At 41.3% G+C, this 253170-nt stretch overlaps 3 protein-coding genes across 9 annotated transcripts; 2 read left to right on the top strand and 1 right to left on the bottom strand.

Annotated features, from left to right (window-relative positions):
- Window positions 1-11782: 11782 nt before the first annotated feature.
- On the top strand, window positions 11783-179429 carry casz1 (castor zinc finger 1). Of its 6 annotated transcripts, XM_070967988.1 has the most exons (22): window positions 11783-11892; window positions 13539-13595; window positions 44047-44130; window positions 86155-86202; window positions 145466-146017; window positions 151716-152616; window positions 154426-154491; window positions 157140-157236; window positions 159693-159857; window positions 161491-161663; window positions 162318-163186; window positions 166737-166869; window positions 167288-167351; window positions 168412-168575; window positions 168910-169032; window positions 169139-169459; window positions 169568-169766; window positions 170556-170727; window positions 172299-172447; window positions 173426-173657; window positions 174653-175003; window positions 175780-179429. In XM_070967988.1, exons 5-22 carry the CDS (start codon window positions 145510-145512, stop codon window positions 177060-177062), a joined length of 5970 nt encoding a protein of 1989 aa, XP_070824089.1. In that variant the 5' UTR covers window positions 11783-11892; window positions 13539-13595; window positions 44047-44130; window positions 86155-86202; window positions 145466-145509; the 3' UTR covers window positions 177063-179429. The 6 variants fall into 6 exon arrangements, with proteins under 6 accessions (XP_070824089.1, XP_070824088.1, XP_070824087.1 ...); XM_070967987.1 differs by lacking the exons at window positions 11783-11892; window positions 13539-13595; window positions 44047-44130; window positions 86155-86202 and adding an exon at window positions 102259-102695 and having other exon boundaries at window positions 157140-157230; XM_070967986.1 differs by lacking the exons at window positions 11783-11892; window positions 13539-13595; window positions 44047-44130; window positions 86155-86202 and adding an exon at window positions 102259-102695.
- A 14369-nt stretch (window positions 179430-193798) lies between these two features.
- Window positions 193799-241887, bottom strand: pex14 (peroxisomal biogenesis factor 14). 2 transcript variants are annotated; one of them, XM_070969190.1, is made up of 10 exons: window positions 241816-241887; window positions 240236-240286; window positions 221457-221541; window positions 213780-213905; window positions 210958-211043; window positions 208780-208882; window positions 204764-204861; window positions 198999-199090; window positions 195983-196445; window positions 193799-194643 (listed from the first exon to the last, which is right to left on the bottom strand). In XM_070969190.1, the coding sequence occupies exons 1-10, from the start codon at window positions 241849-241851 to the stop codon at window positions 194620-194622; spliced, it is 1164 nt and encodes a 387-aa protein (XP_070825291.1). In that variant the 5' UTR covers window positions 241852-241887; the 3' UTR covers window positions 193799-194619. The 2 variants fall into 2 exon arrangements, with proteins under 2 accessions (XP_070825291.1, XP_070825292.1); XM_070969191.1 differs by lacking the exon at window positions 193799-194643 and having other exon boundaries at window positions 195842-196445; window positions 241816-241885.
- A 3333-nt stretch (window positions 241888-245220) lies between these two features.
- Window positions 245221-251561, top strand: dffa (DNA fragmentation factor, alpha polypeptide). The gene is made up of 6 exons (XM_070967545.1): window positions 245221-245470; window positions 246507-246665; window positions 246765-246919; window positions 247192-247396; window positions 248342-248469; window positions 249168-251561. Exons 1-6 carry the CDS (start codon window positions 245377-245379, stop codon window positions 249390-249392), a joined length of 966 nt encoding a protein of 321 aa, XP_070823646.1. The 5' UTR covers window positions 245221-245376; the 3' UTR covers window positions 249393-251561.
- The last annotated feature ends 1609 nt before the right edge of the window (window positions 251562-253170 follow it).

Genomic DNA, 253170 nt, shown 5'->3' with positions numbered 1-253170 from the left:
TAGAGGAGTTTACATGACACAGGCCATGTGAAGAGTGGATCCGGTCCTATCCTTGAGCAGTGTGATTTTCAGTCAGATAGCCAGACTGTGGCAGAGCATCACCACTCTGCCTCCGAGCTCAGAGCAGAATGAGCCAGGTGTTGTGGTAACAGACTTCCCCTGTGGCCCACTGATGAAGAACATCTGGAGTGCTTCTGTTCCGCCACTTCTTTCCTGTCCCCAATATGACCAGGCGATGTAGCTAACAGTGCGATGCATGTCGACACATGGCTCCAAGGTCCCCAGATAGGGTGTGAGATGCTCCAATATTCATACCTGACAGAGCTGCCCCATTGACACGCCGTGCACTTTTTCCATATGCGTGTCTGGTGTTGGGTGCAAGGGTGCTGAGCCCAGTCAGAGAGTTTATAACTTTACAGGAAGGTGCTAGTGTAACTCTTTGAGGCATGAAGGCAGAGATACAGCAATGCTCTGAGAAGTCAGACGAGGTAAACTGTGACATTTTGTCACTGAACTTCAAAGTCAATGAAATTACAGAGCATAAGTCTGTGAGACTTACATGAACTAACCTCAAATATGTAAAAATGTGGCCTATTTTTTGTTTTAAACACACCTTAACATACATGTACGTACAGTGTGTCATGTCGCATTCTTTAAATAAGCTACAGATGATTTTGTCCAATTCTGCCCTTTTTCCCGCCGGTTTGACTGAAAACACTCCTGAGAGGTTGTCTACCATCGCCACATATTTCAGCTGTAATTAAATGGCAACAAACTGTGTGGTATCTTCACCTGCTGTACTTTTAAGAGATTGTAACTATATCCATTTTGACAGGCTACATTTACAACATGATTAATAGCTGGGAATAAAAGTCTAAAGCAAACAAAGTAATGCAGTAATCCAACTTTTCTTTTACAGTGCTGCAGTCCAGCCTGGGTACACGGATCTTAAATCATCAGGAGTGTTCACCGGACCTCACTGCAGGTGAGTTTGTGCATTTAAAATGCAGATCCAGACTCGATTAGAATTGTATCACTTTTAAATGACTATTAGGAAATCTGTGGCTCAAGAGAAATTATTATTTTATAATACAGATAAAAAGCTTATTTAATCCAGGAAAAGGTCATTATTTTCACAAACATGGCGTTAAGTGGTGACACCTATTAGTCCCTGACTTTTATGCAAATGTGAAAGTCCTATTCTTTATTTATGTGAACAATGCAGCTTGTTTTTGTCCTCCTCTCTTGACAGCTGTAGCTATAAAAGAGTTAAATCTGCTGGAACCTTGCCCTGCTGGCCAATTGAATGGCAAGCACAGTGATCCAAAACACCCTCTGCAGAAATAAAACAATATATAGAAATGTGCAATACAGGGATTTAATTTTCCCACCACCATCCATTTATATAATACATGAAATGAACCTCAAATTAATTTGCACCGAGGCTCTAAAGTAACAATGTAATCTCAGTGTTATAGCACAGTTGCAAATGGATTTCTGTCTCTTGTAATTTTATAAGAAGCACTCTAGGGGTCACCTTAAAAGATGTCGCTATTTTTTAAAAGCCAAAACTATCCCGTGGCCTGTCAGCAAAGGGAATCTTTGCAATGCAATCTGTTTTGTGCCATCGATTTGTCTGGTATGCGCCTTGTCACATGGTTTGCCTGTTACGTTTGCTGGTATTGGCAGAGATGACTAATATTATACCCAGATGTCTATAATAAAGTGTGGAGTATCTGCTTACTTGTGCGCAATCTGGTCCTTACAACTTCCTGACCAGTGCAGAATGACTTGAACCCTGCTAAATGTTAAAGGAACAACATTACATTACATGGCACAGCAAGAGTGACGGAGAGAGGGGCTCAGCAGAACATGATGATCCTTCTATTAGTGCCCTGTTGCTTAAGAACCTCAAACAGATTTCTGCACATTATGCTGGATTGTAACGCTCTGATACTGCGCTCACTTTACATTTATCTGTTTGGTCGGATGTAAACATTTTTCTAAAGGCATAAGGGAAAATGTCCTTTCTATGACTTTAAAGTTAAGGTCAAATGTCTGGTCAGAAATAATTATTTACACCCATCCATTCATTGCTAATAAAACACAGAAATGGTTTCTGCTTTCACATTTTCAAAAGGGCACGTCTGACACTAGCCGAACAGCACCTGTCATGCAATCAGTCGCTTCAGACCTCTCCCCTACAGCCATAATGTATTCCCTGTTATACTTCAAATCCACTCAGTGTTCCCAGATCTTTTCATACGTCACATGAGCCCACCCAGATATCTCCTCGGCCATAACTCAGTACCTAAATTTAGGCAATATATTAAGACGCTCCCCTCTGCACCCGATGGTGACTTTTGCCTTTTTTTGGGAGCAAAGCATAGCGTTTAACAGAGGCTGCCCTTGTGCAGTGTTTAGTTTTCAAATGACCACGAAGACTCGGTGAAGGTCGCTCAGAATACACAATGTGACGTGATTTAAAGAGTGTTTTCACGACGGTAGCAGAGAGCACGGCGCTGCCAGAAAACAAAGATGACCCACGAGGTGTTCAAAAAGACTAAATGCAGAGCTTTTACATAATATCATGTAAGTTGATTGATAAAAGTTTGCATTGTAGAGCTCAAAAATGCCATGACAATGTCACTTTCAATGACACACGTAGATTTGCGTCTGTATGGAGATGACTTTGTTTTCTGGTCCTTTTGACCTAAATGCCCTTAAGCCCCCCCCGATCAGATGGCCTGTTAATTTCCTCATTTCAGAGTTATATGGATTTTCCAGTTGCTGCTGTGTTCATAAACAAGCATTTCAGCTGACCCCCCTCACTCTTTGTGTGTCAGCGTTTTCTCTGAAGGAGGAATTTAGAGCTCAGAAAGTTTATAAATAAGCCTTCTATCAAGTTCCACAACAGGTGTGACCCCTGTGTCCTAAAACTGAACACTTTCAGTGGGCGCTGTTTGCTAAGTGACGAGTGGAGGGCAGACTGCTTTAGCTGCCTTGTCACATAGAAACCTTGCGTCTGTGTGTGATAAGTTACTATCAAAAATATGTGTTTTCCCTTTTTTTTACACCCTTTCTAAATTGTGACAAAGTGTTAGACGAGACCAGTTTAACAATAGGCCCAGCAGCTGTAGTGAGGACAGACATGTCAAGTTCTGTCCCTGCCAGGGGAGTTTGCGGTATTCAATGAAGCTTTCAAGGATAAACGCCATATCAGGTGATATAGTGTGTACCCAGCAGCACTCAGCATGACACACTGAAAAGAACGCGGCTCGTCCCGATGGTGTTTCAACAAAATGCAGTAGGAGGGGGATTGCTGAGCTTGCCAGGGAAGTTGTGATGGACCAACTTCTTTTCAACACATCACCTCAGAGTTAAGCAAGCACCTATTTACTGTTGCAACAGATCCCTCCATTGCTCAAGGTGTAAACAGGCAAGGAAAAAACAAAATGAGAGTTTAAGAACATGAATAGTCATTTTACAAAATGCTAAAACAATTAACTGTAGTTGAGCAATGTGTAACCTACAGTAGATCTGAAGTGTAAGTGGAGTGCAGGTGTGCCTGTACGCGTCTGCTAATGACACCTGGAGTAACAGGAGAGCGCCTCCCGTTTGCTCTCTGAGATGAAATGTAGAAGAAATTCTAATAGATAAAATACACCACCACACTGTAAAGACTTACATTTCTTACTCTGATTTGAAAATAAGCAGGAAGGCTGAAAAGTTGAATTTGTAAGGAGTCTTCAGATCCCATGGGAATAATTATGGTCAATCATAAAACTTCATCGCAGTTTGACACAAAGAGAGTGGCAGAGTGGAAGCTGATTGCTCCAACACAGTCTCAACAAAGGCGCTCTGTCCTTCGCGTGACTGATGTGCTTTGCTCTTCAAACCTCTAAAGGTGATCAGTTATACACTTTCCAATCAAGAGTTTGCATTGTCATGTAGTCTTCATTTATATATGTAGTTTGCCATACCATTTACCTTCAAGCTTGGTGTGCTCTAAGGATACGTAGGAATTTCTGCAAGTATAGCACAGAAGTTGTGGAGAAACCCACTTATATCCAGTTAAGCAACATTTTTACCACTGAAACACTTCACATACTTTAACAGGTGCACATACTCGAAATATTTTGACGTGACTTAATTGTACACCTCAAATATGATGTTATATAAATAACTTGGTTTTTGCTCATGATGGTTGCAGACAGGGGGCTTAACACACCATTTTATTTACCACAACATCGCCGGTAAGAACAGTCGAGAAATAAGAGACGCTGGGTAATGATGGGTAAAATGTTCTCCTCCATGTCACTCCCATGTCCTTAGATGTCCCTCCCCTTCACCTGTCAGCTGAGAGCAGTCTTAGAATTAGGAGCAGGTGAGCCAAGAATGAAAGCTGGCTGGATTACTTTACATTATTTCAATCAATTATTCAAATGTCCCCATTGCCTTCATGATGGCTTGACGAGGCATGCCAAATAATGATCCCTCCCCGCACGCACACGCATGCTCACCTAAACACTCACGCTCACCTACAAATACTCAGCTGAGCATGAAAAATTCACATGCACAAGCTCACAACAAAAACAAAACTTTAATTTCAATCCTGTTGATTGGGCCCAACTGTGGGAAGATGTCTTTGTCAGGTCGACCTGTGTGAGGTCAACACCAGTGCGTATTGGAGCTAGTTGCATTTAATGTCTCTGTCACCGTTGCCACAGATAAGCAGCTGAAGGAGCACAGCGAGGAGGGGAGAGGAATAAGTATAGCCAAACAAGTGCAAGAGGAACAGGGTACCCTTTGTCCCAGACTGTGACTTTAAAGAGTGTCAAAAGCTAATAAATATTTTAGAATTAGGTGTGTGTCAGGGGCAGAGCCGCTCTATCAGGCGTCTGCTCTGTTTACTCTCCCAGGGAAACAGGTGCAGACACATGAAGGAGAATTTCATTTCAAAAATAGCATTTAGCATTTTACTCCTCCTGGAGGCCTTCTCTGAGAGAAATTCTCATGTAATCATACACCACGGTTACTGAAAACTTCTGAAGTTGATCCACTGAGACATATGGTGTCTTAGGGAGGGGAGGAGCCGCAGGGGCTTGAGGGACGCAAATAGGATTTAAATGTTTGGTTTGTGATTATTTGCAAAGGGCAAATTTCGCTAACAACTACATGAAATGACTTGTTTTGCTGTTTCATAATCCAGGTCTTGAAAGTAATAGTTTACTGTGAAAACAATACACGCTGTCTTATAATATAAAAAAAATGTCCATTACATTTGAAAGCATAATAGATTAGGATAAAGCATCGGCCGTACAAATACTGAGAATTAGTGTGCAAAAAAAGAAAAAGTATACATTGGAGCACATGTCAGAAAGTCCTTTATCCAGAATATTAAATTACAGTATTGTAACATCTTCAACATTTTCCTGAAGTGGCTTTGTGGAGAAAGAGCCTGTTTATTTTCATCATTAGAGGAGTGTGCTGTCTCCTGAACATCCAGGTCGAGCTCACACTCCCTCTGAGCCTTTGCATCTTATTTTTGAGTTTCTCCGTTCGCGTCATCAAATGCTGCCTGCAACATAATGAGAGATGTGGCAATTAATTTTCTTTTAATCAAGGTCGAAATGAAGTAAATTGGTGCAGCTTGGCGAGCCCTCATTTTCTATTTTTGCAGTGATGCAAAACAAATACGATAAAATTATGGCCCTCCTCACCTTCTGTAATTAGAAAGCATGAATGATCAGAGGGAGATGATATGTACTATACAGTGCCTCCGACTATGCCTCTCCCCCCAGAGATCAGATTTCAGCTCTTTTGAAACAGATGACCATGTTTTCCTCCCCTTGCCTCCCTTATTTGTCTGTTCTTTTTTCCCTCTGCTGGAGTTACAGACAGTAGGAGCAGCTCAACATGACATTGACTGCAATGTTGTTCTGTGCTTCTCAAATCTTATTAAAGACCACAGCTGTGAAAGACCTTGCTGACTCTACACATTTCTATTAACTACGTTGTTTCAGTATCCCTCCAAGCTGATTAGGAATTTATTAAAATTAGATTTTACCTGGGCATCTTTTCATCACCATATGGTGCGGTGACCATTTTGTTTTGAGTTCAGACAGAGCTTCTCTGATGATTTCTTCTCAAGCAACAGCTCTTTCTTTTTATCATTTCACGCTGAACTTTGAGCACAGAACTACATTTCAAATGGCTGTTGAGGATTAAAAAAGCTCTTACCTCAGAATACATAGTTTGCCTTGATAAAAGTTAAGATTGGTGTGACACTGCAGTTTTCATGAAGGACCCACATCTTAATTTCCTGTTGGGAGTGATTGAGGAAGTAGCCACCTGCAGAACCTCTTATTGTCTGCAGCCTAAACATGTAAATTACTCAGATAAAACATATTGCCCTGTGATGAAGAGACAAACAACCAGGTTCAAAGAGACTTTAAACAACATTTATATGTGTGTTTAATTTGCTAAAAGATTAAAAAAAGGAGAGAATATCTCCTTAATTGACTGGTGTGTTTTTTGGGGTCATAAGAAATTCAAGTTTGACAGAAAGAGTAGTTCACTGGCCAAGGCATTTCAGCTCTTGCCCTCTGCTGCTCATGTGTTGCATACATCTGTCACACCAAATGTGTCTCTGCGCGGCCTCAAACACTAGGTGTACACAGTGTTGAAATGCTCTGGAAAAATATATACAAAGGCTTGATCGAGCATTAGCTCTAAGTCAGCACAGTGAGGTGGGTATGGCGACAGCTGTCCAATCTTCCCCTCGCCCCCTCCTCCCTCACCAGCCACCATCACTTTTCAAAAATGCTCCCTGTTTACCATACATAGGCAGCTGCCACCACCGTTAACTTCCATAAGACAGCCACCTGCTAAAGGACATTTGTACATGTCTTTATTTAATTAAGGTGAATGCCAGTTCATCGGCCCCCTCATGCAACGTGACTGAAAATACGTCGACCTTGATAAGACTCCTGCCAACGGACTGTCGTGAGGCTTGTGCAGGGCATGGGTCTTCTTCATTGATCCAAATGTCACTTTTGCCACAAAAATGGTGCACGTTCACACCTCATATGGTGTTTATTTGATCAAATGCTTTCTAACTATTTTATGGCACAGCACATTTAAATGTAAAGAAAGAAAGTCTACATTCTTAAAGCTGTTCCATTAAAACATTACAACATGTCTGACCCATGAACTGTGTTCATGCCGCCGAGCAGAATACACTGTGACATACTTTTGTTGTGAAACCTGAGCTTGTTTTAATGAACATAAAACGGGTATTTTGGTCAGCTGAGCCCCTGCGTGCAGTTCTGCAGTTTTGGCAGACACTGATGACAAGCACAGACAGCTCTCTTTCGTCTTTTTCTGTTGATATTTGTTATATAATTCAGTCTTGAAGAGTCGTATTGGATAATTTTACTTCAAACTTATAATCAGTAGCTGCTACTACAGCAAAATCTTTGCAAAAATGCTAATGTAGAACAGGTGACGAGGAGAACATGATGCGAAATGCTATCACATGGGAGTGTTTCAGTGAGAGCAGCGGCAATGGCAGTTCATTTTGGACTGCTAAAAATGCTCTACTTGCACTAATTTATTTTATTTGAGTGTGTCGGTGTATTTTCACAGCACACCTGGGCAACTCTGAAGGCACACCAGTTGAATGTGACAGCACTGGATTTTCAGTAAGGCTTTTAAAAGACCAGTCTGACATGTTGGAAAAATGTCTAATGCAAAATCAGGTGACAAGTTTGCTATCAGTTTCATCTCAGTGTGGTCAGCACTCATATAAGTCAAGTCAGGACAGCTGCAGGGCGTAACGGCTACCCCAGCCAAAAAAATATTCCTTCTAAAAACTCCAAAACTATATGTTGAATCTGTTTTTCAAAAGTGTTGGCATAGAACATTGAGACATTATGTCTTTAGCTGCAGTCTTTAGCCGCAGTTGCGTGTTGGAGCTATTTCTTGACCAGCAGCTGCTGGAAGTTATGACTGCACACTGTATCCCAAAAATCCTGTCCTCATCGTGGGTCATAGTCTTGACTGTAGTCATGACTAGCTTGCATGGTAACAGGACAAATCATACAAATAATTTTGATGGAATTTGACTCCTACTCTCCAACTTCCAGTCTGACAGAAACTGATATTGACCGTGTAATATGACAGCGGCCCACCCAAAAAAATACACATAAATATACGTATTTCCCAAAAAGGAATGTACCTTTAAGCAACTGTGCTAATTGATAGTATCATTTGTAGCTCTCCAAAAAGTGTCTTATGTTTTATCAACAATATTTCTATTATACCCTTTTCATATAAATATACCTCATGCTATATAAACGTCTGCATAAATCTGACTTTATCAGTCAATCAAAGCTATGTATTAGCTTTGATTCTCCCAGGATGAAATGTAACCTTTAGTTTAAGCAAACTGTATGTCTTTTCTAACCTTGGACTGCCAGGTGATTAGCTTTTAATGTTTTATAATTAGTAGTATCAATGGCAAAGGAGTCAGCAGGGCAGAGGTGGGGGGGGAGTACGCCCTTGAGAGCAGGCCTTATGAATCAACGGCTGGCGATAAATGGACTGGATCATTACTGAATCAAGTGATCTGCAGAATAATCTATTGATTTTTTGGTCTTTCTTACTTCTTTATTATTCTGTATCACAGTATTGCAACATCAGGAGGAACCCACTGATGGATGGGATGCTTGGACCTCTGCAGTGACCGTGGGGGGTTTGCTTAAGAATGTAGTATATATTACACATTCCAGGGTAGTGGGCATAACATATAAATATATACAATGACATGTAGATTTATGCTCCATAAGGTGTGCGTTTTTAACTTACCACTGACATTCTCAACTATAAACATAGCATTAATGTTTTTGAGTGAGTCATCATGTTGATGTTTTAAGTCGTAGAAGAATTTGTGGAAGGCATTAGGTGCATGGCCTCATCAGCACTGGATATGTACACTATATAATAACAAACAGCCACAAATAATGAGATATGGGTCTGAACTGTGAACAAGCTCTACAATATTTATGAAACAGATTTTTTTTAGGTGAATTTATTCAAATCTAATTGTGGCAAGTGTTGAAGGCTACAGAAGAAAGTCTAAATACCACCGAAAACCTTTAATTAGGTAATGTTCTCGTGCAAAAGTATGCAGCCTAACCTTGAATCTCTGTGAATTGGCCAATTTTTGATGCACAAAAGTTTAAATGGGATGAGTTTCTGTCATGAGGATGAGATTATGATGTGATTCAAATTTGACAAATCAATTAACAGATATTCTAAATGTATTAGAGGTATGCCAAGCATTAGGTCACAATCCTTGAATTCTAAACCACGCAAGGAAGAGATTAAAGCACTATCTACCTTGTTAGTTGACTTTGCTATCGATCCTCTCGATTCTTTATTATGTACAACAGGACACATCACAAAACTGCTAATTGGCAATAATCTGTTTGTCAATAGTTCAGAAGACTGCAGAATTTAGATAAGGAAAGTTCAAGTTTAAAATACATTATCACAGCCCCACTATTCCTATGGGCTTTGCTCCTGGGATACCTTCAAGGAGTCTCATGCTCAGAATATTTTACAGTAAATTATTGATGTATGGTGGGTGGAAGGAAAGGTGAGGGAGAAGGAAAACAAAGACAGGAGGTGACATAGTGTTCTGCCAATAGGAAGGTAAACTTTAAATGGACTGTGAAAAACACTGCAAATAGTAACTGATAAATTGTGAAACTTGAACCACACACGTATAGAAGTGATGCCTTGTGAAATAGAGGACAGCATGTTTCATATTTGAATTTGGAGCATGAAAATAATGCATAAATATCAATTATGCTACCAAAATAATAAATCTCTAACTTCAATGTTGCACCAATTAATATTTTTATATTAACAATGGATCACATGACTACAGTATGTGTGTACTGTAAAAATGTGTTACTTGTAGTAAAGAACCCACAGAGAATTGTGTTGTTCAATGCAGCTCACATGAGTTTGGCCCCCTTTAGTCATTGTTTTGGAACCATGGCCCTCAGCCTCACTGTATTGACTCAGTCTGACTGCGCTAATTACAGTAACCCCAATGGCAGCTGCAGCAAGCAACTGTTTTCAGCTAAAAAGCTCCCATAGACCTACAATATACTACTTACCCAGCACCAAGGGCCAGAAGAGGATATATTTCCTTCAGGTGTTGGTGGAGACCAAAACAGAACTAAAAGGAGAGATATAACTTTAACCCCATGCAACCCCAATGCAGTTGGTATTATTACACCATTTTGTAGGTAGGTTCATATGATTATTTCTGCTTTTTGAGGTATGTTTAATATATAAGTATCATGTATTGCAGCCCCAGCTTTCTGTGAACAGACTACTGCCTGTAGCTGCTATCAAACAGTTTGCCTTTTACCAAAATAACACACTTATGAGATACATTCATATATCAAAAATCTATGAAGTAACTCCTTGGTAGGTTAAATAGCTACTACTTTTCTTAATACCACTGAAAACCATGAAGGTTTTTTTTTTCAGTATTTATTTTGTATTGTTATTTACTTAATTTCAATTTGAAATGTATTTATTTTGGTTTGACATACGGATAAGCAATAGCCCATGCCACTATATGAGTTGTGCAATTTCTTAAGTAGGTCTATGCTATGCAGCCTATATATTTTGTTATCAGAGAATAAAAACCAAGCCAAGCACTTTGTAGTTCTGTGTATTCTGTGTAGCCCACCAGTAGACTAACTCACCTGGTCATCTCACCAAGTGCTTCTTTGTTCTAAACAGCTGAAACATGTTTTTATGTGTATTTTCTCAGCTAAATCTGAAAATGCATCTACTATTGTAATTCTGCTGGCTAGTAAAATTTGAGCAAATGGTCAAGTGGTCCAGCTTATTACAGCGGGACATGATGATGATGATAATAATGTTGTTAGACAAACAAACAAACAAACAAACAAACAAACAAACAAATAGTCGCTTTGGGGGGCGGGGCTTCGCTCGTGGGCACCCGTTACCTGTGATGTACAATGGACAGGTAGCAGCGCAATGATGAGGGGACCAGAAGGGGAAGTCAAACATTTAGCAGGCCAAAGATATAGTTTTCTTTTTCTTGAGTTTGACAAACACAAGCAGAGGAAACCGTCGGTAAACAATGGACTTAAGTTACAAACAGCAGTTGGTCAGAAAGGTGAGTCAGTTTCGACGTGCTAGCTAACAGCTAACGTTTAGGCTAAGTGCCGATGCTTGCTAACACGTTAGCTAACTTTGTAGGTGAAGGCATCACTGAGTCTGTTTGTTTGCCCTATATAGTGGCCAAAAGCAGTTCATAATACAGCTATATCATTTTTTACCAGTAGACAAGTGTGTATACTTATTAGCATCATAATGCTTGAGCAAACGGACAATATTTGGGTGTTTAAATTAATTTAATGCTATTCAGGTATACTCGTAGCTATATCACTTGAGCAAGTGATTAAGTTAAAAATCTTACATTTTTAATTTAAAACACCTAGATTACCGTGTCTGAAATATAAGATAGTTAAAGAACGAAGTGATTTGTAAGCTGTCAGCTGAGAGGAAGACCACCACCAAACTCCAGTCCAGGTTTTCGAAGCAACACCTGCTAACCGAGAAATTCAATTAAGGACTCCTCTTCCCACTTGGAGCCGGTCTCCAGGGCAGATCTTCCGGGCGACTCGCCCTGTAAGAAATTAGAAAATGCTACAATAAAACATGAAAAACTGAAAAAAATGTGGCAACTTTAATAATGAAAGCTCTCACGCTATCCACCGTAAACACACACGTCCCTTCACGTGGAAGTGACCGAAAGACAGCGAAGTACCACAGGTAAGAGTTTTCCTTTTCCTCTCAACTACTGTACACGCTCGTTTCATTTCCAAACATCTCTACAGAAAGCGGCACCAAAGTGTTCGTCGCTGCAGCAGTGACACCGAAAACGAGCATTATTAAACAGCTCCAAACATTTCAGGAATGACACCAAAGGAGAGAGACTTGATGTGAGGACTTGTCCGTAAACACGGTGTGACTCCCGGTGTCGATGCAGCGGCAGCAGCAGCGCCGACAGCAGCAGGTCTGGAGCGACTCACACAGTCTGTTCGTGTACCTTTGTAAAATGCCGACGAGAGGACCAGCCTTTCCAAAACTTTGATAATTCATGTAACGCTCAAATTCAATTCCGTCAAAGACCGGGTGAAAACCCACAGGCGACCAAACGCCAGTCCCGCTGCAAAGTTGAGTCAGATAGGTGCAACTTCTCCCCTCAGTTCGTACTTTTTCTTAGTCAAAGCGAGCTCAAATACTCCTATTCCCTAAATACAGATCTTAGAAGCGACACCGTGAAAACAGGAATGATATGAGGTATTTTATTATTCAATCAGCAGCTCAAACCTACAGTACATGTTATTACTGTCCGCTGACGCTTCTCCAAAACTGCAAAAACGACACAAATGAGCGACTTTTTGGGTGCGCTGAAAGTCCTGGTTTTTGTCTAGAAAAACTTACTGAAACTCCTTTGGTTGTCTCTAAACAGGTAGTAGCCTCCATACAGTATCATTTACCGTAAATAGAGGAACTACTATAAATGCAGTCAGACCTCAAATGCGGAAGTTCTGCTGTTGAAGATTGTTTGTAAATGACATTTATTTCTTTATCTTGCATGTGAAGGTCAATTTGGGGCTCTGGTGTCAGATTGTCGCCAAAATTGTAACATGCTAAATGCATGACTTCATCAAAATCTCTTTACCAGTTGATATTATTCTAAGTTTTGATAGGCTGCTCCATAGAAATACTGTAAATAAATGGCATCATAAATATCACGTCATTGTTAAACCTGAGCATTTACCCAAAATGTTGTGTCATGGATTGGCAGGTTATACACCTCTCTGACACCTCTCTCACACGCACGCACGCACGCACGCACACACACACACACACACACACACACACACACACACACACACACACACACACACGCATGCACAAACTGTATTTGCTATGGTAAATCTGATTTTCCTGCAGTTCCTGCTCTCAGTGGCTGTGAGGCAGGTTTTCTGACTTCCACCTACTGTAGAACAAACAATCTGTGTAAAAACACTGTTTGTATTCTGTGTGTTTGGTTAGTTGTGATGTCTACAAAACACCACTATGATGTGAGATTTAATTTAACATGCTTTTGTAAAGGGTCACTGTTCCTTCTCATGTGCGTTTATAAATGTCTGTGCTTTGTGCTTGCCACTGTGTTTGTTGTTATTCTCAGGGATGAGGATGAGGACAGGAATAGATCGCTGGCACTTTAAACCCGGAGTTCTCATATTCTCGCCGGATCTTTCTCCTTTGCTAATTATTGTGTTGTTTTCAGAGCAAATATGTCATATCCATGGCGACCAGGCAGGTTTATTGTCTCTCCCGTGCAATAGCTCACAAAAGTAATTAATTATCCTTTTTTTCTCTCTCTCCTGTCTTTGGTTAAACAGATCATTCATGGAAAGCCATCTTCCATATTAAAAATGCCACTGCTAGTACAACAGAAGGTAAACATGAAAGTTTTTTTTTTTTTTTTCAATTTTACAGTTTTGATGTCCCTTTTTGTGCTTTGATATGGTGCCTTTGGTGTCATACAAATCAGTTGTAGATTAAATAATTTTATAATGTAAATAGATGCATTATGCACACAGTGTGTGCTTTTGGGGTATTTTCCATAATACCCTCATAATGCAGCAGCTGTGCAGCCTAACTGTTGCAGATGTATTCATGCATGCAAAACAAGCACACACTTGACACTTAAACAGGCGAGCCTAAAAACACATGTTTAGACATGAAATCAGGTTCCATTTTGTGTGATTTGAATAGCAAGTGTTAGCCAGCCTAAAGGTAAATTTACTTTTGGGGCTTCTCTTATTTTATAAGGTCACCAAAAATAATAACCAGCAGCAGGTGACACTACAGGTTACAATAGTTCATTCAGTGCATTGCAGGAGTATTTTACATGCACTTTTATACAGTCAGTCCAAAGAGAGGTGTAAAGTGACTAGTTGATGCGATTTCCAGTTCTTCATCCTGTGTGCTCCCTGAGCGTATCTCGAGAACGTAACAGCGTGTACCTACGTCTGGAGGTCCATCTCTAGCAGGACACCAGCCAGCCTTCACTGTCAGACTGGTGGTACAGGGTCTCATCTCTCTTCGGCATTGATGAGACTCTGCAATATTCATCTGTCAAACATATTGCCCTTTTTCCTCGACTTCTCTTTCGCTCGCTCCTTCCTTCTTTCATAGTATTTTACCGTCACTTTAGATGAAAGTAGAGCTGGATAAGTCGCCTGAGCTGAGAAAGCACAGATGCTAATTGTCCAATTTTGATTGCGATTTGGTTTGTGTGTTTTGTTCAGCGTCTATGGACGTGGTCCTCTAGGCCTTTTGATTGTGTCTTTCTCTCTCTCCACAACGGCCCTGCAGCCTATAGTGCTGTGCTCCTGGTTCACTCTACTAGTTGAGAATCTCATTGGTTAATCAGTGTGCGATGCCTCCAACATTCTTATTTCCTGCAGCCCTATCAGTCAGTGAAATGCCTCATGTCTCATAAGTACCCATCTGCATCTGTCAAGGGGTGTGTAGAATTAAGTCCATGTATATTCCTTTTCTGTTTGACCTTGGCTGTGGACTGCAGGTCTTTGATGTCAAATAAGTGTCAGTAATCCCAGGCGGCATTTGACAGGCTTCAGGAGCGATTACTTTTGTTTCCCAGTACATAAGCTTTATCAATTGCCCTCAGTGTAATGATTTTGTATACAAATTCATACTACCACAACCATAGTGTTTTGCCTTGTAAAAATATACTGCCTTCCACACGCACTGTTATACCAGCACAAATAGCACACATGTTTTTTTAATCATCATTATTGTTTTTATTTTAGTGCTAAGGAAATGTCCTTTTTGCATGCTTGATCAGCCAGTAGAGAAATCCAATATAATGGAGGTTCAAGGTGAATTGCATCCCGTGCATTTCCCCCCTTCCACTGAAGGAATATTCCAGAGCAAAATAAACAAATCACACAGACAACAGTAATATAGGGTTGATTTTGAAGGCATGAAATAAGTATCGATTAAATCCTGCAGTTCATAGATGAAAATGGCCTTTTTGGTAATTTGTCCTGGGTCCTTTCAATACGATGGAGAAAGAGCGTGAGAGAGGCATGGACTGAGGGAGAGAGAGAGGCTACAGACAAGGTGGGGAGGAAGAATAGAGAGAGGAATAAGACAAGTGAACAGCAAGAAAGACAGAAGAGCATTTACAGAGTTGAGAAAGGGACATGCTGCCCCTCTCCGAGCTCATTATCATTCTTAATAAGTCTTAAGGAAAGAAGGAGCATTGAGTGTAAATGCACGGTAATCCTTACACTGGCCAAGGTTAGTAGGGACGTCAGCACATGTGCACCGTTCCCAGCTGGCCACTTTGGGACAGGGAGGCGACCAGAGGAGCACAGTTAAGGATAGATGTTCAAGGAGAAAGTGAGGACGTTTAGACACTGTGTAAAGGTTAGGCCCTTTCTTCCAGCCTGTGGCTTTTCAGTGCCTGCACCACCTGGCATTTTGTGAGTAAACACTTCTGCATCAGACTAAAAACAGTCGTATTTGGCCATAAGACCTGGTGTAGGCCATGATAATTTAGAGGAAGAACTAAGAATAGACAGGTGAGGAGCACAAGGCTTGATTAAAAATCTAAGTAGGACAGTTTTAACTTTGGCACCATTCATCACAAGGGATTCAGTCTGGTACTCAAAGTAACTGTTGGCTGCAGAGCATGCCTAATTCACTGTTCTTTGGGTGTGGTCCAAAAACAAGCATTAAGATGAATTGGATGAACTGGTGACCAATTAACTCATTTGACAAATTGCCAGCCACTTGTACTGGTTGATCAACCATGTTGCTTTAATGGAAATCCAATGCAGTATGTATTTATATACTGTGCTAAGCTTAGAGTCCAATGTTGTGTCACTCGATGTATTCTACAGTGTTAGTGATATTGAAGCATTCCTGTTCATGAATCAAATCAGATGTGAGACATATCTGGCACATTAATCATAGACCACAGTGAACTCATAGCAGCAGCTGATTTTTATACTTTCAGTTATTAGTGGAGTATTTTTTGCAGTTACATTTTTTGTCAGTCTTTAGGCTTTGTTTTAAAATGTACACACAACAAGCCCCTATGATATTTGAGTGTAGAATGACAATTACAATTTGTCATTTGGCAGCTTTTATCCAAAACGACGTACATATGAGATTTTTCATTCATCACAAGCAAGGTTCCAGACGGGAGAGAACAACAAAAGTAGAACTGTATAAATGTCTGCTGAATGATACACGTGTATCTCATAGTAAGCCTCTCTGTTGGATGTGTAATTCACTGTAGAGACAGATTTTTGTATTTTTCTTAAATATAGCATACTAGAAAAAACATTTTATTCCCTAAGCACAGTTAACTCCTCAATATAACTTGTAGTAGTAGTAGTAGTAGTAGTAGTAGTAGTGATAGCGATTAGGGATGGGAATCTTTAGGAATCTCATGGTTTAATTGAAATTCCAAATCTTGGTGTTACAATTTGATTCAGAATCAATTCCTGATTTCAATATTGGCAGTGTGTGTAGATGATGGTATCTGGCAATGCAAATTAAGTTATTAAATCCAAACTAGGCCCAAACACTTGACATCTTTGAATAACTGCCAGATAACTCTACTGTGCGTGTACTGTATGTTGTCAGGGTGCATCTGCATTTTTCTTTGTGTCACCATAACATTAACAAAAAATCAATTTTTGGAATTGCGAATCAATTCAAAATTGTAGAAGATAATAATTGTTATTCTTAGAAGAAACGCCCCCCCACCCCCCTGTGGTGTATCACAGAGTTTCCTAATGAAAAAGTGCCACAGGTTACCTGGCCGTAATGGCAGCTATATAGACACTAGTTGAGCCAGATTCACAGTTGAGAGTTTATGAGAGAGATGGTGTCACGTGATAAAATATGTTTTTTTCAGAAGACTTCTGCTTAATCAAAACAACATAACACTTTGGGAGGAGCCTGAATGTGTGCTGTTTGTTGCAGTAAAAACTGTCACAATGTAATATCACTCACTGTAGCACACTGCACAGTGTACAGGCTATTCATATCATCGGTCCAAAGTAGTCTTTAGAGGGGTGACAAATTATCACTCAAATATTTTCACACTCTGGAAGAGTTGTCATTGACATGTTACGGGAAAATCTTTATTTTCTCGCAGATGTTGTGGTGTAGGTGTAGTTTTTAAATTTCAGGGTCCACCAACCACATTGACCATTGGAAGAACATTTGTTTCCTGGCCTTGTCTACAGCTTTATACTGCCAATGCATTTGAATCTTGATGATGTGGATCCTCTTGGGAATATGTTTGCTTAATTGTCCAAGAAGGGGACAACGGTCAAATAAGCAAATGAAATTGGAGCTGATGGTGTAGGGTGGGGGTGCCCTTTTGTCTTGCTCAGTGTAATGCCATCTCTGTGCCTTTCTGTCATGTAAGGATGATTTACCCAGAGACAGATGTTCTCAGACCTTTGCTCATGAACCTGCACTATTTTGTTCTATTTTTTGCCCTTTTAAAGGTTAAAGAGTGAAAGGCTTTCCCTGCAACATGTCAGCCTCTTTTGATTGCTGTAGTGTCAGTTGCTCTGTTATGTTGTGTGTTGAGTTTAGAGGTTGCACTGGACTTAACTGAGACCGGGCTGAAACATTACCGTGTTACTCAGGGAAGATGCTTTTAGGAACATCTCTTCTTCACCATTCTCCTCACTGCATTTTGGTTGAGGCTTGGTTGGCAACCTGCTCCATTACTGGCCCCCCCTCCCCACCAACCCTCCAACCCCCACCAGGGAGCCTTGGGAGGCAGAGAGCCATCACCATGGTGATCTGAACACAGATCCCCCGCACACCGGTCCATTGTGACTGGCGTGCGTTGAGGTGAGAGGGAACAAAATGTCACAGCAACAGGTTTTTTTGTGTTTGCCACAATTCTCGGTGGGATTGTGCTCAGATCCATGCGCTCAGTTACACTGGAGGGACTGCTGTAGAGACTGCGCGAGTTAGGGAAACAAGTTGATTTGAGAAAAGAGTGACATGTAAATACTAATAAGTCAGTGCTTTTGTTTTCCTTTTTTTTTCTGTGGTGGTGTTTAGCATGAGGACAAAAATACAAAAGCCAGGAGGGAGTGTCATTTTTAATATCTTATTAAAAGTGTTTACAAATTCTCCATAAAGGCGTAGCCCATAGTTAAACACAACCAGCAGGGTTTTTAGTAATTTATTATCTTTTTACACTTTCGTGGTTTGAATCACGCATTATTAATTCAATCTGAATTAAATGAATTGTATTGCGATACCGATACAGTCCAAATGGAAAGGCTTTTTCTAATAATAAGGTAGTTTAATTTGGTGGAAACTGTAGCCATTTTGGAAGTATTTTGATGATTTAGAAACATTAAAATGAGAATCTGTATGTAAAAAAATTCACAAAATTATGCAATCTAACTACATAATATTCAATAATATAACTTGAGAGAACATCGTTTTCCCGTGTGATTTGTGGTCGTAATGCTGGTGGCAGATAATATTGGTCACTAGAAGGCCCTGTAGGCATAAGGTCTAACTTGCTCCATGCCTCACCGTGCTTCTGCCTTAGTGGCTCGTGATTAGCTTATGGTAATGCCCTTCAAGCTCTCGGTTTATACTGACCCTTGACCTGTCTTGGTCCAGGCAACATGCTAATGGCTATAGGCCTTGGAGAGTGAATCAGGCTTATAGATAATGTGGCATTGAAGAGGTGGACCAGATTTTGCCCTCAACCTGAAGAAGATGTGGGCTGTGTCCTATGACAGGTCCGTGGTTGCCCTCAGTCCCGGAGGTTGGGAGGGAGGGTCAGCCTGTGCCAGAGGGCACAAGGGCTTCAGACACACAACCCTAACGTCTGGCACAATGTCTGGGCCTCCCGCCCTTTGCTCCAAATAGAATACCAACCCATAGCTCCTTACGATATTATCATAAGTATTAAAGTCATTGTTTTGTCTTATCTCAGTGTTTCTATACATACATTCTAAACATGCATTTTTGGGGGGTTTGGAGTCAGTTATGGGGTGTGTATACTAAATGCATATGCATCAACTCCCTCAATAACCTGTTTTAATATGCAAGAGCCAGCAGTCTCATTAATATTTGTTGATATGTAGCTATAGCAGTCAGGTCTTTTTGTGCCAAGTCTGAAAGAGTCTGCCATCTCTGTTCCCTGAGCAGATGCAAAGGTGCAGGTCCTGAGAGATCCTTTTATGTTTGGAGACCTCTCCTTGCTCCTTTGACTGCGACCTCAACCACAACACAGCTCTGTCTCAATCAGCTCTCTGCTGTAATCCCACTTCAGAATTCCTCTTGGCTAAGAGAGTAAATAAATTTTTCAGCGTTTATTAGAATACAGCTTGCCAGAAGGGACTCCTCTCTCGTCTCCTATAGCTGCTCCAGTAATTAGCAAATTGATTAGGAGAACTTCAACACACCTCCTTGGCTCTTATCTCCCCATTCTAGGACAATATTGCTGTGCCATGGGACAGCGTAAATATTTTAAGGGAAACCCTCAGTGAATCTCATTAAATGGCTATGGGGCAGAGCAGCTGTCTCCTGCTGAAGGTCCCAGCCAATTTTCTAAACTATGATTAAAGAAAAGTTTTGGATTATTTAAACATGCCAGGTCCTGTGGGTTTTTTTTCAGTGCCACTGAAGACCTCTGTGATTCCCCCACCCCTCTGTGCCAGCACTGCTCCTCTCCCTTTGGATCTATTAGTTTGAAATCATTTGGGTGATGACTCTTTGAAAGTGGTGGTCATTCTGGGATGCCGTGTTCAAAATGCAACAAAGACCTCTCTTTTATGCACAAATGCTAATTAAAATTTTTACCCCCCATCCCCAAGCTGCAGAGGGAAAGACTTGGTAGCAATTTGGCAGATAATCAAATTGCATTTTAAATGGAGCCGTTTAAAGATGACTGGGGTCTGCTCACAGGAAGACACTCTGGCACAAATTAAGCTCAAATAAGCTGCTATGTGCGGAGAGGAACAATACAACAAAATTCACATCACAATAGGAAGCTGCATTTATGTAAATGGTAACTTCATTGTTTGATTTATGTTTTTTTTAATTAGTTAAAAGGAACGCAGGTACACAGTCAGACTTGTTTTCTTCAGATGCATGCATGCAGGAATTTTGTTTTTCTTTTAATTATAATTTCCCTCTTGGTAAGCGGCATTTTTTTTCATAATGTGTCCTTACAATTTGACCAATTGAGGCAAAATGCTAATAAGACATGATTTGTTAACAGTTGTGGTACCTTGGAAACATTTTGTTCTTAATTTTAGATTTTCAGCCTGACAGAAATGGCAAACTGGGTGGAAAATGTTGTCAACAGCTATGTTTGTCTACAAAAATCTGCGCTTAGAAGCTGTCCCCCCACATTTGGTATACATCATTAAGTTCTTCGTGGCCCATCAAATTGTCTATTCACACAGCATTCCAGTACATATTAGTGACATCTCGTTAGCAGAAAACAGAAAACTGACAGAAAAAATTTGGGAAACAGGCCTGAATTGTTTATCTCTCAGAATAAGTAGAAAGTGTGATTCTCATGAAATGATAGAATTGGATCATGAACATGCAGGTCCCAAAGGCCCTTTTATCCTCTGTCTTTGTGTCTCTGAAACTGAACACACCAAATGATGTGTTTAGTTTTCAGCACCATTCTTATGCAGGCCACATTTCCTGTAAAGTTTTAACATTCATCACAAGACCAATACAGCCATCAGAACTGCTTCATATCCATAAAACCCTATTATGGACAGCACAACAAGTGATGCTTGACTTGTAAGTTTAAAGGGTTCTTAATTGGCTGTGATTTGCTGGCTGTACAGCAGTGACTGTGGAAGTGGCGTAATGATCCTCCTTGGAAGATACATTACTTTTCTGGCACCTTAACGCACCTTAATGCTGCATGTATCTGTCCTCTGTTTAAATGTTGCCTTCATCTCAGCATCATAACAGACTGAAATAACAATGCTTTTGACCTGCACACTGCAGCTTGAACATCAGTAGATGTAATGTTAACCTCCTTCACCTTCTCTACAGATATCCACATCCAGAGAAAGTCCCTTGAGATCTTTTACAGTGATCCCCTGAGGCAGTCCCTGTTTTCACTTCAGATTTTTGTTTGAAAGCAATTGAATACGTTTAGAGGACTATAAAGCGCCAAAGCAGCTCTGCCTTCCATTATTTGATGCTAGTCACTGAAGCATTTGATAAAACAGAAGAAAAAAGATAATTTCAGATTTTTCTGTTAGACATTGTGGGACATGTTTCACAATAACCAAAGGAGTGCATTCATGAAACCACATTTTACATTCTGATTTTGTGAGATTACCCTTGGAGTTTGACCATGCTTTTGTTAATGATGGAACATAATCACGAATTCCTTCAAACTGCCTTTTCACTGTCCAGTGGTTTCAATCATGAAATTGTGCATTTCCAAAAGTCCATATGGTATTCTCCAAATCAGTATTTTAATAAACATGCATGTCATGTCATTTTTTAATCATAAGCACAAAATAGATTTTTTTTTTCTGCTAAAACAGAAAGGAGACGGCATCCTAAGTAGAGCCACAAAATCCCTGTCTTATGATGTTGAATGACAAATATTGTTGCAAAGATAATGACACAAGAGGGATTTGATTGATCAAGTGGGTGACTGATCATAAAACTGCAGTCAATATTTGGCTGGAGCTTTATTTCCCCTCTGCACAACAGTGTGCCAAGATGTCTGAGATGTATGGCTAGACACATGGCAATGCAAAACACATATTTACACTTCAGTCTATCCTGAGCATGATGATGCTGCCTCTGTTGTCATACAGGAAATAATATCCTGTGACGCTAAAATGAACAGTCTTAGAGTATTTATTCAGTTGGAGCAAAGGGTATTGGTTAAAGCTGACCAATTTTAGAGTAGTTGGGATGAAAATCTCCTTCTAATTACTGTACTGTGTGGATCCTTTGGTCCCAGTCCCTCTGCTGCAAATGATGGTATTAAAAAGTCTTTTATTTATAGAAATAAAATTTTAGCTTCAGAGACAATAGGCTAGTTCTGTTTTACGGTACAGCAGACTTTATCTTTTTAATAAAAATTCCTGACTTGGTGAAAGTTTAATTAATAAGGGACTTAAAGCTAGGGGAATGAGCAAGGGAGTTGGGTCTTTAAGGGGGTACTTATTTTTCCATCTGGGCTATCCTCCAAAAAAACTGTCAATTAGTGTGTTAAGCTGAAGAGACAAAAAACGTCATTAGTTCTTGCAAAAAGAATAATGGGTTTTAAAGGTTTTGCTTTCGAGGCAGGCCAAAAGCACAGGAGTGAGTCTTATGTATTTTCATTTATTTCCTGCAATTATCAAAGTTTGAGGGAAGGCTTTATTGTTCTAAGGTGCATGATTCAGGGAGCAGACACAGTGGGTTGTTTTTCTAAGTAACTGTGTGCCTTAATTGTCTGAGATAAGACAAATAAAATTAGTTGTATTTGGTGGAGTGAATCATACTATGTAGAATATTATTTTTCAATTTTCCTAGTTTCTTTGTTTGGAAGCAATGAAGTTGTTGTTGATGGTGTTGACTATGCTTTTGGACCATGATTAGAAGTGTATTATAAATCATTGTGTATGTTTTGTCAGTGTATACTGGCTTTCCTTATGCAGTAGTGTCCTTATCTCGTGGCATGACTGTACGTGGCTTCCTTCCCTCAAGTGTTATGTTTGAAAAATAAATTAACAGTTAAGGCTACAGAAAACTCTGTTAGAAAAATCTGGAGCACAGAGAGATTGAATTTGGAGATAAAGTCAACATTGGAGACGTCATCCGAGCTGCCAGAAGAATATCACAAGAACTTCTGCCGTTAGAGGGCAAATAGTGCCCCTGATCAGACTCTCATGTCTGTGAAATGTGGAGCAGTCAATCACCTCGATGATCCTTTCCGAGCACAGAGAGAGTTTAGAGCTGTTTAATGACGTGCAGATAGAAAAAAGAATTTGTAAAAGCACATTATATCTATATCTAAATTTGTGAATTGGTTTAGTGGTCTTGCCATCAGTTTGTAGAGATGTCTTAAAGCAACTGTTGAGTGCTTTCCTATGGTGTCTTTACTTTTGATTTGTCATCTTTATTCCTCATAGTTGTAGTAATGGTATCACCATAGTGGAGGATTTAGTACGGGATACAAGTCTGGTTGGCATTTTTTAAAGCTGAGCAGCAGAATTTTTAATTAATAAATTACGATTTGGCATTGATGGCACATGTTAACTTTACTGAGAAACAAGAAAGCCGCAAACATTTTACTGTTTAAGTGGGAGCTTTGATTCGACATTAATGTCAACCAGCTTCTTGACGTTGCTTAATTTGTTCATCTCCTTCCCTCTGGCTTAAACACACAGCCAGTTATGCCATTCATTGGATTGTGTTGAATTGATTTGCTGCATGTAAAAGCTGCTTCCTTTTGTCACGTGTATTCATGCTCTGTCAGCATTCAGCACAAGTTAACCAAGTTGGGTTGAATGTCATGATGCTGTGCTGCTGTATTTTACCCTCCAGGTTGTGTTTTTGCATTTTTCACTGATCTGGAAGAGAAATGTTTTGATTTTTACATATTTTTCATATATATATATATATATATATATATATATATATATATTTACATATATTTTTTGTCATGTTTTCTGTACAAATTGATTATTAGTACAAAGTCCAAAGATTATTCTAGATCAACTTTCAAATGAAGTGGGAACATTTTATTCATACCAAGTTATCGTTTTGGAGATAAGTTCTAATTCATCTCAGCAGTATTGCTCTTTCAAATAAAACTTGTCCAAGGCAAGTATCATCAGTGTGTTAGACCGATGTGTTTCACCTTGAAAATACTTAGCAAATGCGATAAGGTAACCTGTAAATGAGCAGGGTCCTTTTTGTAATGAACTTCCTACCTTGTAGATGGCCATGTGAATGTTTTTTTATGCGGGCAGAGAGTGTGACAGTGGTGCTTAGATGAGGCTTACATAACTGGTCATAGTGCAAGAGGTTTCAGGCGTGGAGCCCAAAATATGTCATTGACTTGTGTCACACACAACAGGAGATGGCTTTTGCATCACAGTGTGAGTGCTAGTAAATGATTGGTTACAGGAGATCCTCCAATAAATTAATTGTTTCCACTTCATGGTTAAGTATGTGCTACTCTTCCAAATCGAGTGCTGGTACTTGGTTATTACACTTTAATAGCTCGCTTGCCAAACTAACGATATATTACTCCATGTGCTGGCTCAGATCAGAGAAGATGAATTGGCTATTAATTAGAGTTGCACTGAGAGGGCACAGGGGAGAGACTACTCATAGCCTTGCAATCAGTGTCAACGGGGGCCCTTTTCTGACGAGGACAGCCAGGGCAGACCCAGGTCACTGAGTCCTACCATGAAAACTATTGAATTTGGTGGACGAAGCAGCATCAAACATGGCCACCATCTTGTTGAGTCAAACAAAGGACAAGAGAGTTTAATGTCACACAGCTGCAGTTTGATCTGATGATTTTAGTTGGGAGTGCGGACAGAGTGGCAGAGATGCGTGGGAGGTTGTTTGGCTCCATGAGGTTCCTTAACAAAAGCCTCACGTCCGAAGGACTTTGAATTAGAAAGTTATGGAGGAAATATTTGACGGGCAGAGATGATTTGTGGGGAATATTATTGTTTGGCTCACTTTTCTTGTGCAGCCTCTGAATTAGCCCTTTTATCACAATTAATTAAGCTTGCCTATAGGAGATGTTCCATCTTGAGCTCATCCACACAGGATAAATAAGTCAAAGCAGCAGGATATATGTCCTTTTATTGGCTGACTTGATCTCGGAAGCATCTGTAGTGGGGGGAAGCTGTCTCTGTGGTGCGACTTTGTGGAAGAGTCTTTGCCATCACTCACTTTGAATGCTCCTTTTATGACTCGTTTTGTTAAAAACCTCTTTTTTTAATGCAAGGTATCAGGAGTTATAGCCTGTCTATGCAAATTAGGAAATTTTGACAGTTTGTTATTCATGTCATCGCCTTTTTAAACACTTAAAGGCAATAAATTTCACCATGACAGCCTGCTCCGAAATTGCCACTAAATATTATTAAATATTTTAACAAGTTCCTTGTAAATATGCCTTAAATGTTTGAACGATGGGCCGGAAGAAAAATGGCTTTGCATCAACTTATTAGAGGCTATAAAAGTGGCAGTGATTTATCAGGGATGTGGAGCAACTCAGGCCATCTTTTTTTTGTTTTGCTTATTCTGTTAACTTGCTTTGTCCTGATGTGCACATTAAAGAGAGAAGCATCATGTTAAAAGCCTGCAGTTTCACAAGTCGTGAAAATGTTAGCAGCAGATATTGTTGTACCTGTGGTCCTTGAAAGGCAGAGCGATATATGGCAACAGCACTTAAAAGTTTTAAAGCTTCTCATACCTATTTATAGTTCTACATTTCGTGATATCACTGGCCGTAACGCAGCATATTTGTCAAGGAAGTTTTGCATGTTAAATTTCAAATCTCTTTAATTACAAAGTCAAGCTACAAAGAGAAGCTGAACTGTCTAAAAATAGTTTGAGATGTGACACAGTCTTGTGGTTTGTGGTGCACCTTTCCATTGGTTAGGACTGGGAATTTAGCATCAGATCAGGGTCATTTGGAGTAGCATGACTGTGCTCCAGAGGATTTATGTTTTACACTGGCGATACGCAAATTCCTTCATCAGCCACATTCCAGCTTTTAAATTCAGAAGTCAACTTTTTTCCCTGACCAGCCTATCATTTTGTGACTTAAAGTGGTTTCTTAATTTATTGCACTTCAATTACGATTAAGTTCAACTTCATATACCTTATTAACTAAGAGCGGAAATGATGTCGGCCAGCACCCTCAAAGAGAGGAAAAAGAGAGAACATAAAATCACGACTGGGCGCAAAATTACAAGACACAAAGACATTGAATGAAAACACTGTCGTACTGAAAAATGCTGACTGTGCAGTTACCTCAGTGGTTTTATTATAGTAGTCTCATAGTCATGGAGACGAAAGAGCTATCATATTGTAAAAGATATGCCTTGTGCATATCTTTTACAATATGCATCTGCTCTAGTAATGCTCTCAATGTGGGGGCTGTTTGTTCATTATTTGCTTTACTTTGTCACTCATTTACGTTATTCACACATTCTCTGCAGACTTGTCTGGCACCTGTTACCTTACATGTGTTAGAAGCTGCTGCTTGTCCTCAGTGTGCCAGTGATGCACAGCGAGCACAAGGACAGAAAACTCTGCACAACTGTGCCTTGTCACCAATCGAAGGATTTGTTTGTGTGTAAGGGTTTATTTTTCAACGTGCAAAACTGTTACTTACTTAATATTTCTTTACATGCTTTATTTATACTGCAGCATTGTAGTTATGGAATCTGATGAACAGAAGAGATCACCCTAGAGGTAATAAGCCATCCTTCTGGCTTTCTACACATCCTGATCTTTAAGTGGTTTTAATTGTTTGATGCTCATTATTGTATTCTGTCTTGCCGCCTTTGTTTCGTAATGCTCCTTTTTACATATTTGGGTATAAAGAAGGCAATCGTGGTTCATGTAATCCACAAACCCCTCATGGTTTTGGTTAGAGGCCACTACAGTATTCTACAACTCTCAGAGCTGTCTGTGCACATCACTCTAACTGGTTAGTGTGACGTGATGGCTGCCATGTCAGCAACATGGCACATCTCTGTTCTCTCTCTCTGGAGCCCTCTGTGAGTTTTCCCTGGGGTTGGCAGAATACAAGTGCCTGACCAGAACAGAGTCTGTGTCTGACTGGCTATAACCTTGCCACCAGCTTGTATATGTGTGTGTGTGTGTGTGTGTGTGTGTGTGTGTGTGTGTGTGTGTGTGTGTGTGTGTGTGTGTGTGTGTGTGTGTGTGTGTGTGTGTGTGTGTGTGTGTGTGTGTGTGTGTGTGTGTGTGTGTGTGTGTGTTTGTTTGTTTTCCAACTCTAAAGACTTGAACAATGATGACTCAAGCCACGTTGAGTACACCTCAGGGAAAATACAGTGGAAATAAAAATAACAAGTGGATTTTTGACTGCAGTCAGATGTGAGAGGAGGCACGCTGGCACTGGGCTAAAAGCCTGAGTAGATTCTGCCCCCCCAGTTCATTAGATTAGGCTGTCTTGTGTTCAGGAAGTGCTGAAAGGCACTGCAGATTGTATCTGCACGAAATCCTGTCCTTACGTCCAGAGACAGTTGCCAGTCCCAGTCTTTGAAATTCCAAAGTAGTTCTCAATCCAGTTAAGGCCCAATATTGCGGTTGTTTCTTTGTGGCCCTCCTGCTGAGGGTTCTTATTAGAAGGGTTAAGTATGAGGACGCCTGTGTTGGTATTTCTGCGGCTGCTCATCTGCGCACCGCACATGAATTTCTCTAAATTATTTATTTTCCTGACACCACCATATGGTGCTGTAACTTGTTTGTCTTGGAGCATACTGGAGAAATGCAAGACCTAGACTGGATTACTTCTTGTGTGTATACATGGGAGGCCCTCATCAAACAATGCCTGTTTTTTGTTATTTCTTTTGCTGGGTGGGCTCTGTTGATGCAATGCTATGCAACCCTCTACAAGAGTTCTCATCTACTTCAGAGCAAAGAGATAATAAACATAATTGGGCCAAAATGTGGAGATGTTTCACAGCGATGCTTAGAGACAGCTGCCATTGGTCTGCAGTTGATGGGGCAACTGAAGAAGAAGCTTGAAGGGCCGTAGAAAAATGGGGTCCTGATCTTCTTTGAAATGCCACAATTAATTGCTATGCGTTGTCCCCAATGCATGGATGATTAAATGTGCTCCTAAACTGCCCTGATTTGTGGGGGCACCTTGCCGATTTTATTTGCCACTGTTAACATTTTCATTCCTGCATTATGCATGGTGCTGTGGGGCAAGGAAGTGCTGCAAACAAATGGCCTGAGGGATCGGCGTAAACACAGCGTGCCATAAGGGGGAGAAGACTAACAGTTCAGCACCGCCTCCCTCAGCCAGTCTTCACTGACAAACTAGACAGCCCCTCTGCAGCTCAGCTGTAGCTTAACAGAGCAGTACAGTGTGGTTATTACTGTCAGTTACCTCAGGTATTAAAAATGTTACATTAGTAGATATACGTATATGGTGAATGTAAGGACGGGCTTGGGGTTTGATAAAATTGTATATGCTCATCCGTATCTTTAGTAATCAACAATGAGTGCACGTCTGAGAGAATATTTCTATCTAACTAATTGAGTATGATTGCTCCTTTTTCAGCACGTGTAGGCCGAGGTCACTTTCACTAGTTAAATCTGACAGCCAAAGCAATGTGTGCTGGTTCCTTTGTGTTAAGGGATTTTAATTCCTCATTGCAATAATCAGTGACTGATGGAAGCCCTAGTGTTTTATGAAGGCATGCCAAATGACATGTGCTCCCTTTTGAACATGAAACACTCAGAGTAGAAATATGAATTTTCACATTAGAGGCATGCTAACTCTCTGATTAGGATTTACTTGATCTGGGATCTTGGCTGTTAGAAATGCAACGCTGCACACATGGCCTGCCCGCGTTGTCAGCTGTCACGGCATTGGCCCAGAGCCTTACACTTGGCAGGTCTCCACCCTCTCACCTCCGGCTGACAATGCAAATACAGGCAAACGATGGGTAGTCACTGGACAGCTCTGTATATGCTCATACAACTCCATATGGATAAGAAAACTTGAGTCTTGTCTACGTTTCTTCCTTTTCAAAATAGTAGTTTGCTGTTCGGCAGTGGAATCAGTTCTCCATTTTTTAGTCATAAACTAGTCCACACTCTCGATTTCCTGCTAGTATGTAGGCTTTTCTTAACCTAGTCCCTTGCCACCATAACGCTCTGTGTGGCATTAACAGTAACTAATGTACTGTTCAATGGAACGAGGGCAGATATTGTTTTTTATGGCCTGACCTTTGAGGCATTATTATTTTTTTGATGAATAACTGTTTACTCTGAATGTGTGCATTAAACAAGTTTCCTTAAGGTTTGCAGTCATTGCCCCTGACACAAATGGCAAAAAAAAAAAAAAAAAAATCATCGTGTTCACTGCCAAGTGCGCTGTGATATGCAAAGTCTGTTTTAGTGGACTGCAGAGTTGTGTTAAATAGATGGCAACCAGTTCATTAGGATGCCTTTCAGAGCATGAAAAATGACCTTTTCTCTTGTAATTGTAGTCTGAGTTCATAGATAGTTGACTGGAAGCAGAGCATACTGTACATTGACAAGGATCACTGGAAACAATTAGCATTGCATCTCCCCAGTCAGTCAGCAAGCAGCTCTCAGTTACCAGTTTTTTCACTCATTCTTGCTTAAATGCCAGTGTGATTTGATTACATGTGACAGTTAAGTTAGAAAAAATAAAAATACATTATTCAGTGTATCAAGTACATTACACTTCATGTGATACTTTTGGTCATTGAATGTTTAACAAAGGGTAAACAGTCCAAAGTGTAAAAAAGTGATGAAGTATCCTCAAACAGTATAACCCTTGATACTGTGCACTCTTGTTCATTCATGGAGGATGCACTGCATGTACAGTATTTTTAGCAAATTGGAAATCTATGTAGATGAAGATTTATGGTCAGTTGTACAGTGTTCGAACTTGAAAATGTATTTTCAGTCCCAAAAATAATTAAACAGATTATAGATTATACGGTGGGAGCCAGCACCTAAAGTAGCTAGTTGGTATAGCACTAAATGTCAGATAACTGTAAATATGTAAAGAAAACATGTACATATACATATGTAACACACACTCACACACATACATATTTTTGATTATGATCAGCTGAAGGGGAAAGTATTTTGTGGATGTTCTTAAAATCAGTCCTCCAATTATAATATAACATACTGTACATACCTGTAATTTTGGAATTAAATTCTATATGTCTGTATATCTATATGATGTATTGGCAGAGAGTAATTTCTGGATCTTCGTGCTATTGGGAATACATATGTATTGCAGTAATATTATTTTTGTAATCGTCAGTTTAATCATGAATGATTGTACTTCTATGCATCGTAGTTAAAATGTTTAGATTTGTTGTTAGTTTTGGGGTTCATTTACTCCATTATATATTTACAACTGGAAAATAATTCCTGAGACTTCTAATGCACTTGGTTACGGTTATCATTGCATTGAAAGAGATACAATGTTTAATGTATACATGTATGTCTTTTCAACAGACTCCTCTGAATCCTCCTCTGACATTAATATGAACCTAGAGTCTCAGGGGAGTACAGTATATTTATGACACTTGTGGAAACCATCAAAAATGTGTTAGTCAATATTTATGCACATCTTTAGTTTGGCAATGTAGTGTATGTTACCATATTCAGCTGAGGTTATAGCTGGGATAAGACATTGAGATATGTAGGAGTTTTGAATCACTTTTCTTCTTTTGAATCTTCATCGCTGTCATCATCAGAAATTTCCCTCCTACTCTGTGGTGTTTTGATAAGGCAAATGTGGTTGAAGAGAGCAAATATTTAAGGTATCTGCAAATGTGATGCACATCTGTCAAACAGCCCAAGGGTGAAAACCAGCACATAACAAGGCAACAAATGCTGATCCGGGACTTCTCTGCGGCAAAATAAAATATGGCTCAAGTTTTCATTAAGGTGCTATTGATTAGCTTTTCCTGGCAATGAATTATGGACAACATTAAATAAAAGGGAAAATATTTTTATGACTTTGCTTAGGCCATGCCAGATTCCCCCTTTGCCGCTTGTATGCTCGCCCTGACAGGCATTTTGTTTTCTCTCGAATTCTTGAGGCTTTTGTGAGACCTAGACTAAGTATAAAAAAAGTTTTTTCACTTTGATTATCTTTCCCATTTTAGATATGTGTCAAATGATGACAAATGCAGACTGAAGAGAGGGTTTAAAAAATTTCTAGAATTGAATTAGTTAAAATGTTAAAGGCCCAGTGCGTGAGATTTAGGGGGATCCATTGGCAGAAATATGTTTTCATTGGTGTATAATCACCTGGAAATAAGAGTCGTTGTGTTTTCGTAACTTCAGATTGAGTCTTTTTATCTATAGAAGGAGTGTGTTCTCTTCCACAGTCTGCCATGTTGCACTGCCATGTTTCTACTGAAGCCCAGAATGGACAAACCAAACGCTGGCTCTATTCACATTTTCATGGGCCACTGTAGAGGAGGGTGAGGCAAAGAGTGTTCAATTGGTTACAGCTTCACCACTCGATGCCACTAAGTCGTACTCACTGAACCTTTAAACTGTTGAAGGAATAATTGAGATTTTCAGACACTCCCCATGTAATGACAGTGACAGTTTTAAAATGTCAAAATGTCCACAGAAACTTCGCAAACAAATCTTGCAGCATAATCAATTTACTGCCCTCCTTTTGTATTCTCAGTATATTGTAAACACATGTTTCGCGGTAATTATGTGGTTATTTGTTCTCTGAGGGCCCAAACTTCTGCCTGTACCTGGAGAATTCTAGTGTCAGTTCTGATGAAGCCGCTTGGAGGTGTGAAGAAACACCTACAAAATCAAAGACAGAACTTCTATTTAACTATTTAACTTTGATTTCGTGGTTTTTGACTGAGAGTCTTTGTAGTCCTTTACGACACATTTGTTCTGCTGTTACCTTTGTCTTCATCTTACTATGCACCTTTATAAATGTTGCCACACCTCCATTGAGGGCTGCTGCCTCTTACAATTGCGCAAGCATTCCTCAACTTTTTTTATTCTCTTAAGTCAACCAGTGCTGAGACCACTGCCCCTGGTGGCCAGGAAGAATGAAATAAAATATGTTTTACATTCATATTTTAACGTTATACTTGCCGTGTCCCTCCCTTACATGTTACTGTTAAGGGAATCGAGGGGTAAAAACAAGAACAAGAAACTGATTTTCATTCTCTCTCTGCCATGCACACCCACATAGGAACAGCACTATTCATAATGTACTGTCTGTTGTAGTTGAATACTTTTATTAGAATAATTAGATCTCTCCACAGTAAACAACAGTTCAACCTGTCTGTCCTGTTCTGAGTTCTTGAACACATTTTGTCTTCCTGTATATAAATTGTCTTAACTAGGACAAGTTCCAGGGCCAGTTTCATCAACTTGAACAAACTTTTCCTTTGTCTTGTCTTATCATGAGTTGTGACTTAGCAAAATCTCCACCTCAACCAACCACAACAGTAGTTCTGCTTTCTCATTGATGCATGAGTAATAATAATCTAATGATTTAATGTATAATAGTATAACAGTTGGGGGTAATTTTTTTACTTTGAATACTTGAAGTACATTTTCCTGATTATACTTAATAAAGCTATACTTAAGTAACATTTTCAGTGCAGGACTTTTACCTGTAATAGTATTTTAATAGTACTTTAACTTATGTAAAGGATCTGATCTGAGTAAATGCTTAATAATTATGAATTAATATAGTTGCTATTTTTTTTAACAAGTTAGGTTAGCACACCCACAGCCTAACTCCCGCCTCTCCCTATCCTGTGTATGGGATGTAGTCCTAGTCTAGCAGGTTTGTTGTGGGAAGTGAGCCTCTCCTTGGGTGCGTAACGTGCTTTGATAAGCACAATAGTTACAGAAAGAGTATGTATTATGTTCACTGTCACAGAAGAGAAAAAAAAAGTCCCTGTTCATACAGTGTTAGTACAGTATCCTCCTGAACTCTTCACAGCACAGTTGTATGAAATGCTACTTACCATGGATAAATGTTACCAGCGGAAACACTGAAACTTGATAGCCGTAGCAATGGTGAACAGCGTGGGTCCGTCAAAGAGTTATGATAGTGATGGTCATACGTTGCATGCTGCCAAGAGTGTGCAGAGACGATGCAAGACAAAGCCTGGTCAGTCAACAAGTGATGAGAGATTAAAGTGAAGTAGACCTATTTCAGTAACCCGCCAATGGCAGCTGATCTCATTTATTTTATTCACCACTGTAGATTCAGGTCAGTGGTTGGTGTAAATTTTGCACCCTGAACACATTGAAAGCATAGCATTGCGTTCTTTTTGTGAAGTGCTGAAACTAGTTCCTTAGAAGGAATGGCTGAGTAACATGTGGTAGGTGTGAACTGAGTACATTTTTTTAAGACTGTGCACTGATATACTTTCTACATATACTGATGTACTTTTGTATTATATACAAAGTATTTCTTTTTCACTGATCATAGCCAGTAAATATGTTATTATCTATTTCATTTCTAATGGTGAGACAATGAAGAAATTCCAGTTTGCCAGTTTGTTACTGATAAAGCTTTTAAGGTGGTAACATGTAAAGCGAGCAATGGAACCTAACCCATCTGCTGAACAAGATCCCCTCATAGTGAAACATTTCAGGTATGAAATTGGCCAAATGAATTTAAATAGACTGTTAGCACCATTGGTACAAAATATCATTGGTAGGTTTAATTACAAAAATGTACACGAAAAGATGAGATAGATAGATAACATATTGGTCTAACCACTCTGTACCCAACTGTATTTAAGACAGCTGAAGCCTAGTCCTCAGCCACAGAGAGCACATTTTTCATGATTAAACATTACTGCCTGGCACAGCGGTGGAGGAAGAACGCACTGATTTGAATGATATGTTTTTACGCTGGCGGCTTTTTTTTTTATTGTTTTAAGTAATTTACTAGGTAAAAGGCTCTGAAATCTGACTTTGTTAATTTATTAAGTTGCCACATAATTGCAATCAAGAAATGACAAGTCTGGTATAAAGCTGCAGTGCATAGTTAATAGAAAATGTTTCAGATGTGACAGTGCTTTATAAAAGAACGCCATGACTGCTAGCTGCTCTTCAGTGTTCAGACTGCAGACACTTAGTGCACCAGGTGTTTTGCCCAAGATTTTTCCACAAGACAAATGGAAAAGTGCCATATCCTTTAAACATCCCATTAATATGTCTTATAAGACGCTCCACAACTGAACACCAAAAGCTCAATTTTATTACAGTTTCTTGTCTTTGTCAAGCATAGCTTCCAGTTTACGTTTTCAGGTAATTATAGCGCTGTGCACACTAGAGTGGCACAAATTAGCACTTTGAGGGAAGAATCAGTTGGCTGGATGCCCATCATTGCCTGTATGGCCTGGACATGATAAACACATGAGCACAGATGCCTGTTAAAGTGTGTGTCACCATTTTAATGGAGGATGTGTCTTGGCTCTGCTTGACTTTGATTCAAGACTGAATCAAAAACTTTATGGTCTTTTAGCACTGCTACAGGACAGTTCTTCCTGAAAAGCAGGGCACGTCTGTACAGTACCAATATCTCCTCTAATGTTGTGATTTCATGACAGGTGAAGCATGAAGGGTTATTCAGGGTTGATACAAAGTGTGCAAAGTTTGGAAAATGCAGGTCTGTTTTCAAGCTTCGGAACATGTTTGAATTCAAATTTAATTACATTAAACAACATTAAACAATCACAATTCGCAATTGCGTTCATAGTAACAATGTAGATGTAATGATTAAGGCTTTGAGAGTCTGAAAATTTTTGGTTCAGGTATTTGAAAGTGCTTGAATTTTTAAAAAGCTGTATGAATGTTGTTATTTGTAAAAACAGGCCTTTGTAGAGGCAAATGCAAGGTCTTTGCAAACACTTTGGGCAAAGTGTCTTTTCAAGTTGAGTACCTGTTTTTTATGGCTGAAAACAAAAACAAAACTTTACACTAAATGATAAATTGAGAAGTTGTCTCATGAAAGAAAGAGTCAGGGTTTGGACCCTGCTGTGCATGTGCTTGATGTGCAAGGAGTCATGTGAAGGTTTGATGTGGTCTGAAGAGTTTCTCTCTCACAGACACCATGAAAGAGAACTTATAGCTGCACTGAATGCTCTGACAGCTGAAGCTTATGGTAGGGACTGTAGGATAGAGCGCAGTGATTCTTCCTTATTACATGTGGAATTTCCTCCCAGCTGATTGAAGTATCAGCATATTGCTGCCATATTCCTTTCCACAAGAGCCCAGAGTTTTAATAATTTGCAGAATGAAGGGAGCAGATGAGAGGTTATCAGAGTCACGTAATCTCTGAAGCACTGTCTGTCATTCGGTAACTTTTTCAGTAACTTTTTGAACAAGAAAAGACAGTTTATAGTTTTCACCAAAAAGCAGTGTGGAAAGCTGACTACTGAAGCCGTAGTAGCCCGCTGGTATTAGAGATGTACCAATTAACCTTTTTTTCAGTGCCAATCCAATTCTGATATCTGAATTTGGATATCTGCCTATCCTGATACTGATGCTGATTCTGTTGTGGTTGTTGGTATTATGTGTAAGGTTACTTGAGGTTGTAGTAAACCCCACAGCACCACAAAAAAATATGCAAAAATGCATTAAATTAAATGCTATGTATTCCAAAGTTATTTGAACTGTACATTAAGTAGACTTCAGGTACAAACGGATATAGGAGGGCAAATTTCTATCTATCAAATCAGGTGCACAGCAATGCATTAAGTACTAGTTCGGAGATTTATAAACAAGCAGGAATTGATGGCTCCTTCTTAGGTTTTCAAAGTGATATATAGTATTTGACATAAGTAAATATCTACACTATCAACAAATCCTTCAAACAAGTTAACTGTAGATAGTTCTGGAATCTAGACTGGTGACATCTGTCTGATGTCTGATAAGTGAATTATGTCAGTATTGGGACCCGATACCGAGATTGCTTTGAGTTGGCCGCAACTCTATTTGGTATTACATCTGCATTGTTTACCTGGCCTGTGTGTACTGTGTGTATATAGTAATCAATATGTGCCAAGAAATACTATATGTACAATGTTTACAGTATGATCATGTGGAGGAAAAATAACAATAAGTAATCTCATGTCATTTAGCTGTTCTATGCAAAGTTAATGTAATCCTCTAATGTTTAGTGTAACACATCAATCATGCAAAAATCTATTGTTGCATTAGCCTTGAAAGAACAATAATAATAAAAATGCTATAATGGTTTTAGCTTCCTTTCCATAAATCATACTTGGAGGCTGTGGAGGGGGGCATCTTTGCCACTTCAGCTCATCCGAGCAGCTGAAGGGATGCTGAATACTGATATGATATTGAACAATAACCAGAGCCGCAGTTGGTCACTTTCAGCCTGAAGTGGTTTGAAATACTGCGTGACACAATCAGTCGCTGCTTCGAACAGAAGTTGACCCAACACCTTCTATGATGACATAAAGCAGTTTTCTGTTCGATAGCCACTCAACAAGGCACTGTAAATCAGCAGTAAATGCATAAAAACAGAGCATGGTGGAAGATTTACTGTAACAATGCAAATCCTTTTAAACAAATATTAAAAAAATCAGCCAGAATGTCATTTAACGGGTCATGTTCAGTTGAATTTTGAGCTGGGCTGAGGTAGCCGACAGGCTGTCAGAATTTACATCAGTATTAACATTTGATTAATAACACAGCTCACCCTCTCAAGATGGGCTATATTCTTAGTGTATGCGTATGTCTGTGATGTATGAACACAATTCAAATAGAATCAACAAATGCTTGGAGCACAATGTTCTATCCAGTGGTTAAACAGCACATTAGGATTAGGATACATATATGAATGTAAAAGTACAACAGTTAAGCTAATCTCCTGCTCAATAATGTATCATTATACAAACAGACATGTAGCCAAACACATATGTATAGCGAGAATTGCTTTCAGATTTGATAAGTGGAAATCCATTTCTACCATGTGGTTTCAACCTGGGACCTTTATAAGTGCTTGTCAGAGTAGTGCTCAGAGTATTGCCTGAAGAGGCTTTTCGATTTCACAGAGAATACACTCTTCCCAGGAAGTGGGTGGAGAAGATAATTCTCCAAAAGAGGAAGAAGAAAAAAACACAGAGAATTAATAAACCTTTTTAGTCGGCATAATCATTCATTTTGAACTTAAACTGAGCGGAGCAACAAAACAAATCATTTTTGGGGAAAGAATACATGTATTTTAATGCCCTCAAGCAAAACTAATTAAAGACGACACCTCATTTACATAAATAAGCATTATAATTTGCATGCATGCACAAGGGAATAGAGTCAGAAAAGAAAGCAATGTTTTGCAGTCTGCTAATTTCATTTTATTCAGGATTTAAGCTTAATAGAGATTCATTTTGGAGGGGAAAGGAAAATAATCAAAGGGGAAATTTGAACTATCTCCAAAGATGCAGCAGCCCTCAATTGAAAGGGCTCTTTCCGAGTCACCAGATGACTCCTAATCTGGAGTGGCACTTCCTGGCGCTGCTCCAACACCAACTCCTTGAAAGGTAAAAAAAATTTTAGAGCCCAATTTATTAGTATGCAGTTCTGGCATCGGGTAGAGAATTAATGGCGGTGACTGATAATGACTGTAATCGTGGCACAAATGGGGTGTTGAAATAGCAAACAACGGGCACAAGGCATGTAATGGGGATTTTATTAATTACCCGAGGTCTCTAGCATGAGCAGTCTCCAGGATTTACTGTGGCCATGCCAGCCGGTCGAGGAGGGGTCGGCCAGTCTAATCTGACAATGAAAGGGTCATGACAGAGACTGCAGTGTGGGCAAAAGAGAGCAACGTGACATGCTACTACACTTGCTTTGAAACTAATTTATAATATTGTCAGAGTTACTACTATTGAGACGATGAGAGGGTTGTATTCATTTCAGTTCTTTGTCAGGGTTTGGATCCTGTCGAACATCAGAATCCTTGAAGACAGTAGTTTTCAGTGAATGGCAACAAAGAAGTGGACTATAGCAAAAAGAGGCAAATGTTCTCATTAAGCAAGTGTTTTGTCACATTAGAATAATGGTCAAAGACCAGAAACTATTCGGACAAATTGCCCTCTTTCTTCACAGTATTTTCATGAAGTTACATGGTAAAGGCATTCACCTACAATGAACTAAGCTCCCTCTATCTCTTTGTTGGCTATTAGAAAAAGAAATCAACATATGGTAGCACTGTCAGGTAGGATAGCCCATTCACACATCAACTCATCAACAAGAGAGGATTGATTAAAAGTCCTTTTTATTACTCACTGCATCCTTAATGGACGCTAGACTTTCAAAATGGAAGAAACAATTAGAGTTTTACTGCTTTGTGGGCACTACTGATTTATATAAATCACTGCACGGGTGTAAATTTTCCAATAAAAGACTGAACCACTCCTAGCATACATAATCAACATGTCCCCACTTGGTACTCACTCTAGACTCGCACAATCTCTTTAGATCGGTAGGACTCAAAAGTCACACCAACTCAAGCACACCCAATCTGTTGATAGGGTGAAATTTCTAAACTGTTTCTATAGGCTTTATCACTATTAATCATACCAGTGTTTTTTGCCAAACAGACAAACAAGGCAAACACACATGGCTATGACTACTTATATTTCAGTGCTGTTTGAAGGTGAAATTGGATTGTTCATTTCGAGCAGTATGAACCCTGGAGAGACTTCTCATGAGTCTGGTTTGTTCAGACATGTGAGAACACTGTCGTTACATTTGGATATGAAGCTATTGAGATCTATTTGAGAAGGATGTCATCTGGAGTCATTGTGATGGCAAATGGAATGACTGCTATCACATGATTTTGATGATAAGGATTTTTATTAAGGCAAACAGCCAAATCTGATCCTGGTAAAGTGAATGTAGTTGTCCCGGCTGATGCAGTCACTGCGATACCCGCAACTGAAACATGGAACAGGTGGAGCCATGCTGTGCAAGGCACAATATAAAAATGACACTCCCTGTTATATAGTCAACAACGCAAGTTTAAAACAGCATTTTAAAATTGGCTGGGTAAGCAGATACAATTAAAGTGATACTCCACCCAGCATCTATCTTTGGAGTATCAAATAACCACCCTCTGTCAGCTTGAAAGGTTGCTGTTAAAATGTTTGAAGTTTTTATCCTCACTGAGAAAGCGCTGGTGGTCAGCTTGTGTTCATATCAGTTTCAATAGATTCTCATGGGGAAAAGAAGAAAAAAAGGTATGAAAACATCTTTAAAACTGAATGTCAGGGTGACTATATGGCAGTCTTTGAATCAGAAAAATTGTAGGCTGCATAGCCAGAGTGTTTTTCTTTTTTTTAACCTTAATAACATGTCGGTATTGAAATCCATTGTAATCCACATGGATTCAGGCTTTCCTTCTTCACAAATAAGTTTTGTAACCTATGTGAAAAGTGCTGTGTCCTAATATCCTAATACTACTCATTTAGATACTAAACATAAAAACAGATGCTGCAAAAAAAATTATGAAATTGGCGTATGAGAAATAGTGTCTTTCTCATAAATATTTTTATGCTGACAGTATACTTTAGCAGCACTGAAATGCATTGTGGTGGGTGAGAGATTGCAACTGCTCTTCAATCAGCTACATATTAAAGAGAAGCTCAACCGATTTTACCAGTCTGTTACTGCCACATACTACTGCATATGTGAAAGAAAGTCTCGCAAAAACTTTTTAGAGCTTCAGACAGAGCTGTGCAAAATAGGATAAGCTGCTGTTAAAATTCGAAAACAGTGGCGTGAGAAGCCAAAAATCAACAGGCAGCACCACAGTCTGCCCACTGAGATTCAAACAAACTAACATGTAGATCTAACCAAGTAACAATTTGTCCTGATTTGTACTAAATGCCCTGAGAGTATAGAGAGAAAAGGCTTGCCTGGATTCTTCTTCTCCTCTGTCATCTCACACAGACGGGCACACACACACACACACACACACACACACACACACACACACACACACACACACACACCCTGAAACTAGGCAGCTGGATTTTATTTCAGAGAGTAAAACCAACAGTGGTTGGAGGACTTTGAAATCATTGATAAAAACATGAATGAGATTTGGAGTGATTACGTGAGAAGCGTGGCATAGGCACAGGATGTTTCTATGTCCACAATGTAATAACCCTGAAAACTCATGCTATATTCCATTTAGATCAAGTGATCTTGAAAGACACATACACACATACATACACACAGAACATTAATATTAATGTAATTCTTAATACTAACAATACAACATCACTATTTGGTGAGTAAAACCTATTTTTCTGTCAGCAACAGACTCAGAAAAAAAAAATCCTACATAAAAAATAAGGCGGGCCAGCTGCACATTGCATTTTTATAGTGTAATGACGAACTTGGATGCCTTTTTGTTCAAGTCACATTGCGTGACAAAGGTGTGTATATTGTACAGTATATTTATCTCATACTCATGCCCAAAGGCAACTGTCGGTAACATAACCTCAGAAAATCTCACCATTCAGGTTCAGATTTTCTCTTTTTGTCATGCACTCGTTTACGGTGTGAGCGGTCTTGTATTGTTCTCAAAACCTGAGGTTTGTTCATTTGTTTCTTCTGTACATTCAAACTCAGTTTTCATCAATTACTTTTCACCCTACCCTGACTGTCGAGGCTGTGTATCAAAGGCAAACACTTCCCTCCTCCTCCTCCCTTTAAGCTTATAACGTTTGATTTGCAACAATTAATGATAGAAAACTTTCAGCACTTAGTAAATGCTTTGCGTTAAAGCAAAGGTTTCTTCACATGGGTGCAACATTCACAGGCACTGAATAGTTAACACATTTCAGCTCCTGTGATTGCTGTTTTATCACCAAAATCAAAATATGCAGTTTTCAGAACCTTCCCTCATTCACATGTTCTGACAAGGCTTTCACAAGTGCTTGGCTCTAAATTGTGTTTATAGTATTACTGCGTACTTTAGTGTACCTTAAAACATTGTTTTTTACATTGTGGAAAAATTTCTCATTGTAAAAACAACAGTTTAATTTACAGGGAAATATAAAACACTTCACTTTGCTGATTTGCAAACAAAAAAGTGTTGTTTTTTTTTTATGTTTCCTTCCACTTTACTTACTTTTACTGTTTGTAAGTGTTAATGGTGTGTACAAATTTAATTTCAGTAAGATGTCTGTTTACGTTTAGAGCTGAATTAGATTCTTTATGGAATATTTCCATAGTGTTTGGATGTCATGTTTGCACTGTAGCATTGCCTACTCATTTGTGCTTTCCTGTCCCAGAAAGAATCATCACAGTAATGGAAAATACCAGTTTGAGGCAAATACCAGAAAGTACATACCCCATTTACTTGTGAAATACCCATCTTCCTGAAGCTTTTGTTTTTTACCTCAAGTGCCTTTTCCATGGGTGTGTACATTTTTTCAACCTGTGAAGTCATGTGTAAAAAATGTATTGAAAAACAGTCATGCCATAACGTATCAAAACCTGTTTTTGTGTAATGATCTAGACATTTTTAAAAAATATCAGCCCAATCTTAAAACACGCATTGAACGTTTCTCTCTCGTTTGTTTTTTCTGCTCCTCTTCTTGTCCTCTGTCTGAGTTGAGAGGGAGAGACTTTGAAACTAAAGTTGGCAGCATTCCTTGGCACTGACACACACACACAGAAGTATCACCTTATTGCTCACTTTTTGAACACATGAAAAACACAAAGAGCTGAACCAGATGTTCAGGTTCTGATCTGAGAACAGATTGCGTGTAAAGCAAGAAAAGTCAAACTATCCAATTTATTGCTTGAATAAATGTCAACATCTTTTTTGTTCAAATAAATGTTTTTTTTTGTGTTTTTTTGTTTTTGCTGCCGTGTTTCTGCACTGTACAGTCAAACACTGGATATTGAATGTTGACTATCTTTAAGTTGAGAGTGGGTGGAGGCTTTGTGGCTATCAGTAATCACAGTAACCACCCAACTCTTCTGTTTATTACAGATTTCCAAACTTTGTTGTGCCTTCTGGTAACATAAAATCCCCCCTCCTAGCAGAGATTCTTTTCCTGCAATTATCTTCCCAACAATGTTTATACAGAAAAAACAATGTAAAAAGCTTGTTTAAGAACACACAGAATTAGTATTGTGTTTTTATGAATCAGCAATAGGCCAGAAAACAACTGTGTCCCAAATATTAATGGAACTGACTGTGAACAAGTTCCATGATAGTGGGGAGTAGCAGTCCCGTGCTGAGGAGGAGATCCCTCTGTGTTCCAGAGGTGTCTCAGACAGGCGTGTTGCCTCACCTGGTCCTGTGTTTACCTCAGATGGTAGGATTAGGAAGCAGCCATGTGGAAGATATGATTCTAATCCATCGTGCATTTACTTGGCACTCAGGCACGGTCCTCTGCAACACTTCCGCTCGCCTAAAGGTAGAGCAACGCCCTTAAGGGATAGCAAAATATCATCAGCACTTTGAGACTCAGAGTGTCACACAGCAATATTTTGACAGCCATGCGGGGTGCAGTTTCCCTTGTGGGCGAGGGTGCAGGTGGGCTGGTTGAGGATCAGTGAGAAAGAGTGTTTATAGTCTTTCTCTAGCAGTTATCAATCAGATGCACAGGATAGATCAGTACATCATATATTGTCCAAAGCAGGAAACAACTGCAGATTTGTGGCCGGCCTCTGCCAAACATACTCTCATACTGCTTTTTCCATTTTGCAACTTATTAAATATTTAACTCTTTTCTAACCTGTACTAGCACACCAGCTTGCTCTCAATCCCCAATATGTTGTAAAAAATCCCTGCCTTTCCAATGAAAAGCTCATCAGTTCATATTTTTGTTAGCTGGAACGTGTTGCCCTTTCAATTGAATGAGACCCATAACTTGGCTTGTTTCAATTTCTACTACTTGCAGGCACATAATTTTGGAGGGTTGGTGCGCCCCACCACTTTGTGAAGTGGAATAAATTAAGCTTCCACATTTCCAGTTTTTCTCTGCCTGACAGTATCTCTGTCTCTTTGATCTTAGTTCTGTTAGTGAAGTGTCAAATAAACATGATATTTTTGTTGAAAAGGTAATACAAAAAAACTTTCTAATAAAGCAGTGAAGTGTTTCATACAGTTGCTCGTTTGTGAAAAATTAATTTTCATTAATTATAAACTACCAAGCACTGAATAATAAAGGCAGTATGTAGCAAGCCCAACTACTACCCCGTAACTTTGTTTGATAACAGATTAAGTTTCACACAGGGCAAGAGCCATGATCAAATCCATAGATAATTGTGCACATAATTGACATTATCATTATTCTTCCACAATTTAGGAGACTGTGCTACCGTCAGAGTTTACAGGAACTCGTGTATTTTTGGTCAGAGGACTGGCCCTTGATGTCGTATCCACATCACCACCTCTATCACAAACGAAAGAAAGCAAAACTCTTATTTATCCAATGTGCTGATAATTAAGCTGTTCTCATTAGTGACATAATTGGAAATGTAATTAGCAATAGTAATAGTGCATTTAATACCTTTTCTCTTTAGTTATCAGGCTCATTCAGACTGGTAATTAGCAGTCATAAGAATTTCATACTTTTGTCCTAATTTATTTTGGTCACCAATTATTTCTTTTGTATTTTACATCAATAAATCATTACCACATTCATTTATGTTTCACAGTAAACATACAAACACTGTGCTTGTCTACTTTTAGAGTTGAAAAACTACTACTAAAAACACCAAAGCACTGTCTGCATTGTTTCAGCTTGTCTTTAAGTTCATCAACAGGAACAGTTGAATTTATGGGAGATGTCCATTAGCTGGACCTTCATAGAACAAACCTCTCTTCTTCTTGTGCTCCCTCAGTCACACCTGGCTGAAAAACGGTGTCAGGATTCTCGGTGCTCCCCAGTCAGACTTTAACCTTTTTGCATCAATCTGTTTGCACCCAAGAGGTTGCTTTTAAACAGAGAAAAATTGTCCTCACAAGATCAAGTGCTTTAAATCTCTCATTTCAAAGAAGCTGCATGTGATGGCAAACAGCTGTTTTATGTTTATCTACAGAAATCAGATGGCAGTAGAGTGAGCATCGGCCAGAGGCGATAACTCCAGCAGACTGAGCTTCAGCACAGGTTGTTCAACAAGAAGGTGAGCCTTAAACTTATAATCCTGTCTCTTTGCACATGGTATACCAATATTAAAATAAAGTTTGTACTCAATAGCTAAGGGAAGTGATGGGTAAATATAAATATATATATTTTAAGTATAAATTGGGGCTGGATTGTTTCGCCATCAGTGAGAGATCTAAACTAAATGATTTGTAATTCAGTTATATGAAAAAGCTTTTCATATCGTTGTCATTAATTTTCGCTTTCCTTCAGTGGAAACAAATTATTGGATCATTGACTTTGCTCTCACAAAACATAAAATGCGGCTTGTAATGTGCCGTATTTGTGTCTCTGCTCCATGTTGAAGTTACACCTCTGTTTCGAGGAACAACTTAATTGTCTCAAACATGCACACAAGCAGCATGCACGAGTCATGATACCCCAAGGCCTAGATTAATTAAGCTATGAAAACCCACGAGCAGAGAGCATTCGACAGGTGCCTGTTTGCCTTGGTATGGGACTTGTTTTTGGCAGTGGTGCAGTGGCTCATTATAAATCTATAATTAAGTTACAGTTTTATTTGCTTTTTTAACATACTGTCATAGGGGATTAACGTGGCTTAAACTCTGATTCTTTTAAGTGCACTCTTGGCTATATTACTGTTGTATCCTGTCTTCTTCCCCAGGAATTATACTTTGACAAATATGTGAATAAGAGCCTGAGTGATACCGTGTGTCTTTCTCTGGCTGTTATCCTGTGCCTCCTACAGGTGTTCTTGTTTTCAACTTGATGTTGAGGCACATCTTGTAATTCTTAAAATCTCTTGATTTGCTGTTAATCCAAAACAAGCTGATTTGCAATCCCCCCCCACACACACACCCTCTGTATCTCAGCACAAAAACAAACATCGCGCCCTCCTGCTGGCTGAAGGGATGGTCCTCAGAACCCCTACAGTTCAGCTCATCCCGTGTTGGGGAGTGTTGGCAGCGCTAAGTGAATGCAATGAAGCGGCTCTCTCAGGGCAACGTCTGTTATTTTGAGTCACCTGCCAGCAGAGAGGGAGGGTGAGATGCGCAGCAGGGGCCTGAAGGAGAGATGAGCAGGGCTGTGGGAGAGAATCCCCCTGCTTGCAGGGTGGTCAGACTGAATGAGAGTCACCACCACGGTGGAAATGTTTGCCAAGAGCTTGCTCAAGCTAACAATGTGGCCTGTGGAGGGGCAGACTGGGAAGGAAATTGAGGTTAACAACATTGTTACATATTAAACAGGGCTCATCTGTGCGCATAGTATGTGAAATCCTTGAGGCAAGCATGTTATTTTCCAGTAAAATTGGTAAAAATTGTATTAAATCAACAAATTTGTGGTCCATCCTGCATAGGCCCTTTTGAGGAAACAGTAAAGACAATGATCAGTTTTTATTTTTGAAAATGTATTTGAGTCTACTACAATTATACAGCAACTATTACAACTAATTACTTTTAATTAATTAGAATAAAAGAATAAACTGCATTTCTTAAAACTCACTAAATTTCAGAGTAGATCCAAACAAATGCTCATATTTCAAGTGCTGTTACTGCTGAGTGGACACTGTAAAGGTTTTTACTAAAACAAACAAACATTGTAAACATTGTCCAAAAGCTCTGTTCAAGTGAAGTGACTCGTCAGCATATGTGAATGAGTGTCTTCACAGGTGCCAACTACTGCTCTTTACAGCACAGGTCTTAGGACTGTTTTCCACAGCCCAAGCCTTACTCGTGAATCTCACTGCTTTCTCTTACTCTTTCCCCCACTGTGCTTTGCCCAGGGGAGAGACGCCTTCTACGTGTTGTAATAAGGGTAGCTGATATAATGAAGGTCATTGTAATCAGAGCTAATGTGCCAAGGAGTCAAGACACTGTAGCTTTATTTGCCAGCAAGGCCCGGCATTTGGTACCCATGGGGATCAGGATGATAGTGTTATCTTTGCTAACCTGACTCTAATACAGGCCTTGCTCTGCTGTTTGTGTCAGTGTCGAAGCTGAACTTTTCCCAGTGATCCTTTCCATGTGTGGATAGGCATGGATTGGGCTGCACTCCGCTCCATCCTGGTTAAATCCCATCCCAAGGTGTTTGGCTTCTCTCTGTTCACATAGTGTATTTAAAGAGCCTCGCTCCTTCTCTTTGACTGTCTGACTTGGAAAACAGACTGGACTCACATGGGCTGCATTTGAATGTACTTGACATAGAAACATTACATTGGTGTCTGCTGAGGACTGGCTCATAAGAGATGACCTCTAAATCTAATCCTGTCCCTCAGGATATGCAAATGTCCTCCACTCAAATTTGATTTGTTTTTGTCAGTTCAGGACACAGCAGTTTGTTTACAACTGTTACCCAACACGCTCTAAAAATCGAATGGTGCACATACGTATGTGGCTCTGCTAGATAAGATGTTTTACAGCCTTGCTCACCAGACTGTTTTGATTTTAGCTAATCATTCTATGAGGTAAGATGCAACAAGGGTTAGCTATCAAACTCAAACAGATCTGATGAGATTATGTAGCTAGAGCAGTGAATGCTTTACGGTAATTACTGCAGCTAGTGATTGTTGAAGTTTTTTTGTAAAATTGGTTGATTGAATAATTGAACATGAGAGGATATGAACAGGGGATTATTGTCAAAACGTGAACTGTCAGCTCTCTCTGTCATTGTTTTTCATCCATGAGGATTTTACATCATAGGTCTGATGGCTCATATGTGACTGTATATCAAGTCCATAAAAAGAGAAACATAACCATTTCTAGTGGGGATCCTGGGGAGAAGTTGAAGGCTGCTTATCGTTTCTCTTATTTTTTTGCTAACTTTTTTAACGCGCTGCTTTCTGTAAGGAACATCAAAGGCCTTTTTTCCTATTCATCCGAGCCACCTCCAGTAAAAAAAGACTGCTTGTATCTAACCCTGTGCAAGTCCCTTGGTCCTATCATTCAAACTTCCAAGCCTCTCTTTGTGGCTTCCTAGAGGACCACGGTGAAATGATCTCTTTTGTTTCGCATCATTAGTTCCATCTGTTGTGCGAGCAAGCCTGTCTGTTCCGGAGCATGGCAACGTGATGGTCGCCAGGGGCGATTGGAGACGCTACCGTCCCGGTGGCTTGTGGCTCGACCTCCGCCACCACCATTGCCTCGTCCGTGATCCCCATGACACTCTCACAGTCGCTTGACTGTTTTTACTTATTTATTCATACATCTGGGGAAAATAGAGACACACATGTGCTTCATATGCATGATATACAGTTAATTTAGTTACTTCTTGAAGGAAGGAATTTAGGCCTGTGATGTTATTTTTAAACTTGTACAGCATCACTGATACTAATGAAGAGCAGTTTATGTTTACAAATGTGTGATAGTGAAACAGTCTAGACTTTGTAAACCATTTTTGCTCTCTCTGAAGTGATTGTATGCAATTAGATAAAAATCAGCATGCTCAGATTCACATTCACATTGTATGTCCACTGTGTCAAAAACAAGCTTTAATAGGTCAGATTTGTTTGCTTATTTTCTTGCAGCCGGGAGTAAATGATGCACCAAACAGATGTAGCATTTTCTCTCAACAAGGATATATTTTATTCATGATTTACATGAATGATAAAGTCTTAGCGCTGATGGGCATACACAATTTTACATCTGTCTTCCTCAGAATAATTAATCGCATACCAGAACACTTGGGACTCAGTGGTGAATTTTTTCTCTCACTTTACTTGATCTAATTACTTCTTTTAAGAGCAAAGCATTCTCTACAGAAGACTGGGATAATAAACATAGCAGCTAAGGAAATATCTGCTAAGAAAAATCAAGGACAGATACCCAGAAATCTTGTTCCTGTCAAGACCTCTTTTTTTAGCCCTATCACAGGGAAAGCACGCAATCCCCACCATACCTAAGACAGGGAAATATGGCCTTACGTTCTAATTAGAATCCGTAATTCCCAAATGAATATTTCCATAATGTCTCCCCAGTGAATTGCTCTGGCCTTATCACCATAGTGTGAATGTACAGCACAAGGGCATCTGTGTGCATGTCAATGCGGAGATCACCAGATCATTTTCATTGAAGACTGAGCCATCAAAGGTCATAGCCATCCAAATGACCTAACCTTGCAATGTAACACCTGGGTGTAAAAGTGGACTCATCCTATCTACTGGGATGGGTGTAATGTACCTCTAATGTATAAAGTGCGGAAATAAAATAAGAGTTATAGGTTGGTGGAGGAGGTTCGGTGTGGGCTAGAGAATACTGTAACTCTATAGGATGAAATAGCTGTGTTGGTATCACCCGAGGTGACAGGCTATTGCCAAAGTGCTGTATTTGTTGGAACCATTATGAAATAAAGTCTGTGAAAAAGGCCAATATTCAGTTTGAATTGATTCCTGGAAAACTCCAGAAGTGAATATGCTTTCATTTTGATAGTATTACTATGGACAAAATGTGTTGTGTCAGTTTCACCTCGCCATTACTTTGCTCCATTAAGGCAAAACCGACTGATTTTATTTTTGCCCAGTCTATTTTCTGTGATAAAATGAAAATCAGAGAGCTTTATTAAGTCTGAGTGACACCTAAAGCTGAGAGCCAACAGGAAAATAAGTCATGTGGGATCTAGTTTCAGTTCATTTTTGCTCAATTCCCATCTCCTGATCAAATACTGCACTTTCCAGTAGGGGCCTAATGGGAGTGTCAAGTTCACAAAGGCCCTCTCTCTTCCTCTGAGTCCATTACCTGATAACAGCGCTGGTTTTGCCACTTATTTGCACAGTGCAGTTAAACTATACTTGTGCTGTGCACATTTGTAGGAGGCTGTAATCGAAGCTATATTGAGGCCATTTTATTAATTTCTACAAATCTTCCCTGCGTATGTGTCCAAGTTGCTGTGGGCACTAACCCATCTCATTTTCTTTCCTGTGCTCTGACTATGTGAACTGTTCTTTTTAGGGAAGCTTTTGAATGCTGCTCCTCTTTAAGCCAAACAAACATGACCACTGATGTCTTGGGTTCAGGGCCTTTCAAACAACCTTTCAATAAAACAAGCTCAGCTGTGAGACATACAGGATCTCTCATGCTGGGCAGCCCCGCTGAAAATACCCTCCCTCCTGTTTCAAAGCCATCAGCTTTTGGTTCCCCCAGGAGAGCCAGCATTATCCTGCAGGGTTTATTTAAACTTGTTGGGAAGGTCTTGCCTTTTTTTCATACAGTAGGTTATGTGACATTTAGGAGAAATTCACCACATATGAAACAGATTTTATTTGGCTTATCAATCCGAAAGACCATAGGTGCCAATTTCCTGTGGCAGGGATGCGGTGGCAGGTTTTTGATATGGCCCACGTGGTGCTGGGTGGACCACACCTGCAGCTCATCTGCCCGTGGCATAAGCATGGGATGATGGATGCTGAGATGCCTGGGAGGCCTGCTGTGTTTGCCAGACTTTTAGCACTTTGCGCCTGACAGTAACCTGAAAGGTGAGAGGAAGAGCAAGAGGAGGAAGGAAGGAGAAAGACATGAGGAGAGATGAGGAAGGCATCATTTACAGCTTCATACTGAGGTCCCTGACTTGTTTTTATTGACCTTTTCTCTTTTCTTTCCCTTATCTATCTACAGTATAAGATATGCCACTTAAATAAATGTCATTTGACAATCTCTGGTTTCAGTGTCACACATTGACATGTGGTATTTTGATGGAATTCAGTCCTTCCTGCGGATAATGTAATATTGCATCACCTCACTGTATATAGAGCTACGTTTGACTGAAAATAGGCACTTGCTGTCATATCCTTTTTTTAAATCACTCCTCCTTAACTGCCTCTTAAATTGTCCGACTGGTCAGTCTCAGTATGTTACTTTTTTGTACCATCTTGGGAGGACAACTATGCTTTGGCTAAGACATTATTGGACCATTAAACTGCTGCCCCTCCCACTCTCAAGCACTTTCAGTTCTGTATAAATGCATCGAAATTACTTCCAGAGGGGTGGTGGTGCAAAAAGACCACTGGAAAGGCTACTTATTCTCTTAATGATGTCTTGTCCTTTTAAAAGTCATCATCTTCATTCACAAATGGATGAGTACGGCAGAGGAGCACCCCAGGGACTGAGGTCATCCCAACCTTCTTGTACCAGCACAGGAAGTTACTTTCTATGAAATGAGGCAGGACAGTTCGTATTAAAAGTTGAGTTTGTTGACGGGGTGGGGGGTGTGTACTGCCAGATACCACATAGTAATTATTGTGGGGTTGGAGTAGTTGACAGGTATTTGTGATTAGTTTGCTGCCCACTAATAGCTGTGGCAGAAGAAACACCGTAAACATAATATTTGTGTTTTTGAGTAAGTGCGTTAATATGCCAAAGCTGAATCCTTAACTGACAGAAGCCAGAGATCTTCTTTATGAATGGCTATTTGATTTGTTTTCATATATTAAAACTTGGCACTGTTAGCTTCATCAACTTGTTATAAATACAGTGTCTCCGAATTTAAGCATGCATTGTGAAAGAAGTTAGAAAGAAATTTTTCTCATGGGAGTGTACAAAAAGATAATCCATCCATTGGCAAGCTGGGTCATTAAACTATCAACACCCATCTATTATGGTTTGTGTCATGGTCACATGAATGAATTGTTGCAGAACTGAGATTTTGGACAAATTGTGGAATTTATTAGTTGGGAGGGAGAGAATCACTCAGTAGTGAAAAAGCCCATTGGAAGCACAAAAACCCGAGTACATTCTTGTGTAATTTTAAATGAGAATACTTTATTTTCTATATTTTTTTCTTTAAGCTAACAAAGTTTGTTTTTGCTGCTGCTCTCTCTCTCGCTCCTCTTGTGATTTGGTGAATTAGGAGTTTATTTCAATCAAACCAGAGTTGGTGATGATTGTTGGAATGGTGTGAGGATGAACCAAAGCGGTTTTGGTGAGCTTTGGTTTGTGTCTGTCGTGTTTGAATGAAGTGTGTTTTACAATGATAAAATGACTTTTACTGTAAATGGAGTCCGGTGGCTTTGGCAAGAGTGAAATAGTGGCTGTTTCTGGTTAAACAGAAAGGATCTTAAAAAAAGAAAGGTCTATCCGTCGGGATCCTGTCAGTCACTAACAACAATCTGATCCTGTCTGTGACAAAAACAAGCACTTTTAGTGGATGCACATTGACAGTGTGCAAATGCTGTTTTGCAGCTGCCAACTGCAGCACTTTCGCTCAATACTGAACCACTTTCAAAAATAGTTTTCTCCATTATTTTCTTGGACACAAAAACATGGGAAAATAGAGTCCATAATCAGATAATATTTAACTGGAATTCCTTTTGTTGGTCTGGGCCACTAAAATCTTCAACATTTTTAAGCACTTGTAGATCCAACCGTCACTAAAGGTACGCCATGCAAAAGAGCCAATAAAATCAAATGTCAGCTTGACAATTAAGGTGTACTGATTGATTCATGGCCTCAGTATATGCATTGGTTGCAACATGCAAGAAAACATTCCACCTTAAAAACTGCTGGTAGCTGCCGGTAGCCTTTGAGTTGCACTGTGAAGTTTTTTTCCTTCTCCAGTTTATAGCTAATGTTGACTAGTAAAGATAAAAAAGCAGCAGAGAAATGTTAGAAAACCAGCCTGTTGAACTTAGCCAGCTTGTGCTGCATCCACAATGCCTGCAGTAAATGGAAGCTTGTTAGCTACTAAAATAAAAGGTCAACATTTAAAAGTATCTCAATTATGTCTTTTTTTTTTTTTTTTTACATTTGTGTCTTACATTTTGTCATGCAAAGTTTAATTTACAACATTTAGCTCGCAACATGGTTTTTTTTTTGGAAGAGGGAGTCACATTATACTGTTTTGAGTTCTCTGTAACATAAGAAAAAATGTAACATTAAAAAAACATAAGGGGATTTCCAGGACTCTTACAGGTTAACTTAATATGCTTGAAAGGATCATGTGAGTTTTGGAAGTTTTGGCACTGTATACCACTGTATACATATAATAAATAATTTTTTCCCCCCAATCCCAGCACCTTTGGGCTGCCTACATGCAGGCATCACACGGGTGAGGTGTAGTCAGCGATATACATGACATGCGTCTCTAAGGACCCTCTGATTTGTATAATATCCTTCAGACAAGGTCATAGCAGTGCCAACGTCTTTGAAGACAGAGGAAAGAGAACATGTTCCCCCTTCATTGTGCCTGTGGAATAGAACAAACGTGAGATCACAGTGTCGAGGGGCTTCCACTCTTCAGAGTTGATATGAATCAGACATGAAACGATTTAGATAAAGTGATAGTTATCTTGATTCTCGGCGCCGTCCGTTGAATAGACAGAGTAACGCCTAGGGAAGCTGAATAGCTGTGTTTTAGTGTGAAATCCTGGGGAAACGTATCCATCTGGTGTATGAATAATTTAGATGGCTCAAGTTGGTTCCTGTTGCTGTTGTGTTTGCGCTCAGCTTTCTCTCTCAGCTCAGTACCCCCACCCCCACCCCCCCTTGACATCACTCCTGAGGCTTGTTTGTGATGCTTAAAGGGAAGTTGGGCCACATGAGGAATTGTGGGGAGGAGAAACTCACTTTCCCTCTCTGCTATGCGTTCTGTCTCCCTTCTTCTGTGTTTCCTAGACATACACAACCTTCAGATAAACAGTTAAACACCCGCACATACTCCTTCATACACACACACACACACACACACACACACACACACACACACACACACACACACACACACACACACACACACACACACACACAGGCAGACACTGTATATGTGAAGAAACTGTAGATGTGCTCTGTCCTAAACATACAGTACACCTTGCAAACCTTTGAAGTTTGAAAGGCTTGGATTTCAATAATTAACCTTTGATCATTAGTGTGCACTGAGCATTGTGTTAATAAGTCTGGGTGTGACCGATAATAGATTTTTACGTCGCACTTATAAATGCATTATGCAGCACTTGGTGACAGTTCTTCTCATATCAGTGTGGGGAGTTTAAAATGGATTCAAAGTGCTGAATTGCCTAACTGCCCCCACCCATCAAACACACATACTGACACATATACACACATGTACAATAGTGCCACTTATACCAAATTTAGAGCTCACTGTTCCAGTTGCACATATACACACACACAGCTATATATCAAATGTGCACTCGTGACTGCAGCAAAACACATGTTCTGACCAAAGCAGAGGTGTTTGCGGACACGTAACACAAAACATGTAAATCCACTAAGATGCCAGGCCAGCTATACTTGCCCTGCATTGATTAATTTATTGTAAAAATGCAAACATGCTCGGGTTGAGTTGTGTCCTCTGGTGTAATCCAGTCCCTGTCTTTAAAGGAACCAGTCAGGATGGGGGAGTGGGGAGGTGGCATTGAGGAATAGGAGGAGGGAAAGATGGAGAGAGAGAGAAAGAGAGAGGGAGGGAGGAGGAGGGGGATGTGACAGGCCCTTGGAATCTCAACCTCTCTCTCCTGGCGCCCGCACTAATCAACCCCTGTAATTTATGCAGAAAATATGATTTATATTTAATTTCACTACACTTGCATTGTTAATTTGAGATGTAATTAACGCGTCGCCACGGCAACTAATTTCTCAATGCCGTAAATTATCACCGCCTTTTCATCAAAATTCAGTTACTTTGGCTCCTGTGTGCAGTGTTGTGATGCAATTAGGTTACCAGGGCAACCCCAAAGTGTTAATTTTCTTTTGTTATATTGCAGTGAGGCAGAAGTTTTTATACCACAAGTCATATTCACTTTTTGGTGAACAAAGAACTTTAATTTTTTTTTCTTTCTTTCTTAAAAACAAATGGGGACATGGGTGTTAAGCGGTGCCTGCAGAACATGCTGCTCATGAACGCGAGTATACGATGCTGCATGCTGCTTGTGGTGCTGCCGTGTGCTGATTGATTGCTGAGAATCCTCTGCTATTGCAAGTAGAGGTGTTTCAATGTTGTCCTTTGGGAAAGGGCATATTTGTCAAAGGGAATCTATATAAATGAGAAATGTGTGCATTGTTGGAATTTAAGAGAGCTTGGTCTTACTCCTTCCCACAGCCCCCCTTTCCTCTCTCTCATACATGCAAACATACTCATTCACACACACACACACACACACACACACACACACACACACACACACACACACACACACACACACACACACACACCATGGCACATTTTCAGTACTTGCACTCCTTTTATTCCCCCAACAGTGACTGTGAAATGACTCAATATTTTAATCAACTGTATCTAATTTGCACTCTAGCAGAAGATAGGGCCACATGTGTGCTGTTGTTGCCCTGGCTGGCACTGAGTATGCCCACCGGACGCCTCTGAGCCGCCCTGGATTGCCACGCTTGCCGGTCTCTGTGGCCCACTCGGCGCGTCCGTCTCCAATCCATCCCTCCTTAGCTAGTCTTCAGTGGAAATATCAGGTCATTGGCTGCTAAGCTCTGGTTAACTGCAAAGGTAATTAAATTTGTAAGCAGGCTTTTTGAATCTTTTTAGCCTCATCGGTAATACCGGCAGGGATTATGGCGTTTTTGAACACAGCTCTATTTTGACGCCCTGGCAGAGAGGGGCCAAGTCCCAGTGACCAGACAGGGTTCACAACAGCCAAAGCACCAAGTGTGACTGACAGATCCAGAGCCATGATGTCTTCTTTACTGTTATTGCAAAGAGCAGCCCTTGCAGCCAGATGTACAGTACACCTCTACATTAACGTGTGTGTGTTTGTGTGCCTGTAATTGTTTTTTCTAAAAAAGTGCAAACAAGTTTATTTATAAACCCTCAGAATCAGTGGCCTAACATGTAGTAAATTCACTCATTGTCATCGTGTCTTTTTGATTTTCAGTGGTGCTACCATGGCACAGATTTGCCCCATTTGTAGTACAGAAGAGAGGGAGGCTACTGCAAGGTGGGGGATTTCTTTTTCATATCACGATATTATCCCCACTGACTTTAAACAACAGTTTGATGTTATTTGCAAAGACAGCATAATATAAGTGGATTGAGCGTGTGCTCTCTGTAGAGGGGGACCATGGGGAGAGCCTCAGTGGAGGCACTCTTTAAAAAGCCTGTTTCTCACTATGTAAAAATGTATTTCATTTAAAAAAAACATCTTTCTGCTATCATTTTGCTTGTTTTCCAGCATTATCTAGTAAATGCAAAGATGGTGATATTGGTCCCTGTGTAGATTACATGGCAGCTATTTGATTTTAACTGCAGCCTCCAGTGCTTTGATCCCTCCCTGTCTGATCTTTTAACTATAGATTAACTCCACATCAGTGTTTCAAACAAGCTTGCACTTGCCTTTTTCATTACACCGATGGTACACACCAGGTATTGTGTAGAAACTCCCAAAATGTATAATGTATTTCATCATCTTCAAAACAGTAAGGTGCAACATGTTCTGAATTGTGTCAAGACTGCCTTGTGGATAAGTACTGTATAATTTAACATAAAGTTGTTAAGTAACAAAGCCATTTGTCCACTGATGTCAGACTTTGTCTAAATATCAGAAGTCACTGAACTGCGGCTGAACTGCCTCACTAAAAGCAGTGTAATAGGACATCTAACCTGTCTGGTATGTCTGGCAAGTCGTGCTTGATTAGAACAACATAGTCAAAATATTCTTGCTATTGTCCTGGTGGATGCAAAATACCAGTGTGAAGAAAGGTCATCAAGGAAGTTTTTATGTAACTTGCTCTGTAAAAATACTAAGTTGATTAGACTTGTTTATTTATTCAGGTCCAAAAGAGTGTTTGCTTTTGTCGCATTTATTCCCATTTTGCCAGCACAAGGGGCCCTGGAAGACGAGTTACCAAGGAACACAAAATTTTAATTAGTGTATTTTAATCATTCAGGCTTTTCAAGCTAATCCACAGACTCCTGAGAATTCCCAAGATGCAGCTCTGTGCTGCTTTACCATTTATTGTTGAGTCTATTATAATTACTGTTAGCAGGTGGGGGCAGGGAGACGTTTATTATGTTTTTCCATCTTTATTATAATTACTAGAAAAAATGAAAGGATGCTGTTTCATTAAGTTTAGAGATGATGCCATTTTCCCCCTGTTTTTCCCCTCAATCTCCTTCCTGCCTTTGTTCCATAATGCTATTGTACTGGCTTTCATTCCAAGGCTTTCATACATTGCACAGCTTTATGAGAAAAAAAACAACAAAAAGAAACAGATCTCTTATTAAGAACAGAAGGGGTTGAAAGATGGTCTTAAAGAACTTAATTTCTGAGAGAGTTTTCTTTTCTTTTTTTTTCTCAAATCCAAGTTGTGCTCTGAGAGTGAAGTTGACGCATCCTCTGAAACACAAATGTTTAATAGAGTTGGACTGGGATCAGAACAGAAATGCAAAAAGTAGAATACGTCTGCCTCTCTTTCACACTCGTCAGTAATGACAGATAAGAGGACTGCAGTAAATCTTTAAGCCCCATGCTTTTGGTGCTCTGCAGGGATTTTAGCATCTTCCAGAAATATTTTATGTCTGTCTGTTTGTTTAAATACTATTTTGCCACTCCCTCTTCCTCTTGAATCCCAAATGTGTGGTTCTTGTGTATCTAAAACAATCAGGCTGCTGAAGGTTTGAACCAAATAAACGGGTGTTTTCTCTGTTGGATTTCTTTTTGTATCCTTAGTTGTGATACTTCTCAGAAGTTACAGTATATGGACAACCAACTTTTAGCACGGTAGTCTCGCTTTTTAGAAGAAGAGAGGCTGCATTTCAAAATGAATGTCTTTGTGTAAGAGAGAAAAAGATGCCAGCACTTTCTCTGGATCACATATGGGTTGACTAGTTGATCCGAGCTTGTAGTATGGTTATGTTGGAGTCAACTACAGTGCATAAAACTTAGTGCTTGCCATCATTTCAATGTCTGTCAAGGGCACCATTTTGGCAATGGATCTCATCAATTTTCCTAAGTGAGCAGATCTGAAGCTGTCACTTGGCTGGAAAGCAATATGCTAACGAACTTTATTTAGAATGATGTCATTAGTCTTCCAGTTCTGTGAATGGATGTTGTGCTGTTAGCGTTCATAAACACCTGATGGCCAAAAGAAAATTTGCATTCTGCAGTTGATAGGCACAACCACACGACGATCACTTAAAACATGTCTTTGGAAAGGCAAAGTTAAAAAATTGTTTCAGTTTTGTATTTATTAACCAGCAGCAGTGATGTGTTGTTGTCACAGGAGCTAAAATGGTCAAGTCATGACAAGAGAGGCTTTTACTCTGAAGAGGCAAACAGACAGATTCATCCTTGAGATAAACGCCAGAATTTACTTTGTAAAGGACTGGGGGACTGTGCTTGCATGTGCAGTGTTATATTTTATGGTTCAGAGGCTGTATTTAATCTGATGGTTTAAAGACAAGGATTCACACCTGTTGCACCTGCTTCAGAGGAACAAAATAAGGTTTTTTGTTGACTTCTCAACGTTTCATGAGATAATGAGATAGGCCAAAGAGTTCATGTTTTTCTGGGAAATGGGCACACACATGCTGTAGGTACTGCATGTCCCTTTACTACTAACTGCTACATTCATCATAAAATCCCTTTTTTCCTTTAAGCATTTTCCTTTCATTTTGGTTAAAGTCAGAAAAAAGTTTCAAACTGCCCATTGACACACAGAGCAACATTCCTTCTGTGCTGTTGTCAGCAACAAGATGCAACAAAAATAGTCCAGCGAAACTTGTTTGCAGCATTCAGTTGGCATTGATAGGAGATTAGTGCACAGATACTGAGCCTGATGCTTTTCGAGCAGCGGATGTTTTTATTGTGTAGGCAAGTAGTGTGTCCACTAGTGGCTAGCCACTAGCCAGTTATACATTTAAGGTGCTAGCTGACAGGGAGTCACTAGCCAGAAAGTAGCAGTCTGCCTCAGCTTGAGTCTCTGCCTGGGAACCATGGACATCCCCTTGACTCATCACACGCATCGTGTAAAGTTGTCTGAAATGTGGTTCTGATCTGTAGTGATGCTCCAACGTGACGAGAAGACATGTCTGGCCAAGAAACTTGTCTGAGCCAAAAATCTTCAGTAGTTTGTCTTGAACCCTGGCAAGCATAGTGGGTGAATATAGACCTGCGAACCTTTAACTAATATGTTTTAAAGAAAAGTGTCCCTTTTGAGTAGATTTACGTTTAGGCTTATTGTCAGTGAAAGGTGCCCAAAGCTGTTGCCAAGCAAATCTGTTTTCACCTCTGCTCATGAGTTTTCATACTGCAGTTGGAAGTTTTGACCTTTGCTCCTCTTGAATCTGCCTCTTTAACTTGAAACTGCCTTCTCTTGATCCATTTCTGAAATTCTTTAAGCTTCAATGTGTATTTAGCACCACATCAGTGCTCTATTCTGGGATGTTTTTGAGGGCAGAAAGGAGCGGAGAGTAAGTGGTCATCTCAAGTGGATATTTTCATGTTTTCATGAAAAATTCCACATCTTCTCATGAGGTGGCTTTCAGAAAAAGAGGAATATATTTCAGGACAGGTCCTAGGAAAAAATAATTAATAGACCTTTGAAGTGTGAAAGGCCATCCTTATGCAATTATAGAGTCTTTGTGAAGTGTCAGGATTTTGGAATTATAAAATCACTCTGGATTGGCAGCAGTAATTATGGTGGGTGAAAGAGACATTCTCTCATACCTTTGCTGATACAGCCAACATGCAGCCATCAGCTGTCCAGTCTTTCCACTCCGTTTAAAGATTTCCTTGTTTGATATGCTGCCGTTTCACTCAGTGCTTGTATTTTTAAATACGATAACAACAAAATATGGAGTGTGATGAAGCATAATAAAGACATACTGAGCTTCTCGTTATGTAATGGAAAACAGCTTCTGTCACAGGTGTGCTCATACCATAGCTGTCACACCTTGTTCATGGTATTTGACATGATCCAGTGTTTTTTTTCTCTCCCTGTTCTGTATGTGTCTGTTATATTTATTTATCTTTGTAAATTCATGACTTTTTATTTTGTTGTGAAAGTTAAACCGAGACATCTTTTGTTTGACCTACTTGCTCTATTGACTAACCTATTAGTCACTGATACAAAAACTCAGGCTGCACAATTAATGCTAGTACAAATGCCGTTTTGAATCATAGCTCTACGTAATCGCATTCCTGCTTTGTTTACACATTAGCAATGCAATCTGTACCAAGCACTCTTAAAACACTTTGAGATTTTACTTCTCAAAGTCTGGATGCAATACTACTGCATATGAAAGAAATGTTGTACAAACCATGTTTTGGATCCAAAGGGAGCTGCACATAATGAGATAAATTGCCTCAAGTGATGTCACATGAGTCAGCATGGCTGAAGACGACAAGTTTGAAAAAGAAAAAATAATAGGAGGGTGTGGAAAAAGTGTTAAAAAAGAATAATGGTGGTGAAAAGTTTTGTCCAAAAGACAAAAACATTGTACTAGCACCAAAAAAAAAAAAAAAAAAAAAAAGTATTCAAAAGAGTCAAAAGCTCACAATTTGCAAACATTGTTTAGCCAAACTGCAAGACAGCACCACAAATATATAAAACCACCTGGAACATTGTCACAAAATATGGTATTAAGAAGTTTTTAAAGCCACAAAAATATGTTGTCAATGACCTCAACGACGTGTTGGTTATACACTCCTCAGTCTGTGTATGTGTGTGGGTGGTGTGTGTGTGTCAGCATGGAGGTCAATGTCGCAAGTGTTGGTTATATCTGGGCATGCCGATGTGAAACAGTAGCAGGGCACACTGTATGGGAAATACTGATGTTTCAGACAGATTGCAAAGGAGCCTCAGTCCAAGTCATAAACAGCAGCCTAGCATGCACCTAACACCTGAGCAGCTAACTTACTAACTGATGTATTTTGTCATGTACTTGGTTACATACAAGTGCCGCGTTTATTCGTCCTTGACATTGCTATCAAAATGAATTTGATTTGATACGACATCAAAATGAAAGTTGATGTGTTACCATACCATCAGTGCTAGACCAGGTACTTTCTGCAAAGCTGCATTCTTAATCATTCAACCTGTGTTTTTCATCAGATAATGAAGAGATAAAATCTAATGTCAAATAACTTTGACTAAAATGACACAAAATGAAAGCGTTTGCCTAGATGAGAGTGAATGAGTGAACGTTTGTGACTAAAATGACTACAACTAGGTTAAAATAGTTGGAGTTTTCTTGACAAAGATAAGACTGAAATGCCCAGACTTCTGATAAAGCTTGCAGACGATCGCCATTATGTCTGAAATGGCCTTAACTGTATCAGAAGTCCCAATGAAGTTTCACAGTTCTTATCCAGGTTCAAAAACACATTACCAAGTACAAACATCACAGCAGAGAATAAATGTTGGTACAGTAACAGGACAGTCTTTATTGGACCTCTCAGTAGCATGGCCTTGATAAGCTTCGCGGAATAATAATGAGTACATCTGTTCTTTACACACAGAATGCCAGGTGATGTTTAGGTTTTGTATAATAGTAGGGCAAGTGTTTCCATTAGCATCCACGATGGGTCTCCTGGGGTTATTGAGGACAGAAAATCTGTATACTGGTTCTGCCTTTCACCCCCCGTTTTTTTTTAATCCACTTGATGTCTGTTTCACCGTGATGCAACACAGAGGCTCTTTTCCAGTCTGATCCGAAGGTCCGTGTGTTTAGATTGAGTGAGGCAGGCTATCCAGGCCAGATAAAAGTGGCATTAAACCATCAGACTTCTCCCCTCACACAGCACCCACGTCCACATCGTACAAATTACTGCTCAATTTGGCTGCAATCATGCTCTTAACATGGAGCTGGTTTGGAGAGGAGCTTTTCTAATTATGGGCAATCTGTAAAAGATTGTTGTTATGATTACGGCACAGACATATGCCCTAGTGCAGAGTACATACAAACTAGACACCAGCACGCTGAAAGCCCAAAAGATCCTGGTTACTGGCTTACCTATGAAAGTTTGTAGGAAATATCATGATATATGTATATATGTGTATATGGTGTTTCACAACTCTTCTGAAATAATATTTAAAGAAAATGTCATGTAAAAAAGCAAATAACTGTCAGAAACTGTTAACTAAAACAGTTATTTGTAGGATTGGAGCTTCTCAACATATACCCTACAAAAAGACACAGTATGATGCTTCATTGGGAGTTGCAGTTTTCTTTCCTCCCAGCAATCATATCAAGAACAGCATAGAGACAAGATCAAAAAATCCTAATTCTAATTACAAAAGTACACAGGGTACAACAAGGGCATCCAGTCTGATAGTGATAATTAGAGACATAACGGGCAAATAAGAAGTATGGCAGAGTGAGTGACTCACTTTGTCCCCCCATGGCTTTTCTATGAACGAGTGTATGCTTCATTGATGTATTCTGGGTATTCTGTTGTTACGTTAGCTTCCAGTGTCCCTGATCAAGAGAGGTTGAGAGAGCCACCACTACTTCTTTCCAAAAAGACTTTGGCTCCATCTCGCCTTATAAAAACTCCTCATCCACCCAAACCGCCACACGTGCCCTTTTCCTGTCTCTGTTTATTACACAGCCATGATCCTCTTAAGAAGGCTTCCTCTCCAGTGGAATACCATATGTTTCTAGTTAAGCCCAATTTCTTTTTCTCATCATTCAAGACATGCATTTGCCAAGCCAAAAGCATTGAGAAAGCCCCGCTTCTGCCATTCTTTTTACGCCCCCCCCCATTCGACATGTCTCAGAATATTTCAAATCGCTGAGGTTTTAAATTAATTTACAGCCACAACAAAAGAGCTCAGCATTTTAATAGCATTGTAAGTAATTTTAAGTTAATTCAGTAACCTTTGAAATAGAGTTCAGGCAGCCACTAAATTGTGGTTGCTGTTGACGAACACAGAGGTCATACAGAGGATTCCCGCTTATTCATCAAAGGATTAGTGGGATATCGTTTTGGAATTGCTATTTTTTATCCAGTGGCACTCAAAATGTGTCACTGATACACGGTGGAGAACTTAAAAACAATTACCAGTTTGGTTTAGATTATTTTAATAGCTTCGACTTTTTTTCCACATTGAGTCATAACGTTTCTGAGCAGCGACTGTTGTGTTCAGAATCAAGCAAAAATCTTTTTAAATCATGCCAGGTTACTTTATAGAAGCTTTCAGATGTACATTATGCAGGTAATTCCACTGCACGGTAGGAGTTGTAAATTGAATTGTGAGTCAACCGCAGCAGCTACACAAAAATATTACAGAAATCCTCCAACATGTGATGTATTATTTAGTTTCTATAGGGACAACGGATACACTGTTGAACATTTTAAACAGCAATGCAGCTTGTCATTAGTAGCTGAAAACCATCTGTGTTATTCAAACTATCCTTTTTAACTCCCACAACGCAAGCCAGTTCATTTCCTACATGGTATTTTTTCATCCTTTTTCACCCATTACTGCTTCACAACCAACAACATAATGTATTCAACAATATGAGAGTATGGCTGTGGTGTCACCTCCTTTTTAGTGTGAATTTTCCCCCCACATTAAATGTAAGCTGTTATAGGGCCCAAAGGAGCTCAGTAGTCTATTTTCCAATGATGTTGTCAGCCATGTGGCTTACACCCCTGAGAGGTGAAGGTAATCAGCCTTTTCATCTCCAGAGGAGGAGCAATGTCGAGGTCCTGGCTGACTCCATATTTTCCTCAGCCGTCCTCGCAGTGTCTGAGCAAAGCTTCACTCTTTTGGCACTCAATCTTTTTTACTTATATGGACCATCTCTCTAATCGTGCTGTAGTGCATCAAGATGTTTTTCATGATTTCCCTGTAAATGCTTTTTGAAATAAGTGTGTGCTAAGACTCTTACCACAGAGAGCATATGGAAGAGAAATGTTGGACTGATCTTTAGTTTTTCAAAGATTAATGACTCAACTGCTGCCGAATAAAAAAGCCTGAAGATGGATCTTTGAAGTTTGTCACTTTATAAATGTGTTGTTGTCTTTTTTGGATTATGAGCTTTCAGTTCCATTACGTCCTGGTGTCTCTGTTAAACAGATCAGTGGTAAAATCCACGTAGAAAAACATCAACATCCATTGCCCTGCTCAATTTCAGATGTACTAAACTATAGACGAATGGAAGCTTGACTTTTTATTGTGAACGCTGTGCATGTATGTACGAATGTGTTTGTGTTCTGTTGATGTGAATAAACAGGAATCAGCATGTCTACATAAGATCAAAACGCAGTTTTAAGAAAAGGATCAAAACCCTAAATTCACTCATCAAAGAACAAATTTCTTCGAAGGCTTTGAAATCACTTTTCTTCTCAGAGCACATCCACGTTTGCATTTCTTTTGTGTAGGTGTTGAAACAATTGCTCTCTTCTGTGCACCTCCCTAAAATAGCAGACGTACAGGGCTTGTAAGAAAATTAGTCAATTTAATTTCCTTGAGTAATGAAAATGTCATGCACCATTTAATAAAACTGTAAGAAAAAAGTCTGTGTTTCACTCGTTGGGAGATAGCTAGGCCCCCGTGGATTTGAAAGTTTGACAGTTGCCCCTTTTGATGTTTTCTCTGAGTTTTGTTTCTTTTTTTCTTGATGTGATTTCAAATTAATCTCAACAGCTTGGATGTAAATATGAAAATGAGACTTGTTTGGTCTCCCCCTGACAACCCAGAGCACTGCTGGCTGAGGTAACTGATATCTCTTCCCCCTTTAAACTGCAAATTATTTTACGTTTATGAGTTTGTCTCATCTTCAAGGTCAAAAATGTAATTTTTGCTCTTTCAAAGGGTTATAACCTTAAAAGAGAACCTCCATCCTTGCTGATTAATGAGAGACTCCAGCATTTGATGTTTCAACGGTGACATTTTAAACTTTAAATATTTTATATGCATACCTATGAAAAAAATGAAGATATGCATTCATGTGGAATAAACGGTATTGCAGAGAAGAAAGGCTGGGCTGGGTATCATTTTAATAGAACAGTTAGAGTGCAATGGTTTTTCTTGGTGATTTTTATTTGAGGTTTTTATGTGTGCGCAAGCTGATTTAAAGGCACACTAAATCATTGGGGATGGGGAGTAGTGGATTATGCATTTAATCAAGGAATAGGCCTTGGGAGAGTGGCTGGCCGAGTCACCAGGGCATCAATGAGGGGTTGGCTCTAACATGGGGCCTATCCTCTTTGTTCCTTGCCATAATGGGCCATTTTCACATCATTTGTACGGAAAAAATGATTGAGCATGTGCTTCTGTAGCAGCTGCGTTCCCACTGATTACTGGAATTCTGCTACTACTGTATGTGTTTAACATAGAATACCTCTGTCATTAGGTAGCCGTCTTTAAAGTCAGTTGATCATGATCGGCATGAGCAGGATCTCATCTTAAGCACATCTTTAAGCAAAACACGCTGTTTTTGATGTGTGCAGATCCATTGCGGGCAGCCTTTTGCTTTGATAAAAGTGTGTATTCACAGTGACGTGGATCACTTACTTATGGAAGAGATGGCAGACATGCATGCAGTTCTTTTTGTACTGCATTGGGTGTCTGCAGACGTGGACATGTTCAGACGATGCGTGCAGTCGCTGCTTATACTCTGTGCAGCCATAAATTTTGGGCTGGATGCGGATAGTCTGTGTTGACCTTTGTGTACACGTGCAGATGATAAAATATACGTCATGCGACCTCTGACTTCTTTGTAGATGGAAAAAGTATCATTTCAGCTTTATTGTCAGTTTGATCTTTGGTAGCGCAAAGTGATCTGAAGAAAGAAGTACAGTATAAACTAGGTTGTTGTTATAAATAAGTTAGTGCTAGAATTTTCAATATCTGTGGAAGATGTGGTTGAATAATCGATTAGTTGATGGACAGAAAATATACCAGTTTTAACGATTGATTATTCTTAGTCACACATCATCATCGTAGTAGAAGCAACAAGATGTGCTTCATTTTCTCTGTTTCATATCACCATAAATGTTAACATGTATTTTATTTTCGGCGTTGTTGGCTGTTGCATGTAAGCTGTTGAGGATGTTAGCTGTTGGTCAGACTATGCAAACACTTTCAAGATGGGCTTTGTCATGGGTGTTTGTCAGGGTTTATTATTTGCATTGAGTAAATCATTGGCTTAATTGAATTATTTACAGAAATTAATAGATTTTGTTTTATAATTGGCACTCATAGCTTAGTTTAAGCATTATAACCCTCATTTATGTATTCTGGCTCTCAGGTCCTCTGACAGAACTCTGTTGTTTGTTAAGGTAAGTGTGATTATGATAAAATGCACTTTGGCTTTCCTAAAGATACTCTTTTTAATTGCTGAAATGCAATTATGAAACTGGAAACAATCCAAATAGCATCAAATAGTTTAGTATCAAAAGGGCAAATTTTTGGTGTGTAATTCTGATTTTCTGAGTTGAAATTTTCTTTTTGTACTTTTCTCTTGTCAAACTGACTGTGTAAACTGGAAGCTTTGTGAAGCGCACCGTAGAGTTTCCACAAATCTGTAGCGTTTGTCTTGGTTGTGTCATCAGCCTTATCACAGCTGCCACACTGTTCCCCATGAAATTGAAGTACTCTGTCAGTGGTTTTGTCTTTAGACATGGACTGGTGCGTGACGTCATGTTGAGTGTTTTCATTCAGCAATACTGGACATTTTGTATTGAGGATGTGTGCGTGTTTGAAGTTTTTCTAGAAAGCAGGATTTTTGGCTGACCGCAGTTGTGTTGTATTAAATATGGATGTCCTGTCAGTTTCAGGTAAATTAGTGTCACTGTCTGCAAGACGTTCCCATAACCGCCAGTTCTTGGAAAATTAATATGTGTGCTTAATTCTTGATGACTTGCTTTCCTACTGGCCAGAAAAGCTTAATGTTTAATTTAAAAGTCACAGTGTGCTTTGTATGTCAGAGCTGTGCAACTGTCTCAGGTCTTAATCAGGATGGCAGCACACAAATCAAGGATGAATTTAGAAAGCAAATGGAAAGTAATGGCATCACTGGCAATTACCGTGCCAGTCTTTATCTTTATATGAGGTAAAATCTACATGTATGCATAGATATCCTTCTCATTATCAGTTGTTTACAGTTTGTCTGTGACAGCTCCGCATTGGATTGCATGTATATAATGTAAAAGAAGTCATCTTGTTCTCGTAGAGCATGGTGTCCTAGATTGGGTTGTCATTTATGCCAAGACTGCGAATGTGTGTGTTTCTTTAAACATTAATTTGGTCAATTATGCAGCCTTTGTTCTTAATAACCTCCACTCTTCTTGGCTGTGCAGTTTGATGGGTGAAATATTTACCCAAAGTAGGATTTAAACAGGGACATGTTTTCTATAAGGGCATGGTTTGTTTTCTCCTCCTATTTGCTCCTGTGGGGGATTAATGCTGTCAATCATGTTGACTGGCACCTCTCAAATCACACCCTTGCAGCAAAGTGGCTGATTTTGTCAGGGAGAGAATGGCGTTATCGGTAGAACCTTGTTTGGAGACTCACAAAACCGCTAAACCCGCAATTCATGGGAGATCTGTTTACAATCTGCACCGGCCATTGACTGCTAAACAGCCCGCGCAGATCCATCCTGGGCCACTCCGAGGAGGAGAGGAGCAGAGCAATTACATCCTCAAACAGCAATCTGAAGCTAGGTCGGCATGCAAACAGACATCAAGTACACACACAAACACTGACAGATTCAGACACAAGCAATACGTTTGCTCAAGACTTTGCGGAGTCTTGTTAAGCTTTGGTTATGAATATTTTGGCCTGTCTAGTGTTGCACATATCCCGTGCAGTAGTCATTTTGGTGACATGTAGATCTTAGTATCTAATTTTACTTCCCCTGATTCAGAAGCAGGCTAAGAAACCCGAACCCCGACTGAGACACACATGCTTAGATGTTTTGGATCATTGTGGATTATAAAACAAAAAGCATTTTGATTGAAAAGCAGACTCCATAAAATGAGCTTTGTGATGTGATACTTAAACACTGCAACTTGACCGGATGTGAGTCAGACTTTGAATGCTGTATCGTACCAAAACCTGCTCAGGATCAGGAAAAGGTGGTCAACCTGATTGAGCTAATTGCACTAGTTGTCAATATTGTAAATCCCAAAAATACACAAAATTGCATCTTTAAAATGATCACGTACTGACCTTACATTCATTTTCTTTGTGGATGAATAGGATCCTTTTCAAACTATAGCTGGTTTTCAAAGTGAAAGCAAAATATGTCTTCTACAGGGCACTTGTAATGATACGCTCACTAAAAAAGTGAGATAGCTCTTTATTAGTTTTGTCCGATGTGTTTAACAGCATTTTATTACATTCTTATTGAAACTGATCTGATCTGTGTACTAAAACAAAACTTTTGAATTGAATTTTGCTTCAGAATTTCCCCTGGAGCTCGAGATACATCAAACATCACAGATGACAACGTGAATACTCTGCAAATGTTCTCAAGACGTTGTTTAAATTACTATTGTGAGCCGTCGCAGCAAAAACACCAATTACCAACCCGGCTGCTTGTTTTATGATTTTGAGCAAGAAGGGAGACTTAAGCATGCCTTTCCACCGAGCCAGAGTTTTTCTAAAGAACTTCAGTCAATTCACAGAAAAACTAAATTTGCTTTTGCATTTGCTTCCTAAAACTGGCATTGATAATATATCATGTAACAGTTTTACAGTTACACTTTATAGTATCAGAACCATGACACATTCACATCCATGCTGAAACAACATCTCAGATACTTCCAAATCCAGATCCAAATGCTGTTCTTTGAACTAACATGGAGCCAAACAGGGAGATTTGTCTGCCTTACAAAGCAAGGTTAAAAGCTATAAAGATATCACAAGAAGATTAAAAGCATTAGAGACGATGTCAGTGGATCATTTTATTTTGCCCACTCTACTGCTAGTCAGCATCTTTTGTTTTGGTTGTTGTTAAAGGACATATGGCCTTTTAATCCAAAGAGGCTGATTGTTGTTTTTACAGCTCCGGAAGTGTTTCTCGATTGGGGTGCACTAAATCATCGCTCCACTCAATGCTATATAAAACGGTTAAAGGTTGTCCAGTGGGGAACATGGAGTACATACACTATGCTTTTCCTGCGCAGACAAAAGAAGCTACTCACATCTGACATTGTACTGCTGACTACTCTGTTTGTGGAAGGTTAAATACAAACCTGCCTTAGATATAGAAGTATAGCCCTGAATTCAGTCTATTTTGAGGACCATATTTTCTGGTCCTTTACATTATGAGGTTCTGGATCAGCGATCACTCTTTTTAAATCCTGCCCAAGACGAAGAAGTCAGTTTAATGTGTTGTGTAGTGTGTTGAAGCAGTATGTCACAATAGGTGTCAGTCAAACTTTACGGCACTGGAAATGTAAGCCCTATTCTGTATAGTGTCTTGGGCATTAAAGCTTGAGGATGATGCAAACAGCTAAGTATATTGCTTCATCCATTAAAGGATTTTAATAGTAGAGTTACATTATTGATTTTATTTTACTGTGATAAATACATCACCGATTGAAGGTTTTTCACGTCAAAGATGAATTGCATTAGTCTCGATGAGTTGAAACAGAGATGAGAAGCATGAAAGCCATAAAATCTGTATGTGACACTTAATGTGGGCATTACAACTGTGCCAGTAGAGCCTTTTCAACAGTATTGTTTTAAAGGGTGGTAATGGATAATCAGAAGGAGGACCTATATGTAACGGGAGTCTTAACACATTTTAATATGTTATCAATGTGGAATGCATTTATCCACCTTTTTAGACAAACTGTAGTAGTACTGACGTTGTTGTGCCAAAACAAGACATGATGCACTGTAAACAAAAAAAATAAATATATGTGCGGGTGAGATTTTTTATCTGAATTTTGGTATTTAGAAGATTCAGAGTGAATGATGATATGTGACAATCAGTCACAGCAATTAGTGTTACTGTTAAGAAGCCTTTTTGTTTTCTCTCACCCATACAGAATGTCACAAATAAATCCTCACTTTCATTTGCATATTAATTGGATCTGAGACGTCAAGCATCTTTCATTAAGCAAAATGATCTGCATATTTGGAGACATAAAATAGTTTATTTCAATGTGGGAAAAGAAGTCATTGAAAATTGACCGCGTATGGGATGTAAACTTTGGCTGATCCATTAACCCTTTACCCCCTGGCAGCAGATTGAACACAAAGCAACAACAGGCTGATTAACAATGAGATGATGTTTGTCAGACACAGACAATGCTCAGTCAGATGCAGAAAATAAAGCAGCAGTGAGATCAAATGCTTATTATAAGGTTATTATTTGTTTTTTATGCGCGGTGTTTGTGACACTGTGACACTTTCAAAGTCAGTGAAATTGAAATTTCCTTGAGATATGTAAAAACAGTAGATTGCAGTGTTGCTGTCTGGCATTATCTAACCGTATCAAGCTTTATTTGTGGAAAGCAGTAGAATAGACAGCATGTGCATGCAGAAACCTGGAAATTGTGTGAATGTTCCACACGTTGTATATATCACTCATCAGCTGTTTCACAAAGTAAAAACAAAATGCCCCATTTCAAGCTTGGAAATTCTGTTATTGCATAAATTATACTTGTATTTGAATCAGCAGTTTTGTTTATCTTCTTTTCGGATTAGGCCCTGAGGGAACCCAACCCCTGATTACCGAAATCCCTTGTGTCATCTGCAGTTGTCTTTCAAAGTTATTCTCAATAGCTCAAACTCTGCTCTGCTAATTACTGCAACAACCAACTTCCCTTGAAAGCGTCATTTGAACATAATGTCCTATTGTCTTAAGATTGTGTACTTCCAGTGATAAAATTCTTTTTCTCTTAGTGCGCTCTGTTCTTCAAAAGTAAATAAAATCCCAGGACAATAAGAAATGCCAAACATAGTGGACAAGGGGGGGAAAGATGTTGTTTGTCTGAAATCTTTGTGTGTCAGACACAACCATTCTTTGTTTGCTGCGTCTGTTGGCCATTCTAAAGGGAGAAGTGACATTGGTTGGTTCGATACGATTAAGGCTCACAGGCTGGTTAATGGAAAGGCTGTGTATCGCGGGGTCTACATAGTTAGGGGCTAGACTTGTGAATAATTTGATTAGGTTGCAGGGGAATATATCTGGAGGATTATGTAAATGGCGGTGCCCCCATGCAGAATTCTTTTGAACTCTTCAGAACTCACATCTGCCGGGGTCGACAGCTAGACAGGACGGCTGCCTTCTTGTAGCCTGATTCCTCTGTGTTGGAGGAAGGTGTTTAAAGGTCATTTCCAGTACAAACAGACTTGTCCTGAAAGACCTCTCTATTCTAAAGAACTTCAATTTATTTTTTGTTGATGCCCATGCAATTATCATTTTCTTTGAGTCAACAATAGCTGAGCTTAGGACAATTATTGTTGTATACTAATTAGCCAGACTGTGCGTGTGTGTCACCAGTAACCTCTTGCAAGCACTGTGTATGTACACACTGGAATAGCTTTGACCTGTTTACAGTATATTTAAGGTTATATCTGCCTCTCCCTCTGTGCTGTCTGATTATGAGATTTTTCCCCCAAGCCTTATTTGGTGTATTTCTGGGTGGGGATATGTTTGTGTTGAGCACTATGGCAACCAAAGTCAAGGTGACCAAGAGCATGTTGCACACATTAGATTACCAGAATAGAGGCAGGAGACAATGCAGTCAGCACAAAATACCATTTATCTGCAGCCTGATTGTAGGGATTTCAGACACCATCCCTGGGCTGGCTGTGGATTTATTGTCTCGGTGAGTCTGACCACTGCGCTCTTAGCTGTACCAAAGCAGAGGGACCACTGCTTGTGGAGTGGCTTCTGTGTATACTGTGTGCCGGGTCACAAACACTTTAACTAAGTGAACTAGTTGATATTTTATCATTATGTGGACTGCAGTTGTTATGTTGAGGCAAGCTGTTTTAAATGGAAGAGAAAGGTTTCTTTTTCTCGTTTTAAACCATATAAGTAGCATTTGACAAGCCTTCCTCCAGAACATGTTATCCTTATTTGTTTTGTTGAAAGACCGATGCAGCGTAACAATGTTATCACCTCAGTTGTAACATAATTCATATCTTACTTGAAAGGTTTAAGTTCCACGAACAGTAACTCCATTACACTGTGTTGGGGGTGTTCCGAGCTTATTTGATCAATCTCCAAAAAAGCTAAAATGCTGTAATATTAGCAGCTGGTTGCAAATCTGGTAGGCTCATAGCAACACATGTTAAGTAACTCTGGCAACTTATGCTCGCTCGTGCATTGTGGCTGCAATTGTATGTTCGGGCCTTCGGAGATGAAGTGTTTGGGACTGCTCTGCAGAAACTGAGGCAGTGGTGCCAACACAGTAAAAACTTAATCACTTTGGCAGGCCGTGCAGTTGTGGGATTCAGTCTCACTCAACAAAACATGAAAAGAAAACAAGCAGATTTTTACAGTGCTTAACCTCTTGGTTTATTGAAACGTCCTTCCACATGTGAACCCCCATACTGTGATGAATATGTGAAACATGGGGAATGTCTGACTTGGTTCTTATGTGTCCGCTCAGTCCATTTCCTCTCTCAGAAAAGCTCAAGTCCTGAAATATTGACTGAAAATAGGCTTGACAAAACTTCCCACTTCCCCTCTTTGAAAATGCCTTTTTTTTTTAATTCCCAGGAATGTATGCAGGGCAGTAAGCGGTTGCTTCACCAACAGGAAGGATGATACAAGGACATACTGTAATTATGTTCAAAGATACAGATTCAGCCCAGTTTTTACTTGTAAAACTTGAGCAATCAGTTTTGGAATCTAAAAGAATCCTCTTTTGTGGTTGTCATGTGCTATTGAAAGAGTCTGCTTTGCCCCGGCTTGTGACCACTTGTTGAAGGGGTTGGGAGTGATTTAGGGAGGGCAGCTGGATAACAGAGATTTTATTTATCTATTCTGAGAGCCCTTTATTTTTGCAAGCAGTTCTCAGCTTGCAGTTGCTGCTTTCATGACTTTGTGGCAGATTTTATGAATTGTGTGAAATGGGTATGACTAAAGGAAGGAGAACAGCTGAGAGGGTGAAAAAAAAAGTGAAGATATGAAACTTGCCGGAGATGTTAACCAGAGGGCAATCTGGATCTCTGGTAGTGCTGCGAAAGTGCTAAATGCTGATTTCCTTTGGCTCTGTTAGAAGAGAAAGCAAGGAGAGCAAAACATTTTGTAAAGGTCAGAGACTGGCACGTGGGAAATGTAGAAATGTTTTCTAACTTCTTGCAGGTTCAATTCAACACATTTTAAAAGTGAAATATTTTAATAAATTGGACGTCGATCACTTTTCAGAGTTAATGGCATTAGAGCCACACATGTAGCAACTTTTTCTAACACTCCTTGGTTATTCAACAGTGTTTCTCGCGGTTTTGTGAAACCTGTCAAGGCATCTGAATATGTGATTGTTCTGTGCCACTACGTGTGTGAGGGTAGATATGAAGGCATTATTACCCAGGAGAGGTCAGGGGTCAAGCATTAAGCAAACTGCCTGCTTGGATCCCTGCATCAGAGATTTCACACTGTTGGCCCGGGAAATACTCCTGTGTCTTGTCTAAATAATGAAGGAGTCCTTAAGCGTACAAATGTGAAAACTGATAAATAAACACAGGAGACTGAGATGAAGAGAGGTATCACTGCAAGGAGCCCACAGAGCCAAAGTGAAGATTTTTCTTCTTAATTATATATCAACAGAGTGGTGTTTACGGGGCCTTGCTCAGGAACAGGAATACCCTGTTGGTCTCACGCTGTCACCTTTAGTCTCATTTTCTTAGTTTCATAACAATGTTGTTTGACCTTCTACATAGGAACAGTTTGTTTTAACCTCATTCCTCTAAAAATGCAGGAAAACAATGGAACACGCTGGAGTAGGAAGTCACATCTCACCATATCAAAAACAGATTAGAAACTGAAGAAAAGGCCAAAACACATGAATGCATGAAAACAAAAGCAGTGGCAATGAAAACATCAAAACAGCCAAGATTTTTTCCCAGTGTGTGTTTGACAGAAGTGGCTTAAGTCCTGGTTCTGCTTCTTGTGCTAATGTTCTTATACATGTGTGCTAATAAAGGTTGGAACATTTTTGAATTTTTATTAAATATGTCTTGCACAGTGTGCATTATGATATGTACTACACCTCATACAGTCACGTTATTAGTAGTAGTAGTCATAGTAGTAGCAGTAGTGGTTGTAGTGGTAGTAGTTATATTGTTGGTCGCATTAGTAATAGTGGTAGTATTTCACAGTCCTTAGGCTCTGCCTTTTATCAGATCAAATTGCCTTCTCTGAAAGTTCCTGGCTTTCCTCCTGTTAGAATCTCTGAAGAGGGACAAAGTTGGAGTGAGCATTATCACACAAACTCAAAATAACCCCAGAATTCAGACAGTACCTTATTAGGTCATGAATTCACAATGGGAAGGAAGTGAACAAAAAATTTATTGACAGGACAGTGTTCCTTTGAGTCCAGGCACAGGACAGCGTAACCTAAGATAGAGATGCTGACTGTGGGCTTTGTTTTGAGAGCAATTAAAAAAAAGTTTTACGCACTTCAGGCTGGATTTAGTTGTATTAGTTTAGGTAAAATTATGTGTGACTTATAATGTACTTGGCACACACATCGCATCATCACAGACATCTTATGTCATTGCCTCAGGCTTATTGAAGCACATCACCTGTCTGAGTAATTGAATAACTTCCCACGTAATTGGTAGTGAAGCACAGTATTAAGGTTTTTCCTCCATAAGTCTCTTATATGAGGATATTATGGTTTGAAATTGCTCTCTATCCATATGATAGATAGCTGCAGAACTGTTATTACGGAAAAGTTTTTGTTGAAAACAAAGCAAATTAGTTCAGCAAGTTACCTATGTTTAAATTGTAAATGAAAACCACACAAACTGTCTATTTATAGATCCACCTCTGGCTGTCTGTTCCACAACATGCCTCACTAGTGTTTTGTTCTATTTTTGACCTGATTATGTCCTTGAAAAGGACAAGAAAACTGACAGACTGTGGGTGGGTGCGTGTGTGTGTGTGTGGCATTCGGATAGGATAGGGTGGGGTGTATGGCGTCACAAGTGCTCCAGTTTAGGAAAAGTGACACTTTGCCTTGAAAGACTCTCCGGGCCAGTTAGATAAGGAATTTAGTGGCTTTATCACAAATGCCACTATTTAATTTAAAAGGGTGAGGCACTTAGGATCTGGCACCAGTCTTTCAGTCTAGTGATAAATTTGCAAGAAAGTGGAAAAGATTGGAGCCTGAGAGCAGATTAGCAGGATACAAATATAGAAGTGACATTATAGTGGGTCAGGTGCTCCTCTGAGCAAGTGGCTGGTTCCTGATAGGCTTGAGAATGGGGCCAGACTGCAGGCTGTGGGGCCGGGTTTCTGGACACTCAGCGAAAGGCTGACAGTAGTAGTAAGAGAGGGTTTATCTCTTTTTAAAGAAACCCCTTAAAGCTCCTTCATGTAGAACATTTTGAATACTTTGGTATCACAAAGTCAATCTCAAATTAGCTTTGATAGCATTGTGTCAAAAAAATTAGGTTACTGCATTGTAAATTTGTTAATTCTTTGTTTTGCTTTCTGTGTCATTATTCTATTTGTTCCTGGGTACGAGCTGGCAGCAGTGTGTCGGAGCCCCGGCCAAAACAGAAAGGGGACTCACACTGAATTGCTTTATTGTTTGTACATAAACAAGCATACAGACAACACAAATGCTGTGGCTGACATTACCGCGGTCATGGAAAAACCAGGATAATCACATTACTTAGTAAATTACTCTGGGCTACAACTAATAAAAACAACTGCTTTTCAGAAAATTATGAGATTTACCAGTTATAATTTCTCATTGGCCAATATGTTTGCAAATTGCTTGTTTTAACTGACCCTCAGTGCAAAGGCTTAACACATTCAGTTTATTGTCACATATGGCAAAAGCTTCAAATTCTGAACTTTTGAGAATCTGTAACCAGTGAATGTGTAGTACAACATAACATAAATAAACATTTTTTTTTTCAGCTGTAAGATGCATTGTCAGAAACATGTGAGACAACTGGCTTTTCAGTTTCTATATTGCCCAGACTTAATAAATTTCACATTTTTACTGCAAGACAACTGCTAGGCTAGCTCAGCGAAGGGCTAACTAACACACTCGAACATATTAATAAGCCACCACAATCTACGAACAGACCAAATGAGAGACTAGAATTAGACTAGATGTCCTCATCTGTGCAGGCCAACCAACCAGCAGGGGTCGCCCGGTCAGTGACAAGGACTTGATCCCCAGCAGGCCTCCCACTCAAAAACACAGCCTGTTGTGTCTGGGTTTCTGCATTTGTGAAGAGGTGCTTCTATAATTCTGTGCTGCTTGGGGCCTACTTCTGTCCATCTTGTCTCCAACACCTAAACAGTAGTGCAGGCGTGTCAAACCTATTCTACAAAAGGCCGTGTGGCTACAGGTTTTTCCTCCAACCAATCAAGAAAACGCAGTCTGACCAATCAGCTGTCTGAAGACTGAGATCCATCCATCCATCCATCCATCCATTTTCTATACCGCCTGTCCCTTTCTGGGTTGCAGGGGGGCTGGAGCCTATCCCAGCTGTCAACTGGCGAGAGGCGGGGTACACCCTGGACCAGTCGCCAGTTGATCGCAGGGCAACACACAAGACAAATAACCATTTACACTCAAACTCACACCTAGGGGCAATTTTTTTTAGAGTCACCAATTAACCTAATGAGCATGTTTTTGGTCTGTGGGAGGAAGCCTGAGTACCCGGAGAGAACCCACACATGCACGGGAAGAACATGCAAACTTCACACAGAAAGGTCCCACCTGGGGATCGAACCAGTGACCTTCTTGCTGTGAGGCATGCGCACTACCTGCTGCAACACCGTGCCATCCAAGACTGAGATCACCTTCAGCCACTTGGCCCTTTGTGGAATAGGTTTGACATAGTGCAGTAGTGTGTTGGACATCTCAACCAGGGTGTGATTCAGGCTAAAGCACACTAATATAATGCTAAATATATGTATATATATATATATATATATATATATATATATATATATATATATATATATATATATATATATATATATATATATATATATATATATATATATATATGGGGAAGCAGGTGAAATCCTGGACATTTTTTAACCCTGCGAAAGAAACACACATTGTCTTTTCTCGTGGAGCTTTGCATTATAAACTTTAATTACGTCCATGAGCTGCCTGCGTTTATATGCTCATACCCTGTTTTTGACATAAAGCAGCAAGTTCACACCTGTTCTTAGAGGCCTGTTAAAAAGTACTCTGTGAAACAGTGGAAAATGAAGTGGGTGAGGAAAACTGAGAGAAAGTACATTCATCATGAAACTTGGTTACAGTTTTAGTTGATGTACTCTATCTAATAATATCAGTGATAAATGGGTTTTTCCTCTAAGCACACAACAACGCAAGTTTCCCCATTTTTCTTGTCTTTTCTCTCATTTTCTATCAGAAAGCCAAAATGCATGAATTTCTATCCTTGTACTCTTTCGATCCTGCAACATTTCTGTTTTGTTTCTGAACCTTCCTTTTTGCCATTTGCCCTCCTCCGCTCCTCTCTTCCTCTCCCCCTTCCTTTCTTTGCAACAGTTGGTGTGTGTTCGTCTTGGCAGCGCTCCATGGTCTGTTTGATGTGGTTTCCAGAAGTCCTGAACTGCAGTCCCTGGCCACTCTTTCTGTCATCGGTAGACCTGCTGTCTCTTTAGCCTCCATTGACTCCTTTTAACCTCCTCCTACCTTCCTCACATTGAAGCAGCTGCTTTTCCTTCCCGCTGCACATTTCTGCATGGAAATGATCTGATTCCCATTATTTGGTAGTAAACTGGATTTTGCTGTGGGCTGAATACACAAACATACTCTTGCAGATACAGTTTGCTTTATAGTGGAGCACACACTACGTTGACAAACGTCTTCCAGGCTCTGTTCCAGGCACTGAAGAAAAATTAAAGAAGGCTCCTTTTTCCCAGTTGTAAATATAAATTAGGGAGGCCTAAATTTATTATTTTTTTAAGTCATGAGCCACCCAAGACTTGTGCATTTTCCATCCCAATAACATGTAAAACTCGATCAGAATTAATCAGCCCTGTTGAACCCATTTCTACCAGCGACCTCTACACACTGTAATTTGAGTGATAGAAGAAAGCAGGGGGAGGTAGCCAGCAAGATAGTAGCTTCAGAGAGGACCTCGTAGAGGACAGTCAGTGACCCTATATGGGCGCCTTTCCTGCATATACCAGCACGTTTAAAGGGAAACTGATAGGCAGGTGAAATATCTGCCACTTACAGAAAAGAGGCAGGGACTAGGGAGGGCAGACAGGACAGAATGGATATGGATTGGGTCACAAGGCTGACGAGGCCTTCCTAAGGAAATGAATATTCCTTGCAAAGTACACTTGGTGACACTTAGGTCTAAGGACAAAACACAAGAGCACAGGAAATCCATTGCTCACTTTTATTTGCCATACAAAAGTCACTGGATCCTAGTTGTTTTTTTTTAACATCACATAATACCCAACTGTATAAGGCTTTTTATGGTGACGTTACTACAAAATGTGCTTTGGTGTTCTCACACAATTTCTTGTATGAACATTTGTATTACCAAATAACGAATGTAGAAAAATCATCTAATCTTCAGTGTAGGTTTGAAACGGAAAAGTTAATAATCAATGAACTTTTTTTGTGCTCTGAAGTGTGCCTGTATCCACTTTCACCTCACCAGCGGACATGCGTATTATCATCTGGTGGACTTCCACTTTGTATCAGATGAAGGCGATGCGGTGGAGGCTGAGCTAAACATGCCCAGGGGGCTGGAGTGAAACCAGTGTCTCATTTTCAGGGGCAAACAAACACATACAGGGAGCAGACATGGCTGTCACATCTCCCTTAGCTCCCCTGTCACCCCTGAGGGCAGTGGAAAGGGGCAACCTCTGCGGTGTGGTCATGCCACGGAAATCTACATGTGCTCATGCAGGGACAGAACTACAAGACCAGACACACACATTTACAGTACACAGACACAAAAGCAGAAGCATATGCTGCCTCTGTCGTGGCTGCTGCGCAAACTTCATCAAATACAGCAAAAAGACTGTGTTGTTAAACCTTAACATCCCTCCTGAGATCGAGATTTGACCTTCCAAGCTGAAAAGCAGCATATTTAGTGCACAAACCCGGCTCCGTCTTTAACTTTCCCAGATTGATCAGTGATTGTGCTGGCGCCGAGCAGCTGTATAGCTTTACATCAGCGAGGAGGAGGTTTAGCGGTTTTCAATAGTATTTCAGGATATCCTTGCTGCTGCTGCTGCAGTTTTTGGCAGACTAACAGCTGCCACCAGCATTAGTGTACGAGCAGACACTTCTTAATGTTCCCCAGCCCTGGCCTCATGTGTCACATGGACTCCATCCAGCCTAACCCACTTGCCATCCGCATTGGCTGGATTGGTTGAAAGCAGTGTGAGACCAGCAATTTACAGTATGACGGAGACGGTTCTTTCATTTTGGTTTAAGGTTAGTAACAATAATGTGACCAGTTCTGACATTTTAGTGGCCTGTGTTTGCCCACAGAAGGCAAACAGAGTAGAGACACCTTTCTAATTATATGTGATTTATTATCACAGATAAAAAGTGATTTATCGCGTTTTTTTTTTTTAACACTCCTTGGACCAAGGGAAATTAGTTACATGGCCCTGTTGCTTATAATTTGACAACACTGCCTTGAATTCACTGAGATGTAAAATTAATTCTTGCAGTTGTTTTCAATGGGACTTTCATGTTTGCCTTGCTCACTGTTAAAATCTGAGAAAAATACAAATGATTGGGCTTGGCTCAGTAACTTCATTGTGCGGGGAAAAGAAAGCCAAACTGGATGGGGTTCAGTGGTTTTAGGCCTTTTGAGGGTTTGTGTGTCAGGATTTATGTATTTAATTACACACTCATTCTACTAATGTAAGTGGAGAAAAAAAGGAAAACGGATAAAAAGCCCCATCAAGCCTATAAGCTTGTAGTTTCCCTCTTACTGAAAGTTGGCCACCGCTGCTGTTTAGCTCCTCTTGAACTGGGCTAATACTTGTCTATTCCGATTAGGATTAGTATGTGTAGCATGGGCTCAGGGACCCAGGACTCGTAATCTAATAAATCAAGATAAAAAACTCTGAGATTGGTTTACAGAGGGCCCGGATTTTCTATTGGCCATCTCAGAGAAACAGGGATTAACACAGCATTTGGCGCTGTTGCCGCACACCCCCAGTTCTGAGCATAGAGGCTGAGGTGGTGAGGGAGGGAGTGAGGACGACTTAGAGGGAGGGAGTGGAGGAGAAGGGCTGGCTAGGGCTTTATATCGCCTAACAGACAGCAAGTTAAACTCACAGTGACAAGGTCAGGTTAGTCCTTGTACAAAAGGCTTTGTTCCATAGGCAGATTAAAGGTCTCTTTGACAGTTTTTACACTTTTGGATCATGTTGAACATGGTAGGAGTTAATCCTGTCTGTGAGGGGAGGAAGGCTGTTGCCACACAAATGAGAGATAGGTGCAGAGAATGGTGAGCATGTAAAAAGAGAAAGTTCAGTAAAAAGAGTTGCAGGCAAAAATAACTCAACAAATTTCACCTAATTGACAGCGATTTCTTTCTTTCTTCCTCTATTTGTGTTATAGCCAAACTTGTTGGTGACTCTGTTTTTTCGCTTTCATCATGTTTTCCTTGCTCCACTGATAAATTAGGGGAAAGAAGGCACCGGCACATGTCACATCACATTGTTTTAAGAGTTTCTCGCAAAATGCAACGGGTGCTAGTGAGTGTTAACGGGGGTGGATGAGCTTCAGACATCGCAGCTGAAAAAAAATCAGCTGTGAAATATGTTAATTGTTTGTCCTCTGCTATATCTGGCCTGTATTTAAAAAACAGCCACTATTGTCTCCCTCGGCCAGATACACATGATTACACCACTCTGTAATGTGAAGACAGTCTCACTGACTTGCAGTTTAGGATGCATTTTCCCACGCACAATCTCCAAATCAAACATGAAACTGATCATTTAAGGACACTTGGCATGAGTTTGCGCAGTGTCTGTTTTCACTGATAATGAAGCAGCTCTGAGCTGTTTGCTGAGATGGTATGGTGATGGTGCGAGTGTTGGTTTTCTGGTCTTATCCATGTTCACATTTCATGTGAGAAACACTCGTGAGGGGCTCCATTATCATGAAAGAGAGACTATGACAATATAAAACAAACAGAAATCTTTGGTTCTACCTAAATCTAAATGTGTGATTCAGATAGGTATGAGCATGATATAGTTGTTACACTTTTGGTGTCCTTCTTCGCATTTAAAGAGAGTTTATGTTGTTTACAAGCGTTGTGTGTGCTGTCCATGTCAGTAATTCTAAAAATATACTGCTAGGATTATCATGTGGAGGTACATTAAGTCACCTTCAAGCACACTCAATGAAACATGTTAGGAATTATGATGTCTAAAGTCTTATTTTTATACAACTGTTGTTATATTTAGTTCCGCAAATTAGGTGTTAATAATAAATGTTCAGTGTCTGTGGTCATGCAGACACAAGGCAGCGTACACAGTTACAGGATAGGGCAGAGCCTTTGTTCTCTTGTCTGATAAAACATCCAGATTCGACTCAGATTTGAAAAACTGTATATTGCTGGCAGTTATCTATCTGGTAGGGCTCCTTTTCTGCTAAGCGTTTTTCTGAGAAACAAGACTAAAATATCCCAACCTGAAATTTGAGCTCTTTCTATTTTCTCTCTGATGCTGTGGTTTCACATGAAGTTTTACATATCAAAAGTGGAATGTTCTTTCATCTGCTTGCTTGTCTTGTTAAGCAGTATCAAACACAGGAAATTCTTTCTACATTCACTTATAAAGGTTGGAAAATCCTAGCAACATATCCCAGCTTGTGCAAAAGAGGTCTTTTCTTTCTTTCTCAGGGAAGTGTTAGCAATATCACTTGGCAATTAGCAAGGAAACGAGAGAGAAATGGAGAAGCCAATTACTTCTGCGAGTTAGCTAAAGGCCATTTTAAACTGTGTGCCCATGACATAATAATGTTTATGGTAAATATTATAGTTGGAGACAGTGAGTGCATGGCGTGAGAGGCAAGAAAAAAAAGGCATCAATCTCAGATCGAGAATAATTTATTAAGATCTGAGATGCGGCAATTACGTGGAAAGGACCAAAAAGAAAAAAAAAAAAGAAGAAGCCAACTCTCCAGGAACCGCATACATGATTGCAATCTTGATTAAATCCCCCTGGATCTAATGAGTTGATTTTCTGCTGTTAATATTGCATTGGCTGATGATGGATTCGTTAAGATAATGGAACGAAGCTAAAATATAAATGACTCCCTGTCAAGGAGCAGATTTTCGTCATTTTCCGTCTGACACCTCCGCCGTGGGGATTTGGTGAGGCCTTTTTGTGTTTAGAACCATCAGGATCTGGAATACTAATTGCTCATGTGTGGACGCTTCTAATGCCTCTCCTCCTCTCTTCACCCCCCACCCCTCCCTGCCGTCTTGGTAAATATGTCCTCCACATCTCTACGCAGAAACAAAGAGACAGGAGCAGCTTTCTCACTTCAATGGTGGTGGAACTATCTGGTTTTTGTACTACAATAAAACACTGCACGACAGAGCAACAATTTTGACACAACAGAACAATTTAATTTTTATCCTGTTTGACACCCACAGTTCAACTATCAAATCACAGGAAGAGACAAGATATTTAAGCCACTGTATATGACACAAAAAATGCCAACAGAAAGAAAACATGTAAGCAATAGGCCTCTCATATCGACCTGTGCTTTTGAGATAAATTAATAATGTGGTCTCCCTTTGTTGCTGTGCAGAGCAGCTGAGCCAGTCTCTCTCTGTTTTAAATGGTCTGTCACTTAGGTCAACTGGAGGAGTAAAATGTCTGATGCAAAGAATATTGATCCCATATCACACATGAACCACAATGCTACATGTATAATATTTCTCAAGTGTGGCAGGAACATAATGCAAAAAGCATTTGCAATAATCCGGAGGTACACTACAGTGTGAATATGCTGAGATAATGTGCTGCCACTCGAATCGGCTGACCAGCGTGTCGTTAATCACAATAGAAGTATATTTAAGTTCACGCAATATTTAATGATTTCTGAAATATCCAGAGACACACTGGAGAAGTTTCCTGTTGTCTGATGACGAAGTTTTACATTGATGATATGTCTTTATATGAAAACTGCAGAAAATCACACACTTTGTGTAAATGGACACAATTATAGTATGTGTAGTTTGATGTGACCTACAGTATTTTCTAAATCATAAATGGTCTTCTGTCATTATCGTAATCACCATTGTTGTCATGTTTCACGCTTGCCCTGATCCTTCCTTTGTGGCGATTATGATATTGTTTCTTTTTCTGTGCGTTATTGCCGCAGAAACCGTCTGATTGGGCCATCCCCGAGGGCCCTTTTCTTCTGTGTGTCACTTTTTGTGTCCTTTAACATGGTTTTACTAAAAAGTCTTTTTTAATCAATCAAGAAGCAGCCAGAAAATAGGCTTTGTCATGGCTTGGCCTGGGGTCGTGTGATGCCTGCTCTGCCCGGTGACAGGTCTTCAAAAGGGATAAAAAGGAATATTTTGGGGGGAAAACGGGGGTTTCCATGGCACTGGCACTTGTTGCACATGGATCACCATTCTTTGGTTCTGCATGAGATTGAGGTTTCAAAGGGCTGGACAACAAAAATTAGGCGAGGAGGGGACAGCGGGACTGTGGAGGTAGCTGCCCTCAAGCCCCCGGCTCTGTCCTCTCCTAGGGGAAAGGAAGAATGGGAGCCAGAAGTGACAGCATAAAAAGGGGCCTACTAGGTGCTGTCAAATATGCATGAGTAAATGGTAAGTTTCTCACTCTGCAGTGTGTTCAGAAAGTCAGACCGAAACACAGACTAGAAGACTCAAAGTACAGACCTATTCAGTGAGAAGTGTATTCTTGTTGCGGCTTCCACTTCATGTAATTAGAGGTTGTTTCATGTAGAATGAGGTCACGTAAACTTGTAAGTTTCTGAGTTTATGTGTGGGAAATGAAACCAGGAAACTTAGACAATAGATTGGCAGTCATTACGGCAAAGAGGGTTATTATTTTAAACTGTTCTGTTCAGCTGAGTGCCTGTTTGTGTGTTCCTGTTATTTGAATTTGTAATAATTGAGACACTACGGTGTGATGTCTCAGCTTAGCTTGTTTACTAACTTTAAATGTAAAAGAACTTTACTGTATGCCGGCCTGGTTTGCATGTTTATTACATTAAAACATGCATGCATGCATGCATGCAATATATTTCACACCTGAATGGCTTTGAGCTATTTTCACCTCTGTGAAAATGTTGTTCATAGTGATTACGTTTGTGCTGCACCTTGAATTCCTCTAACAGTTACGCATTCTTCTGTCTTTGGGAAACGGCATGGTGAGGTCAAGGTTTTTGCGTGTCAGGAGTCCTTTAAGCAATTTGCAATAATTTCCATAGCATCATCACTGCCACCTTCAATAACAAACAAGGTGACACACATGTGTTGCTCTTTACACTCACGCAATCAGAGTCGAACGTGTTTCAGTGTTGGAGGGCTTTAACCCTCTTCACACTTATAAGAGGTCAAAAGCTCCAGAAGCACATGTAGCTGCAGGTACTGATTTGAGAATTTAAGCATAAGAAAAGCGTTGCATATCCCTGTCATGTTATAATGACAGCTGGTAATGTCAAAATTTCAAAATACAGGGATGGATGTGGCTGCATGTCATTATAACTTCTGTGTATGTATGCATTTATTTATTTATCTAGTTCTTTCAGGTTCTCAGCAATGTGCTGGCAGCCTGTTTAAAAGGTTAAGGCAGTCGGGATATGTTCCTTGATGGGATTTTATCATGCTAGGCATGCTCTGTTTCCTGATGAATATATTAAAATTATTACTGTGCAAACAGAGTTTCTAATTACTGACCTGCTTGCCATTGTACTGTGCGTTCTGTATGCCCCCCCTCTTCTCCATGCCTTGTTTATTTATCTGCACCAGTGAATACAGAATAGTCTATGCAATGTCATTTCCATCCACATGAAAATGATTTTGAAAATGCCAATCTTGCCTATTATACAGTGTAATTACTTGTCTGCTTTTTGATTTTATCATATCCTCAGCCAGTGGGAAGATACTTGGAGAGGCTAAACATCTTAGCGGAGCTTGTCAGCTGATGATTTGCTGTGGAAAAAAAATTCCCCAGTTTGCAAACCAAAGTGCTATCTGCCACATGTACAAAGTCAATGATTGTAGTTTATTGAGGGTTTTACCTGCTGTGTGCAGGGCTTCTCTTCAGATTCAGGCATTGTGTCAAGTGAAAGTATACGCTGTCATGCCATACCTGGGTATGGAAGGGAGGGGTTACTCAGACAGCAATGAAGTTTTTGGGGACAATTAATTATAAGCCTCCACACAGAAGACTTGGCATCAGCTCTCGAATCTTTGAGAGTCTCATGGAATATGTTTTTCAGATACATGCTGAACAAAAAGATTGCGAAGAAGGTATGTAAAATATGGGCGCAGGGAACCACCTTAATGCATTCCTACGTTAAGAACATTTTAGCAGTTACCTTTGTTTTCACTCAGCAGGTTTTTCAACTTGCGAGGCCAAAAACATTATTTTCGAGTTCATTTTGATCACCACTGCTACACCTCTGACATGTCATGCAACTATTCCTTTTGAATAGGTGCGTATATGTGTGCGTGCGCTGTGATAAAAGTGTCACTGGTTTTACTGGAGCATCTGCACTACATCATGGAAAAGGGCAACCCTGTTGTTTACTTGTCTGCCTGCAATGTTGCACAGGGGGTTGATCAGGGGAGTTGATAGGAGCTGCAATTTAAAAAGAGGACACTGCAGCTCTGAACAAAAACAATTAAAGGAAAATGAAAGACGGCCCCCAAGGGTTAAAAATAGAAAATTATCAACATGCATGCTGGAATCCACTACACCCCACCCCCCACACCACCTCCCACACCAGCCCCCCCCCCACCTCCCTCAAACTTACTGGGCCTGCATTGTTATGTATGATCAGATCTGCCAGTTCTTCCTCTAAGCTCCTTGTCACATTTTGACTTAATGAAGTGCAACTTAGAAGGGAATTGGGTTCATCATGCTAGTCGCACGATGCTCCCTTGTTGTAGCAAACAGGAGTGGCATGGGACCGAAGCGCTACAGCGCGAGTCGTTATCATTCCGGTCAGTCTGTTTAACACAAAATTAAACAAAGAACTAATTAGTGCCTCATGAATTAATAACTGCACTGTTGCCGAGAAGAAGTTAGGTTGCTGAGGGGAGATATAAAATAAGTAGGAAGATCAGGTTAGAATTATTATTACTTTTTCGGGGATGCACGGGCTCTCAAGGTTAGGAAACTTTTGAGAGGATTTAAGAGTGACTCAACTGGTTCTGCCAAAGTCAGTTTCTGTCCTGAAGTACAGTAACTCTGTGTCTGGGTTAATGGATGTCATATAAGACACTGCGCTTTTCTGCATATAAAAGAACGACATATAGTTGTCATCATCAGCTTTATATTTTAACCATGTATATGATTCTAGCACAGTATGAGTCAGGAACCAGCCCTGATGTTGGCCCTGCAGTTCTGTGCTTTATCTAAGCATAATTCAGAAACATTTTCATCCTTGTCTTGGAATTCTTTCCACTGAGATTTCATGGGAAAATGTGTTGTTTTGTGCCTTTTGATGTTCCTACTTCCACCTAAATCTGATTTAGGCTTCCTGACATGAGGCCGGGATATCTATGCACTTATATACTGTTTCATCAAAAGGACAGGAGTGAACAAAAGCACACATTTTCCTTTTGGATCATCTGGAAGCTTGTTACATTATGTCAGCCAGTGTAGGTGAGATGAGTTGGGTAAATGGCAGGATTTCTCGACAGCACGAGTGTGCATTCATATACATCGGAATAATAAGTGTCTTGGTTTTTAATGTTTCTCCTTTGCTCTCCTCCTCAGATGAAGTGAGCCCCTGCATGGAGTGACTCCCCAGGAAGAGAAAACGAGGTAGGACAAATCCCCAACATGACTGATTACTGTCCCCACCATCTCCCCTGTTCATATCTACAACAATATCAGGCATCTTCATTAATCCCCATGGATCAATGTGTCTGGGGGTTGTAAAAATTGACAAATGACTTATTAGAATCCCACCGTTTTATTTTCCAACTGATTAACTCACAGCAATGTCGTACACTATACAGGCACACTGATGTATCTGTTTTCCAAAGAGGGCTCTCTCTCTCTCTCTCTCTCTCTCTCTCTCTCTCTCTCTCTCTCTCTCTCTCTCTCTATGAGGGATCTATACAGTATAAAATGCACCCCTAACACTTTGTACAGTATTAGAAACCCTGCCAGGCTGCAACAACTCAAAACTTTTATATATATGAAATGTCATTTTATTAGTTTCCAGACATCAACAGTTGTTGAGCAGTGACTTAGCTGAGTACTTAAAATACAGAACAACCCAAATGGTGTGCTAGAATTTGGAATCGTATGAGCTTTTCACTGGCAATAATAAATAAATGTATTTTAGCACCATAGTTTCTCATAAATGTACCAGCATGTATGTCATATTCTGTTATCTGTATCTGTTACGCTGTTCTGTTAATTATAATTTGATATTCTTTTATGCCTGCTTTATGTCTAGATCTTGTTATAGCAACATCCCACATTGTCATCTTGACAGAATAATATAATTTTTCCACTATATGGCATTTATTACTGTAACAGACATTAGACACAGACATCTAAGTACGGATGACATCCACCAAATTAACAAGAATATAAAACCTTTTGTTGCTGATAAAAAATCTGCCTCTGTACAATTTGACTCTCGAGAGGACACTAATGACTTGTGACTTGAAGAAACTGGGTTGCTTTTTTTTCTCTCTCCCTGAGATGAAACCTTCTGTGCTAATGATGTTAGCTGGTATGAGCACAATGCTGATGTGGTAGTCTGTCATGAGGATGCATACAACAGCCCTTGCCCCTGGCCTCCTAGTCAAGAGGGATCTAAACATTCAGAAGTGACACCGTGGGCTGTCTCATGTCAAACCAGAGACCCTTACTATCACTGGGGGGTGGCATGGCCGTGAATTGAGGCAGAGGGCTACACCACACTCCTTTGTTTCTGGTGGTGTCACTCACACACCAGAGAGAGGACACACTCCTTGCATCAATCAGAGCCCCTGATACATGCCCAGTGTACCCTCCCTGCAACATGATGATGACACTACCCACAGATTTCCACACAGATACAATAACTAACGGCAGCTGCACATGCGATTCTGTGCAGCAACACCCCCCCCCCCACACCGCACCCCAAAAGTTCTTTTCACAGCAGGATGCATGGATTGATGCTAACACAAAAACAGGTTGCTTTGGAAGTCCCATGAAGCGAAGTTAAGTACGAGTCAACTGTAGTGAAGACTACACAGAATAACCTAGGTTTCTCCATCTCTAACCATATAACAACATCATAACCGAGTACAGTTAGTGTAATTGGCTTTTGATATATGTTAATGCACCTAATCATAAAGGCCAACTGGCTGGTATGCTACCCCCCCTCTCCTTTTGGCTCCCACAGACTTAGGTTAGACAACACTCCCAGAGCAGAGTCCCTCTCTTCGACAGTGGGAAGAAAATTAAACTGCCAAATTTGTTTTCATTGGTTCCAGGGACAATCTCGGGGGGCTTCAAGGCTTTTAATTGAGCTCACTGAGTAGAAATTTGTAGGGCTGCCTACCAACAACAATGGTGTCTCCCTTTTACTTCTCTATGGTCTCAGTGAAAGTTAAGTGGTGCTTTGCTAAAAATTAGTGTATAATATGTGTTTAGTAGTTTTGCTCTGTTAAGGTTCTGTGTCTAGTTCTTCAAGGAATTCCAGGAAATTGGTTTGGAAAATGATTTATAATTGAAATTCAGACCCACTTAGTTTCGGGACTTGCTGGCTTTTCAGGGTTTGGGTGTAGGAGGGCAATGATTCTCTAATAAACAGGAGTTCATTCAGTCATGGATTAAGGTAAATAAAGCCCACAGTTTGCCGTAGGAGAGGTAATCTGTCTTGCTGAAAAAAAAGAGGAGCAACTCATGAAACTCAATTTAGTATTATTGTGTCATTCAGTATAGTATAATAACAAAAATGCGTAGCCACCTTCTCATTTTCCACACTTTTCTTTCTCCTTCACTTTTTGTCCTTTAAATTTTTCCTGTGTGTCAAAACAAGCAAAGGCTACATGGAAACGGCAGCCCTGTGTAAATATTTATGATGTAACATCTCCATGTGAATAGACTTTCCTCCCAATCCATCCATCATTACGGGCATATCGTGAAAGCCCACCTCCCGATGGTGGCTCAGGGCCTTAGGAAGCTCAGACAGGAGCGGCGTGTCCCCCTCTCATTCAAAGTATTTGTTTTTCTTTTGACTGGGGGCAGCCCAGCTGTGAGGGCATTTCATGTGTCAGCCCCTCCGTTTTCATTCAGGGCTGACTTCAAAGCCCATTTTGGTCCATTGTTTCTGTGACGTGGCTGCTGGACCCAAAAATGCCCAAACAGAAAAATGTGATGTAGGTCAAATTACAGCAGTTGTGCCCCTGAAAAAAGTGGAATTCTTATGGTCAAAACATAAAGCCCTGGTTACCGCCTAACCCTGGCTTTTGTGCCTGCTGTCCTCATACCTCTTTATTTGTTCATAGTAGAGCTGAATGGAAGTTTGTAAATGTAGAATGAAAAGGCTGTAGTTCAGAATACTTGGCAGAAAATCAATGTTTTAAGTCCAGTCCTTTCTTTGTTTCTTTTCTCTAGTTTTTAACACTCCACTCAGGAACAATGTGTCAAATAGCGTACTTGCTGATGATGTGTTTGAAATGACATTGCATAAAGCTTTTTCTATTTCTACCTCTATATTAGTTTGGAGACTGCACTGAGGTTGTGCATTTTGAGGTTATTTGCTCCTACAAGTTTGAATGAGACTTAAGAACAGATGCAGAGTATCTGTTAGGGCATGTGCATGCACAGTTCTTTGACTTGTGTAATGGTTTGAAATGTGAAACTTGTCTTCGTTTGGTACAAACAAAGTGGAGGACCTGCTGTATTTTTTCAAGCTCAACAGTCTTTAAGAATGTGAAGGTAGTAGATTTATGAGGTTGTGTGTGTTTGCAGAAGTAGGTAAGTCTACTGCCTTACCTAAGTGGATTACAAGGTTTTAGGCTTTTCTCCTTGCACAACTTATCGGCAGAAAATAGGCGTTGCAGACGTTAGCGAAATATTGCCACCCAGACTCTCATAACATTATCATTAGCCACGGAGGATTGCTGAAATGTGATTAATACATCACCATTTTGACAGACTGAGCCTGAAAAGGTAATATGGATTATTACAATGGTTGTAGAGCTCAATACCGCCATCCAAGTTTATCCATTTATCTGCAATGATGAGACTCCTTTGTGTTGTATAGCATTGTAACATCTATCTAAATAACAAAAGATATCGCTCCCATACACAATTGTCGTGCTGTTAATATTCAGCCCATGCAACAATGCACATGGGAATGGAGTGCTGAGACAAAACTTGTCTCGGAACGGAGGAAAAGTCCATAGAACATTATGTGAATTATGAATCGATGTTCAAGCCTCTAGTACTGGGCACTTTTTCCTTGGCTGAGGTATCTGATTACCTTCAAACAAAAATATTGCTCCTGTATTGTTCAATTACAACTGGTTGAGTGCTGAATGATGCAATTCACTATCTAAGAGCTATTTTTTCTTTCTTTGTGTGTACACTTTGTGTGTGTTTCATTTGGCTGGCCTTGGACGATACACGCTGAATAAATGCCATTTTTCTGTCGTTTCAAGTGCCTCTTTTCTCTCTGTGGATCCATTCAAGCTTTCAATACCTTTTCTCCCCCTCTCTTCTCCTGTCTCTTTTTTCCACGAGCAGGAGGGTTTTACTTTACTCCTTTGTCATCCTAATTGATTGCATTAACCTTTTGAGTATTGAATTTCCTGTGCATCACGCCGAGCACAATGTGGAATATTATCATAATCCTTCCAAGTAATGGACACAGGGCAATCAACAATGCTTTAGGAAAAGTACATCTTTGAAAGATGGAGCATCGTATTATTTTCAGTCCAAAGACCTGGATAGGGTAGGACTGTTGAGCTTTAAGAAACTTTGTCAATAACTCAAGTGTGCTTTTTAATCTGTTAAAGAAGTCAGGAGAGATGCTTTTAATGTGTTGTGAAACAATATTAAAATTTCTCATCTAGATGAAAATGACTGACCTCGAAAAGTCTGTTAAACAAGCACATACTGTACATGACCAGTCTTATATGTGTTTTTCATATTTTGATGCGAAAAATGTTTCATGATAGTGGACCAGTTATGAGCACAAGTATATTGACCAGCCCATATTGTTGGAGACAATTGTAATATTTCTGCCTTTTTTTTTTTCTTTTTTTTTTAACATATTATTCTAATCTTTCGAAGAACCCGAGCTTCACTTAATTACATAATTACTTTAAATTCTTTAAACAGTTCCATTTATTTCTCATGGCCTTGCAGTTTTAAAACATTATAACAATTTATTCTGAAGTAACATAAAGTCCCTGCTACAAATTGCATCACAATATTTCATAAAAGTTGCACAATTCAAAAGTGCATAATGTATAAAACGTCCAAAATCTTGTTGCTACTGATAAATATATAATAATGGATAGCAGCTTGTTATTTACACTCTTTGGTCAAATGGTAGTATTCTTTGTCACAAAGTTATCCAGCATGCACAATGACCAGACTTGTTGTTGCAGCGCTGGTGTGTTGGAGCTATACAAAGAACTCCTGATTGTGACTAACACCCTCTGTGGAGGAACCAGAAGTGGAAGTCTTGGGACAAGCCTCAGATTCCAGAGGAGCATTGCAGATTCCTGGTCATGGAAAAGCAGACCAGTTCTTGTCTACCAAGCCACATGTGTTTCATGAACTTGGGGGCTTATGAATGTTCATGCCATGCCATCTAGCCATCCAACAACCAAAGTAAGATCTGTAAGATCTTTGCTGGATGTCTGAGAGAGTATTAGGAGCTTTTGGAAGATAAGTTAAATTATGACTCTACTGCATTGTTCTTACCACATGACTGGGATGGATTATCCCACCTTTTATGTCCGCTATATGCTCTTTTGAGCTAGCAGTAAATCTCTTTGCTGTTTCACCCAACAGCAAAGAGCTTTACTGGGTGAATGCAATGCAAATGAGGGTTCATGTTGTCCCTTTAAGATCCCAAGTGCCTCAACCAACCCACTGCAAGTCATTAGTATAGTAACAATCACGTCATACCTCACCAGTCTTTCTCCAATGAACACTGACATTTGCCAGCACCACTGCCACCAAGTTTCTATTTACAAAGTAATAAGCTCTTCAAATACTTTGCTATTCCAAAAAATGGGAGAAGCTAGTTTAGTATGTTAGCATGCTTACTTTTCCTAATTAGCATTAAACACAAAGTACAGCTGAGGCTGATAGGAATGTTAATAGTTTTGCAGATATTTGGTCATAAACCAAAGCATTGGACAAATAAAAATTTTGACCCGATGATGATGTCGGATTAAAGATCGGGCGTCACTGAAATTATTCCGATTCATCCTGAGGGGGGCAAAAATGCGTGAACCAATTTAATGGCAAACCATCAAATAGTTGTTGAGATATTTCTTTCAAAACCACAAGTCACCTTCATGGTCACGCTAAAGGAAAAGTCAGAGGATTCATCCTCTGGGAACCATGAATGTCTTTGCAGAATCTTGTGCCGATCCATCCTGAAGATGTTGAGATATTTCCCTGGATAAGAGACAAGTTTCACCTGATGGTGATGCCAGATTTAGTAAAGTGACCAACAAACTAGCCATTGGTATTTTTACCTGGAGATAGTTTTAAGTTGAGGGGTCATCGTAGACAGGCTTTAGAGGCAAGGTAAGCCCTTGATTTACCATCGCATGTTCTTAAATCTCTTTACCTGCTTTACAGTCGCCTGTTTTGGTGTGGGCACAAGTGTAAGTTGATTTTCCCTGTTCTCTTAAGAGTCTTTGCCTGAGAATTATTTAGCACGAGTCCATTCACTTTGGTTCGTTATCGTCTGTCTGCCCAGAATGATATGAATAGAGATTTGGACAGGGACAGTGAAACAAGCATTACTAGTCTATTATTTTATATCACTGCATTCTGCTACATCAATACTATTAGGGCCTCAAGCTTAAAACCTACAGTCCAAGGATAACAGTAGAATAATAGCCCGTTAACAAGGAGGAGGTAGCCTGTTGGCCTATTGAATTTAATCTGTTGCTGTAGCTATTTTATTTAAACGTGATGGTAAAGGCATAAAAAGTAGTTTATGTTGCAAGACCAATGTAGCACCCATAACTGTCTTATAAAGGCTTAATGTCAAGAAGCTTTAGGGGTAGTGTCAGTAGAATAACACTGATCAGCCTTGAGCTTGGGAATTAGAGACTGCAAATCTTTGAGCATAACGTGACAACTTGGAGGGATACATGTGGGCTGTAACTTTAGCTGAACAATTTGTTGATTTTTTTTTCGCATTGTTTATTATTTTAGTGTTACCTTTATATATTTATCATACCATATCAAAAAAGGCCACTACACATGATATGATGTCATGGACCAAAATGTAGTATGATGGGAATAATCTGCTATTAGAGACCAACATAAATAAAGTTGCATGCTAGTTTTCTTATCCCTAATTTATTTTCAACGGAATGAGCCCCATACAGGATGTATGTGTCTGCTATAAACCACCAATTTGCGGTATTAGTGACTTCTACAGACTGTCATGTGTTTCCCTGTAAACATTAGCGTCAGTGCATTAAAGTAATTGATTGCTGAAAAACAGACAAAAACTGTTAGCGTGTTTCCCTGGAAACAGCAAGTATTAACCTGGGTTGTGTTGATGAATTGAGGCAAAACACCCTGTAATTCATATCAACTCTATTATATTTTTCAGCTCAAAGAGGAAAAATCAATTGAAACAAGCTCTTACGCATGGATAGATGCTAGGTTTGATCAATACTATTTTCACAGGGATAGTGCCTTTGAGTTTGATTGAGGCCAGGTTAAACAAAGCTAGCCAGTGCTGCTCAGGACTAATAGAAAAATGTAGATATTGAGAGGGGGCACAGTCACCATTTGGGTACATCTTTTAGCACATTCACCTGAGTTTTATTGATCAGAACCAAATCATGTGATTGAGTGAGGCTGTGGGTCAAAATATAGGTCAAGGTCAGTCAACAGCACAAAGCCTAATCCTGTCCATCTTTTGTATTCCATCAAGCATCACTGGTATTCCACTGGGAAGCTGTGCCCTCAGAATATGGAAACTAAGGGCTCTTAGTTCAATTATACAAGCCCATTGAGCTTCAGAATATTGACATATCTCAGTACTCTGAAAATGTCATGGATAATGATCAACCAGCTCACCAGAAAATGTTTTCATAGAAACCAAGATCTGGAGGCTAGATATGGACTGCACTGAATTTGTGGACTTATGCTATGAGGTCAGGATTTACCTGTAAAACTACCTGTAAATTAGGAGGTTACATAACAGACCTAGTTATGTTCATTGATCACTATTTATAAGACCTCCAATATCAGTTCACCGGTTACACAGAGCTGTCTGATTATTATCGTACAAGGGGAACGTTGTGTATATTCCGAGTATCAAGAGTTTTCAGACTCAAAAACATGTCTGATTGTAAAACAGCTTCAAGCTGCTTAACTGCCCCAGGAGGAAAATTTTGCACACTGGAAGAATTTAACAGTTGGACGTACAGCTGCTTTACCATGTTGTCACACATGGTGTTAGCTGCGTAGTTGGAGGATCCGCAAAGCAAGTAGTCATAGATACTGCACGATTATAGACACGTAGATATATCTTATTCAGGGCCTTTGGTGCAGAGAGCATCAGCCTAGTTTTTCTGAGGTTGCATTTGCTTAACTGACGCTTTGACATCCCGTATCTTGACCTTAGCTGACCAATATGACATTAAAAGTTAAAAGAAAACAAAACAATATACTCTGGCAATAATTCCCAGATGTTGCAGTCCAAGTAGAGTCAGACTGACATACCTTAACTTTGCTCAGTCACAGAAACTTCACATTGAACCATAAGTGAGCATTGTGGACCCAACACTCTTTTTGATAGCCGTGTGTGTCTTTATGTCTGAATTCTCAGTCTTGCACAGCAACAGATACAGACAGAATCTTAATTGATCTAATCTGGTTACTGCTTGCTATTTTCAACAGTTCCATTAGAAAACTCCCATCCTCCCCCACTCTGTCTCTCTCCCTTCACCTCCCACACTTTCTACCCCCCATCTGCCCTGACCTACATGGTAGTCACATGGCCCCGGCTCCCTGGCTTGGCATTTTATGGAAAATCTGCAGGAGATAAAGCCACAGGGTTTAAAGTGTTATCCCTGCCTGTCCTTTGAGAAGGGCTAAACACTGAATGAGGTGTTATTGCATCAATGCTGTTGGACACACACAGGCAGCAAAGAGGATATCTTCCTCCCTCCTTCCCTCTCTCTGTCTCTCTCCCTCTCCCTCCTCAGTTTGATTGGATTTAGTAGAGTGTCACCACTGTGACTTTGGGGGATTTCTCTTTCCCTGTCACTGTCTTATGCATGCTTGCTTGGGTTATTTACTTAACTTGTCCAGAAAATGGACTGTGATCTGCAGCTTACCGCCAAAGCTAGGGAGAGACAAGTGCCTCATGCTGGTTAAGATATGCCAGACAGGCACCTAGACGCTTGCTTGCTGCTCTGGCTTGCTTACTCCCTTGCTGGTGCTGAGGGCTTAGTTTTGCACTGTGACCGAGTCCCCTTCACACTGTTGTCTGCCTGTAAATTTTCTGCTGCCCTTGCTATTCAGCCAATTACAGCAAAAGAGCTTTAGCGTTTTTTTTTTCCCCCCCTTCTCTTCCTCACAGTGTATATTTATATATTTATTTTACAAGCGAATGACAAGCATTGTTGAAGGTTAAAAAAAAATGCTGAATTTCATAGTGCATATATTTTTATATTTCTACAGCAGGACTAATCAATAGAAGTCAGCTCTGTCTTGTGCAGAACAAATACACATGCTGCGGACTGGTATGGCTTCCTCGCCTGTTGCGTTTCAGAGTCTTTCTTACCACTAGGACCACTTAAATGTAGTAAAGGAGACACTGCAGTTTGATAAAATTTCCACTATTAATTGTAATGCAGTAGTCTTTAATAGAGAACAATTAATTTGGACGTGTGAGTGATTTTTGAATCTTCTGTTTTTATATTACAAAATTCTGCAAATATATGTCATTCTGGTTTTATGTTTTCTTAGGTTGTAGTAGTCCCATGTGATGGACTCTATAGAAATTACAGAAACGACCATTTTTGGTAACATTAAAGTGACTACATGGGATATTGTGAGATTGTAAGTGAAAGCAAATAAGTTCAGTTTATCTGGAGTATGCAGGTCTTATGATTTGTCCCTCTGCACCTATTCTAGGTTTTATGCTGTCAGCGTCTTCCCTGTCCTCTTGACATTAATCTGCTCTGTCCCATACTGTCAACCTTAGTAGCTATATATTCAATAATTGGTTTAGAAGTACAAACCCTTAAGCCCATCTACACAATAATACAGTCTACTGGGTTTCGACGCATATGCCACATGTTCCTCTCTCATGTGTTCTGAGTTGTTTAGTCTTTCTGAAGCTAGGATGTGATACTAAATATATTTGACCTAATGTCTGTGAAAGGCCACACACTGACTATCAATACAATGTCAAATGTAATGCAGAGCTACAAAGCAGTTTAGGAATGCATCCAAAGTACTCTGCCATGTTGCATTCTGGTGCTAAAATGACCAGCGAAACTATCGTCCCAAAATACTGGATAAGATAAAGCAGTCAGGCCAGCTTTGCATCGCTGTGGCAGTTGGTTGTAGTCATAGTATAGCTGTACTTGAGAGGGTGAAGTGCAGGCTTACAACAGTCCCACTGCAACCAAAAAAAGAACATCACATAGGTTTTATTGTTCTGTCTCTCATAAAAACAAAACCAGAAGTTACACAAGTGATAATTGTGCATAAAAGAAGTGACACCACAAAATGCAGTGTTCCAAAACAAGAGAGCAGAAGAATAAAGGGCTCTTTCCACCAGTGTAAAATCAGCCACGCCTAGCAGTGGGAACGGAAAGCAAAACTGCTTAATGTGACAAAATAAAGACAGAAACACTCCAAGGGAAAGTTAGAATTAGGATCCTGAAAGATTTATGCCTCCATTTTATTTATAATTTGTTTTCTTTTCCTTATTGGAATTGAGTTGCAACTGAATATTTGATGAACACAGCCTAGAAGTAAGGATGTTATGTCAGGAGGAAACAAAAAGTAAAGAGAAACAACCAAGAAATGTATTTTGCAAAGTTTGCGCTTTGGAATAAACTAATACGCCTCTGCTTTCACAAGTCACTTGTTAATTGAATGTGGAGAGGAGTTCGCTATCTGCAGGTTGTGTTGAGCCCTAACGAGGCTAGCTGCGCCTTTCCGTATGCACTGCGCTGAGTGCTGGGTACTCTCCGTGCACAGAACACCATCTGCATTTTGCTGTTAACGCGCCTTCACATCCAAGGGAGGATTAGGAGAAAATCCCCTGGTTTTTTTCAACCAGTTGACAAATATCAGATTTGTCTCTAAAAAATTAGCTCCATCTATATCTCCCACCATATGACACACAAAAAAGATTATCTTTAATACCCAGCCAGCTTGGGTGTGGAAAAAGCAGATTAAAGTTTCAGTTTGGTCATATTTACCCAGCCACTTCAAGTACGAGACTGCCTGCATTACACAGTAGACAGACCTCTTCACAAAGATTCCTCCCCCAACATGTACACCCACTCCCACCCCCAAGCCTTTACCTTCCAGAAACAAGATGTCTGCCTTGAAACAATTAGACATCATACTTAAATAATTCATCATTTCCCAGTCAGTCTTTCTCTTCTACGTGTCCTTTAAACAGACAGAGTGAGCTGCCAAAGGGGCTAAAGTGAAAAACAGCAGCAGGTGCCTTTTCAGATGGAGCTTTGTAGTCTGCAGAGGGTGCTGAGCTGTTATTTTATTGGCCCACTAGTGAGGAGCAGGGGGTGGCTGGGAAATGGACCTGGTGGCTGACCTGAGACCCCAGAGCTGTCCTATTAGCAGTGTGCCTTCCACTAGATGTTACTAGAAATAGTAACTCTCTTGGATGAATCAGAGCCAGCAAACAATAACACAGTCTTCACCCATGTCACCTGTGAAGTTAAATAAGCCAAAAACATTGCTTGAATACCCATTTGAGAGTGTAAGAACCTTACTTGCCAAAAATAAACCCCTTTGACCCTGGAGGAGGTCATTTGTCTGCAGTGCCAGATTGTAAGGCCGGACATGCATGATTATAACCCATCAGCATTCATCAGAGGGATTTAAACATATGAGTAAGATGCTCCTTAAGCCTCTGCTAAGTCAGTATGTTCTTCCTGACCATTTCATTATCAAATGCATAATCGTCATCTGCCGAGGACAGAACTGAAGGCCTAAGGCCCTACCTGTTGTCCTGGATGTTGACTTCCTTGCTTCCGCTCAAGACCACTGCCCCACCCAGAGGTTGCTTTATGAACACAGGAGCCCCATAAATGAAATTAAGGTGTCAATTAGTCAATTACAGCATAATAACTCTGAGGGCAGACATTTAGAGACAGAGAGAACCTCAGCTAAGTTCATTTCCTCCGGCCCAGGAGCCTAGCGCTTGGCACACGTCACTCCCCACCCAGACTCGCTGAATAAAGGCCCCAGTGCTCTCCCTAATGTTATTTTCCCCTGGATATCTTTTTTGATCAACAATTTCCTTTCATGGGTTTGTTTTTCAGAAGCAGGGTATGCGCTTTTTCTCTCCCCAGTTTGGCTAGGGAGAATTTTATAATTTAGTAATTAAAATCTTTGTTAGGCTTTAGAAATTGCAGCTAATTGAATTTAATGGGAAGATGAATTTCAATTTTATTTGATTAGCAGGACCCCTGGCATAGGTATTTATGGAAAAAACTCTACAAAAATATGCTGTGTGGGCTAAGATGGCATAATAGAATTACAGATAATCGGATTTCACTGTCATGAATTTCACTCTAATTTCACTCTAATTTTCCATTAGATAGCTGGTTTACAAATATTTGCTCATCTGCGATGGGAAAGGCTATCTGTCTAAAATGATTACGGAGCAAGCCTTCAGAAATATGTCCCTTTTTTCCCCTCCCTTTTAAAAACCAGATTGCGAGGGATCAAAATTAGGAAGATTGCATTATGGATGTCTGCATCCGGGAGAGCAATGGGGGAGATATGATGATTACGGCCGGGGGATGAAAGCAGTGTCAAGAAAAATGTATGACTCAAAAACATAGGCCTATTCTATCTACAAAATCTCTGCTCTCAGCACACTGCCGCCAAGCAACATGATATATCATAATTCATGTAATATCGTAAACAGTGCACAAATAAAGGAAAGACATTGCAGCATGTGGACGTACAAATATAGCTCATATACCTCATACAAACTATATGTTCATTTCTTCCGAGTGTGTACCTGTAATGAGATTTTTCCTTAATTTTCACAGTTTGTGTATATAGCTGTATATGCAGCCATGCAGCAATTATGAAAATCAAATGAGATTCTGAGGAATCATTGTCAAGAGTAATGCAAATGATGATCATCAAGAAGTGGTGTATAGCCATCATCATTGTTCTGGCTGCGTTTGTGTGTAAGTTTAATATTCAGCACCTTCTCTGCTTAAAAATAAATATATAATGCAATATAAACAGACGTGAGAGGGAATAATATCTCACATCACAGACAACCTCGAATAACACTGGGGTGAACTCTTGTTGAATCCCGCTTTAAAAGCTCCTGCTTCAGAATTAAGCTTTTACACATTCAATTTCCTGCCAATTTGACAACAACATGACAGTGAATATCAAGAATAAACTTGATCCACTGCCTGCTGAAAAACACAAACTATTTTAATTTGTTGTGTTAGATGCAGTCGAAGTGCCTCATGCCTCTCCTCCAGTGTAACCCCCCACCTGTACACTCCACCAGTTCGGACAGACCTCCGCCCCACGCCAACTTGCACCCACTCCTTTGCCGCTCATTCGCTCACTCACTCACTCTTTGCCCCGAACTGCCAGAGACAGCAAGAAGGGTTCAAAAACACAATCTGACTCTCGGCAAAGGTCAGATTTCTCACTCGGCATGTCTCTGGGCTTTGGGCACAAAAGCCACTGAATTCACATCTATCAACTGGGCCCTAGCTTTTGTCCTGGGGAATGGAGGACTCGGAGAGGGCCCTTCACCAGACCAGCCCCTCCTGGAGTGCACTGTCAGGGGCAGCCAAACGTCTGGCCCGGCGGCCCTTTGACTGATGTACCCCTGCCATGTCACATGCACGGCAGCGTGCACACACACACTCACACGCATACACACTCCACCTTGCCCTCAACATTCTCCCGCATGCACCATACAATACCCTCAGACCACATCAAACGAAAAGCCCCACAGCTCCTTTTGAAAAGTAATGGTTTCGCCCCCAAAGATGGCAGCTCGAAGGCCAGAGGGCTGTAATGCATGGACGACAAACCCTCCCTCCTGTGGACATGAATAGAATTCACCCTGCAAACTAAAACGTCCCCAATATCAAGTTTGGAGTTACTGTAGAAGTTTTTGTTTTCCTTTTTTATTGATACAACCCCGATTCCACAAAAGTTGGAACGCTGTGTGAAACAGAATGCAGTCATTTGCAAACAAACTGTGTTTATGGACGAGAGTTCTAAAGTGTTCCTGAGTCCATGTCGTAATCTCCTTTATACAATCATGTGTTCACAAAGTGGTGAACCTCTCTCCATCCTCGCTTGTGACTCACTGAGCCTTTCCAGGATGCCCTTTTCATTCCCAATCATGATACGATCACCTGTTACCAATGAACCTGTTTACCTGTGGAATGTTCCAAACAGGTGTTTTGGAGCATTCCACATCTTTCCCAGTCTTTAGCTGCTCCTGTCCCAACATGTTTGAAAAATGTTGCTGCCAGCAAATTCAGAATAAACATATATTTACAAAAGTCAATGAAGTTGATGAGGTTAAACATTAAATATATTGTCTGTGAGGTGTTTTCAGTTGAGTATGTCACAAGGATCAGCAAATAATCACATTCTGTTTAATTTATGCTTTATACAGCGTCCAAACTTCTTTGCAACCGTGGTTGTATGCTGTACCTATGTAAGGCAACACATTACAGTGTTACAGCTAGATAGATGATTTCAGGTGTTATTTTCAACCATAATCATTTAAAGCTGCCAGAAATGTCCATTTCAGTTCAGTTTCAGAGCACCTGCACAGTCTCTTATCACAGTGTGGTTGATATTGTGCTGCACACAAGAGCTCACCACTTGTTGAAGCAGAAGTAATCTGAGTACATTTTAGTCACCATTATGTTTTTGCTCTATTGACATTATTTCTTGCTTTTTGTAGGATATTTCATTGAATAACAGAGATTTGTAAACATGTTACTGCTGTGGTCAGGGTGAATTTCGCCCAAAGTTTGTTCAGTAATGATCCATATGGGCGTCAGACCTGAGCAAGTCTCACTAATCCACCCAACAAAATATGTTTGTTTGTATAGTATGTGACTGATGAAGAACAGGGCTGATATTTGACAAAAGATTTTATCCATCACCTTTGGAACAGTAAAAAAGTCAGGTTGCAACATCGGGTCATGTAAGGATTCTTTATCATGGCTAACAAAAACTGAAGTAGTATTTACAGAACAATGTTAGATCAAAGGTGGAACCTTTTGATAGAAACTCTTTTAAGGACATTTTCCTTCATGTTGCCTCGGAAGGAGGAACAAAGGGTTTTTTTCCTGTTATTAACAGAGATGAGTCATCATAATTTCAAAATCAACCAAAACCTGTTTTATGTACATACTTTGAACTTTGCTGACAGCACTCAGGAACTGAAGCCAGGACTATGTGTTCTTGCATTATGGTTCACAGCCATAAAGTGGTTCGTTTCCTCTTTTCTATAACCAGTAAAGGTTAGTTATACACCACCTTTATTCAGAATAAGACTGCTGTGGAAAACAGTGGCCTTTCAGATTTGAAACTTTTCGTCATTTTGTGTCACTTTGTAAATTCTTGACGCAGAGCCATGTTTACAGTATATGGGCATTATGTACAAATGGTCCAGAGGCACTTTGCATGCCAGTGCGGAAGAAACTGCCAGGCAAATAAGGGGTTCATCTTATAAAGTATTCATTGTCACCTGGTAACGGCTGTCGTTTATCATTTCACCTGAAATTACAATGAAAACTGATAGCTTATCACAGGGAGGGAAGGAGAAAGAGTGTGCTCAGAGGGAAAGAAGCAAAGACAGTGTACGACACGGCACTGAAATAGAGAGGATCTGTGTTTTGTGAGAGGAGTGAAGGAGTTATTTGCTTCAGGCTAAAATGTTGGATTAATATTTTTTTGTCAAAGATCATAAAAATCATAAAAACTGCTGATGCTTCATGCAATAGACACACAGTAAGAGGACAGGCATGTTTATCTAATGCAGTTTGAAATGTACTTGATGCGGCTGTGTCCCTTTAATGTGGGACATTGAATGATGATTTAATACTCAGGGGTCTGTTTTTTTAGACTATCTTTTCATTAACTGCAGTTGTACTTTATGCAGAGCAAAAGTATTGGTGTTTAAAAAGAGGCTTTTACAGGTAGTCACATTGTATAATATAATTTAATAAACTTGTAATCTCTTCACTTTAAAAATCCTTTTTTTTTAAAGTGTTGTGCTCCCCTCATTTGAATAGAGGCAGTGGAGGCTCCACCCCAAGAGAGTTGAAAGGCTAGAAGACCACAAAGATGGAAAAGGCCAGCCCACTGAGGGAGGGAGAAAAAAACTGCTCCGGTTCCTCTGCCATAATTTCCTATCAGCCTATTCAGACAACATCACCAACAGCTTGGTCTGTGCGTGTGTGTGTGTGTATGGGGGCAAAGCAGAGAGTGAGAGAGAGGCAGCGCACGAGAGGCAGAGAGAGAGAGCGACACAGTGAGCGGCAGAGAGAGAGAGAGCAGAGAAGGGGGAGGCTCCATATTCTTTCACCTACCCCCCGTCAAACCACAGGAAGGAGGGGCCAGACCCTCAGCTGCCAATCAAATCCGCTCGTGGCAGCCGGCATTATCTCAGCAACAAACTATTGACAGATTACATGTCAAGGAGTTTAGTGCATGATTGAAGGAAGCCTTTTTTTTAATCTAGTTACTTTTCGGCTCTCTTTCCCCCTCCACCAACCAACATTCGAATGACTTTCTAACAGAGTTGAGTAATATTATGAAAGTTACATGTCTGAGAGGATTTAACTTCGACTTCCCTGAATATGGTGAGTACTCTTCTTCTTTTCTCTCTCTGCCTGATATGTTTTATTAGCTGACAGTTAAAGGTGTGCCTTTATCTCTGACTAAATATACTGAAGGGGGAAGTTGTTCATGATTAAACTATGTGCCAGCGCGTACGTATACCCAAGTGTTGCGACACCCTTATTTATAGCTCTTTGACAGTGCCCAAAGGTGACTGCAATATCAAATGTGATTGCCCATTTCTCCAGCTCGCGACTCATGACGCTCTGCTACATGCAGCACACATGTGAAGAAAGTTCACAAAGCCAGTTTCATTTTCTCTTGGCAGAGTGTATTTCTCTTGTAGGACATGAGACCAGCACAACTCCCTGTCAGGCTTCTTTTTTTTTTTTTTTCTCATCTTCATCCGTGTTTTCCTGCTTGTTTAGTTCTTTCATTTAATTACATGTTTTTGAATAAGCCAACATTTGGCCCTGTAGAAATACAGGTACTGGTTTTACCCACAGAGGCACTGGCAATGCCATTAGGGTGCATTGAATGGCCTAAGGGTTTGTTGCCAAGGGGACAAAGCAAACAAACTGTTGTGTTGCTTATGTTGTCACACATGTAAAAGGAGCAGGAGTAGTACTAACACCTTCACAGGTACTTCTAATTGTGTATGTTCAGTTCATTGGTGTATGCCACATTAAAATCTAAACATTTTGATAAATCAAATACAATGCATGTTACACCAAATTCTAGCCCAAAACAATATTTATTTAAAGTATTAAATAAGATTGTTCTCACTGATTAGCAATTTTGTGCAAATGCACCTGTGGGGCAGATTATTTAAAATTGTATCAGACCTGTAACTGTCAGGTTAACAGCAGTCATTCAGTGTGTACTTTTGGGAGGGTAAACTTGTCCTGTTGTAACTGGATTACACCTTATACTTAAGAGCCTCACTCTCCTCGCCACTTTACTTCAACGAGGGGTTTTGTGTGTGTTTTAAAATAGGACCTGTTTCACGTTCAGATCTCGTTCTCTCTGTCTTGCGTGTACTGTATGTAGGTGTGTGTTCTCTGTTTGCATACACTGAGTGGTGTCTTTATATATATGTGTGTGTGTGTGTGTGTGTGTGTGTGTGTGTGTGAGAGTGTGTGTGTGTGTATTAGTAGTCCCTTTGTATTTCATTATTTGCACCATACATAAATATTACCACTCACTAACTAAACTCTAACTTTTCGGAGACTTTGAGAAATCTTATCTGCCCTATTTTTGAAATGCTTTATTTTAAACTCGTACAGCACATAAATATTTATCGAAGGCTGTGGGGATATTTTGGAGTAGGCTGTTACTTTTTAAATGGCATCAAAGTGGTTTGAATTACGGAAAGGATGCTCAGAAAAATATGTATATACAGAATTATTCTTTGTTTTTGCCTTTTTATATTTTTAGGGAAAAAAAATCTGCAATTCAGGCTTCATTCAAGCAGGTTTTGCTCCAGGCTGTTGTTTTTAAATGTCTTTCGTTGCCATTTATCTTCTCTTTCAGTTCGTCTTTCTGTCCTTTCAACAATTCTGTGTCTCTTCCTGCTGTCTCAGCTTGCCGTTCAGCACATTTGAAACTATCTAGGCTTTTGTGCTCTTTAACTTGTGCATGGCAGCATTACTGAGAAATAAAAGACGATCTAGAGATGATGATTCTTATTAAATAAAACTCTGACAGACTGTACAGTAGACCACTGTGACCACAGGGTTTCAGACATACATGAGGGCTCGGTTATTATGTCTGGTTATTTAAGGTGTCCTGTATTATAGTTTAAAATAACAACAAACAAGGACAACTGTTATTGTGACACACCCTAATTTCAAACTTTTCGTCAGCTCGGAAAATGTTTTTCTACCCTCATATGAGTCATAATGTTGATTGCCTTCTCCCTCACTGAGTTGTCTCATTAACCCTTTGTGGCCCTCTCCATCTTTTACGGCCCTCCACAAAACCAGGACGAAATGAGGGAGAAAAACAAGCCCAGTTCTGGAGGCCCTCAATAACCTTTTATCACAATTTAGCAATAACCTGAATCAATTTGATGTCTTAAGCAATAAAATATGCTGTTGCACTCCTATTTCTGCTGCTCCTTGGATGACAGTAAATTTACATTTTTTAATTAAACTAGCCGGAATTTTTATTAGGGGGCTGGGCTATGCTAATGGGAATGTTGTGTACAGCAGATTAACAGAGTTTTGAAATAAATTTAACAGGGAGACATTTGGAGGAAAAAAAATGCGAGTCATTGTCTTTAACCTCTTTCATGCCGATTTCTCCTGGGGGATCCTTGTATTCTAAGGAGCCCTGTCAGGGAAGAGTGCTTCTCAGCAACGAGGTGATTAGTATCGCCTTGTCAACCGAGGAAAAACACTCGCATTCTCAGCTTTTATTTTTTAAATACTGTTTTCAAATGACACCAAAATATAGGATTTTTGTTATCTCTTAGACATGCAGTGGAATATACTGACTCAATTCACATCACTCTCTTTGGGTCAGAGTAAATTGAGTGTGAAGAGAAAAATGTTTTATCTTCTTATATTTTGTTTTTTGAAAAATGTCAAAAGTAGAGAATTTTTTTGCGACTATATTTTAAATAGTAGCTCACCAATTGATTCTTTATTTTTAATACTCTTGTCTAAATTAATTCCCTTCCTATCTTTAAATTTAGTTTTCTGATTTTAGACCTACATTGGATAAGAACTGTTAAATAAGTGTCAAGTACAGTAGTTAATGGCAGCGTATATGTTTGTGTAGTTTTATGGTCCGCTCTCAGTATTTGATTGATGTTACGCGAGGCTGTGTGTTATGCCTGGTTTTAGCAGAGTGGCAGTGAGAGAGATGGGGGAACATAGACAGCAGACAAGGGGAGGGAGGTCTGCGCGCGTGTGCGTGCGCGTGTGTGTGAGTGTGTGTTTGTGTGTGCATGTATGTGTTGGGGGTGGGGGGAGGGGGGTAGACAGAAAGAGAGGGACAGCTGAGTCCTGATTGAGCATGTGCCCAGTCATCAGACACACGCCACCCAACGCCATAATTACCTTAACCCCCGTCTTTTAATATCCAAATCACACCAACTGGCCTTTTTTTTTTTTTTTTTAACCAGTAGAAAGAGGAAACATTAGAGATCAAACGATCAAATAAACTCCAGATGCACGTGGGCTGCCATGCATCTTGCCGCAGTAGCCAAAGTGTTCAGGGCTACTTGATATGGGCCAGGAGCAAGGCAAGTGGCATCACCACCCCCTTTCTTCAGTCCTGTGCACTCATGCAGTGGCCAGCACCTAATTAAAACCTCAAAGCTCCCCGTCACCAATCTGGAGTAATGGCCTAATTAATACTCGGTGAAGAAATATTCCAGAATGATAAACAGGTTGCACCTTGGGTCTTCATTGCCTTTATTATCTAAAATATAACAGGCGAAGTTTTTATTATCATAGATAATGCATGTTTGTTAAACTGCACTGCTTAAAAATAAGGGAAATGGAAATGGTGAAATATCCTTTTTAATTATACAATCTCAAAAAGGATTATGATAATGAATTATAAATTATATCATTAATTAGAAAAAAAACTTTTATCATGTGTTATTTTCTGGGAAAAAAAAAAAATGTCTGTAACTCATTTGTCTCAGCGCAACCAGCCGAAAAGAAATCCTGCTTTTAATCTCACCGCTGAATATGCCGTGTCATGTATTCCTGTGTGCAGAGTCAAGAAGAGAAGCTTCTGGTAACTTTTTTTTTGTCGCCGACTCCATTTCCTAATCTTACATACGAAATTATAATTTCATGCAAAGTAAGGGAGAAGAATAATCTCTAGTCGTTGATATGCTATATAAGAGGAGAAAAGGGGAAAATGAAGAGGTAATTAGCAGAGTGGAAGACTTTGGCGCGTTTGTCTGAAAGCATGGTCTCCACTGGCCATGAATGAATTTGCATGCTTCGCTTATCGAAGCACACTTATTAGTCCAGCTGAAAGAGAGATTAAGCCGGCACAAAATGTGGTGACTAATCCTTTTAAATGTGGCAGGGGGTCTTTAAGGTGTGAACCAGTCCGTACGTAGGTTAGTGAGTATGGAATGTGACAGACCACAACTTTCATATAACTGTGTGTGTTTAGGAAAAGGAAGCAGCAGATGCAGGGTTAACTGTTAATGACAAAGACAGTGATCGACACCGGTAATAAATTGATAGTATATCTCCTGACCCTCTTATCTCTGGAACAAATAGAGCAGGTGGGGTCAGGCTGGGTTGATACAATGACGGAAACACTGTGTGGCCCAACATCAGTTGCTTTGCCTTGTTTTTTATTAATCAATAGTTGTTGATGAGTTTAGTTCATCGTACATGTAAGGTAAAAATGTAAAAGATGAAAGGAGTAGGTGTTGACACAGCTGTCCTCTCACTTAGCGTTGAGTGTTGATGAGCACATCTATAAGTTTCAGTTCTCTGTCACTTTTTCTTTGACAGTAATTCAGTGCCTGCTGTACTGACACTGGCTTTATTTTTCATAGGAGGAAAGAAAAAAAATCGACACGAACAAACATGGAACCTCTGTTTTTTCTGTCACCTTCACTGTGAGCGAGAAAATGTTTGCTCGGCCGACTTACAGAGCCAATACCCCTGTCTTCGTCCGTAATTGACTGCAAACAGGAACGTAGTGACGTTTAAACACTGCCCTCCTCTCTCTTCTGTGTCACACACACATCTTCCACACAGTCCCCAGCCCGGCACCCCTCGACTTCAGGTCCCCCTTCTGCCGTGTGTTTTTTCATGTGACATTCTATTCACTTGGGTCAGTAGCAGGCAGCAGCAGCAATAATTACTGTCTGTACATGATAAATCTGAAGCCCAGCTGTTCATTTCTGTCACTGCCAACAGAGACAGAATGAGAGGGAGAAAGATAGAGGCAAGAGGGGGAGAGAGGGGAAGAGCCCAGGAGTTTGCAGTTTGCCGGATTTCTTTCTTTCTTTCTTTTTTTTTTTTTACTTGGTAACTTGATAGGATTACATGGTTCCCGAGCCCACACCTGTTAAGAGGCTGTTAGCAGAACAGTTGGCAGTCCCATAGCCACAGCTTAGCCTTTTTCTTCCCTCGCTGCTGTCCATTCTGTATCCCCCTTTTGGGGATTTCACCCCGCATGTATGACAGGAGTTTATTTTCCGCCCCAGTCAGGGGTGAGGAGGGGAGAGCGCTCCTCGTGCTCCTTGTGAGCGGTGTGCATTTGATGTTATAGTGTGTATCCTACGCTTCTGTGTGTGCGTGCGTGTGAGGACGGGTCGGCTGACATCTCTTTTTCCCTCCCTCTCCTGAGAGACATTGTCTGCCATCAGTTGTGCTTCCCTCTCCGACCTCAGTCACACCGGAGCCACCCCCGGAACAACGTATATACAAATAACACGACAGCAAACAAAGAAAGAATTCTATTTCGTTTGTTTTTCACAAGGGTGGGGGACAGGTGTTGGCAGAGTCATAAAATACCCAAATACAGGTTAAACCAGACGATTTAAATGATTAAGGGTTAGGTTGAGAACATTTGTGCATATATTTAGGAGTGCCAAAGCCCTGCTGTCAATTAGAAATACTTTTGGAAGGAGTGGAGAAATGAGTAATGCATAAAATTTGTTGCCTGTTTTCTCATGTTCGGCTATTATTAAAGTGGAAAACAGCCCTGAATGTTTTCTGAACACAGGGATACATCGCGTAGAGGACAGTCTGAGGGGCAATCGGTGGCGGTCGTCAGACTTCAAAAATCGCATAACAGTCGGTTGTTTTGTGGCTTGGTGCAACGTGTCTCACTGCCTTATTTGGCATTCAGCAGCAACCCAGCTCTTTGGCTTCTCACTTTCTATGGGCCCTCAGCACCTGTTCCCCCTATTGTGCTGGAATTTTCTATATTTGGCAAGAAGTTGGACCCTCTCAATTGGTGTGTAGGTCAATGTTTCTAATAGTTTGAGAGACAAACTCTATATGCTCCAACACTATTTTTCTTCTTTTCTTTTTTTCGTCTGCTGCTGCGCAGTTGTTCAAAAGACAATATTAGAAAACATGATTCAACTTGGGAGGACTACGAAACATTTCTCACCAGGGCACCTAAATGTCGTGTTGTCCCTTGCATGTTATTGACACGTTGCATTGCCAGGAGTGCAGATTGTCTTCCTTCTGAAGTACAAGAGGAATAAAAAAAGAGCAAAGTTAATAGATATCTCAGGCTAACTTTTAATTGTTCTGATATGTAATCGCTGAATGACAATAAAAAAGGAGCAGGGCCACTTTAAAAGCTTTATCTCTCCTGCTCTGTGCCCAAAGTGTCATGTCCATAACAGCACCACCTGATCTACAGAGTAAAATAACCGCTAAGGCTTATTGTTTGGACAATATTGGAGCCCCCCACCCCCCCACCCCCACACACACACACCCCTCCCCCTGCTCCCCCCGCTGCTTCTCTCCCCTCTCCCTTGATTCATTTCACCCACTGTCCTCGGCTGCTGGAAAATGGCGTTAATTTTTTTATTACCTGTTTGACTCTCCAGCCTTATTACTGTAGCCCCTTAATGTTCTCTGTAACCGTGGAAACCAGATGAATAAATGTCCGCCAAAGAAAATGAGATGATTAAACAGGTCACCCTTGCAAAACAAATTCGCTTGGTCGAGCGCAATTTGTGTACCAAGCGGCTGTCTTAACAGTTTGCTAACAAGGGGATTGTTTGCCAGACTAACTGACAGAGAAGGGAGGGGGAAATGAAGATATCTGGGGAAAAGGATATGATTGAAGAGATAATATTTTAGATCACTCTGCTATTTGTCTCATCTCTTTATTCTTCCTGATAATGTGGTGGCTGTGGAAGATTTGAAGTACTACCTTTTCTTATTTTGTGTTCCTTAAATAATGAGACAGATACTTCAGAAATGGTCTTTCCCAGTCTTCGGCACATTCAAGCCACATTTGCAAGTAACATTCAAGTTTAAAGCAGCCATCCATATTATTGTCATAGGCATTTGGTCTGTGATCATCAGCAAGTGCAGGAGCAAATAGAATTTCCCTCATTTATGTGGCAACCAATCATTACTGCTAATTGTCCTTGAGGCCATCTGTATAGGATGGCTTGTCCTCTATTGGTGTTGGAACACCACTGGTCATGGATTTACTATTCCAATAATGATACTTAACTCCTCCAACCTCCACAGTCAGCGCAACGCAGTTCATATTCACAACTGCAGTAATAAATATAAGGAGGTTTTTTTTTTTTTCTTTTCTCAAATTAAACAGTAGCCTGAACGGCATCCTGGTTTCACAAGTGTCACCAAGTTTCTTTCCCATGATGCCCCCGCCCTTCCCTTCCTTGTCCAAGTGTAATGTTCTCATATGACTTGTTTTAAGCAAAGCTCTCTGACAACCATATGAAATGTCTGGTGTTTTCATCTGAGAAAATAAGAGACTAGGTTGGGCAGATTTAGCCATGTAACGATAGGGCAAACATGCAGACTTGGTTGGAATCAGGCCTGTGTTGCCATTCTGACCACAAATCATAAATGTCGGGGACACGGCGGTGGTGTTGTTTATGGAAGGATGCCACGCTGCGCCACTCAAGGGTGTTGCCTGTTTGCATTGATGCACCACCACCACTTACCGCCTCTTGCTTTAAAACAACTTCCGCATCCCACTCAGCCCAGCCATTTTGTCCCGTTACCAAAGCAGATCCCAAATGTTCACCACAGCTTTAGCCTCAACTTTAAAAGAAGGGGGGCTGTAGCTCAAAGCAGGGCTTGGCTTCTTTAAGTCATTTGTGGGACAGAAGATGGCGAGCACAGTTTTTCCACTGGTAGAGGGGGTATTTCATCCCAATACAGGGACACTGCAGCTCAAAACTGAAAAGCACTTATGCATTATTGATGTTTTAATTTGTGCAAATGCCCACGTCTTTGTTAAGTGATTATAGCGCTAGGGAGATAACAGGGGAGGTACTTCTCTATGAAACAAGAGCTCGCTTGCTGGCCGCACTGGGAAGCCATTGGACTAAATCTAACAAGTCCACGCTTCTACTCAGCTCTGTGCGGGGGGGTTGGGTGGGGGGGGAGTCAAGAGAGTTGACTCAAAAATATCAACGTGTCTAAGATAAGGAAAAATTCAGCCGTTGATCTTTTGTCCTTATTTCAACTACACCTCCCGTTTATGATGTTGGGTTTATAGGTCTTTTACATCCCTTATCAAAAATTATTTGATGTAAATACAATAGAACTGACCTGAAAAGCCCTATGTGTAAATACTCCGCGTGGCACACTAGAAACTGACCTTGGGAGAAGAATGCAAAGTTATAATGCTTGCAAAACAAGCCAATAAAATAATACCCCGTTGAAAGGAGGGAGTTTGGGTAAATATAAAAGAGAAGAGAAGAGAAGCAGTTTTCTTTCCTTGCAATGATTAACTCAGAACAAAGGTTATCAAGGATGACATTTTTTTAAACTCTGTAATTTATGTAATTGCCCGCTACAGCTACCCTGCCAGATAAATAATGACGGTAGGAAAGGTTGAAACCTTCCCCTCGAAAACAAACAAGCGTGTATGTGCAGACTATGAGCTGAGCTAAAAAGATTTTGTTCCATATCCCAGTTGATCCAATCTCCCACTACATCTCAGATCATTGCCACCAGTGCGTAGAAACCTGTGTTTCCTCTATTGTGCCGATCGCTGTGCTGTGATGGTTGTCCAAACTCGGCCTCAGCCCCGCGCTCCCACACCTGCAGCTGTTCACACAACCTGCCTACCTCCAGCACCTAATGCATGTATAGCCTGTAAATTATGCTGTATTCATTTAGCTCAGGCTGCATTAATATGGACTCGATCAGTGTCAGCCCATGAGATAAGTGTCTTAGTTTTGGCTTTGGTTTAGGTATTAGTCATTCTCTTTTGTTCATTGGCTTTATTCTTGCTTAATTCTTTGGGAAAATCTGCTCGAGTATGGAACCAGGCTTTGCCTTCTGCTTTGAGGTCCCTGGTGGAGGTAAAACACGAGAGCATGCGTGTGCACATATGCACAGACATGCCTGCATATGCACACACGCACACACATGCGCACACTCACACATGCACACACGCACACACACACACACAGTAGGGTCTCAGGCTTCCCCAAGCATTTACTGCTTTATTAAGCTGTCTCATGAACCCACTAGCAGAACATGAGAATACAGGAAAAAAAGAAAAGCCCATATTACTTAGATGATTTGATGTCATTTGTGGACTACAAAACGCAAGGCTTTATTGTGTGCGTAGGGAGAAAGAGCGAGAGCAGGGGAAAAAAAGAAGTTGGCTTAGAAATTCAGAATTTCAATTAGCGTACGTAATCTGAACCTGCCGGCTTTGATAGAGGCTTTTTTTTTTTTTTTTTACTAAGAATACAGCAGCACTTGTAAAACATTAATTAAGCAGACTTGTTTTTTTTAAAGGATGGAGTAAAGTGTGCTTTATGCAGCCCTTTTCACTGAACAAAAGGCAGTTACCTCACATAGAGGACCGCTTCACCCAAACCATTTGGAAAAAAGGGCCATTTAAATTGGAGAAAAACACAAAAGACAAAAAAGACAAGCCATTGAGAGCAATGTTCTAAAGGAGATGATATCATATGAGAGCACAGCCTTTTGCTGAAGAATAGAAATGTATCCCTGCCTCAGTGAAACCTAAGCTTGGCGCAGGAAAACGAGCCCCTATTTTAATGACTTTCTACCTGACAGATGACTTTAGACCGCCTTTTGGATCACATTGCTCTGACTTTGTCTCTTACATCATCAAACCATTGATTATTAATAGTTGGTATGAATTGTTAATTGATGGGTAGTATGAGTTATGATAGTAGTATCCTGAGTGTAAAAAGATGAGCATTTGGTCTCTCTCATAAAACTAAAAGGTCTTGAAAGAGTGTCAAACTTGTGTGCTTTTTTTAGATTGTGGTGATCGTCTGTGGCATGTGTTTGTGCGGCATGAGGATCTGAACCCTCTTGAAATTTCTACTCTTTTCTGGTTTACATGCCTACAACATACTGGAAGTTGAAATACATGCTCTAAGCGACACTGGTTAGTATTAAAGGGGTTACAGTTCATTCACATGCTTTTGTTTTTTTATTTTCCATGAGTGCCTCAAGATAAAAAACAATGCTATTGCTAATAGAACATTTACCAAGTTCAGAAGCAGATAATGGCTAAGAGATATATATAAAAAAGCATTTTAATGGTATTTTTTTCACCTATTGTAAGACATGAAAGCTTTCATGGTTTCCACTTCGTGGATTAGAAAAAAAGCAAAAGGGAAGTCCCTGTCTCTCATTTGCACATGGTGTTGTATATGCATTTTCCACACACTATTGTAAGTCCTGTTGCAGTGGGTGATGAGTACACATACAGATGATACATTAAAATTGCCATAACTCGCACACCCAGCAAAGCTAAAAATCAATTGGAATGGATAGTTAAGCTGGCCCCTAAAAATCAATGAGCAATTCATGTCCTTGATCACAGAGTGTCATTCCTCTCAATGTTAGAGGCTGATGAGGGCTGAACATACACACATATACTCACATTCAGTGTGAATGTACAGGAAACTCACAGACACATTCACTGTGCTGATACAGAGTACATTAAATATACAGGACAGGGAAACATATTAAATACACTTAGATTTTAAGTAACTTCTGTAAATATATTCATTATACCTCAATGTTGTCCATTTTACGGCATCTTTTAGTTTTTAAAGCTGAATGAATATGCATAAGGTTTTGATGAAAATATGTTGAGGCAGTGTTGAATGAGGTTGGGGTGTTTTATCAGGGCCAGCTGGTGAACACAACATTGTAGTTAATCTATCAAAAATAGCAGGGAGTCACATTTCAAAGCTCGTGTTGTTGTTTTTAAACCGTGCAAAATGTTGCAATCCAACGACATTGTACACCAAGCCTGGAAAATAGAGATGACCTTATAGCCATTACATGGTGGGGGCACAGACATAGTCGAATACGCCCACACGCATGCACACCCACAGTGGGCTTTCATGTAGGAAGAGGAGAAAGGCGATAAGGTTAGCCAGATGAAGAGGATGAAAATTCTGCGTTTCAAAATAGCAATTTTGCCCTTATTAATGCCATTAGTGTAACAGTCATAATGGATCAAATCAGCGGATGACCGAAGCAACTCCTCTGTCTCTGCGCTATGACGGGATCATGTCGGGAACAATTTGGGCATTTTGTGTTGATGAGTGAAGTTTCGAGTGCTGTAGTATCCTGCAAACTGCCCCTAAATTATGCCCATAGTCCCTTTCTTTATCTATTAGCTCTTTACTTCTTTCTCCATTTCTCTCTTCTTCTCCCCTCTGCTTTTTCTGCACATTTTATAAGCCATTTCTAATACCTTTGAACATTCATTTGCCATTGCCTCCCTTCATTTTGGCCAGCTATCAGTAGAAGTGACCCTTTCATCAGGAACCACTGTATTTTTAACCCAGATTTAGATAATGGCACTGTGACAGTCATTTTTGCTCCTGGGCTATTCGCTGCTCTGAGGCCGTCCATGTCACTCACACTTTGTATCCCCTCGTTACCAATTATAGCCACACTGACCAGTTCAGACTAATGCTACAACAGAAATTATGTCCATGCAACACCATATCCTCTACTTCAAATCTTAATTTCTGTTCTCTGAACCTTTTTCACAAACTGTGTTCTCCTTATTTGTCCATAGACTCTGTGGTATATTAGTTATGAGTTAGCAGTTGCTTGGCCTTAACAGGTGGTCATCTTTTACGGTCTGTTACTCTGGTAACATTTGAAAGGGTCATTCAGTCCACTAGCTAAATACCTCAGATTTGGGGAGAGGAGAGGGCCTTCTAAACAGTTGTCGCCTGTCAGGAGGAGCAGAGAGTCAAAAGGACCGGTTGAACACTTGCTCGTCCCCTCGTCGAGGTGAGAATTTTCCGGCAGCTGTCACTCGGCCTCTTTACCTCGTGTGTTTTTGGAGGACCGTTTTTTTTTCCCCCCTCATTTCCAATAAAGAAGAAATGAATATTTGTGGCAACTGGAAGGGGAGGGCAAACTCCAGTGCTGTGCCCTGTCACTCACAATCTCGCCCGTGTGTGTCCTCCTCTAGAAGGGTTACATGTCTCATCAGCCGCCAATCATGAGACGCACGTGAGACGAGCCTAACGGCAGCGTCTTCTTTCTTGTTATTTGGCTGCTTAAAAGGCTGCGGTGGTTCTAATGTTTGGCGTCACAAAACTCTCTTCGTTTGGCCATGTACAGTAGCTAAAAGATGTGTTTCATTTGCCTCTGTTCTGCCTCTCCTCCACTGCACTACCCTTCTCTCTCCCATTCCCTCTTCCGTTCCCTGTCTCCCTCACTCCCCCTTTCCCCCCCTCAATCCATCTGCATCATGTCGATCTGTCAGACTGCCAGTGTCTGTTCCAATTAGATTCCACTTAATACACGTAACCTCGATTAACACGCAATCAAGCCCAGATAAATCACGTCCTTTAAGTCCCCCCCTCTGCCTCTCCTGTGTTGCTTTGCATCACTCAGTTTTTCCCAACAAGCTTTCTTCACCACAGTCGTTGGTCACAATGTATAAAATCACATGCTGACTGCACGAGGAGGTAAACTTAGAAAAATGTCCTCAGTGGTGACATTTTGCCGCGGAGACAGGTGCTTTTCACCTCTAACCAAATGCTCTGTCTTAGTGTTCGTCTCACTTCTGTTTCCAGTAATGTGAAGTTCCTCTTGTGTTTCCAGCAGACTCTTGTTGGTGCCCTTCTCACCCCTGAAGATGAAGGTGTCTTAATTACATCTTTGGTTAAAAAGCTACAAAAGACACCCTGGGCTTTCTCTACATTGCGGGAGGCTGTGTAGTCTATTGTCTCTGTGACCTTTTTAGCTAGCGGACAATTGGTTTGACTAGATTACAAATTAAGACACAGCACCAGGCACTTAGAAAGCAAGTCTGTTAGGGAGCAGTTCTATTACTACCAGCCTGTGAAAGCCACTGGGCCATACATTTTAACCGTCACATAAATGGCCACAAAGTCAGGCATCACAAGCATATTGTTCCCTATCTATAAAATATAAAGTTAGATTTGCTTTAATGATATCTGCATTGCCATAGTGCCTCTTTGCCAGTGGCACAAAGGGAAAAACACACAAAGCTACTACAGAGCTTAGGATTCAGGGTTGATTATAATTCTTTTAACAAAGTTAATAATTTACACTGTTTATGCTAATAGGAGAAAAAAGGACTGTTGAATTACCAAACAGTGAAAACCACTAAAAATACAAACCAAATGAAAACAACCTGGGGCACTGAAAAAGCACACACAGCACTCTTGGGGTCTTCTTTTATTAATCGCAGCTAAAAGTGCTAACATTGACATGTTGAACAGATTAGCCTCTTTAATAACAGGGCGGGTCAACATGGCTACCGCTGCTGATCCACGAGGATATCCTGTCGGGAGGCGGATAGCCTGTGTGTTTCATATCCTGACCCCTGCCTCTATGGGGCTAGCCCCTGCACTAAAGATACACTGGATCTGGCTTGTACATTCACTAGATGAGAAATATAGCACTCCTTTCCTTCTCTCACTCATTGTACGTTTGCTTTTCATTTTAACCTTTTTCTCACACTTAGAAAGATCTGGCAGTTGCATGATGTTGTGTCTGACTGCATGGTTACTGATTTTGTAGCCTTGCTGTGTTCAAAAGTGGAAGCTGTGGCAGTTAGAGATCTGGCTTTGTTTCACACAGCGACAGCTTGTGTCATACACGTTCAGGCTGCCGCTGTACAGCATTAATGGTTTTAAATATCTCAATGCTAGTTGGAGCTGACAAGCCCTGCCGGTGCGCAGTGTGTAAATAGGGCTTGGATTTAAAATAAATTAAGCTATGAGAAAGGCTCACGTTGATCCATTTCTTATCTCCTTTGCTGCCTTGTCAGGCCTGAGCCCTTTCAAATTGTGTGGACAAGTCAAGGGACAAGCAGTGCTCATTCACAGTTTCTAGAATAACTGTTATTAATGCTTACTAATGAAGAATGTATATATACAGCTACAGTAGACACAATACTTTTTCCAACTTCCTTGAAACTGTTGATCTCTGCAAAACCAATTAAAAAGTTGTTCGTGTTTTATTTAATTAGTATTGGGTGCAAACGAAATGAGTATTGAATAGACACCCGATAGCCCTCTGCCCAGTCTTTTTCCATTTATAAAACTGTCCACAGCCACAACAATGTAGCACTGTCTCTTTAAAAGGGGTGACAGTTTTGACTATAAGTTGAGCAAATTTTTTTTTTTCTCTTTCCCAGAGAAAAAAAATGGGAATAACGCTGATGAGTTTTAACAGCTTCAGCCAGGCGATGGGCAAATATAATAAGTGTTTTCGTAGACGTCACCAACGATTATCTCATCTGGGCATTTTGGGTGAATGTAGTGGATTTAGAGGCTCGTCTCCCATTGTGCTGACATCACCCTTTAACAAACCAAATTAAATCATGGCTAAAATCATTTGAAACTCTCCCAGAGTCTGTCTCAAATGGCTCAACAAAGAAAGTCTGGAAAAAATTTAAAGGGAACACTGTGTGCGTTTGTATGTTTGTGTATGTGTGGACTTGAGTGTGTTTAGTCGTGGGGGATGGGAGGGGGTGTACTGTGGAAATGGGGCCAAATTAACCCTCACACTGAATAATGAGATAAGAAAAGTCAGTATTTAGCAGATTCTTCAGAGAATTTAAAGAACAGCATTTTTACACAATGCTGTGTGCTCACGGCTGTTTTTATTAAAAATATTTAATCACTTAGAATTAAGTTTTTATTTTCTTGTATTTAATTTTTCTGTGATTTGTAATTGTTGTTGAACTTCTGGAAAAATCTTACTGGCCTCAGCATGGAAAGTTCTGTGTAAGGAAAATCTTAGAAGGCATATAAAACACAACCTAAGTCAGTCTTGATATAGCTGTGCTTTTATAGCTTGAAAGTCAGATTAAAGGGCAGGAGTGTCCAGTTTCCACACCCAGGCAATGCTGCATGGAAAATGTGTTTTGACACTGATACCACTATGACATACTACAGACAAGTAAAGACAAAATGACACCTGTATATTTTCTAAACACATTTTAGTGATGTGCCTTCATAGCGATTGACATGCATGCCAGCCTCTTAATCAAGTAGAATGTCCTCTTAAAGGTGTTCTTTTGAAAGACAGGAAATGGAGAAAAATGATATTTATTATATGAGATCACATTGCGACTTATTAAAACTTTGCAAAAAGAAGTTACAAAGTTGCAATAAATATGCACTTGTGTTTTATTTATTTATTTATTTATTTATTTATGATTTATCCAATAGTAGCATTTGCTTGTGTTGCACGTTAGCCATAAGATAAGGTCTGCTCAAGGCTGGAACACACAGGGATTCATCAGCTGTCCCATCTCACCACTCACGTGCTGTAGTTGGCCACCCATGACCTTGTGAAATGAACAAAGGAGTAGGAGAGAGCGAGAAAGTGAGTGAGAGGAGTCAGTGAAGGAGTGGTGGCAAAGTGTGGAGGTACACGGCAGTGGAGGGTGGGTGGGGGGAGTGGGGGTTGCTTCTAAAGGCCTCAACTCAGCCAACGTGGCCTGATGTGACAGGATTAGCTAAGCCCCGGTGAGCATGGCTGGTACTGTGAGCCTGTGTGTGTGTGTGTGTGTGTGTGTGTGTGTGTGTGTGTGTGTGTGTGTGTGTGTGTGTGTGTGTGTGTGTGTGTGTGTGTGTGTGTGTGTGTGTGTGTGTGTGTGTGCGACAGGCAGGCGGTGTGCACAGCAGACTGGGAACCCAGAACTGCTGCTCGCCACCAGCCGAGCCAAGACAAGACAGGGGAGATCAACAGTGTGTCAGCCCATCGCTGCCGTCAAGCCTTAGCCCTCATCACCCTCCCCTTGGACCAATGGGAGAGAGCCAGACCATAGAGGATGCAGCCAAGGGAGTGAAGATACAGTGAGGGGAGACACAGTGGGGGACAAGTGGGCGGGCAGCTGGGGCTAAAGTGAACGTGAGTTGGAAAATGATCCTATTAAATTGAATTAAAGAGGCAGTCTTCATTTACCCCAAGAATGATGGATTTGGATAATTAACAGTGTTAATGGGGACTGGTTAAAGAGGGCAAGGGAAACCGGTGATTGCAGACGCAGAGTAAAGGGGCCAGGTCACACCTGCATTGTATTCAGCCTGGCAACTCAAAAGGGATGCCCCCGCTTCCTTGCACCAACCCATGGGCACTTGTTGGGGATTATTTTATAAGTGTGTCCAGACTGTGGCACAACGTTCATAAATACAAACCCTCCTTACTGTACCTCTTTCCTTTCAGAGGTCTTCTTTTTTTCCCCCACACCTTTATAAAAGGCCCTCACCTGTAAGATGATCTGAACACAGCAGATCAAAGGCTGTTGTGTTGTGTGGTTTTGCGCTGGGCCTGATGAGTAGCTTGCACGCGAATAAAGAAAAGCAATGGGAGGGTGTCACTGGTGAGCATGTCGGGTTAGTGTCAATATATTTTGTGGTAGTGTACTGCAGCAGTGAGTGCATTATACCAGTTTAATGCCCTCGTCGTGGGACCCAATTATGGCACTAGTAGTGTGTGTGAAGTGTGGGTGTGCACGTACATGCAGTGTCGTGCTTGTGTGCCTGGGTTTTCACTTTGGTCAGTGCACAAACCCTATCTGCATGTCCTTAATTCTTGATGATGTGTAGGCCTTAGGCAGTGTGTGTGATGGAGAGGATGTCTGTGTGCCAAGTTGAAGTGATCAGGCGGCAGGGCATGGGCCCTCACCCCTCTGAGAAATCCCATTGCTTTGCTCACAGCAGCCGACCGGCGGTGGTGCGTCGCTAGTTTCCACAGTCTAGTGACACCCTGCCACAAAGGAGGCAGATTTATGTATGTGGCACCGGGTAGTCTGCACCTTGTCTATTGCGTTGGAAATAATAGCTAATCCGGAGGAAAAACTAGTTAGCTTCATTTACATGATCTTGGCCAACGCCTACTAATTCTGTTTATCCCTTATATGCAGAGTATATTATGTGCTGCATTGTTTAAGGTCGAGCCATTTTCCTTTGACTCAGAGTTGTGGATGCATTCAATTTCAACAGTTGTAGGTCCACACTCAACTCTCCATTACCCTGGATGATGTGCACCACAGCTTACCTGAACCCTGATTAGGGAGAGAATGTCTTAAGTAAAGGGATCAAATAATTTTATGCTACTTTTCTCCTTTCAAAAAAATTAACACCACAGTCGCATGCTTGTGTGTAAGCGAGAGAGTGATAGAGTGTGTGAAAAAAAACAATCTCATCAAGCAGGAGGCCGTTTGCTTAGCAAGAGCTGACAGTCTTTGTGTATGTAAATGAAGAATTTAGACTAATGGAGTTGAACCATTTCTAATTTTGTGATGGCAAGAGGATTTTGATTGAAAGTAATTAAGCAAGCTAGCTGTAAAATTAATTAAAGCAAAAGGAGGGGGGGACTTTTATTGGATTGGATAGCGATATAGCTGCTGTCAGGCAGGGGGACAAATGGGGGTGACCTGGATTCTCTGCCCTCCCTCCTCCCACTCGGGACTTTTATGTCACTTTAATCTCCTTAGAGCGGCTGGTGTGCATTTGTTCGAAATAATCAAGGAAATATGGTCAGAAATTGTCAGCTTTCAGATCTAATTTACCTGACAGCCTCGCAAGTGTGTGTGTGCACGCGCAAGCATGCATGTGACAGTGGCAGGTCCTTTTTTTCTTTGCCCTCTCCTCAGCTTTGTGGAAAATGCTTTTGACAGTCTTGAAGCATCTTGGTTGTCGCAGGGCGGGGGAGATGAGGAACTTGGGTGGCTTTAAGATGGACATTTCAATGAGGCGTGTTTGGCCCGGCTTAGCACCTCTGACACTGTTGTGTGTGTGTGTGCACACACACCAACATGTTTAATTGCCTCTGTAACATATTCAGACTCCGTTTGGCTACTGTACCAACACTTCAGCCTCTCTTGTCTGCAGGTAGCCTAAACGAGCAGAAGCAGATTACAGCCATGACAAAGCCTGTTACAGCTACTTAACCGCTGACGAATAAGAATGGCCAATCCTGCGCAAACAGAAATGGAACTTATTGTCCTTTTTAGTCTAGAAAGATGATAACATCTAAGTCATAGTAAAAGTCAATGCTGATGTCAGAATATTTTTCCTTTGGTATTTCAACTGTTCAGATTTAGTTTAGAATTGAAAGGCTATGTACTTGTTAAAAATATCAACCACCTGTGCAATTTGTGCTAAGCTAATAACCAGTCATAAAATAGCCCTGCTAATGTCCTGCGACATCTATATGGCTTTGAGCTGTATGGGGTCCATATTAAAGATCCACAGGGTTTCCTGCGATTCCACAGTGGGTGAGATGCCACTTCCTCTTAAAGCCTCCATCGCTTGCTGGCGTATGTGACATAGGGTCTCAGTGTGGCCCTCAGGACCCCCTGAAGAGACAGTTAATTAAGGCCTGGGCCCAGACAACGCTGCTGGGACTCTCACCCTCCACACCATCGTCTGCCCCTGCTGCTACCATTCCCCTCCTCAACTCTGCAGCCGCCGGGGCCTGTGGGAAAGCAGAGCACGGGGGCTGTGCCACCACCAGGGCCCCTAACGGGATTAGGAGTCCTCTGAAAATAGGACCTCAGCTCCAAAAGCCTCTCACCCACCTTCATCTGCCCAAAGGATCCCCCTCAATTCACCCCCAACCCTATCCCCTCTTACCCCCCCTCCATAAGATGGCTCCACCCAAGCTCCGTTTTATCAATTAATGTAATAAAAGGTGGAACAAAGAGCTTTCTTTCCCCCACTCTGTAATTAGAGGGGGAGATCTCCTGAGGACTCGCATTCCTTGGGCCCGAAAAACATGATTCTCACTCCCCCTTCTGCTCTGCCGTCACCACTCAAGCGGAACATGGCTCCTCGATGTATAAGGGTGATAATGTAAATGTTGCAAAGTCTCCTAGGCAAACCCGGGAACCTATTTTGCAGTAGCTTTATCTAAGTGTGAACAAATGAATGTAACGTTTGGAAGAGTGATACATTATTAACTCTAATTGATTCCTTTATAACACTATACATTCACTGTCACCTTCGTTTTGGCTCGCACGAGTACGTGCGCTCTGAATCACTCTTGTCGCTGTCCCTATTCTAACACGTTACGTGTCACCACACACTGTTAACAAATGTGATAAAACCACCTGAATCGAGAATATCAGGTATGGTGTCTGTCTATGTGTGTTTTTGTCTGTTAAGGTGCGATACAGTAGACTTTTCTGCCTGTGTGCACGCGTGTGTTATACTCTTTCCCTCTCTCTCTCGTGCCTAACTGTGTCTACATGGGTGTGAAAGTAAAAGAGAGACAGAGCACCCGCTTTCACAGCCACTGGAGCTTTCGATAGGAATTAGTTTTACAACATATGCAAATGTCCCCCCTTGAAAAAAAGGGGGTCTTTAAGTGACAGGTTGATATGTGATTAAACGACAATTAGAGTGCTGAAAATAAGTGTCGGCAGTAGGTCAAGCACTGGGCGGCTCAGCTAAAAGGTAGCAGAGTATCGACGAGAAAACATTCCCAGGCGGAGGCCAGGAACAGGACCCAAAACAAATTAGAGAGGTGAAGGGGGAACAAGGTTGGCTCTGTGTTCCAATAAACCCACAACAGAGAGAAGTTCTGTGTTTTGCCTGGCTGACAAAAGACACACTTTTTGTGATCAGAGTAGGATGTTTTAGTAAAGCAGTGTTGAACATAAATACGATCGGTGGATCCTAACTTTGGCACAGATCGTGTGAACTTAGTGTCTTAGCATACTTATCACTGTCACGCTCATGCTTGACTGGTGTACTCAACCTTTAAGGGACTCTCCCATCTGATGGTGATGCCCTGCTTGACATGATTTTAACCTTTAGTGCCCCCAGCCCAGATTAAAACCAGTTGTCTGCCGTAGCGTATGCCACACCCCTCTCCTCTGCTGCCCTTTAAGTTAAAAGTACAGAGACATGAGGGGTTCTGTGTCTTGCTCCCTCGCTGTCTGTCTCAAACAAACACATACACCCTGACAAAAACACACACTCACACACACACTCACACAGCCATAGAGGCAGAGACATAAAAGGGCTCACGCTCATTCTGGCAACAGATGGCCCTGTCCCTATAATCCCCTTTGATGCTGTGGTGGGCAGTGGCTCCTGAACATCTCTGAAGCCAAAGCCCCAACAAAACTTGAGCTACTTTTCCTTTAACTGACCCCAATTGCCAAGGAGCTGTCAGCTGTCAGACCTGGTTAAGAGCGTCTTTACTGGGGGAGACTGAAGGGCACAGGTTTCTCTCTCTCTCTCTCTCTCTCTCTCTCTCTCTCTCTCTCTCTCTCTCTCTCTCTCTCATCTTTCAGCTTCCTGTTTGTTTTCTGTCACAGACTGTTCATTCCACCTCCACGGCAAGCAGGTTGACCGTGGTACTCTGACTCGTAGTATAGATAGCACTTATTTCTCCCCTGTTCCCTCCTTCGTGAGCTCTAATATTGGAGCCACAGATGGCAGGAGGTGGGCTAAGAGGCTTAGATTTCATTGAACAGCTCACCTTAATTATTGTCAATTGTAAGAAAAGAGGATCTTTTCACTGCTTGTGTAACCTGCAGCCTACATACAAAACTGAATCAAAAGCATTGCACATCACTTATTTTCTCGAGACAGAACTCTTTTTGGACTGATTTTAATGTATTTTTCATTCATGGGCATGTATCTAAGTGGATGCTTCAGTTTAGAGAGCTGGCCAGTGGATGCTGATGAAATACATCCGTTATCTCTAAAGAAAGTGTTTCAGTCTGTGATAAGATAAAACCCCATGATAGCAATGAGCTCACTAATGGAGTTTTTAAAGAATTTAACAAGTACCCTTAACCCTTTTTCTTTGACAACATCAGTAAAAAGTGACTGTAGTTTAATTCTTAACACTCATAGCTGAAATTTTGCACATTTTTAATGTTATCTTTTATTCTTATAGTCTCCGATTGAAGCACAGTTATGTTAAACACCCCTTGTTAAATTGAGGATCAGTCACCCAAATATTTGAGTGAACTGGCACTACGAAGCAGTTTGCTTCTTAATAAATTTGCACTGTAAATAGAATCAAATGTGAACTTGTGTCTTAACCTTTGTCTTAAATAATTTCCTTCTCTTAATGTAGCGAGCTCCGTTCTCAGGCCTGTAATTGGAGGACAACATTTAAGTGTCTCCTCGGGTGCAGAGGCGACTGATTGCGGCAGTCTCTTCTTTTTCATTTGGAAAGCACCACTTTCTAACACAAATGGGAAAACACAAATTAGTACTCGCTGGCTGTGAGATTTCAGAGAAATCTTCTGTACTGTTCGATTATGTATTATCATTCGAGAGCTTTGGGGGATAATCATCTCTGAGATTTGCTCACGTTTCTATCAGGTCTGCTGAGATGCATGTACGTAGCTAATGGGATTGGGCTTTTTTTCTATCCCTCTCCTGTGGCGTTATGGAGCTGGCAGCTGAACTTGAACGGATGCGCATGGTGCTGAGTCGTGCACAGGACTATTTCAAGACTGAAATGCGATTGTTTTAATACTTTAATCCACCTGTCCTTGGCATTCAGGATGTTGCAGAAGTCGCCTAATTATTTCAGTGCCCTCTATCCTTCCTGGTTGACACACAGCAGAGACAGGAGCACCCTTCTGTTGATAAATAAGTCCATCCTTAAGGAATATATTTCTGCAAAAATGTGGTCATTTACCTCAGGATAAACAAAACATCAATAAAGTAACACAAACCCAAAAACATGCAACTTCTGAATCTTACTTTAAAAATGTATAGCCTAATTGAGATTTTAAAAATGCATGTATGCAAAGAGGATCTGAAATACCTCGAATCACTTTAAAGAGTGAGCCATTAAACAACCAGAATTCTCTGAATTGTCCCAGGTTCCAACCGCGATAGTATGCAAACACAAATATTTTCTTTTAATTAAAAAGGCCTCATCTCGCTGTATCCTCCCCCAAGCCTGCTGCCAGCTCTCAACGACCCCCCAACGCACACACACACACACACACACACACACACACACACACACACACACACACACACACACACTCTTGTGATGCTATATTCAAATCCAGTTGTACTCATAGTCACATACATACAGCCAAATTTGAGAGAAGTGATTATTTTAATTGTGTCCTGGGCCATGGATTCCTCTTGACTAGCTGCTAATCTGTCAGAGCCTGGTTGTCAATTGAGTACCAGGGACACCAGCAGTGACGGCTGCCCAGTTCACTGATAGCCCCCTGAGGGACAGTTAACCCTCAAACACCCCCACCTCCAAAAAAAAAAAAAAAAAAAGAAAAAGAAAAAACGTCCCCTCTTCCACCCTTCCCCCAGACTGATCCAGCCTACCAGAACCTGTGGTGGTGCTAAAAGGAGGGGGGTTAAGGACTGGTGGTCTATGTGTGTGTATGCTGGTTTGGGACAGTGTTGGTGTGTATTTGTGTATATACGTGTGGTTTGGTGTGGGGGTGGTGGCTTGATAGTAATGCATGTTGATGGTTTCAGAGATACTTCATTTCAGAAACAGGGGCCTCATTAACCGTAGTCTTCATCAGGCCAGCGAGCAGCGGGCACATTAGGGGTCCACAGGAAGTTAGAGTACAGCAGGAGAGTGCATTAGGGAGGCCTGGGGAGACACACTCCCTCAGTTCCACTTCCACCTCCAGCGCTTTTCTATATCTTAATGTACCTTTCAGAGGAATTCGGATAGAGGTCAATAATTATGCTCTTTAAATTATTCAGTCGAGGTCCTCTGTAATTGTGCTTTTTAGAGCTCGGACATTGACAGCATGGTTTACTGCACCACGTTTGGGGCTCGGCCTGACCGGATGAATCAGTACGGAGTAAGAGAAAGAGTGTGTGAGTGTGTTTCACTGCTCTCATTGCCGACTCATAGCTCATGTAGGGTTTCTTCATTTCTGACATTTCAATGCACATCAACACCAAATGAAGAAAATAGCTCCTTTGCTGAGCAGATTTGTCAGCACATCAAGTTTGGAAGTCTTCTAAACAGACGTCAGGACTGAGTTGCCTGTGCTGGGCAGGCTGGTGTCAGAGACCGAGCGGACTACCAGCCACTGTGTGGGAATGTTTAGTTTGGGACACAACCGTGTTATTTTTGTTACATCGAGGAGAGGAAAGCACAAACTGCAAGGGTAGCAGAAAAAATCACCAAACTTTCTCTACAAAGCCAGCCCCTGCAACGTTTGACTGCACATGATAACATCGTCCGTCCACACAACAAGTCCTCTTTCAGCCACAGATTATTAACACATCGCTGAAAGCGGCAGAGAGCACTTCTCTGTTGTCACAGGGTCTAATATTTATATTTATCTAGTTGGGAGAGGCATTGACAAACATGTCACACACCTGCAGTTTTATAGTACGTGCTACTGCAGTTTGGTGTCAAAGAAAGAGCCTGTACAGTAGAGTTTTGTTGGCGCGAGAGGAAGACTGTAATTACTGTCTGACGATTCATCTAGTCACTGCATAAAATAGTGTTTATCCAGTCGCCCGTGTTTCTGTCGTGGCTGAGGGAGGGGAGGGTCATGTTTTGCACAACTGAGACAGCTAGGGCAATCAGGAGAAGAATCGTGACTCCAAAACATTCAGCCTTTCTTTCTTTTCTCTCTTCCTCTCTTTGTCTCCCTCTTTCTCCCGCTCTCTCTCTCTTTCGGTTTGAGGACTGGTGCCTTAGAAAATGAGATCTCACTTTCTCCCCCCTCTGACACACCCACACACAAATAAACATAAAAAGCTAATTTGTTAGCGCTCTCATTTCAGAGGCCTGAGCAGGAGAATATTGTTGGGGGGAAAAGTAATGCTTTGTCAAATGTTGACATGTGTTGCAAACATGGGGCCTTCAGCAGCAGCAACAGCAGCAGCGTTTTGTCGAGCGGCTCAGGCACATTGTCGGCACATGAAGAGAGGATGCTTTGAAACAAGATTAGCCTCCAAATGGCCCTGCCTGCCCTCCCCCCTCCATCCATACCCCTGTGCATAATGTGCATGCGTGTGTGCGTCTGCACTAAGATGCTAAATGATCAGATCCACTGAAATATTCGTGGGCCTGTTTTCTCACAGAATGAGTCCGGGTGTCATGTGATGTATGTCCCTGTGCAGCTGAAGGTGTGTGTGTGTGTGTGTGTGTGTGTGTGTGTGTGTGTGTGTGTGTGTGTGTGTGTGTGTGTGTGTGTGTGTGTGTGTGTGTGTGTGTGTGTGTGTGTGTGTGTGTGTGTGTGTGTGTGTACGTGTGTACACTTTGTCCTCCTGCAAGGCCCCATTGTCTGGCACATGGTTTGGCTTGGTTTTGTGGGCCAGAAAGCACACATCCCTGTCACTGAGGCTACCTCCCCTTGGCTTTGGGTCAGGGTGACACTGGGAAGGGGGAGAAAAAAAAATCCATCACCCGCACACCCTGCCCCCACAAAAATGAATCAAAATTGGAAAACAACATGCAAGGTCCGCCTAATACAGGAACACTTGCAATATGCTGATGTTTTCTTTTGCACACTGTGTTTGCTAAATTGCCTTTGACTGCGTGCATCAGTAATGAAACTTTATGTCCTTGTGGAGAGGGCAGCAAGTCCGTTCTAGTTAGGACCGGGACGATCTCTCCTGTCTGGCTTTTGTAAGACTTTTTTTTCCCTAATACATCCTTATGAATAAATGAAGTCCATGAAGTCATTTTTTCCATATTTGTGTAAATTGCTTTAAAAGCATTTTATCATGTCATAAAAATGCGCAATTGATCTGCTGGGCTTAGCCCATTGGACAGCTGTGTGTTTTGTTAATGGCCACTTTGCTCCAAGCAGCTTATTAAAAAATTTATATATAAATGCTAAAATTGCATAAATTATTTAGATACAGTAAGCATTTTTTTTGTTTTGGTCAGGCAGGGAGGGGCTGTTATCAGTATGGAAATTTACCATAGTATATTATCTGCTGAAATATAGTAATATATCTGCCCAGACACATATGTGTCCTCCTCACTACACCCCCACACATGCAGAGGCGCAGGAAAAAAAAAGTATATATTTTTTGATGACTTCGTTTCAGCAACCACGGAATGTCACCCATATCCTGGTTGATTGTACTTTCGAGTTTTATGATGTTTTTCCATTGATTTGTTTCCCCGGCGCAGCTGCCGACCTCTATTGAGGGACGAACGTAATCAGCGCTGACGCAAATTAGATGGTTATTCGTTTCGAAAATTGACAGAAAAACAATAAAAAAGATGAAATGCTCCCAAATCAATAGATATAATGAAATTCAAATAATCCGAGAGATGAGGTCTCCATGGCAACTGATAATGTGGAAAAGAAAACAATTTAATAAAGGACAGACACGCTTTGAAAACAGATTGGGGAGGGGGGTGGCTGTAAAGCGGGGAGAGGAGAGGAAAGCAGAGCAGAGGAGAGAGGAGGTGGGGAGATGGAGGGATAGCGGGAAGGGAGGTGGAGGGGTGTTTGTGGCTGTAGTGGTTGCTCTATAGCTTGTTTCCCCCGGCGTGTGAAGGATCTGTGTCTGTCCCAAGGACACCGGAATAATTAGAAAAGCTTTCAGGCCAGAAAGTGCAGATTCAGGTTTTAATACACAAAATTATTTCAGGGGCAGTGAATCGGAAAACCATTTGTTGGTGACCTTCCTGAGAGGCCTCCCCCTCCCCGGTACAGGGCAAGATGGAGGCTATGTGGCAGCACTGCCTGAGTTATGGCATATTTGTGTTTTTATAGAGGCAGGGGGAATGGAGTTGGGGAAGTTGAGAGGGGGATGTGGGGGTAAATGTGTGTGTATGGTTGTGTTTCAGTCTGTGTGTGCGTGAGTCCGTGAGATTGTCGGTGGCGGGGGGGGGGGGGGGGTGTCTTAGTGAGACCTTCATGTTGTGTGTGTGTGTGTGTGTGTGTGTGTGTGTGTGTGTGTGTGTGTGTGTGTGTGTGTTGAGGGGGGATCTGGCAGGAGTTTGGGCAGAGGGAGGGAGAGCATCGACAAGAAGGGAGAAAGTGCAGCGAGAGAAAGGGGGAAGTTGCAGATCCGGCTGTATTTACAGATCAGTTGTCAAAAGGAGCCATTTAAGGGGAATGCGCCCGTTCCTGCACTGTGACAGGCGAGGTGCCTGTTTAAAAAGCAAAAGACAACTATGAACCTGAGAGGGAGACAGTCAAACACAGGCTTTTTCTGTTGAAGACAGACAGAGCAGGGGGTGGCGAGGGAAGCGAGTGGGTGTTAAGTGACTTCATTTGTAGTCTATTTAAGGTATGTTTTACTTGTCCTTGTGCTGCTCCTCCAACATCTAATACAGGGGCTGCGTTCTAGTTAGCACAGCAAGGGAATAGTGATTGAGTGCATCGTTCTTATTTCCTGTAAATACAAATGACTTTCCGTCATCTGTCTAAAAACCTGTATTTGATTTCAGTTTTGTTGTCAAGGGAGATTTGCTACTGATGCAAACAGTGATAAGAGTCAAAACCAAAAGCACAGCTCTGTTGCCCTCATTAGCTTATCATGACTTTTAGTATGTACACTTTCTGGTGGCTTTATTCAACATCCGTGTCCTGTTCTTTGAAGATCCTATTTTCTTTATTACTCTTTGTCAACGTTTTGCAGGCTGGCTGGTTGGTTGGGCGTTGGAGCCTTCTCTGTCAAGTAGTGACTACGATTTTTGTGTCATTATAAGGCTTTGTTTAACTCAAATAAAGGTGATCCACCCTTTGTTCAAATGATACCAACAGCAGGTCCGGGATATCACGTCTTGAGTGTAGATACCCTTATCCTGTTCCAGGTGGCAATAAATGGAAAAACAAGTCCTTGCACAAAGCTTGACCTGATAATTATTGTTCTGATATTTTAATAGCATAGGATCCTGATCAGGATCACAGCTTTCCTGCAATATAAAACATCATAAAAGTTGGGCAATATTTGATAAAAATGTGGGATCAAGTTCCACATAGTGTTAATCTTAGACCTTTCTCTTTCCTAGAATTAGTTTGTTGCTTCATACACAATTAAGGTGTACAAACTTCACACTTTTCTTTCTCCTTTAAAACAGTGCTTTCAGTCCAATTGTAACATTTTCCACCTTTAATTCAGTTGTTAACATGTTGCACACCGACGATAATTGCAGGCTTATTGAGACTCTGATAGTTAGATCTTCCTTTTCTTTTACTCAGGGGAATCTGCTCTTATCAAAGGCAAACAGAGATCTGACATTCTTCAGCAGGGACAGCTATGATTCTCCAGTACTGTTATTGCAATGTGAAAAGTGCCCCACAAGTAGGAGAGAAACTAGAACTAGACTAGAATTCCCCACTGTACACTAGCTAAGAGCCTTCAAATCTAACATGCCAGTGTCAATGAAAACTGTTTGTTTTTTTTTAAATGAAACGGATAGAACAGACCTGAAATACGAGAGCCGGTAGTCATCCGCTGTGTGTTTGTGTATGGAAGCGTTTGTGTGTGTGTGCACATGCACACTGACACACACACACACATAGGGCACGAAGCACATGTTATCACCGTCACCAGCAGCAGTAGCAAACAGCGGCAGTTGTTCAGTGTGCATGTGTGTCTGTGTGGTGTGTGAGTGAAAGTGTGTGCTTGTGCATGCCCAAAATCTTTCTCTCACTCTCTCTCTGGCTGCTGGCTCTGAGGGACCCTCTGTAAGTCAATCTGTGTGCTCATATACCTGTGTGTGCGTGTGTGCATGTGCGTGTGAACCACCACTGTACTACACTTCAGGGGCCAGGAGCCAGGACCGACCCTAGCCGAACAGGGCTGGAAAGGGCTGAGGGCCAGCTCCCTGTGCACACCACCCACTTCACACCTGTCTCTCTCACACACACATATACACACACGCAGCTCATACAGCCGTGCTGCTCGGCACAGGGCTCTCATTGTAGCAGTGACAGGAGGGCGCCCGTTAAGTGGCTCTCTCTTCCTGGGGCCCGTGTGTGTATGTTTGTGTGCGAGTGTGTGTTTGTGTGTCTGTGTGTGTATGTCCCCATGTGGCTGTGGGGTGGAGAAGGGCGATGAAGGACCCCTACTGGTAAAGTGGGTAAACTCGCACAGCCTCGACATCTGTGCTCAGAGAAGGAAGGAGGGGGGAGAGGGAGTGGAGAGAGGGGGAGGGTAAGGAGGGAGGAGAGATAGACAGTGAGAGAGGAGGACAGAGTGGGAAAGAGGAAAGGAGTGAGAAGGAGAGAGGGAGGGAGAGTTAGAGAGAGAGAGAGCAGAGCCTTGGCATAGAGCAGTTGAGGAGAAAATGCCTTGCTTTGTGGAGAGAATTCTTCCAGGGCAGGAGGGAGAGGTGAGACAGAGCGCAGAGGGCGGTCTGCTGCCAGGTAAGACTCACACACACCTTCCTCTCGCCCTCTCTCTCTCTGTCTCTTCCTCCTTCTCTCTCTCTCTCTCTCTCTCTCTCTCTCTCACCCTCCTTGTCCCTCCCACCTTACACACACACACACTCACACACACACAGAAGTTGAGTGCTACCTCGAGGTGAACGGGTCTGCTACTAGTTGCAGTTGGCATGAGTCAGGCACGCATGTGTAGTAATGTGGTGGGTGGTGTCAAAGTGTGTGTGTGTGTGTGTGTGTGTGTGTGTGTGTGTGTGTGTGTGTGTGTGTGTGTGTGTGTGTGTGTGAGAGAGAGAGAGAGAGACAGAGAGAGAGAGAGTGTGTGCATGTGAGAGTGAGGAAACAGAGCAGGTGTAATATTTGCTTTCTAGAAAAAAAAATTGTAGTTTTTAATTACAGATGCATATTTGTACTTATAGTGCACTGGATGTCAGTGGTGTGTTTAATTAGTTTTAATGGTGTGCTGCTTCCTCAAAAGTTCTGTTGTTGACTTTTTGTGTTTTGCTTTATAGCACTCCTCAGTTCCACTTAGATATTTTGCAGTTATGTTTATGACATTTAGTGATGGTACATTTATTGGAATACTGCACTGTAAAATTTTGAGGTACTTTTACTTTACATTTTATACCACTTTATACTTAAACTCCACTACATTTCAGAGTAATGAGGCAATGAGGGAAATATTGTAGTTTTTACTCCAGTGACTTAACAGATAAATACTTTTCAAAGGAAACACAAGATCATCTTATAAAATATGACACACAGTTTCAGGTGAAACTACCCAGCAGTATATAAAGTAGTTATAAAAGAGCTTCACCCCGACCAGCTACAACACTGAAATGTTGCTTGCGTATAAATCAGGAATAATAATCCAGTAATAATATAACACTCTGTTATGAGTACTATGACTTTTGATACTTTTTCTTATAATACTTCTGTATGTTTAAAGTATATATATATTTATTTTTTACTTTTACTTGTAGTTGAGTATTTTTAAATTGTGTATTGCTACTTCTGTCTCAGGGATCTAAATACTTTATCCAACCACTAATTACACATTACTTAACTTCATAGTAAATACTTTAATTTATCATGAAGCCATTTCAGGCTGTTAAAGTGATCACGGGCTACACGAGTAGACTTTATTTGACTTTAAAGGGAAAGAAAATATGATGTATATAACACCAGTCCGCAGGCTCAAAATAGGAATTATTAAAAAGCACCTTAAATCCCTCTGTTCTAATGTAAAGCACAGATGTTTTCAGATGCGACATGAGGTAATCTGCGGTGCTGGTTGAGATTGATTTGGCTGTTAAGATACAGATGTTGTGATGGAGAGGTTTGTCATCGCAGGGATTTTCCACTCTGCTGATGTAAACAGTGTCTGTTGAACAAAGGCTAAAGAGTCCTTTTCTTCTGCGTGGAGACACGGTTCTGAGAGGAATAATCCTCCTCGTGTACAATTAGATTTTCTCCTTTCGGTTAAATAAATACTGTGTCTGTGAACATAAACACAGATTTACATGCGGCCCTGTGGGTGTCAGTCTCTCAAACAGCCCACAGCTACAGCCTGGGCCTGATATTTCTTGTCAAAGCGCACAGGAAAAAAAAGAAAAAGGAAAAGAAAGATGAGGCAGAAGTTGGCCGGCTCTAACTTCACGCTTGCTGTTTATTTGTTTTTATAACAAATGGAAGCAGCTTCCTGAGTGAAAGGTGAAGTCAGAATTGAATTTGGCTTGCGTTACCGTGGCGATCTGGCAACTGCTCCCGTGTCCCATAGGACTGCTCTGGTTGCTGTGTGCCGGGCGCGTGTGTTTGTTATTTAACTGGTGTGTGTCTACACTAGTGCTCTACGTGCATTGTGTGTCTGTGTGTGCGTGTGTGTCTGTGTGTGTGTGTCTGTGTGTGTGTGTGTGTGTGTGTGTGTGTGTGTGTGTGTGTGTGTGTGTGTGTGTGTGTGTGTGTGTGTGTGAGTAGTGGGTGGTGGTAGCAGCATTCACGAGAGAGACATTTTACTAAGCAGACATTTCCCCCTCTGTTTTCACTCTGACCTGGTAGGAGATTGATGACTGAATTGTGGAGTACATGTTAACAGTAACTGGTGATTTATGAAGATACTTAGGGTAAGTGAGGCCGCACAGGCTGGAAGGGAAGAAAAAGATATAGCCTTTTAAGTTAATGCAAAAATATAGCCTTTTTAAGTAATAATTGTTATTACCACTGCAGGGTTTGGAGAGCGCTCTGAGTTAGAGTTGGAGTTGAGGTGCGGTGTGAAGATTTTCCTTTTCTGTTGGCCATGTGCCCTCCTTTGTTTCTCACTTGTTTCTTCACTTCATTAAACACTGCGTTTCATAGTGTTTCATAAGGAAAAATTCATTTAAAGGAAATGCATATGATTTAGATGATGGATGTATTGATATTTTGATTCGCTTAGATTCAAGTATTTGAATTGAAAAAAGTGACTTTTTCCTGGGTAAACCACAGTGGAAAACTTCTCTTGGATGAACCCTTGCACTGCAACAAGTGCACTGTGTGTTTTGGCAGCCCCCCTTAGCCAAAGATCCCTCAGAAAATCCGCATGCAATTTTAGAAGAATCAGATTCTTTCCCTTTCCTTGGCTCATGAACTCCCTTGATATTATGCACATGGAGAATCCTCCTCTCTATTCAAATATGAGATTCAATCCACTTGGAGGTGATCTATAGCATTTTTAAGGAATAAAGCAATTTTGGGGAATACGGAATAGTGCTTCCCCTGGAAGAGGGATGGCTTTCATTTTTTTTCAAGGCACCTCTTAGACTGAGTGAAATGTTTCCCCTGTTCGCTCAGGGACGACTTTATTTCTTACCAGGGATTTAACACTCACTCAGTCCCCTCATAAATACAGCGTCCCTCAGCCCTTCGCTAGCCATAACTCATGCACTAACTCTCTAGCTAACTAAACTCATATAGCAGAGCCAACACTTGTTTGTCTTTTACCCCGGCCTTTCTCTCCCACTCTTCCTCTCTGTCTCTTTTCCTCCTCTCACCTGATTTATACATGACAGAATCTTCTCTGACTACCATCTCACCAGGCTCCTGCACTGATCTCCTTGGCCCACTCGTGGAGTGGGTTTTAGAAGAAATGTGCATTTGAATATGAGCCAGCCTAATCTCCTTGAGGCTATTTAGAGTGAGCCTAATGCTCCAAGAATGAGCGAGAACAACACCGGAGAAAATGCGGACATCCCTCTCGGCATGTCACAACAGAGCTCAGGTCTCCAAAGAACGAGGCAAGTCTTTGATTTGCTGATGAAAATCTCTCTCTCAGGCAAATGACATAAAATTCCTGCTTTCAACACACCTGTTGAAGCCTTCAGACTCCTTAGAATAGTCTTTGCGTGTGGTTTGTTTTTGTCTTTCTGCCTTTATGGCACCTACCTGTGGAATTTTTACTTTTTAGCGTGTTACTCCAGTAGTACAGATAATACCAGATGCAGCAGCTAATAAACTTTAAAGCCATTTCACTTTGAGCAGATGAAAGTGCTCAGGTGGGATATTACAGTATGGTGGAAGCCTTTACTGATCTGGTGCCGATTGGCATTTTGGGAGGAGACAGTCTTTCTGGCATGGTTCCCGTATTGGTTGTTAACAGCCTGCTGGTACCTTCTGTTCTCTCAACTCCTCAAGCATCTGAAGACCCTCTGAAGTCAAAATCGCCCATTTTGATGTCTCATGGCAGCACCCGGCGTTTTGTTGTATTTGCGTCTGAAAACACAGGCCCTGCTCGGAGGAATTACCCTCAGCACTCGTGGGTGTCAGATGTGGGAGGAGGGTATCGTTCCTCTCCCCCCCCATCTCCCTGCTCTCCTTGCTGTCCTTCCTTTCTTTTTGATCTCACCATCAAATCTTCCCCTGTTTTTATGAGTGACGTTTACCCGAGAGCGGCTTGGGAAATGGCCGGCTGAAGAAGACGTTTGAGAAAATGCGCCTGAGCAAGCTATCACCTTTGATAAAGCCATAGTTCCAGTGGGAGAAGGAGAAGAAAGCCAAAGACTGAGAGCATTGTTGGTAATGAAAAATGCCATGCAAGAGGAAGCATCTCTCTGATCCCAGCCTGTGAAACCAACAATGTATAGTACAACAGATACTGCAGTGGTGCATCAAGCATTTCTCTGTTGTACCACAATGGGTATTTGACTCAGTGGACTGATCTGAATCTGGGGTACCACACTGTGCCTTTATTGTACATCAGCTGGGCACCAAATAATCTCATAATACAGCACTCACACACACACTGTGAGTCGCACTGGTGCTGCCATCAACATTGGCATACCTTCATCTGTGTCACAAGTTGGCAAAAGGCTGGCAAAGCACTTGAAACTGCACTGCAAAAGGAGAAAAAAATAAGGGGGAAGTGGAAGGTAGTTGGAGGCGCAGAGAGCAAGAAATCTTAGCTTTAGTAATTACTACCTCCATAGAGAAGCAGTGGAGAGGACAGTGAGGCAAGCAAGCGCACGAAGGAGGCCCCGTGTGCAGATAATGAAGGGGTATCATTGTAGCTCTGACAGCGTTAATCTTAGAGTGCTTCACAATGTGTGTGTGAGTGTGTGTGGGTGTGTGTGTCTCTATCTGGTTGTGTGTATTCACTGTGCAGGGTATGTATATACTGCCGGGGTGTACGAGGGTTGTGGTACAGTGCCACTGACTCTCGCTCTTCCAGTGGGACCATCCGGCCCACCTGACAGCACAGTTTTTCCAAACATGTTGACAGTTGCCGCCTCTTGAAGACGATCCTGAAACTCCACAGCCTCTCGCTAATCCTCACAGAAGCACCGGCATCACCTATCAGCACCCGAACTTGTCGTCTTGCTTCAGAAGAGGGAGGAAGAAAAGAGGAAAGCGGAAAAAGGGGAAGAGCAGTCCAACTTCCTTTGTGCCCGGCTTTTTCCTTTCTTTTTTCCTCTTCTCATTTGAAGTTGTGAGACACTCATTTAAGCCTCATTGCACACCAACACTCAACACACGAGAAAGTGTTATGAATATGTATCAACACAGCATATGGCAGCAGTAGCGCGGGGACTAGGTGTGTCCAGAAGGGTAGAGTGCTGCCGATGCATTATTCTCCATTCAAATTACCACAGTAAGAATGCAGCAGGGAGCTGAGAGGTGTTCATCACCTCTTTAGACGGGGCAAGAGAAGAACCTGGATCATGCAAAACAGCAGGAACGGAAGAGCTGTGATGAGCACAGTAGTGGGCCAGCTGAGTTTCCTTGATTTGGTAGATTTTTTCGGCAGGTTCAAACCCAGCACTCGCTGACACGAGCGTGATTAAAAGTGATATTTCTGACACATTAGGATGCGCACGGGAAGTAACCTCCTCTAAAGCGTTCATTATTAGATGCATGACAGACCTGAATATTTATAAAATAGGTTTTAATAATTAATAGCAGCAATCTGCTCCCGTAATTCATCAGATTTGCACTTCAACAGAGTATCCGTTTTCACTTTAAAATAATAATAAGAGGAATATTAATGTTGGAGAAATGTAAAACGGGCAGCTGGATACAGCACAAATTGGCAAGCACTCCATGTTCACTTGTGAGGCTTTCCTTTAACCTGTCACTTTTCAAATAAAATTACATTTTAAGCAGCCAGCACTGCACCATTTGAAAACCCTCCGTTGTTTGTGCTTGACAATTTAGTGAGTGGCTTCTCACAAATGTGGCAAGTCATGAAGATAAAGATGCAGGAAACAAAGTGGGTTTGGTGTAGAATGCAAAAGTAGTTGCTGTGGTTTCATCAAAAGCAAATTTATTTGTTTGAGTCAACTAGAAGCACTTCCTTTTGTATACTGAGACCCAAAATAGACAGCATTCTTTTTTCCTGTAATGCAGCTTTGCTTGTTTCATCGTTTCACAGTCATTTTTCTTTCTTTTTTTTTTCCTCCCTCATTGTGCGTGTTGTTTTATCACACCTTCAAATTCAGTCACGGCACATTCCTTCCTCTACTGAACTCCCAGAAACAAGAATGTTCCTGTTTTAGGTGAAAATTGCCACGTTTAGTTCCGCCCCCACTTCACATTGAACTTTTTGGTAAAGCACACTGTTTTAGTGCTGTCATTGACACCGTCGTGTTTATCCTCCCAGTGGATCTGCTTCTCCTGAGTGTGTAGAAATGCCAGTGTACGTCTTTGACAGTGTGCGTCTCAGAGCAAATGATGTGACCTACAGCCACGAGACAGAGAGGAGCAGAAAGAGAGCACAGAGCACAATGCCCTGCTCTCTACAAGGCTGCAAGCAGGCATGCAACACACAACACACACACTTAATATTGGTTACAGCCACTTAACATATGTGTTTACAGTATATTGTGCATCCACACAAGGACACACACACACACACACACTTTAAAATATCATATATCATTTCATTTCAACAGTATTGTCACTGTCATCCTGCTTATCAGAAAAGTAAAACTAAAGTTCTGGCAGCGCAGTCACAGCCACAGGGTCTAAAAAATGCAAATCCCAGGAGCAGGAAGACAGATTCTCATCACTTCCTCTCTTAGCCCTACAAAGAGATGTGTTTTGATCAAAATTTAATAGTGCTTCATAAGAAGAAAACACTGAACGTTGAAAGTGTCATAAAAACTAAGCATTTGAAAAAGCCTCCAGTTTTAAGCGAGCCGTGGGCCATTTTTGGACAGGTGGAGAACCTGCCCAGGATGACATTTTAACGGGCACCTGTGATTCATTCTACTGCTTATAAAGTCCAAAAGAGGAAAAGTCTGTCATGCAGAGCAAATTTTTTAATGGGAGCCAGGGATCGATGTTGTCAGCGCAGGCATCCTGTCTGGAAATACATGCTTTTGTAAATGTCACCTCCTTCTTTCTTTTCAAGGAGAGAGAAAGGAGAAAAAGAGCAAAGGGAGGAGAAGGAGGAGGTGGGAGGGGAAAGGAGGTCAGCGAGAGCTGATGCAAACATTCCAAACCAGGCTGAATTTAGGGAAATTGCTTGAAAAACATTGAGTCGCACTCTCATTCACAGGGCCCCCGTATCTGAAAAACAAATTTGAAACGTAACCTTGGAAATCAATTAAGAAGTCCCCAGGAGCTTGAGAAAAAAGAAGGGAAAGGCCCAACCTCCTTTTTCCTTTTCCCCCCTCCCTGCATGTCTTTTCCTCTCCTCCACTTAACAGGGACTTGGATCTGCCCATCAGAACACTACCTTGTGTGAGGAGGCTTTGTCAGCGGGGGCTTTATTTAATTTTTTTTTTAACGGCAGAGTGCCTTATATGCTGTCAAAATGTCTTAAGAGTCTTATTAAAGAAATGCCACAGCTCATTTCCTTGTAATGCAATTCATATGCTGGTGAAAGGGGGCATGTCTAAAGATCTAAACAGCTTTGCTTTTTAGGCTTCACATTAGGGGTTATCTGTGAGGGCTTGTCATTGATTGACATTATCTGGCCTGACAGGGCCTCATATCAAGGTTAACCTCATGGACAAAAGTGCCACCCGCACGGACACACAAACACACTCTCTCACCCACACTAACAGTCAAATAAGGCACGCTCTCTTCAACTTCCTGTTGAGAGGGGTGCTACGCATGTGTGTCGGCTTCGTCTGTGTGTGTAAGCCAGGTGGAGATTTCCAGACTTAATTGATAACTAATGGAGCAGCGTGTGCTGAGTTTACCCTGGAGGATTGACACAGTGTGTTTTTGTGTGGGTGCTCGTGTCCTGTGCAGAGATAGAAGGGCTGGGTGATGGTGAGAGGATGGGGATGACTTACGCACCAGCGTAGCTCCAGATTCTGGTAAATTAAATATGGCCCAAAAGAAAATTACATGGAGTGATAAACACCAGTCTGGCTGCCTCTGACCTCTTAGGCGAGCAGGCCACTTACTTAGAAGAAAGTGTGTAACTGACACACACATTCTGCATGAGCACAATACTCACACTCACACACATCTCCCCGTCTCCCTCCCAACAAGCCACAAAGGCGAGGAGAGATCCCCGTGACCAAAATACAACTGAAGCAGTTAATCTGTACAGATATTAGCTCAAGGGCCCTTGAGAGGTGCACCGCTGAGCCCCTTCTCCACTGTACTACCCACACTGCCTTGCTGCTGCGCCAAGCGCAGCAACCATGAGGGAGGGACACGGGGTCGTCTGCTCATTTACCATGGCGGTTGGCTTATCAAATTGCACTCCTCGTGTCTTGAAACAGAACATGGGAGCTGAGCTTCAAAACAAAGCTACGGGAATAAATTCTCCTTCTTTCAGTCTATGGAAGCATGGGACTGTATGCGATTGTGTAAACTTTTTGCTTTCCAGAACACAAACACTTGCAAATTAAGATGTCATCTGGTGCCAGCTGTGAGTCCAGATTTGATGTACATTTTTAACAAGTTCCCCACGTGTCCCATGAATTACCCTAAGCAGCAAACTCAATAAAAGTTGGCTGTTTTGGTACGTAGCTGTCAGAATGGTTCTTGTCACTCATGTCAGATTGTTTTTTTTTCTCCCTAAGACCATTTTAGGCTGCTTGTCCTCTGTTCTGGAAAACACAATAATTACCCTGTTTGTGATGAAGCTGGAGGGCGTGTTTGTCCTTAGATTTCAACTTTCCTGCCTGATTGCCCTGAAGTTCAACGTCTTTCCTCTTCCGTCTGCACTTGAAATATACATTGTTTTCCTCAGCCATTGTTCTGTGTAGTCAGTGAGGCCATTTGTGATGCCTTTTGTCCTGCAGCGTCTTCTTTGTGTTTTGCGGTGGTGTGACGGGAGCGTGGCACTTGGCTGAGGGCTTGTGTTTGATAACAGCCCGTGGACTGAGCTGCAGTGTAATAGTCCAAACGGGTCCTTCAAGGTCAGCACCCCCAGAAAGACAGCACACAGTGTGCAAGGTCACATTCTAGACTAAAAGCAATAAGTGCTTTATTGATAGAGAAAAAAACAACAAGCAGGCAGATGTGCAACCAACTGATTAATAATAAAATACATTTGTGAGAGAGAGGGACAGGGGGGAGGGAAGGGGGCAGGGAGACGAAGACAGCCACCTTCTGACTTTATGTCCGTATGTGTGTGTGTGTGCTGTATGTGCGTGCTTGCATGCCTGCATGTACAGCGTGTTTCACAGCAACACATTGATCCTGTAGTGGAACCTAAAAAAATCTATCAGAAATCCAGTGGTTAAAAAAAGAACAAAATGTGACAGATTGGTGATGGTCTCTCTCCTCTCGCTGCCTGAATCATTTCCTGTCATTACTAGAGTTTGTGTGATTTGTACAGTGTGAAAGTACAGTGGAAAAGAAGATCACAAACAACTCACTTCTCCTCTTTTAACAGTAATCTAGGCATCATATATATCTCATCAGTATCATGTTTTATGACAGAGACAACAGTCACCTCAGGTTCCTTTTTTCCACGCAGTCACTTTATGAACAAAGCGCCTTTTGTACTGCACCTACTGTGCTATTATCTTTTTATGAAAATAAGCAGAGGGTATTGAACTGTCGTCATCTTTTATGTGCCTTTATCATTCTTTCTTGCATGCTCTCTCTATCTCTTGTTCTCTCTCTTCCCCAACCTGGTAAACCTGCCAAGTGAGTAGAGCTCCAAAGTGGATCAGTTAGTGGCAGATTTAGATTTTAGGTGGGGAACACTGAGTCCCAGTCCCAGCCAAACCTGTTTCTTCTAAAAGACTCTGAGGGACAGGAGGGCTGGGAGATTTCCATATGCTCTGCTACCCCCTTCCCCTCAGTGATCACCTACAATAGTCTCCCTCCACCCTTCTTGCTCCGTGGAAGTGTATACCCGCCTTTACAGCCTGCTTTCTAAATCCCTTCTCTACATAAACTTCTCCTCAGATGTACCCACCCCTAAACCCCCATCTATCAACTAGTTGGCAGTGGCATTGTTTTTAATCATCAGAACCTCAAAATTATTATTATCGCTTCTGATGCGGCAATTAAAACTTCAGGTCAGAGGCACAACGAGCGGTGATCAGCAGCCGAGCTGAGAAGTTTTAATTAGACGATCAGAACCATTAATGCACAAAAAAAAGGTGTGCGCTGGGAAATTAACGGGAACGTCTTAATCAGGGTTAGCGACTCCGAAGAGGAGTCAAGTGAACAGAGAGCAAAAAACAAATCATTTCCGCACCACTGGGACAAAACTCAATTAAATATGCATGCGGAAAAATGGAAATTTCTCAGCATCGGCTGCACCGACTGTTGGAAAACTGTGGCAAAATCTCACGGTGGGGTCGGCGACCTGCTTATTGTTATTCTTGTGTAATAAAAATGAGAGAGGGGCCAGATGCTGGGGTCTGGGTGTCGTGGCGAAGTTGTCCATCAGTGGCTTTCCGCTTGACTTCCTTACGGCTGCCGCAGCCTCTCTACCATGCAGGGGGAGAGAGAGAAGAGGAAAACATTCTCTTCCTGCAAGCCGTAAATTTACAAAAATAAAAACATGGTAATTTTCAAGTGTCTGTATGTTTGCCTGTGTGGCTCAGTGATTTCCCTGAAACGCACATGCACACAGCCTCTCGCACGTACATCTCCCTTGAGTGCCAGAGACACAAAAGGTTCACTGAGCTACACAGAGGGAGCTGCAGCCTTGTCGATTAATGTGCCAAAGGTTCATAAAGTTATAACCGGGCTTTTTTAAAGAGCTACTGCAACTCTCGGTTGCATATTGTAAAATAATCCAGAGCTAAGCAGACATCTCCCAGACCCTGTTTGTATTAATTAACTCCTGATATTGCAGGGGGTTTGTCCCTGTGTCAGTCATGTTGGAACTCAGCAGGAATCTACAACAAGCCCTGTACCTGTGTTTGATTAGGTGAAGACATAAGCTTCAGTTTAAACAGGTAATATCTACCGCTCTTATATACAGACCCTCCTGTGTGCTCGCTCCATTCAAACTGACAACACTGCAGGGAGTCTGTGTGTTTATGGGGCAGCACTGCGCTTTGAATGAACAATAAAGCCAAGTTATTCAGTTTTCTGTATGTTGTATATGTGGCTTTACATCTTCCATAAGATGATTACACAAGCGTTCTGGACATAAGCTGCCTCGTCTTGTATGTCAGAAAGAGCTAAAGCCGTGACCCTGCCACTCACAACCATTGTTAACTCCCACATCTTTTACCCGTAGCTGCCTTGATTGCAGTCTGTGCACGTTCACACAAATAATGCACTTCCAACAGCGTTATTAGGATTTGAAACACCACTTGATTGGGCATGATATCATTCTGGCACACAAACAGAGACTCTGCATCAAAAACCAACAAGACCTGTGGGGCTCAGAGCTGTGGAAGAGTAAGTTTGTCAGTGCGGAGGGCTAGACTTGAACACAGGCTGTGTCATCCAGCGCTGAGAAGAAACAGGACCCAAAAGAACTTTGATGCACTTATTTTTGACTGAGGATGAAAAAGAGCCTGACCTCTTCCAAATGTATTCAAAATAGTTTCTTGACTTTTTCCTCAGGTTTTGGCCTTATACAGACAGTATATGGCGCTCCTTTGTGGCCCTGCACTGTTTCCAGTAAAAATAGTGTCACAGTTAACATAAGCAGTTGGAAAAATTAGTTTCAGCTGTTGTGTTCAAATTCAGACCTGTCTATTTTTTCCAACTCCCAGTGCTTACTGAGGTGTCTCCTCCTTGACAATTAGCACACCAGGCTAAAACAGACTGTAAATAATGTCCAATGCATGTGTCAGTGTTGTTTTTCTTTCTGATATTCATTAATAAGGCAGAATGCTTACTGGACTCTCAGGGAGGTGGGGGAGTCAGTCCCAGAGGGAAAAGTTGTTCTTTCATGTAGGTCCCCACAGATTTTATCTCATTGTACGCTATCATGCACACAAACGACTTGAGGTAAACAGCTTAGTGTTACCATAGCAATCCCTATTGTAAGCAATGGCAAAAAGCTGCTGTGGACAGAAACCCTCAGCATAAATAATAGTTTAGACAGTTTCCATAAACCATCAAACCATAGCATATTCCTCCTCATGGGAAGCTCACAATATTAAATTTGTTTGTCTGCATGCCCTACCTTTAAAAGGAAAACACTGAATATGTGCTTAAGATGTCTGATAATTCAGTTAGCGGCCTGTTTAGATACTCAGCCAGTAGCACTTGGTCCTCTACTCACACTCCTTATTGTTAACAGAAAATCATACATAAATACTCACTAATGGAAAGAAACAACTGTGTAGGGGTCATTTCCTACAAGGAGCTTGAGATTGCAATGCAAAGGAAATCGGTAGTTAAAGCATGAAATACTGAACGTAGTAAACAGAGAAAATGACCTCCACTGCAACACCCAAATGACCTCAATCTTCCTTTGTTGAGTATTTCTGAAAAAAAAAAAAAAACTTGAAAATTTATGTCTTCCACTTCCTAATAGTTTTTCCAGCTGATTCCTTTTTTTTTTTTTTTTTTTTTCAAAATTGCTGTCGTCTAAAAGGTGACCCTTTCACCCCCGCCTGCAATTGTCTAACACTAAATTGTACAGTAATGTGCCACTGATATACGGCCCACTCAGAACTACATAATTCCTGAAGTCATTGTTTCAGAGAGGAAGCCTGCAATGTAAATACAGTAACTGGGAAAGCATGTGTGGGGAGCGCGGGGTGCATTGTCTGGCGACGGGGTGATCTGTAAACTCCTTCAAATTGTATATCCTCTAATGATTCCACAGCTTTGCAAAAGAAAATGAAAACAGGATTTTATGTTGCACCGATGTGATTTACATAATGCTGGCAATGGCTCACACATGATTGTGCTTGGCTTTATGGCTGAGGGAAAATGAAGAGGCTCGCACTCATTGTTATAGAGAGTGAATTGAGTCTTTAAGATAGAACTTTGTTACCTCTGATATCACATATTTTTGTCTGCTGAAATGGTGTGTCGGTAGCTCAGTGAAGTGTATTATCTTAACCACAGTGTGCCTGAGTTAAGCTTCAATACAGTGTCACACAAGAAGAAATATCTCTGCTGTGGTCATGCTGTTTAACTGTTTTCACAGAGCCTTAACTGACACAGCTTTACATACTACCGAATAAAAAAAAACTGAGTGCAAGTTAACTTCCTTGTCTGATCCCTGGTGATTTTACTGCTTTTTTAATATCATAAATACTGTGTTACTCACAGTCACCTCCTCCTTGCTTTTTAAAAGTTATTTACAACTGGATAAAGATCTGGCCTTGATTTTGAGTCTGGAAAGTGCTGTTGGAAGGTGAACTTTGGTGGCTCTGGAAATAAAGTGAAAGGTACTAGTGTGCATTTTCTGCCCTAAAAAGGCAGCTCTGGATATGGAATGCCACAGGCAGCTGTTCCTGCCTCATCAGAGGACATGTTATAAAGATAGCCCCACTTGGGTTGAAATAATGCCACCCATTCCTGCCCCAAAGCACACTCTATCACACTCTATTGTTCAGAGAGGCCGCACCGGGGAAAAAAATGTTGAGACTGTACAGTATGTCTTGGTAAACAAAGATATGTAAAAGACGGCAACTTCAACATTTTCTGTTTGACGTATGCATGTTACTGTCATGGCTGGATCCATAACAAAAGCCAGCAGTGGGTAGAAAGAGCTTATAAACATGGCTTACTATTTTCCCTTTAATAAAGTGAAACCAGCAGCCTCTACAGAAACAATTATTGAGTCTAATCCCGCTGAATAGCCAACATGAGAACAGGGCTCCAAAAAGCCCAAAAGTGCTCAGCGCATTCACTCCACATACTGACAGCTTTAATGCTGTGCAGCCCCCTTCTCAGTGGCAGGACCACAGCCTCTTGAGGTGAGAGTGAAGATAACATTTCACAGTGTGTCTATGGCGCTGTCATGTGAAGGATTATGTAGCCGTGTATTTGCTGCTTGTAGTACCGTAGGAGGTCTGATGCCTATCTGCCAGTGATTTTCAGCCGTCTGTGTTTTTTTCACTCTTTTTCCACCACTGTGTTAAACTCTGCGCTGACCGAAGAGGTGTGACTTACAAAGATATGTACAGTATCTCTGTGTGTCCTTCCAGTCTTGTGCTGTTATTGTTAAGTGCTTTTGGATGTTATTAATAGCAGTAGTCACTGTTGTTCTATGTTGTTTTTCCATTGTGATATTTCAAATCTCTACAAGTTACTGACTTGTAAAAGCTGGTTCAAACTTCGCTTCTGGTTCCACTGAAAGCATGCTTTGCCCTCATTTTTATATTTCTTAAACTGTAACACAGATAAGTGTGATACTGAACAACTTTAACTTATCTTGAATCTTTTTTGTTCTTGTTTCCATCAGCTGAAAGGAGTTTATGCACTGAAACGACCTCAGGAAAATCCAAGATGGCCGCCAAAAGGAAAGGTGGCCTAAAACTCAATGCTATCTGTGCCAAGCTGAGCCGCCAGGTGGTGTTCGACAACAACTCCCAGAATGCAGAGGGAGACCAGAGTGTAGCAGACAATAGTGAGCGTGGCAGTTCCCACTACGATGACAATGAGACCAACTTCCCAGAGAGCCTGAGCCTAAATCAGAGCCTAGAGGAGGACCAGAAGAGACGCGAGGCCATCGAGAGGTGGGTCAACGGTGAGTATGGCGATGAGCCGCCGGCTCCTGAGGATGAAAAGGAGCATGAACTCAAAGTCAGCACTGACGAAGATGGCCCTCCTGAGGGCGTGTACATGGTGCAGCCCAAAGGCTGCAGCGATGATGAAGAGGAGGCCGAGCCCGTGGCGGGGTCTCAGGATGGCAGTTTCCATGACAACAAAGAAACAGAAGACAAGCCTTCTAAAGATGACACCTTCATGCCAACAAGCGAGGCCCAGAGTCACCAACCACCTTTCTCCTCTCCAGGTACATTTTGACTCTCTGCCCCCCCAACCCCCCACCCCTATTCTCTGATTCACACTTCACCCTTTCTATACATCTTAAAGCAACACTAACTTCTCCAACTCTATAGTATTACAGGACACATAGGGCCTGCATAGAGGGTGGATGACATTGCCACATCCACATAAGCTTAAGTGTGCCCATTATTGGAAAGAGATACTCTAGAGTTACATTATGAATAGCCAGTGACATTATTACCCTAAAGACAGATTCATCTGGCATGCCAGGGGGGAAAACAGGAACTTGTCAGTGTGTGGTTAACTGTACGAAGAAATTCATAAATGGAGTAGGCTTATAACGTAAGGCCGTTTGTGCACTCTCCCAGCAGCTGTGGGCCAAGAGCGCATGGCAGGACCAGGCTAAGCTTCATATTACACCCAGGATTAAATATTGAGTCTTTGATTTTCCCTAAGCTCACTAAACTTAGCCACTGCTTCAAGCTCCTCTATTACATGGAGTTGAAGTCTGCCGTGGAGGAGTTTGTTTTTTGTTTTTTTGCCCCTCCACAGTTGTCAAATCCAAGAGATCAAATGTCAGATAAAGTCAGAAATAGGGAAGTTATATTGCAACGCCATATCACACTTAAGTATGTTATTATCTTCGCACAAACAACAGTGGCACCATGTATTTATTGTTAGCAGACATGAACATATTTTAATATATTCCTTGATACTATGTGCTCTTGTAAATGACTCATAATAACCTGTGTTTAATTGTGACATGATGTTCCCTTGCTATAATTTGCTGATTATCAAATAGATAAAGGTGGCAGAGACTTCCAACAGTCAGTCTGAAGTAGCAATAGTATGTGTTAACAGCACAAACAATCTTTTAAGAAAGTACCTTTTACAGTTATATGCTTTGTGACCCTTGGAACTAGATGCTTATGCACTATAGGAGAGATCCGGCCTTTGTATGGCACAAGTTAAAATACAGAGCCGGTGAAAAGAAAAAAAAAGCAACATAGCTCGCTTATATGAATAGATAAAGCCCTTTTCACAGACACCCAGAGGAAAAAAAAAGAGCAATTTGGAGGCGAGACCGGTTGTTGCGGTACGAAAACAAGTTTTGTTTTGTGCGCGCTTGCCTCAGTTTAACAGTTTTTTGGTCTTTCATCTAGGTTTAGGTATCTACCTCAGAGTCATGTACACAAGCTCTTTTTGTCTTCTTTTTTTTGTTCTCACTAAGTGCACAGCAGTAACTCTGGCCACATACAGAATTGGGGGCAGGGGCTTCTCAGAAAATGAAGCCGGTTTCATTTCAGAGGCAAATGAAAAAGGCTTTGTGGTTTTAATTAGTCATTTTGTGTTTATTTCATGGCCGTAAAAAATCCTGTCTGTAAATATGTATTACTGTTGTGCAGCAGGCCTACACCTTTCCCTCCACTGGTTCCCTTACTACTTTACATCTCACAACAAAGCCAGAGTGTTTGAAGACTGCGGGGAGAGCATACTGCATCAGTTGCAAATCTTGTCTTTAGAGTGTTTTTTTTTTTTTTCAGAGTTGCTCTTTGTTGATTGTAACTAGGGCATCTATATTGCCATGTTTCTGCTCAGCTCACAATTAAAACATTTTTTTCTCCTCTCTCTCTCGCCGCTGTCTTTCAAAGGCTGATGCGGAGTGCACGTAATTATGCATATAAACATAGTGGCTTAATTATCTCTCACAACATCAGTGACAATGTAATTAACAAACATTGCAAGATCAATGAGAGAAACTGCGACCTTCAAAACATTTAACTCCTCACATTGAGGCATCGTGCGGATTTCCTATCAGTGCAAAACCCCAGAATACTTTTCCTAGATAATTTAGATGTCGCATTAGAGCCCTCATAAGCCAGTCAATGGAAAAACCAATGAATAGAAACTATGAAAGCAATGACAGAGATGCTCATAGCGATGGATCAAACAGGCTTGACCATGACTTCCATTTGCAATTCTGGGTTCACTGTAAAAGGTTATTGTTCATTTCAAGCTGTTTCAAAGCCCTCTCTATTTACTGCCTGTTAATTAACTAACCAAACAGCGAGGAAGTTTGAAGCTCTGTACACTTTTGTGAGTGTCAAATTAGTCCAAACAAATGCACATAATGTCATTTATTCAAAGCAACTCTTTATTAGGATACCACTGTCCATTTAAACAAAACACACTTAAACTAATTCACTAACATGAACACAAATTGCTTTTTAAAACTCTGTTTAAATGATTGTACATTATAAAAGAATCCCACTATTCAAAACTTTCTACAACTGAACTCCTCTGAAAACACTGCATGCTTTTAAAACAGTTACCTTGTGCATGCGTGGTTCAAAAGTGACATCCTTTACAGGGTAATCAAACTCTAGATTAGTCCATATATAGCCACTAGCATGCACTTTTATCATCAGCGACACCTCTGCCTCTCAGTCCTGTGAGAGGAGAAGCTATGCCACACTGATGGCCATGTTTGGTCAACCAAAAGGAGATATAATGCCCATCTGTTATCATATCTGAGAGGGAAAATGTGGTCTAATTGCCTCAAATGTAGACAAGGCAGGTCCGTGTCGTGTGTTGGATTTTGCTCGCCTATGTGTCAAGATTAGGAGCCACTTCTTTGTAGATTTTAAAGTGACACCAGAGAGAGTGCAGAGGGAAATGTCAGATGCATCAGCAAACACATGAGAAAACGATGAGATTAAATGAAAAAGAGAGGTTTATTTATTTATGTTTGGTGGGGGTGGGAAGTAGCGTTAGTGGTGAGGCCAGTCTCACTTTAACCCATACACTCTTACATAGTTTCTCACTTGGTGTCACATGGCATCATTAAGAGGCAGCCAGATTGAGTAGGAAACTCATTTACAGGGTGTTTTAGAAAGGTTATCTCCTGTCAGTCCCAGTCATAATCCTTTCAAGTCCAATCATTTGCCTTTCATTGATAGCTTGTCACATGGCTCCGCTGATGAAAAAAGAGACTTGAAAAAGGTGATGATAATACCCTCAGCAAATAGAATATGAAAAAAGGCATGCCAGTGCTCCCATGACAGAAACCACTAGTCCCTCTGCTATAATTAGCAATTGACCCGAGTGACCCACAAAAAATAAAGATGTTTTCTCCAGTTTGAGAGCTACTGCAAAAAAAACAGTCAGTCATGAAATTATTCACAGCTAATAGTTTTTTGGATTTTTTTTAATTCTAAAAATTTTAGATATTCTTATCCAATGATGTTTATTCTACCTCACTCTTTTTAAATATCATTCCTCGCTCAGTAAAGCGTAGTTCCATTTTCTGACTCTGTGGGTGGGTCTGCCCTAACTTTAGAGCTATATGATATACTGCGACCTGAAATACTCTCATAAATACGGTAGCAGTAAAATCCAGCCAACTACTAAGGTTATCAACACCTTAATCAAGTGAGAAGCATGTTCAGCCAAATTACATTTTAAATTGACATGTTCAGATTCCTTTCTAACCATCTTGTGTGCCATATTATCTGTTGAACATCTAAAGGAAAAACAAAACCACAAGTATAGAATTAGGTCAGATGCACTGTACACAGCACTAGTTAGGTCTGTATGTACAGTATCTCACTCTGTGGTTTCAGTACATGTGAAAATGTGCTAGATCTGATCCAATGGTCTGTGGCAAACATGCAGGTATTTCCTCTCAAATACCTGATCAATTTCTCTTCAATTTTTCATGCCCTTTCGATCCACCAGATACTCTTTCATACTGATCCACTGCGCAGGAGCAACCCCAACACGGTGAATGGAAATTTAGGGATTATTTTACATGCTGGGTACGAGATGTGAAAAGCAGGGCACAGCGACTGATTTAGCAATAACTGAGAAATCTGAGACAAGAGCAGAAATATTTGTGTATTAATTACCCGGGTGGTAGGTGGTATTACCTCTCGCCAGCCCATCTGTGCTCTGGTGGTCAGAAAAGCAATAAAACAAATTTTCAAAAAAGGTTTTGGACCCTGGTCCTGTCACTGTGCCAAGGAAGAGTTTAGAGGGCCAAGCTTTTACATGACCCAGGTGAAATTTTCATCTGCTGCATTACGAGCATGGCTGTGCTGGTGTTCTGCCTAACATGCAAACTGAGACAACAGGAGATTTTTGGAATCGAATTCAATCAGCAAACACAACTATCAAGGAAAATTTGCCTCACGAGTCCTCCCTCTCTATTTTTTTATTGTGTGTCTCTCTCACACACCGTTTCTCTGTACCTTTTCCTCTCTGTCCACAGTCTTCTTCATTATGCAGAACTTTGTCCCTCCACTGCTTTCAGGCCAAATCATTTTTCCCTTTTCCCCACTCTCTGACCCCTTGCACTAACCTGGATGAAAGTTAATGGGCCAGAATTAATCTCCACATAATGCAATTAAACTATACATTGGCTATATTTCGCCCATGTCCTTGGAGAAGTTGTCCAATTTAATGGACTCTTAAAATGAAAGTGATGTTTCAGTTCACAAATGTGTAAAAAGAGGAAAGGAGGAAAGGATTCGTTCTTTTCACTCTTGAAGGTGACACAATAATCATCTTATTTTCAGATACCTAACACAAAGATTCATTGAGGATTTTATGAATTGCATTTAGCATGCCATAATTTCTTGGCAGGTAGTCGTCATAATTCTGTAATTTCCAGATCATTCAGCAACATGTCATGTGAAAATGTGCAGGGAAAAGCACCGATAGTGTCACTCATTTCCAAGAAGCTATGCAAACAATTTTTTTCTTAAGCTTCACGTACATATTTTTGTCTAACCTAGGTCTACTAAGATTTCATGTTTTTACATGTAAAATATTTATTTACTCCAAAGTTATTCTCTAATTAATTTACAATAAGAGAAGTACTGTTGTTATCATAGCATGACATAAAGAGCAGAGAATCAGAAAGGGTTTGTTTGTTCGGTGTGTCCTGTGCTACAGTCACCCGCAAATTCTGCAGGACTGACTTAGAGTGCAACCAAAACAGGAAGAGCATTGCTTCAGACTGCTTATTTGTAGACACATGAATACTGTACACAGACATGTACAGATGTTGCTGTAGCTTGCAGTGCACAGTCACCTTTCCTGTTGTTACATTTACTAAAGTTCTGAAATAACAAGGATAACAGCACCACATCAATATAAACATTTATGGCTCAAAAAAATAGATACAACATGTAACTGATGTAGTTTAGCTGTCTTCCATTATCACAACCTGTTTGCCTAAAATGTTGAGACATTGTTTGTGCTGGCAAAATCTATTCTTCGCCTGTAACACAAAACTGCTTCGCCAGATTACGCCATTTGTAGATGTAGGTGATGCCAAACAAATGAATAAATTGTCAAATATAGTCTGTATTATGTACTTTAGCTACAAAGCATTGGGACAGTGTAACATTTGTCAACCGAGCATCAGTCAGTGTGAAGCAAGAGAGAACTATTTGGTGGATTGACTGAGTGATATGAATTTGACCACTGATTAACTTGTTTTGATTTTGAGTTTTGATATGTATACGTTGTTTTAGCCAGTAAAAACTTAATCGCAGAAACACGGGAAAGCATCAGTGAGGGACTCTAAAGGTTACTAAACTCAACTTAACAGGTACCAGCTTTCAAAGGAAACATCTGAAAGCAGTTATATAAGATTTAAACATCTCACAAACAAGCTCACGTTCTTTTTCTTTGTGCAGGAGAAGCATCTGCCCTGCGAGACTATGCAGCCAACACCATGAATGAATTTTTGGGAATGTTTGGTTATGATGACCAGCAGGTAAGGGATGAGCTGACCAAGAAGATCAGCTTTGAGAAGCTCAAAGCCGCTACCTCAGACCCCTCATCCCTCAGCAGTGAGGAGGCTTCACGGCGTGCCCGCTTCTCCAAGTACGAAGAGTACATTCGCAAGCTAAAAGCCGGCGAGACCTTACCTTGGCCCATGCATGCTTCCCCACCCAAACCAGACGACCTCAACTCAAAACTGGCCCAAGACAAGAGCACTACTATGCTCCAGACCTCCGGATGCCTCCCAGGGGCCGAGGCACAGATCTACCCCTCCAGCCTGGACCACAAAGCACCAGGAGGACCTCAGCTGGGCATTTCTCAGCCACCAAATCCCTCTCACATCCAGAACATGGCATCCCGAGCCTCCAAGTATGACTTCTTTATTCAGAAGCTGAAGATGGGTGAAAGTCTACAGCAGCAGAACGGTAATGCTTACAAGCGACCTTCCAAGTACGACTTGGAGAATGTCAAGTTTCTGCACCTCTTCAAGCCTGGTGAAGGCAACCCTGACATGGGTGGTGCCATTGCCTTTAAGACTGGCAAAGTAGGCCGCCCTTCGAAGTATGACATCAGAACAATTCAGAAGCTAATGCCAGGAAATCCCGAGGCCTCACTGATGCCCAATGTCCTCGCTACAGCACCAGGAAACCCAGGAGCTCCTGGTGTCCCTACTGTAGGTGCAGCTGGGGCCAGCATCGCCCCAGGGCTCACAATGGACCAGACGGGCCACATAAGCTTCAACACCTCTGACTACTTAAAGTCAAGCTTTTCCAAGACTGACTCCATCACCACAGGCACTGTGTCCTCCGTTAAGTAAGTCTTCTTAAAGATCATGATATGAAACTAGGAAGCACTCAGAGAGCACAGACCTCTGCCAAGTTTTTCATCCGTATCAAATAGAGAGTAAATCTTGTGTTTTGTACAGTAAAGAATTGTGCTAACTTATAAACAAGTCACTTAATATATCATGTGGCTGGAGGTGTGGGGGACTACATGATCTGCAGAAAATTCAAAATGGTGAAGCTGCAAATGGACGTGGCCTATAAGAATATATCTATGTTTGATCAGGACCAGGGAAGCGATGACAGCATGCATCCCATTGCTTCTCATCCTATCTCATATTGATAACTGAGATTTGTGCTTACTGACAAAAAATATTATGTAAGACACTGAATTAGTTATTTGCACCTAAATAATGCATGCTCGACGTAACATTACTTGACGTTAAAATTCCACTGTAAAGTTTACCAGTGGACTGAAAATACTCCAAGTTCCAGTGGAACACCTTGGAGCGAATGTGAAGCTCACATACACTTAACTGCTACTGTGAGTCAGTTAGCCTAACGCAAAGGTAATTGCTACCTCCACAGCAGCCAACAGGAATGTGGTGTGAAATAGCGCATAGCGCCCAATAGATCCACGGCATGATGAGTTGCGAAGGCACATGAAGTGTTTACTCGCTGTAGCACTCCATGGAGACTGATTTAGCACAGTCATCGCAAAGTGACTGACTTTTTTCGTTTGGCTAGGGTGTAACAACTCTCCCTTTAATTACTTTGGAGCCGTGACTAACCTCCCGGCGAGTCACAGGGGCCGACTCTACACTGCCTGACGAGTGCACTTTAAAGGAAGCAAACGAGGGGTTTGGGGAGCTAGCCTACAGTCTTGTGCACTACCAGTAGGAAACAGCTCCCAGAGTCTGTTTGATTGGTTTTGACCTTGTCTCTAGTTAGTCAAGACCTATCAAAGACACTGTTCGAGAGCCCTCAGGCACCTCTCCCTCAGGCTTTGGCCTTTGTCAGGTTGGGGGCTCAGTGAGGCTGCAAGCTTGGCTAACTGACCCAGTCTGGTGCGTGTATACAGGGAGGAGAGGGGGTGCTAGCGAGAAAGTCTGGCAGTGCATCCTCCCCTCTGGGCCAGATTAACCTCAGGTCATCCCCCGTGTGGAGCTGCTCACATGGAGCTAAATGCCATGTCTGAAAGGGAGCAAGCAGAACCAGGACTGTATTATGTCATTCTACAGGCAGTACTGCTACCTGCTTCATGTAGGGACTCACATCACAGGTGACAAAAAGCACACAGCCTTCCTCAGCACGCCTCTGTAGTGTGATAAAATCCTCTTGATTTCCTGTTTTGAACTGAAACTAATTGAGTTGAAACTAGCACTAAGTCGATTAGCTTGATCCATATGCATTTGAAGCTGCAGTGTTGTCTCACATCTTTGTTTGAGTCCAGACTGATTGGAGACAACTTGACATCAGTATTAGAGCCAAGGCCCTTTGAGATTATCAGAAAAGACCTTTTCAGAGCTTTTCTTCTACATCCCCATTATCCAGTTTTGCATATGAGCACTCACCAAAATACCCCCATAAAAGATTAATGTCTCTTTGCTCCTGCATTTTGCCTTTCATTGGTTGGGAGACCATGCATCAAAGTGTGCGCCTTCCATCCCTGATTCATACGGCACATGAAAACGCTGTTATGCCACAAGAAAATGTATATTGATAGTCCAAAGTTTGGGAGCGGCTTGTAAGTAAATATTGTGTCAGTTTGTTTTTATTAACAACAGGCAGGGCAACCTCACCATTAATCCTGTCTCTTTTGTGTTTGCTGTTGCATTAGGAATGGCCTGCCACCAGATAAACCTGCCAGCGATGACATCAACCTCTACCAGAAATATATTGCCAGGTATGCAAATCCCTCAATGTGCTACACCAATGAAAAAATACACCCAAAACAGAAATGAACCCTTTTTTATCTTCTGCTGGTGTGTTTTATTCAGTGATGTAACTGCACCGTAGACTGGTATGAGAACGTTCTGTGTGCAGTAAATTGATTAAGAAAAGACTGCAATTTATGTGCTGAGGAGAAGTAGAAGGATGAGGAGTAATGAAAGGGAAATGGTTTGATGGTAGCTTACTGTAACTGCTTGAATAAATACTCATGGTGTGCATAACACTTAAACATTGAGGAGAACATAATTTTGTGCAACTCTGTACTATCGGCTGTTAACTGACACAGAGAGGATATGAGCTTAGGCCAGGTTCTTCTTGAGCTGTGCTGTTTACTGTTGAACACACAAGGAAGCGACTGATCTAAAAAGTCAGTGATTCACACCAACAAAGACAAAAACATCAGGGGAGGGGAGGTATCTTGCGTTTCAGTGGACACAGAACAATGTCCCCCATTCTGGATTCATTTTGAGCCGACACTAGAAAGGTGATTATCACTTGTTTGTTTATTCCATTTAAAAAGAGAGAAAAACAGCATTTGAAAAGCCAAAGTGGCTTTGGCGTTAATGATTACTTCTCCAAGCCATAACATGAAGGGCACAAATCAAAGCCTTGGCACTGACAGACACACACATACACACGCGTCCTCTTCTGCACACACATACACACACACTCACACAAAACCCCTTCCTTGGACTGATTACATTTTGCAAGAAGATTTAATTAAGGAATTTTTAATGAGGCTTCTGCTGGCACTGCCAAGAACTGTTTTGATATTTGCGCTGCATAATGCATAAAATTTGTCTAAACATCTCGGCAGTTGATGCACGGGGAGGCTGCAGATAAGCTTAGATACAGTTTCAATTTCCGTGTTGGGGTAGGGAAAAAAAGAGAAAGGATAGAAGAGGAGGGAGGAAAAAAATGGAAAAGGAGGGCTCATAAAAAGGGCATGTAGCACCGAGAGGGGAGGTAGAAGTGGGGGAGGGTCCTCTTTGGAGCTGGGGCTAATGAGTGCACACTAATACTAAAAACCAGCTTTCTAAACGTGTTCGTCCTCAATCCCTGTGAAAACAGAAAAAAGTTCTTCATCTCCTCACCACCCCATAGTTTGTTGTTTGAAAGAGCTTCCTTCATGCTGTTTAGTTGCAGTTTTCTCCCTTTAAATGTTTTCATGCACCCACTATTGCCTCGGCACTTTGATCTGTGTATCTCTATTGTAACTGGAGATGCACTGCAATCTCTGTATCGTGGCGATATTAATATTTAATCTGCTGCTGAATAGCAGCGGCCCATTAGGCCCCCTGACGCGGCAAGTGGGAATTGTCCAGAGGCAAAGTGATACAGCTGGGCAATGAGCAGAGGGGTGGGCCATAGTCTCAGGGGGATGGGGGGGCTTTGTGCGTTCATAAGTGTAAATGTGTGTGTGTGTATGTATGTATGTGAAAGACGAGTATGGAACACACTAATGCTTGGGACATATGTTGGCTTTATTGTGTGCACACATAGTTCGGCTTCTGGTTTTGTCTCTAAAAGGGCCATCAAACCTTCCCAAAGCCCCCTCTACCCCCATCACCATTTTCCAGACACACACACGCAAACACACAAACTCACACAGCCAACTTAAAAAGAGTAGTGGATATGCCGTTCAATTAGCTTAATGAACTCAGCAAAGTGATCTGTAAATGCAGCTCTGGGATAATCCTAACAAGGAAAAAACCGAAAGAGAGATGGAAAAAATATTACTTAGCCCCCTTTTCCCCCTCTCCTCTGCACTAGCAGATGGAGCTCTTGGCAGCAGCAGTGCAAATGTTTATTTGTGTGTTTTCACTGGTAATTGGAGGATTTTAACAGTCATCATCGTCAGGCTTATAATCACCACCGTAAAAGTGGCTGTACTGTAGCAAGCAGCAGCCTTTTTTTAACTAGCACCAGAGTAACATCTGTTTTTTGGACTCCAGATGAGAGATTGAAAGGGTTTGGGGTGAAAAGAAGACAGAGCAGTGCTTACATCTCAGGATACCTGACCCTTTTTCTCACAGAGTAAAACTGTGGTTGACCTGAAAGAACTGTGCATTGATTTGACAAGGGTGTTCACAGCGTTGAGGAATAAAGTAGTCATGGGGTTCCCGATCCTTGAGTGGGTGTGTGTATGCGTGTCGGCGGAAAGGGTTTCAGTGTAATAAGTGTCTCTTACGGCTGCTTTGGAAATAAATGGAGCTAATTTGGCTGAAATTGGTGTGACAGACGGGTAAATTGTTGCAGCAGTGTGGAAAGCAGAAGTCAGTTTGAAGGTATGGGCTGTGTTACTTTGAAGGTGAGACGAACATAATGCCTTTGAAAACTCCTTCACCTGTTTTATTTTGTCCTGTTGCTGGGATTTCAAATATTTTCTGCCCTAATCATTCTTGAATTGCTGTTGATTATTTTTGAATCATGCCAACATCTTTCCGAGCTGCTTTATCATTCGACTTTTTCATCCCTGTGACTGTTCTGTGTGCGATAAGCACTGATATGTTCCCACTCTTGATGCCGTTTTAATTCACTGCTCTGTGTGACTGTTAAAATGTGTAGCTGTTGAAATGTGTCATGCAACTTGGTTTTCAGGTTCTCTGGAAGTCAACACTGTGGACATGTGCACTGTGCATACCAGTACAGAGAGCATTACCACTGCATGGACCCTGAGTGTAACTACCAGGTGAGCGTGAGTACTTTATCACTTTTTGAGCATTATCCAAATACACATATATATTTGATATTTACTCCTGTATGCTGCAAACTTTGGTTAGATTAGGTGACTTAAAGCTAAGCATTTTTTTCGTGAGGACAGGGCAAAGGGGACTTGGTGATCCTTGGATCGCCAAACAGTATAATGCGTCATCTCTTAGCGGTCACACCCAGCCAAAGTCTACTTTGATGAAAAATTGGTTGGCCCTTGGTTTGCTCAACAGGCTTTTGCTGTGTACATCCGTTCAGTTTGCAGGCATCTTTCCAGGCACAGTCGGTCTCTGACAGTTGGCCTTTTATCACAAGGGTTAATTGTAAATATGCTTGAAATATGGCTCCTTTTTTGTAATCTATGTGTTCTTTTTTCTAAAGACATCTGCCACTGACTGGGGGCCTGCCTTTAATCCCCTTTCATGTTATTAGTCTTGTCCTGGTCCCAGGAGTTGTCATGTATGGCGCAGGAAAGAGAAAAAACACAGAGCAGATCATAATACAAGGCCTTTTGTTTGCTGTAGCATATGGCCTGAGAGAGTTAGACAAACACAGGAAGATTTGTCAGAGATGTCAAAAATCCATGCGCAGCTAGAGCTGTGTGTGTTTTCCTTCCTTTCCTAACAATTTTCTGAATTAAGCCATCTTCAGCTGTAATCTCCTTTGTCTGCTCCTGATCAAGAGAGATTACTGCTCGATAAATATTGTTTATGTGGTGAAAAGCATTACAGATCCAAGCTTTCATTTTCTGCATGAATCCCACTTCATAGTCTGATGGGACACATTCTTGGAGGAATACAAAGGAAAATCATCTCATGTCATTATTTAGAGTGTTAGTTCAGGTTATCATGGCAATTTCCACGGTCAGGTCCACATTTCTCTGCTGCTTTTGCGTTGCATGGAAACACAGATATGCTTTGGAAGCCAGCTCTCGGGGATGTCAATACCCTGAAAAAAACAAGCAGGCAATGATGAGCAGCCCCTTTCGAAGCGATAACTCATGAAATGTTACATGACACACTCTCCTGGAATATTATCCCACTGCCAGGCTCCGGGCGATTGGCTGAGTCTTAACATTCTCCTTTCATGGGCTTGCACATGAGGGAGAGTGTGCATCTTGCCACACTAGTGGGAATCCTAAAATAAATGTAGCAAGTGGCTCCCAACCTTCATCACCACTCAACTGAAAATGAGATCTTTTTCCCAGTCAGCTCTCTCCATGGCCTATTTTGGATGGCTTGATGGATCGAATGTACCGTGACCGCAGTTCAACTTATCTTCCGGTCATCATTAACCATTAGGTAACAGAAAGCCCAAAGCCCAGAAATAAGCTCTTTTTTTCAGGAAAATAATTTAAAATGTGATGAATCCAAAGCATTCATCAGTCAGATTAAAAATCCTAATGAAGTGTTTGCTCCTACAGGAGTCAAACATCTCAGAAATATGCAGTGGGAAACAGGCCAAGAGCAAGGGAATGAACAGCTGTGTGAGATCTTAGCTTTTTACTTGTGCGTGAGTGGAACACATGACACAAAGCAATTACCCTACTTTGTACAGCAATTAGTTGCTTTTTAGAATAGTTCTTTCTGATGTTTTTCCCTCAACTGGAGATATATATGGATTGAAGACAGAACTGTCTCATTGATTCGAGCTTCTCCTGTTTCAGTTTCTGTAACATCAGCTTAAGCCCAATTACAGCAGATTTGGTTGCTGCAGGTCTCTGTGGAGTGACTTTTCTGTCTTCCCATACTGATTCCTGAGTGTAGGAGGGATTTTATTTATTTATTTATTTTGTAATTTCAGAAGGCGGGTCTCTTTGCATATTTGCTCATCATTACAGACGAAGCCTTCACTAAAAGCGAGTGTTAATGCTTTAATTAAAAATGGAATCATATCTCAGCGAATTGAAAGGGAAAATGTTTTTTGGTTGGCTTGCTTGTTTGTTTGTTTCTTTTGTCTTCTGTTTTCCCCTGTGCACGTCTGAGAAACCATCTGCATGGAACATAATTTTTCCAGAGCTAGAAACATCAGAACTGTGATCTTGCATGTCAATTGATTCATCTTAATTAAAAAAATACATTTTGATGGAAGGGAAAACATAATGCAGAGACAGTGGGTGTATGGGGAACATACTTCATGTTCCATGTGGAAGCTTCTGCTGTGCTCAGAAAGTCCCAGAGCCCTCGGTGCTGCATTCGGATAGGACACAACTTTGAGATATGGAAAGTAAATCAATAACCACAGAAGCCGTCGTCTTTAAAGGCATCCTGGCCCTCTCCATTGCAGTGTGAACAGCCCTCCCCAACTGCCAATTGGCTCCTGCAGGTTGCAGCTGCTGCTTCCACAGAGATAAAGTGACTTGTTGCTGATTCTGTGACTGGTTTAAATAAACACCAACCTGTTGCCGTACACCCCCCCCCTTTTTTTTTTTTTTTTTTGCAGAGGTTTACCAGTAAGCAGGATGTAATCAGGCACTACAACATGCACAAGAAGAGGGACAACTCCCTGCAGCATGGCTTCATGCGCTTCAGCCCCCTGGATGACTGCAGTGTCTACTACCATGGCTGCCACCTCAATGGAAAAAGCACCCATTACCACTGCATGCAGGTACACTCCACAGAACCACACCTCCACCTACACACATACCCACAATAAACCCAGAAACATGTAAAGTACACGTGTGCACACAAAGGAAGTAAAATATCTGCAAATATAACCACACATTTAAGCATTACACACAGTACAAATAACCCACAACTCACTTATTCTGATAAGAAATAGGGAAATATAATGTTGGAGATAAATGCAGAATTCGTCATTCAGTTTACAGTCCAAAGCCACACAAGTGTAGTTGTCAGTAAACCAGATCAAAGTCCCTTAAAGTTCCCTTAAGAGCCTTTTTGCAGCAATGACATGTTTTCAGGTCAGTTTATAACAGCGTAGTTCAGGTGAAAAAGGAGTTGCAGAGCATTGTGATGTAGATGATGGCTGGATCTGGGACACCAGGCCCCTCAGAAGACGTACACAATGTCAGCATGTTTGAGAGTTACACAATTTGCCTACGTCAGTGACCTGGAGTTAGAGTTCCACTCTTTTTTCATTTATACCAAAATGTCTTTTAAGAGCAGTTTGATGAAACGTGTCCTAAAGTAAATAAGAGAAAATCAAAAAAGGGGTGAATACACGTGAGGCTGCCTTTGCTTTCCCCACCTCCTCGCTCTCTCACTCCTTAATTGGCATGGATAAAATTCAGTTAGGTGTTTATATAAACTACACATTTTTCATCTTTTAGTACCAAGCAGCCAGTTGAAGATTATTCCCCCTTCTGGATTTGTTTAATTTTTTTTACATCTGCTTATTTTCAATGTGTCATTGTGCCGAGAGCTTTCATGCCGGCAGGGCAGCAGCACAGCAGAGGATGGCTTGAGATATATTCTTTTTTAAACCCCTCTAACGGCGTAATTGTTATTAGGACATTTCAGCCCTTGTTTTAACAGTCCCTGAGAACCTGCAGATGTTGGCATCGGCTCCCTTGATTTAGGGGGAAAAAAAACAGAGTGGCATTTTTTTCATTGTTTGACTCAATATGGAGAAGTTGCCCGGTTTGTACCGGTGAAAAGTGCCAGGGATGATATACAATTGCTGCTTTTAATTCAAACATTACCTGTTTTTTCCCCCTCTGTTGGCTCTGAGGACTCCTGAGTACCATAACATTTTAAACTTAAGACCAAGACAGTCATCTTTCTCCCGTCTGCTTTCCTCTGCCCCCTCCACCTTTGAAATTTGTACTCAGAGTTACAGTAAGTTTGTGGTGACGGCATCGTTACCCTTCAAATATGAATTTCATTTTCTAAAAGGCAGCTTTGCCAGGAAGGTACTGTAGTTTCAGCTGCCTGCTGTGACCACTGCGTCTTTCAGTCACTTTTTTTCTTTTTCCAATTGTCACTGACAAGATTGTTTCCAATTCACAGGTTTCACTTGAAACCTGGTGCACAATACCACAAATTAAATTGTGAACGTGTGAAAGCAACCTTCTTCCACCCATTTCTAGGCCACCAGCATTGTCTTTAACCACACTGAGCCTCTGTCTGTATAGCTTGTATAGTATATCACATCTCTTTAAAGCCTTCCATTTTAGAAGTTGGCTTTTTTCAAACCATTCTTGCAAAGTGAAACTTCCTCGTTTGCTGTGGGCTCAGATTTTGTTTTTCGATTGCTATGCTTTGTCTCCGCTTTGCAGGTGGGCTGCAGCAAGGTGTACACCAGCACCTCAGATGTCATGACCCATGAAAACTTCCATAAAAAGAATGCCCAGCTGATCAATGATGGCTTCCAGAGATTTCGTGCCACTGAGGACTGTGGCACAGTTGGGTGTCAATTCTACGGGCAGAAGACTACACACTTCCACTGCAGGTAAATAGGCCTGATGGGAAATGGGATTTTTTGTTTATTGAAAAATTCTACTTTAAGCATGCTGCTTAAAAAAACACTTTATTCATACAATTTCTATATTTTCATTTTCATATTTTCAACATCAACAACAAGTGAAAAGTAATGGCTTTCCTGTGTCGTGGCCTGCACCATTAGTACTTTTGACATCAGTGTCAAAAGAGTCACAGTTAGATGGAAAAATGACTAAAACTATATATATATATATATATATATATATATATATATATATATATATATATATATATATATGAAAATAGTAGACAATTAAAAGAAACACCTGTATTGAAATGCATAAAATTTCATTAGTTTGCATCAGGCTCTTATTTTGAAGAGCATTCACCACAGCTGTTATCAATGGATACAGAGATACAGAATCACATGGTTGATTCAAACTGCCTCCCTGGATTGTATCCCTCTGGCAAAGGTTGCAGGTGGCAACGTGTCAATGAGCTGCTGCTGTGTTACTGAACAGCCTCAGTTATCATTCCTCCATTGTGAAGTATTTGAATCATGCGGACCCTCTCCATGGCATCCATCGGCACAGAGGTACTGAGATGGCTTTGTAACAGAGCATCATAGCCAATCATTTCCCTTTATTGTCCATTCTTTTTTCAGGCGCCCAGGCTGCACATTCACCTTCAAGAACAAGTGTGACATTGAGAAGCACAAGAGCTACCACATCAAGGATGATGCCTATGCCAAAGATGGCTTCAAGAAGTTCTATAAGTATGAGGAGTGCAAGTACGAGGGCTGTGTGTACAGCAAAGCCACCAACCACTTCCATTGCATCCGCTCAGGCTGCGGCTTCACCTTTACCTCCACCAGCCAGATGACCTCCCACAAGCGCAAACACGAGCGCCGGCACATCCGCTCCTCCGGTGTCATGGGCCTCTCTTCCGCATTCCTGGCGCCGAAGGATGAGCCAGAGGAATCGAGCAACGATGACCTGATGGACTTCTCGGCCATCAGCAGCAAGAACTCCAGCCTGAGTGCCTCGCCTACGACCCAGCAGTCCACCACTGTACCACACCTGTTGGCCACACCCACCACCGCTGTCTCCTCCTCCTCAACAGTGGGCCACACCCTCAAACCTGCACCCTCGCTGTCCAGTGCGGGCCAGCGTATGCCCAGCCTGCTCTCCCAGGCCCTGCCCAGCAACATGCCGGTGGCCCTTGCTCTTTCCAACAGCGCTCTGGCCGGCTCCAACCCATTCTTCCCCCTCATGCCCAGGCTGCCTCTCCAACCACCTCCGCCAGCCGCTAGCCTGATATCAGCCGTATCTTCTGGGGCCCACTCCATGCCCACCGACTCACTGACCCAAGGTTGCTCCACAGCTGGAGCAGACGGAGCCATGGCGTCCACCCCAACCTCCTTTGCCACTTCCTCCATCATGGAGAAGATCTCAGCAAGCAAAGGTCTGATATCACCCATGATGGCCAGACTGGCAGCTGCTGCCCTGAAGCCCTCCAACAACCCTGACATAGGTCAGTCACTTCACATGTAGCCATCATTGTACATCATTGGTGTTGAGACATGCATAATGGAAAACAATGGGTCAAAAAAATTTGAATCATCAAATATTTTTCTAGGTAAACATATCAGTTACTCAACTGTGGATTTTTCTGCTTTGTTTGATATTATTCTAAATTTAATATCTTTGTGTTTTGTAATGGTGTTCAGACAACAAGAGCAATTTGAAGACAACTATTAATTGAGTAAAAATAATGGACAGATTAATTTATCACACAGCCTTATTAATAATTCCTCTCCTTTATTAATGTTGAACCAGTTTAACAAACTTCAAAATTCTACGCACATTAATAAATTGATAGTCAACTGTAAAGGTTAGCTTTGCTTGTTTCTCTGTTTAGACACAAAAGAATTAGAATATATGACAAACAATGGCCTTTTGAACTATGCCAAAGTCCAAAGAGAACAGACTGCTTGTAAACTAAAAGCCACATCCTTTTTTTCTGTGTGGACTCCACTACAGCCAGAGAAGAGAAAGTGCACTCAGAGGTCATTTCTATCACTATCCCACGGTGGAGAGAAAGGCAGAAAAACTGCTGCTTTCAGGCTTAAAGGGACATACCGGAGGCATGGTCCTCTGCTCTGGGCTTGTTATTGTGTTGATCGTTTGTTAGATACCCACAATCCATTTGGAGATAAATGCGCTGACAGGGGAGAGTAGAGCCTGTAAAAGTCTCTTATGATGTTCAGAGTGGGGGCTCCTGGGGGTTGTGTCGAACATGTTTCCTCATCATTGGTCTCTTATCTGTGTCTGCGCCCGTTCCAAGCAAATGGAGGTGGAATGAAATTAAGTTCTGAAATTGCGAGAACAAAAAAATGTTGTTGTTTTTTTTTTTTCCTTTTTCCGTATCCTCTATGCAAACTGATAAAAAAACAGAAATCACTCAGGCAGAAATGACTCAATGCACCAGAGCTGAGAAAGAGGCTTTTTTTCTCTGATACAAGAACTCCGACACACTTGCATGCATCAGCAAAGACACACTTTTTGAATTTCTAGAAACCTTCTCTTCTCACAAAAACATGTCAATATCTATTTAGCATAAACACAATTCCCATAAATTTTGGAGGTAATTGCCTTGTCTATGTTTATCATATTGCTCTAAACAAAGCTTCTGAAAATGAAAATTAAGTTAAAGCATTAAAATTGTAATGCCGTGCAGAGCACAGTCATGCATTCAGTAGCAGTGGGGCCTCCTGTTCTGAGCCTGAGCAGGTGGGGTGCGGATTGTAAATGGGGCTGCGAGGGGGAGCATCTCCGGATGTTGGGACTGGGAAGGATTACAATTCCTGGTGGTGTTCCTGGAGCAGGACAGGCCCTGTGAGAGAGCTGGGGCAGCTGCTCCGGGGAGCAGAGCTGAGCCCAGGCTGTCAGGCTGAGCTCCACCTCTGGGCTTCCAGCAGGTAGTCTGAACAGTGGGAAGGCCCCCGCTGAGGGTGGAGCCTCCACAGATGGTGCCTTCACCACCCCTCTCGTTGTCTCACTGAGAGACTGCATCTCAGATCTCTCTGCTGGATAACAAAGCTGGTTTAAAATAAGCTCCTCTATCTCAATCACACACTTTATCATAAAAGCTGTGCACACACAGGATGGAGGGGGTAGCTGCAGTTTTGTTTCTCATATTTGCTTCATAAAATGTGTGAACAGGACATTTGGGGCTAAAATGAGGAGGAAGTGGTTTGTGCTTCTCTGTCAAAAAGGTGTGAGAAAAGTCACAGCGTTCGTGGCTATTTTTCACAGTGTTTATTTTTTCAGGGGGTTGTGAAACTTCACCTCTGTTCTGGTATTGTGCATTTTTCCTGTTTCTGCTTTCAGTATTCTCTCTGTATTTTTTTTTCTTATTAATGTTCTGCTCTAATTTACCCCTAAGTGTTTTTCCCTGAGATTCAAGCATCTGAAGGGTTTACTAATTAGACACACAGTACAAATGATCTCTCACAAGCTCTGTATCTTATCCAGAGTAATTACATGGTGATACATTATTCCTGGATAATTTCCAGAAAGAAGCTGCTTTGAGTCAAACTCATTTGTTCTCCTTCTTTGGGAAGTAGATAGAAAAAAATAACTTCATGATGTGCAGCAGAATAAGAGAATTATGCTTTATAATCCACCTTAAACAGTCAATTTGTCCTCTGATATAGTGAAGGAATGCTTTAATCTGCCTGATGATTGTATGTAGATCATATAGTGAGTGGCTGCTCTTGATATAATGTGCTCTCATTTGGTCTGAGTGTTGATTTAATTGTCAATGACAAGGCAGGATCTGTCTGGCTAGTTAATTTTGGGTGTACTCTTATCCAGCTGGGGGGAGGGGAGGTGTGCTGGACGGAGACTTGGTTAGCATTCAGTGACCTCAAACCAGACGCAAAATTGTTTGACTGCTGTTTTCCTTTAGCCCCACCCTGACCCCACCTCCAGCCCCTCCAACCTCAGCCATTGTCAAACTGAACTGACACTGACACTTCCCCATATCCATCTAGCTTTCAGCTGACAAGGCCCAAGACTGGCTTTTCCACTCCTATTCTGCCTGATATGTCTCTGGGTCATCTTCTAGCAGGGGGGAAACTCTGGTTGGTTTCCCCCTTACGTAGGCTGGTCTTGTTTTCTCCCCAGCAAGAAAAAGGAGAGGAGCCTCACTAGGCTGAGGGCCAAGGGCACACACTTGGTTGCCCATGACCTTGCCTGTCATTATCCCTCAGCACCAGCTCCAATTCCTAAACAACAGATTCCTCACCAAACCAATGATGGCCGCTGGTACCCTCCAGTCTCACAGTGTCTGACAGGCCATACCAGGGTTACCCCTCCCACTCACATTTTCTTTTAAAAATAAAACACCACTTATTGTCAACCAAAAGCCCCGCTTTCTCTGTGTAGCCTCAGGACAAATTAATATTTCAATCCCTTGGGGGTGGGGGGTGGGGCAGAATTCACCTTCCTGTCAGCATTTTTACCCCACGTCATCCTGTGGTCTTTATTTATTTCATTTCAGCACTCCTGTCCTCGCTCACAGCATCCACTGAATACCTATTTGGAGGAGAATGTGATTGAGAGGTCACGCTATTTGAACCAATCTGATTGGCTGTCAGCTCCAATCTGACCGACATAGCACCCCTGTTCCTTGTGGGTACGCTCAGTGGCATTGGCTGCCGTCCGTTGTCAGGCCAACGAGGAGCCTGGGAAGGTGGGAAGGGAGGGGGTGGCCAATCTGAGACTGCCACTTTCCCTCAGCATTAGCATCTCACTTAATGACCAGTTAAGAGGCAGCCTGGCAAATGAGTTGTGACAAGTGCTGCAGAAAAAGGAGTCTTTTTCCCTCATATCTCCCGCCTCTCAATCACCATTTAAAAGGCTTGACGGCCTGACATAATTTCGCAATAATTATCACTCGGAGTATTCTTTTCGGGCCAGGACAGAAGTCAGATTGGATCTCATCATGGGGTAATAATGCTGACCAACAATAACTTTGTTGTCTCTTTTCTCCTCTGCGTCTCTGGCCTGATCCTCAGGGAACGGACAGTCGCCTTCAGCCAGCCAGTTCAATCTGGTTCAAGTGAAGCAGGAGCCAGTGGACGCCAACTCTGGGGCCTCCCAAGACTCCACACAGGAGCACAGCCTGGACCTGAGCAAAAAAGACCACAGGTACACAGCAGCAGTGTACGCAGAGGGTTGCTCTGTGGAAAATGTTGATTGTTGTTGTAAATTCATCTAATATATTCAGAAGTAAACCAACAAGGAAATAAGGTTTCTCTGATTGATAGATGATTCCTACGTTCTTGGCAGCCTGGCTTCTATTCACAATTATTTATCAAAAATATCAAATTGATATACTTGTGCATACAATTAGAAAATGCACAACATATTTCTCAGGTTTTGTGAGAGAAGGATGTTTATATAAACCTTCAACTCCAATTTTCCCTCCAACTCACAGTAGATCTTATTTCTTAAGAAGACAGCATTTTTCTTCTTCATTATGCGGGCACACCTTGTGTGATAAATAGTAATATTTACTGTTCTCATGCAAATCTTGACTAAACATTGTTCATTTTCCTTGTTCCAGTAATGAATCAAATGGACACCCTGTACCAGGGAATACATCTCTTTTATCCTCGCTTATGAATAAGGTAAGATCCATCCATCAAACGCCTTTCATCCAAAGACAAATTAGCGGGACACGGAGGGGCCTGTTTGTTTTTTAATGTTTCAGCGCTAATAAGATGAGTTTGTATCATTTAAATTTTCCAGCCATTTTTCATACAGTGTAATTTTCACTGCACCTCTCACAAATTAATATAATGAAGCAGTAGCTGGGTGTCGTGCCAGATATATAGAGATGTTTGTTTTTTGATGAGCTGTTTTGAACTCACCGTCCATTTTTTCTCCTCCTTTATACTTTTTCTTCCCCCGCCTCGCTCAACATTTATTTATAGAGTTTGTAAATTATTTGATTAAAAAGTCAGAGGAGGAAAAAAAACAGGAAGGCACTGCCCTCATTTTTTACCACGCTAAATGTTAGCGTATGGAAATTTAAATGTGTGGGTTTTTTTGTGAAGATTGAAATGGACATTGTCTTAATCATACATCTTATTTGATTGGTACAAATGTTTTGGGTGGTTTCCATCACATTGATGGTGTAATGACAGATCAGACTCTATTTTTTTCTACCCTCACCAACTCATCAAAACGTCGTCCCTCCCCCCACACGCTTCCCCTCCACACAGGGACGCACGTGTCTTCTTTTTTAACCTCTCCCCGGGAGAGCTTAACTTCAGAGCTGCTCTCCTCAAAGCAGTCATTAAACCCAGACAGTGGAGGAGCTTGAAGACCTGTTGTCCAACAGCTCCTCATGTCATGTCAGCTTTTCGGGGTTTGATTCAAGCCACCACATCACATAAAAGGGTTAACAGTTTCTCCCAGAGGACGCTTGGCAAACGCGCTTGGCCTGCACTCAAGCAAAAGCCTGGATGTTTGTAAATCTGGCTGTGCTTTTTTGCCTCGCCAAAACATTTGTGTGTGTGTGTGTGTGTGTGTGTGTGTGTGTGTGTGTGTGTGTGTGTGTGTGTGTGTGTGTGTGTGTGTGTGTGTGTGTTAACTCTCAGAGTCTCACTAACATATGCAGGTGCCCAGCTTACGTATGCTCTGCTAACCAAGCAGCTGGTTGTTTATGTGCTGTGTGTTTTGTAGATGTCACAGGTGAACCCTGGCCTGTTCAACACCATGAACCTGAAGACGGAGCTGGAGGCCGGCCAGAGCAGCAACGCCTCGGAGGCAGCACAGTATCTGAACAGAGTGTTGAAGAGGCCCGTGTCAGACAAACACACTGAGATCTGGAGGACGTACCTCCGCAGGTATAAAGCATGCAGGAGGTGCAGAGAGTCACTGTAGTTAGATTCACTTAGTTAGACTTGACTCATTAATTTTGATAGTGAGAAAACAGTCAGAGTGTTTAAAAGTACTGTTCACACAGTAAAACGCCCTTTTCTGTTAATACTATTCCTCACATACTTGTATTACTGGAAATCCCCCGACACATAAAGAAGCCAGTCTCGCAGGAATTTTTAATGACTTACAGTATGACAGACCTATAACACTTACTGTAAAATGAGCTGTTGAACCAGTTGTCTTCTGAGCGCTTGTTCGTTGAGAAACCGTAAATTCACTGTCTTCATTATCTGTCTTAAGGTTTGACATAGATGACTTCTGTGAGGCTCAGTGTGACTTCCTTCAGAAAGTGCACTTTCACTGCCTGGTGGAGGACTGTGGGGCACTCTTCAGCACTGTGGATGGGGCCATAAAACATGCTAAGTGAGTGTCACTCTGGTTCATAATCAGAAAATATATCCTTTCTGCATTTTCACTTTTGGCTTTATTGATCAACATAAAAATGAGCTTCCATCTTGTTGTTTTTCAGCTTCCACCTCCGAGCCACCTTGAAAGTGAAGTCGGAACCTCAGTTCGGTGAGGGCAAGGACTCTGGTGAGGGAGCCCCTCTGCAGCCTGCTGCTCCCGTCTCTATGGCCAACAATCCCTCCATGGATGTGGCCCACCTCACTTCCTCTGGTGGCTACAGCTCCCCTCCTCCCTCCCTGCTGGCCTGGAAGCAGCTGACTGGCAGCATCCCTCAGATGTCGGCCTCGATGCCCAACCTGCCGGCCAACTCCCCTCTGGCCACCACCTCTCTGGAGAATGCTAAGCCACAAGTGAAACCTGGTTTCTTGCAGTTCCAGGAAAAGTAGGAGGAACATTTATTTGTGTCTTATTACATCATGTTACAGTGTGTTTGTTTTCCTCTTTGGGCCAAGTGTTGATTAAACCGTGTTTTCCATTTTTATTCATCCAGTGATCCTTGTCTGGCCACTGACTGTAAGTACTCGAACAAGTTCCACTTCCACTGCTTGTTTGGGAACTGCAAGTATGTGTGCAAGACGTCTGGCAAGGCCGAGTCCCACTGTTTGGACCACATCAACCCCAGCAACAACCTGGTCAACATCCGTGACCAGTTTTCCTACTACTCTCTCCAGTGTCTCTGTCCCAACCAGGTGAGTGTGTGGCTTGATAACTCAGCCAGGAGCTGAATCACCTTCTGTCATCGCCCGGAGTTTTCTAAGCATGAAGTATGCTATCTATTAGACCAGTGTTTGAGGTTATTTGACTCAAGGCTTTCACAACCGCTGCTCCCCGTCTTCCATCTCTGCTGGAAAAGACAGTCGACTCACCCCAGTAATGCCTGTTTATATGTCAATGATGTCATTTTGACTGCTGCATTCTCCTCTCAGAAAAGGCCAATTTAGCTGATATTACCCAATAAATCATTGTCACTTGCACAGTAAACAAGGCTGTCTGGAATAGGGCAAAAATCAGGGGAATGCTTCGCAAATGAAACCTAAATGGCAGCCCCTGCCTGCTCTCATGAGCCTGTATTTGGAAAACCGTTTAAATGAATTCATTAATGTGTCGAAAATCACCCCTCTCACAAAAAGCCCCCTCCTCCTCCCTCCCCTCCCCTCCCCTCCCCTCCCCTCCTCCCCTTAGTCTCCATCTCCTGAACTGAGCAGATCTTATTTAGCCCAGTCCTGTGGGATCTGAGCCTCACAAACAGATGGTGGTGTACAAACATGTTAGAGAGGAGGGGTGTTTGGGGGAAGCCTGGCAAAAAAAGTCATCACACTTAGAAATGACCAGAAAGTGAAGGACTGTGAGAAGTTGATTATGTTTTTAGAGAAACTGTGTGTAGCGTTCTCTTTAACTTTGCGCACAAAGAAACATCAAATAATGGCTTTCAAACATTCACCGCATTTGACTCATGAAATGATGTGCCTCTTCTGCAGCACTGCGAGTTCAGAATGAGGGGCCACTATCACTGTCTACGGCCCGGCTGCTTCTTTGTCACTAACATCACCACCAAGCTGCCGTGGCACGTCAAGAAGCATGAGAAGGCAGAGCGCCGTGCCGCCAATGGCTTCAAATATTTCACCAAGAGGGAGGAGTGTGGAAGGCTGGGTAAGAAGAATGTCTTCTGATCCTGTATACGTTTTTACCTTTCTGTCTTTGCCTCTACATCACAAGCCCTCCGTGTCTAAACGCCCCACCTTTTGATAATATTTTACCAGGGGAGGTGTGTGGATTAAAGGTATTAAATTGAGAAAGATGTAGATTGATTTTCAGTGGATGTTGCAAGAGGATATTCTCTGTGTTTACAAAGGGAGAGAGACCAGTGTTGGCAAACACAGTGTCGTGCTATGTGAGTTGTTTAAGAGGCATGAAACAAGTCTGCCTCATAGGTTTTGTTGCCGTGTTTTGCATATTCACAATGGCACCTCAAGTCCCAAAGGTAGTCTTGCCTGTACTATATGAGCAATAACGTCAAAGGGGGCAATCACATCCAGGTTGTTTTCTTCTTCCTTTTGCCCCTGTCAGAAATGAGCAATTAGGTTTGTGTTTGTTAATTATCCGGCTTGTCTGGTTTAGCCTGTTTGTGTTCTGAAGCTGCGCCTCACAGCCACCGCTGCCATCACACACAAATGAATTAAAAGTGATCTGTTTTTTTCAGGCGGTTACACAAGCTTTTCAGAATGCACAGACAAAAGCAAACAAAAACAGGCCCTAAACAGCTGTTTTTTGTCCTCAGCCTGATCTGCCAACTGTATTGTTTGGGCTGGGGGAAAAAAACAGAAAGGATTACCATCGGTCGCACTCCAGTCATAAAGAATTGATGGGTTGCCAGTATCCATGGCAGCAACATTAAACTGAACACCGCTGATGATGTTACCTGGTTTCTGTCTCACAAAAGGCCCTCCATGTCACGGGGGTTACTGTTATTTGCTCAACTTTGCGTGTTTAAAACACTGTGTGTGCAAAAGCTATTTGATGACACAGACGTGTTGTGCTCTTAAACTGGGTGCCATGGTTACTGACATGCTAGCACCTGCCCAGCATGTTAGTCTTTCAATTATTTCTGCCTGCTTTTATATAATGGTATTTGATTAACAGACACAAAACGGAACATTCATTTAATTTGAAATCATAAAGCAATTAGAGGCAGACCGGTTAAAACACCAGAAAAGAACAGAAGAGTGCGAAGCAGACAGCAGTACAGTGGAGAACAAAAGGAAAAATGACAATAGAGATACTTTGAAAAATGAATTTAATATGGTAATAATTGTATATTTACTTTGGTTTGCAGGGGTGTGTGCGTTATTGGCCCACAGAAAATGAGAATTTATTTATGTAAATTCTTAATTGAATAAAGCATGTCAGTGTAATAAAAGAGCTCCACAGGTTTAGTGCACAGAAGCCTTGACTTGCTCAGTGTGACACTGGAGTGATCTAATATTCCTCCTACATGTACACTCTGAAACACTTTGAAACCCGATCCCTCTTTTGTCAGAGCTATATCATGAAATTAAAAAAACCTAAAAATATTTCACTTTGTGTTTGATCTAATCACAACACCGTCTCACTGATGATATTGCGTTCAGCGCAGGAGTTTCTCTCCGACGCCTCTCAACCAGCCAAAGATAAATTAATCTGCGAATGCAGAATTTACAACTGTTACTGGTTTCTTTTTGCAGGTTGTAAGTATAACCAAGTCAACAGTCACTTCCACTGCATCCGTGAGGGTTGCCAGTTCTCCTTCCTGCTCAAGCACCAGATGACCTCACACGCACGCAAACACATGAGGCGGATGCTGGGGAAGAACTTCGACAGAGTCCCATCACAGGTACGAACTCGCAAACGGTGACATCTGACACATGCTGAAAAATGTTATTATGTGAAAATACATGTGGAACACCTCAGTGAGCAAAACCAGGTGCTGAATAGTTTATTGAATCATATTCCAGCTAAGCCAAGTGCCTCACACACCGTTTCACAGAGAGATTACATTCATGCAGCGTAGATCCAGTTTCCTGTGATTAAGGCTCAGCCGTTTTGGTTTTTCCAGTTTGCTCCGAAAAAAATGCCCAAATATTTTAAAAGGAACGGATGCATTTAAATGAATTTTCACCAAAATTGTATGTTCCAGCAAACACATCCAGTTTTAGTAAGAAAAGGTCTTTCTCCAACAAGCGCCGCTCAGGGAATCTTATGGTTGTAAAAAGTGAAAAGAAAAATGAGAAAAAAAAATTCAGGTGAGCCTCTAAAGCATTTCACTGCCAAACATATTTTTGAGGACAGGTTTTCATTTTCAGATTTTTATGTGATTGATTTTAAAAAAAATAAGATTTTTTTTGTGGAGTTCACGGGTTATTCTGCTGAGTTATGTGTCTGCTTGGGTCTTTTTTTACATTGTGCTTCCTGCTCTGTGAGTCAGATTCAGGTGAAAGAGTTCATTCTGTGTCCTGTAACACCAAATATGTGTACAGTTCATATCCTGTCATACCAGTTGGTGACAAATCACTCTTGACATTCTTTTGATGAATTTTTCACACTGGAGTGTTCTCTATTTCCCAACTCAAGCTCTGTGGTACATCCTGTACTGTGTGTGAATTTCGACATGTGGATTTTCTAGTTTTCTGTTTTTTTCACTTTGAAGCCGTCATATGACTGAAGTGTTGGTTTCGTTCTTTCAGAATACTTTTGAATGCATGAGCAATTCCTGGTCGTATGCCAAGAGCCAACACCTGCATTAATGACACGTTGGTTCGTCAGACGCTTCCTTCAAAATGTGCCTTTACAGTGAACATTATTTGTTTTCCAGGTGATGCCACTTGGTCAGAGGGCGGATGAGATGCAGCATGCATCCGGTGTGATGTCTGGCCCTGTCGCGAACCAGCCTGGTGTCAACTTCTCCTCCGCCATCATGGATGAGACTGATGATTACATGGACTACATGGGAGGAGGGGGCAGCCCCTTGGGCCTCTCCTCTGAGTCCTCCAATCAGGACCGGAGCTGCACCAGCACACCTGTAGGCAACGATGGCTCTCCATCAGGTAAGATTATGTTTGAAAAAAAAAAAAAAAAGAAGACGTGGGAGGTTTTTGAGTGTCAGCTTGGAGAGCTTTAATAAAGTTTAGGTGAATAGTGCAGTACAAGTTTTCTCCTTACATTCAGCATCATACATCATGCATCACTCAGTCCACTCTCCACCACCTTACCCAGAATGCCAGCAACTTGTCATTTCGTACATTCTTCACTCGTGATTTAGTAGTTTGACTTATAATCAAAGGCATAATAACACATCAGTCATATTATATGGAGGTGATGACAATGCTGTATTCTTATGTTCTGAGTCGTGGTCAAGATCTTCTGCAGTCTGCCTGGTCATCCTCATAAAACATCCATTTTGAACATCAGTAGTCTGAGTTATTGCACTGTATGTAGCTTATTACATTTTCCTTTGGCCAGAGATCATCCCTGTGGCTCTGTGTCTACTTTAGTACTTTTAGCGGGTTGGATTGTGGGAGAAAGGACAGGAAAGGAGCAACGGCCTCCTTTCCCTCCAACTTACTGAATAAATGTGTTCTCCTCTGCTTTTTTCTGAATCTGAGCCTGCCTGTGATTTTCACATTTCTCCATGTGTTGCCAATATTGTCCACTACTCTCATCATTGTTGTTTTGGCTGGTGTTTGGGTTACTTGTCTTGAATGGCCCTCATTTTGTATCATTCTCTTATCTTTTATCTTTCCCTTTTTACCTCCCATCCCTGTGTGTGTGTGTGTGTGTGTGTGTGTGTGTGTGTGTGTGTGTGTGTGTGTGTGTGTGTGTGTGTGTGTGTGTGTGTGTGTGTGTGTGTGTGTGTGTGTCTGTGTCTGTGTGTCTGTGATTTGGCCCTTGTTTTTGTGTGTGTGTGTGTGTGTGTGTGTGTGTGTGTGTGTGTGTGTGTGTGTGTGTGTGTGTGTGTGTGTGTGTGTGTGTGTGTACCCGTCTGTGTGTTTCTTCCCCTCTTGTCTGTCCTTCACCCTCTCTGGTCAACCTGTCTCTCCAGGACAAGGCAACCCCGCCACCACCTCTGCTCCTACCACCCCTGCTGACACTAGCGCTACCCAAAATGCACCTCCTTCTTCCCCTCCTCCTCCACCGCCACCACCTCCTCCCTCTGCTCCTCAGCCTTGCCTCCAGTCCCAGGTCCCATCTCTCTCTCCTGCTCTCCTCCGACCTCCTCTCCCTTCACTCCCATACATCCTCTCTCCATCCTGTCTGTCATACTCTCTGCTCAGCGCCTCTCTGGGAGCCACTCGGAGTGTTGTCATGCCAACCAACACACCAGCTTTCAGCCCCATCATTGCCACTCCGTCTCCGGTTAAAAATGACGTCCCTATAGTTCAGGATGCTGCAGGTACTTATCCCCGGCGCAAACCAACACTGCAGCTGTCAGTTGAGTCCTGTGCAGCTTTTAACTGTGTGATCCAGCCTTTCTCTGCAGGATTATTGTGGAAAGATGAAAAAATAAACGGGGCTTTCTCTCCAGCATGCAACATTTGTGTAGAACTGATGAAACATGCATGCTTACTGAGTGGGTACCGTAACAGACCAACTGTGTATAATTACTTCTTATACACCTTTCCGTGTGTTTTCATGTTTAGTATTTCTAGGATTTAGAGATGGAGCAGTAAATTTGGCACCTGCGCTATGAAGCCTGGGCCTTGTTTAGCTTCCATTAACAAGACTGCATCAGCAGGCTCTTATTTTAATCATGCCTCAAGTTTTATCGAGGCCCACTGCTTCCTGTCTTGCAGAACAGGGATCACATCATTAGCAGTGACCCCAGGGTGTTGCAAAAGGTGGGTGCCCCCCATAAAACAACATGGAGATAAGAGGGTTGGTTAAGACCCACCGCTCCACTTCTGTTTGGAGGCTGGAGACACCCTGTAAAAGTGTCATGTTCCAAAGTCAATCTATCATTTTCCCCCTCCTTTAATCATTCTGGGAATTAGGAATAAAAAAATTTGTGGCTCTCTGTGCTTACTCAGCTGTGAACCACTTCTGGCTGAGTAAGGTTGCACATTAGACTTTCAACTAGAGCGGTCTCGCAATGTAATTTGCTTGTAGTTTGTGGGTTTTACTTTGTGAGTCAGTGATTATTCTTTAATGTACTTCCTTCCTTTCTTGCAGGCAACACCATCTCCATTCCCACAGCCACTGGTTCAAAGAAGCGTTTCTGGATCATCGAGGACATGTCACCGTTCGGCAAGCGCCGCAAGACTGCATCCTCACGTAAGATGCTGGATGAGGGGATGATGCTGGAGGGCTTCCGCCGCTATGACCTCTACGAGAACTGCAAGGACTCAGGCTGCCAGTTTTCTCTGAAGGTGACCCACTACCACTGCACACGTGAGAATTGTGGCTACAAGTTCTGCGGCCGCACCCACATGTACAAGCATGCGCAGCACCACGACCGCGTGGACAACCTGGTCCTGGACGACTTCAAGCGCTTCAAATCCTCACTCAGCTGCAACTTCCCTGACTGCCAGTTTTCAGGCAACAGCACCCACTTCCACTGTCTGCGCTGCGGCTTCCGCTGCACCGACAGCACCAAGGTGACGGCCCACCGCAAGCACCACGGCAAGCAAGATGTGATCAGCGCCGCTGGCTTCTGCCAGTTCAGCTCCAGTGTTGATTGTGAGATTCCCGACTGCAAATATAAGCTCAAGTGCTCACACTTCCATTGCACCTTCCCCGAGTGCAAGCACACGGTGGTGGGCATGTCCCAGATGGACTCCCACAAGAGAAAGCATGAGAAGCAGGAGCGGGGCGAGCTGCCAGCTGTGTCGCCCAAACAGGAAGGGGCGCACCACCTGGGAGGAGGCGTGTCTGCGGTCCCTCCGGTCTCTATGGGTCTTTCTACTTCCTCACCTGGTGGCCTCCACGGGTTGTCCCACACCATTAACAGCAGCGCTCACTCCATGCTCTACCCAACAGGCGGCATCGCATCTGAGTACAACCACCCATACCCACCATCCTCCGTCAGCCTCGACAGCTCCCTCAACCTGAGCACCGACACCAGCAGCTCCCTGTTCTTCCTGAAGAATGCAGTCGGCCTGGGTCTCAGCGACTCACTCGACCTCAGCAAGAAGATGCAGCGCGATGCAGCGCGATCCGGCCACAACCCCGCACCCCCGCTGGGTCTGCCGGCCGCTCAGGACGACACCACAGGAACATCCGGTGAGGCTGAAGACGACCTGTCACCAGAGGAAGAGGCGCATGTAGAGGAGGAGGAGGAGGAGGAAGAAGAAGAGGAGGAGGAAGAGGAGGAGGCAGAGGAGGATCTCAACACTGACTCAAATGATGACTCGACGGCAGAGCCCGATGGCGAAAAGGACAATGGCGAGAGTTTTGATGCTTCCGTTAACCACACTGATACTTCCCAACTGGAAAAGCAAGACGTTGGTCCATGAAAAAAACAAAGTGACTGTAGGAAGTGAAGAAAAACCCTGTGTACTTTGAACAAACAACAATGAAAGTGGCCTCATTTATCATGTTTAGAGACTTCAGATGACAACAAAAAACAACAGCGTGGAGAAGATGACGGCCCAAAATGATTTATTATGATGTTTACAAGATGACCAACATTATTAATTCAATTATGCATTAAAAAAATATGAACGGAGACACACAGAATTAGGCCCTGTTTTACACACGGGGCAGCAATGTAAAGCATTTTACTACACATCAGTCTTTTTGTGTGCGTGCATGTTTGACTTTAATTTATTTTTAATTCTTTTTTCACTTTTTTGTGTGTGGATAAACAAAAACGTTAGAAAAACAAAAACAAATCTCTCTATATAACTATATATGTAAGTGTGTGTGTGAACGATGATATACAAAAGGAACTTGCTGGCTCAGGCGACATGAACTGCAGGGCCGCGGACACGCAGAAAAAAAGGGATGTGAATCACTAAGGGGAAACAGGATGTGTTCAAACATTTGATCTTTTTTTCTGTGTTAATATTATTATTATTATTATTATTATTAATTATTATTATGAGACACTGAGAGAAAAGGGAGTTACATTTTGCTTGTTCCCACCTCTCTCAGGTGTTTTTCTTTGTTCTCAATGACGTGGAATTGACCAGTAAATGTTGGGTCAGTCTCAGCTGCAGTCGGGCGTCCAACAAGCCGCCAGTCTCAACAGTTCTCTGACATTCTGCTCGAAATGTTCGACTAGCACCAAAACCAAGCTCAGCCCTTGTAATTTAACCCCCCTGCGGAGGAATCAAGTTTGTGTGTGGATAGTGCACTTTTATATTAGCTGACCATGATGATAACGATGACGATAGATAACTCATAAGCATATTTAAAAATATTTTTGTTACCATTTGCATCTTTGCATTACAATGTCGTTTTGTTGTGTTGTTAGTCAGAAGCATATCGATCTGTAAGCAAGGCGAGGTTGTGATTAACGGCCGGCGAGTGGGGTCGAGGGGGGGCGGTCAGACTGACCAGAGGAAACGATGAGTCACTCAGACGCAGCGAGGAGGAGGACGGCAAAGGAAGCGTCAGGGAGTGTGTTTTACGTTGAAAATATACAGACAGAAAATGTCTCAACGGCATTTTGTTTTCCATTCACTATGGCTGTGGTTGAGCTCCTCTTGTAACGGTTTTTATTTAATATTTATGTGACCTTCCAATGAGAAATTTTTAGGGTGTTATTGCACTTTTTAGGTTCATTTTTACCGTCTGAAAAAAAAAAAATGATATATATCTTTTAACAGGGAATTTGCTTTAAAGATGTTGTTTTAGTTCACTTTTGCTTTAATGCACAAATAGATGTTAGTGTGACAAAGAACTGTCGTTCTGTGATTTATTTAAAGACTGGTTTTATTTTGCTTCTGTGATTGGACAGTTTGAAAAAAAATAAAACTTGTGCGCCAGAAAGAAATGGTGCCCTGATAAGAAACACTAATACGGACTGTGATTTTAAATTAATTCTTAAGAAGTCCATGGCAATGCTCACTTACTGTAGTACTAAATTATAAATCTGTCGAAGCCACCCTCTGGTTTATATTGAGCGAATATTTACGACCGAGAAGTTGACACACTGATCATGAGTTATCTCCTGAGCTTGGCATTGGAAATAAATGATCATAATATAGGGAATAATAATGTGTGTAGATGATATTCCTCCAGATATTGTTTTGAGAAGAAAAAAAAAAAGGTTGTACAGTATTTTCCTCTGTAAAAAAATAACTATATATGAACAAAATGCTCTTTGATGAACAGTTTCCTTTAAAAAGAAAACCGTTAAAAGGAGAAATGAATAATAAAAAGTTAAAAATTCAAATAGCCTCATCATAGTTTGCTTGTGTGCGTGACCTTTTTTTAATTACCCCCGATTTTTGGAAGAAGTGGTTCATACTGTAGCGTTGGCAGATTCCGCTGTGACATTTGCAGTATATATATTTTTCTTTTTCCAAACTATGTCAGAAGCTCAAACTAAAATACACTGATTTGAATTCATTCATCGATGTTTCTGTTTTATTTAATGACTCGTTTTATTCATTGTCACTTTTCTATGTGTGTGCTTTTGGTTTTTTCCCCTCATTAATTGAAACTCTTGGTTTCTATTTACTTTGCTGTGGGCATGCCTCGTTCACAGACTGAACTCTCTCTCGGGACTCTGCTGAAACGCAGAGGCGACATTTGTTTTGTTTTCTCATCGCTTGCTGAGATAACTGTAGGGGCTGGGAGACATTGTGCACTTGAATTTAGTTTGTGTGTGTGTGTGTGTGTGTGTGTGTGTGTGTGTGTGTGTGTGTGTGTGTGTGTGTGTGTGTGTGTGTAAAAGAGAGAGAGAGAGAGAAAGAGGGTGTAAAATAGGATTTGTAAAAAGTTGAAAATAAAGAAACTATAATTATTCACAATACACATGTAGTGCTTGATAGTGCTTCAGCGTTGGGTCACACGTGGAGGGGAAAGGTGCTGCTGGACGACAGCAGGGCAAAAGGTCACAGCAGCGACCTCTCTGTCTCTTTTTGTATCTGTCAGTGACACCACTGAAGTGTGTGTGTGCGCGTATGTGTGTGTGTGAGAGTCTCCCCCTGAGAGAGACAGATAGGCCACGGCTGTAAGAACACAGACCTGTGGCTCCGTCCCAGCTGCTCAGAGCTTCGATTCATATTTCATGACCTTGTGCGTCTCTTCCCTGCTTTGTTCCGCTATGAATCCAGCTAGGACACTTTTTTTGGTCAGAATTTGAAGAAAACAAACAAACAAAACAAAAAAAAAAAGAAAAATCTGCATTCGTGCAGGTGGAGGAATCAACAATATTTGTTGCTGGGGTCACCCGTTGTTCACGCTCGACATTCTGGCGTGAGAACGAGATCAGAGCCGAGGACCATTAGGGAGATTTAGAGGCCTGCTACTGCTAACAAGATGGCTCTCTGTGTCTTGTTCAGTGTTAACAGGGCACATTTATTTTTTAGTTCAGTTTTTTTTTTTTTTGCCTTGAGCCATGTGCTGGGTTCTCCTCCCACTCCCTCATGTCACCCAGTGGCCAGTGTGCTGGTTCTGTCTGTCCCTTCGTCTACAGCTGTTCCTGTCCTTCCTCCTTCTCTTCCTTGTGATGTTTTTTTTTAATAAAAAAGAAGAAAAAAACACGGGTAAAGGCATCACCATCTGTCAGCCAGCTGGCATCCTGTATATAATCTACCAGAAAAAAAAGAATAAACATGAAAATTATATTACACAGAAACCAGACGGAAACGACCTCCAAATCTTGCATAGGCTGCTGCCGAAACGACAGATCATTTTACTGTTTTAATTAACAGAGTAAAAAGGATGGTGTAAAAAAGTGGTGGGGAAATAAACTGAGATGTATTTCCACTGCTGGAAAAATGTAATATGAAAGCCTCCTGCTTACTGCGGCGTAGTGGAGACACAGAGCAACATTTTAGACTTTGTAAAATATATTGCACTTTTGGACTAAAAGCCATCTCCCGTTAGCGTTCAATTTGGCGAGATTCATGAGACATTTTATATGAAAAGTAGACAATGAAGCAATTTTTTAAAAAGTCTCTACTTGAATTTGTTGCCCTCAGCACTACTATTCATTCTTGTCGTATTGCTTATTTACACTTGGATACAGTGCTGTTCATCTTCATTGTGCTATATTTATGTTTTTCTTCTGTTTCTGCATGTCTTATGCAAAGATTGAGCTTTTCACTCAGTGAAATAAAAACCTACTGAATGACTTTAGGCCTGTTTTCAGTGTCGATGTCTTTTTGAATGTTGAAGAAGAGTCAGACGCATCTTTCTTCTTTTCTACGAAACACCTCCAAGTCTTCTACATATTATGAGTGTGGTGGGTGCGCATGCATGGCTGACATGGGGTCGCTTGATGTGCCAGGAACAGGTTGAGTGTGAGCAGTGTGGAGAGGCAACAGTCGGGTCTGGGAACACACACGACAGGTGTGCACTGCATATGTGGTCACATGATGCCTATAAGGCAGATTAGGGCCCAAACAGATGAAGCGCTGCTTAATGGCAGCTTTTATTAAGTTCACAAAGCGAGGGGAGGGGGCGAACAGAGGAAAAGCAGGTGGCTGGGCCTGTGCACTCTTAGATGAAGACAGATATTGTACAGTGGAGTCTGAAGAGGGTAGCCACTGTGGAAGGATTTATGAAGATTTGCCCGCCCTGGACTCACCGCCTGCCTCTTCCCGAATCCTGCAGTAATAGCCAGAGAGGGAGAGCTGGAAAAGCTCAGGGAGAAAAATGTGCCACAGACTGTGATCATATAAGATGAGATGAAAGTATAATAATACCTGTGTGTATGGTCTGTCACTGCGACAATAAAGAGTAAAAGGGATGTGACAAAATAAAGACAAATTGAATATCGTTCATATACAAAAATAATGAAACGCTGGGACATTTTTAAGCATGGAGGAAGGTATAAAAATACACAAATTGTACATTACATTTTAAGATAATAAGGAAAATATCAGCAAGAGAACTGATTGTGATATATATCACAATTATAAAAAATGTAAATTTTAAAATGTCAGTATATGTGCGACAAACATGACAGAGCCTGTATTTTTATATATTTTATGTGCAAAAACACCAATATATACTCAACATGGGGTTGAGAGTGGAGACATGAAGATGTGCACTGTAATAATAAAACACACTGCACCTTAACAGTGTATTGTCGGCTACAGACATATGAAGACCACCAGTGATGTGCAGGTTTGGGTCTGCATCACATTACAGCTCCCTTTTACAGGAGCTATAGGCACCACATGAAGACACCAGAAAGGGGTGATAATGTGTGTCATTGTGTTTGTGTATTTGAGGATACAGGTGTGATAAAAAACAAACAAAGCTGCTCCAGATCAGTGTAGTCAGACAGGGCACGCAGGCTCTGATTGGCTGAGTTTGTTTGGACTGTATGAACTTCACAGTGTGATGGCTGCCAACATGACAGAGCACCTACAGCGCTCTTTGTCACGGCCTGAGACAGAGACGCTTCAGTCATATGTGATGTCGACAATACAGTTCAGTTTAGTCCACGTCTCTGGGAAAATACTGCCTGCAGGCACACACCTCTCAAATAAACAGACTGTTCACTCGTCTGTCAATCCGCCCGTCTCCCCCTCAGACCTGCTGATGCTTCCTGACTCACATGATTTCAGATTTTAGATGACAAATTGTTCCTGAAGCAGAACATACTTCACAAATAACTGGGTCCAGCCAGTTTTTCAGACCTGACTAGAAAATATGTATGAAATGAAAAGAAATGCAGAACTATGTAAAAATACATGAAGAAGCTATAGTAGATATTTTTCTATGAGCAATGTTATCACATGTAGGCTGAAGACACTTATCGCCTGTCTGCAGTTCCCCTCAGCCGTTACACAGCATTTTAGCATCTCTTTTTAGCATTGATCTTATAGCGAGTTTTAACAGCTAGAGGCAGATGTTGCCCTCAGCAGAGCCCGAAAACAGAACTAAAAAAAGATTGAATGTTAGTTAGCATAATAAAGACTAATGTTGCTCTGAGTTCTCTGTGTAAATAGGCAGCTGTTCACCACTTCAGCTTAAAAGGTGAAATAACAATATGTCATTGTTGTGTTTACAGCTTGTTTCTGCTGCCCCCAAGACGACTATTTGTAGTTTTTGTAAAGCGATTTTTCCGTCTGAAACTGAGGTTTTCCATGCATATTTTATGCTAAACACATATCTGTACTTGTAAGTTGATAAAAAAAAACAAAAAACAAAAAAAACTTGTGTCCCTCATTATTTTAACCACAATAACGCAAATTATTTATTAGCATTCACCTGTAGACTGATTTTGGCGTAAAAGACTCGGGGCATCTACAGCACCAACAGTGTGCAGCACTGACATTGGCTTAGAAATGAAGTGCGAACACAAGTGTCAGAACGCTGACTGCAGTTCACTTAGCGGCCACTGGGATCACCAATAACAAGGGTTTTCTGAACCTTTAAAGTCTGATGCATCTTTGCAGTCCACCATACAACTGCCTTGCCTTCAGCAACGAAGTGAACAAAGAAATTGCAGCACAGAAAGGCTAAAGATGTGTTTAAGGTATTAAGTAAATATTTTTAACTGTAAATGTTCGGCTCACTATTCACTGGTCAGCATTCTTTAAACAATGTTGAATAAATGAATGAATATCGACATATTGGATATATCAGACGATATATAGTTAAATATAAAAAAAGTTATTCTATCAATCAGTATCAGTATCAGTTCTGCTCCAACTCAGAAAATATGCAAAATCATGAAATAGTAAAAGAATACAACAACACTCTGCCTGTTGGCCGTGGGGACAGTAAATCAGGGATCTTATTAGCTCCACCAGTTGATATTTAACTCATCCAGTGAGATTATTTCCGCCCCAAATGTGGCAGGAAAAGTTTTTATAACTGAGCCCCGGAGCTGCCCAGCTCAGCACTGCAGAAACTGAGGCTCTGGCCACAAGTAGAAAAGCCTTTTACATAAAATGAATCATCTGCCACCTTCATCATCAGACACAGTCCAGCCTGTTGTTGATAGGCCCCTCAGGTATACAGTATATCATGTATCAGGCGTCTCTGACATGGCCGCATTGCTCATTTTACTGCTTCATTGGCCCATTTATAGTTCCCGTTTTTGGATGAGATGTTTGCCTCCTCTCTTTCAGCACTCCGCCACAGTTGCCCCTCTCTTTAAATCCGGTGCCCTTTGCAATAGATGTTCATTTATCTATTTTTGCATGTGTATGGGCTTATTTTGGAAAGGCCTCAGTCACACGGCAGAAAAGGGGGCTGTGTGAAAAAAGCTGCTTTGCCATTGGTAGCAGCTGTTGCTGCTGAGACACCTCAGAGGAAATGGAGAATTGGACACACACTCATCCAATTTACCATTAACAAGACCTTATTGGATGCAGGGCCATAGGAACATGCGGCTTTGCCTTATGTGGCTCTGTTTGGATGTGCTGCTGTTCCTCTTGAACGTGTGAGACTGCGGTCTGCAATGGTGCTGGCATCTTTGTTTGGGGATCAAAGAGTGGTGTACAAGCGATCTCAGGTCTGTTATCCCAAAAAGCTAAGCAGCTATTACAAGAAGGATTTATACTCAGCAACAACACAGAAAATATTAAGAGTAAAACTCGGGGGGAATGAATACTTTAAGTCCATAACAGTAACCAAAATAAGAATTTCCATGTCTGTGGAAGAATTGCTATTAAAACCATTGGTAGGAAAGTCTGAGTTGTAACATGAGATAGTTTCAAACATCAAACGCTGAAGCTGGTCTACAAAGATCTGCAAAAACGAGAGATTTCCATCCGTTTTATATTTTCCACATTTAAATCCAACCACACCAGGAGAACTAGGTTGTTGTTAAGCTTTTCAACATAGCAACCGCTGGTCAGATGAGTATTGACTTCATCCTCCTCCAACGTACAAATATATAATTATCTTTTAAAGAACCTTTGCTGCATGAAGCGCAGGCCTGCTTCTTTATACGCTCAGCAAGTTTTGAATCATATATTCCTCTCTTGTGCAACACCTGTGTGTTTCCTTTCTGGCAAGGTAACTTTTTTTTTTTCTCTTTTTTCCATAAACACACCTCACATTCTTCAGAGGGTGGCGTATCTACAAATCTTTGTCTCTCAACACGTTTTTTTTCTGTTACGACACAAAGATAACAAAGCATTCTTCTCACAGCTTTGCTGGAACAGTCAGTTAGTGAAAACAAACAACGGTGGTGTGGTCATTAACTTCAAAAACCAGAAAAACTGGATTCAACACTGGTGAGTTCACACAGAAATTAAGTTGAGCAAACTGTCTGGAAACTCCTGATCAAATTGTCGTGGTAATGACCCACATAACTTTTTTTTTTTTCTTGATGAAGCATCGCTCTTTTTTTGTTATTGTTTTCGCCTCTGCGCAGAGGTCAGGCTTTGTTAGAAGGCAAGAATTCAGCGCATGGATCAGGAGCATGAGAGCATTAAAACCAGTGAGAACTAACCTGAATCTGAGTTTATCACAGATGCGGAGCAGGTCAGTCAAGGCTACAGCTGTTCTGCAGACACACAGTTTGACCTTTAGATGAAAATTCAAATTCATTATTTCAACACACTCGACGAGGAGTCCTCCAGATGAGACAGTACATCAGGTACTTAACGCCTACTTGCTTTAAACTTTGACCACACGTTCAAATGAAACGTGGCCGCTGCTCAGAGTTTGGAAGAAATACAGTCCCTGTGTTTCTGTGAGCTCTGTTTGAGGTGAACACACTTTCACAAAAGGGGGGAGGGGGGGTATAACATTACGCGGGAGATGTTATTTGGTAAACACGAAGTTGTCATCTTACAAACACAAACAGAATCCAGTGGAAAGATTAGAGTTGAGGCCCTTTAAACAGCTTGTGAAAAATGAGCCTCCTGTCAACCCTGTTACATAAATGTTTACTAAGAAATACCAAACATTGTGTTCTATTTGTTTTACTTTGCCTCAAGTTTGCCCATTGCCATAGATTAGTCATCCCCAGAGTTAAACAGCACTTTGCCAACAGAGCAAACAACTAGTAGCAGACAGCAACCAGAAACAAGTGAATAAAACGGTTGATCCAGGCTGGCTTGCTGCCACATGGCCATTAGCCTTCAAGTAGTTTGCTGCAGAATTGGACCAGAGGTCTCTGGAGTTGAGTGGGAGTGTTTCATCACTTTATAAGTCTTATCCAAAAAGGGAATGCTTGGGGCAAAAAAATCTAATGGCCCGGCGCTCTCAGAAGCCAGAGTAATTCTCATTCCAGTTCAATTGCCACAGTGCGGCACTGCTAACTGGCAAGTGAGGCCTGCTGCTGCTTTCTTGGCAAACGCAGAATTCTTAAGTGCTAAGCTGTAAATTTGCTTAATTTGACGTGAGTCCGAGGGGAATGGGATCGTTTTCTTTCAGGGAAAAAGCCTGGCATATTGGCTGACAATAAGCTGGAATGGTCCAACATGGTGTTTCTGCTGTGCGATGATGGCTGGAACACACGACGGACAGCGTTTGACAGAGCTGTAAAACCATTTGACTCTGGCACCGGCGCTCTATGACTCACTCTTATGTTAATGCTGTGAAAGCCTTTCAACTGTAATTTCAGTGGAAGAAAATGATGATTTTCTCCTGAAGCGGGTTAAAGTGGTTTGCCTGTTTGCACATACGAGGAAGCTGGTATTTACTGCTCGACTCAAACATGCCAATAAATTCCTCATATTCTAGGCCACCGTGCATGTGCACATTGAGTCTCATTTACACAAAGAAACTTGTTTTTTATCTGGGAGAGGCCGCAAATGTGGAAGCAAAACAACATCTTTCTAATGTTCGGGAACAGGTCGATGCTGTAATGCTGCCTCGTCAGAGGTCAAACAGATACTGAAATAGAGGAGAAACTTTGTTGTGAAAAGAAAATGAAAGGTTTGCTTTACTGCAGGAATCACAATCCTTTTCTCACTGAATAATATATGAAGAAACTTAAGGTCTGAATCTTCTGTAACCTTAATTCACTTCCTGATACCCTCAGCAGCTATAAACTAAATAAATAAATGGGCAGATTATTGATGCAATATGACCTTTTTTATACACTTTGGTTCATTATCTCAATGCATTGGCCATTTGCTGGGTAGTTTTCATTAAAATTTCACTATTTCAACCTGAATGTGCTGTGCATAAACATCAACACTGCTGAACTCACAGTTTACAGGAACTCATTTAGCTTTAGCAACTAACTGGCCAGATGGTGAATGATTGCCAAAACACATTAGCAGTGGTTAATTAATAATATCCTTCGCTGACACAGGCTTGGACATAAGCTTAAAGGCTTCATGCTGATTAGGTTACCTTGTTGTGATGATGCAAGAGACCACTTAAGTCAAAATTAAACGGTTCTTGTGACCTTCTTCCGGTGGTAGGAAATCGGCAAAAAGTATTGTCACTGTTCCCACATGGTCGACAGTAGATGGGGGGAATGAGGGTAACCCTGGAAAAAGTGTGGGCTGAACAGAAATGTGACAACGGAAACATTTGACAGACAGTGTGTGGTGGAATCTTAAGAAAATACTTAGCGGGTTAAAGTTTGCTGTCGTTTCTGGTTGGTTATTTGTTGCACAACTGTTGCAATACATTTAAAATAAAAGTGTTACAGTCTGCTTTATTTATGCTGAATGACTCTAGATTATCACCAGCAGCCCACACCCATCCCCCCCATGAACATCACGAGAGCCTTTAAAAAGACCGGTTTCAGTATCACAGCTGTGACCTTCATAAAACAGAGCTGGGCAACAGGTGGGCATCATGTGTGTGCTAATCTTCCACATTATGGTTGTTGATAACAGACACTGCACAGCCCCGCTCAGTTAAAACTCAGTAATTTAATATGGAATACATCAGCAATGTGATATTTGCAGCATGGAAGAAGCAAAGGTTGGGAAGATTCTGCTGAGGCTAATAATAGAAAATGTCCATCATTCACTATGGGTTTCTGTTACCAAAAGAATTCTTTGAGTACCACAGACCCTCCAAAACAAGACATTGGGTGTCCACTGAGGGATTTTGGGATTATTTTTTTTCACTTGCTCTCCTTCTCACTGAGGGCATGAAAATGTGGATTGTATTTCGCAGTGACGATCCATGCCAATTTTGGAGGACAAGGTCGGTGCCTTGCTGTTTTTCATAGACCATCCTGCTTTACCCGTTAATTCTCACATGTGGCTCGTGGTGGGTGAAGGTTTGGGAGTCAGGCCAGCTGCAAGAAGACGTGATTCAATGACCTGGCCCGAGGAGTCTTCAGCTCATTTAATATGTAAATGCTCTGGGTTTTGAAAAAAACTGAAAATGGTCACCACAGACTCACAAAATCGATTTTAGATTAATTTATTCTGCATATAATCAGAGAAAAAGTAAGTTTTGACTGGAAACTGATATTTCTTCCAAGAAAAACACATTCATTGTTATCAGCTTTGGAGAAGTGGCAAGATTGATTATTATCTGAACGTTCTGTCATTGCTCTGGTATGTATCTGACCCGGCTGTAAGAATGTGTCTTGCTTGTTTTGGGAGTGATGTCAGAAACTGAGCTACCTGAACTTGTAACATGGTAAATATTAAACATTACACCTGCTTAACAGCATGTTAGCATTGTCAGTGGGAGGATGCTAACATCAGCATGTTAGCATTTAACTGTCTCTCAGTTGCTAGTTTTTATATTTTTTGTGTTGGAATTTAAAATTTGCAATCTATGACTGAATCCCTGAAAAAGCACTGACATTATCATTAGCCTCAGCCGTACTTCCTGTTTAGTGCTAATTAGCAAATGTTAGCATGCTAACATGCTAAACTAAGATGCTGAACATGGTCAATATTTTACCTGCTAAACGTCAGCATGTTAGCATTATCAATGTGAGGATGCTAACATCAGCATGTTAGCATTTCACTATCTCAGTTGCTAGCATGACTAACTTGTTTATGCACAAGTTCCGTGAGAAATATTGTCTCAACTTAATGGCTGTTAGAACAGAACATGAGGTCCATTGTGAATACAGAAAGCCACGAAGGAGACAGTGCTTACACTCTCTATCCCCCTTTATTTTCTTCTCATTTCCCCATTACCCCTCCTCGTGCCCCGCCTGGCCACTAGCATGCTTCAGGTGTTCCACAGTTGGGCCCTGTGATTAGTCTAATTTGCACAAACGCTGGCAAGTGCCGCACCTGTTGCCCCTGCGCCGCCTGCAGCCACAGTCCCTCAGCAGGCTGACAGGCCTTCCCTTGGATAATCCAATCTCCTCACAACGGCGTTGCTGCTCTCCACCAGCGCAGGACAAGGACATTTGTTTTTTCCACCTCTTGTCTCCCTTTGTGTTCTCATGGCCACCACGCTCCTGATGGCTCATTATTGGACCATTCATAAATACTGCCAGCCAGTACCCACCTCTCTGTTTTTTACAGCCTGCTGCTGCTGCTCTCCCTCACTGCTCCTCACCAGCGCCTTACTTTACCTGCCAATAAGATGAGTAAAGATTTCCTTCAGGTTCAAGAGGCCCAACAGCCTTCCACATGACAGCCTTCCAGTATCCACATACTCCATTTGGATTTGAAACAGCGCCAGGAGAAAAATCAAGTGACACAGGCCACACATAGTGGGCGGGTGGGAGGGAGGGAATGTGATCCCACTTGATTGTTGAGAGTTTATATAGCGAGTGATGACAAAGTGCTTTATGACTTTGCAGTGTTCGCTGGGCTCTGCGATTGAAGCCTTATACAGGCAAAGCCCCCTGGTGACCTTGGCTTGTCAAATGTTCTCATTTTCACCAGGAAGGAGCCAGTGTTCAGCGGCTGCTCAGAGCTGGTGAGCTGCTTTTAGAGAGACAGCCGCCGAGAGCTTTTGGAGGTGACCCATGCTTCCGTACTTTCACTGCTGAAAACACTACTGTGGCGACACATCAGTCACAGAAAGGTGTAGGCCTGCTAACCCAGTGAATCATAAATGTAGAATATATGTATATGTACATATATACATATGTAGAATATAAACGATTAATATATTCCACAAGACTAAGAGTCTACTGCCATGCTAGCAGCTGTGTGACACTGTACTCAGGCAAAGTACCAATGAAACTAATATTGTCATTAGCTTTGCAGGTATCTGGTCATAAACAAGGACTGTATATAAAGATGGATGACAGCTCCTCAAAATCAAAATAAACATCTCGATCGCACCTGGTGTGTGCCTGCAGTATATTTCATAAATCCTGCCGCCGAGCGTTTATTGAACACTTTTTCTTCAAGTGTTCACGTTTGATTTCAATTAGTTAATCGATGCTATAAAAGCGGGGTGAAACGTTATGATTGACAGCTAACTCTTACCTGTGATTGTGTTAGGCGAGTGTATGGGCGGGACCTCAATACCATGGCTCCACCCCCAATCACTACTGCACAGACTCCAAGAAATGACGTCACCAAGAGGGCAGCGACAATATCTGTGATATTTTGACTTCATTTTTGTACAGTGCAAGGAAGTGGAGACACATCGTCCATCTTTATTTACAGTCAAGGGTCATAAACTAAAGTGATGGACACATTAAAATTTTGAACCAGACGAAAAGTTATGAGATCAAGTATGTTATTACAATCCATCCTAAGGGGGACATGAATGATGCACCAGATTTCACAACAATCCATCTAATAGCAGTCAAGACAATTCACTCAGAACCACAAATGTCAACCTCATGGTAAAAAAAATCAGGGGATTACCAAAGTAACAAGGATACATCATTTGGGACCATGAATATCGGTACAAAATCTCATCCAATCCATCCACTGATGGATGACAGTTTTGACTTGACAGCAGTACTTGGTAAAAAGTCTGGGGATCACCAAAATCTTTGGGATCCATCCTCTGGGTGCTATGAACATCTGTACAAAATAAGTCTGGATCGAAGTGGCACACCAACTCCTACAGTCACGCCTCTAACATGGTTTAAAAACTGCACAGACCCCAAAAATACAGTAGAAAAACTAAATTGTAAGACTTGGTTGAGAACATCTTGAAAGAAGGTTAACAGATCTTTACTGCAGATGGTGATAACATTAGTCCAAACGAGGATTCCCGAGGAGTAAAAAGATATTTCCAGAGGGGCAAAGCAACCGGTGGAGTTCCACAGGCCTTGTCCACAGATCAAGTACGACATTAGATTGCTCCCAGCTGCATGCCACATGCATCTTATCTCACAGGGAAGAGGAAGGACACATATTTCATCCTCATCCCTGCTCTTCCTGTATTGTCCACGACCTTTCCTATGCAAATTTTTTACAGGACACTTCCCCCTGGAGAAAGATGTCTGGAAACCACGTTGGGTGGAGCTTGACGATTCAAGAACTGGACCTATGCTGCTGGGATGTGAACCATCCTGAATCAGTGGTGAGAAAACAAAAGCTGGACCGGGATCAACGCTCAAGGACTCAAGAAGGAGTTTTAAATGAGTAGAGATGATGTGTGTATGGTGCAGACGGAGGCACGCTAGCCCTCTGACTGGCTGCGATGGGCTAACAACCCTTGCATTGATCCAAGGAGACACTCAGCCCTCTAACCTGCTGAGTGCTCAGTTCCAGTGAACAATGGAGTTCAGAGCGCGTCAATACACTACCCTATTGAGTGCTCTCCGTTTAGCAGCAAGATTGATGAGGTTAAGGCTTCCAACCGGGGAGCCAAATGGTGTCAAAACCAAGGTGTTGCTTTGGACAAACAATCCTTCACTGCACCACCACACTGAGAGGTGCTGGTTACCCATTACCACGCCAGCTTTACCCAGGAAGTGCACTTATATAGGCATAAGGTTTCTGAAAGTGTATGCAGACTGTGGTGGATGTTGTTGAGACTTTCAGAATGTATATGATAATATGAGGGTAGGATAGATGGTGTCTTCTGGACAGGAATGCACTGCAAATCCCATAAGACACTAAATGATGTACAAGTGGATTTATTACAGTAGGTCCCTATAAATCTAAGGTTGGCCTGAACTCCAGGGAGAGGTTAATGGATTACAAAGGGATGTGGTATCGAACCTCGGAGAAGTTTATACACCTCATCAATATGTGAAACGCTATTGATCATTTAGACCTTGATAAATTAAATTCATACACTTGATAATGCATGGCAATATTCAGAATGCCCTGTATGAGGAAAAATTGGCTTTTTCAGCCCAGCTTTTTTTTTTTTTAGGTTGAGGATCTATGGTGGGACCTTGTATTGACAAGACTGTAGAAAATTGCATATTAAGAAAACAAACTGTGGCAGTGTGTGATTTGAGCTGTGCTGTCAATGCTGGAAACCTCCTGGAATTAACAGCAGCCCAACCTGTGCCAGCAGCATCCACCAATTCATGCTCATATTTAAATTACAAGAAAGAATGAAGCTGAGATTCTGAGGATTGTTACTCAATACACAATATTACTTCAATAAATTGTGCTGCATATTTTGCCACTAAGGAAAGATATGAGCCAAGACACATTCACTTGATAATGGGGTGTACATTTTTCACAGCTGTGATTTTATCTGGTATGGATCTCTGCTATGGGTCCTATATCTCATAGAGTACACACAGTATATGACAGAAATTTGGATAAATCAAAAGCAGCATCCAATCACGATTATGCATAGCTTGTGTAAGAGAAGACTGATTCCATCAAATGTTGTCATGTAACACACTTGAATCTCCAACCAAACCATCAGTGGTCGCGTTGCATTGTGGGTAATGTAGGGGCCAGGTTTTGACATGGAAGAATAATCGGTGAAATAAAAAAGACAATATCTCTGGATCTGCTATATTGATTGTCAGTTTTTTAAAATTGTCCATTGTGACTGACATATTTTAAGAGTGCAAAGGTTAAACATCATATGTTAAAACCCCTATTTAAAAAAAGTTGTGTCAAACATAAATACAACAATGTACTAACTTGCTAACCTTTTAATCCCTCATCGGCTTCATTGATTTTTGTAAATATCTTCTTAGGAACACATCATAAAACCGTTGTTGTTATGTTGTTATGTTGTACACAGCGTCCTAACTGTTTTGGAATCTGGGTTGTACATGTACTAGTGTGGCAATAGCTAATCCATGTAACTTTTGTACGAGTTAATGTTCATATAAGCTTGCAACATTAATGCACGTAACTATGCTGAACCACATGCAGCATTGGTACAGCTCATCTATACTTACGGCTTATTACTTATATGCTTATAAAGAACAGCTTTGATTGCTAACAACGTCAGGCTGAGCCTGACAAACTGACTCTGAGCTGTCCTAAAATGAAGCCTGACTGATTTAATAACATGGCTTTTCTGTAGCGCCACCTCAGGCCAACTGTGATATTTTGCTGTTTTTTGGTTAAAGAGTTACACATCACAGGAAGAAGAGATACTGTGTTGACATCGGATTACTGTCAACATTCACAGCTTGCCTTTTGTGTCTGCCAATATTATATCATCTCACCTGTTTTTCCTTCTATCTTGCTTCACCTGTTTCTTTCTGCCTCACAGTTTTCGGTTCAGTTGAATTAAGCAAAGGTTATTTATTTTAAAAATAATCATTAAAAAACAGAATTTAACCATGTAACGGCTACCTTAAACCCCTTCAGTGTATTCAAAATAGAAGAGGAAACCCTATTGACAAGGCAACACTACCACCCACAACAGAAACCAAAAGACTGATGATCCACCTACAGAAATAAACAAAAACTCACACATGCAATGCATAACGATGTCACTTACTCATTTACAGAGAGAACACTGAAAACAGACTGAAAGTCCCTGCCTCGTCATGCTTTTTGAAGATTCAGTTCAGGGTGATTCATGATTCGACACTCAGCATACACACAAGCACTGTAGTGTTCTCATCTGTATCTGCTCTTACAGATATCTTGCAGCCGGTTACAAGATTTCACACAAAAACAAGAAACCGCAAAGACTAATCAGAAACTCTGACCTAAAAATGTTTTTTGAATTGACGGGTCTTTGGATTTGGATCACTCAGTATTCATGTTGGATTTTTTTAACTTTTTTTTTTTTTTCAAATGGTAAAAATTTACAGGCACTGATGTTGTTGGATGTATTCGGCTCAAACGACAAACAGTTGTCTCACAGAATGGAACGTCTCCCATTGTTTGATTTTATTATTACCCAACTCCATTTTCAGCCAAACAGCAACAAATGCTACAAAGCATTTCTTGATGTGAATATTGGAGAAACCCTCCTGCAACGATGATGAAAAAAGCTGCACAACCCACTTCAAGGACAACCTCTGTGTGATTCCAGTTTTCCTTTTGTTTCCTTTAATGTTAACTGGATGGAAACATAAATTAGGTACATTTCAAGTATTTAGCTGAGCAAGTTTCAAAATATATACTTATGTAAATGAAGGGAACAAGGACAAACATGACAAATTACTTGCACTGAATTGACTGCACTTGTGCTGATGTAAAACAGTTACTGAATTCAAGAAATGTAAAACATGGAAATCCCAGGAACACCGTGTTTGTCCTTTAATAGTTGGTTTAAAATTAATATAACAGAGATTCTACTTGAGATAAACCAAATTTATTACACTAATATACACTTCTGGCTGACATCAGACAGTCATCAGCAGATTACAGAGCGGACCAATCACTGAGCCTACAGCGGCAAAGAAGCAGAAGTCCCACCTCTTCATTCAGGACTTCTTTAAACATTATTCATCCATACAAATTCATTTCAAATAAATCAAAAATAGATCTTTTACAGCATACTGCAATGTCGTTTGTCTCATCAGTCGACACTTTGAACATACACCCAGCCAACATAACTCAACATAATCTGCAGGTTAGGACAGGTGTCACACAGAAATGTGCAGCGCCCTTCTACCTTTTCTGTGTTTCCATGAAGGCCATGTGATGGAGGTGGAAATGGCACGAGAGCTGATATCCCTTCTTCTCACTCATGGACTCTTCTTGTTAGCTGGAGACAGAGTGAGTAATTCAATAAGTCAAGTATTCATTTATTACTTTCCTTTTCAATCATGGGGCATTTTTTTTAAACTTCCCCCATCCACCTCCACACTGAGAAGAAAAAAAAGAGCGATACAAGTTCTGCAACTTCCATCCGTGGAAGCCCTCGTTGTCTTACTGCAGCTTAATTACAAAATATTGGCGCCGTTTTCTGTAAAGATTACTCACTGTAGGAGGCCCTACATAATTTGGACCGGAGGGTTTGTCACGGAAAATAATACAATGCAACTGGGCTTTCTGTATTAGATTTCCGCTTTTAGCCTCCTTGACATTTCAAGCTGCATGAACTAATACATCTGTTATTTGTTGATCATTTGATTATTAACATACTTCACAAACCAAATCAGCTGCCCTGCTGGAGACACAGATACAGCTCAGCAGACAGCCTGGGTTTTTTCTCACACACTCGCAAAGAAGCACAATTCAGCCCTCAGTGAAAAAGGGGGAAAAAACATTTATCTTCCCCTCCTTTGAGCGTATGAGCACTCTGACACCGGCATGGAACAAAGCCCGTCATCACATTCTAATCTCGAATTTCAGGGCTTTTATTTCACCCAAATGCCACCCTGCTGGCCTTGTGAATTATTGACAGACTGACACCAATGTGAAAGGACACATAAAAGAGGCTAAAAGCTCCGGCCCTGGAAGAGCTTGTCCTCTCCTATTGCCGTCAACTGGGAGACAAACTCTGCTAATGCTTCTCTGGATGCTCACGGTAACTTTGAGACTGAAGTAGCAACATATGACTCCTGACCTACAGCTGCACTGTACAGGAGTGATAGTCTGAGCGGCACTGCCTCTTTGGTCTGTACAACAGCCTTAGTATGATTACAAGGGCAGGCACCAAGGCAAAGCTGTGAATTATCTGATCAAATCATGAAAATTAAAAGCAGTAAGTCACAAACGGTTAGTGCTGCATAAAGCCTTTTAAAGTCATTCTGATTTGACTACTGCCTGTCACTTCTCCTTTCAAAGAAACGTCACAACATGGTTCTTGGCTCGGCATGCACTCATTTAGTTTGCATGATGAAAAGTAAATTGAGGTAAGCTGTGTGTCAACTACACACTGCAATATTTGTCAGTTTTGCGTCTTCTCACGCCCACACCTACTCCTCATTTTGCTCAAGATTAAGATGTTACGGAAACAAGTGGAAACAGACAGTGAGGATTGATGTAAAGCATTAAAAAACAAACAGAATGAGTGCAAGCAGGATGCAACAAAGCCGTCAGCAGAGATGAGAAGCTGTGTTTGTTGAGTGTTTTTGTGTTTCTACTGTTGTCTAATCCACCTCGCTCTCATTGCTGGCACCCTCGGGCCGCCTCAGTTTGTCCACCTGTTCGTTAATCTGTCCATCCCCACCTCGCCGATCCTCTGTCTGCATGCTTAGACCCTCCTCCTCCTCCTCTTCCTCCTCCTCCTCCTCTACATGCATGACATCATCTTGGTTCTTTTTCTCCTCCTCCCCCTGCACCTCCATGCGGACCTGGTCCTTTAGGTCCAGGGGCAGTGTTGTGACCAGGCCCACAGGGCCAGCATCTCCATTGATACCATGAGCTCCATCGGGCCCTCCCAGTGCATCCTGGGGGCTGTGGTGTCCATCTTTATCGGGGGAGGAGTTGGCCGACTCATTACTGACAGGGGAGATGTCGCTGCTGCTGTTGATGGAGGGTGAGCCGGGTGCTGAAGGCGGCTTCAGGGGAATCTGCCACGAAGGGATCTTAGGAATTGTGGGAGTGGAAGGGAATTGTTTCCTACAGGAGGCGGTGGGAGTAGGCAGACAAGAGAGAGAGAAAATGAGGCCTGATCACAATCTCATCAAAAACCTCACTGTGATCAAAATGTGCAAAAAAGCAGCTTTCCCACAATGTAATCAGCCATAATTGGCCATACTGCAACCACAAAACTATATATAGCTTCCTAAGTCAGGTGCTGAATGAGAACATATCCTCAACACTGGTTTGTATTTTAGCATGCAGCCACACACAAAGCATCCTATGTAATTCTCATAATTACAGCAGAGAAAATGGCTTTTCCCCCCCAAACAGCCAGATGTTCACCACACCTGGTAAAGAAGCTCTGAGATTTTTTTAATTACATCCACTGCAGCTTTTAAGATCAAAAAGACAACGTTGAATCATAATGGGATCAGCACTTCTTGGTGGTTAAAAAAAAAATGATTTGGATCATTTGAACAGGAAGGGAACACGTTTGGAGACAGATGGTGATACAGAGCCTTTATTTTGTGATTCAAGCCTTTGCCAGAAAACTCATTGTGAGAGTCAGGATGAAGTCAAGAAAGCAAATGACAAAGGGATTATTACTGATTAGAATGTACGAGGGGAACAAAACATGCTCAACTAGACAGTTCTGAGGCAATTTTCGTCCTCGCCCGGTTTTCTGATGTACACTCTTACTTCAGGCTTCATTATAGACACTGATACATAATCATGCATGCTAATGGACCTGACTGAGCTGGGCTGTGGCTGACTATATTGAGGAACAATGCTGCAAAGAATCAGGGGATGCCCAGCATTATATTATAGCTTTATTAAAATGTGGACGATCAGATTTTTACCCCGACAACAAATAAAATGACTGACAAAAGCAAATATATTTGACCAGTTCATATAAATCTCTGCTTGTGTTTTTATATTCATGTGTGTTTTGCTCTCACAAAATGAGTTAAAGTTGCATTGGAGCAATTACGCACGTGTGGTTATCTCGCTACCCAATAAAAGCATTAAAACCCAGAAGACCAGCTGATGCCTGCAGTATGCTAATCGGCTGAGGCGAGTTGTGAAGTGAAAGAAACGGTGCAATCAGTATTATAACCGCCAGTGCCTGTGAGATTAAACATATCTGAGATTGATGATTGTGCTTAAAGTGTGCAGCTAACGTGGAATGACAATGCATAATATGTGTTTTTATCATATTCATTTGTACACAAATACAAACTTTCATGACTGCGTAACGGTTGTTTTGACATTGTTTCTGAGATCTAAACTCCAGAAACTATATATGTACTTACATAATAAACCTTAACTCAAGGTTAATGTAGTAGCTTTTTCCAGAGCTTACAAGCACATCTCACAGACTGCATGAGCAGATAAAAGTTTACATGGCCTGCAAACAAAGCTGTGAGTCGTACCAAACTGCTCGATGTGTTGCTGCTGCTGCTGCAGGCCCAGACAAAGCCAAAGCAGTAAAGCTCACCCTAAGAATAAATATCATTTTTGTGCACTTTTGGAGTGTTTGTTTTGCAGCTGGCGTCCCCTCAGAGCTCTGACTGAACTTCTACTGAAGCTTTGGTTGCTCTGAATAACTGAATCACATCTACCTGACACCAATAGAGTGCAGAGGTCTTTATTTCGATGCTTTCTACACAATTAGGTGTTGCTCTCATTTATTAGTTCTTTAAAACAAAGAATCAAATTGGGAGTGGTAGCTGTGATATTACGAAGTGCTGAAAGAGACCCTGCTAGTACTTCTTTTTAACACTAACCAGACTACTGGGAATTCTCCCGATGGCTTTTCCGGGCCTGATTTCAAGTTACAGCAAACAAAAACAGTTTCATTACAAACATGAGGTCAAGCAGGGTCTTGCTTCCAATGCTGTGTGTCTGTCTAGGCAGAGCATGGACATCCCCCTCCCTGGTATAAAGGACTCTTCGGATGTGCCATGTTTCAGTCATGTCATAGTCAGTGATGAATAGAAAAGTGTACCCTGATTTCAGATTTGTCAAATGACTGCTTCCAGAGTCAAGAATGTCATGCTCAATACACTAAAATGCATACAAGCAACAGGCTGCTTGGCTTGTTTGACTCTTCTGTCACATTCATTGTAATGATATGAGTCTTCATTTGTGTCTCAATCAGTCAAAGCAAAGTTTTAATCTCTGTCTGATGTGTGCAACCTGAAAACATTAAATAAAGCAAGTGTGAGAGTAATTTAAAAGAACAACAAAAGATATGTTTGAGTAAATTATCAATAATGTCAGCTTGTCCTGTTTAATCCTGTGACATGGTTCAAATGGACTGAATCCAGGAACTCCAAAGTGCATGAAAACAGTGAGCCGTCTGCCCTTAAACAAACAAACGTACGCACGCACACACACGCACACACACACACACGCACACACACACGCACACACGCACACACACACACACACACACACACACACACACACACACACACACACACACACACACACACACACACACACACACACACACACACACACACACACACACACACACACACACCTGTGCTGTTTCATGTGACCGGGGTCTGCAGACTTTGTTACCTGCTGAGAAGTAAGCCCTTCAAAGAGGCAATCTCAGCCTTCAGCTCTCCAACTGTTTGGTTGTCCAGGACACGGCTGGTTGAGGATGATGCCTATAGGAAAACCACAAGTGAGACACACGCAAACAACTATTACACACACACACAAGCAGTGTTCAGGTCACATGCAGGGTCGCAGCACAATGTCAATATATGCCTTTCAACGACTCCTCTATGCTCAGTCTCAACAATATGAAATCAAAAAAGCTTTGTTTTTCACAGGTAACATGGTAAACAAATACGGCAAATGCAAATCCTACAAAAGCCACATGTTTTTGTGTAGCCGGGTCATTCGTCACCATAACAACCTCACCACTACCTACTGCTGGCGATGACTGAAAAGAGGGCAAACAGTCACTTTTATGGCCTCACCTGCTCAGAAAGTCCAGTGAGTGTGAATCATGCTGTTTTTACATAATTTTCCATACTATCTAGAAAAGATTAGGCCAGTGTCCAGTGTTTTGGATAATGACTTTATCTTGAACAATGGCCACATTCATGACGGCAGACCATAGCTTAGCAGTTTGTTTTGTTCTTTTTGTCTTTTATCAAAGGCATGTGTTATCGCACACACTGGTGCGGCATGAAATGCTACAGGGTATTTGAATGGCAAATTGCTGCCAAAAATCTGTCTCGGCAGCACTTTTTTAGGGATAGGCAGGACTTTGACAGAGGGAGCTATAAAATGACGAGTTTTGATAAAGGCCCAGAGGGAAAAAAAACATCACATGGCAACAGTCAAATGCAATGATAAACCTGGACTGCAGCTGCTGCAAAGCCCTGTAGACTGTTGGGTCTCTGCACAATGAATGAAAATCTTATAGCAACTCAAATGGGGAAAACCTTGAAGGCCCAAAGTAGGTTGGGGCCCCCAGGGGGTCTCGAGATAAATCTGAGGGGATGTGAGATGATTAACAAATAAGAGAAAAGAATTGATGTTTATTTTTCGGACTTCTTTCAAATCACTGCATCTTAATTCTGACATACTGAGGAGTTGTGCTCCCTCAGGGCACTCAGAACAACTCAAGATCACGACTCACAGACAAATGCAGCTAGGCGTCATGACAAGGTATTGCTTGGCTATAAAGTGTCTCAAGCCAAAAAAGGTTGGAAACCAGTGATGTACATAATTGGTCCCCATTTAGAGTCCATTCCTGAATAAGAAGCACAAATGTGCGAGAACGGGAGGATAGACTGATGAGACCAGAGGGAGGAGAGGGAGAAGACAGCGGAAAAAGTGGGATAAAAGAAAGGTAAAAACTGTAATTAAGACTCTCCTGACTCACCAGAGGCAGCTTGTTAAGAAACGTGGACCCCCTATCGAGGGGAGAGGGATAACTTGGACTCTTTCGCTTGTAATTAAATCTAAGAGAAATTAATTGAATCACATCTGAAAGGGATCAGACTCATTTACAGTGGAAAGAGGGAGGCAGAGGAGGAGAAGAGAAGGGAGACAGAAAAGGAGACGAGGAGGGAAAGAGGCTTTTTTTTGTGGCTCTTATCGACTCCTAAACCTCTCTGATAAGGAGCCGTGTTTTGGAGGTGGTGCATTGGAGGCCGACTGAAGACACTCTTATTACAGCCGTCACCTCATTAGAACCATCTTAATCCCTCGCCTCCCCAAGGCACCCGTATAATAAGGCTGGATTCTGCTTCTCTCTCATTTTACATCGAAAAAAATTAATTGCTGCATGGGCTGAGCTAAAGACTTCCAAGGCACTCAGTGCACTTAGGAAAAATGCAAATTGCTCCAAATGTGAGGTTTTGTATATACTTCTACCACTTAACATTAGAAGAAAAGACTTTAGAGGAGAATTGTTAACCAGCAGCTACATACATTATGTGCATTTGCTCCAGAGCAGCGCCATATAATATCTCACATCAAGACTTGTCACACAACACTACCACCGACATATGTCTTATTAAGTCTGAAGAAACCTAATTAAATGTTGGGCCAAGACTGAATTTCAGCTTTGAGATACATTATGTTAGTGAGTACACACACACACACACACACACACACACACACACACACACACACACACACACACACACACACACACACACACACACACACACACACACACTGTGTGTGTAAGGATCTTGTGTTAAGTGCACTAGCTGCCTGGGTGGAGGCTGAGTGGAGGGGTATCAGTGACTGCAGGCTGAAAAAAGCATGGCTGACTTTAAAAGCTCCACCTGAAGTGCTGACACATATCCAATAGGCTGCATGAGTGTGTAAGATGTGATGTTTTAACAACCCTCTGATCAAAATATTTAAGTTCCGCGATGATTTTAGCAGCTTTGATTACAAAAGCATCATCCCGAAGGTGCTTCCTGGTCTGTCGATATACAACACAACAGTGCAGTCATTTCAATGTTCTGACTCTGCAGTTTGACCTCCACACTATTATTCTTTTATTATCACTATTATTTTCCCAAATACTTAAGAATGTTCAAATCCAGAGAAGTCTGCACTTTATTTGAGGTTAATGACGTTTCATTTGGTCGCCTGTTAATGGCGTCACATGCTGTTTTCCCCCTCTAGTTGCTATCCCTTCTGGGGAAATACAGGAAACACTAGATGATGTGGCAGAGAGTGAGGAAGGAAGTCAGTGAACTAGTTAGCTAATAATTTGATTAAAACTTCAACACTTTACCTTATGAACATGATTTCTGCCTTGAGTCTCATGAGACTCCCATGATCCAATGCTACTTCATGACGTCAAACTATATCTTTTGTTTCTGGTTTGATGGAGAGATCCCTCGTAGCAGAAATTGCACTCTGTACTTTTGACTCTTTTTAAATGCTTATGGGATGTGTGGACATACAGATGTTTTTCACCCTAAAGAGGCCAACAGTGAGCATGAAAAAGTGAATCAGAGTTAAAACCAAAAGTATTCCAAGTCATGAGCGTGCGTCTCTCTTTCTCTGGTGTTTGACTTCTATCTTACTTCCTGGTGTACAGGTGCAGAGCTTTGAGTGGCCTCAACAGTGGAGAACATAAGTCCCCATTTGGCATTGCACAATACAAAAAGCATCATGCATGAGCAAACAACCACCAAACGAAGACAACCAAAACCAAAATAACTCGCAGCTCAACCTATGAGAGATGTGTCACCTGTTACATTATCAACCAGCACTGTGCTACTGTGCTAGCTGGATGTGCTTTTTACTGTGTGAATACTGTCCATAGTAAAGATTTCCTCTAACTGGTTTCGAAAAGCCTTGTAACTAATATGTCTCAGGTGGGTGCCTGGATGTGACAGGGGTCGGCCTCTTTCTGCTGGTTCACTAAGTGCTTCAAGAAAAAAGAAAAATGTATATTACAGGCAAAGAGAAAAAAAAAAGACTGCAGCAGCAGCAAGGATGGCAACGCATCTGGCTAAATGAAGATAAATGCCTGTGGACCATTAGCAACAAGATAAGATCTTTAACAAGCCTTGTTTAAGAGTGTCTGAAGGCAAATTAATTCACAGTTACTCCGCCGGCAGACAGTGTGTTTTCTTGTAACGCATGTATATTTATGATGGAATTAGTTTCAAAAGGAAGTCCCCAGAGGAGTGTTTTTGAGTGGAAACACTGGTACAGTGCAATTGATTTCACTCTATTTATGCACTTTCCCACTGGCAGTTCATCTCGCACAAGCAAGGAGGCGGTTTCTAATCTTCTATGTAGTATCCACTAATAAAGAGAACGATCAGTGAGTCGAGACAGCAGGGCAAACACAGTTAACGGGCAGATTTGTAATGATAATGGAGCAGAAATAGAACTTGGCTGTTTAACATCAGGGAAGAATCGTCCTGAGGCAAATCTATCCTTAACACTGGTGGGAGAATACAGTGCCGTCTTACACGACGTATGTGTGTAAGATAACTGAGAAAACTGTGAAAAGGAGGGGAACTGTCTCGGGCTCTGAAGTCTGGAAATGTGCAGCATCAGCATGCACTGTGTGTGTGTGTGTGTGTGTGTGTGTGTGTGTGTGTGTGTGTGTGTGTGTGTGTGTGTGTGTGTGTGCGCGTGTGTGTGTGTGCGCGCAGACATGACTCAGTCTGTCTAAAGTGACTTCCATAATGAGGTCCCCAGTTTAGGGACAGCAAACGCACTCCGCAACTGAGCGGTTTCCAAACTACGAGAAATGTTTACTTAGCAGCTGCGGAAACAGAAGTCTCCATGTGTTTCGGGTTAAAGGCACATTTCCGCGTTGAGAGGTATAATTGCTAAGCGTGGCGCACTTTGAGCGGCGTGGTGAGGCAAACCCCGAAAGCCGCAAACGGTGAATGATAAGTAGCTCGCTAGCTCCAACATGTGTTTCTCATCAAACATCCCGGACCTGAAAACAATTTCCCAATTTCCCCCATGGCCTGAGACAACAGAGGGCCTTGTGCCTACTCGCAGGGAAATTTAAGATCAACACTATAGCTATAAAGCAGAGTTTATGATTTGTTTAATGGGTGTTTTGATGTGAATTATACTTTTTATACACTACTGCTGTCCAACAAGGCACTCATAGCAAATGAAGTAGACACTTTTTAATCCAATCTGTGTATTTGGAGATGACGACTGAAAAGAAAAAAAACATCCCGTGTCCCTTCATGTGGGTGGGAACTCATTGTTTAAAGTGGGCCGTCAAGCCCGCCTGACAGAAAACCTTGGATAGTTTTGTTTGAGACAGCATGGGGTGAAATCAGATCATCGTTCCCATGTATTCACACATGCTGATTTGCTTTCGACACCGCTCGGAGAATGCGTGGCTGAGAACTTGAAACGGCGCAAAATGAGCTATGACTCGTCAGTTTTTGATGAACCTCGTCCAGGGAAGAGATTCATATTTTTCTTCCTCGTTTGTGCTGAAGCAGATGTGTCCGCATATGTTTTCCTGCGATATCCAGATGCTACTACAGTGAAACACCCATGTGCTGAACAAGCTGTGGACATAAAACATTGTCTAAGATTGTCTCTTCCAAGGCACTTTTTTAGAGCCCAGAGATCATAAAGCTATTTACGAGCAGTGTTATAAAAAGCAAGCAACATTTCATCCCAGCACATAAGTTTTTAGAACAATCACTCAGTCCGATTCACCTAAACACTTACAATTCTAAGTAGATTATGAACACTGTCTATAAAAATCAAGGCGAAGAGGAACGACAATATGGTTTAAGATTATGGTCCCATGATGAGATGCACCATACTTTTTTGCAGCCTGTGTTCTGATGATATACAGTATAATAATACTGTCCGTCTTAGGTAGTTACGACTCGGCGAGAACGCAAGAGATTTTAGTACACAGAGGCCTCGAGAAAACCTTTTCTCTCCTCATCAATCTGGAAATTTCAACCTGCAACTTCATGTGTACTGAGCTCTTCTGTAATTTCAGACTTAGTGCCCGTCTAGCTTTCCTCAAAAACATCAGTCATACATAACAGACATTAAAGGTGCAGCCGATAACTTTCATGTTCAAACTGCAGCAGAGAAGCACTTAAAGCCAGCTTTGTAAAGTTCTTTCATCTCATTGCTGTCAGTTTGCAGTAAAGATATACCAACACAAACATGTCATTGGGCGAAATGATTAAGTTTGAATTAAATTACAGTAAAAAATAAAATCTGCAGTTTGACAAGAAAAACCGGTGAAAGGAGAAGGTGGGGTGGTAACAAACAAAGGTAGCATGGCAGTGATTCTGCTATTTGTGGTGGTAGGTGAAGGGTGCTGATGAGGCGGGAGCTACCTCTGCTGCTGCCAGTTCCTGAGAGAGCTCCTGGATCCTCTGCTGCTGCTGGATCAGGAGCTCTTGGACAGAGACCAAGGTCTGCTGCAGCTGGCTGACTGTGGAAACAAGCAGAATAGCAGACAGTACACTCAGCACACTTCAAACAGAGCAAAAAAGAGGAAGTAAGATTGTGTGATAAGGTTGTTTTGGTGCCACAAAAGTGAACATTTTATTTCCCGAGGCGATGACAGAACTGATGAGACTCAACTTGTGTCACCGATCAAAGCTGTCCTCCAAGAATTGTAATCAAAGCTAATACCCGGTAACTTTAGTCGCAGCTTTTTGGTCCGATACGCTGGGGGTAGAGGGTGCGAGGGGGGAGGGGGCACATAGGATGGAGATATTAATCTCTAGTGCCTGAACTTAAATCAAATAACAGTCTCTAACCTTCCATTATCCACCCAGACACTGCCTTCTAATGCATCTTAAATCCTCAAACGATCAACAAAGGAAAAAACAAGGCTCTCATTTGGGAGGAGGCTGCCAGACAAAATGTCCCCCCTAATCCTAATAAATATTGTTCTTTTTCCATTGACTTTGAAGATTGAATTAGTTCAAGTGTTGGTGTTGGACGAGGGTGTATGATTTCAAATAACACCGGGCACAGTTTGTTGCCCCCTGCTTCCAGTCACACGTGTATTACCAAACAATGCATTAAGTTTCCCCGAGCTGATTATATTACAGAAAACCAATAAACATTCATATAAATCATGGGCGTGTAAAGTGTTAAATCAAGCCTAATAGGATTAACATCAACAGATATTGTGGCGGTCCACTGCTGAGGTTGTCAGGCCAATGGTTAAAAGCCTGAGCTGCAGCCGGCTGGACGGGATGTAAAGAACCCTCCTTTCACATTAACCCAGGCTGGGACAAAAGACAGAGCCCGGCTTGTAGGCTGTGTTTCTTTTGAAAAACCAACTCAGACAAAATATTTGATCTTTCAAAGAGGCTAATATCTTGCAGTGACACCTGTGTTTAAATGGGTGGAGTTGTATCAATATGGGTGGGGTGCTGAAACGTTTGATCTTTTCATGCTTCCAGAATCCTCCGGGACACGAGTTTGAGCAGGATCGTCGGCTGAGGCTGCAGACCATTGTGCTAACGGTTTGAGTTTGCTACTCCATTTGTGATGCAGAGTGTGACCAGCCTTTCTGAAGATGGCAATAAAACTAAAATACCGCAGCCATCCCTGCTTAAAAAAAGGTGTTAGTATGACAGGGTGCGCACGCTAAACCAAGAGCTGCCCTATTAGTCTCTGATTCCACCTCGCCACAAAACAGCTTATCCAGATGTGTGGGACAGTCTGCCAGCCTGTAGCGCTGTGCCTCCTGAATTACCACTGGCACCGCTTTTTCAGCCACTTCAGCCAAACGGTCCAATTCTTTTCATGTCTCTCCACAAAAGTTGACTCCTTTGTACTGTTCAGAGACTTGACAAAAATGCATAAATTCTTATCCTCAGTTATCACAGATATGAAGCCAAGAATAATGAAGTCAAAGAATTTGGCCAGGCATGAATCAGATGGAGGCTGTAGCTGTGGTGTGTGTGTGTGTGTGTGTGTGTGTGTGTGTGTGTGTGTGTGTGTGTGTGTGTGTGTGTGTGTGTGAGAGAGAGAGAGAGAGAGAGAGAGAATCGGAGACAAGATGATGTGTGAGCCTTGCAGCTGCTGTGAGGAGGGTGCACATTGTGTATTCAGTAAATTATTCAGTAAATACCTCGATATAATGTACACTACATATGTCCAGGCCTGTCTCTGTCTTTAATGGCCAGCTGGTCACCAATATGGCTCCCACTGACAAAGAGTGCCCAAACAGCCTCACAATTCCATTACAGCCTGGGTGCGCTGAAGTAGTTCCAAGATCCATTCATTAATTGTCTGTGTGAAGTTGTAGGCAAATCATAATGGGAGTCAGGGCCCCTACTTTCGAGCTGGGGCTGGCGAGAGAGACTAATGTGGTCCCCATTCAAAAGGATACATCACCTCATTGCGCCCGGCACTAGAGAAATACATGAACTTTAACAAAAGGGGGTTCAAGCAATTGGCAGCAGGGAGGCAGTCGGTCGCTATTACTCAGTGCAGCGAGGAGAGAGGGAGCGAGAGGGAGAGGAAGACAAAGGGAAAGCAGGGGGAGAAAACTCTCAGTGTAATTGCAACCCCTCTCCCCAACTGTTAACTACAACAGTCATTAACTACAATAGCAGCTTGGCCACTGCAGTCATAGCAAATTAGTTCCCCACACTGGCTGAAGAAAAGACCCATGTTTTTTCTTTTTCTTTTTTTTTCCCCACTGTAGTCTCACCTACTCACTGCAAAACATGGCAGGACTTACTGGGAAATCGTGTCTTCACCAACAAACAAAACAGGGTTTGGAAGTTGGCAAATCTCCAAAAAGTGATAAGTAGAGCAAGAATGGGCAGTGAAATAGCCAGAGGAAATGTGTTTGCATAGTTGGGAGAAAATGACCATAAAAGAGCATGTATTTGTTAATCAGATTCCGGGTGGCACACCTTGCACGCGATCTCACACAGTTGCTGGCCTCCACCTACCTTAGCCAGCCAGAAAACAATAGCATGGGTGTGACTGGATAAAATGATAACAGCCATATTTTCATCCACACGATGTTGGTCCGTGACAGGCGCTGTAAACTCAAACACTAAATTTGTTTTAATTTGGAGATGAAGGGACGATCAAACAAAGGATGCTTGTGTTTAAACCAGCACGGTTGTATTCATGATTCTAGTTAAGAGAACAGCCTGTGAAGGAAACATTTGTTTTGGCCCATCTTTGTCTGTTTACAGCTCGCAGCCGGCTAACCACAGGTGTGATGGAAACTCGTACAGTTTTTCTACTGAACCTAAAGATGCACACATGGATTTGGAAAATGGGAAAGAGGCACTGGCTTTAGGAACACTGTTTAGGAATAAACAACTCTGGAGTCAGACTCTTTATCTTGTTTTGCTACGTCATACAGACAGGTGCACACAGCTCATGCACGCCTGAATGCGACCTCTTTATTACATTTAAAGGGAATTCATTTGATTAAAAGAAACGTTTTGATTTGAATTCACATTTCAAATTAACAAGTTAAGCACTGACCTAAATTATGTAACATGCCACTGAAAGCGTTACTCAAAACCTTTTTAGAATTGCGGTTAATGTCCTGTTACCTCCTTTCTCTTGGTTCTTTTGTTCAGCCTGTCTTGAGCATCTTGAAAAGAACTGCAGTTATTATTATTCTTTAAAAACTGTAGTTTCCACTATGCCTGTATTTCTGCCAGGCCACCGATCTCTAATAAGGATTGGTACCTTTCAGGTGAAAACACACTCCAGTTCAACACTACTGCTAACGAGACCAAACTTTCTCAGAGTGCCTCTCTCATTTACGCCTCCCTGGATTTTTAATTATACTGACAAAGAGCTTAGGAAAGCATCTCTCTCCTTGCTTCTCTCTCTCTCTCCATGCTTGACAGCCAGGTTGAGATTCCTCACCTGTCCAACATGGGAGCCGCACCTGTCACCGTGCACTTAATCACACTAGGGCCAGTGCTGAGCCCAGACGCCACACAGTGCCATGCCGCACGCACATCCTGCACACACACACGCACAGAAAATTAAAATGAACTTTCTCGCCACCTACGGGGAAGAGGGTGGATGATGATGATGGCGGCGGAGGTTTGGATGGGGGTGAGGTTGGTGCAGGGGGAGACGAATGGAAGGGGGGAGTGAGAGAGGACGGGCGGGGGGAGGAAAAGTTGTCATTTCCCAACTCCTCATTAATATTCCGAGGTTAAGAGCTTTTCAGCGAAACGTAATTAATTGAGCCCGAGCCTGACAGTAAACAAGCAATTTCAAATTAAAGCGAAATGACAGCAGCGTCATTTGTTAAAAACGTGCGGGGCCCCCCGATTTTGGCGACAGATAAATGAGGGAAAATGTTAAGGAGGGAGAAAGTGATGAAGATATTAATCTTCACCTGTCTGTGTCAGCGTGCCACTCATTGCCGCAATGTTGCTCTCCATCCTCTGCAGATGCTTCTTGTCCTCTCGGCTGCCCATAATGAGGGGAAGGATGTATTTCTGCAATTAAAAACATGGTATAATATTACACTTCTCTCTGGTGGGAAGGGGCAGAAAGATGAAGAACAGGACAGGGAAAAGACAGGGCCACACAGACTTGGTAGTGTAGGGTCAAATGCATTGTTTTACTGGACAAGCGCTTCATTGTCTAAATGGCCTGATTAGGTGTATGTATTTCTGCAGCGTGTCCCTGCAACTGATGGAGGTATGTGCATACATCTAGAGTTGAAACCATTAGTAGATTAGAAAATTAATCAACAAGTTTGATAATCAATTAGTCATTTAAAGGGATAGTTTGGATTATTCGAAGTGGGGTTGTATGAGGTTCTTATCAATTTTTAGTTATTATGTGACTACTGGGCTAGTTTAAAGACTCAGTGAGGATTCATTCTTAATACCACATACAACTCCACTCCAAAAAACCTGAACTTTAAGTTGTCTGTCAAGCATAAATGTCACGTATTTGCTGGTTCCTCAATTGCTGCTTTTCTTGATTTTACATTATTCACACTTGGTCAAAAAATAAAGCAATTTAAAGATGCAACAATCAGACGAATCTATGATGAAAGTAACTGTTAGGAGCAGCCCTAAAACACATTTCTAGCAATAAAAATGAATGAAACCTAGGAAGAGACAGTGAAAGCAAAAGACAGGCCTACAGGGAAAAACATGGTGGTGAACACTGAAAATAGTCTTCCAAAACCAAAAACAATGTCATGTTGTTTATCGTCTCTGCCACTGAATAAACAGAACTCTACCAAAATGATATGTATGTCTGACAGCCAAATGAGGATGTTTGTTATCCAGTGTGAGTGTTAACCAGATGAGCAGCTGGTGAGTGTCTCACTGGATCCTTTACATGTTTGTGTCAAGCCGAGCTCAACAAATAAAATCAATGTCCATGTGACCCTTGGAGGGCCCCACTGAACTGCATTCAAAATCACAATGGTTGTTTTTTTTGTTTTGGTTTTAAGGCTGAATAAAGATCACTTAATCACTCACAGCCAGTTTGCAGCTCTCTGCTGCCTGAGCCAGGTTTTCTCTCCAGCTCAGGTGGCAAGCAGCCACACCAGCGCAAGTAATAAACACTTTTTAGAGAAAAAGATTAAATGAGTGTCAACACGTGGTAATTAATAAGTGGGTTGCTGGGAGTGTGGTGTTTACAAGGTGCACCATAACATAAATAAAGTATGGGCAGAAGCCTGGACATATGGTGCGACTGGCGCTACGCTCCAGTGACATGACAGCAACCTGTGCTGTCCCGCCAGGGAATCCCACCTCCCAGACGACCAGTGGCTGGCAAACCCTGCTGTATGTAGAAAACAGTGGACTGGTACAGTGCGTATTTTCATCAGTGAAAGACTGCAGGGCCAGAGGAATAAGGGACTGGAGACTCTGAATGTGCATGTGCAGCATTATGAAAGGCACACAGGGTCAGGTAGGCATATGCATGTACATGATATGCACGCTCCTTTCTCTCCTGTACACACACAGAAAAGAACGGCCTGTCATCTAAGCCAAGAGCTACTGCTAGAGCTCCTGTCCTCCTCTAAAACGAGAGTAATGGCTTCCACATGCCACTCAGACAACTACTAACAACCACTATGGGATTAATGTCACCGGGGACAAGGGGCCTCATGAGCTCATGTTCAAGGGCTGCTAAGCCCGATAAAACTAGGGTGATTATTTTTAGAAGGTGGGACGTCAAAAAAATGGTTGTGTGCTGTGTTAGCAACTATATTTTTTAAAGGAAAAAAATTTACATCTGAGAGGAGGAGGAAAGGGGAGGTTAAAAAGAAGGGGTTCAAATGAGATCACGCTTTGACGTAAAGCAGGGTAGGTTTAATAACAAGACCAGAGTGATGTTACATACTGCAGAGGCGCCTTCTATTCTAGCACCATAATTCATCACAAACTGATGTACTTGCTAAGCCCACCAATTTAAATGTAATATCAGGGAGAGGCAACACGCACAGATCTCAGGATGCAAAGTATAATATGTACACTGTGACTGTGAAAACAAAGTCGGTGAGGAAACAGAGTCAGAAGAGCAGAAGAAACAGGGCGTAACTTACCTTGTAAAGCTGATGAAAGCCAAAAGCGATGCCCACCATAATGATGGTGAGGGCGCCATAGTCTCTCCATCTGTAGCCTGTTGGACCTGGAGAGGAGGATAAATCAGTTGAACACAGTAAAATAGTGATTTGAATACTGACTCACTTTAATATGGTTGAAATGCTCTCCCAGCACTGGCATATTAAGTACATTAATCTGTATACACACTGTGACATGAAACTTACAGAACAGTGTCTTAAATCACCAATAAATTAAATAACATTTTTGCTGAGCATTTTTGAATGCACGTTAGATTTTTTTCTATGTACCGTTCCAGGCAACCATTGTTTCCTTTTTTCAGTATTACATAACTGTTGCGTGGTTGCACAGTTTAGATGCAGATCCCCATAAAAAAGTCTATGAAATCCATATTAATTTTTATCATAGAATTTTTTCTGTATTTTCTGATCTAAAGGACCAGTGTGTAACACTTAGGAGGCTCTACTGGAAGAATTTAGCAGAAACTTGCATTTTTGGCATTTGATATAACACAATACATTTTTCATCCAACAGATCCTCTGCTAGACAGCCTCCACCTGCAGCTCAAACACAGCGGGTAGGTGAGTCTGATGCACGTCACACTCACGTCCAAGCAACGCACTTCCTTTTTGCAAAGCTTGATGATGGGTGATTGACGGATGTTGCATTGTCATATTTTCCAACAGAATATCTGACTCTGAACACACAGCCATGACGTTTTCAACTAACTTTCGTCTGCCCATGTCGCATTTCTGAGAATTTGTTGACGTGATGAATTGATTTGTTAGTTTTAATCAATGGAATCGAAAGACTTAAGGTCACATGTACCCATTCAAAATTTGTGGTAAATAAAAACCCATCGGAGGGGTTCTTTAAGATAAAAAACAATGTACACATTGCTTTAGAAATTTATTTCTACACTTAATGAGCAAAGCCCAAAACAACTTCTCTCTTCGTGATGTTACAATCATTGCACTCATTTATCCAGTTGTTTACGAAAAAGGTCTATAAAAAAACCTGTAAAGGGCGGGTCTACAGAGCAAACAACACTCTCTATCCGGCTCTTCGAGAAAGCACGCCATCGTCTTTCATTTATTTTGGGGTGGGCCCTAATAGAGTGTCTATAAACCTTTAAACAACTGAAGAGGTTACGTGTGTGTGTGTGTGTGTGTGTGTGTGTGTGCTTGTGTGTTTTAAAGTTGACTGTCGTGCTGAGTGACAGATCATGTGAAAGTGTGTCATTGTGCAAGCTGTCATCTGGGTAGGCCAACTGTCTGTCAAAGTGGAAATTCCCCACATAAGAGAGGCATTCAACTGAAAATGTCACTAAACAACAAACAGGTCTGGAGAAAATATATTGTATGAGTTTTTCTTTTATTTACTCTGATGGGGCTTAAATGAATAGGAAATGATTAGAGGCTAGGCCACTAACGTACATCATTGATATTCTATTATAGGTCTGATTTCACCTAATGGGTTATGTGGTACATGTTTTCTGGCTTCAAGTAAGTAAACCAAATTGATCTTGTGCCTTACCGCTTGTGTGATTTGACATGCAAATAAAATGAGAGACCCACTGTCATACTGGACTATATGGTATATTTTCAAGGTGAATGCTATTTTATTCTCCTCACTCAAGGGCAAGTTTCATTGCTGCCGCAGCATTCAGGGATGAACCTGTAACCTTTTGTATCAAAAATTTTGAATCATTCTCCAGCATCCATATGGTAACCACATAAATTTGGGTCTTCATCAACATTATAGCTGCGATAGGCTGTCACCTATCCCAGAACACCATGCTGCTGAAAGGCCTGGGAGTCCTTGGGATAGGTGGTTGACCCTGAACGAGCCTCACTGCATCACCAGGGGTCTTCACTTGCTCTTTTCTCCCCCTTTAGGACCTTTCATTCTTCCTCTGTCTCTCCCTTTTCCTCTACCACTTCCACTCTGCCATCTTCCTTTTTTTATTTGGTCACTTAAGCTGTGGAACTGTGGTCTCCATCCCCCGTTTTTCCAATCTCCTCTCAAATTTATTGGGTTCAGTGGAGGCCTTCCTGTCCTTCTACCGCGTGGAAATAGAGATCAGAGTATCCATTACTTGGACAGAGATGGATGCGGGTCCCCGTGCACCGTCCCCATAACAAGGACATCAAAGGGAGGTAGCCCCCTCTTTTCAGCATGACCCCCCATACAAGACTCCCCGCTCTCACCTCATTATGCAGCTCCCTTATAGCCGTTTTGATATAAAACCCCCCACTATGGACAGAGAGCCGCGAGTCTCCCTAACTACATGGCCATCCCATCAACATCACTTTCATTACAAAACATGAGATGCCAGGGGAGTCAAGGACAGTGTGGTAATAAATGAGGGTGGAATACATCTGGAATCATTGTCATATGGGTTAAGCATTACGCGGACTTCATTCTGCATTGGTAAATCAGTGGACAGCACTCATAACCTCCTGAGGTAATAAAGATACAGGTCGTAGTGTGGGGTCTCGCCAGGGTGGAACCCCTTGAAACAGAACAGCAAGAGACTTCATGAGCTTGTGCTGTGCAATGTCATCTTCCCTGTGTCTCCATTCACAATCAAGGAAAATGCTGTATGGCACACATGTGCGTAATACTGTAAAGATCCTGGTATTTGGTGAGCTATGGACAATCCTGTTTAATGAGTTTAAATGAATAAAAACAAGAGGGAAGACCTCTAAGTTTTGAATTAGACTCTAGATGGTGCACATAAATATTAATATCATGTATATGCACCAGGTATCAAAGGGGAGAAAAGGATGTGTGCGCTCACTGTGCGGTGCAGGAACCAGCTGAGTTGCATGGAGTGGATGTGGGGGCCCCACAGGGCTCAGAGGCAGGACCTCTTCTGTGCTGCCAGAGCGCTGAATGGCTATTTCTACCTCCTCGTCTGTCAGCCCTGGAATCAAGACACACACATTTAAGACATTTGGAGGGGGTTTAGTGACTGCGTGTTAATGGGAAACACCAAACGGCTCCTTAGCTGTCATAATGTATGCTTAAATACTTCCCCAGCTCCACATAAATCTTTTGACTACAATTTAGGGAAAGTATGTCAAATCTTCATTCAATTTTACCTGCCCTCTTCTCAAAAATGCATTTTCATTTCATAATTCAGATATGCCACTGAGAGTTTCTGTTTCATGGACATCCATCACAGGAAGATGGTGTGAAAAGGTTCACACAATGAAATCTGAAACTCTGCGAGCCTATTAACTGCCACCAAAGGCAAAGAAAATAAGAGTCTGTCCACTTCTCCAGTTATATTTCCCATGTGGAGATTTCATACACCCCAGACAGTGAAAATGCATTATTTTAATTTCTTCATTGTAATGTAAATGTATTACATAATTTTGCAAATGCCAATATAATTTAATCTTCAGATCTTTTTAATGATTTTAGTGATGATTAAATTGCAAAGGGCTCCCTGATGGAGAATCAGATGGGAGGAAAAAAAATCTAATATGAACATCTCCTTTTGTGGCAAGAAAGGATTTTATTTCAGGCGCCATATGCTGCCATTGCTGTGGGTCTCATCTCGTAATGAGCATCTTGGTCTGAACAAAGGAAAATAATTACAACTTTTGGTGAACTACGTTAAAAAAACAACATTAACCAATTTATAGATAAACAATTAGGAAGACAAAGGAATGTATGCTAGTTCTTAGATGCTGCTGAGCATGCTCTAGCTTACGGTGAAAAAAAGTCCAGATGATGATGCTGAGTATTGCTTATAGTAGCCTGACAGGGTAACATTTTACTATCACTTCCTTTAGCCATTTCCCTTGCTTACTGACAGAAAATCCCCTTTGTGAGGGCGATTTTTGCTTGAACTGTTCCCACAGGATTTGGAGAATTTACACAAGCTCAGAATAGGTTTCCTCCATCCTGTGAGAGAAACTGAGCAATTGGAAAGGGTTCAGTTGCTGTCTTTCAAATGCCTGCACATTTTCATTGATAGCAACTGCACAGAGCCAGATCCTAATAGCTCTGGTCCTGACCTCCAGAGTGGTTTTCACAAGAGGAAGCATACAGCAGCATCCACATGGAGTATTAATAATAGAAACTGTGTAAACAAGAAAAGTAGAAATGTTCATTTCTTAAGGCGGCTAACATGATAAACAAATCATTTAATTAATGATTCCTCCCGTTTTAATGTCTGTTTTAGTGGCATAATTGTGAGACAGATACCTGAATAGCAGGTTGAACAAAAATCCTGCTTTAACCTGTGCCTGTGTCAGCAGCCCAAAAGCATAAAGACATCCTTTGATAATCTACCACACAGCTTACACCAAGAGGAGGTCCCTCCCGTCACCTATTTAAATGCTTCGGGGACTTCAAATGGCCATGAAAATTGTTGAATAATTGAAGGCAAATATTGGCCGGCCTGTAGTCTACAGCAGGTCCTGAGTGCCAGGAAGTGGTGAGCGCCATGTGCTGAGTTTGTGCAGTCAGACTGCACTGTCAAATAAGCAATAATGTGTCCCTGGACTCCTGATTCATCTGACCACAGCAGACTGCATGGTGGCAGACTATTGAGTGAGACATGCTCGGATCTCAGTTTCACCAAATGAGAAGAAATAACAACATGCTTCAGGTTTTTCCTTTCACCTTGAAATGTCAAGTCTTTTTTAAATAATACACATTTAGGCGACCATCAAGCTTAATGTATGTACATCTTAATGGCTGTTCATACCTTTGATGCTGTTTATGCGACAAAAAACAAAGGTGTTTTTTTTTTTATTCAAAATAAAACACATGGAGATTCCTAAAGCTGTTTTCTAGTCAAATTACATCTTGCTAAGTTGTGTTGCATGCTCTGATCTGTTTGTTGTAGACGTGAAGACAACAGCAAATGAAAGAGCCCTTAGATCCAAAAGAAAAGGGAACAAGGTGAAAGTGAGTTTTACATATAAAAGGAAAAGACAAAAAGGGGATTGTGAAATTTATTATGGGTTCCAAAACCTGTGGAATGACCCATGGACCCCCATTTCAGATCGACCTGTGGGGAGATGAATTTTTTAAGACATAAATTACATCTAATGACGACACCATAAAAAAGAACAATAATGGAAAGCTATTCTGTATTTCATTATACTGTATTATTTGGTGCACCTGATACACGCAGTGCCTGTTTATGAGTCACCGTATTAGCAGATGCTCAGCCAAAGCATTTGCTTTGACCTTGCCATTCTCATTGGGGCATGAAATTACGGTGCTGGCACCTCGATATTACAGCTATAAATACTGTAAACTGCATATCTGGGCTACGTTTTCTATTGTCTTTCAACATAAACCTGATCGGTATTTATTTAAAGGAAAACCCATTGCTCGTCAGGTTATTTACAGCTCTATTTTCAGTGGCTCATATTCTCTGGGTATTTTTTAAGGGCAAAGAGGCAGCAAGGCTCTTACATTAAATCCATTTCTCCAATTCTGGCACTTCTGGACTTTATGGGTCAGCACCTAGGCCGGACAGCCAATTATAAAAATTGCTTACTAAAATATTTTGGATGGTAAAAGGTGAAAGCCTTTCCCGCTGTCCTCCAAGGCCTGAATTATGAAGTTGCCCTTGAGTGAAAATTACTTACATTTTGAATATCGTATTTAGAAAAAAATAAAAAAAGACATGGCAGAGGTCATAAATAGATGGAGGTCAATGGGTTATTAAGAAGTCGAGTACAACTTCAACCCGTTTCTCATGCTGTGCTGGCGTGGGAGATTCTACATGCCATTTGGTTCGGTACAACTGCTTGAAAATAGCATGCCCTAAATAATGACCACTCTCATAGAGTATTCATTTATGTATTAAAAAAGGGGACTCTGCTCTCATTTCCCTGCTTTATCGCCTTGTACTGATGACAAAGTAGGCAAGGCCTGGGCTAGGTGGCGCCGTGGAGTAATTTATAACCACATCAATCCCTTTACCTTCTATGCAGGCCTTGGTCATTGTCATTTTTGTCCGAGAGGTGAGCCACATAACCCCACTTACAAACAGCATCCTATTAATATCTGGGATGATGAACCTTACCCTTACCTTCATAGCAGGTATGGTAATAGACCAACAGCCTACCTGTGTTCCCTGTGACCCTCGATCACTGGCCCTCTACTCAGGGTGAAATCTATTAGCATTATTTATTCAACTCAATAACAACTGGGACGGTATAAAAAAGAAATAAGTCAAGGCATCATTTATGTCTCACTGACAGAGAATGTACTGCGCCTGTTTCCCCTGCTGAATTTACCTGTAATGCAACAATGTATGTGTGCTCTCTTTACTTTCCCAGACAAACTGCACTCAGTCTGGTAATCTGGGAGCGGCTGACTGATGTCAGTTTAGGAGCCACGGTCAAAGTGACATGTTGAGAGCTGGAAAATGTTGTTGACTCTGTCCTGAGAATTGGATTTTTTTGGTAATTATGTGTGTAACTGCTAATTGTCTGGGCTAAATGGTGGTGCCAAAATGGGGCCCAACGCTCTTTAGTTGTTACATCTGTTAATTGTAGAGGACGTAGATGGCACAATTCACTAGATGAGACTGTAGCACATTATATTTCAGTCAAACACAATAAAATTTACTTGATCTTGGCAACGAACAAGTCAAGCAAAATTGCTTCAAGATGGCTTTAAATGCAATTCATTTGCCCACTCCCCTGCAAAAGAAACAAAACAAAAACATCTCTGGGTTTAAATCCTGATTTATATTACATCGAAGTGACAAAGTTTCAATATTTCAGCCAGTTTATTCAACAAGGACTCGAGAAGGGCAGCTAGAAATATTGGACTGCATAATTGCCAATTCATACCCTGAAATTGACAGTTGAAGGAAAACAGAAAATTATATTTTTCAATGAATATTGAAATAAACCACACTATTAGGATCTCTTTGGAAAAAAAGAGATGTAACAGGAGAGGCATCCTTCAGTGCAGATTAGGGCACAAATGTGCTGGGAAATAATATGCACGAGTGAGATTATTGTGTAAAGATTCTGCAACATGCAATCAAAGTGGGCCCTATTTTCCCCTTCATCAGCTGTCCAGCGTAAGTACTGGCAGCAAGAGGAATCCAATTTAAATTCCACTCTACCGGGAGATGGTATTGTTTCATTTTATGTGTGCTTTGACATTTCTGGCTGTTAATATAGAGTAAAATCCAGAAGTATTTACATAAATATGACATTAAACTGTATTAGAAATTAAGACTGACACATTTGCTGTGGTGACTGTGAGAGGAGGAGGATGATTGAGTTTCTAGGTCAAAAGGTTGAGAGGACAATACATGCTGGGTTTAGAAACAGGGAAACTGTGAGTATTGGCCAGCTGCTTTGTCAATGCTGAAGTCTTCTGTGGCTCAAGTGAGACAGAAAAGGAAGCAACCAATCGGCAATAATTACGACTGAGGATAGTAAGTAGGAAGTAGTAGGAAGTAATCATTTCAAAATGGCACTCTAGTCAACATGAAAGCTTTTATGTGACGTATACTTTTTGAGAACATCAACCACCAGCACTGACATGTATCTTGTAATTAGGGTTGTCTCGATCCGATCACGTGATCGGAAATCGGGGCCGATCACGTGACTGCAGACTCGGATTGGAAGTTATGTCCCGATCAGGTATCGGATAAATAATATATATACATATGTATATTTATTGTTATTTTAATCACATTTACAATATATGGGCTAGTGATTAAAAATAAATGAGAATAAAATAGCATTTATTAACTACCAACGTTTACAGGCCGGGTCTGTGTCTGTGACAGACGCCACTGAACAGCGCATGCGCGGAACACGGCAGCACGCAGCAATTTGTTTTGAAGCTGAGGCGCGTGATATGCTGCTACTATGTCGGCTGTGTGGAAATATTTCAAAGTGAACAACGAGAACAATGCAGTTGCAAACTGTGAGATATGCAAAATCGGGATCTCGAGAGGTGGGAACGTTAACATACGTTGTTTCACAGTTTATTTATCACAACGGCAAGACAGCAGAGGACACACACAAGCGGTAAGACGTGCACTTGCCCTCTGAAATTATACTTTGTATCGTAACATAACGTTAAGCGATCATCTCACTTCCCTCCACTGATTAGGCCCAATATAACAGCTGCGGCAGAGATATTAAATAGTCCACTCGGCCGCTTCTGAAAAACTTACGATTTTAACGGAAAAAAACAACATTAACATATTAATAATTGATTTAATATTTATTTCTTTCGTAAGTGACCATGGCATAAGCGGGATAATGCCCTTCGAGGTGTCCATTATCAGAAATGAAAGCGAAGTCCATTCTGCTCTGTTCTGTTCACGCCTCTGCGTCGTCCATTCATTTCTGATAATGGACACCTCGTCGGGCATTATCCCTTACTTAATGTTGCACTACTCCTAATGTGAAGAAAATTTTATTTTATTTCTGTGTTCTGTTCTGACTTGAGACTGTAATTCAAGCTACCTCATAGAAGTTTACAATACACTGCACTGCATGCATGCACAATTGTGCATAAGTGTTACATGTTAATATAAGAGCCATTGGTAAAAAAAAATAAATAAATAAAAATAAGGGACATCCTGGATCTTATTCTTTGCTCTTAGTTTGTTTCATAATGTTTTATAGAAGTATCGGATCAGGACTCAGTATCGGCAGATACTCATAATGTGATACGTTGCAACACCACAAATAAGGGCAGGGCAAACCTATTTCACTCGACTCATGAAAAAAAAATAAGAAATACTGTTACTTACTGTTACATACTGTTATTTACTGTTAACGATATGACTGTGGCTCATGATTTATCATTTCAAGAAGTTCAATTCATACTCCCACATTTAACTTCGATAATGTGTTTGCTAAATGACACTCACAATTAGTTAATTACTGTATAAACATTGAAGGTTGTGTTTCACATAGCCTTTTCCTGACACAACTTCCTGTGACATAAATAAATGTTTATTTATAAATACTGCTCTGAGAAATTAGTGTGTTGAGGTGGAATTGACAGAGCAAAGACAATGTATGGGGTTTATATTAACAGTAAAGCATTTTCCTGAAACAACACAGGGAGGCTCAAGTTTGAATGTAAAGGATTTCCAGGTCCACTGTTGTATGACTACACAAGTCAAGAGTTATCCTACTTCAGAGTGCTACTCAAACATACTTTGTGCTTAGTGTTTCATTGCTCTATTTTCTCTCATCTTTATCCTCTCTCTGCCTGAGATCAATGTCCTTATGCAAATCGAGGGGTCTTGTTTAGATCTACTGTGGAACCGACTTTCCAAAATAAATCTGCATTAAAGCGTCATACATATTTCATGGACTTAAAGTGCAGTAAGAGCAAACCATTTTGGATAGTGAAGCTCCTTGGAGTTTACAACAAAGAATAAAGTAAGAAGAAAATGTGGTGTAGTATGACATCATGTTGGTATCGATGAGGCCTTATTACATTTGAGAGAACCAACAGTAGATTATGAACATGCCTTAGTTGTCAATAATGGCACACAAAGACAAAGAAATTTCAAAAGATATCAAGAGTCATTAGAGCCACATGAGATGTGTGTAGTAGCAGCCGGCAACCATGGATTTGGTTTCAGGTTACCTTCCCTTGTCATGGAGCTTTTAGGCTCACTTTTCACTGTTTGGCTACTCTAATGCTGCAGGCAAAGTCCCCCAGCACTGCAGAGGTCCCGTCCCCGAAGCAAAGAACTGCTTTGCAAAGAACTGGGGAAAAAAAAAAAAAGCGCACCACAAAGAGTTTATCTGAGGTAAAGCCACATACTGTTTCTCTGTACATATTGCCATTGCTCAGCTATAGGCTGGCTCTAAGAAATACATGGCGTAACGCTGCATATTTCCACTGCTGCATTATATTGAACCGACTTAAATGAGTTCAGAGTAATAAAGCTTTTTGCAAGTTTTATTGCACAAATAATATTCTACCATGTGTCAGAAATAATCTGAATGAATTGCAAAGAAAGTGAAGAGCCAGCAAACATTTACACCATCCCTGCTTAGAAAACCTCCCAGTGTCAAATGCCCATGCCTCAAATTTACGATAACAGTTAAATTAAGTAAAAGGGTTAAAATGCTGGAAGGCAATATTGATAATTCCATTGAAAATGCAGAGGGAGTTTGTCAATATTAATTTTCCTGAACCCAAAGGAGCATCCCAACTGGTGTGTCATTTATTCACAGGGCCTGAATCATGCACTCTGAAGCAAAATCGACCCCTGTTAGACCCCCCAGGGCAAAGAGCTACAGCCATAACCTTTGACCCTTATAGACCAATCTTACTACAAAAAAAAGGCAGCATGGCATCTCTGGTCAACTACATTGCAAAAAAAAAAAACAACACATATGGATTATAATGTTAATAAGATTTTCTGACATACATATTTATATTTTTCAAGGCTTCCTGCATTGCAACATAAATCAAACACAAATCAAATATCTCTCACCTTTTTTCTTCAAGAAGGCTTTTCTGGTGGCCAAGGGACTCTGACGCACCTTTGGGTTCTGTAGAAATTTTACAGCAGTGGTAATCTGGGAAGAGACAAACGTAATTTAATTCCTCACAATGGGATAATGTGAGAGAAAGAAGACAAAGTCTGCAGGAAACAACAGTCTAGACCTTCTTTAAGAAAAAGGTTCGTTATGAATCGAGACCAAAAAAAAAACCATAAGTGGATTCCATTTGATAGTTGCTTCTAAGACCCCACACCCAGTAGTGAGGAGAAAGACCACCTGACCACTTTCCAGCTAAATGTGGGGAATGACCAAATCAGCAGTTATAAAATTAGCCCATCAAGAGTGCTGGACAAATGGAGTATGGAGCTTAATTTGCTATTACCCTCTTAAAGACAAACTTCCATTCTTAAGTGCGCAGAGGAAGAAAATCTATACTTAATGCAGAGGTGATCATTTGTATCTAATAACTTGAGAATCCTAGGCTGAAAACTTCTGTAATTCTTCCAGTTAAAAACCTGCCATGATCAAATCACCCAGCCTGAATGTTGTAATGACTTGAAACGTTAATGCACTAGAACGTTAAATAGCATCAGAACATCAGTAGTTTTAAGTGCACGGCGTTCATCGATTCTATTATGTTTTCCTTCGAGATGCACCTTAATTTTCCACCCCAGTATGCATTTCCAAGAATTGGAGGGAGAAAAAAAATCTTCCTCAAATGGCATTAAAACATAAATTTGAAGTGGGCGCCATGAAGTGGCGCCTCCTAAAATAGATAAATATGTAAGAACACAGAGAAAGGGGAAACACACTGGAGGGGAGGTTTAGATGACTTATTATCGCACCTGTGGTCCCCGTGATTCAATTGTAAAAGTCATCCCTCTAATAGGTTGAAAGGTTTTGATTACTCTTCTTTTCTCTTAGTGTTGAAAGATACAAAGTGATTGAGCGCCCTGCCAGTGGTAATTCGTTTTGGGTAATGCATTGCATATACTATGAACCCGTTTCAATCCAAAAGAATTGCAGTTTAAACTTGTCCAAGGGGTAGGTGTGGCAGGAAGCTGCACAAAGGCCTGGATCTCTGTGACAAGCACACAGTACAGTGGAAGATAACAACATGGGCATCTTTATGGAACTGATGAAAAAACTATAAATCAGCTCAAGAGTCACTTAACTCTAATTTTAATCCCAACCCCAATTCCAAAAAAGTTAGGATGTTGTGTAAAAGACAAATAAAACAGAATGTGATCATTTGCTCATCCTTTTTGACATATATTCAATTGAAAACAGTACAAAGACAATATATTTAATGGTTTACCTCACCGACTTCATTGATTTTTGTAAATATATGCTTATTCTGAATTTGATGGCAGCAACACGTTTCAACAAGGTGGAACAGGAGCAACAAAAGACTGGGAAAGTTGTGGAATGTATAAAAAAAACCTGTTTGGAACATTCCACAGGTAAGCAGGTTCACCGCATGGGCTGAGGACATGAAAACCTCTGCAGCATGCACAGACATTAAGATAAGTGTACTAATGAAACTTCAACAGTGAATTTTATCAAAATGTAGCAGATTTATCCAAAGAGATGCTGCCGTGATTTAGACACTAATCTATCATTTCACTGTGACACTACTGTGACCTTGATGTACATACGGGTTATGCAAGGGGTATGGAATTTCCTGCATCTCTATATGCTGAGGGCTTATTAAAGTCAGCCACCCGGAACCTTCACTGTGACAAGCAGATTAAACCATTTGCATGGTGGACCCCCAACTGATGTTCTGGGCCAAAAGATACAGTCAAAACACAGAGTAAGAATCCCTTTGATAAAAAGACCAAATCATCCTGCTCCTGGCAAAGCTCTTACTGCTCAAGTAAGTGAGCCAACAAGACTACATGTGGTAAAGGCAAGAGATAATAAACACACTAAAATCTAATATTCTAACATTTATTCCCGTAAATAACAGAGTGTTGCAGTCCCTGCGAGAGGTAATGATTTAATAGAGGGAGAATATGCTGAATGAGCAAACCTTGTTTACATTGCCTAAAAATTTCAATAGCACAACACTGACAAGAAAATTGTGTCAATTTTAATAGGCATAAGCATGACATCTTAGGAAGGACCGCAGCTAGCTCAGCGGCACACTAATGAGGCAAATGTCCATTTGGTTAAAACTGTGGTGGTAGATCTTCAGGGAGAGGAAAAGTGCACTTCTTAGCAGATGACATAGATGCTTTGCACAAGTTCCACCCAGACATCTCAATCAATTATAACCACATTGCGCAGGTTTCAGTCTTGTATTGTTATTGACTTATGGATCATCTCAGTTATAGTGTTGGGTAGCACACAACAGGGCTTTTAAGGGGGCAAGATGGATAACAGTGCATGGCACATTTGGGTTGGCAGTATAAATAACTTAAATAGAAAAATAGGTGAATTTCCTTCCTTTTGGACAACTAGTGAATCATTTTTGGCTAAAACAACTATTAGGCTCTTTTGTAAAGCTCAAGTCAAGCCTCGAATGCAAAAGCACCAAAGTGCTCCATGTTAAGAGCAATAATCTTTACAAACCAGATAAACAATAGAGTGTCAGGTAAAGCCGAAAAAGAGGCGAAAACTCAATCATAGGAGGAGATAACATTAACCAACACACTTAAAGGGAGTGAAGTTGATGAACGGACAAGATTACAGCAATGTTATTGAGTTTGAACTGGACAAGACTTTGGACTGCACTTGTCTGAAAATTACAATTGTGATACCTTGAATTGTGAGAAATGAGGATGAAATCCAATTATGTTCGAACCACCGTGGTTGGACGCCTGAGGGAATCCATGTAACCAGTTGTATATTTTTGCTCAAACTAGTAATTGCACTTAACTATAAAATACAGTAAGACCTATGGATACTCTGCAAGTGCATCACGGGGTTTCAGGATTTGAGCAGCTGAGAAATTCAGACTTTCTATACTTTCTTTTGGCTGGTTTCAGTATTAGAAGGTACACTAAGTTTCAGTATTTGAAACGAAGTGGAGAGCATCTGAACCACAACAGATGAAAAGATAAACGATTCAAGACTCTTGTTTTCTGTCTTAATTATTTGGGCCAAGCCAAACCACCAGATAACAAACACTCTGAACTGAAAGTGTAATACGTCAATAATGCAGTGTTTGCAAGTCTGACTTTACCTTCATAAAGGTTTGCTGCATGCTGTTGACCTTCTGAATCAATTTACAGACATTCTGATTAACATACTACATATTCAACAGGAAAAAGTCACATCTAGTTTTCATGTTTTAGAGAAAATTTGCCATGCTGTTAGCCAACGACTGAATCCATGTCATTTATTCCACAAAAAAGATATATGTAGACATTTTGTGAGCAACCATGAAGACATTCAGAGGGCATGACAGAACTAGAAGTTTGGGGGGTGGGGGGGGGCAATGGAGGGGCTAAAAGGAGATCATTAGCACGTATAGGATTCAGTCTCAGTGTGAATCAATTCATTCCAAATTGCCCCGGCCTGTACATTTGTGGAGAAGTGCCCCTGATATAATAACAGACTGATAGACATGAACAAAAATTGTGTTAGGCTGGTCTCAAATTTCCCCCCCAAACACACGTTTAGAGGACCAAAAGCGAGAGAAAGTGAGAGACCTCGAAAAATGAAGCTCTATATTAATTTGGTGCTTTCATGGATGATTTGCTATCAGGGCCGGCTGTCTTAAATGACTTAACCCAATACCTTTCTGATACCAGAGCCCTGCCAGAAAGGAATGAAGTTTTAATGCAATTATTGTGTTTCCTTTAGTCGCCTGACTGCTTGATGTGGCCAACAGTGCTTTTTAATCTCTTTAAAAGAGCAGCTTTAAATGCCCTTCTAATTGTGACATCTTTCCCACCTTAATGTGACCTTTAGTGGAGGAAGCAGCGCCTCAAGGGAGGAGCTATAGGGAATTATTGACCCTGTGAGACATTAGGAAGTGAGGTGCAGACCCGATGAATTAGCTAACCTCCACATCCACACTCATTCAGTCACTGCAGGAGCTTCAACGGCCCTGCAGGAGCTGAACCATTCTGACAATGACTGTACATAAAAAACTTTTTTGTGTCTTGCCTTCTTCTCTTTTGGGAAGTGCTTTTCCGAGAAGCAACAAAATGAAAGAAAAAATGAACAACCACTACTGAAAGTCAACTTCAGCGTCAGTAAACTCTGATAAAGAAGCTCTGGTGAAACATGGGCTCTTTTCTTCTTCTCCTGACAAAACTATGACCTAGTTTACATGAGTTTAAAAGTCTTCTATAGCTGTTAAAACGGTACAGTAATTAAAAGAGGAAATACACTGGGTTGGTTTTCTGTCTTATACTCTCTGAATGTGGTCAATCTTTATCGAATGATCGTAACTTTAGAAATTTAAAGGTCAGGGTGAACATTTCAATAGATGAAAAAGGGTCATGGAAAACTTCATTGACATTTTCTTTGCAAAGGTTTAAAAATAACATACAGCACTGTATCAGTGTCAGTTTCAGAGCCATGGGCAAGGCTACAATCATGACATCAAAGGCACATTATGCAATTTTTGTCAAGGGGGGTTGGTGGACGGAAATCAAGCTTTTTTTTCAAGACCACTGCATGTACAGACCTAACTTTCCATTCAGCAACATTTCCCTATCAGAACTCTGTCACTGCAAAAATGGAAAAGTTGAGTAGCTTCAGCGGTAAGGAACACTAGGGGCTAAAGTACATTTGATGCAGCGAGGACAATATGAAACTGTAAAAACGGTGCAGAGTACAGATAAATACAGATAACACAGGGTTGGGAGTTACACAAAGGCTATCAGGGAAAAAGAAAAGTTGCCCTGTTCAATTCCACATTCTCTTCTGCAGAATTTTTACTATGGTGTAAAATTAGATTTCAAAACTATGGCCATATATTTTATGATTCAATATGCTACATTATGCATTATGATGTCATGTGACTGCTTCACATCCTTCATATCGAAAATGTACATTATGATAAGAAAATCAAAAATAGGGACAGCGAGTGTAAGTGTGTGTTTCTGCAGGTTGCAGTTTAAATAATTCAACACAAGATGTGTATAGACAGGATAAAAAGACAGAACCCCAGAGACTTCTGTGAGGCATGAGGAAACAGCAGTTCATGCTAACAGCAGAGTTTTAAAAATAAGATGAAGCATCAACAAAGTGAAGCATTTGTTTTATTCTAGCGCGATCTAAAACATGTGGCATCCAGCCAATTCAAAACTAGCTTGAGAGATACACTACAAAGCCAAGTCTGACATTTCTTAATGTGTAACTGTCAGTCGTGCTGCTTGGGGTTGCCCTTGCTTAACTAGCGAGACAGATGACTGTTTAGATAAGGACGTCCCCAGCAGGGCCCCGAGGGCCCCAAGAGCCCCGAGAGCCCAGATGACTAAAGAGCAGCAACTCCGTCAGTGACACCTCACTTTCACCCACTTTGGACAAAAATACTTATAGAGGCCACAAATTCCTTTTAATTCAGGTAAAAGGGCCAAACCATGAGTCTGGAGCTGCTCTGAGAGATGAGGGTCATCAGAGATTAACCCATGGCACTTTAGCAGTGGGGGTGCACGAGGGGAGTCGCAGTGGAGCACAACAAACTACTTAGCCACCACAAAACATTCCAGCCCCTTCTCAGCTGCAATCCAGTAATGGATACTTCCTCAGCTCCTCGATTGGTCAAAATGTTTTCATACAATAATTTAATTCAGAAACACATTTACAAAGCAGGAGTAATCAATTTTAATTAGTTGATTTTTTTTTTCATTCGCATAAAATTTAATGTACTGCCATCGATCTCCTTTGTTCTTTAATGCAGTGCCTCTTTCCTGTAATTCGAAGCTTTTCTTTTTTCTTTTTTTCCCCTTTCTTTTACAGTCAATGATGACATTCTGTGACAAGCAGCTCCATGTGCTTTTCAGTATGGGGAATGACTGTTACTTAACACAAGAGTGCTCACGATGCAACTTTAGACCAGGGGAATGTGCTAAAAAATGTGGTTATGATTTGGTTTTGAAACATGTTGTGTATGAAAAGTTTTGTTGAAATGTGAGACATCAAATAATTGAATATATCTAGAAAAATAGAACTGCATGTGAATTTTGCTTGATTGTTGCTGGCTGACTTGAATTTTCATAACATAAAAATGGCATATTTAGGTTGTTTATTTCACGAAATAATTCTGTTTTAAACTGAACACAAACTGTAGTGAGGTGAATGTTGATGACAGCACGACTAAATAGTGACTATTACCAAGCACAGTGGGATGTAGTAAAAAGTGGTTATAAAGTGGTTTATACAGTACATGTGCCATGTTAAGTTTTGATAAAAAAAAAAATCTGAAAAAACTCCGACCTCTCATCATTGGTTGCTCATTTGAATTTCCCCAAAACACAACAAATTAGAAATTACACACAGTCACTTTACCTCATATGATCATTGCAGGCAAATTTAAAAAATGAACACCCAGGTCAACGAAAAGTGTCTTTAGCCACAATAATCTGCACGAATCGGTTGAACATTCTTCGGTTGAACAGAAATGACAGACGCAACCGGCTTCAGTCACATAAACAAAGCACAAAGGCTTTTCTTAAAACTGCTACTGCTCTGTGTGCGCTGTCCTTCACATCATCAAGGCCCGCGAGCCTTTCACATTCAATTAGTTGATTGAGGCAAAACGCAAGCGGCACCAGCAGCAAACAACGTGAAGCTTGTGTCCAAGCGACACACCACAGAAGTTGTGTTGTGGTGTCAGAGGAAGAGCCGCCTCCGTCACGAGCAACTTACAGTGACAAGCCTATCCCCCTCTGTTGATCCAAACTGCTCCTCTCACAGAGGCAGCACCCATCCAAAGCGCACACACACATGCACACACCACCCTGCAATACATACACAGCAAAGCGACTTGAAGTGAGCCACTGTGATAGGCAAATAAAGCAGGGAGCTGGGGTGAAGATGCAGCGAGTTGGCATCAGTTTTGTGTGCAGTCCTGCCGGCCTGCCAAATTGACTAATAAAACTAGAACAGAGAGGCCAGCGACAATAGAGAGAGAGGTGTCCTTTTATTGATCAAATTATTCCTTCTTGGGTACACTGTGCCACCGGATGAGAGTATGCTCACAAAGACAACCAGACAGATTGTGACATTCCAGTGACATTATAATCGCGCGTCAACCCTTCTCCAGTCAATAGGCTGAATGCACTAATCGTGTGTCTTGGATCAGCAATTTCATGGTCTTCAAAGGGGGCCAGGAATTGGTGGCATGACCCTCCACACGGGGTGAGACCCCTCTTTCCACACTGAGTGCCACAGAAAGACGGAGAGGAGAGGCGAAGGATGGCGTTAAGGGAGACGCGTTGAGGCAGGAGCGGAGCCAGAGAAGATTAACATCGCCATCTACTGGTCAGGGGTAGTACGGATGGAGTCAAAGGGGGGAGGAAACGCCTGGCAGTTTACCCTTGCGGCCTGTCTTTCACTGAGACCTGTCAGAAACATTTAGACACACTTGCCAAGACAATGGGCCACACATCCACAGCGGCAGATAAGTCAGAGTGAAATCACCATCAAATGAAGGAGGAAACTTAAGGCAGCAGACCTTCGTTTTGGTTTTGGTGAAAGAGAGCAGGCAGAGTCTGTTCCTGATCACACTAAGTGACAAAGAAAAATGTTGGCTAATTCTCCGTTTCTGCAGGCTTCCAACTGCCAGTAAGAATTTAACCTCGAGAGCAGGATAAGCATAAGAAGAGTGTGGTGCTGACAGCATCAAAAAACAACACTCATCAGGGTCACAGAAGTAGCAGTTCTCTTTCTTCTTATTTAACCCGATGCCAGAGAGGATACGTACACGACAGCTCGTCAGATCGAATGATCATTTTTCATTTCAACCTTTCGGAACCACTGAGGCTGCACACTGGAGATTCCACTGGTTGTAGTGTCACATCGTGACAAAAACAAGTGTGACATTTGGTTAATGCATGCCACACCGAAACAGAATCCACCTCTTCTGAGAAGAATTTTCAGGCTTTGCAGCATGTTTGCCTGATGCAGATTGTAAATAACTGACGTGACAGTGATGCAAATCAGCGCGCCTACTCAAAAACAACTCTGCCTTACATTTAAGTTTAAAAAGATTATTTGATGTCCCTCTAATACGGTCTTTCTAAAGAGGCGTGTAATGTACTCTATTCTTCCTCAGAAGGCCATGACCAATAATTTATCGAAAGAAAGAGACTTTCTCCTAAATGTCTCCTAAAATGGAAAGATTTAATCAGATCAAAACACCAGAGGAGGTTAAAAAAAAGCGTAATCAGAAAAGAATGTTGCACGTCACTTCTACAAAGCACCCATACTTTTGTGACTACGTGAGAGACAGTGGTCAAAGTTTAGGCGTCAACACCCATCTGACCTCCACATCAACTCACGTGGTGACGGGGGAAAAATACATGTTTTACCCGGCTTGTCCAAAAGAGAGAGGCGAGGAGACAACCCACACTGAACCACTATAATGTCACATGGGTTGGCGTGTTACAGCAAAGGGGCTGAGTTGGCAAGCAGCTCAGCAGCAGACGTGCACCTGTTCTGACATTTTCTGTCGACCTTGACACAGAAAACACATGACAATGCCACTCTCTGCATTTCAGAAGTGCAGGCTGTTTGACGAAGCCCCTTCACTTCCCCTTTTCTCGTCCCCATGATACCTAAAACTCCTTTCCACGCAGTGCGGAGGGGGAGAAAACTGTGACGAGGTCCTGTAGATGTGAGGAGGGATGGACAGGAGGAAAGTCACGTAGGGACAGTAAATAACAGGGAGTTTTAAGGGGGATGTACAAAAATCTGACAGACTCATAAAGATTGTTGACTCTTTCCACAGGATTGCAGGCCACTAACACCTCTCTTAAAATCCCAAATTCCACAGTAAGCACAACCTGGAAATGACAAAAAAAACAACGTGTCTATCATTTCATTCTCACCCTTTCTTCTGAAGTTCATGACAGAGCCACAATGCATCCATCCATCTACTATTCTAATCAAAGAGAAAGCAAAGTGCGGCTGCCAAGAGAGCTGCACAGGAAAACAAATGCAATCTTCCTGTTAATCACTGCATTAACAAGAAGTCGACAGTCTTGACGCACATACCAGGGAGGGGAGCCAGTCCAGGTGTTGGATAATTGTCAGTTGTGCCAGTGGCTACGGTTGCTTTTTTACTGTGCCAGCCTCTGTTTCACTGCTGGTCTACACTTGTGCCCCACCTTAATGATAGCTTTTAAAAGTCCTCTTTCTGCTGAAGACTGCATGCAGACACAAAGAAGTCTTGGCACGGGTTGCTCCATGCTGACTGTAGTGGACTATGGATGAAGGCGTTGATGTCCCGCTGTAATCAGTGCCAAGTGAAGTGTAGCTCAATTTTAAAAGAGGCACAGGGAAGTCTAATTTAAATGAAATGCCAAAAACCACTTGAAAACACACATGGGCTTTGTAACCTTTCTGAAAAACAAGCCCATATATCCTCTTTCTGGCAAACAACCATATATTAGAAACACATCACAGTAGCCCGAAAAACAACTTGCCAAGACAGCAACTTGTCAGAAATGATTCAAGTGTTTGTTTCGTTCAGAAATAAAACTCCTTCTGCCGCAGGTGAGGATAACGTCATTCTGAGAAGAGCAGATGAATTGCAAGCCAGGCTCAACTTTATAACACAGTGAAAACTTTACAGTTTACCGTCAATGCACCTCTGTATCACACATCTAAAGCTAGGCTAATTAGAGCGCAATATTTTCACTTAAGTGCTCTATTTTTGCAGAGGTTTACAGATAATTTATCTCAGATTCTGTATTCTGTCACTTTCATTTTAGTCTAGAGAGTAGCCCACTATCACTTTTTCAGATTCCCCAGATAAAGCCACAATCTCAGGGCCCCACACACAGAGAAACTCTGAAATCCCATTAGCATTTTGCTTTCATTATTTTTAATCAAACCCCGAAAACTGACACATATTAATTAATATCCATTACCAGTTTTTTGCCCCTCTCCCAGAGAAGACGTTGGGGGGGAAAAGAAGCAATTAACTTAACAAAATAATCAAAAAAATTGTTTCAGAAATCCCTGATAAATGTCATGTGAGGTCCCGTCTAAATGTAAGAAGTGTAATACATTCTTGCTGTCATATTCCATTAAACTGCTATTACAGTCTTGATAGAACTATTAGTCACTACATTATTAATAACATTAATGTATTTACATTTTTGGTGTACAAGCCTGCTTTCATGCAATAATTTATGAACCCGACTTCAGATATGTTATAACGCTCCCCATCTAGGCTCTTTTGTGTTTATTATTGATTGTGAAAACAGTCAAAATTCCAAGTCAAATCCCCTCTGCCCTCCAAACCCACCCCCCTAATGTATTGGAGTGGGCTGTTTACATTAAAGGACTGAAATAAAGTGCATTTACATCTGAAGCATAACTTCATAATTTACATTCCAACATTTATTAGAGGTGACAAACGAGCATTTGGTCCACTCGTGCTTTTCCACAATGCAGCACTCATTCAATCCATATAAATTACAGCTGGGCTAGAGAGTGCAAGAGCAAATTATTTTATTATATTTATGCATGTATGACTCTATAGGGGGTTACTAAGACAAACAGGGAATTACTTGATTAGGCCAAGTGTGGTTAACAAAGAAAGAAATATGAGCGTAAGGGTTGGGCCAATCAAATTTCAGCACTATTCAAATGTTTGGCCCTAATTCAACTCTCTAAAATACAGAGATTAGTGTAAAATCTTAACATCTACAGATTAGAATACTTAGAAAAATAGTAAACTGCAAACTCTAATATCTTAGACACGCTTTACAGCAGACTACTGTGTATTTTATAGAGCACAGAGAGCTATTTTAAGTATTGCTGTTTCAATAGCTTACCCTTAGCTAGAGCTAATATCATTCAATTAAAAGAAACTTGCCTAAAAGGCAGTATTATATTACATAATTAGACAGGGCAGCATTTTCAGAAGTGTAGTTACAAACGCACTGAGGGGATCCCAGCATTTGAACAAATATCTGGCGCTGTAGGGGAGCTTGCAGACAAATTAACAGCTAATAACTTACTGGGAAGCCAGATAAAAAGAGAAAAAAAATGTTCCCCAAAGTGTCAATTACAAATAATTTTTCGTCTGATTTCCACACTTGTGGAAGCCTGATGTGCTGAGAAGCATTTTTGAATAGTGTGCCAAAATCACATGTTGTTCATTTCTTTCTTTCTTTTTTATGTTTTTTTTTTGTTACACACTGGATTCATTGAGAGAGAAATAATTCAGCATCAGCAGCGAGATTGTTTAGGATAGCTCTGAATGCGTAAGCATATGGCTCCCTTGTGAGAGCGTTTGCCGGTCAGAGAGGAGACGGACAGACAGACAGACCTGTGCAGGGACAGGGGGAAACGAAGGGGGATTCAATCAAATTCATGTTCATTAAAATCAGAGGACATCACAAAAATGCGAAAGATGCTGACAAATCAAAGGGTCTCAGTACCTGAATTACCATAGTCATTTACTTATTAAAGCCAGGATGCTTCCTGTCAATCAAGAGCCATCACATTCTCCATTTGCGGCGGAAAGCCAGCGTAATTGCTTCTCATACTAATCAACACAACTTGTGTAATTATGCCTTGAAAGTGACATTGGAGGCTGAAAGCGATGTGAGCAGTCTTGACAGCAGAGACATCTCAGATTCATCGGGAGATTTCCAGCCTCGCTGCAAGGAGACAAGCCACTCTCAGACCAAGTTACTCACTCGAGCAGTTTACAACCATAAACAAAAAGAAAAGATGATAAATCAAGCTGAAGTAATTACAAAGCAGAATAGAGAGTATAAAGGAAGCTCAGCTCAATAAGGCCACTTTCCCAAGTATATTGAGGCAAAATGACTACGCTGTAATTAAACTGGTGTCGTATTTCTATCATTTCTTAAGTAAACATATTATGACAGTTCACTAAATTGTGGGAGAATAGGAAATTACAGCTCTGTTACCATGCTGTTTACATTAATATACTTGCTGAGACGAAAAACCCTACAAGTGAAGTCCTAAGCATTCATTAAAGTTTATTGAATTCGGCTTAATCACAGACTTTACATGTGTCTCCAAAATGAACTTTGCGTAAAACTAGCTTTAACATTCCTCTGAATGTTGGAAAACTATCCAAACCATATTCCCAGGCTGCATCTGTCACTAGTCACACTGCGGCCCAGCCAGGAAGGTCAGAGCGAGGTCAAATTACAGCTACAAATCAAGAGCCACGGGTCACGACATGGAACTCCAGCTACATAAAATATGAGTATTATTGACATACAGTGACAGCAGCTTCTTCTTGATTTGCTATGAACTTTACTGTGAATTAAAGGATTTTCAATGCTCTCATCAGAATCCAAGATAAAAGCGCCATTGTCGGCGCTGGCAATGCAGATCTGGTCCGGCTCAGCACATGAGGCAGAAACCACAAAATAAATAAAATTTATAAAATGGTTTCGACTCATCTGTGCTCATCATTTTCAAAGGGGTGGGAGGAACCAACAGAAAAAAAAAGTCTCTGACATCAAATAGCAGTCAACTGATAATTCTGGCATACTATGAGGGGAATAAGCGTAATGATTTCATCTGAGAACAGAAACGAAGATGAGAGATTTATGGCTCGTAAAAAGTTCAAACGCCAGAAAAACCCAAAATCCTTGTCTGTGTCATTCCTCACTCATGACCTCCAAACTTAAGCACATCTTGAAGACGAAGTAAAGAAATACTCTTTTGTGGCCAAATATGAGAAAAACAAGTACAGTTACTGACAAAGAAAAGAGAGGCTTTTACAGGAAAAGCCTGTGTGATTCACCCCCTGCGTTCAACTCTAATGAGTCAAAAAGTGTGACCTGCACTTAAACAAGAAGTCACAGCCAGAAGCTGTAAACTCATTTTCCCCATCTGAGCCAGCAACGTCGGCAGGACCTGGAAGATGTGCTCCGAGCATGCACGATAAATCTGACGTGAAATCATAATCATAAAAGCAATTAGCTGACCCTGCGCCACTCGTCCTTGGACATGACAGTGAGAATTCATACAGAGTCCTCTAAGGAGGACCGCTGCCGGGTTGGGCGAGGAGGGGAAAAAGTGCAACACAGCAACAATAAAATGGAGGGCCCTTCCTGTATCATTAACCACCGAAACAAACAGCGCATGATGCACAATGAGTGTTGTGCTGAGAAACAGAGAATTGAGCTTTTATGATTTTCAGAGAAGAGAAAACTTCACCACCACCACTGAAACAAACCGTGGTGTGCAGATGTTCCACGTGTAAACCTAAGGCCAGACGAAACTAAATACAACTGATGTCATGTCGTCATCATCATGCCCTACGCCCCTCTGCGTAGGTCACACAGTGAAATACAGTTTTCAGATCACATTCAGAATAAGTTGACTTATTTGATACTAAACATGCCAGGCTTTCCACACATGCCTTTGTTCCAAGCGTCTGTCGAGCATGCAGCATGTTTACAGCCAACGTGACAGGATACTGAATCTACTGACTGTCAAATGGCAGGTGATCAGATTTATTTGACTTTTCTCTTTCAAGGAGCGTGTTAGAATCTGAGAAATCTCTCTTCACACGCCCTAGTATGTATGCACACACACACGGTTTCTCCCCATCACTTCCCACCCAGTAATTACAGCGAGGCCGAACTAGTGGCTGCCACCTAGTGACCGTCTTCTCCAATAATCATGAAATATCTCTATGGCTCGCGTCCCCACTCGGACCATAACTCTCCTTTACTGCAGACAGCTCCAATAAAGGATTACAATTACAATTAAAGTAATGAGCAAAGAGGAAAAAAGGAAAATCTCAGAGAAGGTTCCCTTGACTAACTAAATGGTAGCCTAGTTTCTTGACAGAATGGAGTTACCATACCAGACTCATTACTTGCTCCCATTTCTTATTCTGCCCCAATAATTAATTTGGAGCATGTTGAAACCCGGAGTCCTAAAAAATTAAAGTAATGGTTTTAAAAGTGATGAATGTGAAATGAATTGAAAAGTGAATTACCAAATAAGAGATTAACTTCTTGTTATTTTTGCTTTATGGAGGTGGAAATGTAAAAGGCTTCAAGTCACTTACAATGTACTGTAGTGTCAGATTTTTTTTTTTTTTTGGAAAATTGTGCATGTCATATAATCCAGTGAGGGCAGAAGAACACACACGCACACCCATACATGCACGCAGGCACACACAGAGGACAGATTTTTTTGATAAAACGACATATCTTTCCACTAACACATGTCCAATGCATAAAGTCATTAAGGACAAATATAATGAAGTCAAGACGTGACAGTAACCTCTGACTTCCTGCTATCACCGCTGTGTTACATTTGTGTTACACCCACGCAAAAGTGAAGAAGAAAAAAATCTCTTTTCAGAGTGAACATATGAGGAACATCTGTCTGCCGGAGACTCGCAAAGCTCAGCAGAAGATCCGTCAGGGAGGGAGAGGTGAAACGAGGAGAAAAAGAGGCAGAGAAAGACAAAAGGGGACAGTAGCAGCAGCGGTGCCTTCATGTTGCCGGCTGGACCGATTACTGTTGGCACATCCTCTGCCAACCTGCCAGGTCCCCCACAACTCCTGCACTTAACACACTGTTCCTTTTACCCCCTCTATAGTATGATGGCTACTGCAGAGGGGCTACGGAAATTTGGAGACTGCTGAGCCAAAACAGATCACTTCAAAGCGGCTTATTTAACGCTTGCTAAATTTTTCATCACAGTCGCTTAATATCCTGGGGAAGGGGAGCTTTTGAAGTTGCTGTGAGACCGGGGATGTTCTTCTTACAATTCTTTTTCCCCTCCCATTACCACCCTCCCTCTGCCGTACTAAAAGCCCCAAACCTAAACACATACACACGCTCAGTTAACACTATGTATGATGCATCCCCACACACAAACACTTCTTTTTGACTCGTCAGCATGGGGAAAGTGAAGGACAGGCCTAATTCTACCAGGGACCCCCCAAAAGAATTAGAATCCTATTTGGCGAGGGGTCAACTCTCCTGTAGATCCTTTAAACATGCACACACCACACAACTAAAGGTTTCTCAGTGCGTGGCGGCGCATTGTGTTCACAAACACAACAGAGGACTAGCTGACTCTAGACGCTCAATAAGTTAAGATATTAGTAATCATGTTGTTTTCACAGATATCACAATGGTTTGACCCAGTATATCCATTAGAACTGCAGAAATTTGTCAATTAATTGAGTTGTTGATTGGCAGAAAGTTAATCTTCAACAATTTTGGTAATCGATTAGTGATTTCAGTCCCTTTTCAAGCAAAACGGCTTCTCGACGGTGATGATTTGCTGCTTTTCTTGTCATATATGATTAGGCCTACAACTAACAATTATTTTCATTATGGATTAATCTGCCGATTATTTTCTTGATTAATCAATTAGTTGTTTAGTCTATGAAATGATCAATTTTCCCAAAGCCCAAGATGATGTCCCACAGTGTTTTGTTTTGTCCACAACCCAAAAATATTCTATTCACTGTCAAAGAGGAGGAAAGAAACTAGAAAATATGCACATTTCAGAAACTTGAATGAAGAGAATTTTTTTTAAATAGCTGGTGATTAATTTAATAGTTGATAACTAATCAGTTCATCATTGCAGCTATATATATATATATATATATATATATATATATATATATATATATATATATATATATATATATATATATATATATATATATATATATATATATATATATATATATATATATATATATATATATGAGACAGCAATATGAACATTTCTGGACTGATGGTCGGATAAAACAAGGAATTTGAAATTTGAAGACTTTAACTGTTAAATTATGAACGGCGTTTTTCAGTCTGGTCTGACATTTTATAGAGAAAACAATGAAGTGACTGCTCAAAATAATGTACTTTCATATATTTTTTAATCTAAACTGCAATTTCTGAGAAAGTAATTCAGTAATATATTCTTATATATTATTATTCATATACGTATATATTACACATATTTTATAATATAGTAATAGTGAAGTGTGTATGACGGCCAAGCAGGTATTCACTTTCATTTCACTCAGAACAGTCAAATAAGTTTAGCAATTTTAATAAGTTTATCAAAAATGCAGCCTTTAGTGTGAGGAAAATTGATTTCAATACATGTTGCATGTATTGAAATATACATTCACATGTCACTTTACTGCTCACATACATGTGAACACCAAAGAGACATCCCATATAATATCTAGTTCCATGTCACCATATACGCCAACGCTATTACATCGATGTATTTTCTGGTTTCAGATCTGACCCTGTTCTTTTATCATGTGATCAAAAGGGTTTATACACATATAATTATTGTTGTGATGTGTTTGGGTGGATCTGAAGGCAATGAGGACAGAGTGATTGGAGGAGACGGCGGGTGAGCACAGAGCGTCACTGCAGGGAGATAGCACAAAGACTAGGGAGACACCGGCAAGAGACTGGCAGGGGTAATGGCCATGGCAGCGATGAGTGGAAGGTGGGAGGGGGTTGGGGGCTTATAGATGGAGACGAAGAGAGCTGGGGTGAGAGTGAGCAAAGAGCAGCGCCAGAGGCAACAGCAGCGGCTGGCAGCGACTGGTATACCAGTCAACTACGGAGCACACACTCAAACAGTCCCTCTTTTTTTTCTCTCTCTAACTGCAGGTCCAGACCTGCCCCTCTGGCCTGGATGGTGGCAGAGGCTGTGGCACTGGCCCCTGAGCTGGGCCCTCTTGCCACAGAGGAGAGCCCGTGCCTTGCTGTGTGCCAGGGCCTGCTGATCTTGGCGAGGTGAGTCAGAACCTGTTAACATGACTGGTGTCCCCAGCCTGACACACTGGCTTGTCTGACATGCACATGTGCACATAAATGTTATACAAACGTGTGTGCTCTCTCTCTCTCGCCCTCTCTCTCTCTCCCCTCCCAACCCTGCCAGCACTCCCTTTCCTCTCATCCAGATAAAATCCTTTCAGACACAAATTTCAATTATTCACCTCATCCAAATAATGCCATGTGACAAGAATTATCCCTACTGTAATAATCCACTTAACTGGGAAAGAGCAGCTCATCAAAAAGAGAAAGGAGAAAAGGGGTTGGAAGTGAGGGTGGTGGTGGTGGGGGAGACTTGTCAACCAGTCTCGAATCAGGACCCTCATAACAAGAATTTCTTCCCTTTTTGAGGAGGCAGTCTTGAAGCGCACTGGGATGATGAAATTGAAGTAAATTGAAAGAAAGCCTGGGAGAATGCTCCCACAATCAATAACCCCAGGATTAAATTAGCCTTGGCATGAAGGGATGATGGGGGGAGGATGAAGAGTGAATGGCGGTGAATGACATTGAGACATGTAGGCTGAACAATACAGCACTCCTCTAACCTGGATGCTGTGTCCATACAAGGACAGTGAGTGTACCTGTGATGTATTCCATGCCACTTAGCAGTAAGACAGTCCTGGCTGTCGTTGTCATCACTTGAGCCGCTTATGAACACTTTCCTTCACACGTCATTGAAAAGCAGCGGATATTTAAATGTTGCTGGCTTTGCATGTAACGTAGACAACTTATGAGGACTATGGCTTGCATAGCAAAAAGGAAACCACTGTTTTTCAAGTTTTTCCTGAGCTACGTCTTCTGACTACTCTACTCTAGAGACCCTGAGTTAAAGGGGGGGGGCTCATTATTCATCGAGTATTCCATAATATTTCTATCACGCATAGCCAAATATTTAAAATATACAACTGTAATGCAGCAGTGAAGCAATATTTATAGATGCTGTGACATTTAAATATATCTTTACAACATCCTCAAGAATGAATAAGGAAACATTCTTTTGCTTTTTGTGGGCGCGGGCATGGCGTGTGACTAAGAAATGGTCCATAGCTGACAGCTTGTTTATACAGTGTATTCTTTTTTTTCTATTTGTGACATCTGACTATCGGCAAACCAATTCAAAATCTTCCTGGACCAAACTGTGGGTCGTGACCCAGAGTGAAAAACAATGGGCTAAACTAAGGACCACAAAGCTATGCGGTGAACGTTTTATCTTAAACATGATTAAAGCAACCATGAAACCATTGTCACAGCTAAAATAGACCTTTCTACATGCTTTTTACTCTCCGGAGAAAACAAACATAAAGCACACTCTCATTATGGGCTTGGGGACATCAGTGTGGTGCTAAAGTGACTGGCTGCTAATTGGAAGCCTTTAACACTTCATCTCGCTGGGAATGCGTAATATCACCTGATTAGGCAGGGAAAAGTAGTTTGTTGATGAAAAGATGAAAACAAACTTCTTTAAGTCACCAGATCATAAAAAAACAAGCTCAATGTTCCTAAACCGTGCAGCTGATTTCAATGGTTAGCAGAAAATCAGAGCAAAGGGACTGACCAATGAAATCAGCTGAAAGCGTTTAAAAATGTACATACTCTGATAGTACATGGTTGAGAATCTTGGCATGTGGCATTTATCAATATTTGAAGATGTTCACGTACTAAAGACTAAATTAAAATTGATTATTGTTTGATCCAACCAGCTACATCTATCTAACATGCACTTACATCAAACAGGCATACTTAAATTCCTCACTAGCGCATATTACCGTATCAGTCCAGAAATTTGGTTTAAATACTGAATCCTTACCAGTGCTTCTCTGGGGGGAACTGCCGCAGCATCTCCAAGCGGAAGGCCAGGCTGAGAAGATAAATGAACACTTGTGTTAGAGTGCCATCTAGTGGAGGACAGAGACTACGCAGGTTTAATACAATACTTACAGAGCTATTGGAGCAAATCAGTAGATCTATCTTTCTAAATATCTTTCTATCAATCTGACAGATTAATGCTACTGAAGTTTACTAAAGACTGATTAAAAAGTTTAAGACATGAACATCTTCGTCATATATTTGAATGCAACAAACATGTGACTGTCATTAACATTTATAGGACAATTTGCTGAACGCATCTAAATATGTAGTTATGTAAGTGGGATGAATACATTTGCTCTGCATGCGTTTAGCCTTCTATGGGCCAATATAAAACTGAGTAGTTAAGGAGATCAAAATGCATAATCTAGACATGTGCATTATAGGGTCTACATATTATTGGATGGATATCTGTTGCTCATGCACTTGTTCATTGATTATTATGGAAGTAGTACTAGTTAGGGCTGCAACTAACAATTTTCACTGTCGATTAACCTGTCGATTATTTTCTTGATTAATCATTGATCTGTTTGTTCTATAAAATATTGGAAAACAGTGAAAAACGTCAAACAGTGCTTCCCAAAGATCAAAACAATGTCCTCAAATGTTTTGTTTCATCGACAACCTAAAGATGTTTAGTTTACAGTCATAGACATAGAAATAATCAGAAAATATTCACATTTAAGAAGCAAGAATGGAAGAATTTAGACTTTTTTTAATTACTTTTTTTTAAATTAATTAATTAGGTACAATGTAAACAATACTAAATTGTTTAGCAAATATTAGCAGGCATGACAAGTATGAATTAAGCTTTTAACAGAATTTGCTTCTCTGTTTAATCTGTCTCTGGATTTAGTCAACATTAAGTACACCTTTGATTCAGTTCTGAACTATGCACACTTAGGGTATAGCATTAGGGTATGTGTGTTTGTTGAAAAGCATTATATGGAAGTGTAGCAGCAAAGTGTACATCTGTCACTGCTGAGGTGTAGGAGGCACAGCTTTCTAGAACAGTTATTTTTTCGCAATGATCAATACTTGTCAGCAGTTTAAACCAACACCGTGTGAGCAAAGAGCCGAGTACAAACCACCAGGCTTGTTTGGCGAACAGTGACCTTTCCCCTTCTTATGATTAACTGCACATAACAGCACACATACAGACAACGCTGCATAGCCAAGTGGAAGGACGTACATTTGGTCATGGCAAATAGCTAACCGACTCGGTAAACCAAGCCACATAAGCTTTGGCAACCTGTGGTAAAACCCAAGAACCTCATCTTGGCTTTTCGTGGCCACATGTCAACACGAGAGTGTCTCAGAGGCAACTTTTGAAACGTTGCAGGAGATAAGTTAGCTAGCATGCTAACTAGCAAGCATGCTAACATTCGCTAGCTGGGCAGTTATAAAAGTCAGTAACTAAAATGGTGACATTCAAGGGTCACCAAATCCAAACGCATTACAAGACTTCACTGTCGTATGCGGACATCAACGAGTAAACGTTTTAGTTGCATAAATGTAGACCTGTGCTGGTAGATCAGGTTGATCGGTGGATGCCATCTTCCCTCCCCTTGTTTGCTAAGAGGCTGTTCGAGTGAACCGCGCTCGATTACTTTTCCTGAAGGATACCAACACTCCCGATAGGTCACAGAAGTGTTCAGTATGAGCACAGCCGAGCACGCACGACAGCTTCGTCTGATCTTACCGGGACCCCCTTTTGTTTACAGGCAACATGTAAGCCCATTATCGACTGAATTGAGAAGTCTTGTTAATAAAGGAACGTAATATAAAATAATAATATAAAAAAACTTTGGTAAAACTATATTTTGACACAGGCCAGGGCCCCTGTACAAGACGGTCCCAGTAAATTCGGAGTGCGTTTCCCCACACAAATTATGATTAATTGACTTGTTCCACTTTGTCCGTCTGGTATTCCAGTCTTGCCTCCAAGTCTGACTGCTCCAAGACAACCCTGTTAATCAAGGCCAAATATAATTTATGTATCCTTATGTAAGCTGTAGTAATTTATTAATGGAACATTAACTTTCATAATTGCCATTAAGTGACACGTTAAAAGACGTGGAATTAGCTACTGAGACCGTAATGTCTAGTAGAAAGACAATGCTGTCTTTATTTTTCCCGAGTTGACAGACACATTTTAAGTTAGTCTTTCTTGAAGACAGAGCTTTGGAAACAGCATCACCATCAGCAGCTATTAGTGGTATCACATCCTCAAATACGAAGCACTCTTTCGTTTGGTTTATATTGACTGTTTATGTATATATTTCTCTATATACAATATATTACTTTATATAACCCCCCATATTTTGTTTTATGCCATTTTTGCTTCATCTATTTTGATAAAGTTATTATATTATATAGGGCTGCACGGTGGCGCAGCAGGTAGTGCGCGTGCCTCACAGCAAGAAGGTTGCCGGTTCGATCCCCGGGTCAGGCGGGGCCTTTCTGTGTGAAGTTTGCATGTTCTTCCCGTGCATGGTTCTCTCCGGGTACTCCGGCTTCCTCCCACAGACCAAAAACATGCTCATTAGGTTAATTGATGACTCTAAAATTGTCCGTAGGTGTGAGTGTGAGCGTGAATGTTTGTCTGTCTTTGCATGTGGCCCTGCAATCGACTGGCTCAGGGTGTACCCCGCCTCTCGCCCATTGTAGCTGGGATTGGCTCCAGCCCCCCGCAACCCCGAAAGGGATAGGCGGTATAGATAATGGATGGATATTATATTATATAGCCTACCGTTTTCCTGATCATGTTCTTATAATATTAAAAAACTTCATTTCCCAGAGTACGTAGCGCCACCGCAGTTGGACTCGGCGAGTGAGAAGCGGAAGTCGACATCGTTGTTAAAGGTTGTTGCACGTTAAAATGCCGGTTCTGACCTATTGATGTAGTTGGGTGAACACACGGCTTTAGTTTTGAATTTACGGACATTTACACTTGATTGTAGGAGCAGGAGTTGGTAATGTGGCGATTATTTTGTAAGAAAATCGGCCTCAAACACGATAACGCTAACCAGACGCAGTACTAATCGCACACAAAACCTTACTTCAGTAAAAGTAACTATCATTAGATAAATGTAAGTATCAAACATAAAAGTACTCGTGCAATAAAATTGTCCTTGTCAGTGTTTTACTATTATGATATTATTGGATAAATATTCTGCTGCATGTTGCATGTGTATGTTGCATTTTAGTGCTGCAGATGTTTAAGGTTGAGCTCATTTTAACTATAACTGCTGGCTAGTTTAATCTGCAGCAATGTATCATAATATATAAGATCATCATGTGCTTTTAAAAGGTCAAATTTTCGTGAGCTCAGAAAAACAACCTGTTTTAAGCTTTGCTATTGCATTTTCCAGGTAATCCAAGAGGGCTTTAAAATATTTTATTAATCCTAAGGATTTTCTCAGGCCCTTAAGGATCACTTAATGCTCCAGTTTATCAGAAACGTTCACAATCACCACATTTGGAGATACATGGTTTTCACTTGACAGGCTGTTATCCCTTGCTAACAAATGGAAATTAAATAGTAAGCAGTAGGAGGAGCAGTAATTACTAAAGTAAAGGCTGAGTTATTGGTTAATACTTTTGTTAAGGAACACAGTTCTAATAATTTGTCTGAGGAGGGAAGAAGAGACAGAGAGAAAACAAAATCTGAAACCATGGAGGCCTTAAGGAAACTGCTGAAGATAAACAGTGTCCCATTTGAGTATCTAAAAGGGTGTTTGCTCGACGTGTGGCAGGAACATATGAAATATACAATATATTGGTAAAACATTTTAGTGTAGGTTGAATTCATTCTAAAAACTGCAATAAAGTGTAGGAGGAAGGTAGAATACCAGCAAGTTGGAAGGAGGCAGTTATTTTTCCCACCAGGAGGCCAGGGAGAGAACAAATTATAGACCAACAGCCATAAATACTAACATATTGCATGTGAACACATTGCAAATATGTAAACTGGTGGAATGTATGGTCTTCATTTAAGATATTGTGGATGAGTGTAAATAAAAGTTTTAACTGTGATGACATGTCTTATAGGGTTGGACTTGGGGGCCAATATTGCATCCATAAAATATATGCTGTATATGCAGCTCTACCAAGGTTAGATTATAAGAGCGTCAGTTATGGATCACTCATCAAGGCTGGGGTGTATATTATGTATAGGAACTGTAAGAACTTCTCTTCTGTCTTCTGTGTGCACCCTATAAATTGAGACAGGAGAAATGCCATTGAGTTTATGCAGAAAAATGTTCCATGTAAACTATTGCATGAATTTGAGAGGTCATGCAGATATGCACCCAACCAAAGAAGTGGTACAGACCTGCTGGGAAAAGGTTTGATTGGACAGCAAGAGCCTTGAAAGTACATGAAAAGACCTTCAGTCTGACTGTGACATGACCAGTAATCACTGTTGGTTCAAATTAAGGCAAGAAATAAGAGTGCAGATTCAGTGAGTGAATTTGATCATGATAAGTAAATGTAAATACACAGACCATGCAGGTTTTTGCTGATGAATCGAAAAATCCTATAACAGATAATGCAGGTCCTTCAGTTGCATTTCCTAGCCACAGGTAGTAATGAGCAGTTTAATAATAGGACACAGCAAACTGACACGCATACTTGATAAATTATAGAGATGCAACAGGTCTTTATGAACACTGGAACACAGAACATAGAAAAGTGTTGGTAAGTTGCAGAAAAAAAATATTTTATATGAAATGAAAAGATAATAGCTAATAGGAGCAGGATTGAAGATCATAATAGCAGAAGATGTGTGATCAGCTTCCTAAAAAGAAGACTGATGAGAGAAATCCGACAAACCGGAAAGTGTAGGAGTTCACTCACTCCAGAAGATGGCAGTGTTGCAACACTAAGTGTGCCAGCTGCCGATAATCGTCAAAGAAGAAGAAGGAAGAAGAAGCACGAGAAGAAGAAGAAGGAAGCCTGTTCGCCGGAGGTTCCGTGTTTGAAACTGCCTGAGACGTGTTAGTGGACGAGCTCTGCTCTCCGCATCTTTTAGTGTCTAGAAAAAGAAACAAAAACTCGTCCCTCCACCTCGAGCCTATAATGACAGATGGGAAACCGTGCAAAGTTTGTAATTTCACTCGGCAGAAGTCATATGGGCTGGCTGTCCCCTCCTTAGACGACCTGAAGGTAAAAGGTGAGTTGAAAAAGACTGGCTTCAGTTTATGAACGTGTCCGAAGAGTGGCTGTCTAACTTTAGCACTTTTATTGAAATAAAAAGTGCGTCTGATGCAAGACAAATACAGAAACTCGGTCTGGCTTCATGGGTAACTGTATTTCGCGGTCTTTTTAGTTTGCATTGCTGTGTTTTACTTTGCATCGCTGTGTTTGCTGTTTAACGTTAACGTGAAAGTGAAACGCCAACGACGGGCTGTCCGATGATCCTGTCAGTACCAACATTACCGCCACGGGGATCTTCGTGCACGCTTTAAGCTTACTTGTGTGGCATGATCTCACCAGCGAGCTGTGTGCAGCAACACTTTCATCGTGTTCAAACCTGCAGCAGCTGAACATGAGAAGTCAGGCAGCACTTCCTCCTGCGCTGCTCATTCCTGGGATGCTCGTCAGCAGGCGTTGCCCCGATCATTGCACTCTTCAGGGTCAGTCCGTTATAGGTGCTTGTATTTCTGCATCTGGGAAATACAGATGTCTTTTTGATGTCCATAAAGTTTTGTAACTGAGGCTGCCATTGGAAAACTTCAATGACCAAATTCACCTTTTTGATCTTTATTGATAAAGTTATAAATTACTACCAACTGTGCTGTTACAGGCAGTGCTTAATTATGTTCATTAATAATGCCAGGGGCTTTGGTTCTGCACACGAGGATGCTTCACATCCACTGAAATATGGATTTATCATGGATATTAAATATGCACAATGTTGAAAGGTAAGCCTAAGGTTCTGCTAGCAGAGGGAGTAAACAGCAGGGTCCTGTTTGACAAACAGGAACAGCTGTGATGACAGAGGAGGTGACAGCTTAGATAGATTGGCTTGTTTGAGCACAATAGTCTTTGGTATTTGCTTTAGTCAGCCAAAGGTCAGTTGGTGGTTGTATATGGTTGTCCTGTCTGTTTTGCCTCAGCGACTATAATGAAAGTTCGCTGTGGCAGTCATCATGAAGAATATTCACATAAGATCCGTAAAGTCTGTGCTTTCTTTATTCGTCCCACAGGATGCGAGTTTCTCGGGTTCAGCTCCAGCGACCTGGTTACAGTGGTCCTCGAGGATGATGGGACGATAGTCCAGGATCAGGCCTACTTTTTGTGTTTACCCTCAAACACAAAGTTCATGCTGTTGCAGGAAAAGGAGACATGGTCCCCAGTTCGCAGGAGTAAGCAGGTTTACTTCTGTCTGAGATTTGTTTCCAGTCTGAAACTATTCATGAAATGCACAGCCCTGCGTTTTGGTGCTAATTTGCTTTTCATTGTAGTGGATGGCGGCACGGCCTGGATGGCCAGGGAGTCCGTGCTGCTGGAGACCGACACTGTGGACACCTCCATTACTGAAGCACCCTGGTGGGACCTGGCTCAGCAGCTGAAGCAGGACCTCGCCAGCATCATCCTCATGTCTGAGGCAGATTTACAGGTATTAATCTCTATGACAGTGTTTGCTGTCATACCTATCCCAGCATGCACTGGGGACAAAACGATGAGGAAATCATTCTACTTCAAAACCACATTCCTCAGTAATCACATCAGCTTTTTAATCTTAGTCCTGTTACAGAATAAAGTGGTAATATTCTGTCAGGTCTTTTCAGTTGACATTCTGGACACAGGCACTCTTCAATTAAAAAATCTAAACGTTCTAGTATAATTTTTTTTTTTTTTTTAAATAAATTGTGTCACCTGCTGTTGCAGGCCTTAGTGGATGCTCCATGCTCTGAGCTCGCCTCTGCTCTGGGCTTCCAAGAGAAGAAGGCCGAGGACCTCCAGGAGACACTGCAAAGGGTTTTGGACCGACGAGAGGAGGAGAGGCAGTCCAAGGAGTTGCTCCAGCTCTACCTCAAAGCTGTGGAGAAAGAGGACGGACAGGAGGAAGAGCCAAGCCAGCCCAGCCAGGAAGGTACGGCTGTGTCACCACATGGTGGTTTTCACTTCTACATCTGAGAATCAGTTATTTGAAAGAAAGATCAAGGACATTTAATTCTTGGCTTTTGCCCGGTCACAGTATGGTTTCGTAGTTTGGACCATGGCTTTCTGACACAGTATGAATTCATTTCACAGCTCTAGTTCTTCAGGAAAATCTATTACTGCGACTTTTGCCTGTCATAGTAAGTCTTAAGCAGCCCTCAAGAGCCTGTTGATAACATAAAAATGCTGTGTAATATTGTCTGGCTCTTGAGTTGTGCTCAGATGGGCTTTTTTTCAGGATAATCTCTTTTCTTTGCTTTATTATATTGTTTTTTAACACTTAAAGCTAGGGCAGGTAATGTATTTTTGAAGCATTTTTTATCTGTTGAAATTCTCGTTGCACCCCGACAGCAATCAATAAATCAAATGCTTTGACAAAAAAAAAAAAAAGAAAAAAAAAGCTTGTTCTTAAAATGCCAGAGGTGCTCATGTATCTTACCCTGTCCTAAAAACCTTTGAATAAAAGCTGTGATCAGAAAGCATACAGCAGCGAGCCAAATGATGAATATTATCTTATGACTGTGTCGCCCTGCAGGAAGGTAATGATCCTAAAAGTGCTTGTTCTGTGGATAATAGTCAGGACATCGCTGACAAAATCTTAATTAGCATGTATGTGGGCTAACCAAGGAATCAAGAAATGAAAAAAAAAAAATCTTGTATCTATGTTTATTTTAGAATGGAGAGCACAATTTGCTTTCCTTATTTTAATACATTCACATCCTTCAGTTTTTGTATGTGCAAACGGGCAAAGTTGTGCTTGTGCCTTTTGGACACTAGGTGGAACCATTGTTGAGCTGAATAATCCCACCTCTTGCTGGGATTTATAATCATTTATACCCTCAATGATCCTGAAAGAGAACCCATTTTAATGTGCCAGGGCCTGACGATGTGGATTTGCCAGATGGGATGGAGGTGGATTCTGCATCTGGATTCATGTCCAGGACACTGATGGTCCTCAAAGGCAAAACAAGCCCAGAGACCAGGCTGTCCACTGAGGATCTGCAGGTAATCCACTCACACCACTGATCCAGTCTGCCTCAAAACATCTGCAGAAGAAAATACTCCATACATGACATGAATGTAACTGCAAATCCCTCATCCCTTAGGATCCAGTCCTAAAAAGTTTATACAGGCAATTGAGACAGACCTGAGCAGCCAAGGTGCATTTACATGTCACAACAATGTGGGGCCACTCTTCAGCTGTGCTATGCTTCATCATATTCTTATATCATTCCTTCTAACAAAAGGCTTACGCTTTAACATACCCTATCAAGCCCAATAAACAGCTGTAAAATTGATGAAGCAATTAGTAAAACTGCAATTTTTGATACAACACATCCATTCTTTATTAGTGACACAGCTCTGTTATATAAGCCAAAGGGTTTGCTTAGCTAGAATGCAAATGTAAGATTCTGTCCACTCTCACTTGCATAAACAAGGAGAGCAAAACATTCAAAGCACCTGTCAGTATCATTCAGTCTAATACACCAAAACCACTAATTACAGCCTCAAATCAAGTCTTCTCTGACAGCATCAACAAAGACTGAACATTATATAAGCTTCACAAAGGATAGCATTTCTCACAGGGCTGTCTGGTTGGATTGCATAAGTTTGTAGATGTGTATAGAAAAATGAGTCAGTACAAAGTCTGGCATGTTCACATTTTCAGTGTCCGACATGAACCCTCTTCCATGTCTCTTCAGATGGTAGTGAGCAGAGGGGTGGAGGCTATGGAGCAGGTGCTGGGCTGGGACAGCCCCAGGACGACGGTGTTGCTGCAGGCCTGCGAGGCTGAGCTGACCAGACGTCTCCAGCAAATTCAGGCCGTGCAGTCCATCAGGAGCAATGCACAGCTGGACAGCAGCCAGCAATCCGGTGAGAGGAGCGCGGAAGAGGGCGTAGAAGCGCCAGCCGAAGGCACTGACTAGGCCAGGGCTTCACCTGAGCAGAGACTGATAAGAATTCAACTACCTGCCCCAGGGTCCATAGAATGGGATTTATCCTGTCGTACCGACCGTACCTTTAATGCTGGAAATCATGAATGTTAATGATGTTGACGTTTGCATCATTTTGTAAAAATTGCAAACCACTTAAATGCTTTTGCCTCAAGAGGAAGCAGAGTGATTTGCACAAGTCATGTTTATCAAAGACGTGTTTGCATTAACCACTGGCATAAGCTTTCTGTTGGCTCCTTATTTTGATGCGTGCCATGCTGTGAAAATAATCACAGGTAAAAATATTCATGTGAAACTTAAAGAAATAGTTCAACAATTTGGGAAATAACACTCACTCGCTTTCTGGCTGAGAGTAAAATGAATATGGTGCTGGAGCCAGCTAGCGTAGCTTAGCTCACCTTAAAGAGTGGAAATGGGGAGACGGCCAGCTTGGCCCTGACTGAAGCTGCCAAATTCTACCTACCAACACCACCAAAGATTACCAATTAACACCTTATATCTCCAGTAGGCTTCACTGGTTGCCCAGCAACCTCACTATGATTAGAAGACTCCAGGAAGTCACTACATCCGGACAAGAGAGTCCATCACATAGCCTTTCAGTAAAACCACAATGTCATATTTAAACTTTGTTTTTTGAACAATGAAACAAACGGTATAACGTGTTAAATGAGCTTCAGGAGTGCTCCGTGGTAGATTTTGTTAGCTTAAGATTTTATAGAAACTGTTACTGTTGAATCAGCTCCCCAGTATTATTGTTTACATTGTACTCCCTCTTTAACACTGCTAATTAAAACATTTTATTTTAGAACTTTTGGCTAAATATAGCAAAGAAATGTACTTTTTTATTTTGTGCCTCTTGCAAATAATTTCCATTTGCGATCACTGAAATGACATTTACATCTTGAGTGTATGGGATCTTTATAGGGGAAGGTTAGCACAGCAGCTCCTGCTTCTTATCTTCCCCTGTGAGCCTTTCTAAAAGAGAGAAATGTTATGCTCCCACTACTGTGCTGTAGTTTTTATTTTTTTATATTTATGTTCCTTATAGGGAACATAAACATTTTTATAAATATAAACTTGCCTAAATGTGCCATTTTCCTTTCCATTTTCTACCACAGTCCTCGTGTATGTGCACCTTGGTGTGAAATGTCATCATAAACTGGTGTGTGAGATCATTTAGGGAATATCCACATGGAAGAATGAACAGTAGAAATGCCATAATATGATGAGCACCGGGACTCCCACGGCACAGTGCCTCAGTAACTTGTACAGCACTACGTTAGAGTGACATGGAGTACAGACACTGAAAGCAGGATCCTGCTGAGAGGAACATTTTCTCTGAGATATATGCAAATGCTGACATCTACCAAATGGATTTGGGTAAAAGCTAAGTTTGCATGAGTACATACATCCACTTGAGTGAGATATACAGACTAATTCATCATTCTAACAATAAAAAGTCAGACAAGAGAACATGTATGTCACTTCGTACATGCAAGCCTCACTGAACACATTATGGAGGGATCTTATGGGAAAGAGAGACATTGCTTCATCTATTAGTTACGTAAAGGCGATATTTCATTGAGACCATCTATTACATGCTCGTATTGAAGTTATGTATCAGTCTAGTGGCTGTGTGTAGTAAGACAGTGTGTGCAGGTCTGTGTGACTCATAGGCCGTGTTGAAGATGGCCTTTGTCAAGCCTGTCATCTCATCATCGGTCCTGTGAACAATGAACACAAATGATACTGGATTTGAATATGTGGAAGGATAATCTTTTTGTCTTGTGGTGAGATTGAGGTATTACTATGGGCTTGCACTTTAGTATTACATACAGGGAAAAGTGGGGCACTCATGAAGAGCTTTTTACTCAATATTGTCCATTTACGTCACAAGCACGAGCCTCAGCTTGTCACTCGGTTTCACCAAAAATAACCTCTCACTCCGCTGGTCTGTAACCCTGAAAAAACTGTTGCAAGTTCCTCAACACGTTCACATTTTGTATATTAATTTAAACAACAAATGTCACAAAGGGAGTTGCCTGGGTCTGTACAGTATGTGATTTAAGGTTCCTTTTCTAAATGTGTTGAGTGGTGGTACGAGGGATTTTCTAAAATAAAGTAGCCCTCAAATTTTTCATGAACTGTTGCTCCACCTGTTTTTATTCATGATTATTAAATGCATGTAGAATTACAGACATCACTGACCTTCCAACGCTTCATCTGAAGACCTAATCAAAAGCTGAGTATTGTGTAATGAGTCAAATATAAAGTTAAATATTTTTATTGGTGAAAATGCAGGCACAGCACAATTGTTCTGCATTTAACATTTTTCAACAATACTGATAACATCACAATGCAAGCACAATTGGACTGAAGGAGAAAAAAATGCTCTGTAAAAATTGTACTGTTTGCTCTCCTATAAAATAACAAAATAACAATAACCGAATTTGTAATTATGCATTTCTGGCATGTAGGTGGAATATGATTAAATCTGTTCAGCTCAGCAGGTCTGCAGTAGGTTTTGTACAAGATATTGAGTTTAAAACATGTGAGCTTTCTCTGAAAGTCTGTGCCAGTCAGCATCACCATGAGCAATTTAAATCCAACCCCTTTTGTGTTTTGTAAGAGCTCTTTCACATTCAGGACATTTATTGTTGAGAATATCGTAAATAGCTGACGTTGCAGCTCTCATTGGAAGGTGTTGGGCAGCTGTTTCTCCAGAGGGGTCTCCCACTGTCTGATTTGCAAGTACTTAAATAGGTTGTGTTGAGACAGATTATATTTTTTGGAACAGTTGCCGGAAACGAGAATATTCCTTCAGTCTATAAATCGATATCCATTTTAATGATTTTAATTACCCAACTTTTGAGCGTGCTGGGATATTTAGGTTGTTCCAGAGAGGGCTGTTTTTAAAGAGTGACCCTTAGAAAAAAAATTACATCTTCTAACCGTGAACATCCTCCATTTCCCTGTCTTCAACAACACCGGGTTCATGCACAAGATGCTGGGTTGTCAAGAATATCGTGATGGGCCTATTAGCTGTAAGCCTATTGGGTGCATGTTGCTGCCAGATATTTTCCAACTGATGGTTAATGGGTTTCCTGGTGTGCGTAATTCCTGTGGAATTGGCTCCAACTAGGCTGAACAGTTAGAAGTGAGTCTGATCCGGGAGCAGTCGATGGTGCTATCATGTGTCACACTGTCTTGGAGGATTGGATTAGAAGTTAACACTGCTCACGGAACAACTGTAGGTTTGCTCTGTAAGCACCCTGTTGCCCTGAGGACTGTCTGGGCATTTCATGCTGGAAACAAACCTTATCCCATGTGGTCAGACGACTCTCAGAGAACACATATCCACCAAGGAGCTTATGATGCTGTTGGGTTGCAAATGCCAAGGTGATGTATGGGTCAGTACTTTGCCTTGTCAAGTTGCGGTGGCTTTCAAAGTGCAAAGCACATTGCAGCATCGTAGTTCAGTCAAAGTTAACGTAATGAGGTTAGAAAAAAAGTCTTAAGTTCACAGAAAAGTGGCGTTGTCCTAATTCCAAAAGACGACAGGAAAAAAACCAACAGAGTAAAAATAAATCAGCGCAAGTACGTTTCTGTCTCACATCCACACACTTCAGCGTGCTCTTTTGCCCCACTTGTGGGGTACAGATGAAGGAAACGTTGGTGAGTGAATGCAAAAGTGTCAAACTAGAGGCAATTTCATGGGACTGAAGAACCCTATAATGACTGTTGTGATAGA

The sequence above is a fragment of the Chaetodon trifascialis genome, chromosome 8, assembly GCF_039877785.1.
Source record: "Chaetodon trifascialis isolate fChaTrf1 chromosome 8, fChaTrf1.hap1, whole genome shotgun sequence".
Taxonomy (NCBI): domain Eukaryota; kingdom Metazoa; phylum Chordata; class Actinopteri; order Chaetodontiformes; family Chaetodontidae; genus Chaetodon; species Chaetodon trifascialis.
Note: the sequence above shows the minus strand (reverse complement) of the source record. Positions and strands in the feature narration are given on the sequence as shown.

What these genes read in the sequence shown, in the direction of transcription:
- casz1 (XM_070967985.1), top strand. Translation starts at nt 131,088, where the DNA reads ATGCCTTGCTTTGTGGAGAGAATTCTTCCAGGGCAGGAGGGAGAGGTG. An exon ending in TGGAGGACGTACCTCCGCAG is followed by an intron (nt 168,576 to 168,909) that starts GTATAAAGCATG and finishes ATCTGTCTTAAG; the next exon opens with GTTTGACATAGATGACTTCT. An exon ending in GGAGGAGTGTGGAAGGCTGG is followed by an intron (nt 170,728 to 172,298) that starts GTAAGAAGAATG and finishes TTCTTTTTGCAG; the next exon opens with GTTGTAAGTATAACCAAGTC.
- pex14 (XM_070969190.1), bottom strand. Translation starts at nt 241,851, where the DNA reads ATGGCATCCACCGATCAACCTGATCTACCAGCACAG. An exon ending in GCTGGTTCCTGCACCGCACA is followed by an intron (nt 211,044 to 213,779) that starts GTGAGCGCACAC and finishes CCTCCTCTCCAG; the next exon opens with GTCCAACAGGCTACAGATGG. An exon ending in GTGCCAGCAATGAGAGCGAG is followed by an intron (nt 194,644 to 195,982) that starts GTGGATTAGACA and finishes CTCTGTCTCCAG; the next exon opens with CTAACAAGAAGAGTCCATGA.
- dffa (XM_070967545.1), top strand. Translation starts at nt 245,377, where the DNA reads ATGACAGATGGGAAACCGTGCAAAGTTTGTAATTTCACTCGGCAGAAG. An exon ending in AGACGACCTGAAGGTAAAAG is followed by an intron (nt 245,471 to 246,506) that starts GTGAGTTGAAAA and finishes TTCGTCCCACAG; the next exon opens with GATGCGAGTTTCTCGGGTTC. An exon ending in AAGCCAGCCCAGCCAGGAAG is followed by an intron (nt 247,397 to 248,341) that starts GTACGGCTGTGT and finishes TTAATGTGCCAG; the next exon opens with GGCCTGACGATGTGGATTTG.